General features: G+C 45.6%; 7 protein-coding genes, 4 non-coding genes and 1 pseudogene across 26 annotated transcripts; 5 read left to right on the top strand and 7 right to left on the bottom strand.

Annotated features, from left to right (window-relative positions):
- The first annotated feature begins 67,769 nt into the window (after nt 1-67,769).
- Nucleotides 67,770-77,292, top strand: SMPD3 (sphingomyelin phosphodiesterase 3). The gene is made up of 7 exons (XM_065920540.1): nt 67,770-69,089; nt 73,783-73,858; nt 73,968-74,123; nt 74,635-74,724; nt 74,918-74,981; nt 76,742-76,904; nt 77,163-77,292. The coding sequence occupies exons 1-7, from the start codon at nt 67,770-67,772 to the stop codon at nt 77,262-77,264; spliced, it is 1,971 nt and encodes a 656-aa protein (XP_065776612.1). The 3' UTR covers nt 77,265-77,292.
- Nucleotides 77,293-79,950: 2,658 nt separating this feature from the next.
- Nucleotides 79,951-123,714, bottom strand: PRMT7 (protein arginine methyltransferase 7). 3 transcript variants are annotated; one of them, XM_065925612.1, is made up of 18 exons: nt 123,498-123,638; nt 120,089-120,266; nt 117,253-117,289; nt 111,751-111,900; nt 101,983-102,091; nt 97,074-97,186; nt 94,753-94,994; nt 94,372-94,552; nt 90,440-90,567; nt 89,901-90,036; nt 88,807-88,890; nt 88,298-88,345; nt 87,518-87,607; nt 86,250-86,411; nt 84,996-85,070; nt 82,670-82,830; nt 81,674-81,770; nt 79,951-81,445 (listed from the first exon to the last, which is right to left on the bottom strand). In XM_065925612.1, the coding sequence occupies exons 2-18, from the start codon at nt 120,181-120,183 to the stop codon at nt 81,266-81,268; spliced, it is 2,088 nt and encodes a 695-aa protein (XP_065781684.1). In that variant the 5' UTR covers nt 120,184-120,266; nt 123,498-123,638; the 3' UTR covers nt 79,951-81,265. The 3 variants fall into 3 exon arrangements, with proteins under 3 accessions (XP_065781684.1, XP_065781685.1, XP_065781683.1); XM_065925613.1 differs by having other exon boundaries at nt 123,575-123,613; XM_065925611.1 differs by having other exon boundaries at nt 79,952-81,445; nt 123,600-123,714.
- Nucleotides 114,384-114,512, bottom strand: LOC136162274 (small nucleolar RNA SNORA19). Its single transcript, XR_010662080.1, has one exon. It is a non-coding gene; the product is annotated as a small nucleolar RNA SNORA19 (small nucleolar RNA).
- A 28-nt stretch (nt 123,715-123,742) lies between the features above and the next one.
- SLC7A6OS (solute carrier family 7 member 6 opposite strand) lies at nt 123,743-129,766 on the top strand. The gene is made up of 5 exons (XM_065925622.1): nt 123,743-123,976; nt 124,105-124,386; nt 127,771-127,974; nt 128,250-128,370; nt 129,091-129,766. The coding sequence occupies exons 1-5, from the start codon at nt 123,782-123,784 to the stop codon at nt 129,219-129,221; spliced, it is 933 nt and encodes a 310-aa protein (XP_065781694.1). The 5' UTR covers nt 123,743-123,781; the 3' UTR covers nt 129,222-129,766.
- Nucleotides 124,413-161,689, bottom strand: SLC7A6 (solute carrier family 7 member 6). 8 transcript variants are annotated; one of them, XM_065925620.1, is made up of 12 exons: nt 161,557-161,689; nt 159,541-159,665; nt 153,072-153,126; nt 151,742-152,300; nt 141,473-141,598; nt 139,325-139,469; nt 138,604-138,727; nt 138,303-138,406; nt 135,915-136,011; nt 133,905-134,054; nt 133,597-133,780; nt 124,413-124,617 (listed from the first exon to the last, which is right to left on the bottom strand). In XM_065925620.1, exons 4-12 carry the CDS (start codon nt 152,262-152,264, stop codon nt 124,589-124,591), a joined length of 1,482 nt encoding a protein of 493 aa, XP_065781692.1. In that variant the 5' UTR covers nt 152,265-152,300; nt 153,072-153,126; nt 159,541-159,665; nt 161,557-161,689; the 3' UTR covers nt 124,413-124,588. The 8 variants fall into 8 exon arrangements, with proteins under 8 accessions (XP_065781692.1, XP_065781686.1, XP_065781693.1 ...); XM_065925614.1 differs by lacking the exon at nt 124,413-124,617 and adding an exon at nt 130,162-133,171; XM_065925621.1 differs by lacking the exon at nt 124,413-124,617 and adding an exon at nt 130,162-133,171 and having other exon boundaries at nt 159,497-159,665; nt 161,557-161,683.
- TRNAE-UUC (transfer RNA glutamic acid (anticodon UUC)) lies at nt 140,636-140,708 on the bottom strand. The gene has a single exon. It is a non-coding gene; the product is annotated as a tRNA-Glu (tRNA).
- Nucleotides 161,690-164,491: 2,802 nt separating the features above from the next.
- Nucleotides 164,492-178,481, bottom strand: PLA2G15 (phospholipase A2 group XV). 2 transcript variants are annotated; one of them, XM_065925609.1, is made up of 6 exons: nt 178,282-178,481; nt 171,785-171,941; nt 169,209-169,327; nt 168,862-168,960; nt 168,238-168,462; nt 164,492-166,379 (listed from the first exon to the last, which is right to left on the bottom strand). In XM_065925609.1, the coding sequence occupies exons 1-6, from the start codon at nt 178,391-178,393 to the stop codon at nt 165,868-165,870; spliced, it is 1,224 nt and encodes a 407-aa protein (XP_065781681.1). In that variant the 5' UTR covers nt 178,394-178,481; the 3' UTR covers nt 164,492-165,867. The 2 variants fall into 2 exon arrangements, with proteins under 2 accessions (XP_065781681.1, XP_065781682.1); XM_065925610.1 differs by having other exon boundaries at nt 166,114-166,379; nt 168,238-168,337.
- On the top strand, nt 173,063-173,488 carry LOC136158721 (small ribosomal subunit protein uS19 pseudogene; annotated as a pseudogene).
- TRNAH-GUG (transfer RNA histidin (anticodon GUG)) lies at nt 176,473-176,544 on the bottom strand. The gene has a single exon. It is a non-coding gene; the product is annotated as a tRNA-His (tRNA).
- Nucleotides 178,482-178,933: 452 nt separating the features above from the next.
- Nucleotides 178,934-190,149, top strand: ESRP2 (epithelial splicing regulatory protein 2). Of its 4 annotated transcripts, none has more exons than XM_065925608.1 (15): nt 178,934-179,029; nt 180,390-180,562; nt 184,049-185,756; nt 185,883-185,997; nt 186,330-186,428; nt 186,659-186,713; nt 186,781-186,891; nt 186,966-187,098; nt 187,177-187,219; nt 187,378-187,679; nt 187,788-188,000; nt 188,082-188,280; nt 188,431-188,617; nt 188,987-189,152; nt 189,228-190,149. In XM_065925608.1, exons 3-15 carry the CDS (start codon nt 185,469-185,471, stop codon nt 189,315-189,317), a joined length of 2,001 nt encoding a protein of 666 aa, XP_065781680.1. In that variant the 5' UTR covers nt 178,934-179,029; nt 180,390-180,562; nt 184,049-185,468; the 3' UTR covers nt 189,318-190,149. The 4 variants fall into 4 exon arrangements, with proteins under 4 accessions (XP_065781680.1, XP_065781679.1, XP_065781678.1 ...); XM_065925607.1 differs by lacking the exons at nt 178,934-179,029; nt 180,390-180,562 and adding an exon at nt 183,639-183,960 and having other exon boundaries at nt 184,049-184,177; nt 185,643-185,756; nt 188,515-188,617; XM_065925606.1 differs by lacking the exons at nt 178,934-179,029; nt 180,390-180,562 and adding an exon at nt 183,644-183,960 and having other exon boundaries at nt 184,049-184,177; nt 185,643-185,756; nt 186,784-186,891.
- A 113-nt stretch (nt 190,150-190,262) lies between these two features.
- Nucleotides 190,263-282,154, bottom strand: NFATC3 (nuclear factor of activated T cells 3). 3 transcript variants are annotated; one of them, XM_065925603.1, is made up of 11 exons: nt 281,804-282,154; nt 249,061-250,195; nt 247,071-247,233; nt 232,937-233,136; nt 226,633-226,805; nt 223,834-223,974; nt 221,239-221,294; nt 219,709-219,835; nt 212,672-213,673; nt 202,942-203,045; nt 193,008-193,144 (listed from the first exon to the last, which is right to left on the bottom strand). In XM_065925603.1, exons 1-10 carry the CDS (start codon nt 281,904-281,906, stop codon nt 202,945-202,947), a joined length of 3,201 nt encoding a protein of 1,066 aa, XP_065781675.1. In that variant the 5' UTR covers nt 281,907-282,154; the 3' UTR covers nt 193,008-193,144; nt 202,942-202,944. The 3 variants fall into 3 exon arrangements, with proteins under 3 accessions (XP_065781674.1, XP_065781675.1, XP_065781676.1); XM_065925602.1 differs by lacking the exon at nt 202,942-203,045 and having other exon boundaries at nt 190,263-193,144; XM_065925604.1 differs by lacking the exons at nt 193,008-193,144; nt 202,942-203,045; nt 219,709-219,835 and having other exon boundaries at nt 213,540-213,673.
- Nucleotides 205,076-205,182, top strand: LOC136162159 (U6 spliceosomal RNA). Its single transcript, XR_010661995.1, has one exon. It is a non-coding gene; the product is annotated as a U6 spliceosomal RNA (small nuclear RNA).
- Nucleotides 282,155-286,374: the final 4,220 nt, after the last annotated feature.

The following is a 286,374-nucleotide window of genomic DNA, read 5'->3' as shown; positions in this document are numbered from 1 at the left end:
ACTTAACATCACATACAGGCAATGACATTATGTTTTTTTTTCATTCATACATGAGTCTCTGTCTTATAAAGCCTTTCTTCATGCTCATACATTATTACTTTCACTCAAGGTTAATCAAGAAGGTTTAATCCTTGTACTGAAGCCAAACAAATTAAATATCAGCGGATACAGGAAGATGTGGGTGGCATTTCTGTTCTTCTTGGGTTCAAAAAAGAAAAAAAAAAAAAAAAAAAACCCTTGGAGTTCTTAGGAGAGAAGGAAAGGCCCTGATGATTTGGTAACTCCTATGGATAGGGTTTCTGAGGAGGAGAGGCTCCTCAGAATTTTCCAGGAGGGCTGGTGGTATTGAAGAATCTGAGCATGCAGTCACTGGTACACCTTCTGGGAGTGAGACTGAGGCCCTTGGGATCCCTAAATCCCCACACTAATGCAGCCCTTCTGGGAAAATCCCCCAAGTCCTTCATGCTCCTTCAGGCCACCCAGCAGTCCCTAAGGAGTGGAGCTGTCCAAGGTTCTGGAGCACTAGCCTCACCCCATGTAGAGAAAAAACAGTTTTAGGGCATGGAGTAGGAGCAAACTCCAAGGACCAACAGCCTCTGTGAGGATTTCCCCACAACTGGTCACAGAATGGAACAAGAGAAAACATAGCTGTAGATGATCTACTGCATCACTTTGAATGAACCCAGCAGCAGTCCCTATTTAAAGAATTGCAAGCTAATAATAAGGGGAAACATTTCTGAGTCAGGCTCTTCACATGTAAGAATGTATTTAATTCTCAGAGTCCTATGAGGTGGGTGGTGTTGTTATTCCCACTTTCAAGATGAGCAAATGAAGCTGCTTCAAGAGGAAAGGGGTTTGCCCATGGTTATACAGATCAGAAGGGGCAATATTTATGTTCCAGTCTGGATATCTTAAAACTCCAGAGACTCCTCTTTACCACTAGTTTTTTCCCTACTGCTATTGTAGAAGAAATATTGAAATATTATCCTGTCCTCTAGGATATTCTAACCAAATTTTAGAAAAATTAAATTGGGGACCAATAATATTCAGACATAAATCACAAAGAGTATTTCAAACTGAGCAAGCGCATTGTCACATACGTATTACATTTTATCCTGACAAAGAGCTCCTAACCCGAACTTGATTACCAAAGAAGGAGACAGGTATATGACCCTCATGGCCAGTGGTGCAGAGTTTTCTTTCCAGCATGGAACTGTTTCACAGGAAGCCAAGCATGCAAGAAGAGAGAGAGAACCATGAAGATGCTGTTATTACTCAACAGAGTTCATACAGAGCTAAAGAAGTAGGGCTTATCTTTATCTGCTGGCATCCTGTTCCAGTGCTGAGAACACTTGGATATTGTTAAGAGGCTTCTTCCACCCATTCTCACTCTCAGATTTTTCACAGCAAACTTTCTAACACAAAAAAAATTTTTCACTGTTTTGAGCCTCACCTAATCTCAGGGAAACATCACATTTCTGCCCTCATGTCATCACAACCAATGTTCCACTTCCACATGTGGCTACAGGAGTCCTGAAGGTGGGCAGGTTTGGGGCTTGACAGGCTTCAAGCCACATATCCTCCAGGTGGCAATGCCATCGCCCTCGTCTTGCAACACACACACAGGAGGCCTGTGCCTGAGAACTGCCCATGCAGTTGCTGCAGGTTTGGGTGTCTAAAGAGAGGAGAGAGAAACAGGCTTGTGCTTTTTCTCCTCTCCCTAGAGTCAGTGTGCACAACACCCAGGTAGGGGGCCTGGTCTTTTAAGAAACTGTTTCACGTCATGCTGGGTCTCCAAGCCATTCTGAGCAACTCCTTCCCCTTCTAGGTTGGGATTTTGCAGGGCTCTGACGTCTGGAGCAAAAGCTGTTATTGCTTTCCCCTAGGGCACTTGGAGGCCAAGGACCGGTTTCCCATCTGGGTCTGCTCTGACTCATATGACTGCAGACAGATTTGATTGTTTTCTTATTTAGAGTCATTAATTAACTCTCCTCAGCATCAGAACAGCATGTAATAAGAGGGAGACCATTTGCGGGGGTCTCTAGGCAGCCATGCCTGTAGCTGAGCACCATCTCCTTGGCTAACAGGATCAGGAAATGGTTTCTAATCCTAGCTATTACCCTTCAGAAAGCTTAGATTGTCAGGATTTTAGGCTAATATGAGAAAGGAAATAAGTATAATTAATTACTACTGCTGCTATAGTTACTCTAGCAAAAACTGAGAGGCCCAGGGGTCCCTCAGAGAACTGGATTTTCCTTCATTCAACAAGCATTTCTTGTGCCTGCAGCATGCCAGGCACAGAGCTGGGCACAGGAATCACATTACTCCAGCTTGGGATAAGCCCTGTCACACAAAAATTGTGCCTGGAAAGAGGAAACGGCTGCAGAAACCCTGGAAAGGGTGTGTGCAGTAAGCAGAAAGAGATTTTTAGAAATGGAAAGAAACAGTAATCATAAACCATCATCTCTTTCTCTCTCTCTCTTTTTTCTTTGGCCACACAGGCATGGCATGTGTAATCGTAGTTCCCCAACCAAGGACTGACCCCACATGCCCTGCATTGGGAGCATGAAGGCTTAACCACTGGACTGCCAGGGAAGTCCCCATCACCTCTCTTTCAACATGAGGAAAGAGGCTGAGGGAAGTTGAGGGCTGCCACTGGCCACATCCCCAGTTAGTTGTGAGAATTGAAACCCAGGTTTTATAACTCCTGAGGTATGTTCCCTGGGTTGGGAAGATTCCCTGGAGAAGGGAAAGGCTACCCACTCCAGTATTCTGGCCTGGAGAATTCAGTCCATGGGGTCGCAGAGTGAGACACCACAGAGCAACTTTCACTTCCTTTCAAGGTATGGTCTTTCTGCTGTCCCAAACAGCTGCTATGTTTTATTACATTATCCAAAGGGCACATTTCCATTACGGTAGCCTTTTATGATCCAATCCTCATGCAAAACCTAAATTTAAAGTTGAAATAGAAACAAATAGATGAAATAGGAAAAGGAGAATGCCTATTTATATCTGTGTTGTCCAGTATAATAGCCATATGTGAACTGAGCACTTGAGCTGTGACTAGTCTGAATTGAGACTAGTGCTTTAAGTATAAAATATACACCAGATTTTGGAAAGCCAGTATGAAAAATATAAAATAACTCAATAATGTTTTGGGTAAAATATAGTAACATTTTGGCTACATTAGGTTAAATAAATGATATTAAAATTAATTTCATTTGTTTCTTTTTACTTAGCTGCTGTTGTTATCAGAAGAGGTTCATAGAATCTTACAAGACAGAGGCAGGAGAAAGAGGAACAAACAATTTTCAGATAAATCAAGCAAGATTTACTACTAGTTAAAACATGATTGAAAACATTGGCAAGTATTATCTCATGAATTACCTTGATGTGGGCCCCATTTTCTTGCCAATAGGAATACTAGAGGAGAAAGATTATGAGACTGACGCGCTGCCTACTGTGCTAAGAAGGCAGACACTAGGGGAGAAAGAGAAAGACAAATACTATATATTTTTAACACATATATATGGAATCTAGAAACATGGTACCAGTGTTCCTACAAGGGGGCAGCAAAGGAGACTCAGACATAAAGAACAGAACTTTGAACCCATTGGGAGAAGGAGAGGGTGGGATGACTTGAGAAAACAGCACTGAAATATACACATTACCATACGTAAAACAGATAGCCAGTGGGAGTTTGATGCTGACACAAGGCACCCAAAGTCAGTGCTCTGTTACAACCTGAAAGGATGGGGTGACAAGCAAGGCGGGAGGGGGGTTAAGGAGAGGGGACACATGTATGCCTATTCATGTTGATGTACAGCAAAAACCATCACAATATTGTAAAGTAATTATCCTCCATTAAAATAAATATTAAAAAAAGAATACTGGGGAAATATTTCAAGCCATTTACATAAGCATACGATGAATAGACAAATCAGCAAACTGAATTATGCACAGGGCTTGACCTTGGCTAATGAGTTGAGGAAGAGGATGATTAGAGGGTACATATAACAGATGACCAAAGAGCTCTAAGTCTCTTGGACTCCAAGATTCCTCAGGGGAAATGAGAGCCTTGTGCTTTAGGAGAAAGATGCTGGACAGGAGTCAGACATATGCGAGGTCAAAGCTGCTCTGCCACACATTGGCCTTGATCAGGACATGGAGTTTTAAGCACTCAAAAAATGATAGCTATGACTAACTGGGATTTCAGGTGTTCTATAACAGAAAAGTTTCTATTCAGAACATGCATGATTTTCTCTATAATGCTACTGCTTCACTCCTCATCTTTGCTTGGTCCCTGAGGAGGCTTAAAGGACAGTTTCATTTGATTGTGTCTACACCAAAACATTGGGTCTCAATAATGTGGGGCGCACCTCACCATCTTTCTTGTTCTCATCTGTCCAATTAACTCACATGAGGTTCTTTCTCTGGGATGGTGAGGCAAGCAGCAAAATGGGCATCATTCTGTCATATTTAAAGTTCTAACATTCTGATCTTGGTGTTTAGAGCACTTTACATGCAGTTTTACTTTAAAAATAAAGGGATGTAAATCCAGAAACTGAAGCCCCAGGAGGCCGTGGTCGCTTTACTGCACAGCTCTGAGGGAGTACATCATTGCTATTCTTGACCATCTCTTTTCCAAACGTTTGCCTTCCAGATCAAAGAAATACGTGTTAAGCTCAGTGAAGACTTACGTTAACAGACTGTATTGGAACCAAACTCCTTTCTATAGACTAGTCCCACAGGAAGTGCAAGAATACCTGGAGGTGTTTTAGAAGGAGAGAGACACAGTCAGAAATCCTGGATCAGTGTGGTTGGCAGGCTGAAGTGGAGAAGAGCCTGGAGGTGGGCTCATCCCTGGTTCTGTTGAGAGTCCCCTGACTTCCATGTACTTAAGTACCAGGGCTAGGTTCTTCAGGGATAGTCTGGTCTTGAAATATATTTTCCCCATCCATTCACTTTTTTGTCCACTCAACAGATACATAGCTGGGGTGAGGAGATTTGAGAAACCTTACTCTGGAGGAACCCAGGGTCTGGGTGGGGATAGAAGGGAGGCCCACATGAAGGGTAAACTGAGGAATAAGGGCTGACCTAACCACAGGAGGCCTATTGAGGTGGGTTGGCTATAGCAGTGCAAAAGCTGTGGATCTCAACCAGACAGACCTGACTCTGCATCTCAGCTCCATGACCAAATATGTGACCTTGGGCAAGTGTTTTAATCTTTCTGAGCTTCATTTTCATCATCTGGGGCAATGAAATCTACTTTTCCTGGGCTGTTACAACCTTACATGGCAACATATAAAGAAAATTCTTAGGATGACGCTAACTCTCCTTTACTGAGTGGTTACAGCACATCAGGCATTGTGCTCAGCCCTTTAGATGCAGAAAAGAGCTCCTGTTATTATCCTTATTTTATAGCTGAGGAAAGCAATGCCCAGGAAGTTCCAGTAACTTGCCCAAGGTCACACAAGCAGTAAGAAGTGGGCAACCTGACTGCGGAGCCTCCCCTTAAGCAGTGTGATTACTGCCTCCCTGGTTCAAGGTCAGCAGAAACACAATAAGTTCTTTTGAAGGAGGACAGGGTGCTTTGTGGGTCAGCTTGAGGCGAGGTCTTCTGCTTGGTCTTCAAGGGTGGGGACAACATGGAGAAGCTCTGAAGGGTAAGTAGGGTGGGGAGGGCAGGCAGGGAAAAGCTGTGACTAAAGAAAAAGGGCTGGGGATGCTGGTGGTGTATTCTGGAGGTTCTGAAATGGAGAAGAGAGTTTCAGTAGGAAATGGATGTTTGGAAATAAGGGTTTAGAAGATCTATGGCTAACAAGTGCTGGCCAAAAAGAAGTTCATAGACAAGGAAAGGGTTGTAAAATCTGAAACTACCAATTTGGGGTATCTCACTGAAGTGGGGCATTTTGTTGCAGTATGGAATGCGCTCATCAAGCATGCCCAAAGCCAGAGCTTGTGGAGGGTGTGGCCAGACAGCACTTCATCCAGCATTCCTACCAGTGCTCTTTGCTTTTTAGAGGACATGCATGGACTTTTCTCTCATTCATTCTTCACAAAAGCGCTCTAGGCAGGAAAAGGGTGGGAGGTCTGCTACAAGGATCACTGCCTGTGTCAAGTGAAAGGCAGCATGAGCTGCCAGGAAGCATACATTCCAACCAGAGCTTCAGTGCCCAAGTCCAGGCATAAAGCTAAGGAGGGCTTTTTCTGTGAAGGAGGAGGCAGAATGTTTGCCCCCTGGGCCGAGACCTTTTCTCTGTGCTCCAGGAGGCAGGTGGTATTATCCTTTGGTTCATGATTCTTCAATGACAGCCCTGAAGGGCTGTCTCCCAGAGTGGCTGCTATGAGAGCCTGCGCTGGGGTCACTGTAAATCCCACAGCCCATTCTGGATGCAGCACCTGTCAATCAGTAACCCCTCTCATGCAAAGAGCTTGTTTCACAAAAAGGGATTTTGGGGGGGGACTTGCCATCTTGAAATTGTTCAGCTTATTCTCTGCAAACTGCGGGGACTAGACACCAGACCCCATTCTCCTTAGTCAGATGAGAAGGAAAATCTATCTTTTCTAATGGCTGCAGTCACTGCTGACCACCAGATTTCTCTCCATAGCTACGCTTCTAATAACAATGGAAAACAGGCAGGAAGGGAGAGGGACATGGATGCGGCACTTCTTGCAAGAGGCACCTGCGGTTCTGTGAAGGATGAGAGGCAGTGGGGAGGTAATACTCACAGCTATGCAAGAGTCCCTTGATGAGTGGAGAGGGGGTTTTGATGTGCAACTGATAGAAGATGAAAGAGATCATGGTACTGCGCTGCATTTCCTCTGGAAAGTCACGCGAATTCCAGATGCCCTCCACACTTCTGGAAGGATAAATCCATGGTTTGGCAAGGCCATGCAGATTTTGACAAGTTGTCCAGGGAGAAGTCCCTAGCGATTACAAACATAACACTAATGAGAAATGACAAACACTTGGTAATGAAATGTTAAGGGCTCATCTGGTCATTGACCCCAGTAATGATTAATGTGTGTCCACACACACTGAGTGTTACAGAGTGGAATGGTGACTTCTGAAGAATAGCATCAAATTGAGAAGTCAGAATAATAAGAAAGGCATGGATGTTTGGAATGGTTGGGCATCAGAAAGTAGACCTTACCTGATCATTCTGACCCCCAGGCTCTGACATGCCAGTTCTTAGACATTCCCGGCACAGCACCTGCACCTGCTCTGTGTTAAGCCCTGCACTAAGCATTGGAGAGATGGAAGTGAATGAGACACAGTCCCTGTCCTTCGGGGGTTAACTGAATCTAAAGCAGAACATGGAGTACAGAGTAGGAAATGTGAAAATGAACACGGCTACTTTGGGTTGTGTTTAAGTGCTGCCTCACCCGTAGCCCAGCCGCTGAGCCAAACCGGTATCTTAGAAATACCACTAACCAAATCAAAGCAGCTGGGACTCCAGCTATGGACTCTAGGGTAGCAGAGTGAAGGCAGAGGAGGCATAAGCTGATGTATTTCTGCCTACATTCAGCAAAAATTTTTTTCTTTACCTCTTTTGAAAGACCCATTCTTAAGAACCTTTGCCTGCAATTAGAGCATGCTGCCACAAGGGGCATCATGAAGCAGTGTGGCCCAAGTAGCTGTGCTCCTCACAGGCACAGTCAGCTCAGCAGAGTTTCAGTTATTAACCTTCAGAGGAACATAATTTTAAATTAGTTGATCATAGAAAGATTGCATATAAAATGGTTACCTGTTTATAGTGAGTAGACAGTGAATTCATCAATATTCATTAAACAAAGTTCATGTTTGCCTACTGTGTGTAAAAAACAGCACAAAGTACTTTAGGTACTCACTCCCGTCAAGAGGACAAACACAGATAATTCCCATGCAGCTAGATAAATGGTATGATGGAGGGATGAGCAGAGAGCACTGGAAACACAGAAGAGGAATGACTATCACTGACAGTGGAAATCACACACACACACACACACACACACACACACACACACACTCACACACACTTGTTGGGTCTGGACATTAACACCTGAGTCAGAGGGTTTGCACCAACCCATATGAAAAAGAAAAGCAAACGTGTCAAAATATTTTGAAATACTGTAAAGAATTGGAATCAGCCTGTTGAGTGACCTTGGATATGTCGTCTACATCTCTGGACCTCAGTTTCCTCATCTGGTGCTCCAAGAGCTGGACAGTAGCTGTTGTGACCATGTGAGTCTGTAGCAGCAGGGAGATTAGAGTGATGACCTTGACTCCAGTGGCCAGGCGTGGCTTTGTCCCTCCTTGGCACCTGCTTGTCTAGACCCTGATGATGCTACCTCTTGATTCTGGCTTAAATGTTCCAAGGCTTCCCAGAGGATCAGCTGAGGTGCTGGGCCTAAAGAAATATGGTGTTTGTGAGGTGTCAGCCTCTCCTGTCTGATGGAGATGGTCTAGCTCTCCTGAGTAGTTATTGGCTCACCACCCTCCCCAGGAGCCAGGCTGGCCCTGTCAAAGCTCTGACCAGTGCAGGCACCCCCCACTTTTCACCAGCTGGTCTTCTGACCTGTGGCCACTCTGAGGAAAGCCTGGGTCCTGTCAGGCAGAGGACCCCTGGTGGTAGGACAGCCCCACCCTCGCCTCTCAGGTCCTACAGAAGATGAAGCCTTGTGATAATCATTTCACAACATATACATGTATCAAATCATCACATTGTTCACACACACACGTTAAAACCTACACATGTCACATGTGATTACTTCTCTACAAAGCTGGGAAAAGCAGAAAACAGACAACGATAAAGTCCAGCCTGTCCTGTCTCCCTCTGGAGACCTTCTTGGCCTTGGCAGACTGTCCCCCCAAGCAGCCCCACCTGCCTTTCCCAGACCCCAACCCTCCCCCATCTGTGGCTATGGTACTGTCATCTCTGGAACTAGCATCTCTGTGGTAGAAGATACAGAGGAGCAACTTTCTTGCATAAATTTAAAAAATACTGGAGTGTTTAAATTCAAATAAGTCATTTAAAGCTGTTAATTACCCCACAGAGAGAATACCTGGGAGCAATACATAGGAGCAATATCTGGTTAAGGGAGAAGACAAATTGAGGCCCTGATAAATCCTTCACTGAAATTTTGTTTACAAGTCTTAAAAAGCACACCCACCCCCGCCCTACACACACACACATACACACACACACAGTATTTTTTGGCACGTGGAATCTTAGTTCCCCTGTCAAGGACTGAACCTGTGTCCCCTGCAGTGGAAGCACTGAGTCTTAACCACTGAACTGCCAAGGAATTCCCAAAACAAGCATAATAATTTATGTGCCCACAACACTGTAAATCAACTATACTTCAGTTTTAGGAAAAGAATATAAAAAAAATTTATGTGCCTGAGAATTTTCACGCCGGAGACTGACAGGCCCTGAACCACCTGTCTAGGCCAGACCCTGCCAGCTCCAGTCTGCCATTCCCCACCCACCCTCACTCTGGTCCCTCAGCCCTGGGACACCCTCTCTGCAGAGAGCTCATCCCTGCCAGCTGGGCCAGGTCTACTCAGGCCACTTATCTCAGCCAAAGGCCAACAGGCACTTCTTCCTGGGACTTCCACAGGCAGCAATGATAGTTCCTGCCCTCCCCCATCACCATCATCACACACCCCCACACCCCCACTCCCCACCCCCCACTGGTTAGAGCCTGGATGGTCCCTCCATCTTGCTGGAAGCATGGGGCACCTCCTCTGGAGTGAAGCTCCTGCCCAGCTATGCGGAACTCCCTTCCCAGAGTGAGCAAACAAAGAAATCAACAGAGGGCCTTTCAGCCATTCTGCAGAGGGTGTCACGCCCAGAGATGCTTAGGTCCAGGCTGAGATAAGCAGAGCTGCTTACAAACCAAACACAGAGACAAATTAAGACCTTTGTGAGAGGCCATAGGATGCAGACCAGTGGAGTGAGAAACAAGATGTCTCCCTTCCAAATCACTGTAGAAGGTAAAAGAAAGCATCAGCTATGGCTCACAAAAGTCAGAAAATAAATGAAATGCAGAAAACACAAAACAAGATGACAGGAGGCCACCCAAAATGATTGTACAATAAATGAAAATTCTTTCCCATTCCCTTGTTAGAAGACAAAGGCTCCCAGATTAAATTAATACAAGATACTCACCTAAAATAAAACGATTCCAGAGTAGGCAAAGCTATACCAGGTAAATGCAAACAAAAGAAAAAGCGTGAGAGGCTCTGTCAGACAAAGCACAATTTGAAGCAAAAAGCAGCATCAAGCAGGATAAAAAGGGTAATTTTATATTCATGGAAGCAATTGTGAAAGCATAAATGTTCTGAACATTTGTACACTTAGTATTTTAGCATCAAAATACTTGAGGCAAAAACCTGTAACCATTAGAAATACAAGATGAAGATAGTTGTGGGCAGAAATTTACATACTACTCTCAGTAACTGACATCACTGATATCAGGTAACCAAAATATACATAACAGAAAGGAGGAATATAATGAAGATGACTGAATTGAAAGGTGGGTGCTGACCTTTGTAGCAGTATGAATGATGTTGGCCATGTTTTAAAAGACCAACCCTAGATTGATGCTTGTGGTATAAATGTTAAATTGTGTATAAATTTATATATATGGTATAATAATTATAATTGCAATTTAAAAAAACTCTAAACCACTGAAAACCTGCAAGAGTCGCTGAAAGAAAATGTACCAAAACATTAATATGTGGTGTGTTCAGAAAGGGTGGAAATTAAGTATTTAAAATTTTTCTTTCCACTTTCTCTTCCAAATGTTCTTTAGTGATCATATCATATTCTATTGACTATGTAAAAACAAATGGAAAAAAACAAACTGTAAGATTCCTCCCCCCAGCATAGGACTGGTCATTTCCAAGATTTGGGTAAATTTTATTTTATTATTATTATTATTTTTTGGGGGGTAAATTTTAAAGAACAAAAGCAGCAAAGGGAGTCCCAGCAGGCTCAACACAGCCCGGGCCTCTTGGCCAGAGGCCCTCCTGCTCACCCCCTCTTGGAAACCCTCTGCTTCTTTAGCCTGAGGCACTCTGTTTCCCCAACTCAGCTGGAATCTCTTCTTCTGTGCCTTTCAACCCTTCCGCCCTCTACTGGCAGCTCAAGCACAGTTGCCCCAAGACAGATCACAGTCTTCCCCCCCTCTGCCCACACCCCTGGTGACCACACCTACTCTTTTCATTCTCAAATTATTTACTTGGCAGTGCCAGGTCTTTGACCTTCTATTGTAGCATGTGAGATCTAGTTGCCTGACCAGGGATTGAACCCAGGGCTCCCTGTCTTGGGGGCTCAGGGCCTTAGCCACAGGACAGCCAGGGGAGCCAAGTCCCCTCACCTATTCTTGTAGAGATGTGTAGCTCCTCTCCATATGCCAAGGACTCCTAAATTCATCTCTAGCTCCAAATTCATCAAAGTTCCAAGTACATCAACCTGCAGACTGGATGTCACACTATACGTGGGAGTCAGGTGTGGTCGACATGCCTTCAGAGGAAACTGCCACTGAAGCCCCTCTGAACATATGACAATGCGGGGCAGGATTGATGGAGTGTGAAGCAATGTCCCAAGGGGTAGTCATGAGAGCATTTTATCATCCAATCAGATGTAGAAGGTTTCATGACAGACTCAAAATAAATCGTCATCATGAGCAAGGCCCATTTGAAAACAAAACCTATGGTTCTGATTTACAGGACTATGAATATGGTTGTTGCAGTAATCAAGAAAAACAACAGTCAAATTGTAAAACCTAGGTCCAGGCTCCCCTGCCCTTTGGAATGCTCACCTGGGGTCCCTCAAATTCTCTTCTGCTCACCACACACATCTAGCCGCCAGTTCAGTGCACAGACCTTGATCTAGCACCAAGATTTGCTGGGCAGTGGTTTCTGGTCTGGCCTCCTGACTTTTCAAGACAGAGTAGAAAGTCTGTAAATAGCCTAGTCTTTAATCTACTGGCAAAGGGAGTGAGATGAGATCAGGTTGTGAGCCCACTGATGTGGTATGCTAATTTAAAGGTACAGTGTCTTTTGAAAATGACCAAAATAAACTTAAGTACTAATTCTAACCATACATGCTTATCAATTTCAGCTCTAAGTACATACTCTCATGGGAAAGTAAGTGACTTTAAGAGAGCTTTCTAAAATTGTTCCATATAATTTCTCTTGTATTCCTAGGTCTAGATTGCTATCCACTTACTGTTTTATTCTGAAAGGCAAAGATGCATGGGATCCCTCTTTAGAAAGGGGGTTAAATGAAATACTATGCAGCTACCTGGTTTGGAGAAGAGAAGTCATCTCTAGAGAATCATTTCATGTCTGACTCTTTGGGGCCCCATGGACTATAGCCTGCCAGGCTCCTCTGTCCATGGCAGAGGACAGGCAAGAATTCTTCCCAGGCAAGAATACTGGAGTGGGTTGCCATTCCCTTCTCCAGGGAATCTTCCCAAACCAGAGGTCAAGCCCTTCTTCTGCATCTGCATTTACCACTAGCACTACCCAAGAAGCCCTTTCTAATTCGCAAACTCTTCTTAATCATGAAAAGAATCATCTCTACCATAAAATACTGTTATAGAGTCATATTTGCTCATATAAAGTGCCTTGTACAGTGTCTGTCTTGAAGTAGGAGTTCCGTGAAAAGCAGTTATTATTCTCATATTAGTGGCTTGCAGCCCCCCTGCCCTAGCCCACGCACACTGGGAAGGGAGTCCCAGTTACCCCAGTTTCCCCAAGTACAGCTCAACCTCCACTTCCTTTCCCTTCCTACTGTACCCCAGTTTCCCCAAGTAGAGCTCGACCTCCACTTCCTTTCCCTTCCTACTGTACCCCAGTTTCCCCAAGTACAGCTCGACCTCCACTTCCTTTCCCTTCCTACTCCAGAACCATCAGTAGGCACATGACTGAAATGGAAGTGATGATAGGAAAAGCTCCTAGAATGTCTGCCTGTTTGTTTTTTAGGTATTGGGTTGGCCAAAATGTTTGTTCAGGTTTTTCCATAAGATGGTATGGAAAACCTGAACAAACATTTTGGCCAACCCAATAAGATAGTTTCGAACTTTATTATCATCAGTAACAAATTGGTAGTGCTTCCCTGGTGGCTCAGTGGTGAAGAATCTGCCTGCCAGTACAAGAGACACGGGTTTGATCCTTGATCCAGGAAGATCTCACATGCCATGGGCCAACTAAGACCATGTGCCGCAACTCCTGACCCTGTGCTCTAGACCCCAAAAGCCACAACTTCTGAGGCCTGCATGCCTAGAGCCCAAGCTCCACACCAAGAGAAGCCACCGCAATGAGAAGCCCACACATGGCCACAAGAGAGTCCCTCCTGCTCACTCCAACTAGAGAAAGCCCATGAGCAGCAATGAAGACCCAGCACAGTCAAAAATAAACAAACCTTAAAAAAAAAACCCAAAAAACTAGTTGTTTAAAAAAAAAAAAAAAAAAAAAACTCAGTAAGGATGCATCAATGTTTAAAAGATAAGTCGCAATTATTTGAGAATCTAGTGTCTCAGAACCAGCTATAATATAACATTCCCTAGGGATCAGAAGCCCTAACATCCACTCCCCCATCCATCCATCATGTGAGACCTGATGTTCTGTCTCCTTGCCCCAACCAGACTCTCAAGCCACTGGGCATCTAGGGCCATATTTCTTACTCCCCTAAACCCTGTTCTCTTCCCCGTGGCATGTTTCCTGGCCTTTAACTGACAATTAATAAATATTTCATGAGTAAATGCATCTGAAATCTGGCCCCACTTTTGCACCTCCTTGCACTGGGACTGGCAAATGTGTGTTATGAGCCAAAATCAGGTCAGGTGACCTGGCTTCCAGCAATAATGTGCACAGAAGACAAGTGATTAAATAATGCATGTCTACCCACTCGACACAACATTCTGCAGCCAGTGGAAATGATGCTCTTGAAGACTTAAAGGCCACATAGAGTTGCATCTAACATTAACTGAATAAATAGACCATAAAGAGAATTCCCAGGTCCAGCCACCACACATATGGGTGCAGATTGAAGAGGGAAACCTAACAGAATTTGTTGCTCTGAGACAGGCCCAATTCCACATGACATATTTTCAAATTCTCTTCCATAATGTTTGGTTTTCATGCTGAACAGTAGGGGTGATAAGGGGGAAAGGCCCCCAAGGTTGGAAATTAGCCCAGAGCTAATGGTCAAACTCAATGTGTGAACGCAAAATGAAAGCTAAGGAGCTGAACCAGGGAAAGGAGGGGTAAGCCAGTGTCCATTCAGCAGTGAAATGTAGACTTGACCCAAAATAGCTGTCATGTTCAGAGTCCGGATTAATCCTCTTCTTAGTTTATTGACATCTATGAAATTGATTCTCGCCACAGAATCATAACCCGTGGCCCTGGCATTGCAGTCGATAAAAAGCGTGACTGGGAAGGCAGAAGAAAGCAGCTGCTCCAAATATTTGCAGAGGGACACTGTAGTGGGCTTTGCTTAGGTTTACGTGTTCTCTCTGGAAAATGTTCTTGTGCATTCCCAGAAAGAAAAAGAAAGGGAGAGAGGGGAAGGGGAAAAGTGGGAGATAGCATTATGTAGGTAGAGGAGCTGGCAGGGAGGGCAGGAGAGCAAGTATTGTCTCCTCTACAATCACCCTGGAAGCCTGGCCCCACTTTAAATTCCTTTCCTCACTGCAGACCCAGAAATTACTCCCCTCTCTTCAGGTGGGGGGCTATGTAGTCTACAAGAGACCCACCTCAAAACAGGTGGGGGGCTATGTAATAAAGAATCTGCCTCCTAAGCAGGAGACCTGGGTTTGATCCCTGGGTTGGGAAGATCCTCTGGAGAAGGAAATGGCTACCCACTCCAGTATTCTTGCCTGGAGAATTCCATGGACAGAGGAGCCTAGCAGGCTACAATCCATGGAGTCTCAAAAGAGTCAGACATAACTTAAGAGACTAAACAACAACTTCAGATGGGCCCCACTGTTTGGTCCAGGAAGAGCTTCCTCCCTTGGTCCTCAAGTTCTTCATTTGGAAAAAGACCAGGGAAGGGCACAGCCCAGGGGGCTGGTAGAGACTCATGCTGACAAGGAGATCTGGGACAGGCCTGTGTCAGCCTTGAGCTACACAGCTCTGCTCATCCCCAGCCAGGCTGCAGTTGATCAGGCTTCACTGCAGGCCAGGAAGGAAGGGGCCATCACATGAGCACCAAGCTCCCACTGAGAGCAGAAATGATGGTTCTCCTGGAATCAGTGTTGTAGCCCTGAGGCCCAGCATCCCCCAACCCACTCAGAGCCTTCCCAGGAAATCCAGTGGGGCACCAAGGTTGCCAGGACAGTCAGAGTTCCCTGGTCCCCAGATACAGAGGCTGGTGGAGTTTTTAGAACAACCATGCTCCAGGACAGAGCATGAACCTGCCTGCATGTGGTTCTGATTGGTTGGTACCTGGCTCTGTAAGTGAAAGTGCAAGTGTTAGTTAGACTCTTTGTGACCCTAAGGAACCATCAGTCTCCTGTGTCCATGGGGTTCTTGAAGTAAGAATACTGGAATGGGTAGCCATTTCCTTCTCCAGAGGATCTTCCCAACCCAGAGATCGAACCTGGGTTTCTCACACTGCAGGCAGTCTTTACCATCTGAGCCCCTATTACACTAAGCTTCACCCCAAAAGTGCAGGGTCTGGCAGGCAGATTGGACTGAACCTACTACGTCCAGCAGTAAAGCAGACAGCCTTGGCTTTGCCACACAGGAGCCCAGATTTCCAGTAACACAGCTCTTAGCTTCCTTATACCCTAGCCTCGGGGCACCTGGTGGGCCAGGATCAACTCCAGATCCATAACCCTACAGGAGCCTAGACCCTCACCCATGTCTGCCTCATCTTCGGCACCTGTTGTGCAGCCATCACAAAGGGGTCACCTCCCATGGGGCAGCCAAGTTTGCACACATCACTGAGGCTCCCCTGGCTGGAGCAGGCTAGCCTGCTCTGACTGTCCACTGGGATTTCTGACCTCACTGTAGTTTCCAGAATCAAGAGCCTGACTGATCACAGCCTGCTCTGGGTGATTTGTACCTAGCACCGTGGCCACCTGTTGTCCTCATCTGACCCTCTCCAGCCCCTAGTCCAGGCTCAAGCACAGATGGAAGGTTCCAGGGTGTGGGAACCTCAGGGAGGTCTTGTAAACTTTCCAAGTACACTGCTGCTTCTCCTCCTCCCATAATCGGAACAGGAAAGGAGCTGGATGTCCCAAGTCTCAGCATCACACCCTGGGAAGGCTCTTCACTCCCTGTGACTAGTCCCGCGGTCAACCTCCTGCCCTTTTTGGTCCAGGCGTCCAGGCTCAAGGCAGCATGAGGACAAAGGGTAAATCCATTCCAGCCCTTGAAAGCCCGCAGCAAGGGCGCCCCTCTGGAGCAAGTTGCTCAGGCTTCTGGCATTGCACTACTACCCCCACTTCTGCGGGGTACAGCAGGAGCAGGCAGAGGGCCGTATTCAGTTTACCAAACCGAAAGCGGAGAGGCCGAGGCAGCCCACAAGGCTGTCCTATTCAGTGTTGCCTCTGATGCCTTGTCAGGGATCTTCCCAAGTCTTTCTGATCACAGGCAGTTTATTGCCCTCGGCCTCTGATATTTTTTTCCATGGGCAATGCTTGGGCAAAGCTTCTAGGGCAATGTTCACAGAAGCAAAGGGCCTTTGAGTTAGCAAATCACAGGCCGTCAGCCCGCTGTAAGTGGAGCCAAGTGAGTTTGTCTCCACGGTGATGTTTATTTTCCAGCCCCCAGGATGAGGCACAGGCTGCTTGGATGCTCCAAAGCAAACAAAGGAAAAGGATGTAGACGGAGGTGCACACAGCTCACAGGAAGTCTAGGGCACCTGGCAGAGGGACAGGAAGCTGCTTCCCCTCGGGGCAGAACCACTAGCTGACACTGAGAAGACTTCTTTCCTTCGCATTCATGGGGCTTTAACTCAGAGAACAAGGGACCAGGTCCTCTGGTGAACTCATCTGATACCTGCCTCCACTCTCCAAGCCCCTCCTCTCGCCTCTACCTGCCCACTCCTCCCTCCCTCCTTTCCGTGATTTAATGTCTCAGCTCCCACTTCTAGAGGTGACTGCAGAGGCCTCACCCACTGAGGCCCGAGCTCACGGCATGCCAGCTTGGGCCCCAGCCATTTTCAATTCCCTGTCCTGTTCCTATGACCCAAATGCATGAGTTGCACAGATCCCGACCTAGCGTCATCCTGCTGGTTTCTGCCCACAGCCCTCGGTGAGTATCAGTCCAGCACAGTAGCCACTAGCCACATATGGCTATTTAACTTAAGTTAAAAACTCAGATGACTTCTCTGATGGTACAGTGGGTAAGAATCCATGTGCTAATGTAAGGGACACAGGTTTGATCTCTGGTCTGGGAGGCCAGACAGAGCAACTAAGCCCATGTGCCACAACTACTGAACCCACTCTCTAGATCCCGCCAGCCACAACTATTGAAACCTGTGCTGCCAAAGCCCATGCTCCACAACAAGAGAGGCCACAGCAATGAGAATCCCGCGCACCGCAACACAGAGGAGCTTCTGTTCACAGCAACTAGAGAAAGCCCATGCGCAGCAACAAAGACCCAGGGCAACCAAAAATAAATAAATAAATAAATTTTTAAAAAATTCAGTTTTTCAGTCACATTTCATATTCCCTATAGCCATGCATGGCTAGTGGCTGCTGAGGTGGATAGCCCAGACACAGAACACTTGCATCATCACAGAAAGCTCTATCGGACACTGCTGCCCAGGGCCTCAGGATATCTTTAGGGCCTCTTTCACTGAATGTGTTCCCAGTTCTTCCCAGCTCTTCCCTGCCACCTGCAAATCTGACAACCAGAGAGAAGCAGGCCATCTTGTTGGAATCAGACAGACTGAGCTTAAATCTCTGAAACTTGGGAGCTGAGCGACTGTCAGTATCTATGAAATGGTAAAAATCATCGACCTAAGCAGATTGATGGGAGGATTGAATGAGCATGTTTAAAGCACCTGGCAGAGAGAAGTTCTCAAATGTATTGTTGTTGTTAATAAGGCGGCGAGCAGCATGGGGCTGAGGCCCAAGCCTGGCTGGTGGATGCAAACACGGGCACAGCCACAGCTGGGAAGCAGGGCCGTGACAGGAAGAGTCTCAAGGAGAGATCTGTTTCTCGGCCTCTGGGGGATATTTCTGTGTGGGGTGCTATTTCCTTGTCGGATTGATTTTATATCAGTTGTTAGGAGCTTTTCATTGTTGCATGTTTTCTGAAGCCTATCTCTTCCTCGGACACTCAGCAGCTGCCACTGGAAATGCCATCAGTGAGTTACTTCTGTGAGAGTCACGGTGACCTGCTGGGTCAGCTGGCAGTCAGCTTGAGGCAGCCATGGGGAAAGCCAGAGGAACTTCCTGGTCTGATCAAGAACTGCTTATCAGTTTGACCTTGGCCAACCTGCCCACTGGTTCCTCTTTTCCCAGCGCCCCGTCCCCATGCTGACAGGGTTGTCATAGACCAAATGAGGTTATTGAGTCAACATTCATTTCCTTGCGGGTGTACCTGTGTCTGGCCCCCCTGGAACCTGGTTCTGCATGAAACTAGACACTCAGCACACATATCGCCTGAATGGCTGATCATTGAAAAATCCTGTTTAGAACTATGCTCTGCGCTTTGCAAAAATGGGGCAGGATGATTAGTGCAATAGATAAGAGAGCCTAAAATAGAGCCTCTTTTATTTTACTTTTTTTGCCTCTTTTATTTTTAACTTTATTCTACTCTCTGAACTCTAAAGATTTTCCTTAGAAAAATCCAGTCCATGGTCAGTACCAGGGGTCCCCATTCTTTTTTTGGTGAAACCCACCCCCTTAGCACTCCTCTGGGCACCCCCAAATGCCAGGTTCTGTGCTGCAGGTACATCATCAAGCTCAGGGACCCACATGCAGCTGCCTTCTTTGCAGCATAAGACAAGAGAGGAAGGGCTGGCACCTCCAAGTGTGTCCCTTCTGGGTTGTGTGCATTGCCCTCTCTCGGCAGGGCTGCCTGTTCTCTGAATCCCTGCCACTGGGCACTAGCCGGGGGTTGGCCTGGTCCAAACATCTTGTTTAGTATCTACCAGCCTCCCAGCATAGAGGAAGTCTTCTCACAGCTCCAATAATCCAAAGAGCTTAGGATCTGCTGCTTCCCACAGGGCCTTCAGCTTCCTGCCACTGTCCTCCCAGCCTTTTGTTATGCCTTCTTCCCATCCTAGATCTGCTCCAGTGGCCAGATCTCTCGCTCCTTAGGGGCCTCTCCTTGTCCCCCTGGCGTTCAGCTGAGTTTCCTCTCATTCCTGCCATGTTGCCCAGATGCAAAGGTTCTTTTGGGGAGATGAGGAAGCTGGTCCCCATCCCTCCCGCTGGGGGAAACCCAGCCACTGGCTCTTCACATGGAGTCTTTGAACCTTGTGGCTGGAAGAGACCCTATTGGCCTGCAGGGCTCCCGCCTATAATACATTGGCCCCAAGCATCATTGTTGTCATTCAGTTGCTAAGTAGTGTACGACTCTGTGACCCCACTGGCTGCAGCACTCCAGGCTTCCATCTTTCACTATATCCCAGAGTTTGCTCAAACTCATGTCCACTGAGTTGGTGATGCCATCCAACCATCTCATCCTGTGTCGCCCCCTTCTCCTCCTGCCCTCAACCTTTCCCAGCATCAGGGTCTTTTCCAGTGAATCAGCTCTTCGCATCAGGTGGCCAAAGTACTGAAGCTTCAGCATCAGTCCTTCCAATGAATATTCATGATTGATTTCCTTTAGGATTGGCTGGTTTAATCTTCTTGCAGCCCAAGGGACTTTGAAGAGCCTTCTCCAGCACCACAGTTTGAAAGCATCAATTCTTTGGTGCTCAGCCTTCTTTATGGTCCAACTCTCATATCCATACACAAAGCATCCAACTTCTTTTCAATAGAGGAGGTCCCCCTCATCAGTTCCAGCCTTGACTGCAGGCCACCTCTAGTGACATCCATGAGGATTGTCTTTTTGTTCCGTGTGCTGAGAATCTACAACCAAGAGTCTAAAGCCAGAGTTTCTGATTCTGGCCCTTCTAAACCTATTATTGTCTGAAGATGTGGGGGTGGTATGCCATGATGGACAGCATTCTATTGGTTGAGGCCGAGGCCTCTCTTCCACCCTGTCTTGTGAGATTTCTGTACCTTTTACTGGGGACTATTTCTTTAAGGATTTCTTCTAGTTTATAATAGAGTCACCAGGGCCACAGTTTTGCAGAACTACATAGCATCTAGTGAGCTTTTAGGTTCCTGGCACAGCACTAAAACATTCTATAAGAATTTTCTCGTTTCTTCCTCTCAACCATCTTATAGACGAGAGAACTGGGTTCAGAAGTGAAGTCACTTTACCCAGTCATGGTGCACTCGGGTCCAACCTGACTTCCGTGATGCCACATACCCCTGGCACCCACCACAGTGCTCTCCACATAGTGTCCAGGAGTCACAAGGGTCTCCAGAGAGGCCTACTCCCCTGCAGCCCCCCGACACCACATGGAAGGGTGAGCAAAGTGGGCAGTAGAGCAGGGCTGATGCCCCGGGGGAAGGTGCAGGATTCAAGGCCCCCAGACAGCATCTGCAGGACGGTGATACTATGTCATGTACACACAGGGTCTCCCTAGTGGTGCAAGGACATGGCAGCGCTCCTGGCCAAAGAGAGGGATCAGAGGAGACCGTCGTCCCAGTGGCAGGACGGGAGGGTGGTGATCACCCCCTGCCCCTGGGCACCAACCTGCCGTGCTTCTGTGTGTGTTGGCCCAGCGTCTCCCCACCACCTCAAACCCACACCCGAATCCCTGAAGGGTGAAGCCAGGGTTCTGCAGGGGTTTCCTCTGATGGAGCAAAGGGAAGGGCTAGTGAGGAAGGCAACATCTGGAGAAGGTGGAGCCAGATCGTCTGATTTTGTGCAGGAAGGGCCTGCCCGAGCAGGAGTGCTCCCCAGTCCCTGGTCACCTTGACCTCTTACCCTCATTCTTTTGGCCACGTCCACCCCAGTGTGGGCTGCCCCACCCTCTACTGAGGCCTCTAGATGGTCCCTCTTTCCAACGCCACTGAACAGCAGCCCCCACTCAGGCCCTGCTGGGCTCCAGGGCCGCCCACGCCAGCCTCCATGACTTGCTGCATCTGTCAGCCTGTTCTTCCATGCTCAGGGCTCCCCAAGGCCTGGAATAGGGCCAAGCTCAGCAATACCTGATAGCGGGTAAACAGTGGGGTGGGCCAAGGCCCTCCGTCCAGGCCTGAAGCAGAGGTATCCCAGGACAAGCTTGGAGCCCAGCCAGGTGCGGTCACAGAGCAGGCCTGAACAGGATGTTCTTCAAGCTCCCTGGCTGTGTCATAAGGAGGCCAAGGGGAGGCCAGAAAAGCTCAGTCAAGATTCTGGTTCTGAGGACTTCCATGAGGTCCCGTGGCTAAGACTCCACACTCACAGTACAGGGGGCCCAGGCTCAATCCCTGCTCAGGAACTAGATCTCACATGCCACAACTAAAGATCCCGCATGCTGCAACCAATGCCTGATGCAAATAAATTAAAAAAAAAAATCCTGGCTCTGACAACTACCTTAACCCAAACACATCACCTCTCTGAGCCTCGGTTTCCTCAACTGCAAAATGGGACAATACCAGTTTCAGCCTCAGAGGCTGTGAAGATCAATGAACTCTTAACTTTGCAAACAACCACAAAGCCCCCCCAGGACAGTGTGAATGTGATCAATCATAACCAAAGCCCTATAAACCGGGGCAGGTCCATGTATATGCACAATGGTAAAAGAAACTTCCTTGTCAAGGAGAATCTGACACTTTAAGCTGGAAAGGGGTCTCAGAAATCCTAACTGTAACCCCCTCACTTTGATGAAGAACCAGTGTGGCTCCACCCAGGCGCTCCCAGCTCTGCCTCCTCCCTCTGTGGCAGATTAGCCCACAGGAGGCAGAGATTCACTCTTCTTTCCCTGGAGGTTAAACTGAGGGGAAGCAATCTGCCTTCATCTCAGATCTGAGCCTCAGGGGACATTGCCCCCCGTTTCTCTGCAGATCCTTCGCATCATCCACCTATGGCAGAAACCCCCAGTAACAACCAGAATGCTTCCCCGCCACTTCTCCCCTTGCCGGGCACTTCAAACCGCTGGGGCTCATACTTCTGTGACAACAGCGAAATTCTCGTTTTCCTCTTCTGAGCACCTTCCTATCTTGCGTCGCCCACACTCTTCTGGCCCATTTCCAGGGGGCTCATCCCTCTGTCTTGCCCAGGTCCCAGCTCAAATGAGGACCAGGCCTGACACCCATGGCTTCCCCTATTCTGGGCAAGGAAAGAGGTTGATTGTGATTTTGTGTCGGCCTGGGTAGAATCCAGACAAACCTCTTCTCTTGCCCAGATTAAACGATACCTCCTACTGGGAACTTCTGATGTAGTTGGACGATGCTGAGGAATTTATTATCTCACAGTTTCAGAGGTCAGAAGCCTGAGATAAGCTTTTCTGGGCTCAAATCAGTGTCAGCTGTTTGCTGCTCCTTCTGGAAGCTCCAGGGGAGAATCCATTTCCTTGCTTTTCCTAATTTCTAGGGACTGCCTATATTCCTTGGCTCATGGTGTCCTCCTCCATCTTTAAAATACATCACTTCTGCTTTTATCTACCTGTTTCCTCTTACAGGGACCGTTGTAATTACATTGGGCCCCCTGGATAATGCAGGATAATCTCTCCAGGTGAAAATCTTTGACTTAATCACATCTGCAGAGTTCCTTCTACCACATAAAGTAACACAGTCACGGGTTTCAGGGATGAGGGCGTGAACACCTTTCAGGGGCCACCACTCAGCCCAGGCAGGCAGGTCACTCAACCCCTGGGCCTTCGTTTCATCAGCCAAGTGGGGAACAAATGCCCACCCCCAGATTCACGTGAGTCAACTCAGAAGTGGCCTGGCATGTCCACGGCCCAGGAGTGGAGGCTGAGAGGTCAGTGCCGGGCCTCAATCCCTGGCTGAGCCAGAAAGGATGGTGTCTGGGAGGTAGGAGGTGACAGCGAGGGGTTTGGGTCTGGTTGTTCGCTCTGACAAGACTTCACGGGGAAGCTGGGGGAGCCCATCTGCACTAACAAGGCCAAGTTGGCCACAAGTTTCCTGAGCCCAGTGCTGGACACGGAGGGCGTAACTGCCCAGTGGAGTGGGTCTGACAGCCCAGAGGGTCATCTAGGGATCCTCCTCCTTTCTCATGCTGCCTCCAGGGAGCCACAAAGTCCTGTCAATCTCCTCTCTATCGACATGAACGCACTGCTATATTTAAAACGGATAATCAACAAGGACCTACTGTATAGCACAGGGAACTCTGTTCAGTGTTATGTGGTAGCCCGGATGGGAAGGGAGTCTGGGGGACGATGGATACGTGTATATGTATGGCTGAGTCTTTCTTCTGTCCACCTGAAACTGTCACTGTTAACCGGTTATAGTCCATTACAAAATAAAAAGTTAAAAATCTCCTCGCTAAACTCCTCTCAGGCTCCTTCCCTCCACTGACACGGCCCACTAGAGTCCCATCCCTGCTCCCCTGGCTCATCACCATGGCCTTCTCTTGGCCCCACGGCCTCTGGCCTCCCCCTCCCTCACCGCCCACACGTATCTCCCTGAACCATCATCTCAAAGCATAAATCTGACCCTGCCCCTCCCTTTTGTGGTTCCCCCACATCCTCGGGTAGAAGCCCAAGCTTTCTACCCTGAGTTATGTGGTCTCTTCCCACCTCCCCACCAGCTCCGGACATCAGAGCCACAGGAGGCAGGCGGCAGACTTGTGAGGGCAGAACCGGGAGTGGAGGGTGGGGGACGCTGCAAAGGTGGTGCAGGGGCCAGCCTGACCCGAAGGCCCCACGTGCAGGCACAGTGGGTTTTGACACGCTGGAAGGTGCCAGCCGTGGGCTACACCGGCTCCCCGCTAACTGAGGTGGGCCGGGGGTGGGCACCAGGAGCGCCCAGCCACGGAGCTCTTGGTCTGGACCTAACTCAAATGGGAAATGGCTTCTGAGTACTGGCTATTATTCTGAAGTCTGGAAGAACAAGCAGGAAGTCTTTTCTCTACAAATGACTCTGGTCAAACCCCAGGGATGAAGAATGCCCACTGGGGCCTGGCCAGGCTGAAGGCCAGGGCTTGCTGGGGGAGAGACTTGGTGTCTTCTTGCATCAGCTAAAGACAGAGAGTGAATCCAGGGCCCCCGCATGCCTGAGCCGCAGCCATGAAGCTTAATTAACGCTTGCAAAGTACTTGGAGGCCTTGACTGAGAGGTCTCCCGTGAATGCAGAATGTCCTTATTAATCACCGCCGCAGCGCCAAGTGGGATGGCCAGGGGGGCAGCTGCCTCCACGCACAGAACAATGGACGCAGCAGAGCAGTTAAATTGTGATTCTGAAGAGCGGTCCTGATCAGCTTGCTCAAAAGCAGCTCAGCCAGGGGAGGCGGGCCTGTGTGGGCACCGCTTAACTCACCTGGCCGTTATCTCCATGCATTAAGTAGAAGCAGTAGAACCTCCTATCCGGCTGGCGGGGGTCACGGTGAAGCGCCGCTTATCATCCCGGTAACCGGGCTGTACAGCTTTGCAAGGGTGAGACCAGCTCCGTGCCAGGCTGGGTATCTTTGGGCAAGTTCATCAACCTCTCTGAGCCTCAGTTTCCTTATCTATAAGGAGTGATAATGATAATAATAATAATAATAATATCTTCTCCCTTATAGGGTTGTGAGATTCAAATGATACAGTACATGAAAAGGCCTCGTGCCTACAGCAATGATATCAACAAAATAAGAATAGCCATAGCTGGTAAGGATGCTATCACGTGTCAGGCACCCATCTAAACACATCCCATAATTAGGCACTGAGTTCCATTTTATAGATGAGGGAGCCTGACACAAAGAAGTCAAGTGACCTACAGTTTCCCACAGCCAGTGAGAGGTGGAGCTGGCCTTCGGACCCAAGCAGTATGGCTCCAAAGTCTGTTCTCTCTCTGACGCTCTGCTGCTGCCTTTATCATTGTTGTCATTATCCTTGTTTGAGGAATAAGGCTGTGTGCCTTCATCACCACCACCACCATCACCATCATCATTACTTGGGGTAAATGCACCAGCCAGTGCTTGGAAACTGGACCCTGAGGCATCTGCTATGTCGAGCACGGGGGAGGGTCCCTGGTCATCTCTGACCCTCTATCTTCCATGGGAAGGGAAGAAACTTATTGAGATGGAGGTGAAGTATGTGGGTTTTCTCACTCATCAAAATTCTGGAGGTGTAAGGAAATGTGTAGGTAACAGGTTTTTAAGGGGAAAAGTCAGTAGATGCTAAAGGAGACTGAAAATGAAGCCCTGCCCCACCTGCTTCCTCAGGCTGTGCACGAGGCGGACAGACAAGGGGCTGCCTGTGCGTGATAGAGTAGGACGTCCCTGGTTCCCCAGGCATCGACTGTCCCTCTGCACTTCCTTTCTGCACCCAGAAAGGAAGGCTCTTGAAGCCTGACCTGAAGGGTCGTCAACCCTCAGCCTCTCCCCCTCTCACCAGTGGCCATAGCAGCTCAGCGGCAGCTCCTCCCAGATTCACCTGGTCCCTCTCAAGCCAGCCTCAGGGGTGTGACCTGCTACCCCTCACCCTTCCAGGAGTAAATGCCCAGCCAGGTACTTGCCAGGCCCCAGCTTCCTCCTACTTCTTTGCTCTTCTCCCCCTTCCTGAGGCCCGCTCCTACAAAAAGACCAACCAGGGCTTCCTTTGTGCCCACCCACTCTCCATCCTGCCCTTGAGCCCCATCCTCAGTATCCTGCCCTCACACCACCCCCCTGTCCTCCCTAAGAGGATGCACCCAGGAGGCCTGTCCTAGACCTGCCTTCGGGTGGTTCCTGCTCCACACGCCTCACCCCCAGGAAACTCTAGCATCTCCAGATTCACACCCAGTTCGGGATGAGCTCCAGGCCAAGGGTCAGGTCCGTGTGGCTTTTACAAGGGGAAGAGGCAGGGACCTGTTGACCTTAGGGACAAATAAAAGATTTTCCCAAGCCACTACCCTCTTGAAATGGGTTTTTCTGTTCCAATACGGGTTCCAAACTGGTTCGCAAGGTGAATGAGTGGCACGTGGGGAGTGAGGGCAAACGACAAAATGTGTAGAAACCCTCCTAAGCTGGCTGGGGGGGATGTGATGCCGGCGGGGATGTCATTCTTCGCCTTTTCCACTTGCCTTCTGGGGAATGTGTCTGCAGGAAAGTGCGTCTCTCACCCGAGGGAAGATCTCAGCTTTAAAAAATTTAGTGCAATTCTTTTTATATCAGGCGGTTATATTTAAAGTATTCAAAGGCCTAGATTTACATCGTCTTGGTTAAATTACTCATCACCAATCTCTCATCTACAACCTTTTTTTTTTTCATTTTCTGAAGGTTTAGTTTACATAAAGAGGTTTTAGTTTTTCTCAAGTATGTGTTCATTTATATCGTGAGTGTTTTAATTGTGTATCTACCTGCCTGGATAGTGTATCTACCTGCCTGGATAAACAATCTGTGAACATCTCCACTGGCCCTGCTACTGGTCCACACAGTCTGCTAGGAGCAGTGGATGCCTGGGTGGGCATCCTTCTTCCACAAGAAAGTGGAAACTCAAGGGCCCAGAAATGCATCTTGGTTAAGAGCCATCATGTGACAGGGAGTAATGAGGGAGATCAGACTACCTGGAAGGACAGGTTTGCGAGAGCAACACAATTTCATTTAAAAAGTGCTATTAACGTCTTCCATTTATTGAGCACTTGATGTGTAGTAGCCATGTGTTTACTGTATGTATCTTCAAAATAATCTAGTGATGTAGGCATCGGGCCCATTGTCTGGCTGAAGAAACTATGGTTCAGAGAAGTTGTGACTTGGCAAATGTCCCACCTGATAACCAGCAGCCAGATCTGTCTGACAACACAGCCCTAATGCTGTAGGTATGTGCTTATTCATTTATACCCCATCTCGTTCCAAACAGACTTGAAGGCAACTCTGAGAGAGCTGCATGATACAGCAAAGCAACCCAAATAACAATACTGAGGAAGGTGTGTTAAGGGAACTCAGAAAGTACCATGGTGTCTTGCAACACATGGAATCGGCTCCAAGCTTCCTAGCAGCCAAAGCAGAGAGAGCCCGATCGTGAATCCAGTTGTTGGTGTTGGTAGCATAACTACAAATCAAACACAGACTAGGTCTTCCCTGGTGCCTCAGTGGTAAAGAATCTTGGGTTCGATCCCTGGTGTGGGAAGATCTTACATGCCTCAGAGCAACTAAGGCCAGGAGCCACAACTACAGAGCCTGTGCTCTAGAGCCCAGGAACCCCAACAACTGAGTCCATGAGCTCCAACTACGGAAGCCCGGCACCCTGGAGCCCATGCTCCTCAACAAGAGAAGCCATTGCAATGAGAAGCCCGCACCCCAGCAACTAGAGAGTAGCCCTTGCTCCCTGCAACTAGAGAAAAGCTTAGCACAGCAACAAAGAACCAGCACAGCCTAAATAAATTATTTAAAAAAAAAAAAAAAAAAGGCCAGACCAAGGGCCCAAAGCAGCACAATTTTTTCTGACTTCTGGTCCCAAACCATGTATCTCCCAAGTAACCTCTTAGGAAGGCCTGAGTGTAAGAACAGAGCACCTGGGATACCTCAGCAGCCCTGCCACAGCATGGCCAGGCAGCTGGCTCTGGATTGAGAGTTTGTGGTGGGTTGGGGGGCTGTGCTGGGTCAGCCCTGCCTCTCTCTGAGCTCAGCCATGACAGCTCTCTTAGACTGGACTCCCCGAGTTGTGTGCAGACTTGACAGTGAGTGCAAGGAGGGAGAAAAGTCAGGACTGAGCGGAGAGAGAGACTGAGCCGGATTGCCGTTGCACCTGAGGTCTCAACCGTTCTCAGGGAACTGGGGAGCTGAGACAGCCCCTCAGAGTTGTCCCAGACAGTGGCCTTAGGGCCTGGGCTTGAAGCCTCCTCCCACTCAGCTGGTCAGGGCCACAGGTCAACCTCTGGGAAGGGGCTTAACCTTGAGAGATGTAGTTCACTTCCCCCGAGGGCAATTCCAGGAAGGGACGTGGCTATGAGACAGTCCCAGCTCCATCTAGGGGATGGTGGTGGCAACCCTGAAGACTTGGGCTAGGCAGACCCCAGCAGCCACTGCACAGAGCCTCTGGGGACAGCCTTCGTGACCGAGTGCCGCAGCACTCCGTAGGGAGCTCTCCCACCACGGAGTTCCTGGGGGGGGCTGACACAAACTCCAAGGACACAGGCCTCTCGCCTGGGCTTGGACAAAGCGGCCCCCAGGACCAGCCAAGGCGTCCCGGGAATATAGCACTGCCTGTGCTCTGACACATCAAGCAGACAGTGCTGGAGCCCCTGGGGCTGCTCGGGTTACGTGGGCAGCAATTAACTTCAGCCTGGAAACTGCTCAACACCCACCAAAGGGACACCTACCTACACATACGCAACTTCAGAAAGTAAAGGTCCATCAAGCGCCCGCCTTTAGCAGTATTATTGCTTCCCGGTGAACTTGCCAAAGTAAACTATTTGCTAAGCATACGAGGAGGAGGCGGCAGGGTGAGTTGGGTGGTGCCAGGAAACCTGCCAGGGTTGGGAGAAGACAATAATGGCCTGAGGCTTTGCAGTTTGCTGGTGCCTTGCTGCCTGAGAGTCAGGAGGGATTGGGGGCAAACCCTGCTGGGGCGGCTGCAATGATTTGGGGAGGCTAGAGTGGGGCGGGAGTGTAGGCCTAGGACAGCTGAGGGTCCGAGGCCCCAGGGAGGGGTAGACAAGAAGGGCCTGGCAGGACACAAGGGAGAGATGAGGGAGGGGAGGAGCAAGGCAGAGTGAGAGAGAAGAGTTCAACTCTGAGCCGTGCCCCATGACAGTTTTCCTTCCCAGCAAGGAGTCCTCCCTGATTGGGGTCCAGCAGGCAGCGGCTGTCACCTGCCTGATCACCAGGCAAGGAGGCGACAGCAACCTGGAACCTGTCTTAATGGAGGTCTGCTCTCGGAACCCCGCAGAAGGCAGAATCCATGGCCCCATTCAGGTTCCACTTGGTTCTGCCTGGCCTCGCCTAGCTGCCCTTGCGGCGCAGCTGTTGTTGGTTTGAAGCCGATTCAATGAACTCTTTAAATAGCTGCCCTAATGGATAATCAATCATTTCAGAGCTTTAATACTAAATCAGGCCGTTGGACACATCTGGGGGCAAAGCTGCTGTATCCGAGCCAAAAACAGCCCTTTCTCTTTTACTTTGCAAAGCGGAGTGTGTCACATTAAATACCTAATGGCCTAAGACAGGTCCCTGGTGACCTGAAATAAAGCTGAAGAGGTAGATTCTCTCTGAGAGCCTACAAATTACACATGTAATTTGCAGATCTTTTAAAATTAGGCTCTTCATTGAAGAGCCTAAAGGACAGTAAAATAGAACCTCATGTTAATGTTTAAAATAAGCTTTTGCTATAAACATTTTTGAAGTCAGATTAAAATAATATACACACAGTAGCCCTGGTTACATTTTAATCTAAATTAAAAAGATCCTGTCAGGGAGATAATTTAAGATATGGAATAAAGTTTCCACTGACACATCTCCTGGGAATTCCCAAGGAGCCCACTTTGAATCTCCTCTCCAGGAAAAGAAACCATCTGCAGAGCTAGCTGAAACCACAGCATGAACCTTAGCATTGCTGATTGGGTCAAATCCACCTCAATCACCCACAGGTTAACCCAACCAGGAGCCCAGTCTCTAAAGCAACCCTCTCCATGGCCCTGACCCCTGCAGACTCTCATCTCGGGGTTCCCTGGACACCACCCTCTCCCAGTCACCCCTCTTTCTGCTCCTTAGGTTTCTCCGTAGAGTCTGTTTCCTTAAGCTTGAATGCCCATCATTCCTGGAGCTCGTCCTGGCCCTCTTTAGGCCTCACCCTATACCCTCCCTGTGAGATCTCGTCCACCCTTTGGCTTCAGTTACTGGCCACCTCTGAGCCGGCCTCATCCACTTTTCCACCTCTCGCTTGACTCTCTCCCTTACTGTGCACACCTATGTTCCACGGCGTCTCAGTCACCTGGATAACCCTCAGGCACCTCAAATTCTACCTGCACGACTGACTCACCATAAACACCCACATCCACACCGCCTCTCCCCTCGTGCTCATCCCATACTGAGCCCTCACATCTGTGCAAGTGGCCAGGCCTCCTCCCAGGCCCACCTGTCCCTTGCCCTCCGTGTCACACCAGCCCACCAGCTCTCCAGATTCATCACCTCTGCTTCCCCTGCCACCATGTCCCCAGGTGACTAAGGCGACCGGGTCCTGCTTCCTCTGAGCCCTTCCCCTCCCGCAGCCCATGTGACCTTTGTGGAGCACAAAGGAGACAGGCCACTCTCTCCAGCTGGTGGCTGTGGGATCTGGCTGTGGCCAGCCTCGTCTCCTGCCACACCCCAGTTGGCTGGAGCCGGGAGCCAGCACTCTCCCCTACAGATTTCGGCCCATGCTGTCTCTTCTGTTTCTGTGTGCGTGCTCTGTCATGTCCAGTTCTTTGCAACGCCATGGACTGTAGCCCGCCAGTCTCCTCTATCCATGGGATTTCCCAGGCAAGCATACTGGAGTGGGTTGCCATGCCCTCTTCCAGGGGATCTTTTTCCCAACCCAGGAATTGAACCCACACCGCCTGAGTCTCTTGCACTGGCAGGCAGGTTCTTTACCACTGCACCACCTGGCTTTCTACTTGGCCACAAATCAAGAAACAAAAGTCAGCTCCCATATGTGAGAGCCTCTCACGTCTTGAAGGGTCTGCCACCAGGAAACCTGACTGCATCTCCCAGATGCCATCAGTCAGGGTGCTGGTGAGGGAGAGACCAGGCCGGGCCTACAGAGAGACAACGGGCAGGGCTGCACAAAATTGACCAGAGGTGGGGCCTTGACTTGATAAAGAGGGGACACAGCTGTTCCTTATCTCCCCAAAAAACACCCTTAAAGATCTTCTCCAAGTTTTCAATAAAGAGGAAACCCAGGATTTTCCTGTCCAGGCTGAATTTTCAAGATACTCTATCATTCCCTCAACACTTGCTCAGCTTCACAAAAGCAGTTAAATTACCAAGTGCCCTTTAAAACGTCCTCGTGACGGGGATCTCGCAGATACTTGTTTATCTTCTAGCTGCAAGGCCTTCACAGGTCACCCAAGTCCATTCGGCAGAGCCCATCAGAGTCTGGGAACGTCCGGGAGGCCAGGGGGGGCGGGGGGGGGAAGGCCAGAGCAGGGGATCTGTCTCCGGGCCAGACCGTGGTCCAGCAGCGCCCTCCATACTGCCAGCAGGCCGAGCCAGGACACATTTGTCTGCTTCTCAGGTGGCGAGCGTGGACGGGCTATTGGGAAGGTTCTCAAAGGCCCACAGGCCTGCGCCTTGCCAGGCAGCACCCAGGCCACTAAGGAGAGCACCGAGACCGGGGCTCTTCTCCATTCTGCAGGTGAGGGAAATGAGGTTCAAGGGGTGAGGGTTCACTCACTCCAGGCTTCACACTTGGTGTGGAGTGGCTGGTCAGAGATTCTCAGCCAGGACCCCGGTCTGCACGGCCCAGGCTCCACCCATTCAAAGTCACTTGCGTGTCCTTGAACTTAAAAACAGAAACTTAACACACATCGGGGAGAGTAAAGAGGGGATTATTATTATGAGCTGTTTCTGAAGGAGGATTAAATCCCTTTGGGGATCCATTTTAATACACCGCCACGTTTTCGTGACTAGCCTGGATTTCTCTGAGTCCACTTATCTTTTTATAGTTTGACCTTTACACAGGAAAAACCTCAATGATTTTCCACTGTTCTGAATAAACGGAGATGGATGTATTTTTCTGAATGATTAGGGAATGAAAAACAGAGCCTGTCAGCATTCGAGTCCTTCAGGAGTGATCTTCCTTGGAGGATGGGGTTCACAAAGCCACCCCTTGTGACGAGGCTCTTGCAGCTTCGATTTGTCTTTCAGCTGCAAACACCGTGCTGCTCGTGGTCTGCCCATGGAGTGGGGGCAGGAGGCTTTGTCCCGAATCCAGGGGCATGAGCAGGGCTGGTCCCCCCCGCTGCCACCCCTCAGATTTTCCAAGGCTGTGGAGGCCGAGGCAGGAACATCGGACCCTACAGTGAGAGGGTGGGGCAATGCCAGCATCAGCATTGCCCCAGAAGGCATCACCTGGGCTCTGGCCCAGGGGGCCCACTTGTTGTCAGAGAGCAGGCTTTCCACACACGCCCCTGCCAGGAATCTCTCGGAAGCCGAGGGTGACGTGGAAAAAGCATTAGCAGTGTGTCTGGGACAAATCACTTCAGCTCTGTTTTCTATAAAGTGGTAAAGATAATAATTACCTGCAGGATTGTTAGGAGGTAAACATATTTAGATTGGTGAATACACAGTAAGGCTTCCCTGGTGACTCAAGTCAGTAAAGAATCTGCCTGCAATGCAGGAGACCCAGGTTCAATCCCTGGATTGGGAAGATCCTCTAGGGAAGGATTCCCCACTCCAGCATTCTTGCTTGGGAAAATCCCATGGACAGAGGAGCCTGGCGGGCTATCGTCCATGGGATCATAAGAGTCGGACACGACTTAGTAACTAAACCACCATACACAATAAGCGCTCAACAAACGGGGTTTCATTCCCTGCTCAAGAACCTAAACTTTTAAAAACACTTCCTAACGTGTACCATGCACTGCCCTGCCTTCTTTTTTAAAAAATTAATTTTTATTGGGGTATAGTTGATTTGCAAGGCTGTGTTAGTTTCTGCTGTATAGCAAAGTGAACCAATTAAACATATATCCACTCTTTCTTAGATTCTTTTTTCATATAGGTCATTACAGAGAATTGAGTAGAGCTCCCTCTGCTATACAGTAGGTTCTTATTATCTATTTTATATGCAATACTGTGTATATGTCAATCCCAATCTTCCAATTTATCCCCTGCTTCCTCCATGGTAACCATAGGTTTATTTTCTACATCTGTGACTCTATATCTGTTTTGTAAATAGGTTCACTTGTACCTTTTTTTTAGATTCCACATCTAAGTAATATAATGATATTTGTCTTTCTATGTTGGACTTACCTCACTCAGTATGACAATCTCTATTGTCCATCCACGTCTCTGCAAATAGCATTTTTTCATTCTTTTTTATGGCTGGGTAATATTCCACTGTGTATATGGACCACTTCTTCGTTATCCATTCCTCCATCTATGGACATCTATGTTGCTTCCATGTCCTGGTTATCATAAATAGTGCTGCAGTGAACACTGGGGTAATAATACATGTATCTTTTCAAGTTGCCCTGCCTTCTTAAGCAACAGAGATGGAATATTATTCCACAATGTCTTCATAACTCTAGGATCCTCTTTATGAAAATGTGGCAATCATACACTATCAGTCTTCAGTGGGAACCGAGAGCCTGGCCAGGCCAAGCCCTCCCCATCGTGATCTCACACATTAGAGATTTGCACCACCATTTACCTTGTGCTTTTTTCTCTTGATTTTGATTTAAAAAAAAAAAAATTGAAACCAGGTTACAATGTTGATCAGAACTGTGTGTTATATAAAAGCAAGTCAGCTCTGAGGGGGAAGGATGGGGGAAAGGATAGTTAGGGATTCGGAATGGACATGTACACTCTGCTATTAAAAGGATAATCACTCTGTTAAAAAGGATAACCAACATGGACCTACTGTATGGCACATGGAACCCTGCTCAATCTTATGTGGCAGCCTGGATGGGAAGGGGGTTTGGGGGGAACATGGATGCATGTATATGTATGAATGAGTCCCTTTGCAGTTCACCTGAAACTATCACAGCATTTTTAATCCACTATATCCCAATACAAAAGTTTAAAAAATAATAAAAGAGCCTGAATAGGGAAAAAACCAAGCTGACTCTGAGTGAGGGCTTCAGGGTCCTCCCCTCTTATCGGGGGTTGGTGGCAGCCATTATGACTGATTACTTCTGGATTCACAGATACGTTTGGGGAGGTACATGTGGCTGGAAATCTGTTGAATGTCCTGATCCTGACCTTTTATATGTTTGGTGTTAGATGGTCTGATCACTTGTGGGGCTTGGGGGCTGTCACCCAGGCTGTGGACTTCCTCCCCACCCACGTCCAAGGGCTGTGTCTGGCAGTCAGGAATGGCAAGTATCTTGGCACTGGGGCATTGGGCTAGTGGGGACTCATGGTTAACAGGTCCTATGAGGAGAACCTTGATTGTCTGTAAAATGTTCTTCTATGTCCCCACCATCCCCTCATTCCTCGTAACCTGCATATCATCCCTGTCCCTCCGCCATTCCTCTCCAGCACAGCTCTGCCTCTGTCGCCCCAGCCTCCACTTGATGCACCTTCCCAGCAATCTCCTGCCTCATCTCTTCCTGCCTGTCATCTCTTCTAGATGCATCTAGATGCGTCACTGCTTCTAGATGCCCGTCCTCTGCACAGCAATACCTTTGGCTTGTTTCTCTGCTCAGCAAATGCCCCTTTGAGTTGCTCAGTCATGTCTGACTCTTTGCAACCCCATGGACTGTAGCCCGCCAGGATCCTCTGTCCATGGAATTCTCCAGGCACAAATACTGGAGTGGGTAACCATTCCCTTCTCCAGGGGATCTTCCCAATCCACGGTCTCCCGCACTGGAGGCAAATTCTTTTCCATCTGATCCACCAGGGAAGCCCCTTGGCTCTTCATAAACTTCCTGTTGCAACCAACCCTCACCAGCCTCCTGCCTCTGTGGCTTCCTCGGTCCAGGCCCATATTTGCAGCTGCCAGTCACCTTCTCGAATCATTATGTCACAAAACACACTTCCTCCACGCCCTCATTCCTACTCAAGGCACACTGGCCTCCCAGCCACCCTGTCTCCAAACCTGGTGATCAGACTCCCGAATTCCTTGGGTCTGCCAATCACTTCCACTTCTACCCCCAACTGCCACCCTCTGCACTTCCTGATGGCCATCCATCTGCCCTGGGGTCTCTGGGGTATCAGAGCCCCTTCCTGTGGGTACTACCAGGGAGGGAGCTTCATTTCACAGAGTCAGAAGTCGAGATAAAGCTTGGGGCTCACTTTAGTGACCCAGCTGGTTTTAGAAGGATGCTCTGCATGTTGGCTGTGCCTTCCTCCCCTGCTGCCTCCTCCTCACCTTTGATCTTTGCCCATCGTCACTTCCACCTGCCCCACCTTGACTCCTGTGGGTGGCCCAGCTGGCCATCAGCTCAGGCTCAGTCCTCCTTCCTCTTTCACCCATCGCTCCCCACACCTCCATCTGTGACTGCAGGGGAGGCAGAGGTGACTAAGCCAGGAGTCAAGACAGGGGCTTGACTGGGCCCCACAGGCCTCCATCTGAACTTTTGCGGTCATGTTGGCAGAGGATGGTGAAGGGTGTCAGGGAATTGCCCTCAGACCCCAGCTCTTGGCCCCTACCTGGCCAGGCAGCATGACCCCTGTAACTGGAGCTCCCCACTCCAACCCCACAGCAATGCCCCAGTGCCAAGTGCCTGAGGAGTTTGTGCTGGTCTCTGATCACTGGATTGAGGTGGTCCTGGCAGAACGACAGGCCTCTGGGAGCAGGGGGACTGGGTTGACCCTCCCCACAGGTACGGCCACCCGAGGGATGGCACACAGGCTGGTGCTGTCTGGACACTGCCTGTACCACCCCCACCCCACCCCGCCCCATGACCTCAGGGGCATTCAGATCTTAGACCAGTTCAGCCACATGGTCTCCTCCTGCTGGTTTCTCATTCTGGTCTCTCTTCACACCTTCATGTTGAGCAGCCCCCACTCTCTTGCAGTGGCCGCCAAGCTGGCCGGCAGACTCCCCACTTGGGCAGAACCCCAGGATCTGCTTCGGAGTCTGAGCGACTCCTGACCAGACATTTCAGATGCCATGGTCCTGCCTTTAGGAGTCCTCACCCTGCCTAAACTCTCCATCCACTGCAGGCTCAGGGCCCACCCTTGCAGCCAATACCACTATCACTGTTTATTTTACCTGACTTACTTGTTGGCCCTTCCTCTGGCTTATAAGTTCTTTTCCATGTCTAGGCAACTTTGCAATTGACAAACAAAAAAACTAGGATCTACTCCAGTATTTTCATCCATGGTGGTAGAGAAACAGATAAAATGATTCTCAGTGGAACCCTGACGCTAAAATCTGCGCCTAATGCCTGTGGAGCAACCCTGGTTTCTAACACTAACTAACGCAGGCCCTTGTGGGGCATTTGTGTGTATGGCTCTGTGCTGTGAGCCTTCTGGGGACTAAGTCCCCACGAGGTGGGAGGGATGGGGGTGGGGACTGCCTCTGGGGGCCTTCACAGCACTCAATTCTCAGCCCTCAGCGGACAGGCAGGGCAGTCAGACGGCCGCACTTCTCACACAGGGTCAGGCAGGCCACAACGCTTCCCTGAGTTCCCTGAGCTTCCCTGATAAGCTCAGCATCTCCTCCATCGAGGGAGTGAGGAGTGAGGACTTGCGGGGACGGAACTGGAGGGTCCTTCATCTTCCAGGGGAGGGTCACCAGCACAGTACGGAGCTACGGGAGCCCAGGCTCTAAGCCAGACCTTGCAACAGGACTTCGAGAGGCCTTTACCCTCAGGACCCCTTGATCCAGTGTTACTGAGCAACTATGCCAACCCCCACTTCAGAGATGCCCCCTGCCCGCCCTAACCCTGCCGTCCTGCCCAGACCAGCGCTCCTGCCGTCTCTCAGCACCTCGCTTCAGACGCAACTGCCCCCCCCAACACACACCCAGTGTGGGACCCGAAGGACCCACACAGCCTACCCCAGACACAGGCCACGTCCTGCCGGCAGAGGCATCCCCCTTCCTGGGGGCTTGACGTCCATGTCACAGCCTCCCGTGTGGCGCCCCCAGCATTCCCGACCTCAGGGGCCTCCACGAGACCCTGCCCATCTGAGCCCAGGGCTCCACCCTGTGGCAAAATCATTCTCTGCAGGGCCAAAACGAGCCCTCTAGGGACTCCTCAAAGAAAAGGGTGAAACAGAAAGGCTCTTCAGAGCGGCTCAGGAATCTTCACTGGGCGACTGAGGATAAAAGGCGGCTGCAAACCAGCTGGTGGAATGCGGCGCCTGCTCGAATCCCTAAGGCCTGCTGGGAAGACAGCTAGAGACAGGTCAGCGCTGTCACTGAGGGTCCCTCCCCTGCCTCCCCACTGGCAGGGCCACAGGAGAGCCGACACAGCCCACAGAGCCCTGCAGTCAGCGTTCTGTCAGAAGGGCCACAAGGAAGCTTTTGGAAAAGAAGTCCAGCGTCACAACTGCACCCACTCAGCCAACTCGTCATAACTACCCCCCTCCCCCGCCTCCGCCAGCAGGTCCATCCAGGATTCTCCACCGTGAAAGCTGGCAGATTTGACCGTGGCCATTGAGAGTTGGGGAAATGCTCCCACTAAGTTGCTCCCATGAGCAGTGGTTGGCATTTTATGGTACTTTTCCCCTTTTTAGTTTGTGAGCTATTAGCATCCAACTCCATCCAGCTGAGTAGCTACTAGGAGCCACTATTAGGACTAGGCGTCCCGGCGTGTTGGGACCGCGTCCTTGCCCTCTTGGAGTTCTCAGCCCGGGAGAAACAGAGCCATGGTTGAGTTCTTTATGTGCACGATGTACCAGGCACTGGTACAGAGAAATAGGACACGGCCTCTTCCCAAGGACAGACCAGGCACACCAAATGCCTGGGTCCTGGTCATGACCTTGACTCGCTCACCACTGAAGTGATTTATTCAACAATAAACTGACTGCATCGGAGCCACCCCAGGTTCACCCACCCAGATCTTGGTGAATGTATCAGTCATTGGTGCCTAAGCTTTGCTTCTCACCAAAAAATTTCAAAATCCATCCTTCCTTTTCCAGATAGTAAAAAAAAAATCTCTCCCCCCACTTTCACAGATGTTTCCTCTGCCTCTCTGGCTTTTATAAATTCACAAATAATCAAATACTACTGAATTGATACGCTTTGTCCTAAACGTAGCTGAACCTATGTAATTGATTGCTTTCCCTCTTCATCTTGGATTCCAGGGAGTTCGGGATTAAATTTAGAGCTTGATCACAGAAGGTTAGTTGCTGCAGTTAGAAATTTTGTATTCTCTTTTCTGACTGGGTTTTAATTTCCCATTTCTATTTTAATAACCTCTCTGTCATATCTTTTGTTATAAGCCTCCAAAACCCTTTTTTGATAAGAGGCGGAGAATGAACAAAGTCAATTTTTAAAAGGCATATACTCTCCAGGCATTCTTTCAAGAGGTTATTGATCATTTAAATTATCCTTTTCTGAGGAAGATGGCTTTAATTTATGCCTATAAGGAGCATTCTCTGCACTTCCAGCATGCTGTCTCAGATGTGAATTTTACAAATTGATGGGGACAGTTCTCATTGCCTACATTCTATTTTCCCTAAATGCCTTTAGTAACCTGTGTGTGAATCAATGTATCCCACCAAGCTCCATTTATGATTAAGCATTAATTATAATATGTCTGGCCCTGTACCTCAAAGGTTAATCTCAAGCCAAAATGTGTGTCCCCTTTCATTTTTCCTGACCAAGCCTCTGCCTCCTATCTGGCCCCCACACCCCATCCTCGCTGGGAAGTAATCGTAAGACCATGTTAATGAACAAACAGCCTGGAACACCCATCTGATTTTAGAAGATTTCCTGCAGGCGAACATTAAATCCTGTCTCTACCAGCACTCCACCCCACCCCCCACCACCCCGTCCTCTGCTGTGCTGCTTTGAGCGACTTTCATGCCTAACAGCCGATTCTGTTCAGCAAATGTTTGTAAATGTTGGTGGCCGTGTCTCCTCCATGCTACGGTGAGCTCCCGCCCCCTGAAACTGTGTTTTCTGAGGCTTTTGTGTCTCCTAATGGCTCCTGGAACATTTTAAACATGATAAGGAACTCAAATAAAATAAACAATATGCGTTCCCAACCAGCTAGAGCTTTTGATGAGGCCCTTAATGAAAACACTGAGCCGCATCAATGTGTGATAAAGGCAAACATCTGGAAATGCCAGCGGCAGATGTCCGATCCTGCTGAGGCTGATGAATGGGCGGCAAGCTCCGTGGGGCTCAGCTGGGCCTGCTGCTACCTCAGCAACAGCCATCCCCCTTCCCAGGACACCATCCGGGCTGGAGAGGGCTGGGAATGCCAGCATGCCCACTCACCAGCCTGAGCCACCCCAGCCGACCACCGCCAGGGAATTGTGCCCAGTCTCCAAGGCAGAGGAGGGGCAGGTTAAATGTATCTTCTCTTTCACTTTTCCATTTCACGGAAATATATTTACTAGATGAAAGTGTTAATTATACATAGGCACCATCAAATGGCACTAAGTGATAACTAAACGCTCAGGAGGTTGACGTGTATAGTGTTCCAAGTGGCTCTGTGATTTATTACCTAATTTAGATAAACGGCAAGTAGTGGTATCGTAATAGCCCCCTTTTATTCTGGTTTACGCCTCATTGTCTCTGGGTGTAGAATAAGAAATGAATCATCCGACAGGCCCCATGGGAAGAATGGCAGACGGGCTAAGATCACAGGCTCCAGCATTAGACCCATGGGGCTTGAAACCCCAGCCCCGCTACTGACCAAGGGCTAAAGCTGTGACCGCTGAGGGCTTCTGGGACGGGACCAGAGTTAAACACAGTGAGGTGAGCCCCTTGGCGCCATGTCCAGCATAAACACAGGGCTCCACCTGTGTTGGCTGTTGTTAAGTCTTGGATTGAGGGCTGAGGGATGACTGGATCTCCACTCTCTGAGGTGAGGGGCACTTGCCCACATGAGTCCCCAAACTGTACACAGTGAGGAGGCGGTGTGAACCAGGGGTTTTACTATGAAAGGGTGGCCCCTGTGGAATGCCATCCTGTGGCTGAGATGGCATCTCTCCAGGGCCCTGGCCATGCTTACTTACATTTCCAAAAGAGGAAAAGGCCTTTCAGGCTACATGTTTTGCTCCAAGTCACTATTTTCTTCTGAGTGTAGCTTGGCTCCTCATGATGAGAGAGGAACATAAGGCCTCCCAGACAGAATGATTTTGCCTGTCTCCTTTCATGAAGGAGGCAGTCTTGGGAACCACGGGGTCCTGCCATGGGAACAGAAGACACAGGGCAGCCGTGAGTCCTAAGGATGTGACCCCAAACCTTTATCAAAACACCTGCCTTGGGAGGAAGTAACCTCGCTGTCTCTACCCATAGGGCCTCAGATGTAGGTCTCCACTAAAAGCTACAGATTCCAGAAATAAGTTAAAAATCGAATCATCAGAAGAGGGAAATCCCATTTTCTAAGTGTCTGGGTAAGAGCCAGGGTCTACCCCAGCCAGGCCCACAGGCCCTCACAAGTCTGCACACATGTGACCAAGTTTACAGCAGTTGCCCCACTTCTGGTGTCGCCGAGAACAAGATCTCCCGCAGAGTGTTCCAAGTCACTGGAGGGGCCCCACCAAGTACCAGTGCCTTTTCATTTCCAATTCGGGCAGAGAGCGTTCTTGTCTATGCTCTATTCTTGGAAACAGCGTTTCAGGCAGTCGTGATCCCCCTGATTCTGTACTGAGCTGCGCAGCGCACAGCCTCTGTGGGTGGGAACCTCATGACAGGTGGTCCAGAGACACAGGTGCTCGCCTCCTGCTCCTGAGGGGCCTAGACTCGTCCAGCAGTCCCACTACTAAAGGTTCCCCCCCACCCAGCCTTGCACACTCACCCTTGCATCTGCCGAGCTGTGGCTGTGGGTACTCCAGGAGGAAACATGGTAACCAGGCCAGGGGTGGCCTGCTGCCCCTCATCTCAGGACGGGCACTCCCTGCAGAGTGAACCCCCCAGGTGTTCTGAGAGTTCCTCAAGGGCCTCGACCCATTCAGTTACGGGCATTCTGTAAAAATGGGGATCTTCTCTCCTCCACTTAGGAGGATCCAGTGACGTATCCTTCAGGGTGCTGGCCCAGCCTTGGGGCTGAGGGAAGCTGGGGTGAATTATCCTACAGATGATCAAACATCAGCAAACTCACTCTAACCCACTTCATTTAAAACTTTTGTTTTCCATAAATAATTAAGCTAGGAAAGAATTTAATCATACCAAGTCCACTTCCAAAATGGTCACAGATTCCATGATCAAGAGTAGTGATTAGGGGAAAAAAAAAGACTTAAAAAACTCAAAAACCCTGGATGTTGAGAAATCCTGTTTGGTACCTAACCCATCAAAGCAGTCTTCCTGACTCCAAGCAGTAGCCTTCCTCTGGGTTAGGAGGAGAAAGACAAATGAGAGGAGATCAGGACACTTTTCTTTACACAGAAGGCAGTTCTGACCTGCAGCAAATTTGCACTGGTGTCTGCTATGAGCCTGGTGACTCAGTGGTAAAGAATCCTCCTGCCAATGCAGAAGTCATGGGTTGATCCCTGGGTTGGGAAGATCCCCTGGAGAAGGAAATGGCAACCCACTCCAGTATTCTTGCCTGGAAAATCCCATGGACAGAGCCTGATGGGCTACAGTCCATGGCGTCACAGAGTTGGACACGACTGAGTGACTAAACAACAACTGCTATAAGCTGGCGCTGTTCTGGGTGATCATGGGGAACAAGACAGACACAGTCTCTGCCTTGATGGGCTTTACCTCCTATTGGAGGAAGAAAGACAATACAGAACTGCATACTGTGTGCAATGGTGAAATTCGGGAAAGGAAAATGGAGCCAGGTAAGGGCATAGAGAGTGGTGGAAAGAGTGTTATTTTATATAGGGTGGTAGAGGCCATGTCAAGGAGATGACGTTTGAGCAGGGACCTGAATATAGTGGACGGGTGTGCTGTGTGGATAGCCCCTGGGATAGAGGCGGTGGTTACAAATCTCATCTCCAGCTTCAAAGAGGCAAGACTAGCTCCTCATCATTCCAGGAACAAAGCCTCCTCACCAGCAAGTCAGCAAAGCTTGTCCCAGTCCCAATGAGCAATTCTTGCCCTTTTCAGCATCTTTCTGGAAGCCTCCTAACTCAGCACACACTGGCTTTCAGGGGAATGATATGCCAACTTGGGGGTGAGTCCTGGACTGAGATACCAGCATCCGAAAGGAAAGGCTCTGCCCAGCCATTGCCTTTAACACTCAGTTACAGTGCCCACCAGACTGGGCAACCAGTCAGACCTTTGGAAGGCCACCCACACCTTCCACCACCAGTATGACCATGTTTGCCGAGCTCACGTGAGCCCTGCTCTGCGGGGCTCCCACCACCGGTGCCAGAACACTAAAGCCCAACTGAGAAATGATTCTGGCCTAAAACTTGTCCTCTTACTCCTTATGCTCAGTTGTATTTGACTCTTCGCAACTCTATGGACTGTAGCCCACCAGGCTCCTCTACCCTTCTCCAGAAAAGAATACTAGAGTGGGTTGCCATTTCCTTCTCCAGGAGATCTTCCCAACCCAGGGATAGAACCTTGCATCTCCAGCATCTCCTGCACTGGAAGGTAGATTCTTTACCACTAGCACCACCCGGGAAATCCTCAGCTTGTCCTCAGATGGTGACAAATGTACCTGCCAGGATCAATCCCAGGCCCACAGCCCTTAGCACCTGGATGCAATCCTCCTCTAAGGCCTGGTATATCTCACACCACCCCCAATTTATGGGGGAGAGACACTGAAGGTGCTGTATCGCTCAGGGCTCAGTCAGGAAGGCAGAACCATACAAACATGATGGCATGAGATATTTATTCTAGGAGTTAGACCTGACCAACTGTGAGAGGAGCTGGGGAAGCACAGCCCTAAAGAGGGACTTGACGGATCAGAGGAAAGTCACTAGCCGGCCCTGGTGTGGGTGGGGAGTGTTCTTCCTTGCAGAGGGGTCTTTAAGGCAGGCTTTTGCAGCAAAGGGAGGCTGGGGTAGGAGTCTGAGGGATGTTGTTGGCTCTTAGTAGCCACCACCTCTGTGAGCTTGCAGAGAAGGGTCTTGGATCACTCCCTGCTGGTTAGCTGGGCTGGCAGTCCAGAACAAGCTGGGGACAAAAATTTCAATCTAATCTGGAAGGAACAGATCCAATCAGTCCTCACTAATCTGATTATGATCTGGCCTATGTGACTCCCAAACCACCAGTTAGCAGAGAAATTCTCTCCCACTCAGAGCTGGTCAGACATTTTCTATGTCCATGAACTCCATGGCTGAGAATTTTATGATCCTCAGGCATAGAAAGGGAAGGGCCAGCCCCACTTACTGGCTGATCTCCCAGCTTCGGTTTTGAACAGGGCAGTGTTCCAGGGGTCTAGGCACCTCTGTAAGGAGGCACCTCTGTAAGGACTGGAAAGATGAGGCTGCAGGTGTGCACGTGGCCAGTCTGAAAGTCACCCCCATCTACATTCAGGACACATGACTGTGTATAACTATAACATATGGCACTGAGAAACTTTGTCTCTTCCAATTAATTTTTTTTAAAGCTCTCAGAAAGTGCTGGTTGGTTCTTCTTATGAGTCTAATCCAACCATCATTGTTGTCTAACTCACTGGACCAGCTTCTGTATCTTGATAAATGTCGATAGAGTCACTCCATTGAATTAGCAGCTGATTATATCTGATTTACCCTATAACAGGGTTAGGTCCATTTCCTGGCATGTAGCAGAAAGGCCTGATGGTCACCAAGCTGATCACGATTGCTTCTTAAATTGCAACCCAGATGGGTCACGCTAACATGTCCCCCAACTAAGGAGGACATCCAAGAAGACCTGGGCAAGACTTGACAAGAATCACCATGGTTGTCAAGAGCCTTGACCCTCACCCAGGACCACATCATCCCTGATGCTGACATCTGAGGGTGACCCCTTCCAGAGACCACTTGACAAAGGCAGGAGGTGAGACCAGGATGCTCTGTGACAGGACAGATTGAAAAGCTCTCTGGTTTCAGAATCAGATGGACCTGGGTTCAAATCCCAACTCCTCCCTTGCAATCTTGGGCAGTGTGCTTTACCTGTCTGGGCCTCAGTTTCCTCATCTGTAAAATGGTTAACAATAGTAGTTGACCTGCTACGATGTCAAATGGGGAGGTGTGGCAACGTCAGGAACTTGCCCTCAGCCCCACAAAGCCAAGGGCTTTGCGGTATCACAGGTCTCACCGGCCTGCTGCGTTTGTAGCAAGGCACTCCTCTCTGGACGTGGTCATTTCAGAAGCGACGTCGATACCCGGCTGCTGGTCAAGTCCTCTGATCAATAAGGACAGGGAAATGGGCAGTCTGGGCAAGGAGCAGCCGAGTGGGCTCTGAGTCATCCAGGAGCCACGGGGAGCACCGCCCTTCCCCCCACAGTGCAGTCAGCTATGCCTGGAGGGTCCTGGTATGTCAGTGTCCCCAAGATGGAATGCATTTAGCTCTTCTGACTCTGTGGGACTAGAAGGGGTCCCCCCACTCCCCCTCCCCTCCTTCCCATGGTGGGGAGAATGGGGGGGGACCCCACTGTCATCCTGTTTACATACAAACCTGTGGGACCAGGGACCACCCCATTCAGGAAGCAAGGTGGTAACATATGTGCACTGCAGCATCAGGCCACTGGGCAGTGGAAGCTGGCCCCTTCTGCCTCACCCTCCCCACCTCCACCCTGAACCCAGAGTAGGAGTCCAGCTAGACAGAGAGGCCAGAAGTCCCCACCTGCAGGACGTGAGCCTTACCCTGCAGCCCTGCCAAGCCTGATTTTGAATCCTGAAGTGACCCCCACCCCCGCCCCCCATCCAGGTAAATTAAAGCGTTAGTCACTCAGTCATGTCCACCTCTTTCTGACCCCATGGACTATATAGCCAACCAGGCTCCTCTGTCCATGGAACTCTCCAGGCAAAAATACTGGAGTGGGTAGCCATTCTCTTCTCCAGGGGATCTTCCTGACACAGGGATCAAACCCAGGTCTCCCATGCTAGAGGCTGATTCATTACCATCTGAGCCACCAGGGAAGCCAGAGGGACAATTTTCTACCTTCAGTGGTCGAATGAGAGGCTGAGAGCCCAGGCAGCTGGGGGAGAAGCTTCGAGGCCCGAGGAGGCCTGGAGGATCTGTTCTGTCTGTTCTGAGCCAGAAGCTACAGGCTCGGTGTTTAAAAACATTTGAATCAACAGAGGAACTGTTTATCAATATTTAAAAAAAGAAATGTAATGAGAGGTTGGCGCACCCTGAGGGCTCCAGGCCATATACGTCAAAGGCTCCCTTGATCTGGAGCCTGGGGGTGGGGGGTATGGGGGGGAGGACAGGGTGAAAAGAGACCACAGACATTGGGCTGCTATACTGCAAACCCCACTGGGCAGGGCTCCCAGTCGAGGCTGATGAAAGCCGCCGTGGTTGATGGAATGGCATTCACATGCATCCACATTTTTTCTTCTAGGTGGTTTTTCTTTCTAAACTTAGGAATACGGACATTCTATTTTAAGGACATTAATTACTGTCCAATTTTAATGCAACTAGTACGAACAAAAAACCCCAACTTTGAACTAAGGAAAGAAAACAAAAGTAAATTTATGGGGTGATTCTGTGTTCACATCCCTCAAGACTGCCTGTGGACATCTGTCTAACGCATTTATTTCTGGTCAAGAAAAGTGAATACCTGGCTTTTTGGTGGTGGTTTCTGGAGAACGAGCTGAGGGCTGGCTGAATCTGCCTCAGAGATGCCAGCTCGGGCCACTTCAGGCCAGGATGCCTCCTCCAGGCTCAAAGAGGTAGTGTGAGGAAGGTAAAAATAGAGAGGGACTCGGCAGCAGCTTTGACACAAGGTTTTCTCATCCCAGGGACTGCCACGTAGGACCCTCCTGTTTCAGCTATTCTAAGGGAAACAAAAAAAAATTAAGACTATCTGAGAACTAAATAAAAACAGTGCTATATCTTAGCTACCTTTTTTTTTTTTTCCTCTGCATTCTTCCACCTTTTCCCAAGTGCTCTTTTTGGCTCCTCTTTCCTCACCAAGCCAAAAATGGGATAAGTCTTCAGGTCTGTCCTTGACCTCTTTTTTTCCTCCCCCTGCCTTCCTCGAGAATGGTGTCCACAGCTGTGGCTTCAGCTTGGGGTCCACGTGGCTACAGCCCTGTACGTTCCAGGCACTGACTGCCTGTTCAACATTCCCCCTCCCACCATAAGACCCCAACATCCTGCAACCAGATTTGACATCTCTCTCTGGAGGGTCACACTTGGGGTACGTTGCTGCCCCCACGTGTCAGTCCCCTTGGCCTTGTCAGTATGCAGGTGGCTAGGTCCCAGCCCCCTCAGAGCTCACCTGGGAGGCAGGGCTGGGAGCACTAATGCTCCCTGCAGGAGGCCCTAATACTGAACACTGGGGGAAATCAGGAGGGCTTCCCTGAGGAGGAGATTTTTCAGCTGAGGAGCTACCAGCCAAACAAGGTGGGGGGACTCCCAGCACGAGGGGACAGAGTGAGGAAAGGCCTGCCCTCAGAGAGACACGGACCACAGAGTAAAGTCCTCCTCCACAAGCAGAGGAGAAGACTAGCAGAGAATGAATTGGGAGAGGACGGTGGGCTCAGGGCAGGGATTTTATTCTGGGGGCAATGAAAGTGTGTTAAACTTGGAAGGTGCTCCGGTTTGCATGCAGAAAGATCACTTTGGTTTCTGGATGAGAACAGATGGTGGGGGGCCAGTCTGAAGGCGCAGGTAAGATAAACTGGGCTTGGCCAGCATGTCCCCTCAACCCCTCCCTGGCTCCTGACTAGAGCTCTGTCTGGCTCCTGCGGGTTCTATTCTTCCAAGCCTCACCAGCTGTCTGTCCAAGGCAATAGCCCCGTCCACACTCTGGTGCTAAGTTCCCCGGGGGACAGAGGAGGAGGGCATCAGAGAGGGGAGGGTGGAGGCTACAAGGCTTCCCAGACCCCTGGGGTATTCGTCCCCGGACTGCAAATGCCTCTGTGGCATTCAGGAGTCCTGGGTGGGGGGTCAAAACCTGAGCCAGGAGGGGGCCATCGATAAGTCTTCCCCACAGAGTCTGGGCTCTGCCACTCTCTAGCTGTGTGACTCAGACAAGTCACTTACCCTCCCCAAGCCTCTGTTTCCCTCTCCAAGTATGGGGACAATAATACCCAACCTTCCCAGGCTGTTTAGAGAATTAAACAAGTGGTTCTGCATGCAATATCCTCAACACAGTTCCCAGCACACGGTGGGTGCCCCCTAAACGTGGGTGATGGTGATGGTGTGATCTCAGCCAGCTGCAGGCGCTAGGCACTGTCGCCACACATGGGAGCTCACATGGGTCCTTTCACCTTTAAGGCAGCCTAATCAATGCGCTAGTTCAAACAGTGGGAAGTTTTCTCACAGCTTCTGCTGTGCCACCTGGAAAGTACAGAGGGAACTGAACTTTCTGGAACTTCCGGAACTGAACCTGGCTCAAAACCATTTTATTATTTCAACCAAGGTTCCCTGGGTGCCTCTCAGGGACTGGGCTCAGTGCTCGCTGCTTTGGGGGCTCTGGGCTGCCAGCACAAAGCCCAGTGGGGGTGCGACTGAAGGGAGGGGCTTGAGAGCTGCAGTGCTGAACCTTAGAGGCTGGGTGCCGGCTAGACCAGCTGGGGAGGGTGTTCCAGACACAGGGACAGCATGTGCAAAGGCATAGAGGCGTGAAAGAGCATGGCGTGTTCCAGGAAAGGGGAAAGCCACAGGCTGAGGCCATCCGAATGCATCCATGGCAGAAACGAGGCTGTGGAGGGCAGGGCCCCCAAATCAGGCAAGGGAGGCGGATTTTCTGAGTGTGGAGGGAGATTTGAGGCGCTGGCCAAGGGCAGGAGGAACTCAGACTGCTTGTGGTGGGGGTCACGGGCTTGGACTTGGAGCATGAAGGGGCCACACATAGGCTGTGTGGCCTACATGGGGGCTGTGCCACCATGCCAGCAAGAAATGAGGAGGCCTGAGTGAAGATGACAGCCAGAGAAGGGGGAAGCAGGGACTGAAAATGGAGAGCAGAGCTGGGAGGGACTGCCTCCAGACAGGACAAGGTGAGGGAGAGGAAGAGGCCAAGGAACAAGTCTCTGCCCCCAAGACTGCAGGGGCCGGGCCTGTCCTGTGGGGCTGGGAGCAGGGAGGGCGGGGGGCAGGGGGAGGCGGTATCCCTGGGGCCAGGACTCTGGCCCCTGCCTTCCCTCCACTGCTTTCAATCTCCTCTCTTTCTCTCTTCTTTAAGTGCCACCAGTAGGAAACCAAATACTTTTTAAATTGTTTAATATATTTCCTTGTTTTTCAGTTCAGTTCAGTCACTCAGTCGTGTCCGACTCTCTGCGACCCCATGAACTGCAGCATGCCAGGCCTCACTGTCCATCACCAACTCCCAGAATTTACCCAAATTCATGTCCATTGAGTCCGTGATGCCGTCTAACCATCAAATCCTCTGTCATTCTCTTTTCTTCCTGCCCTCAATCTTTCCCAGCATCAGGGTCTTTTCATGTTTTTACTGTAAAAAAAAAAGTAAGTGGAATGTTTTCTATTTCTTCCTCAAACAGAAAAGCAAAATTACCTACACATGGGCATTAATGTGCATGAATCTCTTGATTTTTATGTTCCCTTGATGCATTAAAATAAAAGGGGGGAGGCAGCATTTCAGGCACCAGGATGAGGTTTGGCAACATCCTTTGGTGCCCAGCTGGCCCTGGGTACCCTCCCCTCACCAGGAGAGAGCCCAGGCTGGCGGCCACAGCCAAGCTCATTACTCAAGGACTCAAGTGAGACTCTGACATTACAGCTCTTTACCTGTGGGATCTGCCAAACTTCCCTTGAAACCAGAGGGCAAGTTCTTAAATCCCAGGACGATGACATTTTGATAAAGTTAAAAAAAAAAAAAATGCTGATTTTACTTTGCAAGACAAACAGCTAATAAAACAAGATCTTTTTTGGTAACCACCCATACAGCAATCAATCTGTCACTCGGAAGGCTGTTTCCTGAGAGGTGTGAAATGAGGCCACCCTGGCGTGCTATGGGAACAGAGAGCCCCCACCCAGAAGACACTTGCCACCCCAAAACAGGGAAATAATCCAATTTAGAGCACAGGAAATACGCAGCTAATTAGCTGCTTAATCAATACTGACTTTTGGAAGACGAGCAGGAGGTAACTTCCAGTGTTTACATGCAGCCGCTCACACAACACGAATATATCTCACCTCTGTTTCTTTTCAACTCTATTCCTATTGGGAACAAAACAAAAAAGCGTTTCCCACCCTGGGGTTTTGCAGACTGAGCTGCATCAGGGAGCTGTTCTGTGCTGCAGCCGTTTAAGTAAGAACTTGAAGGGTCAACAACAACAAACATCAAAAGGACAGGTTTTAGTCATAAAATGAATCCCCTCTGTGCCCATCTGAGGTCAGAATCAAGACCCTCCCCTCATTCACTCCATCCTCCCATCTCTGCTTCATGTTTTTTCCACCTTTATTTCCCTTAGCCCTAATTTTCCCACTCCTTAAAAAAAAAAAAGTCTTAATACATTGCACATAGAACATCTTTTTAAAAACAAGATGTATTAAATCTTAGTTAATCAGAATCTCCCTCAAAGCAGCTCTAACTGCACAGTTCTGAGTTAAACTTGAAAGGGAAGCAGTTACCACATGCTAGGTGCTGAGCAGCCTGTCTCCACACAGTGGACCCTCAAGAAACCTCAATTAACTTGTTTTTTAGATGATGGAATCTGCAAAGCCTCAGAAGCAAGTAAGGCGAACTTAGTAGTAACTACTTTGAAAGAAATACATAACCAAAATACTATTAACGGGAACAGATCAGAATGACAACAACAACAAATGGCTGTAATTCCATGACTATAAAAGAACTGAAAACATCTGGATGTAGCAGTTTGCATAACTGAAACAAAAGAACAAAGGAAACAGTGATGTTGAGGATAAAAGAAAACATCCAGCCAGAAACAGAGACACAGAAAACAAAAGAGAAGCGTAAATAACTGATTTGGAAAATGGGAAATGGGGTTGAAGCCCAAAAAATAGGAGACAGAGTGATGAATGGAGTGGGGTATATGATGAGGGAAACATCTGGAAAGAAATAATACAAGAAAAGTTTCCAGAGATGAGAAAACAGTTCAGCCTAGAACTAAAGCACACACACTGTGCCTTCCAAGTTTGACTCTCAAGGAAAGAAATAAACATTTACCAGTTATAGTTTTGAATGATAAATTATCTGGCAAGCTGAAATGAAGAGAGAGAGGTTCTTTTGAAATTAAAATGACGAAAGGACTAACACCTTGAGAGCTGAAGCTGAACCTAAGGGGAAAACGTGCAATTCTACCTATATATTAGTTATGCTCTGAAACAAGATTTGCTCTGTACAAGTGAAAAGAAACAAACTCCTCTCACCAGTCACACCTAGTAGTTACTCTAGGATACTTTTGTAACCCTGCTAAGGTCCCAACCAAATGCATAGACTGGCCATCTCAGCTTGCCTTTCCAGCCATGCCTCTTCCCTTATCTCTGTGTTGGGTTTCTAGGGATAACTCCTTCACCAGAGTTCAGTCAAGACATTTCCCCAAGGTCAGCAGTTGCTTCCTACCCTCACCTCAAGGGATTTCTGCCAACCTAATTTAGTCCCAGGTCTGCATGAAGTCTGACTCTGACACTCAGCTAAAGGCCTGTGTGACTTTGTGTAAGTTACCAAACCTCTCTGGGCGTGAACCTTGTTGAAAGTAACCTGACTCCAACATCATCATGTGGATAAATAAATCAGCCTCCTTGGTGCTAGAACCTTTGCAAACATTATTTCTGAACCTATGAAGTCAGTGTTATTATCCTCATTTCAAGAAAGTAGAAATGGAGACTTGGTGAGACGCCCTGCTTGATGCCCACTACTTACTGGTCTTGGGAACAGGTCCATCCAACTCCACAGTTGGCTCTGCTGCCCAGGCAGGCTGTGTCTCAGGACAGGTAGAGGTATTCAGGAACCCGGACCAAGCTCCGTGCGTCTGGGCACGTGGTCTCACTTGGAGCAGCACGTCCATCAGGGGTCATCCCAGGTGCTGGTCTGTGGTCTAGGGGCCTGTGGGCTTGAGGCTCACGGTGGACAAGCAGGCAGGCGCGTGCTTAGGACCACTGCTGGCTCGGCAGACACTGCCTGGCTGTGCTGGGTAAATGGCCCACTTTCCATGCCCGCCACCCTCCCCCCCAAGACCCTCCCACTGCCTATTTAAGCAACAGGCCCTGACTCCACTGGCCCCAGACACCGCCAGCTTCCGGAGCTAGGAGAGCAGTGCTGCAGGCCTCGCTCACTCAGGATGAAAGGCCCTTCTGTTTCACCATTTCCTACCGGTGCGTTCTGAATGATGATGCTAAGCTGGGTTGTAGTGGGAGCTGATTCTGCTCGCCTAGGAGTGTACTGAGATGTATAACTGGCAGAGGGAGGTTCTGACTGAATTTTTCCCATTTCTAATCCCTGACTTGATGTGATCTTATTTTCAAAGAGGGAGAAAGGCTGTAGTTTGTTTAAGGACAGAGGGGAGCATATTTCAAAACAAGGTCTGGCTCAGAATACCAGTGCTCTGACATGTTTTTCTTTTGAGAAAAGAAAAGGTCCTGTAATCTCAAGGTTGCAGAGATTCCACTTCCCCTCAGGAAACCCTCCCTAAATAGTTAGTTCCTGTCATTTAATTTTATTTTGAAAAAAAGAAACACACACGGGATTTTTCAGAAGAGTCTGGTAGGACAGAGATGCTATGCAGCCTATGGGGGATAAGATGGGAAACATCTAAGGACAAAGACCCTCTCTAACAAATCTCTCATTGAGAGACGAGGTGGGAGCTCCTCACTGCTCGCGGAGAAGGCGGTGGGAGCTGAGAGCCACACAGGTTGGGAAGGCTCCGGAGAGGGATGCCTCTTTTTTATGTCCACTTCCAGATGCATGCCAGCCTGTGGTCTAGGGGCAGGTCAGCCCGATGAGAGGGTGAAAGAGAGAGGTGAGGGTGGGTTATCGACTTACTGAGGGTGAGGAGGCGGTGTCCAGGGCACAGGGGACAAGGCAGCCTCTGGAGGCCAAGACAGTAGGCCATCCTCTAACCTCTCAGCAGAGTGGACTCCCCATACCACAGGTGGAGCGGGAAGACTGGCAAGGAAATAAGCTCATAGGAACCTCAGGAAAAGAAGCCAGGAAATAAGCCAGGGTGTCCCCATGGAAACAAGGGCCCCCTCCTGCACAGTGAGGACCTAGGGCTCCTCCGGCTTCCTTCTTCCCACTCTGATCTGGTAACATCAGTCCGCGTGCTCACTTGGTCCTGGCCATGATCATCCAAGACCCTGTAGTGACCCCCAGTGTTACAGGGGAGGGGGTATCTGAGACTCAGAAGTTAAATGACTTGTCCAAGACCTTTCAGCCGGCTAGTATTCTGGTCTCACTGGAGCTTTTCCAGTGGGAGCCTAATCAGGAGGGCGCCAACTATTTCCCAAGTGAGAAGACACACCTTCCAGCTCCACTCAGGCTTGAGGGCAGAGGGCTTGGGACACAAATTTCAGGTTCCTCTGAAACAACTTGGGTGATCTGCAAAATAAGTGTAACTAATGGACAGAGGCTGATCCACAGGGACCCTGGGGAGTGAGTGACGTCTGCCTCGCCTGCGATGGGAGGGTGGTTAAGAGGGCTCTGCGCCGCCGGCAGCAGGACTGGCTTGAGAAAGTGGAAGACCAACGAGCTCCGCGGGGTGCGGGCTGGGCGGAGACAAAAAGCCAGGGATTCAGCTGGAAAGTCGGGGGCGGGACTTGGGGTTGGAAGGAGGGACTAAAGAGCTAGGACTCTGCCTGAGGCCAGGGGGCGCGGCCAGAGAGCTCTTGCCTAGGGCCAGGTTTCAGGAGGCGGGGCCAGAGAGTCAGGCCAGGCAGTGTCCGAGGCCCAGGGGCCGGGACCAGAAATCGGGGCGGGTCCGGCACCTGAGGCCGGGGCGGGGCTAGAACGGCGGGGCGGGGCCAGAGAGCGAGCCCGGGCCCAAGAGACCCTCCAGGGGAGTGAGTGTCTGGGCCCGCCCGATCCACCGACTGGGTCAGCAGGGAATGGGGGCAGCCGGTGGCTTCGTGTCCAAAGGTCTCCGCGCACACGAGTGCCCTCCCAAACGCCCCCCTTCCGAAGACCCCATTGGGTTCACGAAGTGTCCCCGCCGAGCCTTCCCTCTGCCGGTCTGTCTCCTCAACTCCTTATCTGCTGCCAAACGGCTTCCTCCTCCCACCCACCCCTGTCCCAGTAGCCACGGTCCCTCTTTTTCCGGGTCTGGGTTCAGCTCTCCACTCCCCCTCCCCCCGCCCTCAGGTATCTCGTGAGGCTGAGATTATACAAAGCTCCTGGGAAGAGCTCTGATTGTTCTAGCTTCAGTTATCAGATCAAACCCAGGCCCCGCTGCTGGCGCTCTGAATTCGCCTCTCCCCGCCCCTCACGCTGCACAGCCCCGGCCTGGTCTGGAACAGCACAGCTGTTCACAGGGAAGCCTCATGCCTCCCACCCACACAGCCCTCCCCACCTGTCAACCCGCATGTCCCCAGCCTGTCTGCCCCACAAACCTCCGCCCCCACCCCTTCTGGCTGAACTTCGTGGGGACCGCGGGGCCCACACCCTCTCCTTGGCGACGTGGAGGGTGTGGCGGTGCCTCCTGCACAGGTGCGGCCCCTCGGTCTTTGTACCTGGCTCACCTGTACTGGGCTGCTGGGTGACTCTTGAGTTCCGGGCACTTCTGTGAACCGCTCATTTCTTTTCAGGTCCTTGACTCCGAAGTGAGTGCTCCCTCTTCTGCCAGAAAGACGAAGCTCCCAGCGGCGGCTCCTCAGGTATGAGGGGCTTCTGGAAGGGAGAGGGAGATGGGAGAGGACCCTTCAGGCCTCCCTTCATAGATTACTTATTCACATTTTATATAAAGAGGTGCTGTCTGAGATTGAGAGAAGGTTCTGCTTCTTGGATAAAAACTTTGAAAACACAGTTCTAGGGTAAGCAGTCTGGGGCAAAGAGTTTGCTCCCATTCTGAACCCAGCCTGTGGTTCAGTGCCGGCAGAAAGGGGTATGTCTGACACACGCACATCTATGGAGACTGAAAATGCAAACTCCTTCAATAAGGAGGAAAAAGATGGAGGCAGTATTTTGCAAAAATGAAGGAATACAATTTAAATATTCTGGAAAATATAATCAGATATCATTTCCCACTGAACTATAAAAAAAAATTTTTTTAATGCTAATACCTGGAGCTGGCAAGGATACTGTGAAACAGGCACTCTCAAATGACCTTCGAGAAAAGCAGTGTGGCAATGTGTATCAGAAGTTTTGAACTTCACATTGTAAATCTAGTCTTGAATCCATCTCAGAGAAATAATTCAAACCTTTAGAATAAAAGTGGAAACCAGAAACACAGAGACCCCTGGAAAGTTCAGAACATCAGTCCAGTAACCAGGACAGCAAGATCATTTTAAGAACCTACTCCCTCCCAAATATGTAGATTAGATGCTTTCTTGGTTTCTGGGGAAGTCACCAAGCTGGGGGAAGGGAGATATGGGGGTTCAAGGTGATGATGACTAGGTGGAAAAACAAAAAGGGAGCTGGATGAGGCTGGCAGTTCACATGGAAGATTATTGGGGTCTTCATTAAGGGCTCAGTGGGGGTAGGTGACAAATGTAACCTTCAGGGACTGAAAAGGGAGGGGTAAGAACAGGCAGGACAAGGGGGATAGTGTGGTGAACTTGTCCCAGAGGTAGGGGGGCTTGGTGCTGGACAGCGCTCACTTGCATATTTTGCATGTGTTTGCATATCATTTGTATTTAATCTTGGTGGAAATGCAGAGAGGAAAGGAAAATTGAGATCCGGTGACCAGGTTGCACCACTTAGGAACTGTTGTTTACTTTCCGAGTTTCCATTTTCTCATCTGTAAATGGAGCCAATGGTATCTGGTTGGGGTGGTTGTACTGTGTAGATGCACCATTCAGTGTCAAGAGCTCACTCTGGGAGGTGTGTTCTGTGCAGCATCTGCTCAGATGTCCCATGAGGTGGATGTTGGTTCTGCCTCTCTGAGGCTCAATTCTAGTCTCCCTCGTGTCTCTGCCATGGACGGGCTCGTAGCCCCCCACCCCACACCCTGCACAGAGAGACAGTATGGAAGGGAGGGAGGGGGAGGATGAGTCTGAGGTCCTGATGGGCCACCCAGGATGAGCTGGATTGCTGAAGCCACCCAGGCCTGCAGGGGGCAGGGCTGCCGTCTGTCAGTCAGTCATCAGGGGTTCTAAGTATCTGCCTACTCTGTGCCCAACATACAGGTGGTGGGATAAAATACTGAGTGCCTGCAAGGGGAAAAGAGCTCGAATTCCCCAGGACTGGAGGTTGAAGTGGGTGGATGAGCTCCCAAGCAGGTGGTGTCACCATGTGGGCAGGGTCCCTGGCCCTGCAAACACCTCACTGGACCACACACAATAAGCCCTCCCTCCCTTTGTGTGAGGGATGGGATTTGCCAATGTTGCTCAAGCCTCCCCTCTTTGGGTTCTTTGTCTAGCGTGGTAGATCTAAGCATGTGGGAGGCTGGTCATCCTTCTGGTCTGCAGCCAGCACATGGGTAATAAATGCTCGGAAACTACCAGCTGTCAGGAGAGAAACAGCTCGTTTCAGCCGGGTCAAAGGTCTCTAGTTACCCCTGGGGCCACAGAGGAGGGGACTGGCGGGGGGTTGGTTATAAAACCATCATCGTGACTTCCAAGCCCTGAGCCTCTGCGGAGGCCTTGTCCCTTTGCACAAATAGCTGCAAGGAAACCAACTCAGCAGAGGCATGGAGCATGGGAAGGGCTTGGGGGGAAACTGCGCAGGTTGGGTGGTGGTGGGGATACCCTGGGACTTCAGAAGTAGGTAGGGTCACTGAGCAATCAGGCTGCTGGGCCTCGCCTGCTCTTTCCTGCCAGGTGCATCTCCCTGGGGTCAGCAAGGACCACTAAGAGTTTAGTGGGCAAGCAATGTGGTCCTATGTGTAGTTTAGAAAGATGCCACCAGCTGCCACAAGGACCAAGAAGGGAGATCAGCTCCAAGATCAGGCTGTCACAGGGTCTAGGTAGGACAAGGTGAGGCCTGAATTGGGTGTGGCCAATGGGAATGGATGCCAGGGATTAGGGAGGCAGAACGATGGGCTGGTGAGAGGAGGGGGTGGGTATGGAAGAGATCCAGGGACCTAGGACTATACTCAGGAGACAGAGCTGGTATTGGGGAAGTGGAAGAAGACAAATGATAAACTTTTAAGAGAAGATGGAGAGCTGGTCAACCACTTAAAGTCATGGGATCAGAGATTAGGAGAGACACCTGGGAATAGGTGACCCACAAAAGATCAACCAAGAGAAGAAGAGGGAGAGGAAGGTCCAGCACTTCCAGGGGGTGGGCCAGGGAGGAGGGAACAACTAAGGGCTCAGAGAAAGAGCAGTCCCGAGGGCAGGGAGGGAACGAGAAGAATAGAGGTCCAGGACCAGGGGGAAAGGCTGAGAGACAAATGAAGGAAAGCAGCTGAGGCCTGTTGGGCCTGTATCTTAGAGCAAATCTCACTGAAACTGCATAGACTGTTTTCTCAGTGGTGCTGATCTCTGTTCCAGAAATGTTCTTTCCAAATCTCTACCAGAAAGGCCAGTAAGACACCCTGTCCACCTTCTGTCCAGCAGTGGGGGGAAGGTGCAGGTAGCCTCAGATTGGGGGCTGCCCAGACTCCCAGCTTACCAGAGGGTCACAGCCAGAGGGTCACTCAGTCCTCCCAGAGCACGGCCAGCATGCACTGTGTGCTCTCACTATTCTGAGACCCAGAATGGGATGCTAACCGGACATTCTAAGCACTTAAGTGAAACAAACCCAACGAGGGTAAACTGCAAGTGAATGCACTGGACCCTCTCTCAGGGCCAGTTTCCACAGCTGCCCCTCGCCTGGTGTCTCCTCCTGGCCTGTAACCTGGGTCACTGTGGCCACCATGGGCGCAGGCTGGCAAGCCAAACCCCTGAGTGGCCCTGTCTCCCTCGTGCCTGCTTGCAGTTCTCTCCACCTCACCTCCCTTCGTTGCTCACTGCTTGCTCCACCCACCACCCACCACTTTCCTGTCTCCATCTAGAAGGACACCCCCACACTCAAATATACATACCTAGAAAGCAAGGCTCTGCCCCCAGGAATTCTGGGGGCATCCCCAGCCTCCCTGGGCTCTGACCCCCAAGCTGCTGGCTTCATCTCAAAGCTCCCTCTTCCCATCCCCTGCAGGCCCAGTGTGGCTCCTGGGACCAAGCTGTCTCACCTGCAGTGCAGTACTCTGGCCCCTCTGAGACACCCATCGCCTTCACTCACAGCTTGTGGGGCAGAGGTAGTCACTCAATCCCACCCCACTGCAAGGGGACCAGGAGATGCAGTCTTGGCCTGATGCCCACAAAGTAGGCCCAGAGGAAGTAAGGCTTCCTATGCTTGCAGGCAGGATACAGGCTAAAGGGAAGAAAAACCTATCTGGATCTTCACAAAGGCAAAGAATGCTTATCTTTTTAAGTCAGTCACTGTCTACACTAGCACGTCTACACCAGCCATCTGGGGACATGTGGTCTCCAGCCAAGAGTTCTTTTCTCCCTTTTCCGAAGTATATGATTCAGCAGCAGATGTAGACAGGGCACCACTACCAGAGAGGCAAAGGTTCATTGGAACCCAGAGGCTCAGAAGACCCTTGGAAGCAGGTTTGGTGGCAGCAATTAGAGGGGAATTGGGGGGCTATAGACCTGCAAGACAGCTTCCCTGTTGGTCTTTGCTGTGGACAAAAACTAATTCACAGTCTTATGCAAATGAAGCTCTATGTTCCACTCCCTGGGGTAGCAGACAGCAGCCCCGAATCCCCTCCCAGTTATATCTTCTGGAGCAGGCCCAGCACAGCCCCCCAGGCAGGTCAGTGGCCTCCCTAAGCAAGTATTCCATGGTTCAGCCTGAGCTGGGCCATCCTCCTTCAGGAGGTCTTCTGGTTGGTTCTTTCAGAGCCAAGGCCTCCTGTGGTACCCTGAGCAGAGGGAGGACTTGAGGAGGGCAGTGGCCAGGGTCCCAAGATCTCTGAAGGGGCCCAGGACGAGGGCCTCAGCCCTCAGTGGTGAGTGCGATCCAGTCACAGCCCAGAAACTCAGCCCTTGGGCCCAGCTGCCCAGGGCTATGCCAGAAGGCTTGTGAGACACTGATGCCCGATTTTATTTACTCATCTGCACTGATTTGCTTTTTAATCTTTGCATGAATTCTCCTCTCTATGACTCAGTTTGTTAAATGTTCTTTGCATAGAAAACCTGAGGTTGAGTGTGAAGTGATTCCCTTCAGAAGAATCTTAGCAAGTCCCTGCCGTGTCAGGGAGGTGTATTGTCTTTATCTGTGTTCTCTGGTGCCTTGAAATGCCCGCATGCCGCTCAGCCGGCCAAACCATTCCAGGAGGAAACGCTGTACTTGAAATGCAGCTGAACACTGAGTCTGCATAAATCCTGCCATTTGTGTGGACTTGTATTTAAAGCTCTACTCCCACAGAAAGTATGCTGTCACTTGTTCTTAAGTGAAGTGTGTTCCCAGCCTTGTTCGGCTCAGGAACCATTAACATCAGCTCTCGTGTCAGGGCAGCAGGGACTTTGCTGGGACGAAAGCCTCAACAGCAGAGCCTGAGAGAAGCGAGGTTCCTCCTAGTGTTGGTCCCTGAGGAGGGCCTCTCCTGAGGTGGACGTGGCGCTGGGCAGCAGGGAGCTGGTTGGGGGCTGGTACTCAGTCAGTCACGCAGCAGATACCCCAGGGCTCACCTGAGGCAGGTGACGTGACCTGCTGGGGAGTTCCAGGATCCCCAGCTTCTGGCCACTTGCCAGGTGAGGCTCAGGTGTAGACCTCAGCGCCCAGAAGGCTCAGAGCTCTTGAAGTAAGAGGCCCAGGCCCATCCAGACGCTCGGCTGTTCGCACGTGGTCTCTCCAGTAGTCACAACTGCCTGCTCCAGTCCTGTCCTGTCCAAGCCAAGTGGAGCAGACCCTGTGAACGGGACAATCTCAGACCTGATATTCATCGTGCAGGAAGCCCTCACCCCCCAACAAAGCCCCTACCCTGGGCTCAGCCACCATGAGGGCACAGGACTGGTGGGGACGTGTGGGGTCCAGCCCTCAGCAGACTCTAGACAGATAGATCTGGCTGCAGACAGGTGCTTGAGCCTAAGACAAGGGTACATGGGAAGAGGAGAAGATGCCGTTCAGGATGGCTCAGCTGTAGATTTAGATATCAGCCATCATCCAGCCTTCTCCTTAATGGCCCCCTTTTCAGTTACCAATAGATGATTCTGGAATGGCAGGCAATAGAGGGCTGGGTGGCCAGATCTTCAAACTCAGCCCCCTCCCACGATGGAGCCCACACTCCCAGGGCAACCGACCTATGACCTTGCAGCACAAGGTCCTGAACCCAGATGTACCACAATTTTAAACACTAGGTGGTATGGGGTACCCCAGTGCATCTACCTCCACCCTGCTTAAGATGCGCTTTCCAGTCATGCAGAAATTGACTTTATCTGGGCTTTCTGAGCTCTGACATGGAAATGCCGAGGCTGACTGAAGGAGTGCCACAGAGCTGCTTGCAGCCTGTTCCTATTCTCAGAAACCACATGACGCATTAATAGCTCCCCTGGAAAGTTTCTTTTTGAAAATTTTATCACCCCTCTACCTGCATCTGGCTTCTGCAGAGGCCTGTGACTTGGGCTTGCACGAGCAGCCCACAACAGACAGCCCTGCCCAGAGATGGAGGCCCTGGCACCCCCTGCACCATCCTTGCCCCTCACGTGGGAGAGCAGGGCATACTTTGTCAAGCAACTGACCACACAAGGAGGAAACTTTGACGGTTCCAGCTGTATCTTCAGGGCCTTTGCAACAAGGAAATTAATAGTAGTAGTAGTAATAAAATGGGCTTCTCTGGTGGCTCAGTTGTTAAAGAATCTGCCTGCAATGCAGGAGACCCAGGTTCGATCCCTGGGTCAGGAAGATTCCCTGGAGAAGGAAATGGAAACCCACTCCAGTATTCTTGCCTGGGAAATCCCACAGACAGAGGAACCTGGCGGGCTGCAGTCCATGGGGTTGCAAAGAGTCAGACATGACTGAGACCACCACCACCACAGTAATAAAATATTACAGTCTTCCCTCAGTATCCACAGGGGATTGGTTCCAGGACCTCCCACAGATATCAAAGTCCACAGATGCTCAAGTCCCTTAAGGTCAGCTCTCTGTGACTGCAGGTTCCACATCCATGGATATGGAGAACTGAGAAACCACAGAAACGGAGGGCTGACGGTACTAGAGATGTATGAGGCACTGTGCTAAGTGCTGCCCATCTGTCACCTCCAACTACCCTGAGATGTTACTATGTGTGCTTAACGGATGAGGAAACTGCAGCTCAGTCAGGCAAGCACCCTATCCAGTATCGGCAGCAGGACTTGAACCTGGCATGGCTGATACCAGAGTTTGTGCCTGGCTGTCTCTTGAGGGATGCTCATGGGGCACAAACCACAGGCGCCAGATCTTGCCAGGGGACTCAGGAGAGAGACTCCCCCTTTGCCCAACAGGCAGGCCGGGGGGCACCACAGGAGGCTTGCACAAGAAGGGAACTGATGAGAATTAAGTTTTAGAAAGATCAAGTAGAAGGTTGATATTAGACCGAATCCTTTTAGTGGCAGAAACCCAACTCAAACTGTCTAGAGAGAGGAAAAGGGCATTTTGCCAACCCATTAATTAGAAACTCTGGGGGCTGTGTTGGCCTCAGGCACAGGGAAACTGAAGCTCAAAGGTGTCACCAGGACTCAGCCTCATTCTGCAGCCCTAAGGTCTATTTTCCTCCAAATTGGATTCACTCTCCAGGAAGGCTCTGGAAGCTTCAGGCTCTTAGTGTTTCCATCTCAGAGAAAATGCAGGCCTCTTGCCTGAGGGGTCCAGAAAGAGCTAGGGTCATGTGACCATGCAGTTGGGGGTCAAGAGGTTGTGGTGCTGAGTGGCCTGGTAGGGCTCACTGCCCCCCACCCAGATGGCTGCGGGGCAGACAAAAGTGGGTCGCCACAGTCAGAGAACTGGAGCTGGCTAAGATTTGGACCTGTGCTGGTGCTTGAGACTCCACTGGGAGCTCCCAGGGTGGTGGAGGCCAATGTGCAAACTGGCACGTGCCTGATGAGATGGGCAGATGGGGGTTTGCAAGGGAGGGAGAGTGTAGGAAGGGCAGGGAGGCTGGGGAGGGCTACAGGAAGGGGAGGCAGGGACTTTGGCTCTGGAGGGGTGAACAGGCATCTACCTGGCACCGCTGTGTCGGCAGAAGGCGTTGCTAAGCACATGTGTGGACACTGGACCCCAGTCCCCAGGTCTGCTTCTGGGACTTGGCTTGCAGGGATTAGCCCGGATTTGTCTGACCTGCTTCACTCGGAAAGGCATCCTCTTCCGTTGTTCTTTGTGTCCTCCCAGCCACGAGCTGACTCCAAGTTTCAGCAGCTCAGAGCTCATGTTGCCATGCCAACCCCTCCCAGCAGGCATCCAGGCAGAAATGGGCCGCCCCGATCTCAGCGCTGCCAGCTAGGCGAGCACATTCTGATAATTGTATTGGAGCAGTCTTCTCCACCTTCCTTGAGGAAACCTGGGGCTTGGCCCAGCTCCGGCTAGACATGAGCCTGTGGACACGATGAGGATACGAGGAGATCCCACTGCTCCAGTACTCTCAACCCTGCTGCCAGGAAGAGCGCTCAGCAGGCATAAGGACCAGATGGAAATGGGGAGGGACTGGGTCCAGCCTAGCCCTACATGGGCAACACCTGACTCTCATTGATCCTCAGAAGTTCCCAGAGCAAGGCTTAGAAATCCTGGAAGACGGTGTGGGCTTCCTCAGAGCGGGCAGGGCTTGCCTTCACCAGCAGGACTGATCTGGCTTACTCACTTTCTCACTGCAGGAGAAATGTAAATTCAAAGTCAGCACTCCTAGGACCCTGTGGGCCTCTGTGCAGCTCACCATGGGGACCAGCACACATGCCAGGTCCACTTCCCAGGGAGATGGAAGCGGGATGGCATCTCAGTGCCAGTGCCATTAGGCATCCAGTACAGAACTGTCCACTGCAGCTCACCCACAAGGGCTGTTGGGGACGTGTCTCTCTATCCTTGAATCCCCCGCATCTTCACCCAAACAGGACCAGGCCTGGCCAGGCCCTATTCCTGAGGATGCCCTCCCCAGGGGGATGGCAGGTCAGTCAGCCCGGGAGCCCTGAGCACAGTGACTTTGATGGAGCTCAGGCCTCTGAGCAGTCTAAGGCCCCATTCCTCATGCTGTGGTGGCCGCAGGTCACAGGTTAGCAACCACGGGTCTCCATGGTGACACGTCACCGCAGATCATCAGTCACCTGCAGGAGCAGCTGCTGGCAGTCAATGGCCCAGGCGTTACCTGCCTGGGAGTGGCTGGGCCTGTGACCTCCCAGGTCCTGCCAGTCACCTCTTCCTCTCTCACCTGCAAACTGTGGAGCTCTCTGCTCCTTTGTCCATCCTGGCTCCACAGCCCAGTCTCCTTGTTGCAATCAGACCCAGTCCAGTCCTCGCCACGGTGGGAGGAACAAGTTAGTGAAGGCCACCTCTGAGGATCCGAAGGCACTGAAGGTCAGTGTGGGGCCTACAAGCAGGTGAGTTCAGGCTTCCCACAGAACAGCACACAGAACCAGCTTGTCTTGTCTGCAAACTCCACTGAGTTTATATGTCAAGGAGAGCAAACAGGGCACATAGGGGCCAGCCTCAGGGGAAGGGTGGTCAGGGAGGTCCTGCAAAGAGTAGGGGAAGGTTGGAAGGAAGTAGGGTCAGCCCTGTGAGCCGCGTGACCCCTCTAATCTTCAGGATGGTCCTGGGAGGCAGGTATTGTTATTCCCACGATGAGACAGAGCCTGATTCCAGTGCCAGGATTTCAATCGGGTCAGCCTGACCCTTGAGCCCGCCCTGAACATTGAGCAATGCAGCCAGGGGTGAGGAAGTGAGTCAGGGGGTCTCTGCTTTTAGAAAAGAGTCTTTGAGTCCTGGGAGCCCTCCCTTGGGTGCTATGTAGACCCCTTCCTGAGCCCAGAGCTCAGAAGTGACAAGGAGGACCCGAGGGTGTCTGGAAAGCCAGGTGAGTTCTGGAAACACTGCTTTTAGGGAAGAGGTCATCCCAAGCTACCCTGGAAGCCACACACCAGGATTCACAATAGGGATAAGCCTGGGAGTGACTGTTGGCTTTAAAACAGAAACCTCAAAAAAAGCAACCCTGCCCGTGGGCTTGGCTGGCCACAGCTCAGCACACAGGGCCTTTAAGGGACCCATCAGCTCCACCAGAAATGGCCACAGTGGACTTTGCTTGGCAGAGGTGCCAACCCCAGGACACATAAGCAGAGACCTGGGCAGGGAGGAGGGACAGGTGTTCTCCCTGGGATAAAGAACTCTGGCCGGGTCCGGCTGGGGGCACAGCCTGGACACCTGTGCCCTGCATCCTGCCCTCCAGCCTGCCGAGGACTCTTGGGCTGAGAAGCTGCCAGCCTCCAGTGTTTAACTTCCCTCTTCTCTTTCGTGGGGAAAGTGTAGATCAGACTAATTAATGTGTTATTGTTTGTTTACCCTCCTTTCATTTCACTGAGACAAAATAATTAACCACAAAGCTTTGGGAACTGGCTCCATTGGTGGCAGTCCCTTCTGTCAACTGCGTCAGCAGTGCCCGTGCCTGGAAGCAGGGACTTCGCGTGGCCACAGGGCAGGGGGGCAGCACTTGAGGTTCCCTCCATCCAGGACACTGTAGGAGGGGGAGGTGGGGGGGGTTCTCGAAATGGGACCCAGGGGAGCCGTGAAGGGCCAGGGTGCTTGGATCTACCCCATCTTGGAGAAGCACCATAGTTCTCTGGGCTGCCAGCCCATCGATGCCTGAATGGGGCCAAAAAACATTCCTATGACCAATCCAGGGGAGACAGAAAGGTCACACCTACCACTCAAGCGAGGCTGGGGAGGAAACTTGCCCAGAAGGGTTCCTGGGGCCACAGCAGGAGTGAGGAGGACCCAAGGAAGCAGCAGGGGTACAATAGCCCTGTTCCAGCCAGTAGCAGATCCCAACCCTGACCAGCCAGTGTTGGGGATGAGCCACACAGAACAGAAGGTTAAACAATTTCTCTCAGGAAGCCTTTTATGAAGGGAGGCTGCATTTACCTGGCCAGGGAGGGCAGGGGCCCAGAGGACCCCTAGACAGATACTGGGAGACTGGACTCTGTCCCCCGAGACAATGAGACCACCACAGGGAGAACATAATCAGATTGTTTCCAAAGCTCCACTGACTGTGGGTCTAGGGCTTGCGGTCTGAGACTGGTGGTACCAGATGGGGTGGTGCTCAGGGGAAGATGGTGTTGGTTGGGCCGGGCTCATGACCTCAGGCTACAGAGGAGGAAAGAGGGGAGGGAGACAAGGGAGGGGGCCTGCTCTGTGACACTGAGGCAACATCCTGGGGTCCCCAGGTGTCTGGCCAGGACCCTTACCCTCAGCACCTTGGTACCAACCGCAGGTGCTGCTGGCTGCTGGGGCACCTCTGGACAATGCCCGCACCCTCCCCAGCCATAGGAACAGGACCTGCAGGCCCTTCCTCTGGGCCATGTCCTCTCCTGTAGCTCTCGTTCCAGCCAGTCTGAAGTTGGCAGGCTCCACATAATGACGTGTGCCGGTCTGTGTACACGCTATGCGCCAGAGGTGGTGGGGGCAAACCCATCAGGCTACGTGGGCACATGAGTGGCTGTCAACCCAACTCCAGGTTAAACTCACATGAAACTGCTGGGATTTAAATAAAGAACGAGTGTGTCAGATGGCAGGTGTGGCCTCCCTGGGCCACCAGTCCCTCCAAGCCTGAGCCACAGAGGTAACACTGCTCTGCAGGGGGGTCAGAGGAGACCACGGCACAGAGGGTCAGCAGGCTTGCAGCAAACCCTCCAATTTCAACCACTGTTGTTACAAAGTTGGTCTTGGGGCCCTAAGCTGAACAGTCTGGCCCAAGTTCACAGGCACCCTGAAACAGCTGAGGCCATCAGGGTGAGGACACCCCCCAACCTGGGGTCTGGCCTACAGAGGCCAGGATTTGGGCTGGGTGTGGGGGAGGTGGTGAAAGCCACTGGCTGAATCCCAGGCTCCAGGCCCCACAGCAGTGAGTGGGGGGGTGGGGGAATGGCGGGGGGTGGGGGGGCACGCACGTGGGGCACTGAGGCCGGCTCTCTGGCCTCACCACAGGGAGCCCCATTGCTCACATCTGAGTGAGGGGCTCCTAGGCAGATGGCTGTGGTCTGGGTAGACAAACCTGCTTTGAAATGTAACCTTCCAGTGTTTGCTTCAAAGCGATTTTCTCTAAAGGAAGTAAAGATCTTTGTGAAATGCATCCTATAGAACCAGATACAACCACCAGCTTAAGTTTACCTTTAGACATGAAGCTCTGTTCTGGGGAGAGCGCCTCACCCTCATGTCAGACGGTGGCTGCAGGACAGCAACTGGGTGATGGAAACTCCCCCTCCTTAGACCGAGAGGCAGGTTGACCTGCATTTACTCACCTGTTTCCTGAGCTCCCGTTGGCGCAGCTCCAGGAGCCCCAGCGCCCTCAGTGCAGCTCCATCTCTCAAGGAGCCCCCAGTTCCGCAAGGCGGCAACCTCATCTCACGCGCAGTCATGATCTAGAACTGCAGAGAGCAGGCCATGCACAGGGGCACGGGAGTCCCCGGTGGAGGTAATGGAGCCACCGGGCCAGGGGGACAGAAGGACCTAAGGTGGTGATTTTTAAGCCGAGTCTTAGAAGACAGGAGATGAATTAGATGACGGGCAGAGGAAACAGCAGGGCATAGGCAGGAAATCACATCTTGAGGCTGGGAGGTGAACACGGAAGAGGGCTGGGGCTGCAGACATGGGTGGGCCTGGCTGGGGAGATGCAATGCCCAACAGGGGCTGAGCGAGGCTTCTGTGGGGCTGAGGCATCTGCAACCTGATCAGATCACATCAGAATCCCTCCAGCCATCCTATGGAGGATGGCCTGATGGGGAAGAGGCCGAAAATGTGGTGGAACATGATGCAGTCCTGGAGCAGCAGGGGCCTCCACAGGGGCTTGGGTGGGTAGCGGGGACTGATGCGATGTGGGGACTGAGAGAGGGGCAGAGTCCAGATGATATCCAACTCCCAGCCGAGGTGGGCCAGGAAGGCAGGAGGAAGAGAGGGCATGGGGACAGGATGGATGGCATCGGGGACACAGACCCCCAAGGGGCCACGGCAGCAGCCTAGCTGGGCTGGTGAGATGATGAACAGGAAATGAGTTCCCCAGCTGATCTGGTCATGAAAACTCTGGGTTATGGTTATACCAGCTGCAATGCAGAATGATCACCCTGGATCCCTGGAGGCTGGGTAAACACTCCAGAATCTTGTCTTTATTGATTCTACGTTTAGCACAATGAATGCACCTGTGGCCTCTCCCAGACGGGGCCTGGGCCGGCTCTAAACTCCATGGCAGCTCCCATATGGGCTGGGATGGACTTAGTCTGGCAGTTCTGGGCCTCAGCTGGGCCCTGGGGCTTATCTCAGGGACTTAAGGGGGAAGTCACAGGGACCATCAGGGTCTCTTGTAACTGGGTGACTCTGAGCATTCTGGAGCTTGGGAAGAGCCATGCTGTGTGCTTGGGTCCCCATCAGGTGGGGGTTCCTGCAGGAATGGGAAGGCAAAGATGGTCTGATGCTGCAGGCTGGGGCACAGTGAGAGCCTGGTTATGGGGGGCCCTTCTCTCAGGGGTCCTGTCAGCCACACTGCCCTCTGCCCCAGGACCCTCTAGCCCCTTTTCTCTGTAGTTTGTTCCCTCACTGTCCGGACCCAGTGGGCACCTGGTGACAGGTGGCTGTGTCCACAGCTCCTGACTCAGGCTCACCCCTCGTCTGTTCTAAACACACCCCTGGCTCCCGATGGGCTCCAGGCCAGCGTCCTGTACACCCACAGCCTGTGCTCAAATCCTGGGCCAACTTCTAACTATTAGGTCACAAGGTCAAAATGGTCACCTAGGGAATTACCTGGCAGTATAGTGGTTAGGACTTTGAACTTCCAATGCCTGAGATCCAGGTTTGATCCCTAGTCGGGGAACTAAGATCCTGCAAGCCATAAGGCACAGCCAAAAAAAAAAAACAACCATCAACTAGAGGCAGTCACATGATCAGTCAGTTTCCTCCAAGAGAACCAACAAACACTTTGCCTGTGTTTACACAAAGAGTGCCAGGCTGCCTTCTGGCCCCAAACACCCCCATGTGAGTGCTGGTTCTTGGAGCAGTCCTGCTGGGGTCAGAGGAGGCAGGAACAGGGTGAGCGGAGTAATGGCCCAGCATCTGATCTACCCAACTAAAGATGAAGCAAAGCCCCTCACTTTCTGTCTTGGGCTTTCCTGGTGGCTCAGTGGTAAAGAATCCATCTGCCAAATGGAGGCGACGCGGGTTCGATCCCTGAGTCGGGGAGATCCCCTGTAGAAGGGAATGGCAACCGACTCCGGTATTCTTGTCTAGGAAATCCCAGGGACAGAGGAGCCTGGCGGGCTTACAGTCCATTAGGTTGCAAAGAGTCAGACATGATTGAGTGACTAAACAGCAACCATTCTTTCTGTCTTGCAGGTTCTCCAGCAAGCCTTGGTGGCCCAGCATGGCCCGCTGAAGGAGCCATGACTGGCTGGCCGACACACACCACTGACCACCCAGAGTCGTGTCTCACCAGGAGGTGACCCTCCTCCAGCTGCTCCCCTACTCGCCCGCCCCACCCAGGAAAGTGCTCTCGCTGCCAGAGACACCATGTAGTAAGGGCTGGCCGCGGTGCCCAATGAGCTGCGATGGTTTTGTACACGACCCCCTTTCCTAACAGCTGTCTGTCCGCCCTGCACGCCGTGTCCTGGGCCCTCATCTTCCCGTGCTACTGGTTGGCGGACCGGCTCCTGGCCTCCTTCATCCCCACCACCTTCGAGAAGCGCCAGCGGGCAGACGACCCGTGCTACCTCCAGCTGCTCTGCACCGTGCTCTTCACGCCCGTCTACCTGGCCCTCCTGGTCGCCTCACTGCCCTTCGCGTTCCTTGGCTTCCTCCTCTGGTCCCCATTGCAGTCTGCCCGCCGGCCCTACATCTACTCCCGGCTGGAGGACAAGGGCCCCACCGGTGGGGCGGCCCTGCTCAGTGAATGGAAGGGTACGGGTCCTGGCAAAAGCTTCTGCTTCGCCACCGCCAACCTCTGCCTCCTCCCAGACTCGCTGGCCAGGCTCAACAATGTTTTCAACACCCAAGCCCGCGCCAAAGAGATCGGGCAGAGAATCCGCAATGGGGCCAGTAGACCCCAGATCAAAATCTACATCGACTCGCCCACCAACACCTCCATCAGCGCCGCCAGCTTCAGCAGCCTGGTGTCACCACAGGGCAGTGACGGCGTGCCACGGGCCGTCCCCGGGAGCATCAAGAGGACGGCCTCTGTGGAGTACAAGGGCGAGGGCGGGCGCCATCCTAGTGACGAGGCTGCCAACGGCCTGGCCTCCGGGGACCCAGCTGATGGAGGCAACCTTGAGGACGCCTGCATCGTGCGCATCGGTGGTGATGAGGGGGGTCGGCCCCCCGAAGCCGTCGATCCCCCCAATGGGGGCCAGGCCAGGAATGGGGCTGGTGGAGGCCCACGGGGCCAGACACCCAACCATAGTCAGCGAGATGGGGACTCGGGGAGCCTGGGCAGCCCCTCGGCCTCCAGGGAGTCCCTGGTGAAGGGCCGGGCTGGGGCTGATGGCAGCAGTGGGGAGCCGGGCACCAACAGCAAGCTCCCATACAAGGCCTCGGTGGTGAAGAGGGCGGCCGCGCGCAGGAGGCGCCACCCAGATGAGGCCTTTGACCACGAGGTCTCCGCCTTCTTCCCTGCCAACCTGGACTTCCTATGCCTGCAGGAGGTATTTGACAAGCGGGCGGCCGCCAAGTTGAAAGACCAGCTGCACGGCTACTTCGAGTACATCCTCTACGACGTCGGGGTGTACGGCTGCCATGGCTGCTGCAGCTTCAAGTGTCTCAACAGCGGCCTCTTCTTTGCCAGCCGCTACCCTATCATGGATGTGGCCTATCACTGTTACCCCAACGGGCGGTTCTCCGACAGCCTGGCCTCGAAGGGAGCGCTGTATCTCAAGGTAGGAGGCCTTCACCAGCAGGTCTCAGAGTTGGGAGGGTAGGGGGGATGCGGGCTGCAGCTGATTGGGGGCAGACCTCACTCTCTGGGAGGGCAAGGGGCAGACAAGGCCTTTCGTGGAGCTGAATTGAGGGGCCCCTGGCTCAGAGACAAGGGAAATAAGAATGCACAGACAGGAGCCAAGGCTCCAGACTGGGTGATCTCTGCATCACCATTTCCCTGTCTGTAAAGCGGGGGCAACGTAGAGCCTACTCACGTGGTGGGAGCCATGTGGGAGGGGGAAGGCCTGGGAGCGTCTCAGGGTGCCAGTGGTGAAGGTGGCAGACGGTGCTGAGAGGAGGTGGCAGGGAGCCCCTGCTCTGAACCACTGCAGACAAGCGGGTGCAGCTTGCAGGCAAGAGTTCTCAGGCCCGGATGCTACCACAGCCGCTCCCTCAGGCCACCAACCCTCCCGGCCGGGATGTCCTCTCCCTCCTGGCTGTCACGCAGCTGCCATGCCAGGCACTCTGCCCACCAGCTCCAGGCTTCACTTCCGGAGTCACTAATTAAAGTGAATCATAATTATTTCTGCTAATTTGGATGCAATTGGAGGAGTTTTTAGACCATGGTAATGTGGTCATTACACATTATCTTCTCCTGAGCCTGACAGGCTCAGCGTGTCGACTTTCTGCTCCCTATCCAAAAGCTGCTCTTGGTGCTTCCAGAGTTTTCTGAAACCCCATCTGGCCAGCTGTTACAGAACAGGCGTTTCTGCCCGTAGAGGCAGCAACTGCTCCGGGTGTGGATTCTCTCCACACTGCCCTTGAGACTTCTCAGTTGCGCTAGCAGGGGTCCATGATGGAGGTGGCTGGTGAGGCTACCCGGGAGGCCCAGTATGGGGGGCACTCATCCCCAGGCCTCAGCTCTGACCTGTCCAAGAAGCTGCTGCCTGTCAGTCAAGCTCCTGCCAGGAGTGAGGGCCCAGGAAGATCATCTGCACGGAGCCTGCCAGGGCCCCAGCCCAGCACCCAGACCCCCCCACTCCTGTGCTCAGGCCTCTTGTGTGGCTCAGCAGGTGCAGAGCTGGGGTCCCCAGGTCTCCATTCATAGCCTGAGATGCTGAAATTGAAGACACTCCTCTTACAGGAGACCAACCTCCCCATTCTGGCATGTGGTTCGTCAGTGTTTCATTCCACAGATGTATTTTTGTCTCAGCAGCCACAGTGACTTTCTGGGGAAAGAGGCGACATGCTGTCAGTTCGGGGGGTGGGGGAATGTACTCTTTCCCTTGCACCCGCCCTACTACAGATGACTCAAAGGCCAGGGTCCCCCTTAACCCTGCTCCCAGCCCACACACCACCTCCTCCTCTCTCTCCCCTCAGGCTAGCACCCCAACTATCATGCACACCAGGGCCAGCCCCTCTGCCATGGAATTCCCTCCCAGTCCCTAGCTCTCTGGCTGTTCCTTCCGGGCCTCTTCTCACCTGCTTATCCTTTAAACACTTTTGCCTCTACCTCCTGGATCTAAAACTAGTCTGCAGATATGTTTAATTTGGTTCCTACCATTAAAAAATTTCTCATGTTGGCCAACATTTAAAAATCAAGCTATTTCACATAGAGCCCAGTTTGCAGCTGCTCTCCCCACCCTGGCAAATCTGGCAGCACCAGGCCTGCTGCATTCTGCCCAGCTCCCAGTCTGAGTTGGGGGTTGGCAGCTCTCAGAGCAGACAACCCCACTTAGCTAGCACTCTTCACTGCTGAGTCGTTACCATGGGCAGTCAGCCCCAGGAGTCTGCCCTGGGGTGCCTCTGCAGCTTCCATTTCCAGACTTGCTGAGGACTGTAACCCTGAGCCCAGTGAATCCACCCCCAGGCTCCCAATTTCACTTTCCAGATACCTCTGGGTCCACGCTGTATGTCCAGCTGCAACGTCATGGCTCAGGCCACCACTCCTCTGAGATTTGGGATCTTCTACCACCCTTCTGGTGTCAAGTCTGACTCCTGTCACCCTCTTCCCACTGCCTCGGGGAGAAGCCAGCCTCCACCTGCCACCCTCCCCGAGCTCTGCTCCAGCCACATTCTTAGGGGCCTCCATGTGTCACCCTGTGTCGGTGGAGCTTTCCTTGGTGGCATCCAGCACAAGCCAGATTTCCTTTGCGGGTTCCTCAGCCCTGGCTCCAGGGCCTAGCGGCCCACCTCTCCTGTCAGGCAGAACTCAAGAGCGGAGCGGTGGTGACTGGCACACCAGAGCCAGCTCATCTCTGTGGGCGAGAGCGTGCCTCTCTCCCCATATGGAGGGGTAAAATAAGTGAGGTTTCAGGAGCCAGCCCTGGCAGGGCCTGGCTGCTCCTTTCACCTGGGGCTCCCTACCCAGCCCCACCTCCCCATTCACTCCTTGAGTTCCTCATCCTCCGAAAGGGTCTGAGAGGCGCCTGAGAAGGGAGGGAGGGACTGGACCGGCTTCTGCCTCCTGAGCAAGAGCCTGGTTCTAGGCCCTGCTCTGTTGACGGTCTTTGCCCACCAGGACTAAAGGCACAGTCTCTCAGAGTGATTGTTTGTTTTTGCAAGTGAAACATGAGCCTCTGCGGCTCCCCAGGACTCAAGCCAGGGAATCAATAAGTCCCAACACATAATAAAGCAGATCTTGGACTGACTGGAGGAAGGGGGTGGGGGAGCTGACATACCTTCTGCTGGGTGCCTCCCCCTCCGGGAGGGATCTCCTCAGCAGCAGGGCCTCCCTGCACTTGTCTGTCCCCACCCAGGGCTCGGCACAGGGAGGTGACACCAAGTGCTGAGTGTGGGGCTCCTGCACTAGAGACATCACGTGGCTGGCCGCCAGCTCAGAAAGTAGCGTAGGGCAGGGGGAGGAGCTGGGTGTGCGGATCAGATTTCAACCTGCCTCAGTCACCAGAGCCTCATGACCCCAGCCACCGATGGTGTTAACTTTAGTGTAATCCTCATAGTTGCAAGGCCACATCCATGAAGCAGAAGGTCTGGTAGTGACAGGCATGAGTATTACTATTGAGAAGAGAACAGGCTCTTGGCCTGAGGCTGCAGAGAGCACCATCGTGTGGCCTTTGGGGGCACTGTGGCTTTAAACTGTGTTGTTTTTGCAACAGGGGGCACCAAAGGTGTGTGATTTCCAATGGATTCCAGAGGCAGGAGTACCAGTGGGCTGAGCTGTGGGTTTGGACTATGGGCAAGAAGTGAATAGTGAACATAGGAACTTATCAACAGTCCCAAATCTGGACCCATTATCAAGTAACCAGACATCCATCCACCTGGGAAATGAGATGAAGAGCTGTGGAAAGCTCAAGGTGTTTTATAAAGAGAAAGTCCTCATGGAGGGGAATACCAATCTGACTTCAGCAACAGAAAGAAGGATGGACGCCTCCCGAGGCTCTAGGAGCAGAGGGCCTGTGCGGAGTCCTGGCCACCGTCAGCTGGAGGACAAGCAGACCTGTGCTCAGTAGAAGCCGGGGCACCCACCCTGCTGCTGCCACACCTCAGCTGAGAACTGGCCTCTATGGTCATGCTCCCTGGGGACTTCCCAGAGTTCAGGGTCTCGTCGTCACAGAAAACTCAGGCCAGAATAGATTAGCAAAATTTGGGGAAGACAGCTGAGGCTCGGAGGGAGGAAAGCCCAGAGAGGACGAGGGTGAGGATCCAACCACAGGCCTCTGGTCAGGGTGCCCAAAGATGGAGCCTCCAGCAGAGGGCCTGAGAACCCGAGGCTGGGTTGTCAACCCTCACCTCCCAACCACAGCCTGATGAGGGCTCAGGCTTGCACCACACTCACCATTGGGGCCGAGCTGTCTGTGCTGTACAATTGAGGTGCTTGTTTTCATTATGCCAACCTGTGGAGATGGTCTGCCAGGGTCACCTGTGGTTCGGCAGGGAGTCAGCGTGGAGTTCTCAGCCCCACTCCACCTGCCGGGGACTCTGTCTCCAGTGGAAGAGTACAAGAGGCAAGGACCAAGCTTGGGCAAGTAGAAAGAGGCCCCTGTGGAGGAAGCGCTGGGCATGGGGCAGAGGTCACAGGGGAGCCTGGGGTCAGCCATGACAGGTGCCATGGAGACACCAGCCACAGCTGTCATCCCAGATCTGGGGACTAACGGGGACCACGGCCAAGAAGCACATAAAATGATTGCTCATGAAGCCAGAGAGGCAAAGACTGGGAAGAGATGACAGAAAGCAAGGTCCAAGGCTTCTCATGTGGAGGAGGGTGTTGGGCTATGTGGCTGGGCCACATCCTAGAGGAAGCCTGACTTAAGACTTTAGAGGAACAGGCTCCATGTCATGATCAGGTCCAGGGTGTGACCGAGGGGAGGAGGAAGGAGCCACCAGACACGAGTGAACAAAGCAGCGAGGGACATTCATGTGGACACTCCAGTCGTCAGGAGATGGCAGGGGTTTGGGGAGGAGGTCTGTGGTAGTTTCTGCATGCATCTCCCACAAAGTGCTGCATGAACTGTCAGTGGCATTCACCCTGCCATAAAGCAGGTATTTTTTCATGCATTTGTCTCCCACACTGGAGCAAAAGCTCCTAGAAGCAGGTGATGTGCTGTTCTTCTCAGGCCCCAGGCTAGCCAGAAGTCAACAGACCTGGGTTTCTGAGGGTTAGACCTGGCTGGGGTCGGGCATTGCCAGCATCCCTTTGTGCTCAGAGCAATGTTAACTCTAGGTCTCATCACCAACACTTCCTCCCCCTCACAGGTGCAGGTGGGAAGCACACCTCAGGACCAAAGAATTGTCGGGTACATCTCCTGCACACACCTGCACGCCCTGGCAGGTAGGGTCCAGGGGCCCGAGCTTCATGGGGTGGGATCCTCAGAGGGCTAGGATTCGCCTGGCCGGGGTCCAGGCAGCAGCCTCATCACCTCTATGCTCCCGCCCCACAGAGGACAGTGACATCCGGTGTGAGCAGCTGAACATGCTTCAGGACTGGCTGGCTGATTTCCGAAAATCTACCTCCTCGTCCAGTGCAGCCAACCCCGAGGAGCTGGTGGCGTTTGACGTCATCTGCGGAGATTTTAACTTTGACAACTGCTCCTCCGGTGAGGCGGGCTCCTCCGCATCAGGGTCGACCATGGAAGAGCCATGGGCTCTGCTCCTTGGGAGCACAGAAGTGGGATGTTTAGCGAGAATATGATTTCTCTGCCCTCAAGAAATCCTAGAATAAGAACCCATGTTCTGCCTAGAGTTTAGAGGCCACCTTGCTGGAGGTCAGGAGATGCCCTGCAGATAAACCTCTGGCAGTGAAGGCAGGGAGTCTCTGAAATCCAGACTAATAGGGTTAGCTCATGATACTCACCAGGTCTGTATTCAGCTCTTACTTTGTACCAGCCACAGTTCTGACAGCTGTTAGAGGGGGCATTCTCAAGGACACAGAAAGCCAGTCACAGATTAACCATAGCTCCATCTGTCCGGGAACAGACCCTACCCAGAAGCAGATACCTGAGGGACAGGGATCAGGTGACTCTGGTCAAACTGGAACCAGAGGCAGGTAGCCTTCCAGGGCATGCCAGACACCCTGAGCCCTATAGCACTCCTTCCCTTCCTGCACAGATGACAAGCTGGAGCAGCAGCACTCCCTGTTTACACGCTACAAGGACCCCTGCCGCCTGGGGCCTGGGGAGGAGAAGCCGTGGGCAATCGGTGAGCTGGGGCTGGGGACAGGCGCGGGGGCAGGAGGGGCACTGCCGAGGCCTGACGCCCCATGGGCTTCCTGAAGAGACCTTTCCCCAAGACCTCACCGTTGGGGGGAGGGGGCCCTGAGCTGCCCAGCTGGCAGAAGCCCTGGGCTTGCCCCTCCTGCCCACAGTAACCTCTCTCACCCCCTTGTCCCCAGGAACTCTGCTGGACCAGGACGGTCTCTATGATGAGGAAGTGTGCACCCCTGACAATCTGCAAAAGTAAGCGCCCAGCATCCACAGTGCCATGGTCAGGCGAGTAGGCAGACCCAGGCGGCTCCCAGGTCTGGGATGAGCACCGACCCAGACTAGGTGTGGAGAGGTGGGCTGTGTGGGCCGATGAGAGCCCACAGCTCCCCGGGACGAGACGCCTGTTAAGAGCGTCAGGGATGCAAGTTGGGGGTGGGTAGAGGCTGTGGTGGACCTCACACCCCAGGGGTATCTTTACCAAAAAGAGGACCCCAAGGAGGCCTGGGGTCTCGAGGTGGTTTTTCCTATACCAGCACCCCAAGTCTGGGCTCATTCTAACACAGCTTGGCCTGCCCTGAGCCCCAGTCTGCTTCAGGCACAGGAAAAAGGACCACAACCTCCCAGGGCGATGACAGGCGCCGCAGAGATCCCTGTCAGAGGGCCCTGGGGGACGGCATCTGTGGCAGGGGGCCAGCAGCCAGCAATCAGACAAATAAAAACACAGACAGAGCTAACACAAGCCAGTCAAAGTAGACAGATCCACCCCAGCCAAACTGTATTCTTGAATCTGAGACTTCTGCAAAGGACACATTTGAGAGGCCAGCAGCAGAGCCAATTTATAATTCACAGCCCGAGACAGCCCAGAGCCCCAGCGATGGCTCCTTGCAGCTAATTTGAGCCAATTAATTAGATTATAGACTAAATTTGAAACATCATCCCAGGCCGAGAAAATTATCTTTTTATGAGATGATGATTTAAAAATGACTTATCAGTAACTCTTAGATCACTGATGCTGGAATTAATTATCAAAGGCAAAGGACAGAAATGGATTACATTTCTGAGATGGAATGATGTTCTTTGTGTCATTGGTGTATATATCTCGAGGCTGATAAAAGACCTTGCAAAAACTCGTGTTTGCTGCTATGCCTGTCCAGGTGCCCTGTTCAAGTGTCCAGGCATTAATTGGGCGGGTGGGCCTTTGTAGTGGCTCTTGGTGGCTGTGCCTCTTGCCCCAACACCGCCCTCTGAGATGGGATGTCCCTTGAAGGCTCATTCCCAATGGTGCTCAGACTCTGGAGGAAACTTGGCAGAAAGCAGAAGGCAGACAAGGAGTCAGAAGACCTGGACTCAGGGCGTAATTCCACCTGAGCACCCTGCCCTCCCTGTATAACTCTGACCAGCAACTGCATCAGTTTCCTTCCTCTGAGAAATGGGGCGACAGCCGCATCCCACTTTGTTCCTTTCTTGACACACCTGGTCCTTAAAGTGTCCTGGGGTCTTGGGGACAGACTGACACGAGTTCAGTCCTAGGATGGGGTCTGGGCACTCTCCTGGCTCCCCTGGCCCCCTGCTGACCTGAAACAGGAGACATGGGGAGCCTGGGGACTTCCAGAAGAGAAGGGTCTCTGGGGTTCACTGCAAAGATCAAGTTCCCCCCAAACAGGACCCTATCAGCTCAGAGCACAACCCTACCTGGAGAGGGGGTGGGCAGTTCTGTCCCCAGCTTGGTTACAGGCTTTGGGTGGTGCCAGCATCCTAGTTCAGAAAGGGAATGAGTGCTGCTAACCCCAGGTGGACACGGGACACTTCCAGGCAGCGGGTCAACTCAGTCAGGAACTCACAGGCTCGGATCCAGTCTCTATCTACCCCAGTCCCTTTCTGGGCTCACGGAGAAGACAGATCTTAAATGTAGGAGTCTGGTCTGACTTGGGGGACAGGAACGTGGCTCCACCCTCAGGACATGGGGCTGGGGCTGTGCTCACCTTGCCTTCCTGTACCTTCTGCGTGGGCAGGGTCTTGGAGAGTGAGGAAGGTCGCCGGGAGTACCTTGCCTTCCCCACCAGCAAGAGCCCCGGAGGAGGCCAGAAGGGACGCAAAGAGCTGCTGAAAGGCAATGGCAGGCGCATCGACTACATGCTGCACGGGGAGGAGGGGCTGTGCCCGGACTGGAAGGCTGTGAGTCTGGGCTGGGCTGGGCTGGGCTGGGCTGGGCAGCCAGGCTGTGCCCGTAGCAGGGCATTCTTGCTCTACACCCTTTGGCAGCACTGAGCTCTCCTCTGAAAGTGGGGCGTGCCAGTCCAGCAGGCCTTTGGGGCCCCCAAGGACACTCCCACTCTCTGCCTTCAGGAAGGTCCAGGCCAGGCCCCTGCTTTATAGGATGCCCTCTGGGTCTAACAGGGATGTTTCTTCCTTCCCTCCTCCCCACTCCCGCAGGAGGTGGAAGAATTCAGTTTCATCACCCAGCTGTCAGGCCTGACGGACCACCTCCCGGTAGCCATGCGACTGATGGTGTCTGCAGGGGACGACGAGGCATAGACCAGCCCAGTCACCACGAGCAGCGGGGCCTCCGCCAGCCCTTTGAGTCGCAGTCCCTCCCAGGCCGTGTCCCCTCCAGCGAGCACCACAGATGCTGGCGGAGGAGGGCAGGGGCCCGGGAGAGCCGCGGCCAGTCCTGGGTGGGCTGGAACCAGCGCTGCCCGGCACCTCTGGGCACTCGCCATGGACAGGGGTCAGGCCGGCCTGGGGAGTGCCGGCTGCCCAACCAGTGCCATTCTTTCGAATCGTTGATTTTCTACAAATCTACAGCACAACCTAGTTTATAACCCATGGGTTAGTATGAGATCCGGGTTTCTGTACTCTTTGTATCTCTTCTCAAGCTTCGTCCAGGGTTCATTGTTTCTGTCTGCTGCCATGTTGTCTCGCATGCCTGCACCCTCGCATGCACGCTGCCCGCATGCCACGTGCCACACCGTAGCCACAGACCCCTCACTCGGGCCTCACCCAAGGCCAAACTCCAAACACAATCAGAACCAGCCAAAGAAGCATTCCTGGACACGGGACCGCCAGCTCGCCGCCTCCAGCCTGGACAGCTCACGAGCAGGGACCATGAAGGCTGTGTCCAGTTACCAGCGAGCCCGGGCTCTTTCCCAGGGTCTTGCATTCAAGGGCGATTACATTTTAAAAAGAAAAACAAGAAAAAGAACAAAAATAACCCTTCACTTTAAAGGGTCTGCAAGCCACAAGGGAGAACGCTGTTCTTCCTGAAAGGGGCTCCCTTCCCCCGGCACAGCAGAGCCCAGGGCCTCCCTTGGAGACTCCAACGTGGGCCATGGAGCCACAGACAGGATTCTAAGGAGACAGCATCCTTTTTTTTTTTTTTACAGGAAGAAGGGCCACTCACGGTTTAAGGGGGGAGGGGGACTTCTGGTTTTGAAAATGGTAAGATTTGTAGCTTCTGTTCTGTCAGAACCAACATTCTCTTTCTGCCTGATCCTGTCTCCCCTCTGGACACCCTTCTGGTTCAGGACCAATCCTCCCTTGGTGACTGTCTCCATCCGTGTGCTGGCTGAGCTCAGGAACCGTCCCCCTGCATCAGGGTGGGGGGGGGGGCTGCGGCTCTGTCCTCCTAGGCCCATCCTCCACAGTGACCCTAGCCCTGGATGAAGGGACTTGGGGGTCAAGGCACAGGGCAGCCAGTCACCTCACCAGTGTGCAGGCTGGGGGTGGCAAGGTCGATGGCCACCGCTCGTCCCCCGCAGGGAGCAGTACTGGTTGGTGTTCAGGTGCACAGGCATCCAGTCTGCCACCACGCAGCCAGGGCCAGCCCCGGGTACCTGTGCACAGCGTGGCAGAGCCTGCGGGGGAAGCCCATAGCTCCTCATCCCATGGCAGCACTGCCTCTGCCCACCTGCCTTTTTAAACACACCTGGGGACGCCCCCCACCCCGTCACACAGGGAGGGTTTTGTCTATTTCCAGGTGCAAGGCCCCTCCAATTCAGGGGGTTACTAACAACCCCCAACTGGTCTCCCCTCCTCACAGCTCCCCAACCAACGTGCCACCTGGCTTGAAGCCAGTTTTGCCCAACGAGGCTGGGGACGTACCAGGAGTCTGCTACCTGGAGCCTCCTGGTGCCAATATGCTGACGCTGTGCCTTGTCACCCACTGAGCTGCAAGAGGGACCAAGAGGGGCAAAGTCAGAGGCCAGGCCCTGCGCTGGAGGGGGACTCCCAAGAGCTGCACTCAAGGTGGTGTGGGCTGGTCTGAAGCCCCCTGGCCAGGGCAGCAGCTAGGCAGAGGGCTTCACTGCCTGGAGCACTCCCCTGGCCAGGCCCCCAGCCCACCCCCAAATCAAGCCAAGAGAGCAGATCACCATCCAGGGTACAGTCCTCCCTGGCTCTCCAGTGCACCCCTCCTCCAGGGCCATGGCTCCTGGGGCCCTGGCTAGGCTTCCCTGGGTCAGAGGCCTCCAATCCTAGGAGCGGCCAGAAATCTGCTCGCAGGTGGAGCTCGACAGGGTAGATGTGATACCCAGACGTCTGGGCCTGAGCCAAGGCCCCAGACTGTGAGCCAGCTGTGTGCCCAGGAGAGCCGCGGGGGCAGGGCCTGGCTCCTGAAGTGGAGTGACTCCAGCACAGCTTCCAGCCCTCAGAGGGGCTGCTGGCCTCCCGGGGCAGCTGGAGGGGAGCCAGGGCACGGGGCACATGCTTCTCTCCCTACACATGGGGCGGCCTTAGGCAAGTCATACCTCCCTGTGCCTCAGTCATTCTCCCGTCCTAACACAGTCGCCTCTGCCCAGCCTGCCTGGTCTCCAGAGAAGGGCCTGCCTGCCTCCCCACTCCCCTTGCGCCGCCCTCTGGGGCTTCAGTGCTGAGGCCGCCATCGCTCAGCCACGAGTTTCATCAAACCTGTGCACCCCCAGGGCTGTGTACAAGCCAGACTTTTCCACTTCGATTTTTAAAAAAGGAACATCTCAGATGTTTCTGTGGCATCTAGGCCTGGAAGGACGGACAGGTGTCACCTAAATCCCCAAGGCCCTGCACCTGCCCCGGGCCAGCCTCCTCCACAGAAGCCAGGAGGCAGAGGTCAGATTCAGAGAAAAACGGTCACTTCATCTGTCCAAACCACCTTCAGTTTTAAGTATGGGTATTAACCTTGATGCTTTTTAACTATTGTATTAACTTGCTGAAATTTAGAAATACTGTTTTAAAAAAGAAAAAAAAAAAAACACTTTTTTAATTTCTGTATTTTTTTCTGTATTGTATCCTCATGGGACATTAGGGGTTTTCTATGGTAAGCACACCTAAGGTTTTGGTAAAAATGTTATCAAATATATTATCCAAACGATTCTTCCCTAGAAGAAAAACAATCTTTACACCTGATAAAGTATTTTGAAAAGAGAAGTGTTTTTTTTTTCCTTTACTGGTGCTGAAAAGAAGGATGGATGATGAGGAAAAAAAAATAAAACTGTGAGGCTCAAGGCTGGTGTTCTGCACTTATTTGAGTGAAAAGCTGGTCTGGGCCCTGCTCTGACTCCAGCAGGCTAGGCGGCCAGGCGGGGCTATGGGGAGACCGCCGTGCAGGGCCTACCTTTCCTGACCTTCCCCATGGGATAAGCACAGCCTGAGTCAGCCCTGAACCACTCAAAAACCAGGCCACATGGGTTCTCTTACTCACTCCCTCTGGAACTAGAGTAAATAGCAGAACAGGGCCTTGTGTGTGAGAAGAAGCCAGGCTGGGCCCCCTTGGGACTCCCTGTCCTCTGGCAAGGCGAAGTTGGGGTGTCTGCACTACTACCCATCTGCCCAGACTGCTGGGGGATGAGGTCCTTTTGCAAGAAGGGGGGCACGTGGGAAAGGGCTGTACCTTCAGGCTCCCTCCTCCTGCCGGCTGGTAGCCTGGATCTGCGTCTGAACTGCTCTGGGACAGCCTCTGCCCTGACTTCAGAAGAGCAGCCTGGTGTCCAGGTGCTGGTCTTGGTCACCTGCTGCTGCTGCACACGGAGGCCAAACCCTTACAAATGTGGACTGGGGCCATTACCTAGCAAACAAAAAGAGTCTGAACTTGGTTCTCAGTTTGGCTCTACCAGGGTCTTCAAGACCCAGAGCCTAGCCACATCAGTAACTCTGCCCATAGGAGCCTCTCTGAGCTGGAGTGGGCAGGTGGACTCAAAGGTACCCAGAGCGCAAGGCCAGGCTGGCCCAGCTCCAGGAGAGTAGCAGACCCGCCTGGCCCAGTCAGCCCTGGCTCCCTCCCAGGGAGAGTAGGAGGGACACTGTGGCCATGAAGCTCTCTGAGCACTTTAAAAACCACTGCGGGTGGGCTCCTTGGCCCCTTCTCAGTTCCAAAGTAATCCCCACTTCCTGCCATATCTGGAGCAAGGAGCCAGCAGAGCAAAAACACAAAATAGAAAGTGGTCTCCTCCAATCCCCGAGGCCAAGATGGGTCCTAAAAGGCAAGGTGCCTTCACTTTTCTCCACAGAAAGCCACCATTCAGAGCCCAGAGCCCTCTTCCACTTTATTTCTCAACAAGTGAGGATCAGCACCCACGGTCCAGGGCATCTGAGAGTGTGAAATCCATGGTGACGTCTCCAGTGTCGGGGTGGAACTCCACAGTGTAGGTGACGGTCTGCGGGCCGCCCAGCGGCACTCTGGGGTCGAGTGTGGTGTTGAAGAAGTACACGGCCTGCTTACAGTGGGGGTTCCAGCAACAGTCCCCCTGCAGAGAAAGCAGCAAGAAGGCAGTGAGGGCTTCTGATGTCCCAGCCAGCCCCCTCCTGGCAAGCCTCCAGCCCAGGCAGCTTGCAGTGAGAAACTGCTGTTCGGAGCTGGATGACCCAGGACCACTGAGAAGTCACTACCCGGAATACCCAGAGCACACAAGATTGGCATGATGACACCTGCTCTCAGGGTCCGCCTCCTCAGGGACCTGTGCACACAGCACTACCTTGTCCTCTGCAAGCTTCAGGAGGCCGGTGCTGACTGTGCTGTCCGGGGTCAGGTGGTATTCCATCCACAGGACAGCTCCGTGGCTCTTCCCGGGCCTAGAGATGGGATGGGGGGTGGAAAGGGACCAGAAACAAACAGCTGCACGAAAGACTGGCATGGCCATGGCTGCCCTCTGCTTTTCAGAAACTACTCATCCTCCCTACTTCCATCCTGCCCTGTCAGGAGACTCCTAAGACTGAATGAAGGCCACTCAGTAAAAGTGGCCTTCTTACTGAGCAACCAAAGTGCCCACTCACTCCCCACAGTCTGGCCAAGTATTCAGAGTAATCCTGGGGCAGGGCCAGCTGGCTGCCAGCCTGGCCTCCTCCGCCTGAGATCATGGAAAGGTTGGCCCAGGAGGCTGAGAGAGCAGTCCAGGCATCGAAGTCTAGATCGCTCCCAGATAACTCTGGGCAGCAGGCACAGACAAGCAGCTGCCTTCCTCCTCCTTGTCAGAGGAGCCCCAAGGGGCTCTAGGCTCATGGCCTCCACCCAGTTACAAGAGGTGGCTTCCTCCAGGAAGCAGACGCCCCTCCCCGTGAAGGGAGCTGGAGCTGGATGGGCCTGACCATGTAGCAAGATGATAGCCCCTGCCAGTTCTTAAGCTGCTTCAATTCCCAGGAGGGTTCAGGAAAGAATATGGTCCAATGGGTAACCATAGCAACCGAACTCACATTTCTCTGTAGCTGTGTGTAACATGCCACTGAGCTCAAAGGGAGCCTCAGATATGGGAGGATGAGCAAGCCCACTCTGGCTCTTTCCCCTACCCAGAAGCTATGGGGACCCCCACACATTTCAGGGCCACTTGAAGAAGGGCAAGGCTGAGACAAGGACAGCCATCCCACCTACATGAAAGTGGCCAAAGTAAGCGCTTATAGCCATTCAGGCAATAACTATTAGAAAGCAAGCCCTGCCACTTCCTTCCTCACTCCCCGACACTGGAGCCTCCGCTCACCTTCTCAGCTCGATGGTGCCCTCAGCATGGACAGGCTGCAGGGGGACTGGCTGCCGAAAATCAAAGGTCAAGATCTGCTGGGGCTCAGAGAGGCTGTGGCACGGGTATTCCCACAGCGGGTGGGGCTCGGCCTCCTTGCTCTCCCTGAAGTCCAGTGCACGCTGAGAAGGGAAGAAAAGGCGGGGGTCTGCAGAGATAGAGCCAGGTGGCCAGGAAACAAGGGGCTCCTGTCTCCATCTCCAGAGTTTATCTATGCCAGTGGTCGCTAACTGCCATGGCCCTGGTACCTCACAGTAACTGCCATGGTCATGTGGGGCAAGTGGACCCCCATAAAAGACCACAGGCGCCCCGCCAGACCAGCTGGCTTCTGGCACCACTCACAAGCAATCTCCTCAGCAAGGCACTCAGCTTCATTTTCTGCCTTTTAAAATTCAAAGCCACTGCCCATCTCACAAGCTACCTTGACTAACGGCCTACACTGGTGAAATCACCCATCACTTGGACACTTGCCCATTCAGTGACCCTTACTGATCACTACAGCTGCCAGATCACCACCCTACAAGGCTACCAGTCTAGAAGGAGACAATTGGGGAACAACTGCAGTGTCCAGGGGACACTGACCGGCTAAGAACAGGGCTGGGCAGGAAAGCTGCCCGGAAGGGAGACCTCTAGGCTGCCTCTTGAAGGTTACCCAGGAGCTGGCAGCAAAGAGCAGACTGCACACAGCCCAGCAGGGAATAGTCAGAGAGCAGAGTGCAGCCAGCAGAGTGGCGGGGGCTGGCTGCAGGGGTGAAGGTGGGGGCTCAGGGTTTTCCTGCAGAGGACAGACAGGGCCAGACTTCAGATCTACAGATTCACTTAAGCTCCCTGTGGAGAAAGGCTGACGGGAGAAGCAGCAGGGTATACGGTCAGACACGAGATACAAGTGGCCCAGACAAGTAATAGTGGGGAAATAAAACTTGTTCACAGAGGACCTGGTGGTTATGGAACCCAACAACCAGCTGAATGAGAAGGCGAAGGCTTGTCTGGGAGGTTGCCGGGGCCCTGAGCCCTGCCGGCAGGTATGACGTGACAGCGGGTCTAGGACAGCAGCACTTGGAGGGGCCAGACTAGGGGCGGAGGAGGAGCAGGTGGATTCTGGAGGCAGCGGGTAGGAACGCCTGCAGACATCTCAGTGGAGTCACTGCTCTCAGCTATTTGGTCAGAGCTCAGGAGAGAGGAGGCAATTGGCCAGTAAATAGAGAATGGAGACAGCCACAGGGGTCTGGGCAGGGACCTAGGGGAGCCCTAGAACACAGGACACCTCAGGGGATAAGAAGAGGGGAGGAATCCAGGAAGGAGCCTGAGAAGTGGCCAGAGGGAGCTAGAGTGTGTGATGTTCCCAGGAGCATGGTACAGTCAATGATCTGCTGTGGGCAGGCAGGTAAGATGAAAAACTGCAAATGTCCACTGGACTTGTTTTACTTAAAAAATGTTTACACAAGGAATCCACAACCACTGTAGAAAATGTAAACAGAAAGAAGCAAAAGGGAGGAAAAACTAACCACTTCCCATCACAGAACTAACATTTTGGTGTCTGCTACTTCACCCCTTTTTCACTGTATGTGTAATTTTTTTAATAATTAAAAAAATTTTTAAATGTTGTATATACTTTGTACTTTCCATTTAGTTATTGCATGTGTGAATTTTCTTAATACATAAAAATGTGATGGTGCTCTCTGTCCTGCCCTTCTCACGGGGTTCGTGACTCTTCACATCTATCCTGGTCATGTATCGTTGGCACTTTCATGACTGCCCTCGTTTCTGGGAGCTGCAGACCGTGGTGGCTGACTGGATCCCCTGCTAATGTACAGATAACCCTGCAGGAACCCTCCTTCTACATCCCACCCACCTCCATCCTCAAGCACCTTCCCCTGAAATGGAGTCCCCAAAATGAAAACAGCTGGCTCAGAAGTTTGCCTAAATCGCCTTCTAGAGAGGCCATCCCAAAAAAGAACTAGCTGCTGACACTGGCAGGAGTGGTTCTAGTGGTCTGGTGACAGACGGGCCCCAGCCCAAAATTCTGATTCAGGTGTTACAGCCCCAGGCTGAGAATGGCCTAACACCAGCCAGACTTGGAGACGCAGTGGCTCTCAGGTTCATGCTCACGGTGAACCAAGTAGAACAGGTATGCCTGCTTCTGCTGCCCCCAACAGAGGAGCTCTCTGCATACTGCCCACATTGCCCAACCCAGGTCCCTCCATGGAAGCCAGACATCCCCTTCAGAAGCCTGTGGCCCGATGGAGTGTGGATGGAACACTGTGGCGGGAGCTGCGGCCCTGCATACCTTAATCATGTCATCCATGATGTGCACATCGAAGCCTTCACAGTCACCACAGGGGCTCCGGATCCGCCACAGGTCCTGAAAGGAAGGTACAGCCTTCATTGACACCCACATGCCAGGGCATGCCAACACCCACACCCACCCAATGGGGGTGGTGGGCAGGCATGGCCATGGTTCTGTGGGACAGCACACAGATGTCGGCGCCCACTCAGGCACACGCAAGTGTGGTGACAGGAGTAGGAAGGCTAAGAGGCTGGGGCTGCCCCAACTCCAAACCTGAGGCACATCTTGCTGCTCCCACGGGCCTGGAAGAGACGCCCACAGTTGAAGGGACCCAAAGACACCAAAGACCCAGGATGGTTCCTCAGACCTGCAAAGCCTCTCAGGATCCCAAGCCATCTCACTGAGGGACAGCTGACCAGAGCTACTAAGACAGGCTCTCTAACCCCTCCCTGTTCATCCTGACACTGATTCATTGGGAAGAACTCTGTCAACCACTTTTTGAGCCTCTGTGCCCATAAGAGAGTGTGAGGACAACAGGATCCTAGAAGACCAGAGGTCACTCAAGCCAGTCAAGTCAGTGTCCTCTGTCTCTTGGACATATGCCTGGGAACAGCATCATTCTCCATAGTCCCTCACTGGCCATGAAAACCAGAATTCCCATGGAAATCTGGTCAAGTAAATACGTAACACAGAAGAAATGGCCAAAAAGTAAGTGACAGAACCACTAAGCTACCAATGGATAAAGCCATCCTTATCAAAGAAACATCAAATGAAGTTCACTCTATATTTTAGGTTAAAAGCATTTAAAAATCCTTTTAATAAAAAATACCTTTCCCAAAATGACTTTGTGACTATGGTTCTGCTTTGATGAGAAAATGAAAATGAAGCTTTTCCATTTTTCTTGCATAGGAAAGCTGACTCGCCCATCTCAAAACACTTTTAACAACTGGAGCCTCAGCCCTTAATGAGAGCAGAGCAAGCTGCACAGCTTGTCTCCTGAAACTCTCAATTTATATTTTAAAATTATCCTGATAAGCCGTAATTGTAAAATGAAAACACACAGCCATTTCCATTTCATGTGCCAAATTACTTCATTTTTACAAAGGCGAGCCTCTTCTATTCAGCCCTGCGGTGTGCTGATACAGAAAAACAGAGGTTCAAACCATGAAGACCCTAGGTGCTCCATCTGCATCCAAGGTCCACACAAGAAAACAACCCCTCACCCCCTGCCAAGAAAACCTCTGGGTGGCCTACCCTGAACTCCACGACCACCACGTGCAGTGAGGCGGCCTGGGGCATCACCACAGCGCCAGGCCCCAGGTGTTGGTCCACAGCAGTCCGCACATACCAGAAGTACAGGTTGTGCCATGGAAGCAGGCTGGTGGTGAAGAACGGCTCACCCAGGAGGAGAGAAACCTGCCGATCAGAGAGAAGCAGGCCCAGGTTATCAGAAGGATTCAGCTGAGGAGTAAAGGACAAGTTTCACAGGCACATTCATTCTTTCATTCACTCACCCACTTAGTCAGTCAGTCAGTCCACACGCACATCAAGGCCTGCACCTACCCTTGAGGATACAAAGATGAGAAAGAGACACGAGCCCTGCCCTCAGGAGTGCAGGGTGAAAGAGGGGAGCACACGAGGCTGGGTGCCGTCCTCAGAGTGCGGTAAGCTCTGACAGAAACAAGGAAGGGGCTCACAGTGGGACCCTAGAAGTAAGGGCTTCAGGAAGAGCTTCCAGGATGGCATTCTGGAAATCCTACTCAAAGCTTTATCCTGACAATTTATTATCAGCACTAGTCCGTCTCCCTCACCAGGCTTGGAGACCAGAGAAGTGGGGACACTGGCGGCACAGTATTCCCAACACAGTGCCTGGCCCACAGCAGACGTCAGTGAAAGTTTGTTGATCAGAAGAATAAATGCATGAACAGGAGACAGAAAAGCAAAAGAGCGGGGAGTCCAGGCAGAGGTATGGGCAGAGGCCAAAGCAGGGGTGTGAATGACAATGAGAGCAAGGCCCTTCTGGGAGCTAGCCAGACGAGCAGGTGGGGTAGGACAGTAAAGGATGAGGCCAGAGCAGTGGAGAGGAGCCAGGTCACCCAAGGGTAGCTGATAACAGGAAAAGGAGACTGAACTATGCCTTGGAGGCAAGAGGGGATCACTAAAAGCTTTAATCAGGGTTTAATACGAGAAGGAATGTGCTTCAGAAAGAATCTCAGGAGTTCCCTGGTGGCCTAGTGGTTGGGACTCGGGGTTCTCACTACCAGCCTGGGTTCAGGAGCAGTGCTATGACGGAAAAAGGGAGGGGATACTATGTGTCTCTGCCCATCCCAGCACAGCCATTCTGCTCTCGCTATAAGGAGCAGCGATTGGAGAGCAATACAAGTATTCATTCATCAAGCATCTCTGTGAACCTCATCACACCCTCAACAGTGGGGGACCCATGGTGAGACCCAGAGAAGGAGGCAGTCAGGCCATCTCAGAGCCGTGCTTTCTAGAGCAAATGCACAGCACTCTCAACTCACCTTTTTACCCCCCAAGTCTGCAGGTGTTAATAATTCAGGCCGTTTCTCTATTATATTAATTTTGTCTTCTAAGTGGTTGGCCTTGAAGATCTTAGAGGGAAAACAAAAGTGTTGGTTTTGTTGAGAAAAAGAACACAACTCAGAGTTGCTTTATCTGTGTGCAGTTCTCTGGCCAAACGATTCCAGAGCACCACTTTCAGCTGCTCTGCTGAACTTCTCCCCCCCAAGGGCCTCCTACAGACTGCAGGTGACATCATGAGCAAAATGTCTTAAGAGCAACAGAAATGTCTCTTGCAGGCACACTGACAAGGCTCAGAAGTAGGCTTGTAGTCGTGGTCGGGTGGGTTATCCTTCAAAAGGAAATTAAAACCCGTCACTGGCCAGGATGTGAAACACCAGCACAGAACCAAGCAGTCAGGACAGCTTGTGAGCAGCGACTCCCTGGGTGCTGGTGTCCCAGAAACAATAACTTCAGTTCTGTCACTGCAAGGAGTTTTGGTTTTTTGGTTTTAAGTGAAGTGAGGAGAAAAGCCTACACTTCTTCAGCCACAAAACACAAAGTAGAATCTAAACTTTGCTCGCTGCTATTCAACAACAGCTCCAGAAGACTTTCAGGCCAGCTCTCGACTCAGGAGTCACGAGAGAGTAACTGGCAGCTGCTACTCCCCCCAGTTCCCTCGGCACTGACACTGACACTGATTCAAAGCAATTGATCCCAGACTCAGGAAGGCAAGCCCCACAGGTCCCCACATTATTTCAATAACAACAATTATCACTTACTTTTTTCATCAGTCTATGAGAAGCTGCTGAATTCTCTATTGTAAATACCTAAAGAGAATATCATGCTATTAGTTGTAAGAGATGCACTCAACAGAGAAAGTAAATACAGATTAAAATGCAACTCCAGGGACTTCGCTGGTGGTCCAGGGGTTAACACTCCACACTTCCGATGCAGGGGGTATGGGTGCCATCCCTGGTTGGGAAACCACAATCCCACATGAAAAGCAACTCCAAAGCAAAGGACAATACCTAACCAACTACATCTGTGCTCACAATCCCCCTGGATAGTACAACATTCTGTGCTGACCCCGGATTCAAACTCAGGAGCTGCAGCTACATGGCAACAGCTATAGCCTGACTCCTGCCTGCACATGAGGCAACAACCCCTCAGACACCAACCCAAGCACACCCACAACGTATGTGGCAGCTGCACCTGCAAAGAGTTTTAGTCACAAAACTGTGACTAAAGAGCGTCATCAGGAAGCTGGCAGAAGGCACACGGCCAGTACCTGCTCTGCCCCAAGGTGATGGGCCAGCATGGAGAGCAGACTGCCATCACTGACGCACAGGCAGACACTGTCTGGCTTCAGCACCTGCAGGAAAAGAGCAACCTCAGCACAGATTTTCTTACAGTGTTGAGAAAATTCCTGTTGACAAACTGACAGGCACATTTTCCATCTGACCCCCTAACCTACTCTGTGATCATTCAATCCCATCTCCTCCTCACTCCAACGCCCACATGGCCTGGTTGCATCTTCCTGTGCCCCAACAACAGTCATACGTGCCTCCCAGGCCCCAGTGGCAACCAACTCACCCTCCAACACACCCTCTGCCTCACCTCTCCCCACTCAACCCGACTGTCAGGAGACTCTCCTCAAGCCATCCTAGAAGGCCCCACTGAAGGCCTGCCCTGTTTATCAGAGGCCACCTGCCCAGTGCATGACCACAGGCCTCTTCCCTGTTAAGTCACAGCACAGATAGCCACAGGCATGTCGAATGACTCCTCAAATCAGGGATGCCTTTGTGAGTCACAGATCCCTCTGAGAGAAACTCAGAATGTCTGGGATCCTCCTTCCCCACTCCCCCAAATGCAGGCATGTGCATACATGCACACATATTTCTGCATACAACTCTAAGGGGTCCAGAGACCCTCTATCCAAACCTTGTGTGTGGTCCCCAGGCTGAGAGATCCCTTCTATACACAGCAGGGAGCAAAGGTTTTTCAGAAAAGCTACATGACCAGATTTACAATCTAGAAAATTTAGAAAGAAAACAGCAAATGAGAAGAATAATGTGGGGTGGCTGAACCTGCAAGGATCACCAAAGGAATTGCTGGTGACCATAAAGGCAAAGTGTCCAGAGGGACAATAGCAAGGGCTAGGGAGAGGCTCCCATAGAAGAGCAGAGAACAAGTCACTACTGATCCAGAAACAAGCTCCTAGCCTCAGCTCAAACACCCACCCAGTAGGAGCCAGTTGAAGCCACTCGTGGACAGACAGGAGAGCACAGAAGACAAAACAACTGATCATAAGTGAGCAGTCGGCTGGGGTCCACAGGACAAACCCCTTCTGGCCTGTGACCACCCAAAGGGTTGGACACTTACTGTCCTCAGGGCCTGGATGTACTGATCAGTTCTGTTCCGATCATTGATCTCTCCAAACCGAGGCCGGTTCCAGAGCAGGTGAGCCTGGCAGTCACACACAGGGCGCACTGGGTGGACTCTCCCATTCTTTTCGGGACTGGACCAGAAAATGAACAAATATAAGATGAGGACCTGCTAGGCAATGGCAAGCATGACGGCACAGCACGGGGACCTACACCAGGGAAATCAAGGTGGGCAGGGGACACGTCCATGGTCCTCCAGGGGACATGAGTCTAGGCACTGGCTCTTGAGTGGGCCTTAGAGGTCGGAGGCCCTCCAATTCAAGACTTATATATACTTCTGCCCCAAATGGGGGTCCTACCACCAGGGTAGCCTCCTCTCAGTACACACAAACAGGGACCCAGCCACAAACTTTTGCCCTTATTTGGTTCAGATACAAATGTGCCCACTCACACCTCTTACAGGGTCCGTAGAGGGAATTTACATGAACCCACAATATCACAAGCCTAGTGTCCCACTCCACAAGGCCGGAGGCACACCTGGTCTTCTGGAGGCTGTACCACACACAGTAGTCGTCATGGTGCGCTACCAGGCAGAGGGCTGAGCCCTGGACAACAGGCTCCTCCTGTGGCAGGAAGTACACACACTGCATCCAGTGGTCCCGCCACTGAAACAGGAAGAGAACCAGTTGTCACCAAGCTGCAACAAGAGCAATGCATCAAATCCAGGGGCCAAAACCCAAGCCAGAAATCAATTTGCTGAGGGACCACTGTGTGAACTACACGTAGTTATTGTGGCCAAAGAGATAAGGAAGAAAATTTTCAAGTCAGAGAAGCTAAAGGCCCGAAAACTTCATGAACGCTGTGGGCTTTAGGAAGACAGAATGTAGCTGACAGCAGTGGTCTTCAAGGTGGGCTCAGATGAGGGGACTCCAGCCCCTGCACTGTGTGTGGGGGGGGGGGGGGAGGGGTGGAGTTGGAAGGATGGAGAAAGAATACAAATATGGTAAACATTCAGTTCCGTCACTCAGTCATGTCCGACTCTTTGCGACCCCATGAATCGCAGAACGCCAGGCCTCTCTGTCCATCACCAACTCCCAGAGTTTACTCAAACTCGTGTCCATTGAGTCAGTGATGCCATCCAGCCATCTTATCCTCTGTCGTCCCCTTCTCCTCCTGCCCTCAATCCCTCCCAGCATCAGGGTCTTTTCCAGTGAGTCAACTCTTCGACATTAACAACTGGTAAATTTAAATAGTGGGCATACTGATGTTCATTTTCACTTATTTTATGGATTCAAACTTTTCAAAATAAAAAATTGGAAAAAGAGCCAGCATCACTTCTCAGGAGGGCATTTAGCAACTAAATATTGTTTGTTCACCACTGGTTCTATAAGAATGAAGTCACTAGCCACTGTAGTCCCTGACTTTCAACATATCCTGAAAGGAGTTTAGGGTGGCAATCAGGAATGAGAGAGTCAGTGCTCTGGGAAAAACTCGAAGAACACGGCTTCAGATAGTTAGATATTTTCAGAAAATCTTATGAACCCAAATTCTTGTATCTTCTCATATCTAGAAAAGCACTAAATTCATTAACAGAGATACCTGCACCTGATGACTGGCAACAACCTTCTGCCAGCATGTGTACTTAACTGCAAGTATCTCCCTTTCGTTAAAATCACATATATACTGATCTTCACACACACACACACTCCTCCTCCTCTTTCAGAGCAGCTCCTCAGAGCTATCTTAGAGGCTATAATCCCTACTTGGCTTCAAATCAAACTTAACTCACAACTCTCTTGTTGTGTTTTTTTTTTCCCTCAGTTAAAACATTCTATCCTACCCGGTCTCGAATTTAACTTAAAGTCCGGTGAATGCCATTCCTATCTCTCTAAGACGTCTATTTGAAGGTAAAAGTGAAAGTGAAACCCGCTCAGTCATGTCTGACTTTTTGCAACCCCATGGACTATACAGTCCATGGAATTCTGGAATTCTCCAGGCCAGAAAACCGGACTGGGTAGCCTTTCCTTTCTCCAGGGGATCTTCCCAACCCAGGGATGGAACCCAGGTCTCCCACATTGCAGGTGGATTCTTTATGAGCTGAGCCACAAGGGAAACCCCTGAAGGTAAAAGTTAGGAATCAAATCTAACCAGATACACTCTGGGGATAATAAACAGTAACAAGGAGGGGGAAAAAAAGATTCTCTAAAACTTGTTATTCATCCTTTACTATGCCTTCCCCGACCCCTCCCCGGCCCCGGTGATACTTCCCTGTCACCATGTCCTTCCCACACACCAGACCCCCAGGTTCGAATGCTACAGAGCTGTGACAGAAGCCACTGTCTGAGGCTGATCAAGGGCAGCTCAGTGAAGTCATGAGGGAGATTCATTAGCAGCTCTTCTAACAGTCCCAAAGTCACCACTGGCAGAGGGAGACACAAGCCCCACAGCCAGGAGACCTGGGGAAAAGCACCCACCACCGTTACCTAGACATGAGGTCCTGCTCCCCTCACCAGGCCAGGCTCTCTGTGGTTACCCAAGGGGTCTTATATGAGGATTCAGGGAGAAACTATACATAGGAACACTCTGAAGATATGTAAATGAGAATTATTAACATTTTTATGAAATTCTTATGCTAGAGAAGAAGAAAGAAGCCCAGTGGCAATCTGAATTCTGTGGGAGAATTCTTCCCCGCCCCAACCTGTACCAGACAGACAGACAGACAGACACAGACACAGACACACACACACACACACTTTCTCTCTCTCTCTCTTCTCTCTCTCTCTCTCTCAGCCTGCAGTGGACTGAGGCTGTGAAGAGTCGAGCTGGGGCAGCTCAAGGAGCCAGGAGGACTGACTGAAATCCTGTACCAGTCATGACCCTGTGGCCTAAGCAGTAACTCAGGAACTTGGGGAGATGCTAAGGCCTTCCATGAAGTCACCATGTGTACACCCAGAACCATCAGCTGAGCAATCAAGGTAAAGCCAGTGCCTAGCAAGCGGTAACTGAAATCAGAATACACAGAGGCTGGTCCCACGGCCTCCCAGGTGGAGGGAAGACTGGATTCCTGGCCCTGAAGCACCTTTCCCACTCTCCTCCCTGAGTACACAGTGCTCAGTCATCTCCGACTCTTTGCAGCCCCAGGGACTGCTACCCACCAGGCTTCTCTGTCCATGGTATTTTCCAGGCAAGGATATTGACATGGGTTGCCACTTCCTACTCCAGGGGATCTTCCTGACCCAGGGATCAAACTCAAGTCTGTTGTGTCTCCTGCACTGGCAAGTGGACTATTTACCACTAGTGCCACCTGGGAAGCTCCAATGTGTATAGAGGCGTGGATAACATGCACATGAGAGAAAATTCAAGATAAAAGGTTCATGGAGTGAAAAGTAAGCTTCCTTTCCACCCCTAACCTTCAGCCCCCTTCCCAGAAGCAAACTTTTTTACAAATTTCTGTGAATTCCTCCAAAGATACCCTCATATACACACACCACACATATACATTCAGAAACACATACATTATTTTCCCACAATCGCACCATATGCACTATTCTGTACCTCTCATTGTTTCACTTGATCTATCCTCGAGACAGTTCCACACCAGTGCAGAGAGCCACCTTGCCCTCTGAGCATGCAGGAGAACTGACTTAGCTGGTCCCTGCTGGTGGCCTCTAGGCTGTTCCAGTCTTTTCCATCAGAGCAGGGCTGTAGTGAGCATCCTGGTACACATGCCATGCTACACACAGGCAGATCCAACCAGAGCCTAAATATTTAGAAGTGGCGTCACTTTCCATCCTGCCACACTGTGGGTCTCACTGTACTCTGTGACGCTCTGACCATCACTTTCCTGCTCTGCCCCACAGCTCCATCAACAGTCTGCAGACTTTGAACTTTATTCACTAACAGGTGAAAAATGGTATTTCACTGCATTTTAAATCTGCATGGTTCTTATGAGTGAGGCTGAACAGCTTTCCACACATTAAAGAAGAATAAAATATGTATTTCATTTTCTGTACATCACATCCTCCCCACTTTCCATCGAGCTGAAGGAGGTAGATTTTAAGGTCACAGAAAATGAGGCTGTAGACAGGCTGCTGTTCTCTGCTGTTCAGTTGCTAAGTCGTGTCTGATTCTTTGCAACCCCGAGGACTGCAGCACGCCAGGCTCCTCTGTCCTTCACTATCTCCCTGAGTTTGTATCTCCCAGAGTAGTTCTCTACTGCAAGCTAATCTGAGGTGCCCTGGGATTACTCTAGGGGCCAGGCCTAACAGTAGCTTTCCCAAGACACAGAAGAGCCAGCACACAAAAGCTACCCTGTGGTTCACTGTGACCACTGGTACTGACCATGAACTCAGTCCCTTCTGTCTCTAAATGCTTCTGAATCTAAGACTCAACATGCTCCTTTCAAAGGACCAAAAGTGGATGACAACTTCCTGATTTCCATGAAAATGTGTTCAGCTCCTGCCTCTTACCTGGAGCTCCTCTGGGTTCGAATGTGCCCAGAAGGGGGCCATGGTGCACTTGATCTTCCCCTCAGGGTCCATTTCAATGTCCCACCAGGAGAGAACCACCTGAGCTTGGCCAGACACCAGCGGTTCAAACTGCCTGCTATGGCAGGCTGCTGAGCTACTGACTTGCTTGCTGAAGTCCACACTGTGGAAGAACATTTGGGAACTGAGGCAGATTTTAAGCTCACACAGTCAATTTTTAAGCTTTTATGGTGACCTCACCTGCTGCAATGAGACTTGTTTGCAATGGACTCCTGATGTCAAAATGAACACAAAAACGACTGCCAAAGACCCAATTTCACCAAGTGTCTCCAAGCGCCATGACCCTGGGTGGCTCCTTGGTACCTGAACATAGGCAGCACGTCGCTGAGGATGGTGAAGTCAGCGGGTGACACCTGGTTTAGCTGAATGTCGCAGACAGAGGGCGCGCCAGGGCACCTCTCCAGTTCCAAGGGGGGGATGATGACCTGCTCTCCATGGCTGGTCTGAACACGGATGGGAAACAGCTTATTCCACGACCACATCCTCCTGGACTCTACCAGTTGTGCATAGACAGTTGCTTTGTGAGGCACTGCTTCACAATTTGCCTAAGTTTATATTCAAAAAGCAAAACAAAAGAACAAAAAAATAACCAGTTACACTGACCCACAGTAATTCCCATTGAGCAAAAGAGATTTATTCCCTAATATGAGGCAAGTTTAGTAACATCTAATGCCTTATCACTATTAGGACAGTGAACTGTTTTCAGCCCAATGCCCTTGGGTAAGAAATTAGACTGCATAAAGGACACACATTATATCTAAGATGATTTATGTCAGCTAAGTTCCTAGTTACCTGACACTCTTGAATATTTCAAAAATAAACCTTAATTGTCATGCTGATTAACTCCCACACAGACTTTGAAGAAAGAGTCTAAGTCTTCCTGTTAAACAGAAATCCTAGCACCAGGTTCAGAGCTTCCCTTCAGTGCAGCTCTCACCCAAACACTAGAACTTTCTTATGGCACAGCCCAGCAGACAAGTGTCCATCCTCAACCGACCTGACCTGGCCTCACTGGGAACTGCCGACTTGGCTGTGGCTACAGCCCCTCATCCAGTTTCCCTCCAATCCTCCAACACATTCATCTGACACCCTCTACACACCAAGCACTAGGGGTCTCCCCACCTTCCCCCACCAGGGTGGGCAAGACCTCACCCCACCACACACCATCAGAACGGACCTCAAGCCGTACTGTGACCACCTGCCCACTTATTTGCCTTGCCAGGAGCTCACCCTCATTTTCTTGGTACCCTAAAAAGTGTCCAGCAAAATGAAGGCACCAATAAAGGTGTCTTCTGAGACCAATTCCTGGGCCACTGCAACACCACATGGACTGTCAGATGCCCCAGTACCCCAGTTTCATGACCTCCAATGTCCTCCCGGAAAAGGGACAAGGTACTGGAGACCATGATGCCATAGCTCCTTCAAGTTCAGGTTGGGCAGATGGGGACAATGATTAGAGTGGACAGCAAATACCTGGCCGCTATGGGCCAACTGGGAGAGAAAGCTGAGGATAGCTGCTAGTGAACCTTTTAATCATGAGACGAATCAGAGAAAGACAAACTGGACAACATTAACATAACTCTAAATATCCTTGTTCTCTATTTCAGGGATTCATCTAATTGATGGCTTTAATGTAGAGAAAAAATAATTTCAAACACAGAATTTTGTATTTTGGAAATGATGAGACATCTCACAGTATGGGAATCTGCAGAGTAAGTACCTTACATGCTGACCACGTGAGCAATGTGAACTCTGGTCCCAACTGCCTTGGGAGGAGCCTCATTCCTCTCTTCAGGGGCATTAATTTTAAGCACCCCCACAGAGAGTTCCAGGCTGAGACAGGTCCAGGCTCATGAGAACGGTGCCCACGGGGCAGGTGTCAGCAGAAGCAGCAGACACACATACCTCCCCAGCTGGCTTCTGCCTCAGTCTCTACCTCCCCGTTTATGTTCATAAAAAAACAAGGCCAACATCTCTGAACTAACATGCTCAGCATATCTTTCCCTTCTCAAAACAACTGTCAAAGGCTATCACCACTCAAGGTTATCAACAGCCTGGCATTCAAGGCCTTCTATTCTCTACCCATTCTCCACTGTGAGCTCACAAGCACCGCAGACTGGTGTTCTCACTGACCCAATAAACAGGTCCTCTGCCTGGGACATCTCTCCTTTTCCTCAGTGCCTTCCCAGATTCCACCCTCTCCACGCAGGCCCTCGTCTCTGTCCTGACCCTTGACTGTTTCCACTGGCCTTAAACCAAACATCAGCAGTGCTTCTGCCTACCTCTCCACTGGGCCCATCAAGTCCTTACCAGTGCTGACTGGTGTGGATCTTAGAAGCAAGAAGGACGTCTTACACTTCTCCCTGGATGCTAGAAGACCTTACACACAGTGTGAGAATGCTTGTTGAACTGAATCTGAAGATAGTTTCTAGTCTTTTGACTCTAGCCTACTAAGACTCAGCATTCAAGAGGAAGTCATGACTGAGGAGAACCAAAATCTGGTAAGAATCAAAAGGTGCCCTAGGGGATACGGAGAGGGGCCGGGGCTGTGCAGAGCACTGCGCAGAGACGAGAGCCGTGTGAGGTCACAGCAATTTGCCTGAGGGAGGCTGTCAGTCGCCTACCTGCACCAGGTGCCCGTGTGCATGCTCATAGGAGGGCAGGGCTCCCTCCCCAATCAGTTCCGTGTCAAACAGCTCCGTGATCAGGATGTTGGCACGGCACGGCATGTCACCATCTGAGAAACACAAGGGAAGAGTCAGAAGCAAGCAACAGATTAGAGCAAATATTTACAACAAATATGTAAAAAAAAAAAAAGGTTAACAGGTCATTATAACTGAAAGCACACATATATGCTAAAGTGTTTAGAAGTGTCATCATGTCTGCAACTGACTTTCCAACAGTTCAGAAAAAAGTAAAATCCACCTTAGTATACATGTATATGTCAAAATGCTAAGAACTGATTAAGTCTTGCTTAAGAGAACATAGGTGTTCACTGTACTACTCTTTCAGTTTTTCTATTTAATATTGCAAGGGGCTTGTAAAACTGATTTTAAAAAAACAAACAAAAAACCTACAAACATTCCAAAAGAACACCAGGTAAAAATACAGACAATTCAAAATAGAAAGCAAATCAATCAACTATACGAAAATGTTTTCATTCTTATTAGCAAATTGGAGAGATACAAACAATTAAACTATTAACTATTAAATTATCAAAAATGATATGAAAAGCAAAGACTGAATGCTGGTACTTCAAATATTTCTAGGCTGCAGAGGAGAGAAAATCAAAGTAAGAGAGAGGTTGATTCCATCGATACCCAAAGATACAACAGAGATCCAGAATTCAGAGGACCCAGTTCCTTATACTAAATCCCCCTGAATCAAGTTAGTTTCTTGCTGCCAAACAATCCCCTAAATAACAGTTTTTTTGGATAGCAGGATTATGGAAGGTCTTTCTGCTTTTCTACTTTTTAAACCTCCATAATACAATGTAATTTTACTTCTACAATTACAATTTTTAATGAGTCGAAACAAAACTGACTTTGGAAGGGGTATTCATCACGGAGAATTAACTGTAAATACTCCTAATGGCTCATAAATTATAATTTGACAAAGCCCACTCATCTTCCCTACACAGAGGACAAGGACGGGTGATGCAAGAAAAGAACAGTCTAAGAGTTCAAAGGCAAGTGTAGCAGATAGAGCATGAGCCTTGAGTCATAGAGTCCTGGGCCTGGATCCCACTTTCTAACCTTAAACCTTCAGTCCTGACCATCAGTCACCTCATCTGTAAAAGAGGGGTTGGTCACGAGATCTGCTTCGAATGGTGGTGGTAATTAGATAACAAAGGTAAGCCTGTCCAGTTCCTATAAAGTACATGTGTGTTCAAAGGCAGCACGACATGAAAAGAGGCTGAGAAGAAACTTCTATCTCCTGGCACACAGACCACTCTCCAAGTCACTGCCCATCCTCTGATATCAAGGGAGACTGCAAGTGAAATACACTGTCCCAAACTAAGCTGACCACCCCCCTCGCACACACCTGCTTCTCTGTCCAATGTTTCTGCTCAATGAATGGCACCACCAATCACACAGTCCTGAAACATGGGCATCACTGGCCAGCTCCGGGATGGTACCCTGGCTGGCCTGGCGACCCCTGCACCTCAGGGTCTAGAACAATGCCTAGCAGCACCCCAAAACAGTCAACAAACGTCAGCTAAATGCTTGAACCCTCCCTCTTTGTCACCCTATATCCCAATCAATCACCAAGCCCTGCCAATTCTACCTTCTGAATACTTTTTAAGCCCATTATGCAACTTAAAATGATTTACTGTCCAAATCTGCTTCAAAAACAGAGCTTTATGATCCAATGGATTTCAAGAAATACTTCCTGAGAGCCTGTGAATGCTTCTGTAGAAAGGGACAGACGTGCAGGGGGAGCCTGAGAGGGGGCAGTTACTCCAGGGGCCTCAGACGTTTTCACCAAATGACTAGATGGACGAATAAATGCCTCCCCAAGTTGGCTGCTACACATCTTGATGCGTAATCCATCTCAGGGGAACAGGTAACAAACCCAGAAGCTGTTTTTTAAAAGAGCTCAGAACAGAAGCTTAGAGATAAGCATTTTGGGAGTAGGAAGGAAGCTGTGAAGGAGAACGAAGACTGGGAGATGTCCCTGAGGCCTGGGAAGAGAGTTTTCAGAAGGCCTGAACTGTGGCAGTATCAAAGTTGCAGTGTTTCCCATTTACCAGGGGTTAAGGACCAAGCAAAGTTGACAGTCTACTCACTAAACAAATATGACTTAATTCGTCCATATGTCAGGCCCTGTGCCAAGTCATGGAATGGAATGATTAGTAAGATCACACAGTCCATGAGCTTAAGATGCTTCCGCCGTGTGGCGACAGAAACATTAAATATATAATTACATAATTATTTCATTATTGAGGTTAAAATCACTACATAGAAAGATATTAAGAAAGCTGAGTGTGTGAACAACACACAGCCTGGAGGTGGTACAGGACAGGGCACAGAGTAAGTGACATGGCACAAGTTCTCCACCTCGGGTCAAAATGGAGTAACTGGGTTCAGACTTATCTACCATCAACTAGAAAACATGGCAAAACATACAAAACAAGTGTTTTTGGACACTGAACAGCAGGAAACAAAGTGAACCCTACTACTGCCCTGGCTTCCAGCCAAAAGGCATTTTCCAGACCTTGGTACACATAGTGAGAAGCCAAGCAAAGTGTCTTGCTGAATGAGATAGCAGAGACGAGTTCAGGGGAGTGGAGGCAGCTGGAATTTGCAAAGGAGAGAGTCAGACAGGAAGCTACGTGGGAAAAGGGCTTCGGAAATCTGCACAAGGCTCCCTTCATGTCTCTTGCTGAATATATCCACACACACACATAGGGTAAGCCTCTAGAAGGCTGGGCAAAGGATGACCATGTAGCTATAAGCTGAACAATTGTCAGAGCTCAGAGGACTGAGCAACACTCTAGTTTTGATCAGCCATGACCCAGGCACTCAGCAGAGACCCCAGAAAGGTCACGCTATACTAGCATAGCTGAAGCAGCCCTAGAGCAGGGGTTCTCAACAGGGTGAGATTTTGCACGCACACACCCCACACTTGGCACATCTGGCAATACCTGGAGACATTTCTGATAGGCACAAATGGTGCTGAGGAAGATGCTATGAGCTTCCACCAGTTAAGAGGCCAAGAGTGAACATTCCACATGCACAGAACAACTTTCCCAACAAAGAATTACTAAACCCACAATGTCAACAGAGCTGCAAGTAAGAAACCCTGTCTTAACGCTATTCTAAGCTTGTGCCAACAAAGCTTACATATAAGCCTTGAAAGGATCAAACTGATCTGCAAGAAACCCAAATGCATGCCAGACAAAGCTTTTAAGGGAAGACAACAAAACTCAGCACTTAGCAATGTAAATCTCTCAATATACACAACATGTGAATAAAAATTAATAGACAGGCAAAGAAGGAAAACAGGACCCAGAACCAGGGTAAAAATGAGTCAATACAAGAAACCCAGAAAAGACAAAGAAAGGCAGTGGAATAGAAGGATGTTAAAACAGCTAATATAAATCTGTTAACTATTTAAAGGAACACACAAACAGAACAGCAGAAGTTATAAAAAAAAAATCAAAGAGAATTTTAAAGAGGAAAAATACAGTATCAGAAATGAAAAGTTCACTAGATGTGCTTGACAGCAGATCAGACACTGTGGAAAAAAAGATCAGTGAACTAAAAGACCCATCCAGGAAACTACCCATGTCCATCAGCAGGTAAAGGAATGAAGAGATTATGGAATGTACCCACATGAAGTAATGCTAACAGAAAGAAATGAACACTTGATACATAAAACACTGGACAAAACTCAAAAACACTGTATTACAGAAAAGAAAGCAGACACAGAAAAGTATACACTCCAATTTCACTCAAAATTCTAGAAAAGGCAAATCTAATCTATAATGAAGAAAGCAGGACAGTGAGTGCCTAGGGCTACAGATATCGGTGGAATGCCTGTAAAGGGTTATGAGGAATCTCTTTGGGCATGATGGAGACATTCTAGTATCTTGATGGTAGAAGTGGTAACAAGTGTGTTTACATTTATTAAAACTCAAACTATGCACTTCAAATGGGTGCATCCACTTTATATAAATTATACCTCAATAGGAAATTCCCTGGCAGCCAGTGGTTAAGACTCTCTACTTTCACTGCTGAGGGCCCAGGTTCAACCCGTGGTCAGGGAACTAAGATCCCACAAGCCGTGTGGTATGGCCATATAAATAAATCAAAAAATCATTAAAAATGGGATGATCTGTGCACTCTTTTGTATGTACAGAGCACTTTAAAAATAAATAAAGGGAATATCAATCCCTTCTTTTGTGCACATTTCAGATTCTCCATTAAAAAATGCTTTTCAAATGTGAGAAAAATGCTGAATTTATGTAGATGCTTCTTTTAAAATACTGCATGTTTAATATCCATAACCTCATCCTAGAAGTTTCTCTTGTAAATCTTTTTCACTGTGCTCTCCCAGTATCAGTAGCATGTGAAATGTCAAAAGTCTGATTCAAATTTCCAGACTATAAAAAATATTCTGAAAACCTGAAGACCAAGCTACACAGGCAAATCCCTTACGCTGGATACTGAGACTGGATACTGGAACTAAGTGAACCTCTCACTGTCAACCTTTAACTGTTTTGCTTCTGTCTAATAAAACTCAAAACCAGATATATTGAGCCAGACAAGTATTTCAACTTGCTTAAGCAAAAGGTTCCATTTGTTTACATAAACACTCATATACTTGATTAGCTCTGGTTTACTCATTCCTCATTTAATTAGTGGAGAAATAAACTAATAGAGAAGCGCTTATCTTCAGACCAGCACATGGACAGGTCGCAATTCTGTGCGATTACCTGAGTGCATCTCTCCCAGGAACTGGACTAAACCTTTTTCTCTCTCCCACAAGAGCAAGTAAAGCTTTCGACACAAGATGTGCTGCTCTCACCTGGGCCTACCGTCACCTCAGTGGAATGCTTGTTGATAACCTTAATCTTATCACTGAAGCCGTTTTTCTCCACAATCTTCACAGCAGCATCAGCCATAGGCTTGAAAACCTAGAAATTAGTGAAAACCCAAATAAAAATGACCCGTAAGTTAAATAACATCCTAACACCCAGTTTTTCTAGTAGTCATGCATGGATATGTGAGAATTGGACTATAAAGAAAGCTGAGCACTGAAGAATTGATGCTTTTGAACTGTGGTGTTGGAGAAGACTCGAAGAGTCCTTGGACTGCAAGCAGATCCAACCAGTCCATCCTAAAGGAGATCAGTCCTAGGTGTTCTCTGGAAGGACAGATGTTGAAGCGGAAACTCCAATACTTGGGCCACCTAATGTGAAGAGCTAACTCATTTGAAAAGACCCTAATGCTGGTAAAGATTGAGGGCAGGAGGAGAAGGGGATAACAGAGGATGAGATGGTTGGATGGCATCACTGACTCAATGGACATGAGTTTGGGTAGGCTCCAGGAGTTGGTGATGGACAGAGAGGCCTGGCATGCTGCAGTTCATGGGGTCACAAAGAGTCGGACACAACTGAACGACTGAACTGAACTGAACACCTGGTTAGCAAGATAATACTTTGATTCTGGTCCTATGATTTGCAGTAAAAGAGGCTCCTCCACTATGGAATTTCTTCCTGAATACACAAAATGGACCTTTGTTATCATTTGATACAGGCAAAATATTCATTGGGCTGTTTTGATCTAAAGACACAAGAGCTCAACTATGTAATTTACATGTATCTCTAAATGTGTGTCATGGAAATGAATACAAAGGGATGAGATTCTGCTAGGTTTAACTTGCAGCTAGGCGTTCTCACTACACACCAGGCAAAGGAGGGATGCAGGGGACTTCCAAGGAGACTGCACCACCTAGTAAGGATGGCAGGTGTCACTGCTATGCTAGAGGAAGATGCAAAGAGGATGTGCCTCACAAAACCATGACTGGGGACCTGGGATGTGAAGTGTATGTGCTCTCTAGAGGAAGGTAAGACTATAACTATATTAGATATGAAGTGTGAGCAGGTCAACCTCCTGCTCAAAACTGTCTCAAATCCCCATTGCTATTGGAACATAGCCTATATTCTCTTATGGTATCTAAGGCCCTCCATACTATGGACCACCTTATTTTTACCCAGCCTTCCTTCCCTCCCACCAGTACCCCCAATACACACATGCACTACCAATGCTACAGCCACACTCATCTCCTCACTGCACAGGCAGGAGAGGCAAGCCTGAGCCTTCTTTGCCCTATCACCACCTGCCAAAGCAAAGCCAACTTTTCAGAGCAGCACAAATCCCCTCCTGACGGAAGTCTTCCCTAAACCCTTCATGTGTCCCTAAACATAAGCTCCTCTATCTCTTAATTTCCCACCTGCCCAATTTAGATTGCACAGCTTCAACCACATCACTGCATGAAACATACAGATGCACATGCAGCCATATGCACATAGAGGAAATTTTCAGTTCAGTCGCTCAGTCGTGTCCGACTCCATGAACAGCAGCATGCCAGGCTTCCCTGGCCATCACTAACTCCCAGAGCTTGCTCTAACTCATGTCCATCGAGTCGGTGATGCCATCCAACCATCTTATCCTCTGTCATCCCCTTCTCCTCCTGCCTTCAATCTTTCCCAGCATCAGGGTCTTTTCCAGTGAGTCAATTCTTCACATCAGGCAACCAAAGTATTGGAGTTTCAGCTTCAACATCAGTCCTTCCAATGAATATTCAGGACTGATTTCCTGAATATTCAGGAAATTGACTGGCTTGATCTTCTTACAGTCCTAGGAATGCTCAAGAGTCTTCTCCAACACCACAGTTCAAAAGCATCAATTCTTCAGTGCTCAGCTTTCTTTATGATCCAACTCTCACGACCATAATGACTACTGGAAAAACCATAGCTTTGACTAGACAGACCTTTGTCAGCAAAGTAATGTCTCTGCTGTTTAATATGTTGTCTAGGTTGGTCATAGCTTTTCTTTCAAGGAGCAAGCGTCTTTTAATTTCATGGCTGCAATCACCATCTGCACTGATTTTGGAGTCCCAAAAAATAGTCAGCCACTGTTTCCCCATCTATTTGCCATGAAGTGATGGGACCAGATGCCATAATCCTAGTTTCCTGAATGTTGTTTTAAGCCAACTTTTTCTCCCTCCTCTTTCACTTTCATCTTGCCTTTTCAAAGATGCAACGAATGCTGGTGATTTGATCTCTGGTTCCTCTGTCTTTTCTAAAATCCAGCTTGAACATCTGGAAGTTCTTGGTTCACATACTGTTGAAACCTGGCTTGGAAATTTTTTTTTTTTTTTTAAAGATTGTATGAATACATTTCCCACCTCCCAAAACATTGGTTCTTACTAGTCCAGTTGTTTTTTGTTTGTTGTTGTTGTTTTTTTAATTTTTTTTTATTAGTTGGAGGCTAATTACTTCACAACATTTCAGTGGGTTTTGTCATACATTGATATGAATCAGCCATGGAGTTACATGTATTCTCCATCCCGATCCCCCCTCCCACCTCCCTCTCCACCCGACTCCTCTGGGTCCTCCCAGTGCACCAGCCCTGAGCATTTGTCTCATGCATCCCACCTGGGCCGGTGATCTGTTTCACTATAGATAATATACATGCTGTTCTTTCAAAACATCCCACCCTCACCTTCTCCCACAGAGTCCAAAAGTCTGTTCTGTACTTCTGTGTCTCTTTTTCTGTTTTGCATATAGGGTTATCGTTACCATCTTTCTAAATTCCATATATATGTGTTAGTATTCTATAATGTTCTTTATCTTTCTGGCTTACTTCACTCTGTATAATAGGCTCCAGTTTCATCCATCTCAGAACTGATTCAAATGAATTCTTTTTAACGGCTGAGTAATATTCCATGGTGTATATGTACCACAGCTTCCTTATCCATTCATCTGCTGATGGGCATCTAGGTTGCTTCCATGTCCTGGCTATTATAAACAGTGCTGCAATGAACATTGGGGTGCACGTGTCTCTTTCAGATCTGGTTTCCTCAGTGTGTATGCCCAGAAGTGGGATTGCTGGGTCATATGGCAGTTCTATTTCCAGTTTTTTAAGAAATCTCCACACTGTTTTCCATAGTGGCTGTACTAGTTTGCATTCCCACCAACAGTGTAAGAGGGTTCCCTTTTCTCCACATCTTCTCCAGCATTTATTGCTTGTAGACTTTTGGATAGCAGCCATCCTGACTGGCGTGTAATGGTACCTCATTGTGGTTTTGATTTGCATTTCTCTGATAATGAGTGATGTTGAACATCTTGTCATGTGTTTGTTAGCCATCTGTATGTCTTCTTTGGAGAAATGTCTGTTTAGTTCTTTGACCCATTTTTTGATTGGGTCATTTATTTTTCTGGAACTGAGCTTCAGGAGTTGCTTGTATATTTTTGAGATTAATCCTTTGTCTGTTTCTTCATTTGCTATTATTTTCTCCCAATCTGAGGGCTGTCTTTTCACCTTACTTATAGTTTCCTTTGTAGTGCAGAAGCTTTTAAGTTTCATTAGGTCCCATTTGTTTAGTTTTGCTTTTATTTCCAATATTCTGGGAGGTGGGTCATAGAGGATCCTGCTGAGATTTATGTCGGAGAGTGTTTTGCCTATGTTCTCCTCTAGGAGTTTTATAGTTTCTGGTCTTACATTTAGATCTTTAATCCATTTTGAGTTTATTTTTGTGTATGGTGTTAGGAAGTGTTCTAGTTTCATTCTTTTACAAGTGGTTGACCAGTTTTCCCAGCACCACTTGTTAAAGAGATTGTCTTTTTTCCATTGTATATCCTTGCCTCCTTTGTCAAAGATAAGGTGTCCATAGGTTCGTGGATTTATCTCTGGGCTTTCTATTCTGTTCCATTGATCTATATTTCTGTCTTTGTGCCAGTACCATACTGTCTTGATGACTGTGGCTTTGTAGTAGAGTCTGAAGTCAGGCAGGTTGATTCCTCCAGTTCCATTCTTCTTTCTCAAGATTACTTTGGCTATTCGAGGTTTTTTGTATTTCCATACAAATTGTGAAATTATTTGTTCTAGTTCTGTGAAAAATACCGTTGGTAGCTTGATAGGGATTGCATTGAATCTATAGATTGCTTTGGGTAGAATAGCCATTTTGACAATATTGATTCTTCCAATCCATGAACACGGTATGTTTCTCCATCTGTTTGTGTCCTCTTTGATTTCTTTCATCAGTGTTTTATAGTTTTCTGTGTATAGGTCTTTTGTTTCTTTAGGTAGATATACTCCTAAGTATTTTATTCTTTTTGTTGCAATGGTGAATGGTATTGTTTCCTTAATTTCTCTGTTTTTTTCATTGTTAGTATATAGGAATGCTAGGGATTTCTGTGTGTTAATTTTATATCCTGCAACTTTACTATATTCATTGATTAGCTCTAGTAATTTTCTGGAAGAGTCTTTAGGGTTTTCTATGTAGAGGATCATGTCATCTGCAAACAGCGAGAGTTTCACTTCTTCTTTTCCTATCTGGATTCCTTTTACTTCTTTTTCTGCTCTGATTGCTGTGGCCAAAACTTCCAACACTATGTTGAATAGTAATGGTGAGAGTGGGCACCCTTGTCTTGTTCCTGATTTCAGGGGAAATGCTTTCAATTTTTCACCATTGAGGGTGATGCTTGCTGTGGGTTTGTCATATATAGCTTTTATTATGTTGAGGTATGTTCCTTCTATTCCTGCTTTCTGGAGAGTTTTAATCATAAATGAGTGTTGAATTTTGTCAAAGGTTTTCTCTGCATCTACTGAGATAATCATATGGTTTTTATCTTTCAATTTGTTAATGTGGTGTATTACATTGATTGATTTGCGGATATTAAAGAATCCTTGCATTCCTGGGATAAAGCCCACTTGGTCATGGTGTATGATTTTTTTAATATGTTGTTGGATTCTGTTTGCTAGAATTTTGTTAAGGATTTTTGCATCTATGTTCATCAGTGATACTGGCCTGTAGTTTTCTTTTTTTGTGGCATCTTTGTCTGGTTTTAGAATTAGGGTGATGGTGGCCTCATAGAATGAGTTTGGAAGTTTACCTTCATCTGCAATTTTCTGGAAGAGTTTGAGTAAGATAGGTGTTAGCTCTTCTCTGAATTTTTGGTAGAATTCAGCTGTGAAGCCATCTGGTCCTGGGCTTTTGTTTGCTGGAAGATTTTTGATTACAGTTTCGATTTCCTTGCTTGTGATGGGTCTGTTAAGATCTTCTATTTCTTCCTGGTTAAGTTTTGGAAAGTTATACTTTTCTAAGAATTTGTCCATTTCATCCAAGTTGTCCATTTTATTGGCATAGAGCTGCTGGTAGTAGCCTCTTATGATCCTTTGTATTTCAGTGTTGTCTGTTGTGATCTCACCCTTTTCATTTCTAATTTTGTTAATTTGGTTTTTCTCTCTTTGTTTCTTAATGAGTCTTGCTAATGGTTTGTCAATTTTGTTTATTTTTTCAAAAAACCAGCTTTTAGCTTTGTTGATTTTTGCTATGGTCTCTTTAGTTTCTTTTGCATTTATTTCTGCCCTAATTGGCTTGGAAAATTTTGAGCATTACTTTGCTAGTGTGTGAGATGAGTGCAATTGTGTGGTAGTTTGAACATTCTTTGGCATTGCCCTTCTTTGGGACTGGAATGAAAACTGACCTTTTCCAGTCCTGTGGCCACTGATGAGTTTTCAAAATTTGCTGGCATATGGAGTGCAGTACTTTCATAGCATCATCTTTTAGGATTTGAAATAGCACAGCAACTGGAATTCCATCACCTCCACTAGCTTTGCTCATAGTGATGCTTCCTAAGGCCCACTTGACTTCACATTCCAGGATGTCTGGCTCTAGGTGGGTGATCACGCCATCGTGATTATCTGGGTCATGAAGATCTTTATTGCATAGTTCTTCTATGTATTCTTGCCACCTCTTCTTAATATCATCTGCTTCTGATAGGTCCATACCATTTCTCTCCTTTACTGTGCCCATCCTTGCATGAAATGTTCCCTTGGTATCTCTAATTTTCTTGAAGAGACTTCTAGTCTTTTCCATTCTATTACTTCCCTCTATTTCTTTGCATTGTTCACTTAGGAAGGCTTTCTTATCTCTCCTTGTTATTCTTTGGAACTCTGCATTCAGATGGGTATATGTTTCCTTTTCTCCTTTGCCTTTCGCGTCTTTTCTTTTCTCAGCTATTTGTAAGGGCTCCTCAGACAACCATTTTGCCTTTTTGTATTTTAGAAATGATTTTGCATTTCTTAAATGATTTTGATTTTAGAAAATGATAAAGTGACTAGCCTGAATGATAAGATATCCATTTTTTTTTTAAGACCTTTTCTGCACCCAACTATATTTTCTGCCACAAAAGCGTATTTCTAATACAATCAAGAGGAAAACACTATATGCTTCTACAAAGAATACATGCACAGGTAGGGGGGAAAAAAACCTTCACAATCTGTTTCAAATTATTTCAAGGCTTTAGTTTGATGGTTTTGATGTTGTTGGAGGGCCTCAGACCCTCGGTTCTCACCAATCAATCTGCTTCCACCCCAAAAGTATCACGTGCTCTTACCATCCTCTCAGCCCTCCTGCCCCTTGACTTACCATTCATCTCCTCCTCTGACCCTGCAGAGTCCATCCTTCACAGCCTCGTCCTCAACCACCAAGAACTCAAGAACTCACCTCAAATACTATCAAATGAACCCCGAAGCTGATTTCCCAACATCATCATTCTGTGTTCTCTCCTAGCCCTCAAATGAGTGTGGAGAACTGATCTTCTTTCCAGGGGCGTACTGTCTGGTCTAAGGGCAAGTGAATCTTTCTTGCCAGGTAAATGAAATAAATTAAATACCATTTAACCTTATTTTGGCCAATGATATATTCAAGGAGAGGTTTGCTGTAGATTCCTGGGAAAGTTCTTTTTGCCCTTAAAAAGGAGAAAGAAAATGAGGAAGACAGGAGCATGCTTGGTTTTCAAGGCATTTTGCCACAGAAGTCACTGTAACCAATACATCTTCCCCAATATTCCTTCCTTTTCAAATGTCCTAAAAGAGAAGCCTGCAGACAATGCCTGTGGTTTCTTATACTCCATCCAATCCTCAACCCTACTCTCCTGAAAATATTGCTTAAAGGGGGTCACCAATAACCTCTTAGCTGCCAAACCGGAGTTTTCTCAGTCCCCATTCTGCTTAACTTCCAAACCTGCACTATTATAGTAGCCACATGTAGCTATTTACATGTAAATGGATTAAAATTGAGTGGTATTTTAAAATTTCAGCTCCTCAGGCCTACTAGTCACATTTCAAGTGCTTAACAGCCACATGTGGCTAGGGACCACGACACCGGCCAGCACAGTCAAAGATTTTCACCACCAGAAAGTTCTAATAGACAGTGCTGCTCTAGTAGCATCCACACTTGCCGACCTCTCCCTCTTTCTCATGACTTCCACGCCATCCGCACCTGCCTTCCAGGGTCTCTTTGTTTCTGTCTGGACGTGACTTCACGGCCACTCTTGTTCCCTCAGCCCCCTGAACACATCCCATCTTTGCTCTTTTCACTCTACTCTCTCTTCCTGGACAACCCCCTAACTGCCAGCTTTATCTGACATATCTTTAGCAAGTGAGTCCCAAATCCACTGTACATGCCACCCTCAAAAGGTTCAGATTTCCATTTCTAGGGACCATCAAGTTCTCTCTCACTCATTCTTCTGAACCTGTCTTTCCTGTTGCCATGCAGTTCAGGCAGAGCTGAAAACCACAGGGCAGTCCAAAGACAGGAAGACCAAAGAATCAAACAGGTAGTCACTAAAGCAAAAACTGGGAGGCCACCATAAAGATCTTAAGAGTCAAATGGAAGAGAGAGTCACAAGCCAGAACAGCAAGAGAATTAGAAATCCAGGTAAGTGAGATGGAAATATGGAAAAACCTGAGAAAACAGTTCTACCAATTCTATCAAAAAATATGTTCTCATCCTATATTTTTCATTAGCAGTCCACAAAGGTACTGGCTCCTGCCCCAACAGTTGTCTCATACTGAACATGTCCAAAATGAAATGCAGTATTTTTCCCACAAAATAAGTTACTGGAAAGAGGAACTCCTCTTACCAGTCAATGGCATCCCTGCCTCCACCCTAGACACCCACACTAGCACTCTCTCCCACACACATACACCGTCCTATCAAAGCTACCAGTGTGGAGTGAGCACCAAATTAGGAACCAAAAGACCAAGATCCAGGTCTAGCCCTCCTACTTATTAACTGTGGGACTTAAGACTTTAACCTCTGTGTGTCTTGGCTTCTTCATTTAAGAAGATAAAATCTACTTGAGGCTATCATAGCAACTATCTTCAAACACTGACTTCTCTGTATCAGCTCGGAGCCTTGATGACACCTCCAAAGGCAAAGAATGACCCTTAATCATTTTAATGAAATCCTGAGACAAGTGTACAGAATTGCACATGGGTGCACGTGCACACACAACCCTATCACTATCATGGAACTATCACGTGATAGTTGGATTATCACAGAAACTTGAAGCCCATTACTCATGATATTAAAGTCTTTAATGTGACACGCAGGTCTTCCAGAGTCTGGCTACAATATACCTTACTGGGTTTTTCTACCATGACACCATTTGCCACAACTCTGGACAACACTGTTCCCAAACACACCACGGTATGTCCTCAGCCTAAACTGTCACCCTTCTAGTCCATAAGCTTGAGGGCCACCCTGTAGACATGGGGGTGGGGGGCAGGTGCTAGAACGAGTCTAGGCAGAACACCCTAGAGTGCTGACCTCTACACTTTATGGAAGAAAGCAAAAAACTTCTGTTTAAGCCACTGTTATTTTGTCATCTGCAACTTAATCATCATATGAAACAAACTTTGTAGGACAAAATACACCAAAATTTTAACAACGGCTAGTTATATATTGAGTCAATACATTTCTTCATATTTGCTGAATTCCCTGTAACGGTATGTATTATTCACACTGCGCACGCATGCATGTGCGCTGTTGTTTCAGTCTCGTCTGACCCCTTGCAGCCCTATGGACTGTGTCCAATGGAGCCCTATGGACTGGAGCCCACCAGGCTCCTCTGTCCATGGGATTATCCAGGCAAGGATGCTGGCGTGGGCTGCCGTGCCCTCCTCCAGCTCCAGGGTGTCTCCCTTCGATCAGGGAATCCAACCTGGGTCTCCTGCATCTCCTGCATTGGCAGGTGGGTTCTTTGCCACTAATGCCACCTGGGAAGCATATTATTTGCATAACCAGAAAAATAATTTCGTTTAATATTTTATTAAAGGAGTGAAATGGCAGATTGCCAAACTATGGGTAAACGCAGTAAGACAGCTGACTATGTCAGGACATTTAAGGTAGTAGAACTCAACCTTGATGCACTTTAAAAAATCCCAATGCTCAGGCCACATCCCAGAACTATTAATTAAAATCGGGGACAGGGGAGTGCAGGACAACAACTGACGAGGCATTAGAATTTTTTAAAAGCTCCTCCGTGATTCTGACATTCAGTCAAGGCTGAGAACCACTGTTTTCAGGGAAGAAAATGAGCTCCTGGGGCAAGCAATGGTGTCTGATTCATCCCTGTGTTCTCAGAACCTGGTGCTGTGCTTGGCATGGAGTGAACACCCCATGCATGTCTGTGAACAAATGGATGGGGAAAGTGCAAGGGACACAAGAGACTTTCCACACAGGACACAGGACATACACATGAAGAGTGCGGCTCACCTCAATGGCATAGCAGAAGTCGGCACCGGCCGTGACCGCCATCATTGACAGGAGTCCTGTGCCAGTGCCAATGTCAAGCACCAAAGCCTTCTGTCCTCTGTCCTTCACCCGGCTCACAGCAGCCCGGATGCCCTGGTAGTATTTCATATTCTAAGAGAAAGGGAGAAACAACTGCTACTTCATACCAGTATTGTAAGTTCTTTGTGAAGTTCTAGAGTCACAGCTGGCAGCAGCAGAGTTAAGTCCTGACCCTGGCCTCTGTGGCTTGCACTGGCTGAGGTGGACAGGCCTCCCGAGGCTCCGGGAGCACTGGGTCAGCCTCTTAACTTTATAAAGTAGTTGTCTCTCCCCTCCACACCCACTCTTCCATACTCTGCTTAAGAGATGCTGAGGCTCACGCTCTGCAAACCACATTCTCCTCTTTCCAGCTTTTAGAGGACTGGGCAATGGGGGAACTAGAGGAAGGAGAAAGCTTGTTCCTTCCCACATACGCACACTCCTCAGGCCCTTCAGAGCTAGGAGCAGCACTTGAGCAGCGATTCCCTTCAGAGATCTGAGCATCAGCTCCACAGGACCTCTCCTCCACACGTCTAGGTTCTGGGAACTCCAGTCTTCTCCCTTTGTAAAGGAATCGCTTCCTGCCATTACTACCACAAGGTTACTCTGGGGCTTCCCAGTCCTCCCATACCTGTGTAACCAATTCCTTCTCTTGAAACAGATGTATATGCTTGTGTGCCCAGTTGGGTCTGACTCTTTGCAACCCCATGGACTGTAGCCCACCAGGTTCCTGTGTTCATGGAATTTTCCAGGTAACAACAGTGGAGTGGGTTGCCATTTCCTCTTCCAAGGTATCTTTAAGACCCAGGGATTGAACTCATGTCTCCTGCATTGGCAGGGGGATTCTTTACCACTAAGCCACCAGGGGAGCCCATTAAAACACATAATGTGGCTTTTGGCTTCCTCACTAGACTCTTAATTCATAGAGCTTCCTGGGCTAAAAAATATTTTCTTCTCAGGAAACTGTTTCTTTGTTTTTAGTTCAGGTCCTTAGTAATATAAGTAGATTTTTTTTCCCCCTCCTCTGCAACACTTTGGCTAATTAAGTACCTGGTCCTAGGATCTCATAGGCTGTGTGGTGCAACCAAAAAAAAAAAAAAAAAGAATAGCACTATATTTCAAATAGCAACACTGAACTCTAAAAGCAAATGCAGTGATAATGTCAAAATTATGAAGCGAAGTAATTTCCAAACTAGAATCCAGCCTTTAGTGTGAGGACAGAATAAATAAGTTTTTGGATAAGCCAAGCCTCAAAAACCTTACTCCCCATGAACCCTCTCAGAGTAATGTGATAAAGGATGAGCTTCAGTAAAGAGGGAGGGAACCAAAGAGGAACACAGGGGACCCAGGAAATGGAGGACTCAATACAGAAAGAGGAGCAAAGGAAATCTACAGACAACAAGAATACCAAGACGACAGAATGCACCCAGTCCACACTGAGGCTGGGGAAAACGACCCCAGAAACAATCTCTAAGATGAAACTGACAGAACAGCCAGTTGTTTTTACCTTCCTTCAGAAAGAAATTTTAGACTACTGGGAGAAAGTCTGGGCATAAAAGGATGACTACATAAAACACAAAGCAAAATAAGTTAACTATTAACGAAGAATAATGCAAGAAAGGAAAAGCAATCAAAATTATCACATAGCTCAACTGTGAACAGTGTTTACACATGCCTAATAAAGTCAACATGATTTTAACTAACACACGTTTGTGTAGGTGTTTACTTCATCACAAAAGGAGGTATTATTATCCCTATTTTACAGATGAGAAAACAGAGGCATAAAGAATTTAAGTGACTTGCCTAATGAAATACTGAATATTAATTTTGCAAAAATTATAACTGCGCTGGGAGGAAAGGAGAACAAGGGGGAAGGAGGAGCTGAAATACCAAATTCTTAGTTCTCAATGGGAATTCAATAGATAATAGCTATTTAGGTCTGGAAGTAAACATAAAACAAACAGCTCAAAGAGAAGAAAGGAGGTTGCCTCTGAGTGTAAGCATAAAAATGTTTTGTCTGGGGGAAATGATACACCAGGGGACTGTTATTTTTCACAATAAGCCTCACAAAAATATTCGACTCCTAAAGTAATTGCATTTTTGTCTTGGATAAAATCAGTATGGCATTTTATATGTTTTTTATGGCAAAGAAAGAAAAAAAGTTAAAAAAAAATCAGGATGGCAACTGACAGAATTGTTGAACTAGGAAAATGAACATCAAATACACTATCTCCACAAAAAGCAGGATGGTGCAGATTTCTCTGTGTAGCTATGGCTGTGGGGTAGCAGAAAGACAGCAGTTCTAGGAGCTGGTTGGGGAGATTCAGTTCAATCTGTGAGCTGATCACCTGAGAACCCTCATCAGCAGCATCCTCAACAGGAAACAAGGGTTAGGATACGTGCCAAATAAATAACATCCATTAAATGAGCTATCACTTTTAATTTTTTTAATTGAAAAAAGTTATATTTTCTACACAACAAATACTAAAACACATGCAATACTTTTTCAATTTTCTTAACATACAAAACCATCACATGATGCAAAAAAATACGGACTGTAACTTGAAGTTATTGACTGTTGTCTGAAGGTGACTGACAGTAATAACTAAATTAGTCATGCTGCTAATTTACCTCCACATGTTTATTTAGCACATCAGAAATATCCTTTCTCCTGACATAAAGAAAAAAGACAATGAAATGTGCATAGCTATCACTTTTTAATTATCCAAATTTGAAGCTATTATTGGAGCCTCTTAAAAGACAACTGGCAGTATCCATAGAGTCCTATGTGTGTTCATAATCCTAGACTACACTAAAGATGACATTTGGATGGCAAATAAGCACAAAGAATTGTTTGACACCATTAGTCATTATAAAAAATCATTTCATGTGCTTATTTGCCTTCCAAATATATTAAAACTACAAAGTTAAATAATGTACACTCAACATATAGACCCAGCAATTCTACTCTCATATATTTACATGAAAGAACTGAAAACATGTCCACACAAAGACTTACATGTGAATGTTCAAAGCAGGACTATTCAAAACAGCCAAAAACTGGAAACAATCCAAATGCCTATCAATTGGCAAATGGATAAAATACAGTGTATCCATATAATGGAGTATTACTCCGCAATACAAAGGAATGGATACGAACACACTCAACATGAATGACCCTCAAATGATGAATGAAGGAAAAAAAGACACACAGACTACATATTATACGATTTCATTTAGATGAAATTTCCAAAAAAGGCAAAAACTATACAGACAGAAAACCTATCACTGGTTGCTTGGGGGGGCAGGGGGGCAACCAGAAGGCTGAGTACCAGGGCTGATTACAAACAAACATGAGATAATTTTATGGGATAAAAGAAGTGTTTTAAAACAACAACAAAATGTAAGGAACCATACAAAAGTACAGAGAAACATGTTTTTCTTGACTGTCACTAACCAGCAACTTCTGACTCCATTTCCTCATGTGTACAACTGGGAAGGGGAGAACAGAAGTTAGAGTTAAATAATGAAGACTTAGGAATGTTCCAGCAAGGAATTTGAAGTTTACCTCAAAGGCAACAAGAGGACACTGAAGGGACACAGAAGAAGGAAAAGAGGGGCCGACACCAGTAAATGAGGGCTGAGCGGACAGTGGGGTTGAAAGAACCATAGAATTTGATGATCAACTACAGGCTTAAATAAGGGAAAGACATCATGTTTCTGGCTTGGCTGACTGGATGGATGACAACGCCATTTGTCCAAATCCTCTGGAAGCTGGGTCAAAAAGGACCCTCTCTGGAGATGACACTAAAAATCAGAGAGGCTCTGGGCATACATACTGAGGAAACCAGATCTGAAAGAGACACATGCACCCCAATGTTCATCGCAGCACTGTTTATAATTGCCAGGACATGGAAGCAACCTAGATGCCCATCAGCAGACGAATGGATAAGGAAGCCGTGGTACATACACACCATGGAATATTACTCAGCCATTAAAAAGAATTCTTTTGAATCAGTTCTAATGAGATGGATGAAACTGGAGCCCATTATACAGAGTGAAGTAAGCCAGAAACATAAAGACCAATACAGTATACTAATGCATATATATGGAATTTAGAAAGATGGTAAAGAAAAAAAAGAAAGAAAGAAAGATGGTAACGATAATCCTATATGCAAAACAGAAAAAGAGACACAGATGTACAGAACAGACTTTTGGACTCTGTGGGAGAAGGCGAGGTGGGATGTTTCGAGAGAACAGCATCGAAACATATATATTATCTGGGGTGAAACAGATCACCAGCCCAGGTTGGATGCATGAGACAAGTGCTCGGGCCTGGTGCACTGGGAAGACCCAGAGGGATTGGGTGGAGGGAGAGGTGGGAGGGGGGATCGGGATGGGGAACACATGTAAATCCATGACTGATTCATGTCAGTGTATGACAAAAACCAGTACAATACTGTAAAGTAATTAGCCTCCAACTAATAAAAAAAAAAGGAAAAAAAAAAGAAAAATCAGAGTGGCTCACAGGCCCCTGAGTTCAACAAGAAGTCAAGAACATTAAACTACAGAGGATTAGTCAAAAGCCAACAATGTTTGTTCCCCATTCTGTAATTCCTCAACAGATCAGCAAAGGCACTCAGATATTTGACAAAAATGAGGGAGGCACCTAGCCCCTGTGGTGTAGTCTGAACACTAATGGTGCTTAAAGAGGCCCTTCTATCGCAGTGTCGCCAAGAAGTAGGCAGTTAATCCGGGCTGGGTGAAAGAGACACTGCCAGCACCACAGCCTTGTGACCAGCCCTGCCATGCGCCCTGATCCTTCTGCCAAGCTCTGCTCAGTTTGTAACCCTGGCCCTGCATCCCTTTCCTTCAAGTCTCCCAATTTCTGAACGATCCAGATGAGGCTGACTAGTTAAGCACTCTGGGAGACCAGGAAATCCTGGGTTGCTAACCATGATGAGACCAGAACTGTAACATAACTCAAACAAAGAGAACTCAGATGAAACAAAAATGAAGGAGAAAAGCTGAAATGTAATTCTGCAGTGAAAGCCAAATACACTTTACAAAATACAGTCTGCAGTGACCTCTAGAGATTCTATTTTAAAATTACAAAGTGACTATTCCAGGTGAAACTGTATTTTTTATCCAGAGATCATGGAGATCAGCTACTATGACCCACTGATTATAAATTCTAATAAATGAGATCTGCAGAGGTCTCATGTTTTCTCCAAGGTCATGCTCAAGTCAGTAACAGAGGAGCAAGAAGGACCCAGACTCATGCTTTCCCAAGCAGTGCACCCTATTGCTGCCTCTCTGCATCATTCTAACAGCTGTGCCTCTGGGGGCAGTTTTTAACCATGTAGTGGAAGGTTTCAAACACCACTTTAAGGTAATAGTTTCAAAAAGATAAATAAATAAATAACAGTTTCCTTTTACACTTACCCTATCTTTGTCATGCAACATATCAGCATAGGATGACCTAAAAAAATTAAAAGACAGGTTAGAAACCTCTGCTAATAATGATAAACATCAACGTATGAGAATATTTACATACATAAATGCACTCCTACATCAGATAGAACAAACATCCTGGTCCATTTTAAACTATTTTAACAGAGCTATAAGCTGTCATTCTCTCATACTGCAGAAAAAAAAAAATCTTAGAGAAACATGTTTATTTTTAGTAAAGAATCTTGGATTGAAACTGCTCTGATAGCTGGCCCTGTCATGGCAATTCCACAGTCCTAGCATACTGATCATGTTACACATAATTTTTTTCCTCAGGAACAACTCAGATGTGTCTAATATTTCACACAGTCTCACATACATTTGTATACAGGGAAAACCAGAGACGGCAGGAACACGGAGGAGGGCAATCGGGGAAAGAGAATCTGTATGCCGGCTGTGTGTGCGAGGGCACTTTCCCTTATGTCATCAGGGACAACTAAGAAGAGCTCACCAAACTACAGAGAAGAGGGCTGCTAATGCATATGCTCTACCACAGTAACACACAAATCTGAAAAATCTCTGGCAGGGTTAGGATAATCCCCAGAATTCAGCAGATTCAGCCCAAAGATGCTTTCTGAGAGTTCCAGGTAAGAGTTAAGGGATTCTCACCAAAGACAGAGTCTCCAGCTTCCGATCAACATCAGAATTAATGGAGAGCTTTTTTTTTTTTTTTTTAACATGAGGGCTTCCTACAATACATGCAAAGAACTTTTGATCCAAAAGATGGAGCCAGAATTTGGAAATCTGCACTTGAACTGGTGCTCCAGGCAACTGTGACACAGGCATTTCATACTCCACATTTTGAAGAGCACTACACCAAAAGCAAACAGTTCTGCTGCTTCTTTGTTTAAATGATTTATCATGGTTTTTAACATGTGAACCTACGTATGAGTGTTTAGTTGAAATCTGGTCCTTTCTACTTTCCTTCACCTCTTAAGGGGCATTTTCACACCCGATCTTCCCTGCCCCATCACTCACCCACTCCTCCCACTCCACTGACATCACTCTCCCTAAACACCAGCAGCTCACTCCCCATCACTAAACAGCCAGGCTTTCTCTGACCCTGCTGGACATTCCCCTTTCTGAAACATTCTCTTCCTTTCTACTCTCTGGCCATCCCCTGCTGGTTGTCTTGCCTCATCAGATATTCCAGGATTCTTTCTTCAGCCTTCTACCTTTCTAATCACACACAATCTCTGAAAGCCTGTAATCTCTTCCAGCTTCAATTCTCACTAATAACTGCAAACTGTCCAGATCCATAATTTACCTGCCCACTGGCATTTCCATCTGGATGGTCAAACCCAGATACTAATCTTCATCTCCCCAACAAGGTAAAATAGATTCATTCCTGTGTTCTCCGTCTAATGGAACTATTTTCCATCCACCTAGTTATTCAAATCAGAAATCTTGGTGCTTCTTGAATTTTCTCTCTCCTTCCATCATTGCACCCAAGAGTTACCAAACTTAGGCTCCCTCAAAGCTTTCTCCACCTCTCTTCACCTCTGCTGTCTCAGCCATAGGGCTGCAATACCTACCCAAATGCCCACAAGTTGTTTGCTCCCTCAAACACTCTTTTTTTTTTTCCCACTCTTTCCACACTGCTATCAGGGAATGTTCCAAAATGCAACCTCATCTTTTTTCTTCCCTATTTAACATCTCAATCACTCAGAAAATAACATCCAAAATACTTACATAATGGGTTTGAGCCTTTATTCTGTACCAAACATTGTACTTCATTCAATCATCAAACAATGGTAAGAAAAGGGTATCATACTATGGGATAAATGTTATTATACTGAGCCATGTACTGTTATATGGTACATGGGGCACATATTACTACTGCGAGGCTCAGAGAAGGTTAGAAGCTTGGCCAATGTCACAGACTTAAGTGGCAAAGCTAGAACTTAAGACAACCTCTTCCAGCATTTTGCTCCCACCAACTACAACATGACCCCTTTTCAGCAGCCTCACTGACCACAGCCCTACCTTTACACCACACTCCAGTTACACTGACCTGCTAGTCATTCCCCAAACTAGTTCATCTGTAAGTCTGCACATAATCCCTGCTGCCTGGAAAGCAATCACCCTCTCTTTAGATTTGGGAAATCATTCAAATTATCACTCTCCCAGCACAGGTGGTTCTTGATGTTTCCATGCCCTTTTGTGCCCATTTCCACCGACCTTCATCTCATGGTGTCATAATTTTTTATATATTTGTCTCTTCCACAAATCTGCATGTTCTCTGAGAACCGGAACCTTATCTTCTTCATTTTGGTATTCACAGCCCTCACACAGTGTTGTATACACTTAATGATTGCTAAATAACAGTAACTCACTGACATACTTTTAAACATCCCTCCAAAGGAAAAAAAATTCACTTTCCCCCACGTTTTCGATTAAAGAGAATTTAACCATATGATAAATGAGTCATCATTTCAGTGACACAATGATTAAATTTCATAAGCTCGTCTATTGCTGTTACTACTACTGAACCCTGGGTCCTCTTTGGTCCACTAGACAAATCCTCTGGGGCTCTGGTATGGCTGCGACACAACATCTGACTCTCCACACAGGTATGACTTTGTGCAACTCCCACACAAACCTACCTAGCTGAGCAGACCTGCTGGTGAGCAACACTGCGCTGGTCAGAAGCACTTGGTGACAATCTATTCCCCACTCAGACTGAATTCCAAGGCATCTGCTTTGAAATCAATGGCCTTACCCAACTACAGTGAACTGTGGGGAAAAAAAACAAAAAAACCCCCGTTACCTTGCAATCTCCTGGTGGTAGTCATAATGTTCATCCTCCTCCAGCCACTCCACAGATCCTGTGGTCGGATTGGCCCGCCCGCAGAAGACTTTCATGATGTCAATCAGCTTCTCAGCTTTAGCAGAAAAAAGCAGTCTTGCCAGCTGACTTCTTGTAGACAAATCTGATCGTCAGAAATCTATTCAAATCATAATGCCCCAAAATGTAGAGGAAAACAAATTTTTAAGACAAGGGAAGGAAAAAAAAAAAAAGGAACTCAAGAAATGGATGAAAATGTCAGAGACACTGAAAATATTTGTTCATCAGAATTTCAATCTTCCCATCAAGAGTTACTTAGTTTTATATTCAGCACACAACATCAAAAATCATTAAGACAAAAATTCAGAAAGCTATCTGGAAACTTCAGCAGGCCTCCATGATTTCAATGGGGTCAAATGAGTCTCAGAGTTGCACCTGAGTACAGCCTCAGGTGAAGGCAGGTGAGAAGAGAAATAAAGCAGAAGAAAGGGCTAGAAGGAAAAGGGAGAACACAGAGACTGGGGTGGTGGTAAAGGAGTGTCAGCAACACTGTCTTAGAATAGTAAACATTTAGTTTAAGGAAATATACAAAGAAACAGTAATTCAAATCAACTAAGTAAACCTCACCTGAGCAAATAAATCATAGCTAATATTCAAACATGAAAAATTCCAAAAATATAACACCAAGCCAAAGAATAAGCAAACCACAGAGTATACACGATTGTATTCATATGAAATTCATAATTATGCAACAGAGCACATAGTCTTCAGGGATCACACCGAAAGCGTAACAGGGAATGATGATAGTGGTTACCTATAGGAATGCAGGGAAAAGGATGGAATCAACAAAGGCCTTCAAAATCAAAGGCCTTCACAGGAGACTTCAAAAGTAATAGTAATTGTTCTTTTTCTAATGATACTGTCATTCTTAGTGCCTCACTATTATGTTATATTATTACGTTATTATATTACTGCTATGTCAATTACTTATCTACTCAGTATTGAATTTTAAAAGCAATTTTAACTTTCTTCGTCTAAAATAAAAAGGCTTCGAATAAATGAAATGTCACCAGATAAATGTCTTATATTGCCACCAGATAAATGTCTTATATGGCCTGTTTCCCACCAAAGATCTATTTCTGAGAGAGAAATACCATGGCTCAAAGTCTGAAGGTACTTCTCAGCAGACATGGCCTCTCACAGTGCCCTCCCTCTTACTATTCAAAAAATAGCAAGTGTTCCACACTTTCCTTCATTTCTTGATAAGCACTGATCCATCATCTGTAAACCATAGAAAGAATGCCTACTCTGCAAGACCCTAAACATTTGTAAGGCATTTTACTGCCCAGAGTTACTCACTTTCTTCTGAAGTCATCTAAACTAAGTAAACACTGAATCCTTATACAAGAGGATGGGGAATGATCTTTTCTGAAAAGACTCAGTCACTAGCCTGGTTGAAAGTAGTCAGTTAGCCCTTCAGCAAAGCTCTACTTCAGTATACCTAGTCTCTAATTTAGTGGTTCTCAAGCTTTCTGACAACGCCAGTAAGAAATCTATTTTACCTTGAGACACAACACACACATGCAATATAAAGTTTCACAAAACAATTACTTAGTCTTCAGGTAGGCAAGACCCTCAGATATAGTCCACTCTATGTAATTTTTATTTGTCATGGAGGTCATAAACCACTAAATTGTTTTAATAACTTACCAAAGGGTTTCAACCTACAGCTTGAAACGCACTGCTAGAATCAGCTCTGCATATCTCATAAGCTAATGTAATTAAAAGGGAGAGTATCTAGAACTACCATAATCTGTAATATGCTTTAGAAAACACTTCCAACAAATGCTGTAGTAGAAAGAAGTTTAAAAGATGGGTAGGATTTAGATGGGGGAAGGGAGGGAGAAAGTACTTCACCAGATTAGAGAGGCTTAAACAATCATGCACAGTGAACCAATAAATTAAGCTGAAGTTCCACTGAACAAGAAGTCAAACACATTGATAGGGTCCATATTGTGGAGACTCCTAAAACCCTTATCCTCTGGTCCATGTGTAATCAATCATGAAGTCAGTTAAAGGTTAAGGGGAAGTACGGTATTGTAATTTATGGAAATCTCTTCTCATCTATGATGTTGCAGAGGCTGTAACTAGGACCACAGTGTCTTTTCAGAACTGTAGAGAAGTCACTGGTTTCATATAAATCTAAATAAATGCTTGAGGACAGAAACTATGTCCTGTAACCTCTCTGGGTGAACACTACATATATTCCACACATGAATCCCCTCATGTATTACTATGACTTGTCCTCTCTCCCAGAAGGAGCCCACAATCTAGATTCAGGATACTCTAATCTCCTCCTCATTCTTCAAGAGCTGTGTGATCACATGGTTATTTACAAGGAGGGGATGGAAATCAACTGCCAAGCCCTAATTGCTTTACTAGTCAGATTTCAGAGTAGACCTCTGGTTCAGTCACTCAAAATTTACTAGGCACCTTCTGTATGCCTAGTACGGCATTAGGACTGGAGGACTACCATAAAGAGAAAGGAGGTTCTTGTCCTCCAAGAATTTATAGATCCTAATGAGAGAAAGAGAGTAAATACAATAATTACAGACTACCTGAGGGCAAGAAAGGAAATGCACAGGGTGCTATGAAAGAGAATAACAAAGTTAAGGAAAGGCTTTCTGAGGAAAACAGCATCTAAGTTGAGGCCTGAAAGATAAGCCAGATTAAAAGCTATGATAGGGTAGTGCTCATATTTCAGGAATCCTTACCCCAACTTTTCCAAGAACAGGACGTAAAATGTCAAGAATTAGGTGCAGAGTTACAAAAGTCTGAGTGACTGAAGCACTTTAAGCAGAAGAAATGAGGGGAGATTAGGCATGTGGGCTTCTGCAAACCGTTGTGCCATGCTGACTTTGGAAAGGTGTTTTGATTTTGTTCTAGATGCACTAAGAGCCACTCAACGGTTTTAAGCAAAGGAGTATCTACGGCGGATGTCTCAAAGAGTCGGACACGACTGAGCGACTGAACAACAAACGGTGGGTGTACGCTTTTACAGAGACTCTCTGACCAATGTGTGGTAAGCAGACTGGTTTCCAACTACTGAGAGCACTGTGTCTGGGAAAGACCAGTGAACCAGAGGACCATGGACCAGTCAGGGTGCGACAGCTGAAGCTCCGAAAGACTGAGGTGCGGGTCTCTGTCGCTGAGGGGAGGCGCCAGGTACTCCCTGGAAGGTGCTCAGTCACAAGCCCAGCTAGAAACAATTACCCGACTGAATGGCAGAGGCAGGGTCCCCCTAGAAACCCGCACTACCGCCGGTCCGGGAGCTCTGAGCCTCCCCATGCGGACTCTAGAAGTTCCTTCGGAGTCCCGAAGAGGTGTGTACCTCAGTGTCCAAGTACGACCAAGGTCGTGGGCTGAGTACGTTTCTGGCTGCATTCGAGCCCTTAACCGCGACCCCACCTTCCCAATCCGTCCAGCGTCTCACCCGACGCGGGAACAGGTCCATTGACTTCTTCCGCCACCGCCATCTTGCCGCGACAGGCGTGCGAGGGCGGGACCTCCCTAGACTCGCAGGGCGTGCCGGGGGCGGGGCCCGGAAGCGGAACTGGAAAGCTCTTCCGTCACACCCAACACAACACATTCCCACAGTGCTCTACGGCAGCCGCTATGGAGGCTGGACGTACAGCTGTGCTCCGGGTGAAGCGGAAGCTCGGCGCAGAGCCCGCCGAGGCTTTGGTCCTCGCTTGTAAACGCCTCCGCTCCAGCGCAGATGAATTGGAAACTCCAAAGACTTCTCCAGAGGGTCTGGAGAGAGCAGCAGAAAATAATGTCTTCCAGTTGGTGGCCACCGTGCGCTCCCAGGTATTGGGCCGGGAAGGGGCCGGTGTGAAAGGGATCTTAGGGTACAGCTGGGGTGCATCCTTATCCGTGACCCTTTCACCAACCCCTGTTTATGCCGCCCCACACCTCTGCTTTTCCCCCAACCCTAGGCGGAGCCAGTCCAGCCGCTCCTGCGGGCCGCCCTGCGCCCGTCCCAGGGCAGCCAGCAGCGTATCCGCCATCATCTCCGTGCCTCTGCTCGGGAGATCCGACAGGAAGGCCGCTACAGAGTAGTCTCTAGCCGCCGATCTTCGGGGATTCCCTCGGACAGCTTGGAGTCCGAGGACGCGTCAGGAACCCCAGAAGCCGCTGACGACGCAAGCTTTCAGCTATTAGATCTGGTCCACGAAGAAGAAGATGCAGAGGTCGCCGCCGCCGCTGTCTCCTGCAAAGTGAGTACAGCCCCGGAGTCGAGCTCTGGGATTCTCTGGACAGATCGTGCGCACAGTTAAAGTCAGCACACAGTTAAAGAGGGTACACGTGGCCTCACTTCAGAGATGGATGATCCATCCAGCTTGATAGCCACAATTTTCAGGTTAGGTTATCCACTCAACAAGTATTTACTCAGCGCCCACTCTGTGCCAGGTATGGTTCTTAGGTTCTGTGGGTACAGCACTGAGGACCTAGCATTCAGGTGGAGAAGAGAAACATCAAACATATAAATTTAGTATCCCATAGTCATATGGGCCATAAAAGGGGCAAAGAAAAGAGGAAAAGCGTGGGCCCATTTTAGTGTCATTTTCACTGAGATGACTTTTGAGTGAAGACTTGAAGGAGGTGAATGGCTGGGCACTGCAGATGTCTTGGGGAAAGGGATTCCATAGTGAGGAGTAAGTGCAGAGACCCAGAAGCCAAATTTGTCTGGTGTTTGCAAGGTCAGTGTGCCTGGAGCCCAGTGAGTTGGGGGAAGATAGTAAGGAATTTTGGAAGAGGGTATCTGCTAGATCCTTTCAAGTCAGTACTTGAAAGGACAGCTTGCCTTTCACCTTGAGATGGGGAATCCCTGGAGATTTTGACCAATGTAAAAATAAAGCCAATGGGAAAACTCATCAAAGGGAGATAAACGGACCAGGCCTGGGTAGCATACCAAGTTTGAGGCAGATTTAGGATTAGAAGCCATCTTCCTCACATTTAATTCAGTGTTACTTTCTACTAATTACATTTTCTAAACTAGTACCTCACTTCCAGAAAACAGTCAACTACATGCAATAAGACCAGAGAAGTAGAAACTTCCCAATCTAAGGTATGCCCTCTCTTGATAAACATTTTTCAAATATCATTCCTTTTAATGGTTTTTGAAGTTTAAAAAATGAAAAAAAAAACACTATTTTTTGGTTATGTTGGGTCTGTGTTGCTGCCTGGGCTTTTCACTAGTTGCAGTGAGTGGGGGCCACCCCCTAGTTGCAGTGAACGATCTTCTCATTGTGGTGGCTTGTCTTGTTGCAGAGCACAGGCTCTAGGGCACATGGGCTTCAGTAGTTGCAGCATGTGGGCTCAGAAGTTGGGCCTCACAGGCTTAGTTACTCCAAGTCATGTGTGATCTTCATGGAACAGGGATTGAACCCATGTCTCCTGCATTGGCAGGCAGGTTCTTTACCACTGAGCCACCAGGGAAGCCCCCAAAAATGAAATTTATATTCAAACTATATCAAGCAAAAAATATTTTAATTAATATTACTAGTATACCTGGACATGATAGCCATCTGTTTTACCAAAACTAATTCCAGACTGTGTCATAAGTTACACATTTTAAAAGTGAACCCATGTTCAGTGGAATCAAGTCAGTTAAATAGCTCATTAAATAATCTAAGAAAAATTAGTAGGTAAGTTAGGAAGGATCTAAACACAGGTTTTCCCGACAATACATTGCAAACTGTAAACACATCAAAAATGTTTGTAGATTAATTATTAAAAAACATAAAACACACTTGAGGTTTTATGCTTACTAGATGACTGGGAAAAGGGTTGTTGATAGCACTGTTGGCGAGGCTGTGATTAAAATTGTACATGATTGTAGTGCTTAAAATTGATGCAAGCTTTACAGTAATATCAGGCATCCTAAAAAGACATTGGAGCCTATTTTTCAAACTATTTTTATTGTTTGCACTCTAAAACCATCCAAAAATCTAAAGAAACTTTAAAATTAGTGATAGCAATCTCACCCCCAGGATTTATCCTAGGGAAATAATTCCACAGAAGCAAATAGCTATGTATTAACAAAAGCTACTGTTGGTATACTAAGTAATTATGTGTCCAGTACTGTGCTAGGTCCATTTTTTTTTTTTTTTACTTTAACTCATTTTATCCTCACAAAAACCATATAAGGTAGGTACTCTTATACTATTACCTCCATTTTCATATGCAAGAAATGACACGTTCATCACAGCGCTGTGTATGGAGACTTAACAGTTATGTATAGAAACTGACATATACAACTGGTTAGACCATTAAATTGGTAACCATGAAGACTGGCAAGATGGAAAAATACCTATGTTTAACAACAGCATGTAGCATAATTAAAAATATAGGTAAACAGACTAGATTTAAATTTTTTTTTTCTTTTATGAAAATAAAGCAAAATAAAAATAAGGGGAGGGGGTGGGTAACTTCCTTGGCAGTACAGTGTTACGATTGCTTGCTTCTATTACAAGGGGTGTGGGTTCAATCCCTGGTCGGGTGTAGCCCCAAAAAATAAAGTGGGAGAAAATGCATTCATTTTACCCCCATCCCAAAGATAACTGGAATAAAACTATTTTATTTTCTATGTCTAGCATTTTTGTTCTGCTAACTTCTGTAAATTTTTAAAAAATATTTAATGGGTGCATAATTTGTTGAACTTAGGTCTGTGGACTTGTGAGTTAGAGTCAGCACTTGTAAACAGCTTTGAGGTTGGTCAGGAGTCTTCAAAACCTAACATGTCTAGTTCTTATTAATTTTGGCACAAGGAAGAATTCTGTTTAGCTTGTAAATGATGTGAACATTGCTGTCCCTCTATCTGCCTTGATCATAGGACACACCCTCTTCCCCCCCATATGGTGTCTGGTTTGAGCTGTACAACTTTCAGTGATGAACCTGTTAAGAGTGACTTGCAGCATGTCCCTCTTGTTTCCAAATTGACCCATGCTACCCTGGACAACACAGCCTCTTGCCACTAGAGCACATCTTACCTGGGCAAGTTCTGTTCTGGGGCAGTACATCTCAAACTATCAGAAAAAGAATTGAGTCCCCTCCTAGTTTGTGAGCAGAAGCAGGATGTCAGTGTGAGCAAGCTAGTGGTGGGTGATGGATGGTACTAGTCACCAGGTACTAGTCCAAGAGACGCCCTTAGGCCCCTAGAGGTGGCCACACAAAATACAGACCCATTTGAGGGTTAACCGTAGGGGTGCTGCAGTGGGCCTGTGGATCTCCAAGGGGAGAACGTCATACCAAAGGAATTGAGAGAAGATCTGCATAAGTAGAGCCTGGGGTGAGATGAACCACTTGTGCTGGCTCTCCCCTTCCTCTAGTATTCCTGTGGGCTCCCTTGTGTCAACCCACAGAAGAGTAGGAAACTATCTTGTAAGCTTTTCCCTTAAAAGTACTACTAAGCATTAATTTTATAGAGACTTTTTTTTTTTTTTATTTCATAGATAAGTGAAGAGAGACTAGTTGGCCATGGGCATCTTGAATTCCACATAGAATTGCAGGAAGGCTTCCTTCACCAAGTTCTTAGGTTCCTCCCCTTGGGACATTCATGTTTTAGGTTATGCATGTATCATCTGCTGTTCTCTTTACAGAAATCTGACCCTGATGTGATCCTCTGCAACTGTGTCAAGTTGATCCGTGAGGGGTTGAATGTATCTCAATATGGACCAAGTTCTGGGCATCAGAAGGAACAAAAGGATGACTTTGTGTATGACATTTACTATTTGGAAAGGGCGACTCCAGGATGGATTGAGAACATCCTCTCTGTGCAGCCCTACAGCCACGAGTGGGAGTTGGTAAGGGGCCCCATGAGGCAGCCTAAGCTTATTACCCAGTCACATGCTTTCTCTCCCTAGGTTCTATTCCTGATCATTGTTCTTACCCTTGCTTAAAAGGAAAAGTTTATGATAAATGCCTGAGGTTACTATACCCACTAGCAGACTGCTGCATTTTCTCTTTTTCACACATCACCCTTAAATGATGTCTCTCCAAGTTGGTCTGCTAATAGCTTCCCTCAGAGCATACCTTTAGAGGTTTTAACTTACACTCATGTTTGTGTTGAGATGTGCAGGTGAATGATGACCAACAACCAGAGGACATTTATGATGATGATGATGATGAAAACAGTGAGAATAATTGGCGCAATGAGTACCCAGAGGAGGAGAACAGTGATGAAGATGAAGATTCCAGAGGTAGGTAATAGCAGACCTGGTTGGGGAGGGATTGATGGGATCTGGGACTGAGGTGTGAGCAAGATTGACAAGTATATCTTAGCTGGTTTTCCTTTTCTGCCATTTGAGCTCCACTAGTTCAACCGCGAGCTGTAGGAGATGCAAGGACCAGTATTTCCATGGGGGCTGCTAGAGGTATAATGTCAGTCAGGCCTGGGTTCAAATCCTTAGTTCTGTCATTGCCTCCCAACAGTCCTTTTCCCTTCTACTCTGAATAAAGTCCTAGAGAGGGTCATGAGTAGGAGTAGTCCCAGGGTTTTCTTAGGTACTTGTAAATTGTTGCATTTACAAGTATAACAACACAGACTTGGTACCTCGGGGAAGAGAAAGGAAGAATGCTCTGGCACCACAGTTCCTTGAATTGCTTAGTGTTTGGTAACGGAGGAACGATTCAAGTATGGAATATTCTACTGGGGAAGTGGCAAGGAACAAAATTAGATTTGCAATATGACTACAACTGTTAATAATTTTAAAAAAGTCCCATACTTAGGGGAGAAATGATGAAACACTCCAATGTTAAAGGGCTTGGTTTACATGGTAAGAATTTTATTGCTTTTTTTTTAATTGTTCTATATTCTAGCAAGTATTTTATGATACAAAACTTTTTTGAGAAAGGAAGGGACTTTTGTGGTCATTTAGAAAACCATACAATTAAAGCCCATTCCTATTATCTTACTCTAGGCTCTGACAATTACAGCAGCGTCAGTGAAGAAGAAAGAGACAACAGCAGACCACCAATGTGGAGCAAATACCCTTTGGATGTACAGAAGGAGTTTGGCTATGACAGCCCCCATGACCTCGATTCAGACTGATGATCTGTGATAACCATGAGGTTCTACTACAAGCCCCTGGGGGATCTGTGACTGCAGGGTCTGCCACAGTAGTTAGCATCCTCCTAGCCTAACATGGGGAAAGAAAAAGCATATCCACTAACACCATTCCACCACAGGAAAAACATGCACTAAGGGAATGTCTTTTCTACTCTCTGTAGGGCCTGTTTATCTTGATCAAAATCAACCCTACAGTCCACAGGGGGGAAATGCTATAAAAGCGAAGCTTCCTGGCCCAGGCATTTTCCCAGCATTCCCATTCTCTTCCTACGCTGAAACCAGTTAAGTGGAAGAGTCTCATTTTATCAGCACTAAGACTGGGTTTTTCCAGGTTACCTGCCTCTAGTAAAAGCCAGTTTCTTTTGATAGAGGGATTCTAGAAAGGCTGCAGTGAGTCCCTTGTAGTGGCACAGACTGGACTCTGATAACATTTGTAAAGATTGCCTGCTTCCTCTGGCAGTGGTGCCAAGGAACAGGGTATGTATAATGTATTTAATAAAAACTTTGAACATTGGGAGCAAGTAAAATCTGTCTTACATGTTTTCCCACCATATTCCCTGGCTTCCCCAACACCTGCCAAAAGGGAGTGAGAAGTTTCAAACACTGAGGACTTAAAGCAAGTGAGGAAAAGCAAAGCACATCCTAAACTTGGCTTTCCACCGAGAAATGTTTTAACTAGTCACAGCGGTCACCAAAAACAAACTGCTGTCAACAGGACCAATATTGTTACCAAAACTGGTATCTCTTGTAAGCAAACTCTGTCCCTACTCCTTTCCAAACCACAAATGCCTTAACTCTGACTAAGATGGCATTTATTCTGTGATGACAAATATGTTCTCTATCTGCACTGTGCAAGAGTAGCCATTAGCTACATATGGCTATTGAGCATGTGAAATGTGATTATTGCAGTGGAGGAACTGAATACTTTTTTTCCCCATTTATTTATATTAGTTGGAGGCTAATTACTTTACAATATTGTAGTGACTACTTTAACTAGCTCTTTATGGCTAGTAGCTACCATATTGCTCAGGTCTAGGGAAACAATACACAGAACCTTTGATTCAAGGTGTGCCCTCTTGCCCTGGGGCACAGACTTACTCTCACATGGGAAGATAAACAAGAAGATGTCTTCCTGCCCATTCTAAGATTTCATAAGCATTTCTACTTTTCTATCCTACCTCCATCCATTTCAGTTTATATTTTTTGTACAACTTTGCCTATATTCTTATCTACATGAAGTTGTTAAACCTCCTAAAGTGACTCACTTCTGTCCTACTCTTGCAGTTATAAAACCAACAGACAGACTTGGTTTCCTATCCTAAGTATCCACTAAGGTGCAGTTCAGTGCTGCAAGTAACAGGGAACAACCTCCAAGTTTAATACCAGTCATCTCAGTCTTCTGCAGGCATAGAAGCAAAGGATTGAAAACCACTCTGCTATTATAACATGCTCACTGCTCTTACGTACTCATTAAAGTTTGCCAATATTAAAGGGCTGACAGCTTCACAAACTGTACCCACTGCAGAAGGGATTAACACACCACGAGAAGGACTGAAGGAGATAAACAACAAAGACCTCGAAGAAATTAATTATACTACAAAGCTGTAGTGCTGTAGGGAGTCTCTGGCTTCCCTCCCTCAGAAAGGTTCCTGGGAGAAGTCTGTATCCAACACAGAGGGGAAGAACATGGTCACCATCCAGTAATGAGGGGGTGACCTGGCTCACTAAGCAAGTATGAGGGAGCCTAGAGCGTGAGGCCCTTGCTTCCCTAGCAGCCACTGGGAGACAAGTTCCTGAGATAAGCTGGTCATTTACTTCAGTGAAGAAAATTAAAGCATGGGTGGGGGATCCTTCAAGACAAGCATACTTGACTTGAAGGATTAGCTCCAGAGGATCCCTGGGATAGGTGCCAGCTTGGGTCAGACAGGAGTCATGTTTACATAGCCCGGGCAAGTCAGCCTTTGCAAAAGACTCCCTGTTGTCAGGCAAATCCACAACCCATGACAGGAGGAATGTGCTCCTGTGTTCTCACAGAGGCATACCCTGAACCAAAAGCAGCTGTGAGCATGCTCCCCTAAATTGCCTTAATTGAACAAGTATGACCAAGGTCACTCCCTTGTCTGTAGCTAGGGCCAGTATGGTGGAGAAGAATGATCAGAAAGGTAGATTGCCTCATAGTTCCTGTCTTTATCATTGCTTGATTTCAAAACCTAAAGGACAAGAACCCCATGGGGGCATACCAAGCCAGCAGGTTCTTCTGGGTCCAGGATGAGTTTCTGAAAGCAACACTGAATGGCTGTCCAATCCAATGCAGCCTGGCGGCCCATGAAGGAACATCCATTAGGTCAGATGTACCACTCTGGCCACACCTGGGTGCTAAAGCGCAGCCTGAGCACCAGAATTAATTGCTTATCGTGAGTCTGCTGAAGAGCCAGGTGGAGGTGGAAGCAGCTTTATTCCAGAGTCGTCACTGATGTCCACAGGGAGAAAACAAGTTCCCACAAGTACCAAGCTCTTCCTGAGACTGCAGCCCCCCAAACCTCAGGCAAGGGGAGGCAGGCAGAAGAGGAGTGCACTGTCCCGATGACCCACACCACAGTGGCTCAGAGTGTAAACAAAGTCTGGTGTCAGGGACAAGGAGGAGGATACAGCCTGATGTGAGGTTTCCACGAAAATGACCACTTCTAGCACCACAGTGGGCTTGCACGGGTCTGCACAGCAGCCCCTCATGGCAGCCCTTACAGAGAGGAACAACTTACTTGTCAGCTTGGGTCCCGGAAATGGCCTCTAAGCCATTGACAGCTGAAAGAATGCAAGTGATTCACCTGAATCCTAGGACAGTTTGTGCCTTCTTAGACTTCATACCAGAAACTGGGGATTTGCATTTTGCCAACTAGAGCAAAGAAGTAAGGTCTCAAGTAAAATAAAGGATTAGCTTTCAACGTAGCAGTTTTACCAGGCTTCTGACTCTGGCATCTGTTCATCTGTCCTTGCTGGACTTGAGCCAGCTGACTGGTAACATGTGACCTATGTACATACTGAAGTGTAACCAGTACATGAGTAAAAAAAATGTTTACAGTTCACCTCTGCAGGTAAGACTCAACAGAAGACTGTGCTAAAACTAAGCAAAAAAATCTGCGGTCAGAGTCTGACCAACCACCACATAGATACCTCTAAGGTCAGAGGGACTCATTTTGGGGTACTTTCAATTTTTAAATACAATCAGCCTATTACAACCTGAAAATTAACGAAGACCAATGCTTTGCTGGAACTGGTGTTCTGGATTAAATAATATCAATAAATAATGGAAGACAACCATCTCCCCAAGGAAGGATTCTGAGCCAGAGGAAGAAATGGTAGCATTTCACACCTCTAAAGTCAGGTGCTTGGACCTGGTCAGAGGAAAACTTCCCATAGAGCAGCCCCTTCAGAGAAACTCCTGGTTCAAACGTCAAATTCAGAAACCAACAGCCCCAGCTGTTAACCTAGCACTCCCTCTTCCCCCAGTGCAACTCACCAAGTAAGTGTTTGGAAGGGCTGCACCTACTCGCCAGAACAAAACTGAACCACCATTCCCCTACTGCCCAAGTCCTCTCCCACCAGCACCCTCTGAAGTCCCCACCTTCAGGCTGGCCGCAGACCCTGAGATTCCTACCATAGCTTACCGATGAGAGTGAACACCTGAGCAGGCCATCAGCCCTGATCCCCCTTACATAATGTGGGCCAACAGCCCTTTAGCACAAGAGGGTTGAGTCCACACAGTCTTGTAATCTGGACTTTGGTGGCTGCGGCCACAGGTAGCAGCCCTGCAGGCCTTGGGGATATCACCTCTGGCCTCTACTCAGTTTTCCTCTCGACCTGTCTCTCTTCAGCTACATCTAGCTCAGTCAGGACGCAAAAGCAAAGCTTCTGGGTGACTTTGGTGATAGCAGCTAAATGAAAACAGAGAAGAGAATTTAGCAAACTGTTATTCAGTGACAGAATGACAGCCCCAATCTAAACAACACAAGGCTGACTGAAGTACATGGTTCCTCCCACCTTTCCCCTAGGCACCCTGTGCCAGGCTCACCCCCAGCAAACCTCACTGTTCTCTACTCCATACCCAACCAGAAGGTCTGATGCATGACTCCTTGTCTTGCTACATGGACTGCACTTTCAGGGAGGGGGTGTTTAACCCCAAAACAGGACTCTAAAGTTAGAATTAAAGTGATCATGTCAAGATCAAAAGGGGCAGCCAGGTCTCCAGCATATCACTAGTAAGGGGAAGCCATTAGCCATCACACCCACCTGTGCACACATCTTTGTATACACACACACACAAACACAGCCAGTGTGTAATAGGCAAAGAGAAGCTCACCAAGGACATTCCGAATAAAGAGTGGCCTCCGAGACTCTGGCAGATAAACACCCAGGAAGTAGACGGGGACCCCAGAGAGGGTGATTCCAATGCCAATGAGAGAATTGATGGTGTCACTGAAGAGGGGCACAATCACCAGAAACAAGGAGCATATGCAGAACACGATGGGAAAAAACAGGCTCAGCTGAAATGAAGAGAGGTGAGATGTTAGGTAAAGTGTGATGAGGGAATGGGAAAATGGGGAATGGGACAGGGGGAAGACCTTGGAGAGATGGCCCACCCCTCCTGGTCTGCCCAGAGTCACTGACCTTGAGAGGTCGTGGCCGATCAGGCTCCTTCCAGCGAAGGCAGAGCTGTCCAGCGACAGAGAGGCCCACAAAGAACCAGTAGCTGAAGCTGAAGTAGTTGATGAGCAGGAAAACATCCTCCACAGTGAGGTAGATAAGTGTCATGGTGCACTGGAGGGGAAAGAGTAGGGGGAAGAGGAGTGGGCACTGTTACCACCCAGCCACCCAGACTCCATCACTCAACAGTCAGCACCAGATCGGCTGAGAACTGACTCAGCTTCACCAATGACCTCCAGCTCTTTTCAGTGACCCCCTTGGCATCAGATAAGTCCATTCTCCAGACTGGCCTTCCCGCCTTCCTCTGTTGGGGGCTCTTCCTGCATTCAATGCCTCCCTTCTTTTCACATGCACTTCAGTAACAAACTAGACTCCTTTCCTCTTCTGATGGCAGACAGTGAGGCCCTCCTCACTGTGATGCAAGAGCCTCAACATGAATCACCCAGTGCCCTCTGAGACTGTCATACATGGGTCCCAACTACCTGGCTGAAAGAGGAGGAAGTGTCTCCAGAACCACCCTGGGAAGAAGTATAACAGGATTTGCCCTCTGGAACAAAAGAGTTCTGGAAGACAGGTGTAAGGGACTATAGAGTCTGAAGAGGTGGTTAGATTTGCTTTAACTTCAAGGATATGGAGTTCCCTCTACCCATCTTTTCACCAGATTATCAACAAAAAAGACTGAAAACAAAAAGCCCGTTCTAAAAAAAAAGAGCCCGTTCTAGAGAAAGATGGAGACCCAACACTGAGAGGAGAAAAGTAGGGTGCAAGGTGATTAAGTTAAAAGCTATGATGTCAGATTGCCTTAAATTTATAAACTTAGTGCTATCCCAATCAGTATATTGAGGACATTTTTTAATTTTGATAAAATGATACCACAGTTTATCAAGACAAATAAACAAATAGGTGAGAACTGCCATGAAAATTTCAGGGGGAGAGGGGAACTGAAGAAGGACCCTCAGCCCCACTTTAGTTCTCAAATATTCAGTATAAAGCTAAATAAGGAAGTTTGGTGCTGATGGAAGGAAGAATTGAGATGATTATACATTTAAGGGGCAAATCGCTGTGCATGACACATAAGAAGCACACTAAAAAAATCATCTATTTTTATATGATAAAAATGTGAACAATTCGGGGACTTCCCTAGCAGCCCAGAGGTTAGGATGCTGCACTTTCACTGCAGGGGGCACAGGTTTGCTTCCTGGTCCAGGAACTAAGATCTCGTATGCTACAAGGCTCTGCAAAAAAAAAATCCTAAAAAAATTTTTTTTAATTTGTTTGAAAAATGTAGAAAAATGGACTATTCAATAAGTGATATTGGTATAGTTGGCTAGCCATGTGAGAAAAAAAATTAAGTAAATCTCTTCCTCATTCCATTCACCAAATATAAACTCCAGATGAATACAAAAAAAGTAATAAAACCATTAAAAAAAAGAAACTAAATGATAAAAACAATGAACTATATTTCAAATCTTGCTACCCTTTGCATCTAATAATACCTCAGTGCAAATTATAAAATGACAGTTCTTCTTCAGGACTCCTTCCATCTGTCAGAATACTTCATCATTCACTAATTTTGTTGAAAGAAAACACTTTAATGTCATCTACTATATAGAAATCTATCATGCCTATGATATGAACAGAGGCTCCTAGGGTAGCTGGGGTACACTGGCCTGGATTTCTAAGTATAATTTAAAAAATAAAAATGAGGAGCTAGAAAGAGCAGGAGGAGGAAAAAGAAGCCACTGACAGAAGAGATAGATAAATCTGACTGATTCACTTTTATATTCTTTAGTAGCATTTGCCTTCTCTATGTTTTACTTTTACATTTTTAAAAATTGTGGGAAAAAGAAACACTGAGAGGCTCAGGAAGTACCCCAAGAAGCTAGTATACCTCCCACCAACCAGTCCTCTCATAGACTCAGCAGGAGCACCACACAGGTATGTCCAATGCCCACACTCCCCAGCACAGCTTACGTTAAACAATAAAGCAGGGATAGGTGTGAAACGCTCAACGTGGATCATGGACAGGAGGTCTGGGAGGTGGCCCTCACGGGAGCCCACAAAAAACAACCTGGAAGGACAAGAAATGTGTCAGGAGGATTCTTATACTGTCATGCAGCCACACTCCTCACTCAAACTAGGCTCAGCCAGACCCAGAAGCCAGCAGTGGGCAGTCTCTCAGGATCCTCCCATGTTCTCTATGCATGACCAAGCCAACCTTCACCTCCTTTATCCATGGATATCCCCACCATAAGCCATGACCCACTCTTACCCACTGACACTCCCATGCCTCTGCTATGCAACTCGCCATCACCCAACTGATACCTTACCCTGCCATCACCCACTGGCACCCCAATCCACTCCCCTGGGGTACCCTACTCTGGCACCCCACAGACTGCCTGCTTAACAGAACGGCTTTTTAAAGAAGGGCAGCCAGACTTCTGATTGTCTGACCTCTGTTCATCTTCCCTGAGCTCCTGATACATAAAAGGTCAGGGAGAGCCTGGGGCTCAAAGAGACAACTCAAGCTTCCTCTCTGCATTTAAAGAGCTCCGCTGATTGGAAATAGAGCAGCAAAGTGAGAGCGTCCAGGTAGTCAGCAACATCATGGTGCACACAGCACCTGGCGTGGGGTGGGCTGGGGAGCAAAAAACTCCCCAAGAGATGACCACATCTGCGCTGGGAAGAAGAGCTGGGGTTTTCCAGAAGATAAGTGTTGGGTGGGGACACGACACAGGCACAGGCAAAAGAGGTTTAGAGGCAATGAGAGGGTGTAGCCTCTTTGAAGGTTGATACTAGAATGCCCATAGTTCCAGGATAAGGTATGTGAGGAGTGTGCAGGGAAGAACTTGCTTATGAGGCCGCGCTGTGGACACTGAACTAACACCAAGAGCCAGCAGTGGCTCTAAAGTAAGGGCTTGACCAGACTTGACAGAGAGACTCTGGTGGCACCACTGAGGCCAACCAAAGCAGGCAGAGGCCAGGGTGTGGGGGAGGCCAGACAAGAAGGTCATCTGGGGCAACAGTCCCACAAGAGAGGGGGCCAGGGTGTGGGGGAGGCCAGACAAGAAGGTCATCTGGGGCAACAGTCCCACAAGAGAGGGGGCCTGAATGAGGGTGGACACCTGGTGGAGGACAAATCTGGTGGTCTTCTGTGCCTGCGTGTGTATTTGAGGCTGGGAAATGAGGGTGGACACCAAGGAAAAAATCAAGAGGCCAAGAGGCTGGGAATTCCCTGTGGTGCAGTGGTTAAGACTTTGGGCTTTCCCTGCTGAGGGCCCAGGTTCAATCTCTGGGTGGGAAACTAAGATCCTACAAACTGTGTGGCACGCTCCCTCTACTGAAAAGACAAAAAGAGGCCAAGTAAGGAGGACTTGAACAGGTAGAGCACATGTTAAGTCTGAGATACTTATGGGCCATCCAGGTGGAGCCACAGGAGCTGCTGGTATCATCTAGAAGAGTGTCAGAGGTTCACAAGGCGAGTATCTGTACTGAAGCAGAGAAGCAGTACAGCAGGTGGAATGCGGGAGAGGACGTGCAAGTGAGGCAAAGGCATCAAGTACAAAGCATAAGACAGCAGAATGGGTAAGAGAGTGAAGAAGGTAACACGGGCGGAAACAGTTGTGCATTATCTTGACACGGCTGCAGTCCACTTTATGTGCAGGTCCACATTCTTATGCTGAGTCCCCTACCTTCATCCTGCCAATGCCACAAGATGGCTCAGAATGTGCCTACTACCTAAGTATTCGGGGGCAACTGGCAGAACCAGAACCTGGGAATCCTGGGATCAGGTAACAGAATCAGCCTGGAAAGGCAGAATCAGTTCTCTCTCTGAAACAACAGTGCTCTAACAGGTAAGTCTCTGTGTGGGAAAGAGAGCTGGAGCCTATGTGTTGGCCTCAGTGTTTTCTATAACGTGAGGGGCAGAGTCGTCCTGTACCAGTCCAGGTACACAGCAAGTGCTCAATAATTATTCATCACAAGAATGAATCTTAATAAATGAAAAAAAAAAAAAAAGAATGAATCCTGTGCTAGGCCTGCAGCACAATCCACAGGAACAAAGAGTCTGGTCCCCAACAGGATGGCTACTGTCTTAAGCTACTGCCTTCCTCCCTTGACCTCTTACCAACCTGTCCTCACCTCAGGTGAAAATGTGAGCTCCCAGCATACAAATGTTTGCACAAAGGCAAGTACACGTGTGCACACCCACATACACAACACAGAGCACTAACCACTACACGATCGCATATACACTCTGCAAATCCAAGAGACAGAGAAGGGAAAGCGGCTCCGATGGACTCACCTAGACCCTCAGAGAACTAAATACTGTGGTGTGTTATAGGCGAAGCAGAGACACAGTACCTTGATGAAGCGAAGATAGACGCATTGAGGCCCCCAAAACAGGACAGGGCGACAGCAATGGGAATGGTCCAGCTAAACATGCCAAATGTCTGGTCAGCAAATGTCTGGGGACAGAGCACAGAAGGGCACTCAGCACAGGACAGAGTGTCCACAGCTTCCTGAAGCTCTCAGGACAAATGCCATCACTGCTGCAAACCTCACCCTCAGGCCCAGACCCACCACCTGGAGTGGCTGCAGAAACAGAAGATTCAGCCATTCAGTATCAGAAGATGACAAGCAGATGGGATCCCAGGAGACTCACCACAGCCACAGCATCACTGGCAAGGACATCAGAAATGCTCAGCACTGTGTAATAGGCCACGTTGGTCAGGATGTAGATGAGTGTCACAATTGGCATAGAAATCCCAATGGCCAGAGGCAAATTTCTGTCAAACAAATGAGACAGGACTACCTGGAGCCGGCCTCTCCTTGAGGGTCAGGGCTACCCAGGAAGCCCCTGGCCTCTGGGTCTTTGAGGCTGACCACCCCCCCCCCCACGTGGCCGAAGGGCAGGATGTGTCCCACGCCCGGGACTCTTCCTGCTGAGAGAGAGGAAGAAAGCCCCTTCTCTGGGAAGATGACTCAGGATGAATATTTGATCCTTGTCCCAGTGGGACCACTGGGTCCCTCTGAAGGAATAGCAGTGTCCTTCAGGGACTGGAGGACAGGCTGGGGACCTGGCTGCTCAGAGTAAGCTTCTGGCTCCCCAGGCTTCAATGTCAGCCCCAGCTGGGTTGGCTGTGGCCCACCAAAGGACCTCTCCTCCAGGAAGGACCTTGTGGACCCTCCAATGTTAATGTGAGGCTGAGGAGCCAGGGGTTTCCCTCCTTACTCCCATCCTAGCCCCTCATTCCTCCGAGCTGGAAAAGGGGGAGAGTAGGGAGAGTGATGAGAGATGAAGGAGGAGGGGCAGGAGGGGGCAAGTGTACCCACTATCAGCAGGAGTTCCAGCCAAGTTGAGGAGAGTGGGATCTCGCCTTTACCTTTCTGGGTTTTTGATTTCTTCTGTTACAAAATTAAGGGTGTCCCAACCTGAGTAAGAGAAGAGGGCAGAGTAGAGGGCAAGAGAGAGGTCTCCCACATCCCAAGAGGAACCCTTAAAGGCATCCTGAAAGTGCTCAGAGTGTCCTGTGGGGGCAAAGGCAGGTGGGGGTGCAGAGAGGAGTAAGAGGAAGGAGGAGGAGGAGGACAGGAGAGATGGAAGTGTAAAGAGAAAAAGGAGGGGGCGCAGGGCAGTGAGAAAGCGGAAGGGTAGATGGGGAGAAAGGAGGAGCATCAAGAAAAGAAAGAAAAGCAAGTAGGCAGGGAAAAGAAAAAAAAAAAAGAAAAACAATTTAGTACCAAAAGAACCACCACCTCCAGCTCCCTGCACTTCACCATCCCACCCACTCCTGAATCTTTCATTTCCCTTCAGTAGAACCCAACAATCTCAGGGAAAAAAAAAAAAAAGGCACTCCTGGTTGCCTTCTGAAGTGATAACCCCTCTTTGAAAGCCCTAAGGAATTTCCATTTCCTGTAAAAGACCATGCGGTCAGCCACAGCTCTTCCTCCTATTTTTAGAAAGAACCCTCTTTCACGTAAAGGAATCATTTTTCCATTAACAATTAGATCTTCCTGTGGAACTACTTCTCTTGGCCCAGACCACTGCATATTTTGGTTCAATGGGTTTCTCAGTCTCACGGAAAGAACTCTTGCTCTATTTGCAGTGGTTATATCACAGGAAATGGTAGGCTTTGTAGGAACTAAGATCTTATTTTTAATAGGGTCTGGGGTTAGGTATGGGCCACCTCCACCTTTGGAGAGCCTCCCTAGACAAGTCAGCCTCCTTGAGGCCTTTAGAGACCGCACACTTGCAAGCCAAGGGAACAGCACCCCAATGTCCAAGAGACAGACCTTCTAGACACTCTAGTCTTGTCTTTCAACAAGACACAGACTTCTAAGGAAGCCTGCTGTGACCTCCTCAGAAGGCCTAGACCCATCCCTCAATGAGGCCAAAAGGGCAGGGTGTGCAACAAAGAGGAAGGAAAACAGAGACTCCCGAGCCCCAGGCATGCCAGTCATCATGCACGGCAGTTATTCCCTAGGGCACAGATCTTGGGGGGAGAATTACTCAACTACCCAATTTGGCCCCAAGATGTTTCAGAGACTCTAGGAACATCCAGATGGCTGGCTATACTAACTTGCACACAAGCACAAAGGTTCTAGGTCAGCTGCCTAAGATTCACCCAGGGCACTTCTTAAAAATATACCTTTTTCTCTGATTGATTTTTTACCTGCACCACGCAGGGTCTTAGTTTTCTGACCAGGGATTGAACCTGGGCCCTCAGCTGTGAAAGCACGGAGTCCTAACCACTGAACTACCAGAGAATTCCCCAAAACACACCTTTTTCAACTCCAAACCAACCAGAGTTGGATGGGTTGAGATGGGAGTCTCAGCTCTTCGGGTGACTGTAAACACAGCCAAGTTTAGAGAAAGACGCCCTAGAGAACTGGGCTGTCTAATGATCGAGACATCCTTGGCCAAGGACACCTCAAGGCTTCTCTAAGGGGTCAGGGGATCTTGGAAGGCCTCTAACCCTCATTGCCAACCTGCTGTGGTCTAGGAATGAAAAGCTCTCTAAAGACAACATGCACAAAAGTCAGTGCCATCTTTGCAATGTTTTAATATTTTTGCTGAGACCTGACTCTGGGAGGGAATGCTAAATAAGAGCAAGTCCAGGTGAAAAGTAAAGGCTGCAAAATAACCACTCACTTCCAGACCCCATCTCCCCGCCACCTCTCACCCATCTCAAGAAGGGCTGAGCCCTCCTCCCCACTGCCTGCGGTCACACACCAAAAACAGGAACCAGGGCTCACTATCTTGATCACTTTTATGACCCAATTACAATCCAAGTTTCAAAAGCTCCTAGGCCCTTGGCTGACATCTTGCAATACTCCCCACCTCCACAAAGGGATGGAGGCCCAAGAAACCTGAGAACAGATTTCTTGTTCTCATTGACACAGTCCAGCAGGTACACAGAAAGAGCTGAGCAGTAAAGCTAATGGAGTCCCCACGTTCCATGTTTTTCTCAAGGAACCCAGGGGAACTCCTAGAGTCACCCACCCTCCTTCCTACCTGGGAGTCTCCTTACCCTGGCACAGTTTAACAAGGCCCATGACAATGATGGCAATGAGTGCCAGGACCTTGGCGTAAGTGAACGTGTCCTGCACACGTGTGCCCCACTTGACGTAGGCACAGTTCACAAATGTCAGCAGACCTAGGAAGAAAACCACAAAGTCAGCGGCAGGTGTGAGACGAGGGCACCGACACCCAATCTCTCTTTACAGAGCACATCATTTGTATCCTGTCTGCCTAAGGCAAAGAGGCCAAAGGACTGGTCAGAACCAGGAGAACAGGCTAACAGGGTACATCTTCTATCTGCCCCAGCTGAGAGGAGAACATATACCACTGTGAAAAAGATATAAAGGCATGTACTACCACATATTCATACATTCTGACAGCCAGAACTATTTTTGGAAATTCCTCCCAAGCCCATGAATGGTGAACTTTACCCATGCTTCCCCACTGAGACTCCCAAAGTTTTAAACCCTCTGGGGCATTAAAGAATGGGGACAAGAGAGGTCCAACAACAACAAATAAGGTCAATTTAAATGCAGGTGGCGTCAAATTAAATGCAGGTCACCCAGGAATTAGACAGGCAATGTTTTGCATGTAATTATCTTTAAAAAGTCTGTCATGTGCCTGACAATTTCACATACATCCTCTTAATTAATTCTCACAACCACAACAGAGACATTCCTATTCCCATTTTCTGGATGAGGAAACCTGAGGTTGAGAGAAGCCAGCTACCATTCCCAAGCTTACATGGCCCCCATTGATCTCCCCCACCCCCATTCCAATCCAAACATCCTAATTCTCAGGCCCGTGGAGACGTGGACTCGCATCAGCACTGCTGGCTTTATGTTCCGGCTCCTCACATACCTCAGTGATATCTGGTCCTGTGTTAGGGCTCCCACCACCTAACCCTGCTATACAGGGACTGCTCTAATCCATGCAGAGAACGTGAGAACAATATCCAAGGGGCTCCACAGTGACACCTCTAAGTAATGCCCCTAGCCTCCAAAAATTACTTTTATGGGAACCTCAAATGTTATTACAAAATTTGGGGGCCCACCCTCCTGGCCCTATCTGCCTATTTCTACCCTCACTCTGCACTCTCCTGCAGCAGACCCTCTGTACTGATGCTGTATATACACATAAGGGAAATGGCCTCCTCTCCTCCTCCTGCCTTAACCAACAGCAAGTCCCACTTTCAAGGTCTAACTCAGTCCTCACTTCCTCTGCAAAACCTTGCCCAAATACATCAGCCAGGTCCTGCCTGAACTCTCTCTCCCTGAACCTACCATGTTCTCAACTTAGAACTGCGTGTGATGGCTACAGGGACACCTGTCACAGCAAGGTCCCGCTCTCTTCCTCAGGCATTTGGGTGGTACTTCCAAGGAGATCACAAATTCTTAGTGGGAAACAAAAGCATACGGTTTTCTTAAGCTTATTGCCAAGCAAATACAGGAACTGATGAACTGAGGTTGGAATCAAAATGGTGATGAATTTCATTTAACTGCCAATCCCCTGAAGCAAGGCAACTTTGAGAAAGCTGGACATTCTTCCACGCAAATGGAGAGGAGAGCCATTGGCAAGTGTGTGGTTATAAACATGAGTGGCTGAACAGCCTCCACAGGGCACTTAAAAAGCTTGCACGCAGTACTCTGGCAAATGACACAGGTGCTTACTAGTTAGTCATAAAGACGTGTAGCAGCAGGGGTCAAATAATGGCCAAAAGGGAGGGGAGAAGACCAAAAGAATGTACCCTGCCAGGCAGGTCTTTCCAAGGACCTTCCCTGCTAATCCAAGTTCATTGTGGGGAGCTAAGCCTAGATCAACTAATGAGGATTACCTAGTTTACAGCCACCAGTAATCCAGACTCCTGCGCAATAGAGTCAGCATATTTTGAAGTAACTGCCAGCCCCCTTCTTGGGAACTGCTCCCCCTACTCTATCATGGCTGGTAGAACCCAACTGGACCCAAGCTGAGCCTATTTGATCAACTCTGCCAAAAATATGGAGTTTGGATGCCAAGAGATTGAACCTAGCGAACAGCAGCTGGGTCAGGAGCAAGTAAAAATCACATACAAGCCCTTGTAATAGCGGAAGAAAAGCCACAAAAAGCAGAGGAAGGAAGCGGGACTACAAAAGAAGTGACAGCAGTCTGTGAGGAGCTGTGCAGCTTGTGAGAAAAAAAAGACTGATGAAAAGACACAGAAATATACACAAAACAGAGGTGGAGGAGAGACAATAAGGAGGAGGCAGAGACGAAGAGAAAAAGACAAAAAAAGAGACAGAGACAGAAAGATGGCCACACACGTGGAGAAAAAGGCTGTCTCACAATGTCCTGGCTGCGCTTACTGTGCTCTGGCTTCCACCACCAAGATGCGCCTGCAGGATGGGGAGAGCAGCTCACAGATTCCTTGGCCAGGCACTCTCTCCTCCGGCTTCTGCTCCTCCTCCTTCCCTCCATCCTGCTACAAACTGCCCCCATGGCTTGGTCTTCTGTGCACACAGGGGGAATTTAACAAGCAAAAGCATCACCTCATGGCAGCTCCTGCAGAGCCCCTACTCAAAGGCAAGCCGGAAGGATACAGAAGAGCCTGGTCACAGCAGTTGCCTCAGGGAAGAAGACTAAAGCTGAGAGGCAGATTTTTTTCACCGTACACCCTTTTGTACTTTGCCCTATTTACCATGCACATACACTTCTTTCTCAATAAAAGTACTTCATTTAAAACAACGTGTAGCAAGGGAGCAGGGCCAAGAGTAGAGTAAGGTGAGTAAGGAGGCTATGACACAAAAGTGAAGGAGGCACTCACTGTCACGGGATAGCTTGGCAAACCTGCGAGTACTGGCCCCAGGAGCCTCGCTTGCTTCACCGGACTCTCAGCCATGCCAGAGAACACAAAGCTCCAAGAATAGCATGCCAAGCAAAAGCCAACTACCTCAAATGTTTTCCTGATTCTAATTAAGAAACAAAATTTCACCATCTGACCCCCATCTCTCCTGCCTCCCAGAACTCCCATTTCCATCCAGCACCAAGGATCCTATCAGAGCTCAAGCACCAGACAACCAGGCTGAGCCTGGAGGCCACAATTCAACAACCACAATGAAAACACCCAAGTCCTCCCTTTTCCCTGATCTCATTTCTTTGCTGAAAACCTGCACCAATGACTGTGGGACCCATGTGAGGGTCTTTTCAGGCTCTCTAGGTGCTTATTGCTGGGAAATACTCAAAGAGCAGATCCAGACCCAACCCCTGTGTGTGTGTGTTTGTCACTCAATCGTGTCCGATTCTTTGTGACCCCATGGACTATAGCTCACCAGGCTTCTCTGTCCATGGAATTCTCCAGGCAAAAATACTGGAGTGGGTTGACATTCCCTTCTCCAGGGGATCTTCCCAACCAAGGGATCTAACCCAGGTCTCCCGCATTGCAGGCGGATTCTTTACCATCTGAGCCACCAGGGAAGCCCCAGACCCAATCCCTAAGCAGAAACAATCCCCAAAGTCTTTGTGGCAAAGATGGCTATGTATCTTCTAATATCTGTTCTTCCATCTTCCCTGAGTAATAGAAATTAAAACTGGAGTCCGGTTGCCCAAAATAAAGATGACATTTCCCAACCCCTTTTGCAGGCAGGTATGGCCAAGTAACTAAGTGCTTAACCCAGGGATATAAGCAAAGTTTCACATAAATAAGACCTTAGAGGAGTATCTTTGATGGGTGAGAGGTTCCTTTTTTTTTTTTTTCCTCATTTATTTTTACTAGTTGAAGAGAGGTTCCTTTTTTTGTGTTTCCCATTGGCCGCATGCAGACATGACTAGAACTTGAGTGTCCATCCTTGACCATCAGCCAAAAGTCACATGTTGAAAATGGCAGAGCCATAAAACAGAAAGAAGGAACCTGATTCCCTGAAGAATTATGAAGTCATTCTACCAGCCCCACACTGCCTACTTGCCCCATACTGCCTACTTTTAACATGTGAGAGAAATAAATTTCAATATGCTTGAGCCACGTTCCTTTTGGTTTTCAGTTGTTTGAAACCCAAATTAATCCTGATTAATTCATGTGCCCTCAGACAAAACTGCACCTCTTGCTGATAAGGAGATGGCCTAGCATCTGAAGCTGTAGTTCTAGTTATGCTGATTATCACAGCTTCCTTCTCCTATAAGCACTGGAAGGAGAGGGAACCTCCCAATTCCTCCCACAAACAAGCTGGGTATGATGAAGGGGCGTTCAAGGATAGAGGAGTACAGTCCTGAACAACAACGACAAAGTGGGAAAAGAAAACGAAGCAGATACAAACATCTACGAGTTTCTTAGGAGAGAAATGTTCTACAAGAGTCCAGAAGTAAACCCTTCCAAATGGAGCTCCCAGAATCAGAAGCTGCCTCTGGGCATGTGTATGGATATGTGTATGGATCTGTACTTGCCTTCTAAAAATTTTTTTAATTACACAAGTATACACATTGAGTCTTATTATCAAAACATTCAAACTATATAGATATAGAGTCGGAGTCCAGGACCTTTGAGCAACTGTTGTCAAGACCAGTCCTCCTCAGGCCTGTTACTGTCAGAATATGAAAGCTGTCTATCCGTAACAACAACTGACCAAAATAGGAGACAGCAGCCTTCCTGCTCAGAGTAGAACCTTGCCCAGAAGGAAAAAAAAAAAAAAAGAACCCTACCCAGGCATGGGTCCAAGATAGCAAAAGGCAATAGGAAGCCATTCAGACATCACACAGTGTTTCCTCACCGCAGTCTCACCCTTGACTATGTCCCTTTCCTTCTTCTTTCCCCTCCTCTCCTCCTTCCTTGTCAGCCTTACCAAATAAACCCTTGGGGACAATGGAGTCTCAGCTGCGAGCAGACCTCTGCTGATGTCACAGTGTCAGTACATGACTGACTTTCATGTCAGTTCATGGCAAATATTCTTCAATGATGTATTTGAGTTTACATAACAGGATCCCACAAAGATAACTGCACCAAGACCTAAGCCAGAAACACACACTTCGTAGGCAAATCAAGTACTCCTACAAGGCTGAGCAGCTGGGTTACCAAGAATACTGCTGGTCACCTGGCCAGAGAAAGGAACTATGAGCCTCAAGAAGTGCCATTTGCCCCCGCAGTCCCATCAGTGAATTAGAGCCCCAAGCACATTGAGTTCAGTGGGCAGCCTGAGGTCCCACTAACCACAGAAGAGCCCAAGATCCTAGAATATACGAGGAGAATGACAGTTTCTAAATTTCAGCACAATTGACATTTTGGGCCAGAGAAGTCTGTCATGCGGGGCTGTCCTGTGCATTATAGGATGGTCAGCAGCAGCATCCTTGACCTCTACCCATTAGATGCCAGCAGCATCCCTTCCCAGCAGTTGTAACAACGAAAACTGTCTCCAGACCGAATGTCTCCTGGGGAGCAAACTCACCTCCAATTGAGAACCACGGTTCTGATGTAATGAGTAGTTAAGACAATCTGAAATTTTAAAGAAAAACAAAACCTGCTTGGATCTATCCCCCTACCAGTGTAACCTGGGACTGGGGTGGGGGGTTGTCAGAAGACACGATCTAAAACAGCAGTGCCTTCAGGACCCAAGAAGGTAACATAAATGAGCAAAGACAAGTATGTCTGGATACAAAATAAGAGGGAGTGGAGGACTGGGATGAACAAGAGACTCTATGGCTCATTTAGAGGAGTAACCACTATTCAAATGCAACTGATCGTGTCAGGATGGAATATAGGTCCAAGTTTGCCAGAACTCTTGATGTTTCAAGAGAAAGGGCAAGTCCTGATTTTTAAATGTTGGCAAGTAATTCAAAATTGTTTAGAACACTGTATGGCCCAATACATGTGTGAACCAAGTCTGGTCTGTGAGTCATAGGCTTGCAGCTTTAACCTAGAGTTAGCTACATGGAGACTGCCTGGACCCCTTCTTCTAGGATGGAACCTTAACTGTCCACCCTGGCATGGATATAACTTCTTTAGGCAGTCTTCAATAAACAACCTGAATCCCTGTCATATCTCACTTTCAAGACGAACTTAATTCTCCTACCCAAGCCTCACAATGGACTCAGTGAAGATCTGTTTTTTGCCCTAATTATGACATAATCGGTTTCTTCCCATGTATATCTCTTGAGACCAGGCTGCTCTCAGTGCCACCCCTGCCCAATGAGGCTCCCTCCAGCACAACCCAGCTTAGCTGGATGATACCTTAGCCTGATTCTATACCCTAATTTCGAAGAAGAAAAGTAAACTGAGCCCTAAAATCTAGTCTGTTAGGATGGGTCAAGGTTTTAACAACTTGGCTGCAGCTTTGACAAGTTCCTGCTCTCAGGCCTGCTTTATGGAAAAGCCTTAGTTTCTAGAAAGCAGGTTTTCAGGAATTCAAATACTGAGTAATCTGAGTAAGGTACATTTGAATGAAAGAAGTTACATGACATAACCACATTTTCTAACAGATGAAGACTCTCCTCCAATCAAAAAATTAGCTCCTAGTGTGGAGATAGGCTTCCTAAGCACAAAAAACAATGGGAAAAATCATAAAGAAAACAAGATTTAACAAATAAAAATCTTCTTTATATGAAAAATGATGTACAGAAGTGCCCTTTGACTTAGGGCTTCCCAGGTGGCACTGTGTAAAGAATCCACTTGCCAATGCAGGAGATGTGGGTTCAACCCTGGGTTGGGAAGATCCCCTGGAGAAGGAAATGGCAACCCACTCCAGTATTGCCTGAAGAATCCTATGGACAGAAAAACCTGGCAGTCTACAGTCCATGGGGCTGCAAAGAGTCAGACACGACTGAGCTCTCTGACTTAGTTATTCTTGGAATTCATACTGAAGCCATCACCAGACCAATGCACAGACACAGGTGCTCAGAAAGAGTACGGATTCATAAAACCTTCTAAAAAGTAACTGGGTAAGACACAAAGAAACTTAAAACAGTTTAATTCTTTAGATACAGGGTTTTCTCTTACATAATTCTACCCTATTAGAATATGAAAAAAAACTCTGAAAATGATTTCTACACAAAGATTTCCCATAGCAGCATTATTTTTAATAATTATATTATAAGGCACTCACTACATGCCAGGCAGGGAGAAGTACAAAATGTGTACTGATTCATTTATTCCTCACAACAATCTTTTCAGATAGATACTATCAACAAACTGAAAAAAAAAAAAAATCGCCTGCCCCATCAGCCAAACAACTGGATGCTGTGCCCATCAAGCCATGACAGCTGCCCCTCAGGGAGCCCTGAGGGAACTCAGGATAAAACAGGGTGCCCACCAACTAGCAGGCAGCCACTCCCTGACAAAGTACCCTGAGGAGACTCAGGATGAGAAAGCAGAGGTACATATCAAAGGATGGATGCTAATGACCCCTGACTTTTCTCATAAATAGAAAAGCACTAAATTCTTTAACCTGGGATATCTGGTTTTCTTTAATTAACAGTAATCTTTTGGGACTTCTCTGGTGATTGAGTGGATAAAATTCTGAGCTTCCACTGCAGTGGGCATGGGTTCAATCCCTGGTCAGAGAACTAAGATCCCACATGCCTCGAGGCAAAAAAAACCAACAAACAGTAATCTTTTGATGTTCCAACTACTGGTCTTTGCTGCAAAAATTCCTATATATCCTGGCTCCTCCGTTACCTCTTCAGAAGCTATCTTGAGATGCTGTGCCCCAGGCTTAAGTCCTCAGTTTTGTCTGCCAAATAAAACCTAACTCTCAACATTTAGGTTGCATAATTTTTTTCAGTCAACAGTACAATCAATATTCCCATTTTACAAACGAGAAAACTAAGGCAATAGTTAACTATCTCCTCCAAGGTCAGTAGCTACTCAATGGTAAAGCTGGAATCAAACCCAGTATAGCATGGGAGCCTATGATTCCCCAGTCCCCCGACCCATAATTCCCCCAACCAAACTCCCTTCCCATGGCATACAGGATCTTAGATCCTAGTTTCCTGATCAGGGAGCAAACCATGCCCACTGCAATGGAAGTGAGGCGTCTCACTGGACTACCGGGGAAGCCCCCCACCACCAGCACTGCCACCTTTTCTTTGCCGGGCAGAGCAGCTTGCAGGAAGGATCTCAGCTTCCCAACCAGGGACTGAACCCAGGCCATGGCAGCAAAAACCTAGAATCATAACCACTAGGCCACCACCAGGGAACTCCTAGGGAGTCTATGATTTTAACCATTACACTGCCTGGAAACTACTTCTGTGTCCCAAACCACGTTTTCTAGCAACAATTGATGAAAGGGATTTAATATTAAAAATTTTAAAATGCAATATACAAATCACAGAGAGTGTGATCATAAGGATTGCTGTGTCCAACTCTTTGCCACCCCATGGACTATAGCCTGCCAGTTTCCTCTGTCCATGGGATTCTCCAGGCAAGAATACTGAAGTAGGTTGCCATTTCCTTTCTGACTCAGGGACTGAATCTATGTCTGCAGAATTGCAGGCTGCATTGTAGCCACCAGCGAAGCTCTGATCTCAAGGGTACTTTTTAAAAATGATGAATAAACAAGAAAAAAAAAATACTGGGAGATATTTCACACAATATTTATAGTAACAATAGTTCTCTCAGAGGTAAAATCATGGGTGATTTTAATTTTCTTTTTGCATTTTTCTAATTGTCTGTATGGTCTATGCATTATCTTTTAATAAAAAGAAGATATATATATAACAGAAGATTATATATATAAAAAAGTAATATACAATTTATATATAAATATATAATAATTATATATAATAGTAAATATATATAATAATATAATAGTAAAATATAAAAATAATAACTATATATAATAAAGTAATATATATATTACTTTAAAAATGTTTCTTTTAACATTTCACAAAAGGGAGGGAAATTCATGATATACTAAGTTTAAAAAGTATAATATAAAGTTATATACAAAATATGGTTCCAATTCTATAACAGAAAGAAATGTGACTGAACTACTAAAAGTACTCCCGTCTTGGGGTAGATTACAGGTGATTTGAGGCTAATTTAATTTTCTTCTTAACAAACATGTTTTATTTATTTATTTTTAACAAATGATTATCGAAAAATATGGAACGCTTCGCGAATTTGCGTATCATCCTTGCGAACAAACATGTTTTATAATCAGAAAATTACTGCCTTTTTTAGAGACCCCTGGTGAAACCCTATCCGATACACAGCTGAGTAACCACCTTCTCTCCTCCCAGGGGTATCTGTAGAAGACTTTCCTTTAATATCTGCCTTTAATAAATTCCTTAAAGTCAGGAAGCACAGCATATTGTACAATTCTTTACTGCTAACTCCAAGGTACTGTCAGTCTATTTTTAACACTGGATAAACCGCACATACTGCCAAAGTTCTGCAAGCAAAGATATGGAAAAAAAACAGTATAATTAAGTGCCTCTGGCAGCACCGTACTAAGGGACACAGGGAATTCTGGGTCACTTCTCAGCTAAAACACTAGCTTTACTGGACTAAGTTCACAATAATCTTCTCTCCCGTCCAGTGATTTCACATAAAATCCCTCCTTACTACCTCATAAGAAAAAGGAAGATAAAGAGAGATCCACTGGGATCTCTCAGGTTCTGTTCTCAGAAATCCAAATACAGGGAAGAAGCCACTTTCCTTACTAGCTGCAGAAGGAGCTTGTTTACACAGTCTGCATAAAGAAATCTAAAACACCAATGGGAAAAAGCCATTTTGGTGTGGTGCCTGCTGCTTAGATCAGCCTGCAGAGAGTAGAAGTTACAGGAAGGAGTGGTTTCACCGTGAGCCAACAGGATAGAAAGTCTTGGGACCCCCACAGTCTAAAGATGACCATTTCCTCATTGATGGCTTTAAACTGGTTTAAGATTAAAAGGGGGGAAGCAAAATAACTTTTTTTTTTGGAGTAGCAGAATAAAGGCCTCAGCACTGAGGGATTTTTCCTGGGTTAAGTTACAACTAGCCATATTGACACCAATCTAAACATCTGACAAGATAAATATAAGTCAATCACCAATCTGTCACGTAGATTAAGGAACAGAAATCAGGGACAGCCAAAAGTGGAAGGAAAGGGAGGCACCAAAAGCCACAGACAGGTTCAAACTTCTCCCATCCCTATCATTTACCCTCACTAATCTCAGGAACAAATGACTTCAGTGAAACTGCTTCTTCAAAAAAAGTTAAGATGCCTCTCTTCCCAATACATACACAAAAAAGCAAAATAGGCTGTTCAAATATAAATTACTATTAGCATTGTAAAAATCACCCCCCATACACACTCCTCCAGTAAGCCCTCAGACTTACACATGCAGGCTGCAGCGAGGAGACGGCAGGCCAGGTACGGGGGCTCACAGGTGGGAAAGGAGGGCTGGATGATGTAGTTGGCAAAGGTGATAGCGATGATGGCCTGACCAGTGGGCTCAACAATTAGCAGTGAGGCCCAGAGGCGGATAAAAGCAATGAAGCCCCCAAAGGCCTCAAGAATATAAGCGTAGCTGGCTCCAGATTTGGTGATGGTGGTCCCCAGTTCTGCATAGCAAAGGGCACCCACAACAGAGAAAAGCCCACCAACAGCCCAGATGACCAGTGACAACCCATAGGAGGCCGTGTAGACCAGCACACCCTTGGGTGAGACGAAGATTCCTGAGCCGATCATGTTGCCCACTACCAGGCTGACGCCATTCAGCAGAGAGATCTCCTTCTTCAGCTGCATAGTTTCTGTGGCCTGCTGAGGTAGCATGCAGTCACCTTCTTCCTCCCTGGGCTGGCTGGCATCAGGAATGAGATGGTATGTGGGTGTGGGATTCTCCAGCTCCCTGGCTTCCATGGCAAGTGGTTCTTTCACACCCGTGTTTACTGCAGCCTGGCAAAGAATATAAGTATTGTCAGTCTAGGGTAACGGCTGATAATGCTCTAGTTTAGACCTGCAAAGCAGGCAGATTTCCCTTCCTACCTCTTATGTAGGGACCATGTGACTCATATACAAACCTAAATACAATGAGCCTGTCTCAGTTCCTACCACAGGATACAGAGAAATGGAGGCAGGCTGACCTCCACTGCTCCAAGAGAGACACCAAAAGGGCTCAGGCGCTATATGATGGTGACTTCCAAAAGGATGCCCAAGGTAGGCTAACATTAGGTTTATCCATAGCATAAATTCTCCCTGAGATGTAGGTTTTGCTCTGTTTTTTGGCTTTTTTTTTTTTTGTGGTACTGCCCAGCTTATGGAATCTTGGTTCTCCGACCAGGGATTGAAGCTGGGCCCTCAGTACTGAGAGCCTGGAGTCCATACCATTGGACTGTCAGGCAATTCTCTATTTTGCTCCGTTCTTGCCAACTTAAAACAACTTGCCCTGCAGAGAAGACCAAAGTCCCAGCACTAGCTAGCCTGACAGGCCTCTCACTTTCCATGCCGTCTTACCTCTGCCCAAACATAAACAGGCACTTCTGCAGTCTCTAGCCACATGTGGAGAGGTCTATAGCTACTCTCAGGCCAGCAAAGAACATGAACATGTGATGGGAAGGGCTAGGAAGATGCTAAAGTTAAGGGCATAGCACTATTGCAGAGACTGGACCAAGGAGAGAAACTCCATGAAAACATATACCCATGTGTTGCTATGTTCACAACACTCACCTTACTTCCCACACTGCTGCTTGCCCGTTCAACACCTTCCTTTTTCAAAAGTGCCCTAAAGAGAGGGATAACATAATAAGACCAGATGGAGAAAGAGCATCCAGGGGGCACCCTAACGTGAGACTCATCTGCTATTGGCTTATTTGCTTTCCTCCTCAGAACACCCCTCATTACCACCTACGGGTGCAAAGAGATTCCCCCATAACAGGATCCAGAACCTTGACAGCCAAACAAACACCGTAAGGCTCCTCTTATCCACAGATCTGGCATTGGAAGGCAACCTGTAGGGAGATGGTGTGCACACGTACATGTACACACACACATACACTGCTACTCTTAGATAACAATGGGGCCAGTCCAGAAACCTCAAGGAAGCTGGATCCCATACCAACCTACTGATGAAAAACCCAGAATCTGTCAGAGGAAGGCAAGCACCTTCCTGAGCTTGCACTCAGCAAGGCCTTCTCTCTACCTCAACTCCTGTGCCCTAGGAACTGGGAATTCAGATGCCAACCCCTAGTTCATCTTTCTCATCTTCAGGAGGAAATAATCTGATAAGCCACTTGATTCCATCCAGGAGGAGTCAGTCCTTTAAGGTCACAGAGATAACTTCCAGGAATAAGAATGGGAACAGTACATCATCTTCCCAGAAGCTTCTTATCTAGTCACAAAAATGGGTATGCTGGAGTCCTGCCTCATGGAGCTCAGAGCAAGTGAACCACAGTCGCTCGAGTGAGTTGAAAACTTCAATCTCCACAGGACCCACTCAAAACTCCTGCCTCACCTGCCCCAGCCCCGCTCCAGAGTCTAGACCTCAGCCCAAGTGAAAAAGCTTCTCTGGGGCCATTAATAACCCTTCCCCCACTCCCAGAGGAGTTGAGCCAGCCTACTTCTGCTTATTATGAGGCCTGGCTTTAAGGCAGCACCACTTTGCCTTTCATTCCTGGCACCAAGCCATGAAGGTGACTCTCTGCAAGCACGTGGGAAAATATTTGTTTTCACATATCTGTCAGGTGAGCCCAGATATGCATGAAAACAAAACTAGGAAACACCAGAGGAGCCTACCTTCTCACATGAGAGTCAGGTGAAGGGTCTTCATTCATTAGTGAATGCTTCCATGTGTATGCTCTACGCATATTAATAAACTTGATTGTTTTTCTCGTCAGTCTGTCTTTTGCCAGTCTAATTTACAACACCCCACCCAAGGAACCTAAATTGGGTGAAGGGAAAAGGTCTTTTTCTCCCCTCCTTTACATTCCTTTAAAAAAAAAAAAAGTGTAAAGACACTTAGGTGGCACTTTTTCACTCACCCCAACATGGACCCAAGCAGAGAAACCTGGCCTTCCCCTATTTATCACCCTAGCTGGCAGGGAGAGGGGCTGGGGCTACCAGGTATTCTATTTGGACTTCTGATACCAGACGTCTATGTTTTCTACCAAACAGTTCTGTAATACCAAGCAGATCTGGTGTCTGCTACAGTTTAACCAATTCTTACACCATCTACCTGGAGGCAGCAACAGATTCCCCAGGTTAAGTGCTCAATCCTACTAAACAGCCCTTTCCCACCCAACTTAAGAGGCCAAACTGCAAGTCCGGTTGTTCATTTGCTTCTGACCAATTAGCTATGAATCGGAGGTTCTTACTACTCCCTCCTCAGGTTCAATTAATTTGCTAGAGCAACCCACAGAACCCAGGGAAACAGTTTAATTACTAGGTTACCAGTTTACTGTAAAGGCTGTAACTCAGAACAGCCAGATGGAAGAGATGGAGACGGCAAGGTATGGAGAAAGAGGCATGGAAAGATCTCCAAAACTTACCCTTTTGGTTTCCCTTTGGATGCTTCATTACAAAGGCAACACTAATCAAATCACTGACCACTGGTGATTGATTCAACCTCCAGACCCTCTCCCTTCCCAAGAGGTCAGACCTCAACTAAAACTTCCAACCCTCTAATCACAGGGTTGGTTCTTGGGGCAAGCAACCCCCATCCTTAGAGGATCTAGATGCTTCCAAAAATCACTTCATTGACAGATTCATGAGTGTTGGAAGAGGCTTGTTATATAAATAACAAAAGACATCCACTTAACCTTCATTGATCTGGAGCTATTTGAGGAACTGGGAACAAAACTAATATTATAACAAAAGATGCCTCTATGGCTCTTATAAGGAAATTTCAGGAGCTGTGTGACAGGAATAGTGGACAAAGACCAAATAAATATTTTATCACGGGGTAGGGGGAGAAAGAGGTAAGCTCATTTCACTGGAAAATTTTAAAACACTATGAAATGTAACTCTATGGCTGATTCATATCAATGTATGACAAAACCCACTGAAAAATAAAAAAAAATAAAAAGAGTTACCATATGAAAAAAAATAAAAATAAAAAAATAAACTCCTAAAAAAAAAAAAAAAACCACTATGAAATGTAATTGCCTTGACTTTTAACTTTCACTTAAGATACAGCAAACTGAGAAAAGCATCACTCCCACTCCAATGTCAAGAAAAACCAGATTAAAAAAAAGAAGAAAAACCAGATAATCTACAGAACTATAACTTTTCTTGAAGTTATTAGCGAGATGAGGTCATAGGCCAACCAACGAGACTGAAATTTAAGGAAAAACGAGTACCCCCAGAGGGATGTAAGCTTTGGCTTACCTGTGGCAGAAGGAGAACGATGGAACCACCATACAGGCAAGAAAAAAGAATTCAGGTACAATTTTTAATAAATTGCTAAAGGTCAAGTTTAGTAATTTATTACTAATAAGAGTCAAGTAAGAGCCATAGACACTCCAAGGGTTTTCTCCAGTGAGACCTCAGTGGTTGCTCACGGGAAATACAGGCAGGCTGGCCTGGAGGAGGAAAGCAGTCACTGCCCTGGGAAAAATACAAAGGTCCACCTGCTCCCTTCTCTAAAGAATACAATCTTAAACCCCTGGGAAATGGGCAAAACTGTCACTCCCAAGGCAGCTGAGACAGAGTGAAAGAAAAAACCACCCTCTTTGGCTGGGGGAGAGGCAGGAAATTCTGGTTCAGACCATAGGAGATGGCAGGCTCACCCAGGAAGATCCACTCCCCAGACCCAGGGCAACAGGGCCTGCCTCAGGCTGAGGCTGACTCCCCACCAGCAGGGGAGCAAGCATCCAGCAGCGAGGCTGTGGGAGACTGTGCACCGAGGCACAGGTGCACAAAGAAGACCTAAAGCTGAGGGTGGAGCATAAAGAGAGAAATCCCCCCTCAGGGACAGGGGCACTTCCCAGGTGGCTCAGTGGTAAAGAATTCACCTGCTAATGCAGGAAGCACAGACACACGGGTTTGATCCCTGGGTCAGGAAGATCCCCTGGAGTAGGAAATGGCAACCTGCTCCAGTACTCTTGCCTGGAAAATTCCATGGACAGAGGAGCCTGGTGGCTTACAATCCATGGGTCCCAAAGAGTCAAGAGGTGAGTAAGCACACACACACACAGGGCAAGGAAACAGCAGAGGAATCTGAAGGGGCTAGTGCACCTAAGGTAACCACGGCAACAACAAAACCCAAACCCAACTCATTTCTGACTCAAACTCCCACATTAACAGGCTAGCAAAAGAAGACCTGTACCCTCTGTCCAGAATAGAGTATATATCTCAGTCTCTACTTTCCCACATATTTTATCTGGCTATCAGTTACAAATCACAAGCCACCTAAAAAAAGCAAGAAAAACAACCCACTATCAAAAGGCAAATTAATCAACAGGACAAGACTTAGAGATGATCCAGATACTGGAACTATGAGACAGGGAATTGAAAATAACTATGATTAATACATGAAAAGCTTTAATGGAAATGTTAGCCAACATGTAGGAACAGAGGTGGAATTTCAGCAGAGAAATGAAAACCTTAAGAATCAGAAGTGGGCGGGGGGGGAGAGCATCTAAGAGTTGTAGGACAGGGAATTCCCTGGCAGTCCAGCGATTAGGGTTCTGCACTTCCACTGCAAGAGACACAGGTTTGATCCCACATGCCTCTAGGCACAACCAAAAAAAATCAAAAACAAACAAACAAACAAAAAACAGAGAGAGAGAGAATTCTACAATATCAAATGGTCTGAAATAAATATTAAAAATATAATTTTTGCTTATTTTAATTGCATTACAATATATCTAACTACCTAAAGCAAAAACAGTACCAATACAGTGTTAATGCATATATAAAAGTAAAATGTATGACAAAAGCACAAAGATAGAAAAAAAGAACTGGGCGTTAAACTATTTTAAGGTTCTTATATGTGAAAATGATGTAATATTATATAAGATGTATGTTGAGATATTGCATATAAACTACAAAGTGTACAAATTCTAACTGCACAACTTAATAAATATTTATACATATGTAGTATAGAAAAATATTATTTAAGGTAGACTGTAATTAATTAAAGATGTACATTGAGAAACTAGAGAATCCACTAAAAAATTAAGTGTAAATAGTAAGCCAACAGTACAGCTAAAACAGATCAAATAGTCCAAAAGTAGGTAGAAAACAGAAGCAAAGAACATATTAAACAAATAGAAAACAGAAAACAACTAGCAAAGTGGCACATTTTAATCCAACCACATCAATAACAACACAAAATGTAAATGGTCTAAACACACCAATTATAAGACAGACATTGCTGGATTAGATAAAAATGCAAAATCCAATATGCAATTTATAGGAAGCCCACTAGAAATATAAAGACATAAATAAATTACAGATAAAAAGATGGTGAAAAACCATATAAACAGTAATCAAACGGGGAGTTAGCTATAGTAACACCAGACAAAAGACTTCAGAGTAAGAAGATAAAAAGGGACATTATATAACAATAAAGAGGTCAATTCACCAAGAAGAAAATTCTAAAAGTGTATCTCCTCCAACAGGATAGCTTCAAAATATATGAAGCAAAAACTGATAGATCTGAAAGGAAAAACAGATAAATCCATAATTATAGTTGGAAATGTCAAGACACTTCTCTGTCGTCAATAGAACACGTTAACATAAAATCAGCCAGGATCTAGAACACCTGAAAATGGAAGGTCCCAACATAGATCTTGACTAAAATTATGTGAATTCTGAGGGGGAAAAAAAAAAAAAGGGCCACCAACAATAGGGCTTACCTCCATAAAGGAGACGGATGTAGCTCAAGAGTAGGAGACAGACTTACAACAGGAAAAAACTGCTTTGGCTCCTCTTTGTTTCAGTACAGAATAACCTTATTATCTACTGAGTGTTGGTACAGAGCATAGTTAGAAACCCTTCCTCAGTTACTGCCTGAGAGGTTTAGGATCAATTCCAACCTTCCTAGCAGGGCCTTATCACTAGACCCCCTGCTGCAGACAGTCCCTCCCATCGTCCAGTCACACTGAATCATTTGCAGTTTACAGAAACCAAAGGAGTCCAGGGCTTCCAGAGCTCATCAGACGAACGCCTTGGCTCATGTACCTTTTGTCTCTAACATACACCTTTGTCTCTGACACCGTTCTCCCACCTTCTTCCTCAGCATTCTGGCTGACATCTTTCTCCACACATTTCCTTGTGTCCCTGAGTGTGTATGTCTCAGTCTCCCTTTCTCTAAAAGTCTCTAAAATCATTGTTAAAGACAAATTCCATTAAACAATTCTTGTCTTGAGAAACTAGTGTTAAACCCCACTTGTAAGGACACAGACACAATTTTCTGATAGCTTTTATCCTATTTTCCAAGTTCAAATAATGAGTTCAAATTTCCAAGGCAAATAATAAAGGAATTCACCAGACCACTAAAATATCATGAAAATTTAACCATGAAAATAACATATGCAATCTTCTGGGGGAAAAAAGTGGCTCTTTCACGGTTCAATTATGAAGAATATTTTATAAGCTAGATTTGAAAACTTATAATTGATGACTATGCCAAAAATATGCTGTCGAAAAAGATAAAATCTTAAATGCAGTGACAACACAGAGGACCTTTTTTTTAATTCTTTGAGTTTTACAAAACTTCACGATGAAAATGCATTGCTTTTTTTAATACTTAAATTATATGTGTATATATTTATTATTTATGTATATTTACTTACTGTACTTCTACCAAATAATGAAAATTATGTGACTGTTTACATTTGAGTTCTCACCTATGATACCAGGAAAATCAAGATCAAACTCAGTTCCCAATCACAATGAACAGATATCTTCACTTTTCAACAATACTTGCTATCTAGTCTTTTCCACGGCTTTGGTTTCCTATTTTTACTTGCTTATTGCCAGCATCATTAATTATAAACCACCACAATTACTCTTTAGAAAGAGATATAATAAATATATAATTTATCTAATAAATTTTAGTGTTATATAATTGTTAATTACGTGTGAGCCAATCTCTTCATTACTATTGTAACCACATTGTACTCAAGTAACTAAAACTCTTTACAACTCACAAAGATCCAAGAAAGTTAACGAAGAGCAGAGCAATTTTATTCACCTGTGAGGAAATAAGCAACCTCACACTTTCACAAGCCACTTCATCATAAATGGTCAGGTACAAAGAAGAAAATGAAGTCTCCCCAGTCAGACCTATTCCAAGTGTCTGTCTTGTTGAATTAATCTCTGCAACAAAAAGTGAGAGGCAACTTATCAAAACATGAACCTGGTAAGCAGCAAGATGCTATTTCCTTTTGTAAAATCTAATTTTGACATGCCCAGCAGGGGTAGCACTCAATTACTGAGAAGTCCCATCACACCCACAGTGGGGTGTAACTGAACAACTGTTTTGAGAACTAGCCTGGTCACTTCAAATCATGCATGTCTAGACATGCATGCTCCCTCTGTCCCAGGTCCCATGAGCACCACTTCAGTCACTTTTATAGAAAAGTATCCACACATCCTGGAGACTACAACAGGAAGCAGAGGACACAGTTCAGGAAATTTCCTGTACCAAGAAATGCCAGGGAGATCAGCCATATAACTGGTATTTACTTTTAGGCGGTAATAAAAATACCTTCACAGACAGGGATAGGAAAACATCAGGCTGTGGTTTCCCACATATTTGTCACAAAAGAAAAATCAAATATAAAGAACTTTAAATGATAATCTGAGACCAAAGTTGGCAAGCAAAAGCCACCAGCACACAGCAGGACCTCAGCAACTCAAGAAGCCTGGGTCGTTTACTCATGGGCCTCCCAACAAGAAAAGAAAAGAGAGTTGAAAATGATTTCAGGAAGTACTCACAGGCTTTCAAAAGTCTGTTCCTCCCAGATCTTCAAAATCAGGCCATCAGCCCTGGGTGATAAGCACCAGTTGGCTGAACTTTCTGCCACTGGGCACTAGATATGTTGGCAGTACTTTTTTTTTTTTTTGCCCCCATTAAGGGTAGAGATTAAATTCTTTTTACCAAGCACAGTCCAGTGCACAAAGAAGTATTCAAAAACAAATGTTAAATTAAATATTGATTCCTGCTTATCACTGCCTATAACACAAGTGGTGCCCAGACAGTTTGCTCAGTGAAGAATTCTCTGAACGCTTTGCAAATATCATCTTCCATTTAACATGAGATGATCGACCAAGATGACAGGATGTGAAGACACTTAAGATGAGACACCGTCCTCCCTCCAACAGGCGCCTCTCCGCGCCCCCCCAGACCCGACCCCCGCGGCCCCAAAGAGCTCACACGCTCAGTCTTGCCCCGTGAGCCTTGCTCAATTTGAGTCTCTCCCACGCAGCACAGGTTCTTTCTCAGCATGAGACTCACATGCGCTCTCTCTCGTGTTCCCAGGGCCACACTCGGGGCCACTCTGACCGCGGTCTCTCTCACACTCATGGCCTCTCACCATCTCCTCTCTCAGTCTCTCGCACACTCATGGGAGTCATGCTCACGCCCAGGGTCTCTCTCACACACAGCGTCACCTTCACACTCTGCGTCTCGCACACTCAGAGTCACCCTCAGACCAACTCTCTCTCTCTCTCTCTCTCTCTCTCTCACACACACACACACACACACACACGGCGTCTTCCTCACACGCTCAGTCTTACACTTCTGCAATTCCCTCACGCTCAAGGACTCGCACACTCATGGGAGTCATGCTCACGCCCAGGGTCTCTCTCACACACAGCGTCACCTTCACACTGCGTCTCGCACACTCAGAGTCACCCTCAGACCAACTCTCTCTCTCTCTCACACACACACACACACACACACACACACACACACACGGCGTCTTCCTCACACGCTCAGTCTTACACTTCTGCAATTCCCTCACGCTCAAGGTCCCGCTCACACGCACGGCTTTCCCCTCAGGAGGGAGCGCGCTCATGCGCACCGTCTCTCACGTGCCCGCGGCCTGCCTGGCCCACGCGGGGTTCCCGGGACTGCATCCCGCACGCGGCGCCGGCGCGGCCCGGGCCCGGCTCTCCCGGCCCCGCTCCCCTGGCCCGGCCTCCCAGCCCCCGGCCGCGCTCTTCCAGCCCCGCTACCCCGGCGCGCCTACCCGCGGCCCGTTACCTCGCGGTGGCCCGGCACCTCCAGGATGCTCGGTCGTGCTGCCGCCGCCCCCACCGCGACCGCTCAGGCCCCGCCCCCGCCACGTCACCCGCAGCCGGATCGCGACAGTGCGCGCCGCGTCGGGACAGAGCGCCCGGCTCCGCGCTGGGCTCACGGGCGGCGGCGCTTCCGGCCAGCAGGAGGCCGCGGCTGCTTCAGGGATTCAGCGGGCCGCGCTCGGGCGTCCGTCCGTGCGGTCCCGGCTCCTGTGACCTGGGCCCAGCCACGCTCGCCGACTGGATGGCCGCTCCTCGACTCTGGAGACTCCCTGGGCCTCTGAGAGGACGCTTCCGCGGGGGAACTCTAAGTGACCCCATACGTGTTTCCTCTGTGGTTCTTGGCCCGGGCCACACTCCCTGGGGTGGGGGGCGGGACCCCATACAGCTCACACGAGGAACTCTGAAGAGCCTCCATACTTTGTTCGCCGCCGACACTGCTACTAGAGACCCTGAGGAGACACAGACCCAGGACCCGACCTCCGACTACTGCGCATCCTTTATAGTCCCCACAGACACATGGACATCACCGGGCTTCCAAAGTAAAGGGCCTCCCTGGGGCCCAGGTGTGAGGATCGTTTTCAGTCTTCATCCTGCCTGATTCCTCTTGGAACTGCATCTTCCTTTCTTCTTCCTCTCTCTGGTTCCTCCTCCTCTGTCTTCTTCTAGGGATCCTTATCCTCTGGTAGCTCCAGGGCTGTGTTTAGGGCCTCCTGTTCTCATGGAAAGCTGAGGTTAACCCCTAGCTTCCACACCTCAAGCCATGATTCTCTTCTAGGCCATGGAAGCATTTCCCCCAGACACGTGTTCACAACTGCACATCCTCTCCTTTCAGACTGACTACACAAATAACCTCCCCACCAGGCAGTGACCCTGCAGAAGATGACCCCCCCGTGGCTCCTAGGTCCTGCATCTCATGGTTGTCTTCTCCCCAGCCAGAATAGCCTCCCAGTTCCTATCTTTCTGTCTCTAATCCATTCCCCACAGAATAAGATGTGCTCCTAAAATAGATATTGGAATGATTTCATATCTAAACGCCTAAAAGCCCTTCCATCTCCTCCCTATAGACCTGAAATAATGATCCTTGAAAAGCTTTCACTGGTGCTGCCCTCCTTGCGCTCTCTGCTTGGAATATTTTCCCTAAGTGTAAATGAAAGTACAGGCATAACGTGTCTTATTGCTCTTGACTTTATTGTGATATGCAGATATTGCATCTTTTACAACTAGAAGGTTTGTGGCAACCCGATTTTGTCAGTTGATGGTTAGCAGTCTTTGGCAAAGTATTTTTAATGTAAGGTATGTACAGTTTTTTAGACACAATGATACTGCACACGTAATAGGCTATAGTGTAAACAGCTTTTAGATGCACCAGAAAAAAAATTCATATGACTCATTTTACTGCGATACTCACTTTATTGTAGTTGTCTGGAAATGAACTCGCAGTATGTCTGAGGTATGTCTGCTTGTATATATTTGGAATCATTAGAGTCTGACCCTTTGCCCCCTGGATTAGTCCCTCCTGCCTCTCTGGCTTGGAGAGGAAGAGCTCTGGATACTTGTGTCACTCAACGGCAGCCAGTCCACTTGTCCTTGTATCAGCAACATACATGGCCTGCAAACTCCCAGAACCTCCGGCTTCACTGTCTCACACCCTGCCAGCATCCTGCCACCTGAAAGCTATTATGAATCAAGTGCTGAATCAGATGTTCTCTAACACCATCAGTGTTCCTCAGGACCACCATGGAAGGTACATTTATTCATCCCCATTCTTCAAATGAACAGACTGAGGCTCAGGGAGTCAGACTACTTAGCTGGAGCTGGTAAAACTCAGATTTGAACCCCTTTCTGCCAGTCCTGAAGCATGCTCTAACTCCATATCCTTTCTCTGCAGCTGTGAAACTGAGGGTAGAAGTGGGGTTGAAATAGGTCAGGGGTGAAGGTGGCTATAAGGCAGTGAATATCAGATAAGATGTCAGGGCATAGCTAACAGGCTGGGCAGCACCTGGGGGTAAGGGCTTACTCCCTTTCATATTGTCATCATTTCTCTAAGGCCAGAGATGCAGCTGGATTTCCAGACATCCAGCGGTATTTCTATTTCTAGATATACATCCAGTGTACTTCTAGACATCCTAACCCTCAGCGCAACACATTTTTCCAGGTTGGCCAGTAACTGGTGTAGTGAGAGGGTTCAGATCGCCCTCTACTGGCCCAGGATGTATTGATGCCTAAAACCTAGGCTAGCCAGGCTCCTATTGAAGGAGGCAGGAATTGGGGCTCCCACCACCCACACTGGCCCTCAGCTCTGCCCAACAGAATTCAGACCTGAGTCCCATCACTATGCATGTTTTCCTGTCTCATCTTCATTTGCTCCCCAGTCTCTCAGTCCCTGTCTCTGCCCATCTTGGTCTCTCCCCCTTCCTCAGTCTTACCCTGTCCCCAAAGATGGACAGATGGTGGGCAGATGAGCTTATGAAGCTAAGTAGAAGGGTGGCATCCTAAAAAAAATTCAAAGAATGCTGAGACCTGTAAGTTGAGGGAGGGTAGAGGCTGGGAAGGGGAGTCCAACCAGGGTGACCGGCAGAATTGCCCTTGGCTGCCAGCTCTCAGGTGACATTTGGGGTCTGTTGACCAGATAGCCGAAGGGATAGGACAAGAGCTTCACTCCAACAGGAGTGTTTCAGGTCCTGGTTCTCAGTCCCAGGACGGGAACTAGATTCCCAGAGAGAGGGCAGGAGGATAAAGCCCCAAAAGAGCCCAGGAGCCACACTTTGGTGCTGAAAGACCCCATCAAGTCCCCACGAAAGGTCAGGGTCTAACCCCCTGATTACCTGCCTCTCTAGCCCCCTCACCTTCCACTACCTCCCTCCTCTCATGCTCAGAGCAGAGGCTAGGCCAGGGCATTTTACAGCATCCAGAATACTTTTATTGCCAGAACTGAGGTACAGCCTGCTTAGAGTCCCATACGGGGCCCCCCGCTCAGGAACAAAGGGGAAAACTGATGCTGGGTATGAATGCGACAGAGAAAATCCCACTTCTCAGAAATCTTGGAGGAGCGAAGCACAGTCCAGCCTGACTGTGGCTTTAGGGCCCCACCCTAGAGGCCAGACCCAAGTCTTGGGTGTCGGCCACTTGGAGACCACCAGGGCAGATCCTGATCCTCCTTTCCTCCTGTCACAGGGAGAGTCATGCAGCAGGAAGAAAACCCCCAGGGGACCCTCAAGGCACCTGGCTCTCTCAGGGGCCCACTCGAGTTTCTGGGCTGGTCCCTGCTCACTAAACACCACTGAGCTACCTGCTAGAGATAGGTGCTGGGCAGAGTGGGCAAGAGTCCCACCTCCTCTCAGTCCTGTGCCAGTCTACCTGGGTAGGGCAGAGACCCTAGGGCAGGGCAGCTAGCTATGTGGCAGGTTAGCAAGAGGGCAGCTCTGCGCGGCTCTGACTGGCCTTGGCTGCTTCCTTGAGTTCTGTTTCTTCATGAGTACCTAAAGGGCGAAGCACCAGGCCCGCTCTCATCCTTGACCCACAGCCCCAGGGTGAAGGGAGATAGCATCAATACTGTGTGCACAGCCCAACCATGGAGATCAGGGCTCCTGGGACCCAGTCCCTAGCCCTGAGCTAGGCTGTTCTTAGAGGTAAGAGAGGTAGGAGTGAATGCCCCAGGCCCTGGGGAACACTCGAGGAACCCTGGGAACACATGGAGAAGACAACAACCCACCCCTGCCTGCAGGGGGAACTAGGCTGCTCCCAGAAAGCCACAGTTGGACTGAATGAGCAGTTAGGCCACAGGGAATCCAGCAGCTCCAGTCACTCATGGCCAGTAGCAGGCCGACATGTGGCCAGTGTGTGAGAAGGGGCACCCTAGAGACCAGGAGCCCGTCCTAGGGACCACAGGCTAGTAAGATCCCTCATCAGAAGGCTGAGGAGCCAGGGCCTGGTGGATGAGTGTGAAAAGGCCACGGGGGTAGGAAGAACACATGGTCCCGGCACTGGCGAGTGGGGCCAGGTGCCAGTCAATCCCCCTGTGGAGCTATCCTGAGGTCATAATTCCACCAGCAGTAGCACTCTTGCCATCAAGGGTCCCTCAAGTAAGTCCAGACTATGTCTTCCTCGATTCCAGAGAGGAAGGATAAAAAAACACCATTTCCCCATTTCACAACTCAAGATCTAGGAGTTTAGATGATCAGTCACAAACCGCTAAACTTGGTGGGCCATGGTACAAGCAGCCAGAAGAAGCAGCGGCGGCTGGGTCACCGCATGGCCCTGCCCGCCATGGGCATCAGGGCCCGAGAAGCACATGTTTCAGGTAGGCCAGGGTAGTGGTGTTGGCCAGCATAGCAATATGCTCATTGCCTGGCAGCACCTGCAGTGACACTTCTTGCTTCTGGACGCCACGCCAGGTCTGGCAGTGCAGGGCACTCTGCAAGTTCACAGTGCCATCACCGCTGCCATAGTGGATTTTCGGGTCACGGTCTGGGAAGCTCTCATAGTCGAAGGACTCTGGCGTGGGGACGCCCGTGCCGTAGAGGCAGTGCAGCCGCACACCCGGTGGCACTGTGGCCTCAACCAGCCCCTCCGTGTCCTGCCGCATGAACCAGCCGTCTTCAAAGCCGATGTCCTGGAAGAACTGGTGGTAGTCCTGCAGCGTGTAGTTGGCCTTAGGTGTGCGCACGAAGACCTTCTGTGGCGACCAGGTATAGTTGTAGGGCAGCAGCCAAGTGGTGGAGACGGCAGACCGCTGCTGTGCCCGGATCTTCAGGGACCCAATGACCGGGATCCGGTTGTTGTCTCCTGTGGGGTTAGGTCAGTCTGTGGTCAGGAATGCCAACTAGCTGGGCAGCGTGCTCACCACAGGCCCCCTGCCAGTGCCCAGCCAGCACTCCACCATTGCTACACTGTGAACATCATGACAACTCCCCTATTTCTCTGTATTTTTGCTCCACCTGGGAAGCACATGACCAAGATTTGTTCCTTTCCTTTTGCATTTTGTCACTAGGGGTTCAGGAGGACACACCCATGGGGTGATTTGTGGTTAAAAACAATACCCTCCTCAGAGTACTTATCACCGAGCCAGTGGGCACTGACCCTGTCGAAGGTGAGTCAGCAGCTTGGCAGCCCAGAGACACATTCTTCTCAATCTTTTATTACACTGAGCTTTGTAAACCTTTTCCCCTTCCTACGCTCAGACCTGCAGCCAAATCAGCCCTGGTCTCATCCCACCCACCTACCTGGCACCTGGGCACCCGTACCTGCAGGAGACAGGGCAGGAGGGGAGGCCGTGGACAGAGAAATGCCAATAACACAAACACCACAGGCCAGTGAGATCTCCAGAGGATAAGCAGGAACTTGGAAACATGGACCCCATGTCCTACTCAGAATCCAGAGCCACCCATCACCCCAACTCTGACTGCAGACCTTCAGCTCTGCCTGACGGGGCCTCGCTCCAGAACTCCTCAGGAAAGGGAATCCCTAGCTGGGGGTCCACGACTGCCACCCTTCCTGCCCCACCCCCACTCCTAGACTGCCACAGCCTGACAGCAGTTTCCCAGAGTCTGAAGCAGAGCTCTAAGGGGGCTCACGGGGAATCTCTGAAAGGGCCAGCTCTGAATTTCCCCATAGCAACCTGTCTCAAACTCAGAGGGTGCCCACACCTCAGAGGGTGTCCTTTCAGGGCCAGGCTGGACAGAGTAGACAGTGTGATGAGTCCTCACTATAACTGGATCTGCTGTCCAACTAATTCAGGGTTACTCCAGACAGAAGCCTGATCACAGTGATCACGTGACCAATAGGCAAGTCAGGCAGTGCTGGTCACTTGAGGAAGAAAGCTCATCAGATGCTCGGCCTGGTCCTGGCTCACAACTCCCACAGTGAGGGGTCATACAGTGCATGTCCAGTCCTAGCAGAGGGAGGAAAGCCCACTGGCTCCAGCTGGCAGGTTCTAACAGTTGTGAAAAGGCAGGTAGATTGGAAAGGAACAGGGAAGGAGGTGGTTTTCCCAACTGCCAAGCAAGTGGGCCCGGATAAACCTGCACCTGTTTCCTTTTTGTGTTGCCCACAGAGGCTGCCCACAGCTGCAGAGGGAGGTGTAACTCATAAACAGGAAGCTGAAGCCCAGCCTTTCTTCTCTGGGGTGAAAGTGGGGATGAAGAAATGAGGAGGGGGGGGGTCAAAGAGAGGGAGAAGTCTCCCGCAGAGAATTTTTTATTGTTTGGCAGTGACATCTTAGTTTCCTGACCAGGGATTGAACCTGCACCTCCTGCAGTGGAAGCACAGAGTCTTAACCACTGAACCATCAGGGAAGTCACTCTTCCAGAAAATTCTGCATCAAACCAAGTTAGACCAGCCAGGCCCACACAGTGTGTGTGTGTGTACACGTGTACCCTGTATGACCAACAGTTACGCCACTCTGCGCACATGCTGCAGGCAACTTACACAGATAACAAGGGTCGTCGACTAAAGAAGTGAATTTAGTAGTGTTATACTCTCTTTCAGAAAGAGATGTCTGGAAAAGAATACCACTCTGGAGAGGGAAGGCTCTAAGACCCAAGAGAAGAGACATGAGGGTGGCCCAGGAGGACACAAGAGAGGGAAAGAGACTGTGTCACCCCCAGCACCAGCCCTCCTGACGCTGGGCCAGGTGGGATCTTACCTGACGCCAGGACACGCAGGGTCTTGGCCACGCCCCCCCAGGGCGGACCCAGTGCCACAAAGGCACGGATGTACTTGTCCTTCCAGTCCTGTGGCTGCCGCTGCAGAAAGTAGAGCGTGTACATGTTGCCCATACTGTGGGCCACCAGCACCACAGGGCCCCCGTACAGATGGTACATCTCCTCGATCATCTTGCGGAGGGCCAGAAAGTAGGGCCCGTTTTCATCTGCAGGCCAAAGTCAGGCAGGGGTCAGGCAGGAAGGGTCATTGGGCCTGAACCACGAACCCATGTCTCAGGCCAGACCCAGGACTACACGGGTGGGGAGAGTGTAAAAATTCCAAGGGGAGGGGTATGGTTTCCCCTCAATTTTCACAAAGGGAGCAAACAGAGGAGCTCCTTTCCCCCTCCTCTGCCTCATTTGCTCTTCCAAGGGCTCAGAGGCCCAGAAATCCTGGGCTGAGGGTGGGGGAAAGGCAGGACAGGGTGACCAGAAATGGGAGCAGTGACGGCTGGGCTGGATGCCAGAGACTCAGGCGTAGGGGAAGGCCCAGGGCCTGTGGTGGCTGTGATCTCCTCCTTCCCACCTCCCATGGCCTCTGGGAGGAAACCAGAGCAGCCACTTACTTGGAGCTCGGCGCCAGTCGTAGGGGGCCCCCCGGACATCCTTGCCTCGTTCGTAGCCCCAGCCCACAAGGCTCTCCACCATGGTATGGAAATAGGAACCTGTAGACAGAAATGCTTACATTTAGACAGAGTATTGTCACTGTCAGCCAGCCACACCATGCCTACCAAAGAGACTGTGACATCTACAGCCAGGAGATCCCCAGGGAAGCACTCTACAGGTCTGTGCCCACATGGATCAGAGATGGTTCACAAGCCACCCCTTCAAACCAGCAGGGTTCCTCCCACTCTAGGAATCCCTCAGAACCTCCATCCCCATTCCCTAGGGGTCATGAGGGAGGGCTACATACCCACGCTGCTTTTGCTGGGGTCCAGGAACTCCAGTGAGAAGGTGTCCCCAAAGCCAGGGACACGCACATCCACACCGTCGGGAAACTGGGTGGTGCGGGACATTTGGTTGTAGACCAGCCTGCCGGGAAGGGATACTGAGCCAGTGACCCAGAGGCAACACCAAAGTTGACATGTCCCAATACTGTCCTGGGCCCTGAGCCATATTCCCTTCCCATCCTCAGGTCTGGCCAGATGTATAGAGACCAGAAAGTAACAAAGCAAGTTTGTAAAGCATAGATCCAAGTTGTTGTTGTTGTTTAGTTGCTAAATCATGTCTGACTCTTTTGCAGCCCCATAGACTGTAGCCCGCCATACTCCTCTGTCCATGGAATTTTTCAGGCAAGGATACTGGAGTGGGTTGCCATTTCCTTCTCCAGGGGAACTTCTTGACCCAGGGGTTGAACCTGCGTCTCCTGCATTGGCAGGCAGATTCACTGAGCCACCAGGGAAGTCCGCAGATCTGAGCAAGCACATCTAAATGAGGACCCCATCAAGGCTCACTCCAGAGACTGGCTCCAGAACCCATCGGGCAATATTCCCTTCTCCTCAGTGTCACCCACGTGAGAATGCACGCTTTAGATCTTGTGGGGAGAGGGACCTGGCTGCCAGGCCTGGCTCTGCCATGAACATCACACTTTATCCCAAAACACAAGCAGCCTAACTTTGCAGGCTCCCACCACTTTGTCTCCATGGATTCAGTTCCTGCCATCCACCCTAACACGACCAGGGCAAAGCATATGATGAATGCAACACAAAAAGGAACCAGACAGAGAAACCCTGAGCACCAGTGGCTGCCATGTGAGCTGGTGGGCAAGGCCTGGAGAAATGATGGGGCCAGGGTGGTAGGAGACAGGAGGAGAGCCTTGTGCCAGGTCAGGACCTCTGCTCTAGCCTCCCCAGATAAGAAGGAAGCAAAGGTGCCTGAGGAAGCACAGGCTAGACCTGCAATCCCCAGTGGTCCTGAGTCCCACCCACCCTTAGGGATCAGCCACAGAAAGCTGATAAGTACCCAACACTGGCCCAAATAAAAGTCCTGGGACCCACTCTCTCCAGGGCTATCTGGAGATCATCTCAATGACCACTCAATAAAGTTCTAGAAGGCCAAAGCACTCTGGTCTGGATTCAAGTCCCAACAGGTCAGAAGCCCAATGAAGGTAGACAAGCCCCTTTCCGGGTCAGTCTGCCCCTCCAGCTGGCATTACCTGAGACCATTACGTCTCCACCACAAAAATAGAAATGCAGATCAACATCCCAGAAATAGCCCAGATCACACGAGGAGAAGGAAGAGTCAAGAAAGCTGGTGAAATAAACAACAGGGAAAGGCAGGGCACCCAGAGAACTGGCTGGAACCAGGTAGTGTGCCTTCAAGGAAAACATTTTCACTTGTAAGACTCCATTCAGTTCAAATACTTACTGAACACCAATTATGTTTCAGGTTCTACAGCTTTAAAGATAAAAGAGACACAGTCGCTGCCTTCAGGAAGCTCAATGTGCTCAGAATATGCTCAGGAGCCCTGAGCTCAGACACACACAACTCTGGATTGAATTTCAGTTTGCCATTTATTAGCTGAGAGACCCCAAACAATTTTGTAACCCTTTTGAGCTTCCAGATCTCCTCATCTGTAACACAAGTTACAGCACTATTTCACAGGGTTGCTGTAAGACTCAATGAAAAAAAGTGGGGGAGGTGTTCCCTGGTGGTCTAGCCACTAGGACTTAGCGCTTTTACAGCTGAGGTCTGGGTCCAATCCATGGTTGGGGAATGAGATCGCGCAAGCCGCACAATGCAGCCAAAAAAAAAAGAAAGAAGAAAATACATAAAATATATAGTGTCTATCTTCAATAATGAGTAATTCTTAACAGTGACTATCTTATAATGGGAGAAACATCCTAGAAAACAATGTTTGGCAGGCCACGAGTACAAGTTACAAGAGGCAGAAAGAGAGATTAAGAGCTCTGAGGACTAGCAGGGAGACTTCACACAGGAATCAGTCTGGGGGAGAGGGACAGTGGAGATTTGTTTGGCCGCACCACGTGGCATGTGAAATCTAGTTCTCTGACCACAGATCGAACCTGAGCCCCCTGCACTGGAAATGCAGAGTCTTAACTACTGGACCACCAGGAAAATCTCAGGCTTGGGTTTTAAACAGTGAATGGGAGAAAGTTGATCAGGCAAATGGTGGAGAGAGATTCTAGAGTGAAAGAGCAAGTGGAAAGGAATCCCAGGAAAAACAAGAAGCTGGAGAAGCAGGCGTGACCAAAGCAGAGGCAAGGGAAGGGGTGGGGGAAGGAGGCGAAGCGAGGCTGTGAATAGGAACTGGAGCCTAGAAACCACAAACAGGGCAAGAAGCACTGGAGGAGGAGAGGGTAGAAAGTTCCGGCTGGGAGGGTGCAGAGGTAGTGCAGACCAGATAGGGGAAGGGAGAAAGGTCAGTGACCTCGAGGTCCCTTGAGGCACAGATAAGATAGAAACAGGCCCTGGAGGCATCTCTGGACTAGGTCAGGAAGCAGCACCCTGTTGTGCCCCAGGGCTCACCTGATATTGTCGATCCAGCAGTCAATGATGACGGGCAGCAGCAGCTCCAGGTTCAGCCACAGTGTGAAGTAGCTATCCGTCCTCTTGGAGCAGAGGTAGTGCACGACGGACGGCTTGTCCAGCTTTGCCTCCAGCTGGTTGCCCAAATCACCGGGCACTGAAGGGGGACACAGAGCATGAATGAGGCCCTGGGCCTGGCCGGATACCCACAGGCCTTCTCCCCACAGCTGTCCCAGGCTGCAGAGCAGGTGACAGCAGGGCCCTGTGGGGCTCCTGGACACAAAAGCCTTTCTGTGTCCACCATTTCTTTGATTATGGGAAACAGGCTTCTTTCAGCCTCATGACTTTCCCTGAGTCCCAAGGGGCAGATTCAAGCAGTGGTTAATTAGCAAAGGGAGGGGATGGGAGACCTGGGAGGAAAAGTTAGTCAGAAAAAAACAGTGCAGCCTTGGGGCCAGGTCCTGTTGTTCTCCATGAAGGCATACACACAGTGTATCTTTGAGCTATTTTCAGATATCAAAACCCCCTTCAGGTAGAAGTTAACACGGTATGGATGGCACACTGGAAGTGAAAAGCATATTCAAGGGGTTAGATCTGACAGAGTGCCTGCAGAACTGTGGACAGAGGTTCATGAAATTGTACAGGAGGCAGTGATCAAGACCATCTCCAGGAAAAAGAAATGCAAAAAGGTCAAATGGTTGTCTGAGGAGGCCTTACAACTAGCTGAGAAAGGAAAAGACGTGAAAGGCAAAGGAGAAAAGGAAAGATAGACCCATCTGAATGCAGAGTTCCAAAGAATAGCAAGGAGAGATAAGAAAGCCTTCCTCAGCGATCAATGCAAAGAAATAGAGGAAAATAATAGAATGGGAAAGACTAGAAGCACAAGCTGGAATCAAGATTACTGGGAGAAATATCAATAACCTCAGATACGCAGATGACACCACCCTTATGGCAGAAAGTGAAGAAGAACTAAAGAGCCTCTTGATGAAAGTGAAAGAGGAAAGTGAAAAGCTGGCTTAAAACTCAACATTCAAAAAACGAAGATCATGGCATCCGGTCCCATCACCTCATGGCAGATAGATGGGGAAACAATGGAAACAGTGACAGACTTTCTTTTCTTGGGCTCCAAAATCACTGCAGATGGTGACTGCAGCCATGAAATTAAAAGACACTTGCTCCTTGGAAGAAAAGCTAGGACCAACCTAGACAGCATATTACAAAGCAGAGACATTACTATGCCAACAAAGGTCCGTCCAGTCTTTCTGAAGAACTGACAAGATGATGGAAGTGGAACAGAAGAGGAAGCGGACGTTCTGCAAGTTCACCTACTGTGGCAGCGTGGACCTCAACCAACTGCTGGACATGGCCTATGAGCAGCTGATGCAGCTATACAATGTGCGCCAGCGGCGGCAGCTGAACTGTGGCCTGCGGAGGAGGCAGCACTGCTGCTGAAGCAGCTGCTCAAAGCCAAGAAGGATGTGCCGCCCATGGAGAAACTCGAGGTGGTGAAGACACATCTGCGACATGATCATCCTGCCAGAGATGGTGGGCGTCTACAACCACAAGACCTTCAACCAGGTGGAAATCAAGGCTGAGATAATCAGCCACTACCTAGGAGAGTTTTCCATCACCTACAAGCCCATGAAGCATGGCCAGCCTGGTATCGGGGCTACCCATTCCTCCCGCTTCAACCCCCTCAAGTAACCTGCTGGCCAATAAAGGCAGAGACTTCTCTTAAAAAAAAAAAAAAAAAAAAAAGATCCGTCTAGTCAAAGCTATAGTGTTTCCAATAGTCATGTATGGATGTGAGAGTTGAACTATAAAGAAAGCTGAGCACCAAAGAATTGATGCTTTTGAACTGTGGTGTTGGAGAAGACTCTTGAGAGTCCCTTGGACTGCAAGGAGATCCAACCAGTCCATCCTAAAGGAGATCAGTCCTGAATATTCACTGGAAGGACTGACACTGAAGCTGAAACTTCAATACTTTGGCCACCTGATGTAAAGAACTGATTCATTGGAAAAGACCCTGATGCTGGGCAAGATTGAAGGCAGGAGGAGAAGGGGATGACAGAGGATGAGATGGTTGGATGGCATCACAGACTCAATGGACATGAGTTTGAGCAAGCTCGGGGAGTTGGTGACAGACAGGGAAGACTGGGGTGCTGCAGTCCATGGGGTCGCAAAGAGTCAGACACGGCTGAGCAACGGAACTGAACTGAACTGAACTGATGCTGTCCACAAGCATGTAGATGCCCCCAGACTGGCTGGAACCAGAAGGTTGATGATCCTCCTTATCTCACCACCAACCCATCAGAAGAATATCTAGAAAAATGTCCACAAGCTGATCACACTCTCTTTGAACCTTTACTATAAAACTTGTTATCACCCTCTCCAAGTTGGGACACACAGTTTTGAGGGCATGAGCCCCTGTGGCCCCTTTGCCTGGCAAAGCAATAAAGCTATTCTTTTCTACTTCACCCAAATTTCTGTCTTTGAGATTTAATTCGGTGTCAGGGTACAGAGGCCGGTTACTGCTTCATAGGCAGGGTCTTATACTCTGAAAGAAGGATCAAGAAACAGGACAGCGCACATGGACACTTAACCAGTTAAAGCTAAATCCAAAGAAGGCACTCTGGGACAGGCTGGTGGAAGGCGGCAATGAGCAAAAAAGGTTGAGAGAAGCTGGCACCGGCCAGCCTACCTAGATCCTCAGACCTTACTAAAGGTCAGAACCCAGCTGCTAAATTCTGCTAAAGATTCCAGAGGGCAACTCATCTGGGGACTCCAGCACCTTGGCACACCCGGACCCTAGGTTGGAAATGGCTCTCCAGAAGCTATATATGGTTCCAGTTACAGCGCCATGGGGATGGGTGTGGCCAGGCTCTACTGATGACTTCTCTCTACCTGTTCAGTCTATATAGAGTCCTGCTTTAATGCTTTGCCAGGCAAAGGGGGCCACAGCGGGCTCATGCCCTCAAAACTGTGTGTCCCAACTTGGAGAGGGTGATAAGAAGTTTTATAGTAAATGTTCAAAGAGAACATGATCAGCTCGTGGACATTCTTCTGATGGGCTGGTGGTGAGATAAGGAGGATCATCAACCTTCTGGTTCCAGCCAGTCTGGGGATGTCTACATGCTTGTGGGCAGTATACCATCCATTAACTATTAACTTCTTGTGACACTCAAACCCACCCACCTCCATTCCTTCACTGTCCCACCTTCAAGGCCTTTCACTATCCCAGTGACCTTTACCTTTACTCCCAGTGACCTTTCAGACCTCACTGCTCCCACATGCCACTCTCTTCATACCTTCCAAACATAGCCCCATGTAGGGTCTGTGATCACAACCAGTGTTTGGCTCTCCTGGGCATTCACTGGGCTCCAGCTGTGAACCCAGCCCTGCCGAGGACATGCCCTCCTTGGTGTCCTCAGGGCAGCCACGGGAGGGAGGTATGGCACCGGTTCTCATCTCCCTTCGTGATGCGGTGCAGAAGTGGGGAGCACGACAGCCCCTAGATGACACGCCTGTGGACTAGACAATGCAGTGGCGAAACCTTGGTTACTGTGTCCACCACAGAGGAAATATCTGAAAGAGGAAGTCACCAGATCTGCTCTGCCTGGATACTCTTTGCCTTGGTCAGGGCATGTGGCCTCTAAAAAGGTCACTTCCTAAGCCAGAAAGATAAAGAACATTACAGTATACTAACACATATATACGGAATTTAGAAAGATGGTAACGATGGCCCTATATGCAGGGCAGAAGAAGAGACGCAGAAGTACAGAACAGACTTTTGAACTCTGTGGGAGAAGGTGAGGGTGGGATGTTTTGAAAGAACAGCATGTATATTATCTGTGGTGAAACAGAACACCAGCCCAGGTGGGAAGCATGAGTCAAGTGTTCGGGCCTGGTGGGCTGGGAAGACCCAGAGGAATCGGGTGGAGAGGGAGGTGGGATGGGGGACCAGGATGGGGAATTCGTGTAACTCTATGGCTGATTCATATCAATGTATGACAAAACCCACTGAAAAAAAAAAAAAAAAGGGTCACTTCCTAGAAAGAAGGAAAGAGCCATCCACATGCCTTTCACCTCAAGTAACACAGGAAGAGGTGGAAATGGTTTGCTACAGTTCCATCCCACTGCCCAGGGCCTTCTGTATCCCTCCCCTGGCCTCTACTTCCTCTGCCACCAATTGGAGACCCACCCACGAAGACTGGTCACCCTTGGATGCTGATCCTCTGATGGCCAAGGTCAGGTCCCTGCTTTGTGCCCAGAAACAACTTGTCTGCTGCCCACCATGGGGTTTCCCAGTGAAAGGTTGTTGCTGAACCACAGAAAAGACACCGGGATTCTTGGCCTCCGGAGGAGAAGAATTCAATCTGGGGCCAGAGACGAGGTTTGACCGCTCAGAGCTTTTGTGTAATAAAGTTTTATTAAAGTATAAAGGAGATAGAGAAAGCTTCTGACATAGGCATAAGAAGGGGGCAGAAAGAGTACCCCCTTGCAAGTGTTAGCCATGGAGTTATATACTCTCTAATTAGTTATTAAGTGTGTAAGTGTAAGTGTGTAGTCGCTCAGTCATGTCTGACTCTTTGTGACCCTGTGGACTGTAGCCCACCAGACTCCTCTGTCCATAGGATTCTCCAGGCAAGAATACTGGAGTGGGTTGCCATTTCCTTCTCCAGGGTATCTTCCCGACCCAGGGATTGAACCTGGGTCTCCTGCATCACAGGCAGATGCTTTACCCTCTGAGCCACTAGGGAAACCCTAATTAGTTATTAGAGTGAATCAAAAGAATGTCTGGAGGTTCTAAAGACCTCACTAGACCCACTCCCATAATTTACACCTTAAGATAACAGGATTGGCCAGAAGGTTTTTTCCAGAGACTGTCCTCAAGCAGGACACATTATTGTTATATAATCCTAAGGAATGTAGAGGGACAAAAAAGTTTGTCCTTTCTTCCCCCTTGAGAGTTCCAGACCCCTCTCTCCTTGGGGACCCCTAGACTTCTTATCAACCTGCCTAGGAAGTGACCCTCTCATCAGGACTAACGTCAATAGCCTCATTCTCTGAGAAGCTGGGCAGGTTAGGATTCCAATTGCTCTGTGTTTCTAGGTACACCCTGAGGCTCCTCTGCTGTGATGGAGGATAACTAAGAACTGAATGAATAAATGAGTGCATTTAGCACCAATCCAGGAGAAAAGGTCTAGGACCCAGCCTATCAGAGATCACATACTTCCCAACGCCACATTCTTCATACTCAGTACTCCTTAGGTCCACACAATGCTCCTGGCAGGCCGCCAGGATGATGTCCAGGTGGCCCAACCAGTCTTGAGCCCTAACCATCCACTCCTTCCCCCACTCCATTCCAGACAGCCTGCACTGCTCAGCTCCCTCCCTCTGATACATAGTTCCCTCTGCCTGGAACTCTCCTGGCCTCGGCTCCAGCTGTGTACTCCAGGAAACCTTTCCTGACCCCTGACATGATGGATGGATTCTCTGTGTTTGCCTAGCACAGACCTTACCTCTGGGGATCATCCTGCAAACTTACAGAAGGCAAGGCCAAATATGCCCAAACTCCATGGTGAACCTGGGTCCAGTATCCCCCAGGGAGCATGTCCTGGGCCAGAATTCCTGGTGAAGGATCCTTGGGATCACACTGCCTGCCAACCCCAGCTCTTTGTGGGAATGATGGCCTGAATGAGGCATCCAAAACCCCCAAGACAGAGATCTCATCCCTGCCATACCCACCACAAGGAAATACTGCTGGCTTCTGTACAGCTCCCCGGGCTAGAAGTGAGGAGGAGATAAGACTGGGAGGTTGCCTAGCCCCAACACAGCATAGTCCAAGTAGGTCTGACAGGGGTAAGGGTGCCATACAACATCTCTTCATAGTCAGGGTCTCAACCCTTCCCTCCACCTGTATGCATCCTCAGATTCCCTTGGGCCTCCTCCCTCAGGCCCAAGGCCACATATTTGATAAGTTAGGGGAAGGCCCTGGTGGCAGGCTAGGAGAGTAATCCTTCCCCCAAAAGCTTACTTTCAGTAATGCCCCCCCCCCCCCCCCTCCGCAAACGTGTCGGGCTGGAAGGGTGGAGGGAGACAGCCTACTAGCCAAGACCAAGTCAACGCTGAAACCCCTGGGGGCCAACTTCGAGGCCACTCTACCGCCTACCCTCAGGAGTAGGGCCAAAATGCCTCAGTCTTTCCAGCTTAAAAATGGAGATAAGGAGAGGCGAAGCTTGGAAATGAGACGACCCCGCGGACCGATGCATAAAAGCGTGATAACCCTCCCACTTACCCCCACATTCTACAGGGAAAGGTGACAAGTTTGACCACACCCGCGCCCAGCATAGCGGGAAGTGGACGGACCGACCCAGGTGACAAGACAGTCATACGCTCCCCCACCTCGTGCTTAGAGGAGATGCAGACAGCCCCGCCTGCACCCCATCCAGCCGGACGCACGAACGAACGGACCCACAACTGGACGCGCGCCTCACCCAGCACCACCGGTGGCCGACTTCCAGCCGGGAGCGCCGGATCTGCGAGCATCAGGAGGAACAGGAGGGCACCCGGGAGCAGGGTGGGACGGTAGAGGCAGAAGCGACCCATGGCAGGGACCGCAGCTCCAGGTCGGAGGAGCGGACTCAGCTCTCGGGTCTCGTGCCTAGGCCCGGCCCGCAGCGACGCTCTTAACCCCGCCGCTCGCAGCCTTCACAGCAGCCTGGCCAATCAGGGCCCGCCTCCTGCAAACGGTCAGCCAATAGGAACTAGCCGCTAGGGTAGTCCTTCCCAGTCGGAGCTCCCGCCCCGCCCCTACCCATCCCTGGCCAACTCCATTAGCCGCGCTGCACGCCGAGCGCATCGATCGATAAAGGCTCAGCCCTGCTTTCGCGCAAGCTCTCAGCGGTTCTCACCCAACCCGCCTCTGCTGGGTACCCAGACCAGCCCTCCGCATCTTAAGTCCACGGTGCGCAGTTCTTATCCCTGATTCCTGGCGCTTCCCTGATCTAGGATGCACCGGGCCAAGTGGGAATTCAGGGTACAAAGCTCAGTAGCTCGCCGCTGCTGAGCTACCCGGGTCAAGCCTGAGGAAGAAGAGGACAAGTGAGCCTCGGGCTGTTCTTGAGCCGGAGGAAACTGACCAAGACCTTTGTTCAACTCCCAAACCGATTCTTGGCACCCTTCCCCGAGAGCACCTGAGTTCAGGCAACACTGACCCAAGGACTCCCCTGCCATCTGCATGGGGTAAGGGCCAGGTCAGCGTGTTTCGCTTCCCAGTTGAGAGTTCAGCCCGCCTGTTTCTGCTTCTGAAGTGTGTGATCACCCTCTCACCCCCACCCCTGGCTGGTTTGTTCGCCGGGTTAAGAGTAGGCTTGAACCTCAACCCTGCACCAGCCTACAGGCGAGTTCCCCTGATGTTCCTCCACCATTGCCACCCCACGCAAACCGGGCATCCAGAAAGGACATAGGTTCTCTGTGCATGGAATCGGGGCGGGGCGGGGGCGGGTAGCAAATAGAGTGGGCAAAGATCTGACAACCAGTAATATTCTGGGACCCGGCATTACTTTGGAATAGAGAACCAGCATGTTTGGAGAGAAGCTCTTGACTCTTCACACATCCCTTTCTTGAGAGCCAGTCAACAGCCTGGTCATCCCTGGCTGATTCTGAGATCTCTTCCTGCCCCTGCCTCCCTCCTTCTCTCCCTCCCTTTCTTTCTCTTAGTCAGTGGCTGATAGTTTCTAACTTCCTGGAGTGACCCTCTACTAACCACCTTGGCCTGCCCCTCCCATGTGCTTTTAGTGAAACACATCTGTGGTTGGGATATCCTCCTCACTTAAGGTCAAACTATCTTCCACCTCACACCCTGGCCCAGGGACCCCCTTCTAAAACCCTTCGTCACCTCCATCCCAGACCCCAGCAGAGTGACTGCTGAGGACTGATCTGATGCAGACCCGCTATGGGTGACCATACTAGGCAGGTGTCTAGAGCCAAGGGTTAAGTGGGGACAGGGTGGAGATCAAGACAGCCTGGACTGCCTTGGACTCTGATCACTGTCTAAATGCCTTGTCAGCCCAGCAGCCTCAGGTGCCTGTGGGCCCCTCAGAGGGTGGCCCTGTCCTTGAGAGGATTTCCCTGCTGGCCCACTCCCATAGGCCCTGAAGATGATAGAGCCATGACCACTGGAGGAGGGGGTGCCAAGGTCTAGTCAGTAATAAACCAGTGCAGGCACTGTAGAGAGGGGCCAGAGGGTGAGGGTCCCCCATTTTTAACATGATCCCCTGGGCTGCAGACCTCTAGATACCTCCTTGACTTTCAGACGCACAACTACATAGTCACCAAGTTTTCCCAGTTCTACTCTCCCAAAGCCAGATTACCCGCATCTCCCTAGTAGCCTCCTTACTTATGTCCCAGTTTATACCCTTATTCCTGTGGCATTAAACATTAAACGAGATCACATTGAGACTTCCCTGGCAGCCCGGTAGTTAAGATTCTATGCTTCCACTGCAGGGGGGCACAGCTTCGATCCCTGGTCTGGGAACTAAGAATTCTCAGGGGGAGGTAAGTGACCTGGGAGGCGATGTTAAGGGCTTCTCCTTTCACCTAGGCTGTCCTAGGGTGAAGTCTCCAGTGCCTGCCCACTCCGCAACACCACGTTCCGTCGATGGAATCAGTGCGCCCTCTGGTGGGTACTCAGCGGATATTCGTGGAGCAAATGCATGGAAATGGAAACCCCAGGGAACCCAGTGCGCTAGCTATTCTGGAGGCTTGCTAGAATAGGTAAGAAAGGGTCGCAGCTGGCTGAACTGGGGGCCGCTGGCCGCTGAGGGTGGGGATGGGCCTGGGCTGGCGACTCTGGATCGCCGCGATGGACCCCAAGCAAGCGCTCAGCCTCAAATCCTCTGACAACGGAATACTTCCCGGGAGTGAGGAGCGTGATTTTACACCATTCCTCGTCTTGGAGTTCCACGAGAAAAGCCACACTCCCCAGGTGAGGAGCCCCACCCTGTATCTGCTCAGACCTTCACGTACCTGCAGCTGGAGCGCCCACTGCCTTAGTGGCAGGTTTCCAAGCGCTTCAGTGAGGATGGGATTCCGCTAGCTTGCGGGCAGGCTCACCGGACCACGTTGATTTTTCCTGAATACTCACAGTACTGTTTGGAAAAGGAATCTGGCTGTGCCGTTGGAGCCTCGTTGACGTCTCTCGCGTATCTTATCTCTGATTCATTCATTCGTGACTTGTTAACACTAGCTAGTAGCAGGGTGAGGATGGGGCACATTTATCAGTGAAATACAAAAATCTCAAACCACAGTGGGTACCCTTGCTACAGAGGGAGGTGCTTTGAGGGGAAAATCTGGAGAGAGAGCAGGGGTTAACTAGGGCAAGGGCGGGTTGGAAGGAGAGGAAAGGGCACAAATGAGACTCTAGTACAAAGGTCCTGTGGCCACAGGGAAAGTTACTTTTGATGGAATACGGGAAGAGCGCTTAGTCAACCATTCATTCATTCTTACTAGGTTACTACTATGTGCCCGGCAGGTCCAGTGATAGATTTTGGATAAGCCTTTCCTCGAGGATATTCTCACGGGGCTGGGTTAGAGTGGGGGATGGGGAGGGGATGGATGGTGGGGTAGGGAGACAATAAACGATTTATCGTGTTAGGAGTTGTTTTAGTGGTGGCAGAAGACGTGAGAGCCGGTTGGGGGACAGGAATGCGGGTTGTTTAATATTAATGGCGTGATCTGGGAGGACCATCTGAAAATGAGTAAGGGAGCTCAGCAAAACAGGGGGACCAACGTAGTTTTAACAAATTTAGTTTTTCAAGAGTCCTAACATCAGGAATTATCATGTGGGGGGCAGGGGGCAGACAGGTGCGCGGGTATCTGCGGGAGCCGTCTCACGCTTGGCTTTACTACTCCACAAGGACCTGTACACTCATGTACACTCCAATGGAAATGCGCTCAGGACGGTTAGATGTACCAAGCGGTTACGTCGAGCGGGAGGCTTCCCCGGGAACCTGATGTGGAGACCTACCTGCGCTGAAAGATGAATAAAAAAGGACCTAGCGCGAAGGTCTAGTGGTTGAATGGATGGGGATACCAGGAAAGGAGAGACTTAAATCAGGTAGCCGCCCGGATGGCCCGGGGCTCTGTTGTCTAGGAGCAGAGCCCAGACTGGAGCCTGGCGAGGGGCGATACACGCCAGCGAAGTTTTAGGAGAGGATGGAGTGCTGTTGGGGTGAATTGCAATTAGCTGCAAGGGCGTGGCCGGGAGGAAGACCGGACTCAGCCTGGCGCACGCGCGCTCCTGGTCGGGTGAGGGAGGGGCTTTACCTCGCTGTTGCGTCCCGCCCACCGGACAAATATTTGACATTCCAGGCTTATCTAGAGGAGGGTGGTGCCCGAAGAGCGCTTTTCCTCCTCCCCCCAGGCCTAACTGGCTCAGTGTGTCCAGGGGTGGGGTCAGCGGGCTGGCAGTTGGGTGGCGGTCTAACCTACGGCAGCGAAGCGCGGACACTCGCCTGCACTCAAAGAGGAAGCGCGGGTCGCCAGCAGCCGCTGGAAGGCCAGTCTGCTTTCCCTCCGCTTCCCAGCCGCCGTGTCCCGGGCGCCTCAGTCTCTTCACCCGTCAAGTGGGGACGCGCGCGGTGCAGTGTGATTCAGAGGGTAAGGCCTCGGAGGCACCTCCTCTACCCCGGGCTCTTTCGCTCTCAGTCGTCCGAAAGTCCGAACGCAGCGCCCAGCTTCTCTGAAAGCGTGAAATGCGGCTCGCGCCCCTGTTCCAGCTCGGGCTTCGCAACCCGGTGTTTCTACTCTCGCCGGGCTGGAGCCCCTTCTCACCGGATTCTTCAGTTTCTCAGTCACATAAACGGGAGAATTTGAGGAAGTCCGGGGCGACCTGGAAACTCACCGTAAAGGATCCTCACCAAACCCGACGGGACGAAAGGGTGCTGGGAGCCCTCCACGAGGGACTGTCCAAAGAAGAAATGGAGGATCTGCGGCCCCCTTGAGCAACATTGCACTTTCGCCGCTAGCCCCCATCGGCTAGCGCGCTCTCAACTCCCAGCAACAGGCCTGTTATCCAGGCGGAAGGGCGAAAGCAGACCGCAACCCTAAACGTCGGGTGGGGGTGAGGCTCCTTACTGGGCCAGTCCGGGTCAGCGCCGTCTAGAGGCCCGCTCTCGGGAGCTGGGGCCGGGGATGTGGGAGACGCGCTTCTTCCTTCCCGAGACCGAGTCCTGCGCACGTCCGACTGCGCTTTGGCATCGCAGGCACTTCCAGGAGCCCGGCTAAGGCCCAGCCTACGCACCTGTGTGCACAAACCCTGCCCACTGACCTCTGGTGAATCCCCCCATGGTTCTAATGCTCTCTTGTGCTTCCTGCCAGTCTCCTCCCACCCCAGTCGACCTCTGGCAATCACCCTACAAGCCTTGGGGTGATACCTGGTAACTCTTACCGCCCCCTTTGACTTTACCCATCCAGACTGGCCGTCGTGACCCCCCACAGCCTCTAGGCTGCCGCTTACGGACTGAAGAAGGCCCCCAGTTTTGCACTTTCCTTGATGGAGCCCTGGTGGGAGAAGGGAGTGGGAGGGAGTGGGGGGCCGCCCCAGAAGTCAGGCTGGGTCGGCTGCGGGAGTGGAGTCTGGGTTTTGAGCGCGAGCCCAGGTCGGGAGAGCGAAGTGTGAGCGTCCAGGGCTGGATTGTAGCGGCCCTCCCCCACCGTTCCCGGGCCCTCGATCACGTGGCCGGCGGGGCCGACAGGTAACTCGCCCAGAGAGGGCGGGGGCCGGTAGCCGCCCCGCCCCGCGGGGCGCCGCGGGCGGGTCTCAGCAGCGCCCACTGCGCCAGCCGGGCCGCAGGTGCCGCCCCCAACACACGGTGTCCCGCCCCAGCCGGGCCGCGTCTGCCGTCGGTCGGTGCGTGCGTGCGCTTCGTCGGTCCGCGTGTGTCTCTGGCGGAGCGCCCCTCTCCTCTGCGGCCATGACTCCGCCGCCACCCCAGCCGCCGCCCCCAGGCCCGAACCCCACTGCAGACTCCGCTGCCGACCCCCGTCCCGGGCCTGGACCCCTGGTCGTACTGTTCGGGGCCACGGCCGGTGCGCTGGGGCCGGACCTGGGTTCCGACGAGACCGACTTAATCCTCCTAGTCTGGCAAGTGGTGGAGCCGCGGAGCCGCCAGGTAGGGTGGGAAGGGGGCGCTGAGATCTCCAGAGAGCTTCGGGATCCCAGAAGCGCAGTGCCTGATCGGTTTTCCCCGTCGTTCGCAGGTGGGGACATTGCATAAGTCACTGGTTCGCGCCGAGGCGGCCGCGCTGAGCCCGCAGTGCCGCGAGGCGAGCGGCCTGAGCTCCGACAGCCTGGCGCGGGCCGAGCCGCTGGACAAAGTGCTGCAGCAGGTGAGCGCCGGGGCCAGGGTGAATGGAGGCACGGCCGGGCTGCAGGGACATTTCTCGGCGGGAGAGGCGGCAGGAGGCGAGGCCTGGCGCACCACAACCAAGTGGCCAGGGTGGTAGGACGGGTTCCTGTTGTTCGAAACTTTCAGCGACTCCCTAATGTGCGTGTGTCCGCATGTGTCGGCCGTTCCAGGGGGGCGTCTTTTCAGACTTTGCAGTGATCCACTTGCTACTGAGGGGGTGGAGACGGAGGCTGCGAGACCTCTCCTAGAGTCCCAGGCCTGCGGGGGGAGATAGGTGAGACGCCTTTGGGAACCTGCCTGGCCAGGTCGTCCAAAACAGCAGCCGGAAGCTGAAAGGGCCAAGGGGCCCAGACTTGGCCACAGGTCACGGTCTGTGCGACTTGTGTCCTGCCCACCCACCCTCCTGGGAGACGCTGCAGCGGGGGCGTAGGGCGGTGTCTGCCCCGGAGGTAGACGCCGCCAGGTGTAAGCTGCTCGTCCAGGCCTGTCCCAGTCGGCTGGCCAGGCATGGGCGCTGTCCGGACCCCGCCTGGGGGGCTCCCTGGCTCCTGAGTGCAAAGGCCTGGCTGAAGTGGAAGGCGGTTCCCTTTGCTGTTTTTCTTATCTTCTTTACTGCGCTCACCCTGTGCCTGACTCGGGTGGAATGAGTGAAAGTGCTTTACTAGCACAAATTCTTTTATCTTCCGACAACTTTGGTGGTTCCTGATGAGGAAACAGGCACAACGATGTGGAACCTGAGTCTGTTCCGGGACTCCCAAACTAGCCCCCACTTGGGATGCGTGGGCTGGGTCGCCTTGCTCTGCTAGCCTCAAATGGGAAAGCTCGGACTAGGGAAGGTTCTTGGGCCTGTGGTTTGTGCTCATACGTGTTCGCCGGCGGGGATGAGAATGGGGGAGGGGCTGGGCCGCTTCCCGCCCCCTCCATGAGCAAACACCTCAGTGCCAGCCGGTCGATTGAGTCTGGGTCAAAGCTCATGCTGCCCCTGGCGTTCAGGTGTGGAGCTCTGTCCTTGGAGTTTCTCGGCCCCTGGGTTGGTCAGACCTAGGGGCGGGGCTGCCATTGACCGTGAGCATGCTGGGCCTCCCTCACCTGTCTGAGGGTGGTGCCTGGTCAGGGACAGGTTTAACCTGCTTTGTCCCGCCCCTCCCCACCTGCTTGTCCCACTCCACCAGGTGTTTGCTCTGGCCCCATTCCAGACTCCTGGAGTGTGTGTGATGGGGGCTCGGGTGATCTGTGACTGCTCCCATTTGGCCTGGAGAAGGTGACAGTGGATGGGGAGGGAGGGGGTGGGACACAGAGCCAGGCCCAGCAGGCGTGGCAGCCTCCTCCCCAGGCAGGGAAGGGCTGAACATCTGGCTGAACCAGCTTTGCAAGCCTGCACCCTCCCTCCCCCTGCCCACCTGGCGGTGAGTCCTTCTGTCTCTCTCTTCACTCCCTATTCCCAGTTCTCACAGCTGGTGAGCGGGGATGTGGCTCTGCTGGGCGGGGGCCCCTACATGCTCTGCACTGATGGGCAGCAACTGCTGCGACAGGTCCTGCACCCTGAGGCCTCCAGGAAGGTATGCCACCACTGAGGGTGCAACAGGGGGCACAGTTCCCAGGATGCCCACTGTCACAGGGCGGGGGCGGGGGGAGGTCAGGGCAGCTCAGTTCCCCCATTCATCCCCATTCCCATGTGCCCCCAGAACCTGGTGCTCCCCGACACCTTCTTCTCCTTCTACGACCTCCGCAGAGAGTTCCACGTGCAGCACCCGAGCGCCCACTCTGCCAGGGACCTCACTGTGGCCACCATGGCACAGGGTATCTGTAACCCAGCAGAGTGAGGGTGGAAGGGTGGCTGCAGGCTCAATGTGTCTTGAGTATGTGCATGCTGGCAGGTTGGATGAACACATGCAAGTTTACATGAACTGCTGACTGCAAGTCTGTGTGTCTGTGCTGGGGCACATTTGGAATGTGAGCATATGTCTCCATTTATCTAGGCTGGGGACCTGTAATGACACAGATGGCACAAGCCAAAACAAATGTGTTTGCTGGGATTCTGCCTGTGTTTATGTAGGGGCCGTGAGCATCAGTGGGACATGCTGGTTGTCCTCTTGTGCTGGGATTTCCTCATTGTTATTCTCTGCTCATAGACTTGGGGCTGGAGACAGATGCCACAGAGGATGATTTTGGGGTGTGGGAAGTGAAGACAATGGTAGCCATCATCCTCCACCTGCTCGAAAGTCCCAGTGGTAAGGTTCCCCTCACCACCTTTCACCTGTTGTCACGGCTGGGTGAATGCCTGCCTCTTACCTCCTCCAAGTTCCCCTCCCCACGTGTCACCTTCTCTGAGAGGCCACAGGTGAAGAAAGCCCCTTTGTTACCTCCTCATCCCCCTCAACTGTCCTTTTTGCAGAGCTTGGTGGGGAGACAGCCCCCCGCCACCAGACCCTGCTGACTCCCATGCCATATCTCCTCTCAGGTCAACTGTTTTTGAAGCCTGAAGTGGTGAAGCAGAAATATGAGACAGGGCCTTGGTGAGTGAGGGGGCAGGGTTGGGGGTGACAGCAGCTGGACAGCTCTGATTGTGCCTTGCCCCCACAGCAGCAAGGCTGACGTGGTGGATAGCGAGACTGTGGTTCGGGCTCGTGGGCTGCCCTGGCAGTCATCAGACCAGGACGTGGCTCGATTCTTCAAAGGGCTCAATATTGCCAGGTGGTACAGCAGGGTGGGTGGGCACGGGAGGGCAGGCCCACCCAGGAGGGACTAACGCAGTGCTGGCTCTGCAGGGGTGGTGTAGCACTGTGCCTCAACGCCCAGGGCCGCAGAAACGGTGAGGCTCTCATCCGTTTTGTGGACAGCGAACAGCGGGACCTAGCGCTGCAGAGACACAAGCACCACATGGGCATCCGATATATCGAGGTGGGGCTCTAGGTTTGGGAGCGGAGCAGGGCAGAGCTGAGGTTGGGCAGGCACGAGACCCATGGGCTGTCCCCACAGGTGTATAAGGCAACAGGAGAGGAGTTTGTGAAGATCGCAGGGGGTGAGTGTGCTCCTGACAGTGCCTAGTGCCCCTTGGCTCTTGACACGTCTTGCTTCCTCATGCCTTCCTGCTCCCCTGCGTGCCGGTGTGGGTGGGTATTTGGAAGGGCACAGATGAAGTCAGTAGATGACTCCCATGCACAACCCCCCTCCCCCAAGGCACATCGCTAGAGGTGGCGCGTTTCCTGTCACGGGAAGACCAAGTGATCCTGCGGCTGCGGGGACTGCCCTTCTCGGCTGGGCCAGCAGATGTGCTAGGCTTTCTGGGGCCAGAGTGCCCTGTGACGGGGGGCGCTGATGGGCTGCTCTTTGTGCGCCACCCTGATGGCCGGCCCACGGGTGATGCCTTTGCCCTCTTTGCCTGTGAGGAGCTGGCACAGGCTGCATTACGCAGGCATAAGGGCATGCTGGGTAAGCGATACATTGAACTCTTCCGGAGCACTGCAGCTGAGGTGCAGCAGGTGAGCCCCCCAGGCCCCTCCACCCCACCTCTCTAGGGTGCCCCTTCTCCCCCTGCCTGGGCCTTGCCCTCCTTGGCATAATTAGCCTGCTGCTTCCTTTACTTCTAGGTCCTGAACCGCTACGCCTCCAGCCCACTCCTTCCCACCCTGACTGCTCCACTGCTGCCCATCCCCTTCCCACTGGCAGCTGGGACCGGGAGAGACTGTGTCCGCCTGCGAGGCCTGCCCTACACAGCCTCCATCGAAGACATCCTCAGCTTTCTGGGTGAGGCGGCGGCTGACATTCGGCCTCATGGTGTGCATATGGTGCTCAACCAGCAGGTGAAGCTGCTGCCCAGGGCGGGCCGGCGGGGTGGCATGGTTGGGAGTAAGGGATTCTCGCTCACAAGGTGGTGTGCACAGGGCCGGCCGTCCGGGGATGCCTTCATCCAGATGACATCAGCAGAGCGGGCCCTAGCTGCTGCTCAGCGCTGCCATAAGAAAGCAATGAAGGAACGCTATGTGGAGGTGGTCCCCTGCTCCACAGAGGAGATGAGCCGTGTCCTGATGGGGGGCACCTTGGGCCGCAGTGGCATGTCCCCTCCGCCCTGCAAGCTGCCCTGTGAGTGTCCCAGGGGCTGGGGAAAGAAGCAGCATGGGGGAGCCAGGCTGTTATCACCCTCACTTTCTACGTGGGGGGACTCCTCTCTGGCTGCCCCACCCAGGGCAGTGCTGGGCTCCCTGCAGATACACTCTCTGCTTCTGCCTCTAGGCCTCTCACCACCCGCCTACGCCACCTTCCAGGCCACCCCGACCCTCATTCCCACTGAGACAGCAGCTCTGTATCCCTCTTCAGCACTGCTCCCAGCTGCCAGGGTGCCTGCTGCTCCCACCCCGGTTGCCTACTACCCAGGGCCAGCCACTCAACTCTACATGAACTACACAGCGTACTACCCCAGGTACCCTGCTGCTAAAATACCTTCAGTCTTGCCCTCTTGTCTTGGTTTGTGGGAGGGTTATGATCCATGATCCCCTTCCTGGGCCACATAACTCAAGGCCTCTTGGAGCTCCCTTATTCTGAGACAGTGAGGGAGTGACAATCGTGGGCTGATTGATGCCACCTACATACTGGAATAGGGAGGACTCTGTGGAGGCAGGGGTTTCAGGGAGGAGGAAATGAACCAAACACAAGGCAGAGGCAAGGGAGGAGGCAGGCAGGGCCTGCTGTGTGCTCCCGACAGTGCCTAGTGCCCCCTGGCCACACGGAGGCTGTGTAGTCTAGGCCATAACTGGGACTACACTACTAAATCCCTGCCTTTTCCCCCCAGCCCTCCAGTTTCCCCCACCACTGTGGGCTACCTCACCACACCCACTGCAGCCCTGGCCTCTGCTCCCACCTCCGTGTTGTCCCAGCCAGGAGCCCTGGTCCGTATGCAGGGTGTCCCATACACGGCTGGTATGAAGGACCTGCTCAGCGTCTTCCAGGCCTACCAGGTGAGGTGTGGCTGGAGGGCTGGGGAAGCTGACTGAGCCTGGGGCTCCCTGGCTAAATCTCTGTCCCTCCTGCAGCTAGCCCCTGATGACTACACCAGCCTGATGCCTGTTGGTGACCCAGCTCGCACTGTGCTACAGGCACCCAAAGAATGGGTGTGTTTGTAGGTGAGGGAGCCAGGAGGTAAGAGCTGACTGATGTCCTCAGCTAATGGGACTCTCCTGACTCCAGAGAACCAGCGCCCTCAACCTGGTGGCTTCTTTCTGGCTTTTCAAAATTCTCAGAAGGCCCCCAGAGGAGATCAAGCCCCAGCTCCCCCTACTTGTCACTCTGCCTGTCCACATCAGAGATGACGGCTGGACCCTGAATGCAGGGCTGGGGGTGAAATGGCGCTACCCTGTTCCCAGTGGTCGGATCTGGGCTCCTTAAGTAGCACCCAGAGAGCCTTTGTTCTGTTCTGGCTGTGGCCCGTGCCTACAGATTCTGGGGGGCTGATGTCCACAGCAGGCTTGGTTTCTTTTTAAAAAATGTAAGCCCTGGTGCTTTCAGTGTATGACTCCAGGGAGCTTCTTTCTGAGTAAAGACACCAGTGTCCTACCTTCCCCTGTTCCTCCTGACGGGGCGCAGGGCAGCAGAGTGCTAGTTCCACTCCCGAGGATACCTGGACCTCAGGGACCACATGGTGCCAGGGGTGGTCCCACCTAAGGATGCTGGCCCCCCTGGAGCTTGGCACAAGGAATAGCAGATGGCAGAAACCACAAACTGTTTCAATGGACTGTACTGCAGTATCCCCAGAGGACACTAGGGGGCGGGAGGCCCCCACAGAAAAACTCAGGCTTGATTTGTAAAGGGACTTCTGCCTACTTTTCATTCGCACCTTGGGCAGGTCAGTTTTCCTGAACTCAGCAGACACCTTGGGATGTCCTTTGCACCCACTGCAGGGTGCCCAACTGAAGCTTCAGAAGGAATTTGGAATTCTACCCTTTCCTCTGTAAAATAAACGTTCCTAACCAAATGGACTTTTTAAAAGCCCAAGTGCCCTTCCCTTTGGCACACAGTGAGGGGCTCCACACCAGCCCCATGCAGAGGAACACTCAGGCAGATTTCAAGGAGACTGTTGACCTGTCACCGTTTATTATTTCAGCACTGTAACTGAGGAGCCTGAATTGCTGGCTTCTTCCCTTTGTATTTGTGTAAGGAGCACTGTACTCCTATAAAAGGTTTTAAAATACAAAATGTACAAGAAAACACAATCTCAAGTGCTGTAAACATAACTGAGAACCAGTTCCTTAATTGAACATCATCCATTTTATAAAATACAAGGTTTCAACTTGAACCCACCGGAGTCATACACATGACCATCTGTTCTGAGTATCAACAACAGGGCTTTACAGCTGGACTCAGCAGAGCTCTGGTGATAGGGGCTAGCCCTGGGCTGGGGTGGGATGCACCCTGGGCAGCAGCACCACACTCAAACTCAAAGACATCTGTTCCTTTAAAAGCTGTTTTCAGCCAAGTTTCTTTGTGTATCTCCAGTAAGCAGAAGGCTGCTCATCCCATTCCTCAACCCAAGGTCTAGCAGGGCTGGAGGTGGAAGGGGTGGGTGCTAGCACATGCCCAGTTGCTCAGTGCTGTTACTAGAATTCAATTTGCATAGTCCAATGGATGTGTGCTGTAACACCACTATGTTGCACAAAAATTAAGGTCTTTGTCTACAAAGCCAAAAAATACTGTCTCTTACACCAAAGCTTTTACAAAGCTGATACAAAACTGCTTATGTAGTATACAAAGCTCTATTTTAAAATTTAACTTTTATTTTAAATAGGAAAGCATTTCTAGTGCTACAGGCATCAAGGTATTTAAAAGGCATCAAATTTTGGTGCATAGCAACTCTGGATCATAGAGGCTTTTATTCTTGAGGGCAACAGAGCAACCCCCAAAGGGTCTTGCAAGGGAAGCTCTCGTAAGGACCCCATGTGAGGTGGCTACACCAGGGGCATGAGGGCGGAGGCAAGTCTGGCCATCTCATGAGGGTCAGCCCCCCAAAACCCTCCAGAGGAAGCTCTGGGCTTCCAACCACAGGCCCCAAAGCAAATCTCACTATCTACACTCTGTGACACAAAACTCACTTTCAAAGAAAATGTGAAAACACGGGGCTCCAGGAAGGACTAGAGTGATTTACTGCAAGATAGACATTTTTTTCTAACTAATTTTAGGGAGAAACTGAAAACATCGTGGCTTACAGGAAAAAAAAAAGACCATACTTCCTCATCGTAGGTCAACAGTTCCTATCAGGCTGACTAGGGACGGTGGACACTGAGCTGGCTCCCTCCACCCAGGCCTCACTTGGCTTCAGTAGAGAGTCCTGGCATCTGGGACGCACAATCCCCTGGAGTAACAGCATGGAGCCTTTGACGAGTCCACCACACTGTCTTTCCTATGTAGGCACTCAGAAAATTTGCTTCCTGAATAGAAGTACAACATTTCGTTTGAAAACGTACTACAAGCTTCAGGGGCCTTGAAATAGGCCCAAGCCTTGGAACAGGAAACTAATCCCACTAAGGGGATGGGTAAGGGCAGGGTTTGAAAAGAGAACCCAAGTTGGGCACCTCCTTTGGTAGACAGCAGGCTGGAGTTTCTTGCTGGCCCCTCTTTGGGCACCAGCCTTACCAGCAGCAGCACCAGGGCATCTTTGGTGTGGAGGGGCAGGTTTACAATGGTATCTCGTTTTTGGATTTGCCTCAAAGCCTTTTAGGGAAAGGCTGCTTTTTAGGCCATGTGGATGGGGCAGGATAGGCCAGGATCATTTCAGGCTGTAAACAACAAGGGAAAAGCCTCCCATGCCAGTGCAGATCTTAAGAGCTTCCCATCTGGAATCCTGCAGGTCCTCTGCCCCGGTCCTGAAGCATAGCTCATTTGTGCTTGGCTTCTGACACAGCCTGGCCTCTAGACCTGAGCTAGAAGCAGCAAAGTTGCCTAAACAAACCATCAAGAGACTGTGGTAGCCAAATGCTGATGCTTCCACTTGGAAAAGGTCTGGGACCAGAGGACACAAAAAGAAAAATACAGCCTACCTGTTAGTAGGATGGCAGGAATTAAAGATATCAAACTAAAAACCCCCCGATCTTTCAAAGCTCCCTTACGTGTAGTTAATTTACCCAAGGCCCTGAGGGGAAAAAAGCAATTTCAACATGGAGAGGGTATGGAGAGACAGCAGGAAGATTACCTAAAAAGTTACAAAAATGCTATGCTCTGGAATGTCATTTTGTATTCCAATACTTCAGTGATTGGAATGGTCTCTTCTCATTTTATCTAAGAGTTTACTTTTATAAAGAAGTATGAGCTACATTTGGCTTTACTTCCTATAAATCTATGAAAGGCTTCCAGGACACATGCTGAGTTTCTGAGGCATAAGTGTGGGCTTGGGGTAATTTTTTTTTTTCTTTCACCTCTGGAAAGTTTTATCAAAAGTTTCTACTTTAAAAATACCATCAAAGCTAAAGAGTCCTTCAAATGACCTAAAGCAGTACAAATCACCAATCCTAGCTAAGCAACCAGGTCACCTGCAGAAGCAGCACCTCTGAAATGGAGAGCCTGCTGCATTCACACTCAAAGCACCCATCATATAAAAGTATCCTATTTAAATATAAAAAGCAAAGCTCATTTCTCCAAAGATCAAACAGCCTGTACTGCTCCTGTTCTCTTACAAAATCTTCCCAAGGCCTGAATTGGAGGAATGCTGCTTTCCCCAAATACGGTGATCCCAACTCCTGGCTCCATCCTGAAGGTTGCAGAGTTGGAAACCCAAGGTCCAAGGAGAGAAACATGCTGAGAAGTACATGATGGTGGACACAAGGCTGCAGTGAGCACAGTCAGAGCCCGTCGGATCTTCCTAAATCCAGGGAACTGGGACCTGGGAGGGGAGCCTGCCTGCTCACCGCTGTCCCTTGGGAAACGGAAATCTGGGACATGTCTCTCCCAATTACCTCGTTCACTGAAAAACAAGAAAGGGAAGAGTAATTAGTGACCTCTGTGTGACTGACCATATGATGCTTGAAGCCGAGCTCTATTTCAAAGATGTTTTTTCCCTTTCTGTGGCTTTCTAAAAAAGTGAAGGCAGTGCTTGAAGCCTACTCTTGAACTGGATGGAAACATCATTCCAAAAGTTGTTCCAGGCCCCCCTTTCTCTACCTTTCAGTTTTTTTGGGAAGGGGAATGGCTCAGGGAAAGGGGAAACGTTCCTACCCTCACTGTGAAGGCTCAGGCTGCAGAGCAGAAGACAGGATTCTTCTGAAATATATTTAACCTAACTTTTCCTTAATCTGCATCCCTTTAGGAGAGTTTTCCTTTTCTGATTCCTGCAGTGCACCTTGGATATAAAGTGAATGAAAATAAATACTCTGATGAGAGCTGAGATTTGGGGATTACTTTGTTACCCTATGCTAATACAAACATCCTTTATTATGTAGGGGCATTTGTATTATTTCTGATCCTTTCAGAAAAGGCTCTTGATTTTGTTGATTTATAGCCTTCTGTGAGGTCCAGTGCAAAGAATTTTAATCTTAGGAACCAATATAGAAGGAAACATTCCAAATTAGAACCTTTAGTTCTCTCACCATTAGAACTCTTTGCTTTGAAATGAAAATTCTTTTGCTTCATCAACTAAAAATTCTATACTAAGACCACTCCTAAGCATATATTCAAAGGATCTTTAAACTACTTCCACATAAAAACCTGTACTCAAATGTTCATACCAGCATTATTCATAATAGCCCCAAAGTGGAAACAACCCAACTGTCTGCCGTTGATGAATGGATAAACAAATGTGGTCTGTTCCATACAACGAAATATTATTCAGCCTTAGAGAAGAATGAGGTTCTAAATACACGCTGCAACATGGATTGAACCTTGGAAACATTACACTAAGTGAAAGAAGCCAAACACAAAAGGTCCTATCATGTTTGATTCTATTTATATAAAATGGTCAGAACTGACAGAAAATAAATAGGTGGCTGCCAGGAGTTATGGGGAGGAAGGAACAGGGAGTGACTGCAAAGAGGTATGGGGTTTCTTTCTGGAGTAACGAAAATGTTTTAAAATTACATACTTATGATGGTTCTACAACTTTATGAATATAGTAAAAACCACTGAACTGTATTATTTTCAAAGATGAATTCTAAAGTTATGAATGAATGATGAATCTCAGTACAGCTATTATAAATAAAAATAGACCAAGAAAAAAAAAAAGAAAAAAATAGACCAAGGGAAAAAAAAAGAAAAAAATAGACCAAGAGAAAAAAAACTTTCCATAACTAGCATCTGAAGTGATCACAGAGCAAAGGAGACACTATTGATCATTAAAAAAACTTTCAAGTATTAATATCTATTGTTTAGTAGTTAAAAAAATTTTTCAAACTCATATACTCAATGAGTAACATTCACTCCACAAATATTTATTGAGCATCTATGAGTTAAACTTTACAACTGAAAATTTATATCTTGTTTCAGTTAATCTTGACAACAATTTAAGATCAGTATTATCCCATTTTACAGACAGATAACAGGTTTTGTCAGTTCACACAATTTGCTTAGTAAATGGTAGAATCAGTTTCAAAACACCCGTTCAACTTCTTGAAAGCCAAAAGAGTAGAAGAGCATGGAAATCATTTAGACAAAGAAAATGCAAAGATCTTGGACAAATACAATTCTAAGAGTGAGTGTGGTGACTAAGAAGAGGAAAGGATTGACTCGTTACTACCACCAGGGCTCTAAGTCTAGGAAGAATAGTGCTGTCACTACTGGAGATAAGCTGAGGAGGAATTTAGAGGAAGGTGGTAGGTCAGCTCTGGAACTGAATTTGGAAATTAGAACATCCAAAAGGAGAAATCCTATGGGTAAGAAACTACAGTGAACGATCAAGAGGAGATTTATGTACCTTCTTACTAGAAACTTGGAAGTATGGGAGCAGTTTCACAGTCCCACTGAAGAGCAAAAGTCTGAAAAAAAGTGAGTAGGAGCAGCCTTGTGACCTGAGGAGAAAATAAAGACCTGGGAAAGCAAAATATGTAAGCAAAGGAAAGGACTAGAAATTAGGTTTGGTTTGAATGCAGTCTTTGCCACTAATTCCATGTGTATCCTTGACAAATTATTTCATATATCCGAGATTCCCATTTCCTTGGCTAATCAATGACGGTGTTATAAACTAATAAGGTCTCTTTAACTCTAGAAGTCTGTGATTCTCAACAGACAAATTTTCAAGTAGCAGCATTCAGAAAGGCAAAGAAATGAAGGATGAAAATCTGGCTTGACTGGCATTAGTAATCACACTGACTCTGACTAGTTCAACAGTATGTGAACCATGAATTTCCAGATGTTCCAGCTGGATTTAGAAAAGGCAGAGGAACCAGAGATCAAATTGCCAACATCTGTTGGATCATAGAAAAAACAAGAGAATTCCAGAAAAACATCTACTTCTGCTTTATGACTACGCCAAAGCCTTTGACTTTGTTCAGTTCAGTCGCTCAGCCGTGTCCGACTCTTGATGACTCCATGAATCGCAGCACACCAGGCCTCCCTGTTCGTCACCAACTCCCAGAGTTTCCTCAAACCCATGTCCATCGAGTCGGTGATGCCATCCAGCCATCTCATCCTCTGTCGTCCCCTTCTCCTCCTGCCCTCAATCTTTCCCAGCATCAGGGTCTTTTCAAATGAGTCAATTCTTCGCATCAGGTGGCTGAAGTACTGGAGTTTCAGCTTCAACATCAGTCCTTCCAATGAACACCCAGAACTGATCTCCTTTAGGATAGAGATCTGGTTGGATCTCCCTGCAGTCCAAGGGACTCTCAAGAATCTTCTCCAACACCACAGTTCAAAAGCATCAATTTTTTGGCGCTCAGCTTTCTTCACAGTCCAACTCTCACATCCATACATGACCACTGGAAAAACCACAGTGGACCTTTGTTGCCAAAGTAATGTCTCTGCTTTTTAATATGCTATCTAGGTTGGTCATAACTTTCCTTCCAAGGAGTAAGCGTTTTTTAATTTCATGGCTGCAATCACCATCTGCAATGATTTTGGGGCCCAAAAAAATAAAGTCTGACACTGTTTGCACTGTTTCCCCATCTATTTCCCATGAAGTGATGGGACCAGATGCCATGATCTTAGTTTTCTGAATGTTGAACTTTAAGCCAACTTTTTCACTCTCCTCTTTCACTTTCATCAAGAGGCTTTTTAGTTCCTCTTCACTTTCTGCCATAAGGGTGGTGTCATCTGCATATGTGACGATTGTGTGGATCACAACAAACTGTGGAACATTCTTAAAGAGATGGGAATACCAGACCACCTAACCTGCCTCCTGAGAAATCTGTATGCAGGTCAAGAAGCAACAGTTAGAACTGGACATGGAACAACAGATTGGCTCCAAATTGGGAATGGAGTACATCAAGGCTGTATACTGTCACCCTGCTTATTTAACTTATATGAAGAGTAGTACATCATGCAAAATGCTGGACTGGATGAAGAACAAGCTGGAATCAAGATTGCCGGGAGAAATATCAATAACCTCAGATACACAGAAGATGCCACCCTTATGGCAGAAAGTGAAGAGGAACTAAAGAGCCTCTTGATGAAAGTGAAAGAGGAGAGTGAAAAAGCTGGCTTAAAACTAAAAAAAACTAAGATCATGGCATCTGGTCCCATCACTCCATGGCAAAGAGATGGAGAAACAATGGAAACAGTGACAGACTTTCTTTTCTTGGGCTCCAGTATCACTGTAGATGGTGACTGCAGTCATGAACTTAAAAAACGCTTGATCCTTGGAAGAAAAGTTATGACCAACCTAGACAGCATATTAAAAATCAGAGACATTACTTTGCCGACAAAGGTCCATCTAGTCAATGCTATGGTTTTTCCAATAGTCATGTATGGACGTGAGAGTTGGACCATAAAGAAAGCTGAGCACCGAAGAACTGATGCTTTTGAACTGTGGTGTTGGAATAGACTCTTGAGAGTCCCTTGGACTGCAAGGAGATCCAACCAGTCCATCCTAAAGGAGATCAGTCCTGAATGTTCATTGAAGGACTGATGCTGAAGCTGAAACTCCCAATACTCTGGCCACCTGAAGGGAAGAACTGACTCAATGGAAAAGACCCTGATGCTGGGAAAGATTGAAGGCAAGAGGAGAAGGGGATGACAGAGGATAAGATGGCTGGATGGCATCACCAACTCGATGGACATGGGTTTGAGTAAACTCCGGGAGTTGGTGATGGACAGGGAGGCCTAGCGTGCTGCAGTCCATGGGGTCACAAAGAGTCAGACACGACTAAGCGACTGAACTAAACTGTGATTAGTATTTAATGCAGAATAGTAAAGAAACAGAAAGCTAAAGGAATTAAGCACAGAAGGGTGAAGATTAAGTAGTGCTGGCTAGCTCCAATAATCACTAACTGAGATCAATTTTTGAAGGTCATTGATACACAGAGTTATGAAGGCCTGTGCCAAATAGATGGTGCTTTTTAAATAAATTTTCCAGGCTAGGACTTATTGACCATTCTTGATGGTTTGCATAGAACGATGGAATTAATCTAAACTGACTGCTAGAAATAACTCACTGAAATAGTTTCTATGTAAATGAAAAGTTATGGGGATGTATGTCAGTACATTTTCTCTTCAGTTTCCTTGTATGTATAATGAAGATTTTTTAAAAATCTTGTGTAGTATATATATGTATGTATGTGTATATACATATATATATGGGATTCCCTGGTGGCTCAGCTGGTAAAGAAACCGCCTGCAATGGGAGAGACCTGGGTTCGATCTCTGGGTTGGGAACGGCTACCCACTCCAGTACTCTGGCCTGGAGAGCCCCCTGGGCCGTACACAGGCCATGTATATGGCAAGTCAAGGGGCATAAATAGACAGGGCAGCTGCGGCACCTCTGTCACATCAACGGGAACAGTGCTGCAGCGCGGTGTCCCCGTGTGGGGCTGTGGGGCGGTTCTGTGCTGAGAGCCCAGGGGTGGCTGTGAGCTCTGTGCATGGCCTCTGATGTTCCTCATCTCATCAGACTGTCAGACTGTCAGTAGGTATCAGTATTATCTGTCTCTCAAATAGCTTATGAGCTCCCAAAGGACAAGGACCTTACAACCAAGGAAACATCAATTTCTGATGACTGAATAAATGGATCCTAATTCAATACAATTACTAGGAAGCTATCTGGAACTAGTACCCTGAAAGTTCATTAGGTGGTGTGGAAGGGAAGGGACCAGAGAATGTTATTAAAATTAACACATGGCATCTGATTTTGACTTTGACAGTGTCTATTTTAAACAGGTCTCACAGCAGTGGCGAAAAGCCAAATATAGAATCAAGTACTCAGCTCACAGTCATCTCTTCTGTTGCTTATTCCTTCCAAAGATGATAACTTCAGAGATATTATAGGCTGCCATAAAACCACAGCTTTTTCAACTCTTATCTCACTGTTCAAGTTTTAAGACAAGATGATTAAAAATGGTGCTCTATCATCATAAAAAGCCACGTAATACAGTTTTCATGTGTCTTTATGAGGAAGTCAATGCTTACATCTTGAGGATGAGAGTCTATAACCAGCACTATCCCCTCACTCACCAAGTACATTTTAATGATAAGGATAAACACATGATTTCCTGAAAAAGTCAGGTGATAACCTTTATAGCAAAAGCCTGATCCAAGCTGCGTTATTTCTGCTCCCTTCACGAAAGTTCTGCTCTCCTTTTGCCTAGCATGCTTAACTTCATTTTGGTAAAGCAACCTGGAAGGTTCTTGACTCAGTTCAGGATTTTAAGACTAGGATAAATCCAAGAAGATTTTTCACAAAGAAGCACTCAAGCTGACTATACACAAAAATACTTTGATATATATAATATTAATACATAATAATTAGCTCATAGATTTAATTTCCAATGGAGCAAAGAACTCGTCTATTTTGGTCTCCATTGACTCCTTAGTGCTTGGTAAATATTGAGTGCCGAATAAAATTACATGCCATTGAATCTTTAATGGCATGTTGGCAAAACAACAACAAAAATTATGCTCAAATAATAGCTACTGAATATGAATTTTAGGCCAGGGAGTCAGTACTGCAACAAAGCAGTCTTTTCACCATTCTTCAGCAATAACTTGAGAGCAGTGTGGTATACAAGTCTACTGCTCTCCTTTGTCCTTCACTTCTCCCTTAGATTGGGAGCTCTAGGCTCTGGCTCCCTGAGATAGCCTTCTAATGTGGCCAAAATTTGTCAACTTAAGCAAATCAAAATTATTACTGATAAACAAATCTATAATGTAATTTATAGGTAAATCATTAGCAATCTTGATAAATACAGTACTTCTTAAAATATTAATGCTTACAATTTCATTTTCACTTCCTTTTGAATCTATATATGCATGAATTTATTGATTTAAATCCTACTCCATAAAGCATGTGAGTTGGCTTTATATTTTTCACTAATTTAAGGTAAAAACAAAGAATTGTTTATACCCCTCCTATACAACATTCTCACTTTCTCCCTATAAAGAGTAAAGTGCATTAAAAGTCTAGAACAACAGTCAACAGCCCTCAACACCCATGGTAACAGGTTATGTAGGTCACAGCATTTGGCTCACTTGTGGCATCCACCGTCCTTGACTCCCATTACCGCAACACCTGGACTGCCTGTGTCACCACAACAGAAGCAGTCAGAGCCATCAGCAATACTTGCTGTAAGAAAAAACTTTTTTTTTAAATCCAGGAAACGTTCAAATAGTAGTCCAATGAAATGCTATCTACACACAAGAATGAGGTGTCTGAGTAACAACAGGCCTCTTATTTAGAGCTATTTCCAATGCTTACGAATTCAGAGTTAGAGCTGGCGAGCATTGTATGGTATGAAATCTCACCACCAGGTGGAGGGGCAGGGTAACCTAGAGCCCTGCCTCTGGAGTAGGCACAGACACACAAGTGTGTGTAGTCAAACGCACACAAGTTTATAGGGCCTTCATAACTAGCATTTGAGCATCTTGATCACTTTTGTAAACTATTTTTAGGTCTAATTAGTCTCTATTTATGTATACTATTTCATTTTAAGCTCCAATGAACATTCATAAAAGTTTGGCAAGTTCATCTTTTCTTCCTTTCCTTACACCCCAAGATTAAAGGTACCATTCATTCTCTGGCTGAACAATTTTATGGAGATACTATTTTTTATAAAATGAAGGTACAATCATTTTCTAAATTTCCCTTGAAGAAACAAGAGACATTTGAAAGTAAAGGAATAGAAATTATTTTAAATGGATGAGAAACTAGTACTATTTTATGGTTTATTACTCTAAAGCAGTTTTCCTAAGATTTACTTTCAGGTTACAAGGTAAGTTATAAGAATACTATCTAAATGAAATACATAAAATACTGAACTCAACTATTAATAATTATTTTGCATTTATCAAAATCAGATTAATTTGCCTTCTCAAGCTAAAGAAAGAAAAAGCTTCCTGAAAATTTAGAAGTCTACCTATGGTAGACTGCTATTGTCCTGTCTTTTCTAGTAATTGAGTTCACACTGAACTCTAGGCCTATTCAATTTATAGGCACAATGATCAGAGATATCCTTCACTTTTAACATTAGGTTTAACACTAGTAAAGGGAAATTATGAAACTTTTTTTTTTCACAACTGACTGAGGGGGGAGGTCAGTCCCGCTATTACAGATCCTTTCTTTCTAAGAAACCTTTTATATATGTGATACTATACTGTCATACAGACCTTTCCTCTAGGAAAAGTTGTGACTCAAAACATTCTACAAAGACTAAACACTGAGTCTCCAGCTAAGTAAACAGTACACAGTTACTTGAAAGTATATTCAAGTATCAGCATGTATGTTTTTATATCAGCAAAAAATGAAACGTGGGGGGAGGACCCCAAGACAAAAAACTTCTTTTCAATTTGGGTTAAGATGTGGGATTCTGAATTTTAGGCTTATCAGAGGACTGTCCTTTTCCTTTTTTAATTTGAACATTTTCTCTGAGTAACCTTGTTCATTTCTGTATACTGTCAACTCCTAAATCTACTGTCGGCAGATCCCAAACCTGAGCTCCAGAGTTGTAAACCCACACAACTTATTCCACACCTATGCGATGAATCCCGTATGCTTGCCTCTTTAAGACCTTGTTCCATCAAATTTCTTCACTCTTCCATCTCTTTAATTAAGCCTCCCACCCACCTAAGATTTAATTAAGCCTCCCACCCTCCTAAGATTCTTCTCATCATTACTTAAATATGGGTAAGTCTCCATCTCAAACCAGCTAGCAAATAAAAACCCTAGACCCACATGGCCCTCTATCTCTAATTTTTTTTCATTGTTTAATATCTTAAAGGAGTTATCCACCCTGCCTGCTGTTTCTCTGTTCTTACCTCCTGTTCATTTCTTAGTCATTCCTTCACTCCACAGAAAACACTTCTTACTAAGATCGCAAGTGACCAACTTGTTGGCTTCATACACGAGAAGGGCAATGGGGTAAACAATGGAAGAAATAAGCTTTAATTTTGGTTCAGCTGTGATGTGACATGGGCAACCAAACTTTCAACTGATTTTTCTCAACTATAATACGAGGCAATTCATTTAAATCCTGGTTATAACTCTCCTGAGAGTTTCACAGATATGTAGAAATTTAGTTGCCAAAGATGAGATGAGACCAGGGTATGCTGGCCTAGATTCTAGGAGGAGCCAGGGTTTTGGTGCCTTGTCTGATTGGAAGCCTTAGTATCCTAAATATAAAGATTTGGGTACTGGACATGATTTCTAAGTCTACTTCCAAATTCAAATTCATTAAAATGAAATTCAAATGGCATTTTGAGAACTACAATCTGTATATCTGTAATTTCTTTTTGTTGTTTTTTTTAAACTATTTTTTAAATATTTATGTATTTTTTGTATTTTTTTTTATGTATTTTTATGTATTTTATGTATTTTATGTATTTATGTATTTATTTATGTATTTTTGTATTTATGTATTTTTTGACCATGCTGTGTGTTGTATGGGATCTTAGTTCCCTGACCAGAGGTCGAACCCTCGGCCCTTGCATTGGGAGCACAGAGTCTTAACCACTGGACCAGGAGGGAAGTCACTATAATTTCTATCACAGACTTTCTCAGGTGGCTTTGAGAGTCTTTGAAGAAAGGAGCTGTATGAGGGAAAGAGAGGGTTATGGTTGCTTGCCGAGGTAGAAAGGCTTGAGGCCCAGCCGGCTCCCTCAAAAGTACAGACTCCTCCCAAATAGAGTCCCAGATGAAACTACCAGAAATGCAAAGATGGACCTAAAGGGCAGGCTCAAGGGTAAATGATCCAAGTTGCCTCTGGCAAATGGCTAACATTTCCTGCTTTATTTCCATCCCATACTGCCTTACGTCAAAACTTACAAAGAGTACTTGACCAGAAATGAGTAGGCTTATACGCCTGATCAGCAGCTACATTTACTCAGCACACATGCCATAGAATTCATACAGATAGGCCTCCCTCTGCTTTGGTTTAAAAAATCCAATCAAACACTCCTTTGCCTTTTATTCAAACCCAGACTAAAACTGTTAAGTACAAGTGTGAGAGTCTGAGTGTGGTTAAATTTACAGAGCAGAGTATTAAAGTTTAGCTCCAAAGATGAAGAGCGGGCCCCTACCAGAAGATGCCCGTGGATACCCCCTCCTCTGTAGCACATGCAAATCTGGCCACTGCATGCAAATATCAGAGTTGGGCACAAAAACAATGATACATTTCAATCAACACTCACCCTCTAGATTCTCCAGAAAGGAGGTGGACATGAGAGCTCACTGTGGTTAGGCCATTTCTCTGCTGAACCTGATGGCTGGTGTTCCAAGTCAGACATAAACTGGTCTGTGTCAAAGAAGACAACATCACTACTGAATGGAACAAACCAGAGGGTAACAATCTACTACATGCCCAGCTTGTTTTTTTCTATAACCAAGAGGAATTTAGTTTTCCTTTACCTGCCAGTCACAGCATAAAATGGTTCCCCACATTTTAATGGATAATCTCAATACTGGAGTCCAGAGAGTTCAGGTAATGCTGATTTATTTTCTAAATTTAAAAGGGCAGTAATTTTTAAAAGTTACAGTGATGGTTTTCAGTGATTGTCAAGGATAGATTTAGTTTTCAATAAACTAGTTTCCAAATACTTGTCTGTGGCTATATCTTTTTAATTGGCTGAGATGTGTGTCACGGAGAACCTTAGTTCCCTGACCAGGGATCGAACCTGCAGCCCCTGCAGTAGAAGCACTGGAAGCATGAAGTCTTAACCACTGGACCACCAGGGAAGTCCCTCTGTGGCCACATCAGAGTTAGTCAGGCACTTAATAAAAAATAAACTTCTGGGCTTTACTTTAGAGCACAGAATCAAAATGTCTAAGGGTAGGAGCCCAGAACACTATATGCATAAGTAAATTTGCAGGTCATGGGGGAATGTTTTTTTAAACTAAAGTTCACATCTATTAGCACATTATGAAATCAATAGAGCAAGCTGAAATCAGTATTAAAAAAAATAGAACAAAATAGAAGATGGGCTACATTTTCTTTAATAAAGGTTAAGAATTGGCTTGTGAGACTTTCACATTAGTTGTATGTTTTTTGTTATATAATGGATCCAGGCTATAAAACTTACTTATTGTTAGAAGTAGTCAAAATGTTTGAAAGTCACTGTACTCAAGAAGAGTCATTATTGTCAGTTTTGTGCTAATCAATGATACACTCAGATACCCAGCTAAAGAGTCCACTATACAATAAGGCAGCCTCCTTTGGCCTATAAAAAATTATTTTTGGCCTTTGATGTATGAATTCAAATAAAAGGACATAACCTTTTATTAGTCTCTAGAAGAATGCTTATTTTATCATGGAAGAGAAGAAACTGTACATAATCTTTGTGAACTAGCTGATACCATACCCTCCTCTTAGGCAATAAAAGAGGGAAAACCAAGGAGCAGTCAATCTCCTTGCATTCTAGTGAGTGCAAAACGCAGCCTCACTAAATGGCTCAAAAAAAAAAAAAAACAAACACAAAAGCAAGGAACTCTTTTTGCTTAGGCAAAGTTTTTCTGCCTGATGCTTTTTTATTACTAAATTTGAGATCACTCACCTAGCTTCAGGGATGACTTAAGCATTACAGTACCGTTAAAGGTCTCCCTTATGTGGCTGCCCAATCTTCACAACTGAATCCTTCAAAACAGACTCTATGGTACAGAACATGGGATTCCAGGTAAATCAGCACATAAATTAGAAGAAACAAAGAAGTCCAGGCCAATATACACTGGGGACTTTTGTGAGTCGGCTGATACAGTGGTAATTTCAGATTGTACTTATGGAAACTTGCAGCCCTCAAGACATTCTTCTAGTTCCTCGAAACTCTGCTGACAGCTCCAAAGAACTGATTTATCTCTATCACAAAAACTTTGACCAGACATTTAAAGAATTAATAATAATCCTTAAACTCTTCCAGAAGATTGAAGAGAAGGGAACACTTACTCTCATTCTAAGGCCAGTATTATCCTGATTATCAAGGCCAGACAGACACTACAAGGAAAGAAAACTATAGAATATAAATGAGAAAACATCCCATGTTCAAGGGCTGGAAGACTTATATTGTGAAAATGATAATACTACTTAGAGCAATATATATAGATTCAATGTAATCAAAATCCCAACAGTGTTTTTGCAGAAACAGGAAAACCCATTCTGAAATTCATATGGAGTCTCCAAGGACCCTCAAGAGCCAGAACAGTCTTGAGAAAGAATTAAGATGGAAGACCCATACTTCCTGATTTCAAAACTTACTACAAAGCTACAGGAATCAAAACAGTACACTGGCCTCAGGACAGACATACAGACCAAAGGAATAAAACAGCCCAGAAACAGTGCTCATTTTAGCAGCACATATACTAAAACTGGAATGATTACAGAGGAGATTAACAAGGCCCTGTGCAGGTATGACAGACAGATCTGTGAAGCGTTCTGTATTTTTAAAGAATCTAAGAAGAGTGGACATATACACGTGTAACTGACTCACTGTGTTGTACAGCAGAAACTAACACAGCATTATAAACCAACTACACTCCAATTTAAAAAAATAGCCCAGAAACAAACCCTCACAATACATGGTCAATTAATTTTCACTTTCAAACAAGGGTTCTATTGGACATACACATGCAAAAGAATGGAAGCTGGACTCATCCCTCACGGAAAATTAATACAAAATTAACTCAAAATAAATCAAAGCCCGAAACATAAGAGCTAAAATTGTAAACTCTTAGAAGAAGAAAACATGGGGCAAATCTTTACGATCATGGATTGGGCAATGATTCCTTAGGTATGACACTAAAAACACAGGCAATAAAAGAAAAAAATAGATAAATTATACTTCATCAAAATTAAAAACATCAAAGAATCATATCAAGAGAGTAAAAAAGACAATCCATAGAATGGGAGAAAATATATGCAAATAATTTATCTGATAAGAATTTTTAAAAATTAATTTATTTTTAGTTGAAGGATAACTGTTTTACAATACTGTATTGGCTTCTGCCATAAATCAACATGATGGTAAGGATTTAATATTTGAAGTATATAAAGAACTCCCATAGCTTAACAACAACAACAAAAACCTAAACAACTCAACCAAAAAAAATGGGTGAAAGATCTGACTAGCCAGGTCTCCAGAAAAGATAAACAGATGACCAATTAGCTCATGAAAAAGATATGCAACATCATTAGTCACCAGGGAAATGCAAATTAAAACCACCATGATACCACTTCACACCCATTTAGGATGGCTACTTTTTTTTTTTTTAAGTAAGTGTTGGCAAAGATGTGGAGATACTGGAGCCCTCATGCACTATAAATGTAAAATGTTACAGGCACTGTGAGAAAAATACTAGTTTGGCAGTTTCTCAAAAAATTGAACAAAGAATTCTACATAATCCAACAATTCTACTCCTAGAAAACCCAATGGAATTGAAAATAAAGACTCAGATACCTATACTCCAATATTTATAGCATCATTATTCAAAATAGCCAAAAGGTGGAAACAAACCAAATGTCTTTTCAACAGGTATATGGACCAAAAAAATATGGCATACACATAACAATGTAATATTATTCAACCATAAAAAGGAATGAAATTCTGATATATGCTTTTAACATGCTGAACCTTGGAACCATTACACTATGTGAAATAAGCCAGACACAAGAGGACAACTATCATATTCTACTTGCATGAGGTATCTTGAGTAGGAAAAGTTATATAGAAATAGAAAGCTGAACAGAGGTGACCACAGGCTGGACTAGGATGAGATAATGAGGAATTACTGCTTAATGCCTATAGAGCTGTTGCTTAGGGTGATGAAAAAGTTTTCTAAATAGACAGCAGTGATGACTACACCCTACTGTGAATGTACTTAATGTCATTGGACTGTACACTTAAAATGGTTAAAACGGTTAAGCTTTACATTATAAATAATTTACTGAATTCTTTTTTTTTAATTTACTGAATTCTTAAAATTTCAAAAACAAACTGGGTTTTCTCATGGGAAAACACTGTATGAAATGACTGAATGAGTTTTTTACAGCTCTATCATTAACTCAAAGCAACACCCAGAGGATTTTTAGTGTCAAGTAGTTCAAATAGGGTACCTACACGGTGGGTATTATTTATGGGAACTTTTGGCCTCTGGAATTATTCATTATAAATATGTTTAAGGCTGGATAGCCCATACACACCTCCCAGCAGAGTATTCATAAGAATTGTCGAATCCAGGTTAAAAGAGAACGTTCATTATTATCTACCTTCCTCCACTTCTGAGTCCCTAAGTGACTAAACACCTCATTTGTGACCCATCCTTATCATGAGCTATGCATTTGTTTATTTATTTAAATACAACAAACACCAGTAAAATGAGCATTCAACAGGTGGACTACAACACTGACAATATTAGCTGTGCTGCTCCTCCATACCAGCATCCTGATTCTCCCATCCAAGTTAATCTCCTGAATCTTGCACTTATCTTTCCCTAGGAGCTTGAAAGCAGGTTCATCTGCTTGTCACCTATACTGAACCACAACAGCTGAGGTCACATCTAGAGTCCCTGTTTACAGTCAAATTAGCAATTGCCCTACATTCAGGATCAGCATGTTACTGCGGAGCCTGCAAGTGGTAGTGTCAGTTTTCACCACAGCAGCAGGTCAGGCTATATTTAACGTGCACCCTCTTCTCTGCTGAAGAGCTGCAGCTGCGATTCTGTTAGTTTGTGAACAGAGGAGGACAAGAGGGAACTGAGGGATTCTAATGGAAAGTTCTCATTGATTTCAGCTCAATCACAACTTAGAAGAACCTGCATTTAAAGGTCTAAGACTAGCTTAACAATATTATAATCTTAATTAAAAATGCTTAAAATACAGCTGTGACAATTTCTACATTTTTGTACTGATTTAATGTATATCACTTGGTCCAAATCTGGGACATGCACACAATAAAGCACAGAAATGTTTAGGAAAAATTACAGTGCCAGGCACACAAACTTTAACACTGGAGTAAAAACTCAGTTGTAGCACATGCTTGTCAAGCAGGGACAACGGTATTAATACATCTAGGTAGCAAGGAAAAAAAGCAGCATAGGAGTTTTGAACAATAACAATATTCTAACTGGTTGAATAAGTATATATAACAAGCCTTCCAAGGAGACTGCTTGAAAGAGAACATCAATCGGTAAAGGTTGGTATTCTGCTGTTGCTATTATCCTGAGGAATAAACCCCTCTAAGGAGGGAGCCACATTACTCTGAAAATGTTTCTGAGACTCACCTGAGCCTGGAAGATTGATGTGAGGAGCCCAAATCACTTCAATGAAACCAAAGAAGGATAACTGCAAAGTTTAGTCTTGGGTTCTAAAAACAATACATGTAAAAATCCATGGAGGTAGGGCATGGGGTGGGGATACAAAATGGACATGATTCAGTTATGACTAATGACTAGTACTTATGACTCACTAAATTAACAGCAAGATGGAGCTAAGAAAATCCCCTGACCTAACACCAAACTGATAAAGTTTTCTGAACAAGGAAGATGATAGCCCCAATCCATTTTTGAGCTGGCTAGAGTGTTGCCTTCTGGATATGGCACTATGAAAATGAACTAAACCCCAGGGTTCAAACAGAAGGAAACAAGCATGTTGGCGAGGTTGAGGGAAGGATGAAATTGCTCAAGTGTTTTTAAGACTTAGGAAAAGAGATAAAGATTCACACACATGAAGGATTATTACAGAAGAATGATTAGATTTATTCTGTATGATTCCAGACACATCAGAGCCCACACAGAACAAGGGCAGTTGGAACTTAAAAGGCCCTGAGATGTTCCAAAGAGCTGGAGAGGAAGAGACTAACAGGAATATAATATTACTAGGGACACCAGAAAATGAATTCCAGTGTGAAAGAGGAGGATAGAATAGAGAGGCTTTAGGACTTCATCTCTAACGAGAATCCAAAATTTTAAGATTGCCCTGGTCCCTCTCACAAACCAAGGATCTGCTGAGAAAATAGCATTTTCTCTCACCTGTTCTGCTGAACAGATGCTACCCTGTGGATGCTTTACACCCACAGTTTCAGGCCACAGACTGATGAGAAACATGACTGCAAATACTGAAAAAACTCCTAGAGTTCTGAATTAGGAGCTCAGATTTGGGTTTTATTTATTTATTTTTCTCAGTTGGGTTTTACTCTTGTCATTAAATCAGTGTTAACCTGGATGAATACCTTAAGCTCTGTAAAACTCAGATCCTCTACCTATAAAATGAGGGAGCTATATTATTTTCAATTCTGTAAGTCTTGAATTTCCAAGCTGAGGTGCACTAATATCTTCTCTATTAAATGTCACTGAATTTATAATAAAAAATTAAGGTGTTAATGTCTGCATATCTAGAGGTAACAGACAAGTCTGAATGATTCTTGACAAATTCTATTTTAATTAGAAATCACACAAATAAAAAGGACATTTTATTTGCTTTAATCTTTGATTTAAAAAAAGGGGTAAATAAATATAAAACAGAAACAGGATTAATAAAAGTCATTAGGATTAGATGATAAATATATTTCTCCTTCCCTGGTGGCTCAGAGGTTAAAGCATCTGCCTGCAACGTGGGAGACCCAGGTTCGATCCCTGGGTCGGGAAGATCCCCTGGAAAAGGAAATGGCAACCCACTCCAGTATTGTGGCCTGGAGAATCCCATGGATGGAGGAGCCTGGTAGGCTACAGTCCACGGGGTCACAAAGAGTCGGACATGACTGAGCAACTTCACTCACTTCATTATTTAACTAGTATAACACAGATTTTTAAAAAAATTACTCATGTCTTCTAGTTGTAGAGTGGAAAATTACTCTGTACTTAATGCTTAGCACAATATAGAAAAATTAAAATAAAATCTGAGCTCAAGTTAACTGCAAAGTTCACTTTAAGTAGTATACTTCCAATTATTTTTGGTATGTTTCATGGCTTACTTTTTTTTAATTACTCTACTTTATTAATAGTTATTGTTAATCTCCTACTGTACCTAATTTATAAATTAAATTTTATCATATGCATGTATGTGTATAGGATGCTCAGTCGTTCAGTCATGTCTGTTTACAACTCCATGGATTGTAGCCCACCAGGCTCCTCTGTTCATGGGATTTCCCAGGCAAGAATACTGGGTGGGTATTTATGACTTATTTTAAAGCTTACCAGAAAGTGGACATTCAAGTACTACAGAGTTCAAGGCCTATGAAATACATAATTGTTGTTTTTTAATGAATTTATATTAAAACTCTGCAGAACCGTAGGATTTTCTAAGCATCTAGAAGCTTACCTTCAATGACAAATCTAAATAATGTAATCAATGAGTCAGTTGGCAAATATCAAAAATTCATTTTAGAGTTCATGTTAAGCACCAAAATGCAAAAATTATACATCCAATATGTATAATCCAAGATATACAATCTATCCAAAGTATACAATCCAAGATGCCCAGAAGTGTACTTTAATCCCCCAAAACCCCTCTTTAATTATGACTAGCACCACTGAGCTCCTGTCAAGTCTCCTGACAGGTGGCAATGAGGGAATTCTGTAGCCAATTCTTGTCCTCTGTGGGGCTACAATCTGGGAACTTTGCTTCATTGTGAATGGAACAAAACTGAAACTGCTTTTTTACTTGCCCTCATAGATCTCATTTTTCCAGATTCTCTGTTTCTGCAATACATCTTCACATATTCAAAAGATGAAACAAAATCTTCATAAAACCTTTCTAAAAGTTCCAATTTGCTGTGTCCCCAAATCACTCAGTCTGTAGTAAATTAGAAAGAGTAAATTCTAGTTTTGGTGTCTTTTCAGAAGAAAAAGTCTTCATTTGGAAAGAAAAGGAGCTGGAATATCCCATGAGACCTGCTTAATAAATTTTATATCTTCAGTGCCATTATTGAAGAGGTAGGTTATCACACTCCAGGTCTCATCCTATGTTTCAGGGACTAAAATTTTAAACACAAGCCCTGAAAGCAATACAAGTGTGACGAATCAGATGCAGTTGTGTACGCACATTCATGCAGTGAAATTCTACACATGCATTCTAGATAATGTTCCACTATTCTCGAGGAACAAAAAAAGCTTGGGGGATCCCATTAAGCACTCAGTTAGTTCTAACCATCATGGCCTGCTATTGGTGGGGACAGCTGCAGCGCTGCAAAAGAAAAAAAAAAAAAAAAGAAGGCTAGACTGAGAAGATCTGATTCCAGTCTCAGCTCTACAACTTACCAGCTATGTGACCTTCAGAAAGTCTAATTCTCTAAATGAAGCTATCTAGAGGATTCAGACAGAGCATGAGGTGACTGGAGGGCATCACCAATTTGATGGACATGTGTTTGAGCAAGCTCTGGGAGTTGGTGATGGGCAGGGAAGCCTGGCATGCTGCAGTCCATGGGGTTGCAAAGAGTTGGACATGACTGAGCAACTGAACTGAACTGAGAGGATTTAGTTAAGAGTTTAATAAGATAACAATGCTACGAAAATTCTAGGTTTTGCTTTAGTTTATTATACCTTTTGCTTACACACAAATGACCTGGTCAATCCCCTTGGTGTTTTGAAAGCCATCCTCTACTTGCCATCTGCCCTCCAGCCACAGATAATCACGCTTTCCCAGACACAGCTTTATGTTTCTGCTTCTGTTGTCTGATTTTCCCTTTGATATTCATTTTCTGATACTACACTTGATCTTAGCCAAAGGTTAAGAAGTGATTGATCCTCAGTTACTGAAAAATATACTCACCCTCCAAGACTGGCTTAAATGTCATCTCCTCAAGGAAGCCTCTCTGAATCCTTCTTATCTCCTAATGTGCTGCTTTTATACCTTGGTTGTATAAGACCAAGTAGGTTGACTAAGACCTACTGTATCATTGTATCCTCATGTACTAATATGACAGTAAAGCCGTGGTGTCAAGTCGGGGATAGGGGTAGGGGTTCCCACATTTTATCATTTTATTTATCTTCCTTTTCTCTTTTGCTTAGAATTTGGAATTTAACACCAGCTTTGTAACCAAGTAGTAAATAGCCTCTCCAGACGTATAAAGGAGAGGACTGACCTAGAGTTAAACTTTTCAATAGATTACAGAATCAGAACTAAAATTCTATTTCCATATTTCATACTGAAAAAATATTACAGCTAGCTTTCACTGCATTCCTATTTAGAGTTTTTCACTACCATATAAATGATAAAACCAAGAATAAACTCTAAAATTATTACCTGAAAATTCTATCTTGGGGGAATTTTCAACTATTAAATTAATACCACAGAATCTGCTGTCCAATTTATGATTTCATAAAAACAGAGGTCTACACACCAACTTGTTACATTTATATAAATAGCTTCTGTTTTATCACGGTGCCAACAGTTGTACCAGCAGCAGCAAACCAGTCTGGACTTGTACCATCATCATTACCTGACTCAGCAAGCTGGCAGGGCCACAGAGAAGCAGGTTCTTTACTTGTGAAGAATCTCCTCAAGGACAGGAACTCTACCCTGATACATTTCTAGTATTTCTAGCACCTGACTCTGTTTCTTGCAAAGGGATGGGATTCTGCAATGTTTACTGAATTAACATTTCTGAATTCTATTCTCTAGACGCTGCGACCTCACTATATCTTCTGAAAGAAAAACTGCCCAATAAAGCTCACATCTTCAGTTCCATCACAAATAGGTGGTAGGTTACTATTACTCAATGTCTTAGCCTTCACAACAGATGTAAGTGGTAAAATAGACTTTAAAGCATGCATGTTCATGTCTCTCTCTCCAGAGTAATATATTAACCTATTTCTAGTAACAGCAGCTTATTAAAAAGTCCAACCATATGCAATAAACAATCGATAGTAACTTTCTCAAGACTCTTAAGAGAAGGCAGTTTCTGAATCATCACTGCTTCAAGAACATACAGATGAACTTACCATCATCTAAAGTGATGTCCTGCAGACCAATTGTAGAAAAATTAGGTTCCTGCTCTTCAGGTTCAGGTTTAATGTTCACAGTTGCCTCATCAGGTGGAAATGAAGCTGGATCACACAAACTGTGACATAATAAGGATGAAGGTGCAGAAATACTTCCCTGGCCTGTACTTTGTGCTTGAGTTGAGTGCTGTCCAGAATGCATTCTGGTGGCTAGAGACGGTGATGAGGCAGTTCCTGAGCTAGGAGACTGGTAAGGCATAGGCTGCAGCTGAGGAGATGGTGGCCCAGAAAGTGGCGAATTGGCCAGGGGATGAGAGGGTGCTGGGGAAGCGGTTGTAGCAGTCCCTGAATGTGAAGGACCATACGTAATGGGTTGTAACTGAGAGGAAGGCTGACCTGTGACCTGATCGGCCACTGGAGAAGAAAGAGATCTTTGTCCTGTGTTTGAACAATGGTATCCCATTGACTGCAGATGAGGCAGGGTCTGTACAGAATGAGGTGTGTGGGCTAAGAGATGTCCTGTTGAGCCTGAATTTGAAGAATGAAAAGGTATGGATGATGGTGTTTGACAGCCAAGATTTATTAAATTAGGAAGAGTTGCATCCTGCTGAAACAAAACCGGATCAAATTCTTGACTAGAGGCAGCATTAATAGGAAGACACGTTGGTCCATTGAATACAACATTAGTTTGCATAGGCTGATAGGAAGACCCCATAGAAGGTGTTGGTGTGACTTGAAAAGGCTGGTGCACAACTGAAGAAGATATCATATGCTGTTCTTTACCAGCACTCTCATCCCTACACTGCAGCTGTGGCAGATGGGATGTGGTTACCATGGATGCATATGTTTGCTGGATGGGACAAACCAAGCTTCTCTGTGCAGAGAGTACGCTGTCATGTAGCTGTCCTGTATCTGAAGAAGTCCTCTGAGTCTGGGCAGGATGAGGCAATGACGGAACTGAAGACAAGTCAATCTCTTCTCTGTGTTCTTGCTTCATCAAAACTGAAAAGGAAGAGATTAAAGCAAATGTTATTACATAATACATAAAATAATTATGAATGGGCTTCATTCTAGGCTATACAGCTATATCATACATTCAAGTTAGGGGTTAAAAACTCAAAAGGCTTCAGGGAAGCCAGATAATTTAAACATATGTTTTTGCTTAATATGTATGGATACCTCTGGAAAGAGGCACAAGCAACTGGTAACTGTTGGGTTTACTACTGGGAAGGGAAACTAGGTGAATAGGAGAAGACTTACTTTTTACCGTAAAAAGTTTTAGGGCCTTTTGAGTGTTTTTCACCATGTATATATATTATCTATTTAAAAATAAATATTTTTTTTAAAACCCGAAGATCTTTATGAGGTAGAGATTATTATTACCCTGCCTCATAGATGACTATACTGAAGAGATTAGAGACACTAAGATCTCACAGCAGCTAAGTGATATCATAAGGTCTTGAACACAGGTTTTTCTGCCTTCTGATTCTTATTCAGGTATTTCAAGTTTGGTTCACTGTGTCTACTGGTTCCTGATCTCTCTAATGTCTTTTTTCTTCTCCCCCTAATGTCTTGATGTACTTTTATTCCTTCTGACTTTGGCAGAACTAGAACTCTGTCCCTGGACTACTGGATTTTTTTTCATCTTTTACTTTGACTCCAACTCTGGTCTCAGGAAAGCCACAGTGAATCCTATACCCAGAGTCATATTTCTACATAAGGAGGGAGAATATCCAAGAAAGCCTAGTCTCATCCTTTAATCCTGAATGGAACAGCTGGGATCCTTGGTTACATAAATGGTTGGTTATCGGAACAGCTGGGATCCTTGGTTACATAAATGGTTGGTTATCATGTACTAAAAAGGACACAGAGGGACTGAAAACTACAGCATAACATCCACCTTTTTGTGTGTGATCTAATCCTTATTTCTACGTTCCTGACCAATATCTGGGTATCCAGTCTGATAACTACGCTCTACTAAATCAAGTGCATGTTCACTCTGCCACATCAAGAATTATTCTTTTGGTCTATGAGGAATTCAGACTCCAACATGACGTCCTCAATGCTGGTCTATTTAATCTTGTTTGGAGGGAAATATAGTTAAACATATCTTACAATATCTACAATGAGACGAGTTTTGGAAATAGATTAATTCTACCTTTTGTATTATACAAGCTATTTCTCAAATTTAGAATGCTGAAGAACAGAGGAATCCAAGGAAAAAAAAAGATCAACTGGTCTAGTGGTTTTCAAACCATGAGAAGTCTTACACTCTTCTTCAAGTGATGGATATAGAATAGGATCCAAAGAGTAACAGCTCTGGACTTCCCTTTCCAGTGCTAAAAGAGCACCCAAGCCAGCTTTATTCTCATAAAACTGCTTTTTGCATAAGATTTTATTTGAAGAATATGTGCTGTGCTCAGTCGTACCTGACTCTTTGTGACCCCCATGGACTGTAGCCTGCCAGGCTTCTCTGTCCATGGGATTTCCCAGGCAAAAATACTGGAGTGGATTGTCATTTCCTCCTCCAGGGTATCTTCCCAATCCAGGGATCAAACCCGTGTCTCCTACATTGACAGACAGATTCTTTACCACTGCGCCTCCTAGGAAGCCCTTATTTGAAGAATAAAACAATCCAAACAATTTGAAAATCACTGTTTAGTATTATATCCTCTTTTACAGAGGTTAGCCAGTAGATACAGTCTGTGGCAGAACTGAGATTTGATCTTCTGACTGTAAGGCATGCTCTTCCTCCCAATCAAAACAACCAAAATATAAGTCAGTTTACCCAGTCAACTATTTAGAATACAGACTATACCCTCCCACAAGCAAAATATTATATATGAGAGTTTGGCTCTAACGCTGTCTGAAAAATCCCCATGATTCCAAAAATCAGAGCTCAGATGGTATCCCCATGTACAAATAACTTCTGCTGGACTTCAGAGGGAGATACACTTTCTCTGGGGTGGGGGTAGGGTCCCCCACATTGGAAGTTCTGAAGCTATTGAATACAAGCTGGGCAGAAGATCAAGTAGCTGAAACCTAGGGAAGGGCTGTGTGCTGTATTACCGCCTGTGGTAAGGTTAATGTGTAAATCATGCACATATGCTGCGAACTGTCTTCATTCTAGAAAGCAATGGATTGTGGGACAAATAATACTAAATATAATCCCTAATTAAAAACAATTTGTTTTTAAATTAGCCACTTGTAGTTAATGATTATTCCCCCACTGGATACTGATACTGGTCAGATCCCTATTGTGAGGCAGTTGCCAAAAAGGAGGCAAATGAAGAAATCCTTTAATTAAAAATAAGCAACTTACAAATACATAGTTTTTATAAGTAAAAATTAAAAAGGAATTATTGTTATACATAAAATGGCTAAAATCTCTACTATAAAGCATTCATACTAATAAGACAAACATAATAACTCTACCATAACAAAGGGTCATACAGTAGAATACTAAAAAGCTATTAAGATTCTGTAAACTTATCTGCTGATAGGGAAAATAAAAATGTTCAGGTTATAAAATTAGTACATATAAGAGAGTATGGTCTCATTTCTATTTTTAAAATGATGTGGCTATACATGGAATTAAAGGATCTAAAGAAGAGAATGACAGATTGAAAGAGAATATGGATGCTTTAAAAAAATTTTTCAACTTGTTCTTTAAAAACATTCACAGTAACATATTCGCCTTTGTAAAAACCTTATTCAAAATTTCATTTTAGAAAGAAAGTGAAAAAAGTCAAATGTTACAGACAAAAGGCAATAATCAAGCAGAATAAGGACTGCCCAAACACTTGTGTGTCCACTCTTCCTTCACTAGCGTGTGCCACCTGATTTACATTCTGTCAACCACAAGGCCAGTGATGACAGCTCTAGTCCAATCCAATGTTCTCCCTGCACTCCAGGGCCCCATTGATTTCCATTCTCATACATAATGCCCTCTAGGACTCTGCTTTTATATTGTTTTCTCAATTCAAGAGTTGATAATGTAGAGGCATGATATTTGCTCCTTTCTGTCTGCCCACTACCACCACTACGATGGTAGTAATCAACACCTCTAACATGCTGATCCTAGTGCCTTTTTTCCCCAACCCCAGAAGCTCTCTTCCTTCTTATTCAGGTTAGATTCTGTAGTTCCTCATCTCAAAAGAATTTAGTAACATTCTTGGACCCTGGATGAGCCCTATAATTCATATTTCACCACCTGCCCTGAAGAATCTGAGTGCTGCCTAAGAAATTTACACAGGAGAGCTAATTAGTATCCATAAACTCACCAATATCAACATCAAAGGTGTCCTTTGATTATTCTATTAGGTTTTGGTGGTAACTTACTCTCCCCTCTCTTTACAATAACTTTTTCATATTTCTCCACACCGTTAAACTGCCAAATCACCCACATTCTCCTCTCTGCTCACAAAAGGAGGCTGCATGTCATTCTTTATAGAAACAAAACTGAAGCTATCATTTGGAAACTCCCTAAACTTTCCACTACTAAGTCTGTAAACGTTCCTAATGTACATCCATCTTGTTCATCTCCTTTATCTTCCCTCCTGTTTCTTTTCGATTTAAAGTCCATGCCAATTGGGATATCTTAAATCCTATCTTTTCCCACTCTTCTCAGAAACCTGATATTCTTTATCATCACTGATGCTCTTTCTCACCTTTGTATACTTAAAATATGCTAGCTGTTTGAATCACATTTTATCCTTCCTGGGTCTCTCCTATATAAATTTCACACTCTATAGTTAGTTAATTTGAGGAAAGACTAAACTGGTCATTGACATCTTATAAACTGACAGAAGAACCAGGGGAAAAATTATTTTTGAAATACAGATCTGATCATGTCACCTCCCTGTTAAAGTTCACTTCTTACAACTCTTTTAATACTATCTGATCCAACCAACCATAAGGCCTTTGCATGTGCTACAGCCTTTATGTGGAATGTTTTCCCACTCTTTATCTAACAGTAATTAACAGTACAGACTATTCAGCCATACTGCAAAGATTCATATCTCATGTTTGCCTTTATTAACTATAGGATCTCAGTTCACTCACTTGCCAAATGCGGAGGGCAACACCATCTACCTTATAGCGTTCAGTTCAGTTCAGTCGCTCAGTCGTGTCCGACTCCTTGTGACCCCATGAACCACAGTACGCCAGGCCTCCCTGTCCATCACCAACTCCCATAGTTCATCCAAACCTATGTCCATTGTGTCGGTGATGCCATCCAACCATCTCATCCTCTGTCGTCCCCTTCTCCTGCCCTCAATCTTTCCCAGCATCAGGGTCTTTTCAAATGAGTCAGCTCTCCGCATCAGGTGGCCAAAGTATTGGAGTTTTAGCTTCAACATCAGTCCCTCCAATGAACACCCAGGACTGATCTCCTTTAGGATGGACTGGTTGGATCTCCTTGCAGTCCAAGGGACTTATAACCTTATAGCGTTATGGGAGAATAAATGAGTTCGTTTGTATAAACTGCTTAGAATAGCACCTGGCACACACGAAATGCTCTGTTTGCCAAATAAATGAACAAATGGATGTAGTCCAGGTTAAGTTAGGAGCCCAGACTCTGGAACCTGACTATATGTGATGTTTGGCTCTAGAATATATGCTGTGAGACCTTGGGTACATTAGTTAGCCACTCAGTGTCCTCATCTGTAAAATAAGGCAACAACCTACCCCACAGGTTTATTAAGAGGATTAAATGAATACAGAAAGGGCTGAGAACAGTACTAAAACAGTTAATGTTATATAATTATAAACTGTTACTATTATTTTTCAGTTATTAACTCAAGCATCACTTGCTCATAGAAGTCTTTTCACAACCAGTTAGCCTAGCAAGAATCCCTCTGTTATTTTCACCCACAGCATTGCTTCCCTTTCCTTAACAGTTCTTATGTTTCTAACTACAAATTTATAAATTATTTATTTAGAGATTTATTAGCTTCTATTTGTTCCACTAGATTATAAGCTCCACGAGAGAGAAGCTGAGAGGTTTTGCTCACTTAGTGTGTATCCGTAAATACTTACTGAATTAATGAATAAATGAAATGGCTAACCAAAATCCTTAATTCAAAGGTTTGGAAATTATCTGAAATATTTTATTACCAAGTAACGTATTAACATGGTCAAGTAATAATAATTTTCAGATTCTGGAATATAAGCAGTATTCAGAGGCTATAAATGAAATACAGCCAGGCTTTAAAAAGAATATGGTGACAAATGAATGACTAATAACCAGAACCCTCTCAAACCAAGTGTTTATTCTTTTCATTTACAATAAACCCTTTAAAAGTTTTTATAAGAATAAGTTTTGGAGAAGAAGCTTCATTACAGTATTTTTTCTCATCATATGTTCTGATGACTAATAATACAGCATCTAGCACAGAGAAGACCTCTATAAATGTTTGTTCTCTAAGAATGTAAACATCAGCATGAATTATTGCATATACTGTTTGTGTGTCACAATCCAGACCTGGAAAATTACAGCACTTGAGCTGCTGCAGAAAGAGGTATGGAAGTCTTCTTTGTTAGGGTGTCTCTATAAAATCAGGAATTCTGCCATCAATGTTATACTCCCCCAAAGCCAACACATGCTATAGTTGCTGCTTGCCAAATTAAAAATTTAAGGAGAAATTTTCCATTTTGATTGGAAATGGTTGAGATGAATATACTACAAAACAGGCACACTGCTTTTTTGCAGTGCTAAGGGCAGAAGGAAAGTTCACACGTATTCAGACATCTATCCTTCCAACAGTGCTGGTGACCTTTGGTAACTCCTGAAAATAGACTTCAAATCTACATTCAACCTTCTAATTTCCTTATGACAAAAGACAACAAAAAATAACTGTTATCAGATCTAACATTTAAAGTAAATATAAACTTCACAGATGAGGCATATGTTGGGATTTTTATTCATTATAAGCACCCTATCTTAAACACACTAACTAATACAGGATTCACTGAATAACTTTTTATTCATTATAAAAGAAAGCTGTATAGTAAACCGTCACAATAACTCCTCGTACCTGGTGTGTAAGTAAAACGTTGAGACTGGCTTTTTTTCCTCTTGCCATTGCAAAGATAAAAGTGCACCTGCACTGCAGTTGTAACTGCTGGGTTATGATATGGAGGAACTTCAAGGACAATGTGAGCCTAAGGAGCATGGAAAGCAAGATTGTGTTACACTCAGAACTAAAAATGAAATGCACCTGCTAAACTCAACACATCTCATGAGCCTTAACTACTTGGGCTCATTATGCACATTAACTGGTCATATAAGTCATCTGGGGATTTACTCTAAGGATACTTCAGTCTTAACAGAGAAATGCTCTTTCAAGTAAACTATTAAAGGAGAAATTGCTTTTCACTCACCTACTTGGGTTTCTAGCTATAGCAGAAATCAAAAGTCGTATTATTTACTATGTAGTCAGATATTTTGTGCTAATAAATATTACATGTTACTATACATCTTAGGAGAAGGCAATGGCACCCCACACCAGTACTCTTGCCTGGAATATCCCATGGACAGAGGAGCCTGGTAGGTTGCAGTCCATGGGGTCGCTAAGAGTCTGACACGACTGAGTGACTTCACTTTCACTTTTCACTTTCAGGTGCTGGAGAAGGAAATGGCAACCCACTCCAGTGTTCTTGCCTGGAGAATCCCAGGGGCGGGGGAGCCTGGTGGGCTGCCGTTTATGGGGTCACACAGAGTTGGACATGACTAAAGTGACTTAGCAGCAGCAGCATACATCTTAAGTGATGTTTGTTCTAATTTTTAATCAAAGTTTAATAGCTCCCACATTGTGTTATAGTTTAGATTTCTTATCATTTTTTTCCCTTGGCCTTGCTGTGTGGCCTGAGGGATCTCAGCTCCCTCACCAGGGATTGAACCTGGCCTACAGCAGGAAAAGCGTTAAATCTTAACCACTAGGGAACTCCTTTATCTTAAATTTTACATTGAAAATGTCCTAAATGGCAAAACACAAAATCTGTATCTATATCAAGAATAATCTTACATAAGCATAGAGAAAATTTTTAGCCCCAAATCAACCACAATCCTTAATCTAACTTCTCTAGGTCTTTGGAGAGCACTGTGAGAAGAGGTATTGTCTACCCCAGAGAAAATTCTGTGTCCATTCCAACCAGGATGAAGGAATCACAGCTTTCAGTGTTGAATCCTGGAAGGCTTAATGTGGAGGAGTTGGAAAGAGTGTGTTAAATACAAAACCCCTGAGGGCTTGTCCTCCTATTTTTTTGCCCATTATTTAAAGTTCTTCACTGAATTTGATCTCTTCACTGAATTCAGAGAAGTAAATCAATGATAACCTCAGTAAGAACTTCTAATAATCTTTCATTTCTAATTTCTCCTACCCTATGCACAAAAAAGGGGAAGACACCAACAGTTTATCTTTCCTAAGCTTTATTTTAGTACCAGGAAGGCATTCTATTTCATGTCCAAACTTCTAAAAAAAGACTCCTCATCTATACCACAAAGCAACATTATCTAATTTTCTCATTAAGCATCTCAAATATTTCCAAAGAAATAAACTTCTTACCCCTTGACATTTTTCCTTGATTATTTTCCCTTCTACTTCCCACTGAGGTCGTCCATCTAGTGAAAGAAACAATTTATAGTTAAAAGGAAGTCAAAAAGCATGCAAACAAAATCTAACTTATTTAGTATCACAAATTTATTGGCAAAAGGAATCTTTATCTCACTGACTTCTGTTATGAAAATGTCTACCCACGGGGAAAAAAGTGTGAAGAAAGATCTTAGGCTACCTGAATTTGCAGGGCCTGCAGACTTTATTCTACTAAGCAATGTACGAAAATCTGAGAACACCTCTACAAAGTGGCAGCCAACTTCTTTCTGACTGTGTGCCTTAAAGTAATGAGAAACTCATTCCCTAACCAAGTAACCCATTTTATCTTTGGATAATAACTGTTGCTAGAAAACTGCTCTATCTTCATGATAGATAACATGTCTCCTTCGAGTACCCAACCTCTGGCCTAAACACTACTCCTTGTTGCCACCCCCTAAAAATCTTGAGTGTATCTGTGAGACAGTATTTCATAGGTTCAAAAGTATCTGTGTTTGCCTGTGTCTCCTTTTCTGCTGCCTAGCACCTCCAGTTCCACATCTATTCCCTAAACAATATTTTAGCCCTCCTGGTCTCTCTTCTTTGAACAGTCTTCCGGTGTGACCATCTCCCTCCAAATGCATCAGGCTGAGGACTAAATAGACCAGGTGAGAAATGATTCAACACGACAGAGAGTGACTGAGGCTCTTGTTGTCTCACATAGAGATGCTGTGTCTCTGTCAATAAAAAAGTTTTCTGAAGCAGCTACACTATCAAGAAAGTGTCTGACACTTCGCGTGTGGCCAGCAAGTGTCCCTCAGTCTGCCACATTTCCTACTGCCAAGCTCAAGCTCCCACACTGTGTACTCATGCAGCTGAGTTTTTTTGTGTTTTTTTTAACCTCCAGCCCTTGCTATGTTAGTTTCCCCCTACTAGACTTCATTTTCTATGATTGCTTGGCTTGTCAAGATCTTCTTAGAAACAGATGGTCTTGTGAACAATCTGCTAGGCTTTCCAGATCTGGGTCACCACAGATCTTTATTATCTGGCCAGCACATTTTCTGTCTATTCATCACAAGTGACTTGTTGACCTGGGAGCACCCCATCTGCTGCTAGTGTTCCCACTCCAGTCTAATGTGCAGCTATTCTAAAGCATTCTTTTTATGTCATGGGCATTCACCCAGTGACAAAACCATACAAGTATCTTCACTGCTAGCATGACTTCATCTGTTCTGTGAAGACTGGGTGAAATGCCTTCCAGACTGTGACTACCATTTTCCACTCCAACAACTAAGTATGAGCTACCCCTGTGCACAAATGCTATGCCTACTCAGAATTACAGCTCAGTCCAGCAATCATCTGCTGGGTCTCAACTTGCCAGGCACTTTGGGTTGCTGAAATAAGAGACAGGATACCCTACTTTCTGTCTGTGGATGAAAGGCAAATATAAACAGTTCACTATAATGAAATGTGGACGTTACAATAATTAATAAAGATGCATTCTGGATGTACTAGGAGCACAGATGTCAGGGTCCTTATAACCAAGTCTTGGCTACTGCAAACACTGGGCAATGAACATGGGAATGTGTTTTCTTGAGTTAGTATATCTATTTTCTTCAGATAAATACCCAGAAGTGGAACTTCTGGATCATACAGTAGTTCTACTTTAAATTTTCTGAGGAACCTCCAAAATATTTTCTGTAGTGACTGCATCAGTTCACATTCCCACAAACAGTATACAATTCCCTCTTGTTCGCAGACTTGTCAACACTTGTTTTTTCTACTTTTTTTTTTGATAATAGCCATTCTAAGAGGTGTGAGGTGATATCTATAGTTTTATGTTTTTCTTTTTTTTTTGGCTTTGCCAGGTCTTCATTGTGGCATGTAGGATCTAATTCCCTGACCAGAAAATGAACCTGAGACCCCTGCATTGAGAGAATGAAGTCTTAGCCACTGGACTACCAGGCAAGTCCCTCTCTATGGTTTTGACTTCCATTTCACTGATGATTAACAATGTAGAGGATCTTCATATCTGTTGGCTATCTATGTTCTTCTTTGGAAAAATGTCTACTGGGATCTTCTGCTTATTTCTTAATTGGGATTGTCTGATTTTTTACTATTGAACTGTATGAGCTCTTTATGTGCTTTGGAAATATTTTCTCTCATTCAATAGGCTGCTTTCTCATTTTGTGGACAGTTTCTTTTGTTGTGCAGCTTTTTAAGTTTGATGTAGTCCCTTTTATTTTTGCTGTTGCTGCTTTTGGTGTCAGATTCAAAAAATCACTGTCAAGACCTATGCCATGGCTTACTACCTAAGTTTTCTTCCAGTTTTACAGTTTCAGGTTTTACACTTAAGTCTTTAATCAATTTTGAGTTCATTTTTGTGTATGGTTTAAGAAAGTGGCCCAGTTCATCTATTTTATATATAGTAGTTTGTATCTTCTTTTTTTTTTTTTAAGTTTGTATCTTCTTATCCCAAACTCCTAATTTATCCCTTCTCTCTCCTACCCCCTTTGGTAACCATAAGTTTGTTTTCTATGTCTGTGTCAACTCAAATTTTATATTATTTACCTTGTCCTTTTTCAAGAAAGATGATTTTGGATTCTGGAAGAAAATTAGATCCAGTAACAATCATTTCATGCCCTCCATTTACAGAACAACTGTTGATACTGTACTTCTCAATATGAGGAAGTTCTTGGGCAGACCGCTGAGCTGTTTTTTAAGAGTGGAGAAAAATAAATACTAGTTTACAGTCTTTCATATGTAAATGACAAATTCTAGCTATAAAAGAAGAAAATTCTGGGCTTTTATAAAACACAGGACAATAGTAACAATATCTACTAAATAACTATGCTATTTAGAAAACAAAATAGACTTATTAGTCATGTGACTTCTACATTATTATTAGACTACGACTATAGAGAAACTAATAAAGAGAAATTAATCAATGCCTGCAACTTATGTTGACTCCAACACATTCACCTCATCCACTTTTCTCTTTTTAGCTTAATACATTTCTTCCCTACAATTTGCCTTTTAAAATTGGCAAATTTAATATAAGAAGAAAACTAAGAGGCATAATTATATTACATACAACTAAAAGAAGACAAGTTTCTAAAGGACAAACACCAAGTAAACCTTTCACCAAGAAAACAGTCAGATCGTCAAGACATCAGGATTACATTTTGGATGATCTTCTGAACAGATCTTTAGATCTATCTTTGGATAGATCTTCTGAACTAAGATCTCCTGAACTTTTGAATAGATCTATCCAATAGATCTATCTTTGGATAGATCTTCTGAACTAAACAAAGTATACATGAAGTACACATTTCAATACAGAATTTTTAAAAATGAACATAAATTTCTTAGTGCACTCTACTCTTTCTTCCCAGGATATGTGAACACAATATATCTTAAAGCCTCTAAGTCATTATTTAAAGTATTAACTTTTCTTTGGTGCCATCATTTTCTGATATCAACTGATTTCAATTGTATTTTCTGGAGATCCTATTTCTGGCCTTTCTTTTCTTTTTTTAAAAAATGCTTGAGTTTCAAGCTATACTTGTTTTGACTGCTTAGGTTCTTTAAGGGTTTATTCCTGTCAAAGGCCTCAATAACTACATTTCTCTCTGGATTAAAATGAAGTGTGGACTATACTTTCTTCTTCATGTTTTGGAAACAGGTCTACTTTTAGTCCTACTACTTGGGTGGAAAATTGGTGGTTTTGAGGGTCAGCTGTGTTTTGTTTGGCCAAAACAACATTTTAAAGAAATTTAAACAACTTGACTGCCTTTATGATGCATGCAGTCCCAGTTTACCATGTCTCTTCCAAGTATTTCATACCAAGCCACAAAAGGTATATGAACTGGGATCCTGGTCCCGTTCAAAGAGAATGTGTCAGAGGGGATGGGTCTGGTTAGGATGAGCTACAACTTGGAAAGTACCAAGGACCAACCTAGATCTCAGAAAACATTTATGTCCCTATTTATGTTCTAAATGGCGCAACAGAGAAGGAGCATAAAAACAAGCACTGACTAGCCTAGGGAGTAAGACTATTTATGCCGGAAACTAGCCATCACAAGTACATTTGCTGAACACATCAAACTGTTCAGCAAATGGTATAGCCGTAATAAAACATTATGCATGTGCTAAAAGTATTTTTGAAGAATATTTAACAATATGAGAACACGCCCATTATAAGTGAAAATACCAAATACTGTGTATACACACACACACCCAAAAAAATTCAAAAAATGGTTAATAGTGACTATCTCAGAGAAGTGACATTACAAAAGATTTTAATGCTACTCTTTATACCATTCTGTGTTTTTTATATTCTCAATAGTCACACATTAAGTTAATAAACTAAAAGAGGAAACAGAGTAATTTTAGCATAAATTCATCTCAAAAACTCAAGCTACTCTATGAACTTAAAATTACTTAAATTATGTTGCTAAAAATTAGAGAAATATATGCTTAAATGGGCACTTGTCTGGCAGAGTAACAAAGATTGTGGCAACAAAAGCTGTTTCTAAGAAGGGGAATTAGCTGACTTGAAAATTTACTTTTCATTTTATACTTTTTTTTTAGATAAGAAGTGGATTTATTCAGATTCAGAGAGAAGCACAATCCACAGACAGTATAGCAGAGGGCAAGTGCAGGGGCCTCACTTCATACTTTTATTCATTTTAAATTCTGTACCATATACCTGTATTATCTATTTAAAGTTAATCCAAAAATTATGCCCAAAAGGATCTAAATCACAATCTCAGTATTTCAGTCCTAACAGCTAACCTGCCTGAGGTCCACAGTTCTCAATCCACAGCTTGAGCAGATATCAGGTTCTAGGGCCTTTTTCACTTTCTTGGCCTTGAAAATTTAGGTAAATGATATTCACTTTCTCAAGCTGGTGTAAATAAATTTATGGTAAAAAGCCAAAAGCCTGTGAATCCATAGTTAGGTGAACTGTCAGCTTGTAAAGATAGGCATCTTCCAACATTTTAATAAAACAAAGGTGACCAAGTAATAGTGACACTTAGCGTCAGACTCATAGGTTCATGATTTGGTCCTCAGGTGTCATCAAGTCCCCTTCCTCATTTACAGGTAAGAAAACTGTAGTCAAGAGAATAATGTCTATAGCCACAAAGGCTACCTAGGGTCAGATTATAATGCGAAGCCATTTCCTAACTCCAAGATCAATACTAACTCCAACTAAACATGTAGTTTATTTCTATATAAGAAAATCACACCAGCTATCCAAACCCTGGGTTTCAGTTTACTTTTGATCTCAACATTATAAATAAAACAGGAAATGAAAATGACCTTTTATAAACAAAATTTTTAAAATATCATCACAAGCTCACTTACAGCATTCAACAGGTATAGAAGCTGTCTGCAGAGAAAGGACTTTTCCATTGGGCTGGGGGATGTGTACACGAAACACAAGTCGAACTCTAGTATTCTTTCTGCCAATATCAGTTTCTCCTTTTCGAAGTTCTATATCTGAATTTCGGAGTTTCAAAATACCAGCACAATCAATACTAGGGGGAAAAAACATACAAGTATTATTGGCTTACTGAAATTAGTGGTTCCAAACAACTCAGCTAAACAGTTATTGTTAACCTGCCAGACACAACTATCACAACCTAAAATCAGGTCAAAAAAGAAAGATATGACTGCTATTTTCTATTTAAATTAAAAATAGGATTAAAAATGTTTTGGATGACAAATAATACTAACTGTAGCAACTGACTGTAAAGAGGGCTGTCAATAATTCTTCCCCATACCTGTATTCCCATGCCACTTTACCCATTAAGAGGTAGAGTAACGATGTCCCCTCTCCTTGATAGTGGACCTTATGATTTCCTTTGACAAACATAAATGTGGTCAAGTGATGCTATGTAAGTTGCAAGTCCATCCCTGAAGAAGCTCTGGAGCTTCCACTTTTGTTCTTCTGGAGCCCTGAGCCACAATGAAGAAGTCCAACTAGTAAGCCGGAGAGAATCCTCAACTACTCTGCACTACTCCAGCTGAGCTCCCAGCTGAAATCAGGTACACGAGTGATTCCAGCTAACACCACATGAATGAACCAGCTGAGTTCAGCCAACGAAAAGAATAATGAAAAATAATAAACACTTACAACTTTATAATAAACACTTACAACTTTAAGCCACTAAATTTTGAGGTGCTTTGTGTTACAGAACTAGATAATTGAAACATAAAGTGAAAGGCTCTAATTCTATACATATAACTTAGCCCAGAAAAGATTAATGTATAGGACCACAATTAAGTCAATAATAACATATTAAAACTTTTATATATATTAATAAAAACAATCCATCAGGCTTGAACCAGTAAAGTTCAAGAAGAATCTGAAAAATATAATATTTTCACCTTCAGAAAGGCAAAGAAATTTCTAAAAAAGTAACATTTTCAAAAATAAACATTTTTTATTTACAAATAACTGTATTTAGCTAATATTGAAAAACTGTACCTTAGCTCAAAACAGTACTGATCAAATTGTATCAAGGTAGTAATTACTCATGCTAATATGCCAAATGAGTATTTGCTGGGAAATACCAGAGATTATCCACTTTTATTGAATTTCAAGGGTAGGTATTTTAGCAGACAGTTAAGTTTCTAGCAGACGATGTGGAACATCAGAAATGACCATTTTAAACTCTGGCTAAGCAATGAGAAAAAAGAAAAAAGCAACCAAACTCTAAATTTATAGGAATGATAATAACTATTAATTTCTGCTTACAACGCAATTATATTCTAGATCAGAATATAACACTGCCACATCCATATTCATCAAGTTCTAAATCAAGGAGAAGTTATGAGTAGGGTATGAATATTGGCATACTATATTTAAAGCATCTTGTAGAGTGGTTCTATGTTTTATGGGTTGAATATTGGTGCTAATTAAAGGGTATTACCCTACAAGATAGGTTAGGTTTGAGATGACCAGATCTATGGAATAGCAGGCAGAATAAAGAGGCTATCTCCCAATCTTCCCCCACGCTACTGCTTTGAGAGAACAGTAGAGTTTTTTTTTTCCTTTGGCCACAGCATGCAGGATACTAGATCCCTAACTAGGGATGAAACTGGCATACTCTTCAGGGGAAGTTGTTGTTCAGTCACACAGTCGTGTCAAACTTTGCGAACCCATGGACTGCAGCACGCTAGGCTTCCCTGTCGTTCACCATCTCCCAGAGCTTGCTCAAACTCATATTTATTAAGCCAGGGATGCCATCCAACCATCTAGTCCTCTGTCGTCCCCTTCTCCTCCCACCTTCAATCTTTCCCAGCATTAAGGCCTTTTCTAATAAGTTGGCTCTTTGCATCAGGTGGCCAAAGTACTGGAACTTCAGTATTAGTCCTAACGAATATTCAGGATTCATCTCCTTTAGAATGGACTGGTTTGATCTGCTTGCTGTCCAAGGGACTCTCAGTCTTCTCCAACACCATAGCTCAAAAGCATCAATTCTTCGGCACTCAGCCTTCTTTATAGTCCAACTCTCACATCCATACGTGACTACTGGGAAAACCATTGCTTTGACTAGATGGACCTTTGTCAGCAAAGTAATGTCTCTGTTTTTTAATATGCTGTCTAGGTTTATCATAGCTTTTCTTCCAAGGAGCAAGGGTCTTTTAACTTCATGGCTGCAGTTACCATCTGCAGTGATACTGGAGCCCAAGAAAAGAAAGTCTGTCACTGTTTCCATTATTTACCCATCTATTTGCCACGAAGTGACAGGACTGGAAACCAGGATCTTCGCTTTTGAATGCTGAGTTTTAAGTCAACTTTTCCACTCTCCTCTTTCACTTTCATCAAGAGGCTCCTCAGTTCCTCTTCGCTTTCTGCCATAAGGGTAGTGTGTCATCTGCGTATCTGAGGTTATTGATAATTCTTCCAGCAATCCTTGATTCCAGCCTGTGCTTCATCCAGCCCCGCATTTCACATGATGTACTCTGCATATAAGTTAAATAAGCAGAGTGACAATATACAGCCCTGACACACTCTTTTCCCAATTTGGAACCAATCTGCTGTTGTTCCATGTTTTAATTGTTGCTTCTTGACCTGCATACAGGTTTCCCAGGAGGCAGGTAAGGTAGTCTGGTATTCCCATCTCTTTAAGAATCTTTCACAGTTTGCTATGATCCACACAGTCAAAGGCTTTGACTCCACTAGCTTTGTTCATAATGATGGTTCCTAAGGCCCACTTGACTTCACATTCCAGGATGTCTGGCTCTAGATAAGTTATCACACCATGGGTCATTAAGATCTTTTGTGTATACTTCTGTGTATTCTTGCCATTTCTTCTTTATATCTTCTGCTTCTGTTAAGTCCATACTGTTTCTGTCCTTTATTGTTCCCATGTCTGCATGAAATGTTCCCTTGATATCGCTAATTTTCTTGAAGAGATCTCTAGCCTTTCCCATTCTACTGTTTTCCTCTATTTCTTTACATTGTTCACTTAGGAGGGCTTTCTTACTTCTTCGTGTTATTCTTTGGAACTCTGGGTTCAGATGGGTATATCTTTCCTTTTCGCCTTTGCCTTTCAATTCTCTTCTTTTCTCAACTATCTGTAAGGCCTCCTCAGACAACCATTTTGTCTTTGTGCATTTCTTTCTCTTGGGGATGGTTTTGATCACCGCCTCCAGTACAATGACACGAACCTCCGTCCATAGTTCTTCAGGCACTCTCTATCAGATCTAATCCCTTGAATCTATTTGTCACTTCCACTGTATAATCATAAGGGATCTGATTTAGGTCATACTTGAATGGCTTAGGGGTTTTCCCTACTTTCTACAATTTAAGTCTGAATTTGTTCTTTCTGGTCTATTCCAGGAAGCCAGTGTTGGGGAAGAGAACATGAATCTTGACTACCACCTCTATTTCATGTGTGGATCCTACAGTTCTGATAAGTTCACATTATTTGGTACATAAGGCTTTCTTAAATTCTTGAAAGTCTTAGAAACTCAGGTACTCTGTTTTCTTTAATTTATTGACTTATACATTATTTTAAAAAATGATTTGAGGGGTTTTTCAACATAAACACAAATGACGTCAAGAAAAAAGAAATAGAAAAAAATTTTAAATAGAAGAAACAGGAAATAAAATATATCCAAATCTAACATTATATGAATTACTATAATTGAGCTTGATCATGAACTTCAGGAAGCTGAGGCAAAAAATAACAATGATAAAGTTTTTGTAGGTCTCTCCTTGTCTGGTAAAGTCTACTGATTAAAATATCCAGAGGAATGAATGGAAACATGGCCTGCAAACTGTCACCTAAGAAGCAATTTTATGGGTTCTTAGAAAAAGATAGTTCAAACTTGATTTTCAAATTCCCCTCTGCATCTAAATAACAGTATTTTCATGTGTTTTTTGATGCTAAATGAAAAAAGATCCTAGGGAATTCCTTGGCCATCCTGTGGTTAGACCTCTGTGCTTCCACTGCCAAGGACCTGGATTTGATCCCTGGTTGGGGAACTAAGATCCCATAAGTCTCATGGTACAGCTAAAAAAAATTTAAAATGTAAGATCCAAGAGTAAAAGGGAGGAAGGGAGAAGGTCTTCTTGCATTCTCATTAGAGGCTGGCCACCTCACCTTATTTGAAAATGGGTCAAATAGGATGCCTGGAAGCAGAGTCAACATTTTTCAAGAGTTTTACTCATGTACCTGAATAAAGATCAGCTGCGAATACAAAGTTCTTTTTATATACTGCAGAACACAGAAATATAAGAGTAGAGATTATCAGCTAACAGTGCCGCAGCCATGAAAAAACTCTTATTTGAGCCCATGTAACGACTTAGTAGGATTGAGTTCTCGAGTACTACTGACTTGAACAAAGCAGGCAAAGATAAGGTTTTATTTAAATCTATATTAATTTGTCTTTTCTGCTAGTAAGTAGATAAAAAGCAATTCTTATTTTATAACTGTACAGTTATATCATAAATTACCATGTCTTCAGGGGTATATTCAATTAAATAAAAATATAAATTTAAAGGAGGACAGTTTGAGATTGAAATCTGATTTTAATATGACTATTCTTCCAATAGCCTGGGACAGATATCAATGCCATCTTAAGAAAGACCTATATTATAGTTTGAAACAATTTCTCTAAAAAAGACACTATCAGTTTCACATACCTGATTGTGGCAAAGTAATGGCTGCCTACTAAATGTCATTTTTCTGTTTTTCTTAGTAACAGACCCCTATCCTTTTAGAAGTGGCAATGTACTCAGGTTAAAAAAAAACAAAACAAAACATATCCAGGTCTTCCCCATACACAAGGATGACCAACGAGATGCACTAAAAGTGTTGGTTAAGTTTCTGGGAAAAGCTCTTTAAAGAGGCCTGACTCAGATGAAAATTCTCTCCCACCCTTCCTCCTACCCCTTCTTCCTACTCCTTCCAGGATTACAGTTATGATAGCAAGAGCTCTAGCCACCACTGTGGATCATGAGGCAATCTTGAGGATGAAAACTACACCCTAAAAATAGCAAAGAAAAAACCGAAGGAGCTTGGGGCCCCAATGACTTATGGAGCCACTATGCTAGCCCTAAAATGCCTATCTGTGTATTTCTTTTGCAGAAAGAAAAATTAAACTTCTCGCTGTTTAAGCCACTGCATTTCAGGTTTCTATTACAGGTACTATACATTCCTAACTAATCCACTTGAACAAAACTCTATTGCATTCTCATTCAAAATTTGGCAAAATCTCACTTTATTTGGATATGGATAAAATGGGACACCTGAAAGCAGGCAAAAGTTTTCTTTAAGGAAACTTATCAATCACAATTGTACTGCAATTATTTACTGTCGACCCTATGACATTAAAAGTCATTTATTCCTTGGAAGGAAAGTTCTGACCAACCTAGACAGCATATTAAAAAGCAGAGACATTACTTTGTCAACAAAGGTCCGTCTAGTCAAGGCTATGGTTTTTCCAGTAGTCATGTATGGATGTAAGAGTTGGACTATAAAGAAAGCTGAGCACCGAAGAACTGATGCTTTTGAACTGTGGTGTTGGAGAAGACTCTTGGGAGTCCCTTGGACTGCAAGGAGATCCAACCAGTCCATCCTAAAGGAGCTCAGTCCTGGGTGTTCATTGGAAGGACTGATGTTGAAGCTGAAACTCCAATACTTTGGCCACTTGATGCGAAGAGCAGACTCATTTGAAAAGACCCTGATGCTGGGAAAGATTGAGGGCAGGAGAAGGGGAAGTCAGAGGATGAGACGGTTGGATGGCATCACCAACTCAATGGACATGGGTTTGGGTAAACTCCAGCAGTTGGTGACGGACAGGCGAAGCCTGGCGTGCTGTGGTTCATGGGGTCACAAAGAGTCCAACACGACTGAGCAACTGAACTGATTAGACTGTTGGCTACTTGAAAAAAGTTCACATATTTGTGTCTATCGCCTAGAATGATGCTTGGCTGGTATGGTCATAAACTTCTGCTGAATTGAATTTTCTTTACAGAAATATGATACCAACCTTAGCAAACATACTCTAATTATTTATATAATGTTATTCAGTTAATTCAGGATAGTGACTATTTTATTTTTGTGCTATTAATATCAAAATAAATATATTTTCTTCTGAAAATTATTTCAGGAAAAGAAAAAACAGTTCATTTCAGGATGTTTCAAGATACCTGGCTGACATATTGTTTTCAGGAAGAAGTGGAATTTCCAGAACCTTTGTGCTGGTAATTATTATCTCTTGGCTTGCAGTAGCAACTGTCTTCCCAGTGATTCGATGCACCTGGTAAAATGCATGAGGCCGTAAATATCGGTCATCTGCTGTTCCAATAAACATCTGTAGATTTATTGGCTTTTCACTGTAGCCCAGGAGCTAATTTGGAAGAGCAAACACAGAAAAATTACAACTCATTATCCATGCATTTTACAGTAAGTTTACAACAATAAGTCTTGTATTTATATCATATACTATTGATACATAAAATCTTATCTCAATAGTCAAAACAAGTAACAAGTGAACAACCCTCTAAATTGCAGAAGTATTTTAAGAGTTATAAAATTTTGGAATATATTACAAAGGGATGAGAGGGTTTGGGGGGATTAAAAGCTAGATCCACCTAAATTCTGAAAAGCCTTGATAGAGTGCTATGTAGAATATAAAAGAAATGTTGATTCTGTGCTCCAGGCAACAGTAACCATCCAGATCAGACTTAAAGATCAGCATATGTGGGAAGGTCCTCATCAGGCTATTAAAACCAGAGACACTTTTAGTAGAAATGACCTGAAAAGTCCTTTTCCATGTTTCCAACTTGGCGTTTCAGCAGACTTAAAAAGCTAGGCTGCTTGACTTTCTTTGGTACTCTTTGCTATTGCCTGGGTTAAAATAGCTACACAGGATGAAGAAGGGTGATGGTCAGGAGGTACTGGAGGTAAAGATCGTGACCACAAGAAAAGAGGCAGTTAAAACAAACAGAGCCTAAAGCACTTAGGGAGACTCCTGTGTTCAGCCTGATGGCTGAGTAGCACCCACTGGACCTGCCATCACGCTCACAGCAACTACGTGTGCTGTGCTGTGCTTAGTCGCTCAGTCGTATCTGACTCTCTGCGACCCCATGGACTGTAGCCCACCAGGCACCTCTGTCCATGGGGATTCTCCAGGCAAGAATACTGGAGAGGATTGCCATGCCCTCCTCCAGGGGATCTTCCCAACCCAGGGATCGAACCCAGGTCTCCTGCACTGCAGGCAGATTCTTTACTGCCTGACCCACCAGGGAAGCCTGACAGCTACTATACACTGGAACAAATATAAAGAATGACTTTGAAAGGAAGGAAAGTATTAAGGTAAACAGATACTAGAAACAAACTGACACATGTAAGAAGAAAACAAGGGAAGGTGTGTTTCCTGTTTTTAAGGTTTTAATCTGAAGGAAAGCCAGAGTCCATGCTTTAACAGTGTGACTGAAACCTCCAAAGAAATCTAGTCTGAAGGGCTTGAAGAACCAAGGACAGAGCCTGTCATAACCTCTGGAAAGTAGAGGCAAATCCCTGAAAAGAGAGCCAGAGAGGGGGTACTCCAAGTTATATATATACACATACTCCGCCCAGTTCTTTGGCTGACCTGTAAACCATCCATAACAGGACAGACTCAAGCAGCCTAAGGCTAAAATAACTGAAATGAAATAATGAGCTACCACCAAGCACGGGGAGACAGGTTTTACAGGTTGACTCCAACCAAGTTAAGTGCCTGCTTAAACAAAAAAAATCAACATTCTTTGGGAGTACATATGGGTGTGCATTTATATTTGTTTTGATGTTATTCTTCAAAGCTGTATGAGTTCTTCATATAATCTGAATATTAATCCCTTGCAGATATGTGATCAGTAAATACTATCTCCCATTCTGCAGGTTATTTTTTTCACTTTCTTGGTTGTGTCCTTTGACACACACAAGTTTTTTAAATTGTGCCTTTTGCCTTTGTGCATGCTCAGTCATGCCCAACTCTGCAAACCTGGACTGTAGTCCACCAGGCTCCTCTGTCCCTGATTTTCCCAGGCAAGAATACTAGAAAGGGTTACCATTTCCTACTCCAGGGGATCTTCCCAATCCAGGGATCAAACACACATCTCTTGTGTCTCCTGCATTGGCAGATGGATTTTTAACCAACTACAGCACCTGGGAAGACCCTTCTTAATTTTGATGGAGTCTGATTTCTTTTGTTGCTTGTGCTTTAGCTATCATACTTAAGAAACCACTACCAAGTCCAATGTTGAGAAGATTTTCCTCAAGTTTTCTTCCAAAATTTTATAGTTTTAGGTCTTGCATTAGATCTTTGATCCACTTTGAGTTAATTTTTGTATATCATATAAGGCAAGGATTCAACTACATTGTCTTGCTTGTGGATATCTAATTTTCCCAGCACCATCTGTTGAAAAGACTCATTTCTCCCACTGAATGGTCTTGGAACCCTATCAAAAACTAATTCATCATGTATGTTAGAACTTATTTCTGGGGTTTCTATTCTACTTCATTGGTCTGTCTTTATGCCAGCACCGTACTGCTTAAAATACTGTAGTCTTGTAGTATGTTACAAGTCAGGGAGAGGAAATCCTCCAACTTTATTCTTTTTCTGGATTGTTTCAGCTACTTGAGGCCCCTTGCAATTCCATATGAATTTGAGAATATGCTTTTCCATTGTGCAAAAAGGACTGTTGGAATCTGGTTAAGTACTCCATTAAATCTGTAGATTTCTTTGGGGAGCACTGGTATATTAATTAAGTCTCCCTCCCATGAAAATGGGATGTCTAAATATTTTTGTTCTAAGTATACTTGGATTTTATTTCTACTTTATATATTTTTAAAAAAAAATATTGTTTAAGTAGACCATTTTTTAAAGTTTTTATTGAATTTGTTGTAATATTGCTTTCTATCTTATGTTTTGGGTTTTTTGGCCTGGAGGCACATGGGATCTTAGATCCTCAACCAGGGACTGAACTTGCACCCCCTGCACTGGAAAACAGTCTTAACCACTAGATTCCCAGGGAAGTGCTTATTTTTACTTTATATATTTTTTAAATTACTTTATATATTTCCATTTACTTTTCTTTCAGCAATATTTTATAATTTTCAGCATACAAGTCTTATATATATCTACTTGGTTAAATTAATTCCTAACTATTTAATACTTTTAGATGCTATTGTAAGTGAAACTGCTTCCTTAATGTCCTCTTTGGGTTGTTTATCACCTATATGTGCTTCCCTGGTGGCTCAGATAGTAAAGAATCTGCCTGCAATGTGGGAGGCCTGGGTTTGATCCCTGAGTTGGGAAGATCCCCTGGAGAAGGGAACTAGCTACCCACCCCAGTATTCTGGTTTGAAGAATTCCATGGACTGAATAGCCCATGAGGTCACAAAGAGTCAGACATGACTGAGCAACTTTCACATAGAAATACACAGAAACACAACTGGTTAAGTATGCATTGATCTCCTGCCCAGAAACTTCCCTGAACTAATTTATTAGCTCTAGCAGCTTTCTTGGGGATTATTCAGGATTTTTAAAGTAGAAGAGCATGTCATCTGTTAATAGAGATAATTTTACCTCTTCCTCTCCAATTTGGATGTCTTTTATTTCTTTTTATTGCCTAAGAGCTCTGGTGAGAACTTCTGGCACAAATGTTGAACGGCAGTGACAAAAGCAAGCAACCTTGTCTTGTTCCTGATCTTAGGGGAAAAGCTGGCAGTCTTTTACCAGGATGATGTCAGCTGTGGGCTTTTCATAAATGACCTTGATCATGTTAAGGACGTCTCCACTTTTCCTAGTTTGCTTGAGTGTTTTGTTTTTTTTAATGAAAGCTGTTAAATTTTATCAAATGCCTTTTCTATGTCAACTGAGATGATCATGTGGTTTTTATGCCTTCATTCTATTAATATGATTGTAACAACTGATTTTCATATGTTGAGTCACCTTCTACATCCTTGAGGTAAATCCCACTTGGTCATGCTATATAATCCTTTTAAAAAAAATTATTTATTTGGCTGCACTGGGTCTTAGTGGGGGCTTGCAGGTGTACTTGCCCTGTAGTATGTGGGATCTCTGTTCTCTGGCCAGGGATTAAACACACTCCCCTACATTATAAGGAGGATTCTTAACCACTGCACCACCAGGGAAGTCCCTGTATAATCCTTTTAATGTATTGTTGGATTTGGTTTGCTAGTTTTTTTGTTGAGGATTTTTGTCATATATTTTAGGGATATTTTTCTTGTAGTTTTCTTGTATCTTTGTCCTTATTATCCTTTCAATTAAAAAAATTTTTTCCACATCTCTACTGGAATTCCTTCATTGCTTCACATATTTAGCCCACCTTTTCTACTAGTTAATTTAGCATTTTATCACTGTTGTGTCAAAGTCTCTTTCTGATAAGTCCAACCCACATGTAGAGCTGGATTTGGGCCACCTCTGGGTCTGCTTCTATTGACTCTTTTCTCTTCACTGTGGTTCACAGTAGTTTTTTTTTTTAAATATATAATTCTGTATTTATTTAGTTTTGGCTTTGCTGGGTCTCTGTTGCTACACTGGCTTTTCTCTAGATGCAGTTAGCGGGGGCTACTCTCTAGCTGCAGTGTGCAGGCTTCTTACTACAGTGGCTTCTCATTGCAGAGTACAGGCTCTAGGGAGTGCTGCTGCTCTTGCTGCTAAGTCACTCCAGTCATGTCCGACTCTGTGCGACCCCAGAGACGGTACCTATCAGGTTCTCCCGTCCCTGGGATTCTCCAGGCAAGAACACTGGAGTGGGTTGCCATTTCCTTCTCCAATGCATGAAGTGAAAAGTGAAAGTGAAGTCGCTCAGTCGTGTCCGACCCTTATCAACCCCATGGACTGCAGCCTACCAGGCTCCTCCGTCCATGGGATTTTCCAGGCAAGAGTACTGGAGTGGGTTGCAACTGCCTTCTCCTGTAACCAAGCAACATCATAATTTATTGATTATCCTTCTCTACCCAGGAAAGGACATGAAATTTCTTTCCTGTTATCAGAAAAAAAGGATTTACTCAGGATGGTTTTCAGTCCTGTAACATTTAGAGAAGCAAATAAAGCCTGGACCATTGCAACAGCCTTGTAACTGCTCTCCCTGTTCTTATTCTTGCTCCGTGATAGCCTGTTTTCTGTCAAGGAGCCAGAACAAACTTGTAACATTAACCGGATAACTTTACCTCCCTGCTCAGAACTCTCTAGTGGCTTCCTTCCACACTGAGAACTAAATTCAAATACCCTACAAATATTTACAAGTCCTATGTGATCCGGGCCCTAGATAATGTGCTGCCGTACCTTCTACTTTCCCCCTTCCACAGTCTGTTCTGGTCATCCTGGCCTTATTGCATGAACCACTTAAGCTCATTCGGACCCTCAGGAGCTTCATACTTAATATTTTATCCCTTTGGAATATTCTTCCCTCTGATTGTCACATTACCTCACTGCTTCAGCTTGCACTCAAAGGTCAGCTCCTCAGAGAAAACCACCCTATCTGAAACATCATATTTCTATCCCTTTATCCTATTTTATTATTTTTCATAGTGTTTATTACTGAAAATATCTGTATCAAATGTCACTGCTTCAGTCAGTATTATACAGGTGACACTAAAATAGAGAATAAAGTGGCATGTATTAAATTTTAAGGAATTAGTGAAGACCTTTAAAGGCAGAAATTTATTAATCATAATGATATAGGAAATAGGGAAGTATATGATAAAAAGCAATTAAGGCTCTGTTTAGGGGAAAAAAAACAAAATCATGGAAACCAGCTAAGAAGCTAAAGCACTAAAATCGTGTGTACTCAAAATTTAAACAAGGGTAGAAGTGAGTGTTGGAGAAGACTCTTGAGATTCCTTTGGACTGCAAGATCGAACCAGTCAATCCTAAAGGAAATCAGTCCTGAATATTCACTGGAAGGACTGATGTTGAAGCTTCAATACTTTGGCCACCTGATGCGAAGAACTGACTCACTGGAAAAGACCCTGATGCTGGGAAAGATTGAAGGCAGGAAGAAAAGGGGACGACAGAGGATGAGATGGTTGGATGGCATCACCAACTCAATGTACATGAGTCTGAGTAGACTCCGGGAGTTGGCGATGCACAGGGAGGCCTGGCGTGCTGTAGCCCATGGGGTTGCAGAGTCGGACACAACTGAGCGACTCAACTGAACAGTTGTTACCAAGCCTTTCATTTTGAAACATAACTTTTTGCTATAATTTAGTTTTCTAAATTTGTTTCCTCAATATTAAAGCATTATATTGATATTTTTAAAATTATATTATGTAGGCTGATTATATTATCTTTGCATTTCCATTTCAGGTAAATAAAGCAGTATCATAAAATATTTGTTTACAATTTTGAGAGTGGGGTTGGGTCTGATAGGGTTGAGAACCACTGGTCTAGAATATTTGCAAATCAAGAGGCACAAAGGTATTTTATCTTGGACCAGTTTGCCTAAAAGCAAATCCTCCAGTCTCCTGTCTAGGGAACATAAACCTTTAGGAGTCAAGAGGAGTCAGAAGTCTATTCAGGACACAGACTTTCATTATGCCTCCTCTTTCAGCCCCATACCATTTTCTGTATAAAGCCCCAAACCCTGCCTTCAGTTATTCTAGAAGTTAGAACTTCTATTTCACTCTCTCTAAAGAACAAATTTCCAAAATTCTCCCAAGGTAAGTCAGTTGTTATCACTTGGTTGTACCACATAAGAAAGGAAAAACTGTGACGTTTGCTTCTTTTGTAGATCTTCAACCAGTTCTTCTGTTTTTAGCCTCACCTCACACCCTACTTTCAGAGATATCAGTGCTTCAACCCTTTGAGCCTTCTCAAGGTTCTTTAGTGTAAAATGATTTCTGCTTCTTATGTAAAATGATTTCTCCAACCAAAAAGCTTAAGCCATAACTGCTTAATGTCTAATGAAGGTAAACACATGTGTTTAATCCACATTAAACTGAACTGGAAATTGCAATTTCCTGTAAATACTTAAATATTTGTATATTTAAGAAATCTATTAATATTTAGTTGTGATATCTTTTTACATCTTGGTATAAACAAGTTAATAAATTTTAAAGCTTTAAATGAATGGAAAATATTCCATAAAATGATAAAATGTCAATATGATTACAGTAAAAAAAAAAGCCTAAATAAATGACTAACTAAAGAAGAAATAGTAAAAATGAGGGCGTAGATGTACAAATGCACACAAATAAAGTTCAGTCATTTTTCCCTTTTGGTTTGTATGGAGGCAGAAGTGATGATGCAGAAACAGATTCCTCCACATTTTGACCCAGAGGTGAAAAAATAGAGAGTGGAGATACCCTTTAACTAAATTAGTTCATTTAATTCTAAAACTCTCATGGAATTTATGCCATTTTCTTTATAGATGAAGAATCTGAAGCTAAAATAGATTAAGGAACTACCCCCAAATTCATGGTTAACCATCCTTTCTGCTATACTTACTGCTTTATCATGTTTAATCCTACATTGAACAAATTACTCTATGGAACCAAATGTTCACATAGTGGAAAAAAAAGTACCAATAATTTTACCACTTGCCCCAAAGTACTGTGAGGAGGACAGTGAACATTTTGTCATCTCCAGAGCCTAGTATAGCACCTAGCATGTTACAGGCATTTAATCATTGCTGAATGAATATATTTTGGAATGAGAGAGTACAATTTGGTGGAACAAAATGACACCAGGTTAGTCAACAGAATTATTTAAATAAGAATTACAGCCACTAAAGTAGTTACTTTAAATGAAGTAGTAAAATCTAAAATAGAAAACACAAATTAAAAATTTTATTACTATCTATAAAGTTATCCAAATATCACATAACATACCACTAAGTACTATTCAATATATTCCAAAGTATGCCAGTCGTATTAGATGACTCATATTAATACCAGTTTGGCAAAGACATAAGCCACCTGTCCTTTATATTTGATAGTAAAATGAGCCAGTGATGGAGGAAGGTAATCAGGCATATAAAATTTCAAAGGGAATATATTTCATAATACATAGTTCAGCCAACATCTGCTCCAAGCATATATACTACAGCATAGGAAAACCAGGGATTCTCCTTTGCATTTCAAGGAGTTTAAAAGAACATCAAATTAATTAGACTATTATCCCATCCCATCCCATTTGTTATCCATATGTTATAGGAAACAAATTATTGTTACTGTTAACACTACTCTAAAATCTTTCTTTTAGTATCAGGATAGTTCTCTTCAGATCACCTTCTGGTCTACAGAACAAAGTAAGCTGTTTATAATGATTCTGTACGTTTCCACAGCAAAGGTCTGTGTGTGCTTAATTTAACTAAAGCTGGAGGGTTAAAGCCCGAAGGTCACTACAGGACAGACTAGAGCAGCTTCAAAAAGAGGAGTTCTATTATCAGTTCTGCTACATTACTTGGAAGGAGAGGATCTGAATATATTAATATTAGAAACATGACATACAATGTAGAGATACTAAAAATTCAAAACTTCCATAATATCAATTGCTTCAAATTATAAATGTGCATATAATAATATCATATAAAAACTCATTACCTGGAAATGAATCTTAGTATATGATGAATACGAAGTCTAGTTACGGAAAAAAAAAAAATACTATAATCTCCATCTTAAATTTCAGTAACATTTAGGATAAGACTCAAAATATTTATTCCTTTATAAAACTTATCACTGTGTAACAAAGTATGTGTCTATTTTTATGCAATTTTATCCCATATGTAGATTCAAGTAACCACTGTAACAGTCATGATCCAGAACTCCTCATTACCCACAAAGACTGGGTAGCTCTTGTGCTACCCCTTTACATTCACAATCTTCAACCAGTTCCTGTTCCCTGGCAACCACTAATCTAGTCTCCATCTTACTAACAGTGTCACATATACAAATGGAATCACAATACTGTAACCATTTGAGACTACAGCCTGGCTTGCTGCAGTCCATGGGGTTGTAGAAAGTCAGACACAAATAAGTGACTAAACAACAACAAATACTTACTGAGCATTTATTATGTTCTTTACATGCAACATTTCATTTGATCCCCTTAACTCTTAACTAAGTATATTATTATCCTCATTTTAAGAAAAAGGAACAGGAGGTAAGGTTCCATCCATAATTAACCTCTATCACATCACAGATGATATAATCTTATCTACAGAAAGTATTAGTCGCTCAGTCATGTCCGATTCTTTGCAATTTCATAGACTGTAGCCTGCCAGGCTTCTCTGTCCATGGGATTCTGCAGGCAAGACTACTGGAGTGGATAGCCATTCCCTTCTCCAGGGGAGAAGGGCACACTCCAGGGCACACTGCAGACAGATTCTTTACCATCTGAGCCACTAGGGAAGCCCTTCTCTACAGAAAACTCTAACAATTCTATCAAAAAAACAAAAATTGCTGGAGATAATAAATGAATTCAACTAAGAAGTAGCACATAAAATCAACATATGAAAATCAGTTGCATTTCTATACACAATGAACAACCTGAAAAGGAAATTGCAAAAACAATTCCATTTACAATGGCACCAAAAAGAATAAAATATCCAGGAATCAACACTATGAAAACTACAAAACATTGCTGAAAAAAATTAAAGACATGAATAAATAGAAAAAATTCCTATGCTCAAGAACTGGAACAATACTACCTAAAGCAATCGACAAATTCAATGCAAGCTGCATAAAAATCTCAAAGTTATTTTTACAGAAATAGAAAAATCTATCCCAGAAGTCATATGGAATTTCAACAGACCCTGAATAGCCAAAACAATTTTCAAAAACAAGGGTGAATACATCCACTCTTAGATTTCAAAACTTACTATAAAGCTACTGTAATCAAAATACTGTGGGACTAGCATAAAGACAGACATCAAGACCAATGGGATAGAATAGAGAGCCTAGAAATGAACTCTTGCACATATGGTCAAATGATTTTTTTTTTCAGTTTTGTTTTTGGCCATGCCACACAGCTTGCAGAATCTTATTTCTCCAAACAAGGACTGAACCTGGGCCCCAGCAGTGAAAGAGCTGAGCCCTAACCGCCGGATCACTAGGAATGATTTTTAACATTCAACGAGGAAAGGCCTCTTTTCAACAAAAAATGCTGAGAAAACTAGGTACCTACATGCAAAAGAATATAGTTGGAGCCACACCTAACACCATATACAAAAATTAGCTCAAATTGAGAAAAGACCTAAACATTGTATGATTTAAACTATAAAATTCTTAGGGAATCCTTTTTTTTTTTTTTGGCCGTTGTCACATGGATTCTGGGATCTTAGCTCCCTGGCCAGGGATTGAACCTGGGGCAATGGCAATGGAAATACCAAGTCCTAGCCACTGGATGGCCAGGGAATTGTCCCTTCCCTTATTTGGGGGTAGGAAATTCATTTAAGCACTTGGAAATAATTTTTCTACTGGTAAGAGAAGTCAATTTCTTGACTTTCTATGATGACCTACAAAGTTCTATGATGACCTATAAGAACTTCTAGAACTAACACCATAAAAAGATATCCTTCTCATCATAGGGGACTGGGTGGCAAAAGTAGGAAGTCAAGAGATACCTGGAATAACAGGCTTTGGCCTTGGAGTACAAAATGAAGCAGGGCAAAGGCTAACAGAGTTTGGCCAAGAGAAAGCACTAGTCATAACAAACATCCTCTTGCAACAACATAAGAGATGACTCTACACATGGACATCACCAGATGGTCAATACCGAAATCAGACTGATTATATTCTTTGCAGCGGAAGATGGAGAAGCTCTATACAGACATCAAAAACAAGACTGGGAACTGACAATGGCTCACATCATGAACTCCTTATTGTAAAATTCAGACTTAAACTGCAGAAAGTAGGGAAAACCATCAGACCATTCAGTTATGACCTAAATAAAATCCCTTACGATTATACACTGGAAGTGACAAATAAATTCAAGGGATTAGATCTGATACCCAGAGTGCCTGAAGAACTATGGATGGAGGTTCATGACACTGTACAGGAGGTGGTGATCAAAACCATCCCCAAGAAAAAGAGATGCAAAAAGGCAAAATGGTTGTCTGAGGAGAACTTAGCTGAGAAGTGAAAGGCAAAGGCGAAAAGGAAAGATATATCCATCTGAATGCAGAGTTGTTTTTTTTTTTTTTGAATGCAGAGTTCTAAAGAAGGGCAAGGAGAAATAAGAAAGCCTTCCTAAGTGAACAATGCAAAAAAATAGAGGAAAACACTAGAATGGGCAAGACTAGAGATCTTTTTGAGAAAATTAGAGATACCAAGGGAATATTTTCATGCAAAGATGGGTACAATAAAGGACAGAAATGGAATGGACCTAACAGAAGCAGAAGATATTAAGAAGAGGTGATAAAAATACACATAAGAACTATGCAAAAAAGATCTTAATGACCTACATAACCATGATGTGATCATACAACTAGAGCCAGACATCCTGGAATGCGAAGTCAAGTGGGCCTTAGGAAGCATCACTACAAACAAAGCTAGTGGAGGTGATGAAATTCCAGTTAAGCTATTTCAAATCCTAATAGATGATGCTGTTAATGATGCACTCAGTATGCCAGCAAATACAGAAAACGCAGCAGTGGCCACAGGACTGAAAAAGCTCAGTTTTCATTCCAATCCCAAAGACACACAATGCCAAAGAATGTTCAAGCTACTGCACAACTGCATTCATCTCACACGCTAGCAAAGCAATGCTCAAAATTCTCCAAGCCAGACTTCAACAGTATGTGAACTGAGAACTTCCAGATGTTAAAGCTGGATTTAGAAAAGGCAGAGGAACCAGGGATCAAATTGCTAACATTGGCTGGATCATAGAAAAAGCAAGAGAGTTCCAGAAAAACATCTACTTCTGCTTCACTGACTATGTCAAAGCCTTTGACTGTGTGGATCACAACTCACTCAGAAAAATTCTTCAAGAGATGGGAATACCAGACCACCTTATCTGCCTCCTGAGAAGTCTGTATGCAGGTCAAGAAGCAACAGTTAGAACTGGACATGGAATAACAGACTGGTTCCAAACTGGGAAAGGAGTACGTCAAAGCTGTATACTGTCACCTTGCTTTTTAACTTATATGCACAGCATACTGTGTGAAATGCGGGACAGGATGAAGCACAGATGGAATCAAGATTGCTGGGAGAAATGTCAATAACCTCAGATACTCAGATGACACCACCTTTATGGCACAAAGTGAAGAGGAACTAAAGGGTCCTTTGATGAAGGTAGAAGAGGAGAGTGAAAAAGCTGGCTTAAAATTCAACATTCAAAGAACGAAGATCATGGTGTCCAGTCCCATCACTTCATGGCAAATAGATAGAGAAATAATCGAAATAGTGACAGACTTTCTTTTCTTGGGCTCTAAAATCACTGCAGATGGTGACTACAGTCATGAAATTAAAAAATGCTTGCTCCTTGGAAGGAAAGCTATGACCAACCTAGACAGCATATTAAAAAGCAGAGGCATTACTCTGCCAACAAAGGTCCACCTAGTCAAAGCTATGGTTTTTCCAGTAGTCATATATGGATGTGAGAGTTGGACTATAAAGAAAGCTGAGTGCTGAAGAATTGATGCTTTTGAACTGTGGTGTTGGAATAGACTCTTGAGAGTCCCTTGGACTGCAAGGAGATCCAACCAGTCCATCCTAAAGGAAATCAGTCCTGAATATTCATTGGAAGGACTGATGCTGAAGCTGAAACTCCAATACTTTGGCCACCTGATGAGAAGAACTGATTCATTGGATAAGACCCTGATGCTAGGAAAGATTGAAGGTAGGAGGAGAAGGGGACAACAGAGGATGAGACGGTTGGAGAGCATCACTGACTCGATGGATGTGAGTTTGAGCAAGCTCTGGAAGTTGGTGATGGACAGGGAAGCTTAGCGTGCTGTAGTCCATGGGGTCGCAAAGAGTCAGACACAACTGAGCGACTGAACTGAACTGAAGAAAAGTTAAAGACACAAGAAATGGGGAATTTCCTGGTGGGCTAGTGGCTAAGACTTAGTGTTTTCACTGCCAGGGCCCTGGTTCAATCCCTAGTCAGAGAACTAAGACCCCGGAAGCTGCGTGGTGTGGCTTAAAAAAAAAAAAAAGATAAAAGAATGAAGCAACGAATCCTTCTCCTAAATTAAGCTCTCATTTAAGAGTAAACTAAAGCTCTAATAACAAAAGGTAAAATTCCTATGCTGAGTTTTCCTGATCTTTTTCTTTCAGTTTTATTGAGCTATAATTGGCATACAGTATTGAAAGTTATGACCAACCTAGACAGCATATTAAAAAGCAGAGACATTACTTTGTCAACAAAGGTCCATTTAAAAGCTGAGCGCCGAAAAATTGATGCTTTTGAACTGTGGTGTTGGAGAAGACTCTTCAGAGTCCCTTGGACTGCAGGGAGATCCAAGCAGTCCATCCTAAAAGAGATCAGTCCTGGGTGTTCATTGGAAGGACTGATGCTGAAGCTGAAACTCCAATACTTTGGCCACCTGATGAGAAGAGTTGACTCATTGGAAAAGACCCTGATACTGGGAGGGGTTTGGGGCAGGAGGAGAAGGGGACGACAGAGGATGAGATGACTGGATGGCATCACCGACTCAAAGGACATGAGTTTGAGTAAACTCTGGGAGTTGGTGATGGACAGGGAGGCCTGGCGTGCTGTGGTTCATGGGGTCGCAAAGAGTCGGACACAACTGAGCGACAGAAGTGAACTGAAATTTTAAGGTACACAGCATAATTGCTTGATTTACATATATTTTTACATATATTGCAAACTTACTACCATGATAAATTTCATTAACATCCATGACTTCTTATAGTTATATGGGGGGAGGGTGTTTCTTGTGATGAGAACTTGAGGATCTACTCTCCTAGCAACTCTCAAACACAGCATACAATAGGTGTTAACTAGTCACCATACTATACATTACATCCCCACCACTAATCTTTTAACTGAAAGTTCATATCTTTTGACTACCCTCATCCATTCCCCATCTTCTAACCCCCTGCCTCTGGTAACCATAAATCTGATCTCTTTCTCTAGAGTTTTACTAGCTGTAAGAGTCAGTTCAGTAAGAATATCTTTTAGCCTAGCCAAAAAAAAAACCCACAATGCAGAAGTGCAACTGTATCAACAAAGACACAAAACCTTAATGGAAGCTTTTCAGGTTTGAAAATTTTCTCTCTTCAGGCTCAGCAGTACCTGACTGAATGGACCCTACCAACAACAGATATATGGCATCTGTGAAACACACCCCTAAAATCTCATACCTTCACAACAGGATGTCCCCCAGTAGATGCTTTAACTGCTCCTCGGCTACCTTCAGTTTCATAATGGGCTCGGTGATGAGTTTTAGGTTGCACTTCTATTTTCAGTTCACATTGTCCAAAATGAGCTGGTAAAGGCCAGTCTAGTGGAGGTAAGGAAGATGTGCTACAAACAAAACACACAAAGATGCATTTCACCATGCTATTATTGCCAGCCAATCAGTGATTCAAAATATTTCTTTGAAGGCACCAACATTTCTTCCTGTGATCTTTGAAGTAAAGTATTTAAAAAATAAAATTTAAAGAAAAAGAACAAAACCCACTGAAAAAAAAAAAATTAAAAAAAAAATAAAAAGAAAGAAAAAGAAAAAAAACACAAAACTTCACTTAATAAGTTGTAACACTGGATACAGAGGGTGTTTTAAAAATAATTAACCTGATAATAAAATCAATTTTATTTTTTGGTTTCTATTCTTTTTTTAAAAAAAGGACAAATTCTAATATTTCATTAAAAATAAAAATTTCCATAAAACTGCAACTATTTCTCAACTGTGTGTATAACCACTAAAACAATCAAAACAATTTTTAAATAGCTTAAAGGGGACAGGTTCATTTAGATACGTTAACAATGAAAATATGGAATTAGAAAAAAAAACAACTTCTAAGTCTATTGGTCAAATATTAATGGACCCAAAGCTAGAATGATTTGTATTAAAAAGTAATATCTTCTATTTTAAAAAATACCTTAATAATTGCTGAAATAAGACTTTACACGTCTTTTCTACCTTTGAATGCTACCATGCCTACAGTAAATTTCTAAGTTATTTCATTGCTTCCCTTAATATCCTCGGCCTAGCATTACCAGCTATTCTGAAGCTCAATGGTACTAATTTTTATTAGTCTAAAACAACTCAACTTCATCAACTCTCAGCAAGTTTCTGCACTTGTTTAAGCAAATCCCTAAAAAGATTAAGATAATTTTCAGAAGCAAAGTGATGGGTTCAAAGGAGTCTTCAATACCATAATTCCACATTATAATTTTCTAAATATCTAGATTCAGAAATAAACATTTGTACCAATAACAAAGTATTTTTTAAAAAAGTAAACAGACCCACCTCTGTGTGGGGATTTAACACACGATAACTTGTCTTCCCTAATCAATTATAGATTAGATTGATTCTAAAAATGGCACTGTGATAACTGATAAGCCATTTAGAAAACAGTCATTACAACAGTCTTCAGTCCTTAGCTGGACTCAAGATTCGAAAATATATACATATGTACAAATACAAACAGTATATATGTTACATACATATATTATAAAAATTATACATAAAAATTAGAAATGTGAAAGTTAGATTTTCTCTTTATTTGCAGTTATTTTAGAGTGGGACAGGCTTTCAAATATAACATAAAATCTAAAAGCTGTGAAGGAAAAGACAAATTTGAATATATAAAATTTAAAAATTCCTCTAAACCAACAACAAAAATCACAAATTTATATGAAGTCTAAAGACAAAATAAATTATAGAAAAAAAAAAAAAAAACACTTGTCACAAAATAAAAAAGCCAAATTTCACTTGTATATTGAGTTCTTAAAAATATAAAAATTCAAAAAAATATATATATATAATATAAACCTTATCCCTAAGTGGGAATAATCAGTAATTTAATTTACACTATTATCTTTTACAAGAAGCTTTAGTGGATAAGAAAATTCATTCTGAAAAACAAATTCATTCTAGGGCTTCTAATGCAATTTGTTATTATTTACAATTCATTATACACTTTTAAAATTATAACTTTAGCCTATTTAAAGACACTTTTAAGACTAAAAGGAAAATAAATGTGGTCTTTTAAGTTGTCTGGAAGAAACTAAAGAAAAAAAAGGCAGAGAGATGGTCAAATTATTCTACAAAGATAACATAGTAATTACATGCCACCAATAAACATAAACATGAAAAATGACCATCAGTCATTTCCATCAACTCACCGAAATATAGGGGTGTGACCAGGCTTTGGTTTGCTCCAGGTAAAGGGTGAAGGAACTGAAAGAAATTGGTCACCAGATGAATCTTTCTTTAAAGGATACTGAGATCCAAGGCCATCATCTATTGAAGTTTCCCGCGATGGTGAAAGATTCCCTTGGTCATCTGAACAGAGCTCTAATTTTCCTGGTAGTACGAGAGCTTGATCTTCAGAAGTCTTCCGTGTTTTCAGAGGAATATCAGTTTCTGCACAGTACTGAAATGGAAAAATCGCAGAGCCAAGGCCTGATCCACCCTGGACAGGAGCATTGAGCCAGGTATCTTCTGTTACACTTCCCCTGGGGGAGTGACCAGGAGAAGGAACAGGCGAATGATGTGGTGAAAGGGACCCAGCGTAACAAACCTCAGCACTAGAGTGCCGCCGTTTCCCACAAGGGGAAGTAGGCCTTGATGAGGGTCCTGAGGCTGGCCTGGGGCTCAGCCAATTCTCATCAGTGATACTAGATCTAGGAGAGTGGCAAGGAGATTGCCTAGGTGACAAGGAATGTCCAAGTCCATATTGTTGATGCCAGGACTCTTCTCCAGGGCAGCCTCCTGGAGAGCCACCAGGAGAAGTCAGAGGGGATCCGAGAGTAAACCGCGCAGCAGCTTCATTCAACTCCGAATCCACATCATCATAAATATGTGAAAGAGATTCACAAGAAGACGCATCTGAAAACCAGCTCCTAGAAGAGATGCTACTGGCAGGACTAGGACTAAGGGAAGAATCCCGGTAGGATGGCTCAAGAGGAAGATAGAGATGATCTCTAGAAGGCCTTTCCAAATATTCCCTTTCTGGGTCATTTATGTGTAGGTCATCTTCATGAGCATCAATTTCTTGATGACAGTTAGGAGAGATGGATGTAATTTGAATACTTGGGCACTCAAAGGGTTTGGGACCACTTAATGGGCTGTATTTAGATTCAGGAATTTCACAAGTCCCTTCATAGTTTTTGTGACCTTGGAGCTGAAACGATGGTGACAAAACAGAAGAGTGAGACGGTAATCCATGATGTGGTAAGCAAAGTGGTGAGTTTAAAGTAGATGGAGGTGGATCTACATTAAAGATGTAAATGGATGCACAATCATCTGGCTCAAGATCTATGGGGGTTGGGGGGGGAGCAAAAAAGAAAAATAATTAACAAAACAAGAAATTAGAAATTTTAGCTGTATAAATTACTAGATGAGAATGTAAATAATAATAATCTTGAGAGAAGAGAGTGGAACAAAAAATGTACATCATTAGCTCCACTAAAGAGTGGTGAGTCTGTGTGTTTTAATGTATCTGTGGATACATGCAATTATCATGTTTTATCCAATTTTTTCTTTTTATTTCCACATTTTTCTAAAATTGAGAATCTGAAAACAATAAATGCTTTTATAAAAGAAACAATCACATTCATAATTCTAAAAAATATCCACAAAACTATATAATGATATAATCATATAAAGTCAGCCTCATCTGGAGTCAGCAGATTAAAATGAAGTAAATAAAGGATAAAGCAGAGTTTTTGAAAAGTTTTTAATTGTAACTATCCACACCAGTTTATTAACGGAAAGGATCAGGGTCTTTTCCAATGAGTCAGCTCTGGGTATCAGGTGGCCAAAGTACTGGAGCTTCAGCTTCAGCATCAGCCCTTTCAATGACTATTCAAGGTTCATTTCCTTTAGGATTGACTGGTTTGATCTCCTTGCAAACCATGGAACTCTCAAGAGTCTTCTCAAGCACAACACTTCAAAAGCATCAACTCTTTGGTGCTCAGCCTTTCTTATGATCCAACTCTCACATGCATACATGACTACTGGAAAAACCAGTAGATTTGACTATATGGACCTTTGCTGACAAAGCAATGTCTTCGCTTTTTAGTATGATGTCTAGGTTTGTCAAAGCTTTCCTTCCAAGGAGCAAGCGTCTTTTAATTTATTGACTGCAGTCACCGTCCACGTCCGCAGTGACTTTGGAGCCCAAGAGAATAAAATCTGTCACTGCCTCCACTTTTGCCCTTCTATTTACCATGAAGTGATGGGACTGGATGCCATGATCTCAGTTTTTTGACTGCTGAGTTTTAAGCCAACTTTCTCACTCTCTTCTTTCACCTTCATCAACAGGCTCTTTAGTTCCTCTTTGTTTTCTGCCATTAGAGTGGTATAATCTGCATATCTGAGGGTTTTGACACTTTTCCCAGCATTCCTGATTTCAGCTTGTGATTTATCCAGCTTGGCATTTCGCATGATGTATTTTGCATGTAAGTTAAATAAGCAGTGATAATATACAGCCTTGACATATTCCTTTCCCAAAGTCAAACCAGTCAGCTGTCCCATGTAAGGTTCTAACTGTTGCTTCTAGACCCACATACAGGTTTCTCAGGAGACTGGTAAGGTAGTCTGGTGTTTCCATCTCTTCAAGAATATTCCAGTTTGTTGTGATCCATATAGTCAAAGGCTTTCTTGTAGTCAATGAAGCAGATGTTTTTCTGGAATTCCCTTGCTTTCTCTATGATCCAATGAATGTTGGCAAGTGCAACACTGGAGGGACAGAAGAATCAGTTTCTTCAATCAAGATGTTATTTTTAAATTTGGTGTAATTTAGAGAATTCCCTGGTGGTCCAGGGGTTAAAACTCCATACTTCCAATGCAGGGAGTATGGGTTTGATCTCTGGTTGGCTGCGTGGTGTGGACAATAAAGTTTTTTTTTTTTTAATTTAGTGCTATTTAGGATTGAAATGATTCTGTATGAAATACAATGCTTGCAGGCTGCAAAAGACAGAAAACTGAACTCAAAAATAGCTGAAGGGGAGGGTGATATTTATCATTCAACAATAACACAAGGTCCAAAGGTAGAACAGTATTGGTTATTTCTTCAGTTCAAGAACAGTTTCTTTCCACATTCCCATTTTGCCAGTCCTAACTCTGTCCTACTCACTTTTCAATCATCTATGTGTATTTTGCCCTAAAGCCAAAAGTAATGTGATCATTCAGTTAAATATTTTTCGAGTAGGTACTATATAGCAGACATGTTGTAGACACTGAAAACATGAGTAAACAAAACAAAGTCCCCATTCTCTTAGAACTTACATTCTAGTAAAATGTCAGATGGTTATATTTGCTATAAGGAAAAATGAAAGAGAGTAAGGAGAATGGAGTAAGTAGGAGGGGAAGTTAATTTGGATAGGTTAGGAGATTGACAAAAACAAAAATTATAAGTATTACTAAGTAGGGGGAAACAGTCTAAAGAAGGAACCTATTTTACAGAGAGTACTGGGATGGCCTTTCTGAGAAGACAGCACAGGAACCAGCAAGCAAAGAAAAGGGAGGTGGTGGTGGTGGAGAGGCAGGGGTATACAAGCTTCAGCACCAGGGCAGCTCCAACGCCGCTGTGCAGCACAAGCAAACAGCGAGCTGGCTTCTCTGAGGAAATGAAAGGCCCAACTATGCTAGAGCTAGCTAACAACCGAAAGGGGAAACTGAGAGAGGCAAAACCTAGAAGGATCATGGTAAAGAGTTTAAATATTATTCTAAGGATAATATAAACCACCAAAGTTTTAAAAAGGGAATGACATGATCTCTACTATATTTGAGGATAATTTCATTCCTAGATACTACAGTAGACCTAGGACTGACCAGAACAAGAGGGTTTCATTTTTTTGGATCAAGAATTTAAAATGGCAGATTAAAAAAACTCACCCCTGTAACTGCATAAAAATGGGATTATACTTAATGCTACTAAACTATATACTTATAAACGGCTAAGATGGTAGATTTTATGCTATGTATAGTTTACTAAAATTTTAAAAACAAAAACACAAAAAACTGCTCGTACCCTAGTTCAAAGCAAGACAGCAGCACTCAACTATACAAAGTCACTGAATTCTTACTACCATACTCTCATAGTTAAAACAAAACCCAGTTTTACTTAGAAATGTACTTAATAAAGTAGCAAAAATTATCAATATATTAAACTTGAAGCCTTTGAGTGGGAAAAAAAACGGATGAGTGAAAAGAGAATAAAGTTACCCTTGGAAGATATGTGTTCATTCAAATGTAATTATTGTACCAGTGCCATTTTGTGTTGAATAATGCTGAAATTCACATCCTTCACACAAATAAACTGCAGATGAAGAGACATATTTTTATATCAGAATGATGTCTTAAAGCACTGTTGAGATTTGCATACAAAATTTCGGGGAGTGCTGTTTTATCTTTTTTCCTAAGTGTCACCAAAGCCCACATTCTGGAAATGATAAGAGTGGCCACTACAATCTCCCTATGATAAATAGTTCTACATCTAGATTTCCAACTCTAGAATTCTCAAATTCATGGCGCTTCAGAAATTTGACCATCTCAAGACTTATTTGCTCCCTTCAGCCACCAGGGGGCCCCAGGCAAGCATGCAGTAATCTGGGCAACACAAGTTGCCTACAAATGTATTTAAACTGTAAAGCAGGCGCTGGCAGAATACAGCCCACAGGCCAAACCTGGCCTACCATCTATTTCTGCACGGGCTACAAGCTAAGAATGGCTTTCAAATGGTTGGAAAAAAGTCAAAATAATATTGTTTAATGACACAAAATAATATGAAATTCAAATTCTGGTATCCACAAATAAAGCTTTATTGGAATATAACCATGCTCATTCATTTACATAGAGCCTATGGGTAATCTTACAGAACAATGGTAGGGTTGAGGAGCTGTGAGAGATGTTTCCCACTGTTACTTGATGCACTAGCAAATTGCTGTGACAAAGTGGACAGCATTCTGAGTGCAATGCATACTGATGTACTGCAACAGTTTTAAAAACTTACCAGTGCAAGGACTTCCTGGTGGTCCAGTGGTTAAGAAACCACCTTGCAATGCAGAGGATACAGGTCTGATCCCTGGTGAGGGAACTGAGATTCCACCTGCCGCAGAGCGACTAAGCTTGAACATGTCACAACTACTGAGCCTGAGCTCTCTGGAGCCCATGTACCACAACTAGAGAGTCAGCGCCCCACAACGAAAGATCCTGCATGTCACAGCTAAGACTCAATGCACCCAAATAATACTAAAAAAAAAAAGAAAAAAGAAAAGAAAAAGAAATCCGGGCAGACGGGAAGTAAAAAAAAAAAACAAAAAACTTGTCAGTGCATAGGTATCACTAAAAAAAAAAACAGGAAAGAGAAGAGTGGACTTCAAATTGAATGCCATGCTTCTAAGGCACAATGGAGTGTGGGCTATTTTCTTATCAAATTAGAGGGCAAATCATCATGTTTATTGTGCAATAACATTATGGCTGTGCTGTAAGAATACCCTATACATCAGCATGACCAGTAAGCATTCACCACAATACTCCCAACGTACAGGAAAACAAAAGAAAAAAAAAAATCAGAAAAAAACAGAATATCTTATTACAGCAAGATTTCTTCACAAGAAGAAAAGGTTAAAATGAGGCTATAAGCAAATAAAGTTTCTGAATGGTTCACTTGTCAGGTAGGCAAAGAAAGCCATTTACGAATGGTGAATCTGTGTCTGATTGCTGTGACTGAAGAAATGTCAGAGAAAATAAACTGGTAAAGACCATCAGCAAGAATGACTGAAAGACTGAAAACACTGGTAGCAACAAGAAGCAATTACAAAACAAGGCAAAAAGTTCCAAGGTTTTCCTTGGCTCCTGACGTGTAACCCAATGTTACTGATTCTACTTATTCATTATTTACTCGAAGACTCAATGCAGAGTTTACTGAAGAATTATTAGCCTCCTATGAATAGTTTGCATAAGCTTCCCAGGTGGCTCAGTGGTAAAGAATCTGCCTGCCAATGCAAGGAGATGCCAGAGAAACAGGTTCTATTCCCTGAGTCGGGAAGATCCCTTGGAGAAGCAAATGGCGACCCATGCCAGTATTCTTGCCTTCGAAGTCCCATGGACACAGGAGCCTAGTGGGCGACATACAGTCCATGGGGTGCAAAGAGTTGGACACAACTTAGTGACTGAGCACGCACGCATGAATAGTTTGCATGGAACAACTTCAAGCAAGAATGTTTTCAAAATTAAGAAAATAGTTTAGTACCACCTAAGTGGACTCTGTTAGGATATTATTATAACTGGTACTGGTAGAAATATATGTGAGAATACTATGATAACAAGATTACTATGAACAACTGCACACCAGCAACTTAGGCAATATACAAGAAACAGGCAAATTCTTACAAGCACACAAATTACCAAAAGTGACTTGGAAGAAACAAAAATTCTCAAGAGATCGATATCAAGTAAAGAGATTGAATCACTAGCCAAAAAAATCTTCCAACAAAAGAAGTCCAAGACAACATGGTTTTATTGGTAAATTCTACCAAACATTTAGAGGAAAGTTAACAGCAATCCTTTTCAAACTCTTCCAAAATCTAGAAGAGTAGATATCACTTCCTAAACATTCTATGAGGCCAGTTTTACCTCGATGCCAAAGCAGGACAAAAATACCACAAGAAAACTACAGGCCAATATCCCTTATAAACACAGAAGGAAAAATTCTCAACAAAATACTAAACAAATCCAACACCACATTAAAAGGATCAAGTGGAATTTATGCCAAGAACGTAAGGATAGTTCAACATACAAAAATCATTTGCCACATTACCAGAATGAAAGAAAAAAAAACATGATCATCTGAATTGACACAGAAAATACATGTGACAGATTTCAATATCCAATCATGATGGCGGGGGGTGGGGGGGAATACTCAGCAAACTAAAAACAGAGAGAAAGTCCTTAAAATGAACATCGGTGTTTACAAAAAACCCACAGCTAGTATCATACTTAACGGTGAAAAACTAGAGGCTTTCTCCCCAAACTCAGGAACAAGACAAAGGCAGCAGCTTTCACCACTGCTATTCAACATTGTACTGGAAATCCTAGTAAGCAATTAGACAGTAAAAAAAAAAAAAAAAAAAAATAGAAAGCATCCAATTTGGAAAGGAAGAAGTAAAACTATCTCTATTTGCCAATGACACGATTCTATATATAGAAACTCTCATAGAATCCACAAAACACAACTAAAGCTAATAAACAAATTCAGGGAAGTTGCAGGTTAAAATTTTAACACCTAAAATTCAGCTGTGCTTCTGTACGTTGCAAAGAACAATCCAAAAAGGAAATTAAGAGAATTCTGTGTACAGCAACGTCCAAAATATAATATTTAGGAATAAATTTAACCAAAGAGGTAATACTTGCACACTAAAAACTACAAAATATTGCTCAAAGAAATGAAAGAAAACCTACATAAATGGTAAGAGACTTCCCTTGTTCATGAACTGGAAGACTTTAATGTTGTTAACATTGCAATGCTTCACAAAGAAACCTACAGAGTCAATGCAATCTCTACCAAAATTTCAGTGGCTTTATATGCAGAAATGGAAAAACCAATTCTCAAATTTATATGAAACTGAAAGGGGCCTAGATCAGCCAAAATAATATTGAAAATGAAAATCAAAGCAGAAGAACTCACACCTCACAGTTCAAAACTTACTACAAACAGTGCACAAGGAAAGACATACAAACTATTGGATACAAACTAATGGAACAAACAGAACTGAGAGTCCAGAAATAAACCCAAAACATCTATGAGCCAATTAATTTTTATACCATTTTTAAAGGTTATTCTCCATTTACAGTTATTACAAAATACTGGCTATATCCCTTGTATTGTATAATACCTTCTTGCACTTATCTTAAACTCAATAATTTGTACCACCTATTCCTCCATTCCTATATTGTCCCCCCACCCCACCCCACCCCCGCCACTGCCAACCACTAGTTTGTTCTCTGTATCTGTGAGTTTGCTTCTTTTTGTTGTATTCACTAATCTGTTGTGTTTCTTAGATTCCACATAAGTGACATCACACACTCTCTGTCCTTCTCTGACTTACTTCACTTCACAGAATGCATGGTCAGTTGGTATTTGTTTTCCTTTTAAACTGAAGTACAGCTGATCTACAACACTGTGTTAGTTTCGGGTGTACAGCAAAGTTATTCAGTTATACACATGCATATTCTTTTTCAGATTATTTTCCATTATAGGTTATTACAAGATATGGGATATAGTTCTGTGTGTTATATAGTAGGTCCTTGTTTATTTTTTTATATAGTGGTATCTGTCTGTCAATCCCAAACTCCTAACATAACCCTTCCCACTCCTTCCCCTTTGGTAACCATAAATTTGTTTTCATGTCTGTAACTCTATCTCTGTTTTGGAAATAAGCTGATTTCTCTAATTTTTTTTAGATTCCACATATAAGTGATATCATTTATACTTTGTGCCTGACTTAGTTCATTTTATATGATAATCTCTAGGTCCATCCATGTTGTTGCAAATGACATTATTTCATTCTCTTTTATAGCTGAGTAACATTCCATTGTTTAAACATACTGCATCTTCTTTATCCACACATCTGTTGATGGACATTTCCATTGCTTCCATGCCTTGACTATTGTAAATAGAGCTACTATGAACATAGGGGTACATTTACCTTTTTGAATGTGAGCTTCCGTCTTTTCTGGATATATGTCCAGTAGTCGGATTGCTAGATCATATGGTAACTCTATTTTTAGTTTTTTAAAGAATCTCCATACTATTTTCCATAGTGGCTGCATCAATTTACATTCCCACAAACAGTATAATATGCTTCCCTTTTTCCCATACCATCTTCAGTATTTATTATCTGTAGACTTTTTGATGATGGCCATTCTAACTGGTGTGAAGTGATATCTCACTATAATTTTGATTTGCATTTCTCTAACAATTAGCAATGTTGAGAATCTGACCAACTGAATTTTTATTGATTGATTTATTTATTTTTGGCTGTACTGGGTTTTCATTGCAGTATGCAAGCTTTCTCTAGTGGCAAGTGGGGGCTTCTCTCTAGTTGCAGTGTACAGGCTTCTCACTGCAGTGGCTTCTCTTGCAGAACATGGCCGCTAGGGTGGGCGGGCTTCCATGATTGTGGCATGAGGGCTTAGTTGTCCCACAGCTTGTCGAATCTTCCCAGGCCAGGGATTAAACCTGTGTCCCCTGCACTGGGAAGCAGCTTCTTAACCACTGGACCAGAAGTTCTGGCCAATTAATTTTTGACAAGGGTGCTAAGACAATTCAATGGGAAAAGAATAGCCCCTTCAACAAATAGTGCTGGGACAACTAAATAACCACATACAAAAGAATGAAGTTGAACCCCACCTCACATCATACACACAAAAATTAACTCAAAATGGATCAATGACCTAACTATAACAGCTAAACCCATAAAACTCTTAGAAGCAAACACAGGTGCATACTCTGATAACCTCAGGTTTGGCATGGATTCTTAGATTTGACACTAACAGGATGAACAACAAAAGAAAAACTAGATGAAATGGATTTCATAAAAATTCAAAACTTTTCTTCTTCAAAAGATACTATCAATAAAGTGAAGAAAATCAGAGTATGGAAGAAAATATCTGCAAATCATTTATCTAATAAGGGTTTAAGCTAAGCTAAGTCACTTCAGTCGTGTCCGGCTCTGTGTGACCCCACAGACGGCAGCCCACCAGGCTCCCCCGTCCCTGGGATTCTCCAGGCAAGAACACTGGAGTGGGTTGCCATTTCCTTCTCCAACGAAGGAAAGTGATAAGTGAGAGTGAAGTCGCTCAGTCGTGTCTGACTCTTTGAGACCCCATGGACCCCAGGCTCCTCCGTCCATGGGATTTTCCAGGCAAGAGTAATGGAGTGGGGTGCCACTGCCTTCTCCAATAAGGGTTTAGTATCCAGAAAATATAAAGAACTCTTTACAACTCAACAACCAAAAGACAACCAATTTTTTAAATGGGCAAAGGACCTGAACAGACATTTCTCCAAATAATATACATAAATTGTCAACAAGCATGTGAAAAGATGTTCAATATCATTGGTCAGTAAGAAATGTAAATAAAAACCACAATACCACTTCAGACCCACTAGAATGGTTTTAATTAAAAAAAAAAAAAAAAAAAGACAAAAAAATCTTAGAAAATAATAAGTGCTCTGTTGATGAGGATGTGGAAAAATAGAAATCATTATACATTAATGGTGGCCAAGTAAAATGGTGCAGAGACTATGGAAAACAATCTGATATTCACAGTGCTTCAAAAAGGTAAACATAAAATTACCACAGGATCCAACAATTCTACCTCTAGGTATATACCCTAGAGAACGCAAACATATGTCTTGAAAGAAGTTTGTACACAAATATTTATAGCAACATTACTCATAACAGACAAAGGTAGAAAGGATGCAAATGACCATCAATGAACGGTTGTCATTCAGTCGTAAAGTTGTGTCTGACTCTTCTTGACTCCCATGGACTGCAGCACACCAGGCTCCTCTGTCCTCCACTATCTCCCAGAGTTTGCTCAAATTCATGTCCACTGAGGAGGTGAGGCTAACCAGCTCATCTTCTGCCACCCCCTTCTCCTCTTGCCTTCAATCTTTCCCAGTGTCATGAAAACAATTGCCAGCATTCATTGGATCATGGAGAAAGCAAGGGAATTCCAGAAAAATATCTACTTCTGCTTCACTGACTACAATAAAGCCTTTGACTATGTGGATCACAACAAACTGTGGAAAATTCTTAAAGAGATGGGAATACCAGGTCACCTTACTGGTCTCCTGAGAAACCTGTATGTGGGTCAAGAAGCAACAGTTAGAACTGGACATGGAACAACTAACTGGATCAGTGAATGAATAAGGCAGTAAATTATGGTGTATACATACAATGGAATACTATTCAACCATAAAAAGAGGCAAAATATTAACAGATGCTGCAACCTGGATGAACCTGAAAAACATTATACCAAGGGAAAAAAGCCAGACTAAAAAGGTCACATATTACATGATGCTTTTTATATGATATTTCCAGAATACGCAAAAGCAGATTACAGGTTACTGAGGTTGGGGGAGGAGAGGAAATGTGGAGTGATTACTTAATGGTATGGGGTGTTTTCAAGAGGTGATGAAAAAGTTTTGAAACTAGACAGAACTGATAGTTGCACAACACTGTGAATACACCAAACACCACTTAACTGTAATCTTCAAAATGTTTAATTGAGTGTTACATAAATTTACCTCAATAAAAAAACAAAAACAAATCGAAAGAACTCTCACACAGAGAACTGAAAACACACGTTTACCCATTCCTTACTGAAACTCCATTAAATGATAGTAAAAGGATTTTTTTAAGGGTGTAAACTCACAAGAAAAACAACAACAAAACAGGACATGAAACCATGGCAACAAAACTTTTAGAAGCTGGAATGTAGGACACATGGTAACTGATTTAGCACCTGAAAAAACTAAATCTTAAGCCAACAGTGCAGAGAAAACTTATTTCCAGCAAAGAAATCCAAACAATCAGGAAATACACTACCAGGTACTTTTGGAAGTAGACATGAAGGCAAAGTTGAAAACAAGATTGACACAAAGTCTACATATTTAGTGACTCACTAATCACCTCCCCAGTTTCACACACCTCCTAACTCTGCACTACTGGACAACAGTCCCTCTAGGGGCTAGAGATTTTCTGAAGAAGTAAAACAAGATAACTGAGAGCCAGTTATCATACAGAAAACAGAGTGATGAACTAAAAAGTCTCTCTAAAAACTTGTATACTGAAACCCTCAGGACTTTTTCCTCCCTTGTCATAGTACAATGGACTTATACTCCGCAGGCAACAGACTGACAGCACAGCTGACCTAGCAAAACTCCTACAATGAGGCCTGCAGTTAGCAAGTGTCACTTGTGATCATGGAACTGCCATTAAGATTTTGGTGCCCAATTTAAAAAAAAATACGAAGCAAATAGCCAAAGATCACCAAAGATCCAAGAAAAGCTTCAACATTAAAGACAGAGGCAAGTAGAGAAAAAAAGAAATATGGAGGGAAAAGACTATGCAGTAAGATGGAAACCTCAACAATAAAACCTATCTCAACAACCTCGGGAAAAAAAGAAGATATTGCAACTCCAAAACAAGAACATATGCTTACTTAAAAAGATAAAAGAAAGAACCCCTAGAAATTAAAAATAACAAATGAAAGGCTCAAAGAAAAACTCAAAGATCAAGTTGAAGAAATTCACTCAAAGAGTTCAGCAAAAGGACAAATAAGAAATGGGAGAGAATATCAGAATTGGTCCAGGAGTCCCAGTTGAAACTTTTTTAAGTTCCAGAAGAGAATAGAAAAATGAAGAGGAATAAAGGATTATTGATAGTCCAGCACAATGGGTGAAAAACAGATCCTGACTGATATACATCATCATTAAATTTCAGAATACAAGGAACAAAGAGGAAAAACCCTAAAAGAATGGAAGGAGACAAAGAGGTTACACATGAAGAACACAGAAATCAGAACGTCATCAGACTTCTCAAAAGCAACTCTGGAAGCTAGAAGAAAAATGGAGAGCTATACTTCCAAAACTTGAGAAAAAATTATATCTAATCTAGATATCTAAAACCAGGAATAATGAAGTGTGAGGAGAGAATATAGACATTTAAAAACATTGAGTTGGCCAAAAAGTTCCATAACATCATACAGGAAAACCCAAACTTTTTGGCCAACCTATATGTAAGCTCTTGAATATTTACCTCCCATTACCTCTCACATGCTCCTGGAGTAAATACTCCACCAAAATGAGTGTGAAGTAACCAAGTAAAAGGAGTTTATATGATATGTAGCCAAGAAACAGGTAATGCAACAAAAGGCAAAGGGACTCCTTAAGATGATGCAGAAGAGATCTCACAATGACAGACGTACAACTGCCTAAGCTGTACAACCAGTCCAGGTTTGAGAAATTTAGAAGAGAAATTTAGAGAGAAATTTCCAAGAAAATAAAATTGATAAACCGACTAATGTGTCTGAAAGTATTGAGAAGAGACTCAGGCACCTGGAAGAGACCTTAGGAATGAATTAGTTTAAGTACATAGAACAGTACTTGAACCGTGAACTTCCAGATGTTCAAACTGGATTTAGAAAAGGCAAAGGAACCAGAGATCAAATTGCCAACATCCACTGGATCATAGAAAAAGCAAGAGAGTTCCAAAAAAACATCTACTCCTGCTTTATTGACTATGCCAAAGCCTTTGACTGTGTGGACCACAACAAACTCTGGAAAATTCTTCAAGAGATGGGAATACCAGACCATCTTACCTGCCTCCTGAGAAATCTGTATGCAGGTCAAGAAGCAACAGTTAGAACTGGACATGGAACAATGGACTGGTTCCAAATTGGGAAAGGAGTACATCAAGACTGTATATTGTCATCCTGCTTATTTAACTTCTATGCAGAGGACATCATGAGAAATGCTGGACTGGATGAAGCACAAGCTGGAATCAAGATTGTTGAGAAAAATATCAATAACCTCAGATATGCAGATGACACCACCTTATGGCAGAAAGTGAAGAAGAACTAAAGAGCCTCTTGATGAAAGTGAAAGAGGAGAGTGAAAAAGTTGGCTTAAAGCTCAACATTCAGAAAACTAAGATCATGGCATCCGGTCCCATCACTTCATGGCAAATAGATGGGGAAACAGTGGAAACAGTGACAGCCTTTATTTTTTCAGACTCCAAAATCACTGCAGATGGTGACTGCAGCCGTGAAATTAAAAGACGCCTGCTCCTTGGAAGAAAAGTTATGACCAATCTAGACAGCATATTAAAAAGCAGAGACATTACTTTGCCAACAAAGGTCTGTCTAGTCAAAGCTTTGGTTTTTCCAGTAGTCATGTATGGATGTGAGGGTTGGACTATAAAGAAAGTTGAACACCGAAGAATTAATGCTTTTGAACTGTGATGTTGGAGAAGACTCCTCAGAGTCCCCTGGACTGCAAGGAGATCCAACCAGTCCATCCTAAAAGAAATCAGTCCTAAATATTCATTGGAAGAACCGATGCTGAAGCTGAAACTCCAATACTTTGGCCACCTGAAGAACTGACTCACTGGAAAAGACCCCGACACTGGGAATGAATGAAGGCAGGAGGAGAAGGGCACGACAGAGGATGAGATGGTTGGATGGCATCACTGACTCAATAGACATGAGTTTGAGTAAGCTCCGGGAGTTGGTGATGGACAAGGAAGCCTGGCGTACTGCAGTCCACAGGGTCGCAGAGAGTCAGACACAACTGAGCAACTGAACTGAACTGAAGTATATAGAACAGTAATGACAACGGGGCTTCCCTGGTGGTCCAGTGGTTAAGAGTCTGCCTACCAATGCAGGGGACAACGGGTTCAATCCCTGGTCCGAGAGGCTGGCACATGCCATGGAGTAACTAGCCCTGTTACCACAACTACCCAGCCCACGGCTGTAGCTGCAAGTACTAAAACCTGTATGCCCTAGAGCTAGTGCTCTGCAATAAGAAGAAGCCATCACAATGAGAAGCCCATGCACCTAAGCTAGAGAAAGCCCGAATGCAACAACGAAGATCCAGCATAGCCAAAAACTAATTAATTTAAAAAAAAAAAAAAGGCTAAATGGGGGAATTTAAAGGAGAAAACTACAATGGGGAACACTGCCTTAAAGTCAAATCTACCACTTACTGTCTTATCTTCATCAGTTTTTTCTGCTCAGTTCCTTCCCTTATTTTTCATATCCCAAACGTCTCATCTCTTCAGTCATCTTCTCCATAGTGACACCTCATTTAGCAAGGGATCTTGACCCTACTTGACAAAGGTAGCAGAAAGCAAGTATCTTCCATACCACCCTCAAAAATATATGTATCTATACAAATTCTATAATCATCTTTTCATTTCCTTTCTCATAAAAAAAAGTGCCTTGTCTCAGATATAAACCTATTCTCTCCACCTCTGATCTAAATTCCACACCCAAGTTCCATCAGCTATCTTCTCTTTTATAACTTCAACCTTCCCCTTCTCTCTTTCTCTCACTCGCTACTTCCCTTAATCTCTCATTTCCTTTAAAAAGCTTCCCTAAGGGCTTCCCTGATGGCTCAGTGGTAAAGAATCCTCCTGCTAATGTAGGAGACACAGGTTTGACCCCTGGTCCGGGAGGATCCCACATGCCAAGGAGCAACTAAGCCCTCGAGTCACAACTACTAAGCCTGTGCTCTAGAGTCCAGAAACCTCAACTACTGAGCCCATGTGCCGTAATTACTGAAGACTGCGTGCCCTAGAGCCCATGCTCCACAGCAAGAGAAGCCACCACAATGAGACACCTGTGCAATGCAACTAGAAAGTAGGCCCCACTCTCCACAACTAGAGAAAAGCCGGAGCAGCAAGACCCAGCACAGCTAAAAATAAATAATAAGTAATTAAAAAAAAAAAAAGCTTCCTTGATATCTGAGTTCTTCTTTAGGGTCTTCTCTCTCCTCCTTCCTCTAACACACTTGCTTCTCATAGTGAGCAATTCTGCCCTCCTGGAACATTTGATAATGTCTAGAAGCATTTTTGACTGTCACAACTAGAGGGATACAACTGGCATACAGGGACCAAGGATGCTACTAAAGAATTTACAATACACAACTTCTTTACAATACACAACTCAGCACCTCTACTTATTTTTTTGGCTGCACCAAGCAACTCATGAGATGTTAGCTCCCCAAAGAGGGATTGAACCCAGGCCCCCTGCAATGGAAGCATAAAGTACCAAACACTGGACCACCAGGCAACTTCCTCAGCCCCTTAAAACAAAGAGTTACCTAGTCCCAAATGTCAATAATGAAAAAGCTGAAAGACTTTGCTCCAGAAACTAAATTTTTAAAAAGAGTAATATACTGTCACTGTCACCACTTCTTCACTCTTCAGTGTCATCTGGCTTCAAGTCTCATCCATTCACTGCACCTGTATTGATCTCCTTGAAGAAGCAGATATACCAACCACTCCTCTTTTTAAAATTCTGTTTGAAAAGCAATAACGGAATCAGGATGGGGAATACGTGTAACTCTATGGCTGATTCATATCAATGTATGACAAAACCCACTGAAATGTTGTGAAGTAATTAGCCTCCAACTAATAAAAAAAAATAAAATAAAATAAAATTATAACTCATTAAAAAAAAAAAAAAAAGAAAAGCAATAACGAAGACGAACGCAGAGAACAGAGAAAAATTAATGAAACCAAAACATGATTGTATAGAGAAGACCAAGTGAATTAAAAACTTACGGTCACCAAAATCTTGAATGTGACTCTTTACAGAAGATTTATTCATAACTGCCAAATAGAGGAACCAAAATATCTTTCAACAGGTGAATGGATAAACTGTGATACATCCATACAGTGGAATACTTCACAGTGATAAAAAGGAACTAGATAGTTCTTCATACAATGACATGAATAAATCTTAAATGCATTTTGCAAAGTGAATGAAACCAGACACAAAGGAAAGAGGGAGTGGGTGAAATTTTAAAATAACACATCTGTTCTTTATGGTATTGAGGTAAGGAATAAGTAACTCTATGCATTTGCCAAAACCCAAAGAACCGTACATCACAAAGAATGAAACTTTAACCTATGTAAATTTTAAAAATTCAACCAGGAGTCTGGGGAATTCCAGGATGGAATGCATACAATGCGAAAAGAATGTACTGTTTCTCAAGCATAGGATATAATCTCAAAAAGTATCCAGAATATATAAAGAATTCTTAAAACTCAACAAGAAAACAAACAACCCAATTTAAAAATGGAAATATATTTAAGATTTGAATACATATTTCAGCAAAGAAGATGTAAAAATAGCCAGTAAACACATGAAAAAATGCTCAACATAATTAGTAATTAAAGAAATGCAAATCAAAAGCACACTGAGAAAGCACAATGGAAAAATAACAAGTATTAGCAAGGATGTGGAGAAACTGGAACACTCATACACTGCTAATAGGAATATAATATGATGCAGCTCTTTTAGAAAACAGTTTGACAGTTCCTCAAAAGGTTAAACATAGAATTAATTTATGATCCAGCAATTCCACTCTCAGGTATATGCCCAAGAGAAATGAAAACAAAGGTCTCACACAAACTCTGTACATTAACGTTCATGGCAACACTTACAATAGCATCAAAAAATATTAACCACATAAGGATATATCAAACAAAAGATGTATAAGACTTGTACACTAGAAACTCCAAACTATTGAAATTAAATAATAGCAGCAATATAATAAAATAATAAAGATATTTAATAAAATAAATGAAGAGAGACATTTTTGGATTGAAAGACTCAATACTGATATTCGTTCTCCTGAAACTGATCTATATATTTGACACAATCCTAGTTGAAATTTTACTGGGCATTTTTGTAGAAAATGGCAAGCAGATTCTAAAATTTATACGGATAGGCAGAAGATTTCGAATAGCCAAACATACTGGAAAAGAACAAATTTGAAAAAAAATGACACTATCTGATTTCAAGAGTATTCTAAAGGTACAGAAATGACAGTATAGTAATGGTAAAGGACCGACACACAGCTCAACACAGAAAAGAGTCCAAAAATAAACTCATACATATATAGTCAATTGAGTTTTCAAAAAAGTTCAAAGGCAATGCAGTGGGAAAAAGGATAGCTTTATCAAGAAATAGGGCTGAAAGAACTGGACATCCATATGTAAAAAGAGTGAGCTTCGGTCCATACCTTACACCATATACACAAAAAATTAATAGATAGATCAAAACAGATCACAGACCTAAATACAATACCCCAACTATATAACTTCCAAAAGAAAACCTTGGAGAGAATCTTTGTGAACTCAGATTAGGCAAAGATTTCTTTTTTTCTTGCAATTTATTTTATTTCTTTTAAAGGTTGTACTTAATTTATAGTTGTTATAAAATGTAGGCTATATTCCCCATGTTGTACAATATATACTTGTAGCTTATTTTCTATCTAATATTTTTTACCTCTTAATGCTCTACCCCTCTATTGCCCCTCTTCCTTTCCCTCTCTCCACTGGAAACTACTAGTTTCTTCTCTATGAGGTCTGCTTCCTTTTTGTTATCTAGGTTAGGCACAATTTCTCAGCTATAACATCAAAAGCATAATCCATAAAGGAACAAACATCATCAAAACTAAAAATCTCTGCAAAGGACAGTTAATGAAAAGACAAGCCACAGATTAGGAGAAACTCTTGTAAAGCATACATATGATAAAGACTTGTGTTTAAAAAAAATACCTCTCAAAACTCAACAATAAAAAACAATTTAAAGGATGCAAAGACTTGAATAGACACTTGACCAAAAAATGATACATGGATGATTTAAAGAGATGCATAACAGTGCAGTCATTAGGGGAATATCAATTAAAACCACAATGAGATGCCATTATACACACATTAGAATGGCTCGAAAGGTTAAACACTGTATGACTCAATTTATGTAACATTTTATACACACATACACACACAGTGAGCATAAAAATGGTAACAAGTGAATAAGTCTGGTGGATTGCAGCAATGTCATTTTCCTGGTCTTGATATTATACTATAGTTTTGCAAGATTTTATCATTAGAAGAAACTGAGTAAAGGGTACTTAGAAATTCCCTCTCTATAATTTTTGCAACACTTTGTGAATCTAGAATTATTTTGAAATAAAAAGCTTTTTTAAATATGCAAAAGATTTAAATGACACTTCGTCAAAAAAAACATACAGATGGCGAAAAAGCACATAAAAAAATGTTCAACAGCATTAGTCATTAGGGAAATATAAAATGACAAGGAAATACTACTATGCACCTATTAGGACTAAAATTACAATTCAAACATTGGTGAAAACGTGGAGATGTACATTTCCACTGCTAGTAAGGTATGTGAAATGATACATCTACCTTGGAAAACAGTTTATTAGTTTCTCAAAAAGTTAAACTTACACCTACAATATGACCAACCACAGATTTAAGGGTAAAAGAAATAAATGCCCGCACAAAGACTTATATATAATGTTCAGAGCAGCTTTACTTGTAAGCCAAAACAATCCAAAAGTCCATCAAGAGGTGAATGGATAAACAAATTGTGGGATGTGCATAGAATGGAAACTATTCTCCAGTAAGAATGAATGACCTATTGATATGCTCACTAACATGGATGAATCTCAAAATAACAATGCCAAACAAAAGACACTAGAACCAAAAAAAAAAACCAACTATATACTTCATGATTCCATTTATATGTTTTCTATAGTGATTTCAGTGGCTGTCTGGGAAAAGGGGAAAGGTGAGTGTAGGAATGATGACAAAGCATACAAGGAAACTTTCGGAGGTGATGGACATGTTCACCATCTTTAATGTGATGAAATTTTCATAGATACACATGTGTCAAAACTTATCAAATAGCACAATTCAAATAAATAGTTTATTATTGAAGGAGATCACAATATGCTATTCCAAAATATGCTACTTTGGCATAAGATTATTTGAGCTGAAGTCAACTGAAAAACAGCAAACAGGAAAACATCTCTATCCTCTCTCTCCCTCTGCCCAAAAGCTGGGGATAAATTTTCCTTTGTAAAGGTGTTCCCCTCTCCCACACCAGGAAGAGAACTACTCTTAACTGCATAACAAATCTTACAAAAACGACGTTTATTTATAATACATTTCCTAGTCACCTTCCCACAACTTAAACCCCACCAAAAGCCCAAATCCCCTTTTTACTTTGTCTAGTCTCTTCTCCATACTTTTCCACTCTGATAAAACAGTATATAAGCCTCCCAGACTTTTCCAGTGCCTGGTATATTTTATTAAATCACTTTCCCCCTTCCTACTTCCAAATCTGCTTCTCCTATCACAACTGACCCAAATTAGAAAAAAAAGAAATAATCATAGTCTCTTTCCTCTCTTTACTCAGCTGATACCAGGTCCTTTTGATTGCTTTCCCCTAAATCTATCTCAGTGTCATTCCCAACTTGCCATCTCTGCTCCTCTGGCCATTATCATTTCTCAGACACAAAACTGCTTTTGCCTCCATTCCTGCCTTACCCAGTCCATTATTCAAAGTGTAGCAGAGAGATCTAAGTCATAAATCTGACATTCTTGTCCAGCTTGGAATTCTTTGACAGCTCCCTGTCTTCAGACTAACATCCATCTCCTTAATACAGCACAACAGGCTCTCCTCTAGCCACATCTGCATACTACAGCCTCATCTTCCAACAAGAAGGGACCACACTAACTTGTGTTTTTGCAAGTGGGCCTGAAACGTATTTCCCACCCTATCTAGGCAAATAATCCTATTGGATTCAGCTCTACTTTAACTTCTGTGACCTCTCCAAGTTAAACTGTCATTTACGCTCTCAGAGGGCCTTCTCTATACCTGTATTACTGCTGTATTTAGTATACATCCACTCCAATAACCTGAATCACATTCATACATAATAATATTGACACAGTTAGCTATATTAAAAGACTGAACATTTTAGTATATTCACTCAGCTAATGATCTAGAGGTCCCTTCCCACTCAGTTACTCTGAGATCTTATACAATGTCCCTGTCTGGTTTCTACTTTCTCTTTCCCATGCGTATCCTTCTATTTTATTTTTTAACAAGTGTTAAGTTATTTTTAGACTAGCTTTAAAGATAAAAGATGAAATAGAACACCTTTAAAAGCATTTATAAAGAATTCCCTTGGGCTCCAGTGGTTAGGATGCCACACTTTCATTGCCGAGGGCCAAGGTTCAATCCTTGGTCAGGGAACTAAGATCCTGCAAGTCACAAGGCAGGACCAAAAGAAAGACAGACAGATAGATATCTACACAGACAGATTAGGTAAATATAAAAAGCATGCAAAAAATACTCTGCTATATCTATTTTTAAAAACTGGGATTGGTTTAGAAAGATGGTACTGATGAATTTATTTGCAAGGCAGCAATGGAGAAACAGACATAGAGAACAGACTTATAGACATGAGGAGAGGAGAGGAGAGGGTGAGATGTATGGAGAGAGTAACATGAAAATGTACACTTACCATGTGTAAAATAGATAGCCAATGGGGACTTGCCGTATGTCTCAGGGAACTCAAACAGGGGCTCTGTATCAACCTAAAGGGGCGGGATGGGGAGGGAGGCTCCAGAGGGAGGGGACACACATACATCTCTGGCTGATTCATGCTGATGTCTGACAGAAAACAACAAAATTTTGTAAAGCAATTATCCTTCAATTAAAAAATAAATAAAAATTTTTAAAAACTGGGATTGGTTTAACTAGAAGGCTCTCTCCTTATGTTTCTGTATGTCTGCAAGACCATCTGATTCCATTTGAACCATACAAGGAACATGATTTGGTGCCTCATATATGCCATCCACCAGATACCAAGCCCACTAGAAACCTACCTTCATCCTCTTTCCCTGCACTTATATAGGCTCCCCTGTCTACTGCAAGAACTTTGACAAAGCAAGAAACTCAAGTGCCAGTAAAAGTAATTGCAAAGGAAAAGTCACATCTACATTTTAAAGTTCCTCAACTGCTAACATACTGTGTATAGAAAAAGCAGAGGATTATTTTGGATGATCTCAAACCTCCTGCCCCCAGCATCCGTTTCCTCCTAACAGGTTTTCTGCTACGTTTCCACTCCTCTCCTGTGCAGTCTTGTACTTCAGGGAAAGCCAATCACCTCCTCAGGCCAAGGGATGGGCCTGGTTGGCTAAGAATAATTCCATTTGTCTTTACTAGTTACTAATTTAGGAAAGGGAATGTAACCCAATTTTGGTCAATGAAATGAGAGGTTATATTTGCTTTAGGCTTCTGGAAAAATCTGTCCTCATGCTTAAAAAGAAGCATGTGAAGTCAGTGTTTGTGTCTCTTCCCCTGCCCTCACCAAATGTCAAGCCCAAACATACCTAATTTGCATATGTTTAAACTAGAAAATAAAAAGCACTACTATTTCCTTTAAACAGTGATCAGATGATAAAAAGTCAAAGAAAGTTTCAAAACAATGATCAGTCAACATGTACCAGTAACATAACAAAAGAACCTTCTTGCTTTTGCTCTGAAAGAAGAGTTCTGGTTAGAGTCATGAGTGTTTGTAAAAAGAAACAGGTAGTAGACAAAGAGTAGCCCAGAGGCAGCACTGGTCTTGGGAGATAAGAATGTGTGGCATATGGCATACTGATCAAAATATCAAGGAAAAAATGAGTGTCAGAACTAGTGGCTATAGAAGGTAGAGTAGTTTTACTTTAGTTCTAAATTCAACCAAAGAAAAAAGTAGTACTTACGTATCTGCTGAAGCATTTAAAAGCAAATGTTTAAATAAAAATTAAAAAAAAAAAAAAACTATCTTAACTAGTAATTTAGCATTTTTAAAATTTTGAACTTTTGTCTAATTTAGGTTTAGGATAATTTTCATGACAAATCTAAAACTGCTTTAAATTTTAAGAAGTGCATAATTGGCCTGCAAGGCCACAAACCAGACCCTAATTAGGACAACTTGGGAGAGAGTTACTAAAGAGAAAGATCAAATCCTCACTACTTAAAACCTAGAAAGTATGACTTCTCGACCTCCAGATCCATAAGAAAGCAAAGAAATCCAAAAGAGCCAAATTTTGGCTGAGCGTGGTTAGCTGTGCGGTACTCTTTATTGGTCTGGCTTCACTACAGCTACCATTTAAAAATGTCTAGAGCAGGCAGGAGTACCAGGCATTCCTCAAGCGGCCACTCTGAGCGCAAAGTAGAAAGTCTGGTCATAGGAACACAGGTAATTCTGCCTCAGGTATGTTTGATTCCATGTGCTCATCATGAGTCTTGGTTTTACCAAAGGAAAACCTACTTCTGTACTTGAACTCTTTCTGGGAGTAGAGAGGCAAGAGGAATACCAGAAAGAGCCCAAGTCAGAAAGTGAAGTGAAAGTGAAAGTGAAGTCGTTCAGTTGCGTCAGACTCTTTGCGACCCCATGGACAGTAGCCCACCAGGTTCCACCGTCCATGGGATTCTCCAGGCAAGAATACTGGAGTGGGTTGCCATTTCCTTCTCCAAGTCAGAAAACCAGGGTTCAAATCTCAACCCTTCTACTTTCTAGATGGTCAAATCTATCTTCATGTATGCTTCCTCAGGTAAAATAGAAATAGTACCTACCTCTTCAGGTTATCATAAGACTTAGAAATAATGTATATAAAAATAACTTGCATATAATAGATACTCAATAATGTTGGGTTAAGTATTTACTTAACATCACACACAAAAAAACAGAAGTTACAAAAATGATGAAAATTACAGGCTAGGCAAAAAAAAGTTCAGGATTTTTAAGTAGAAATTAAGCAATTTACTAAAGAAAAACAAAAACTAGGAGCCAGAGATCCCAGGCCTCTGTTCTGTAACTAGCTAGTTAAATGGCCCTGGGCAAGCCAACCTGAACCTATGTTTCCTCTCTTATAAAATGAAAGAATTAAATAAGCCTGAAATTATTCTGTGCTTTTTGGCAGTGTCACTCAACTAGCAATGGATATGAATTTAGAACCCAGACATAGTTCAATACTACCTCAAAATAATGTTTCTAAACTGTCTCACAAAAGAGACTATGAAACCACATGTGGCTGGCAGAGGCAGTTCAGACAAACGGGTAGAAAGAAAGATTTCATACTGGGGCTGAAATAAGATGATATTAATTTACAAAATTAATATTAATAAAGAGAATGTTATATTAATGTATAGAGTAAGGGATATAAAAAAGGTAAAACACAATGAGGAAAACCAGTATAGAGGCAGATTATAGACAGAAGGGAGTAAGAATCAAAGATAATTGTAGTTGTGACTTTTAAAACTGAATTAGGGAATAAAATATGAAGAGGAAACTACATAAATCCAAACAGAAGCTGACCAAGACCTGAGTTAGAACAAAGAGCAGAGAGAAAGGGCGAGATATAACTCATTTTCAGGAAGTGGCAAAATCCAGCAATAAAAATACAGCAATATGCTGTATAAAAGACAGCAATAAAATAAAAAGACAGCAATATGCTAATTCAACAAAAAATAATGTAAATCAGTAGAGCTGATTTACAATGCTGTGCCAATCTTACACCAAAATGACTCAGTTTTACATACATATACATTCTTTTTTAAATATTATTTTCCATTATGATTGTTCCCAGGAGAATATAGTTATACAGTATGGCCTTGTAGTTTATCCATTCTAAATATAATAGTTTGCATCTACCAACCCCAAATCCCCAGTCCATCCCTCCCCCTCCTCTCCCCTCTTGACAACCATGACAACCACAATAAAAAATATTTTCTGTAATGTATTAAAGAACTACAGACACAGGAAATATGGTTTGAATAATAACTTGTCAATGACCTAACAATTTTAATATAATCAGAAGTATGAAACCATCTTCTAGAGCCGTTTTTCAAACTGAAGGTAGTTATCTATTAGTGAGACATGACCAACAATGTTTTAAAATAATGAAGAAGAAAATAAGAAAATAATGTCAGAATAAAGGTAAATGCTACTTTACTGATACTTCCGTCTCAGTTTTCTCTGTTTAAACAAGTATCTGTTTGCTGGCTTAAAACAAAATTTCTTACTCTGCATCATGGCCTAAAGGTTTCGAAACTCTCTATTATAGAAATTTTCAAACATAAAGTAGTGAATACAGTATAATTAGTCCCCATACATTTATTATGTAACTTCAACAATTTCCGAACATCATTCTTTACTGAACCTTTACTGAAAGGAAGTGAAAACTATAAGGAAATGTTGCTGGCAGAGGAAATATCAAGTTTCTTTAAAATGCTTATACAACAATAAAAAAATTAAAAAGCAACTTTTAAAAAATAACTTCATTTATTTATTTAGGTTACGCTGGGTCTTCACTGTGGTGTGCAGAGCACTCAGGGGCTTCAGTAGTTGTGGTGCACAGGCTTAGTTGCCCCATGGCATGTGGAGTCTTCCTGGACCAGGGATCAAACCTGTGTCCCCTGCACTGGCAAGTGGATTCTTAACCCCTGGATTACCAGGGAATTCCCTAAAAAGTAACATTTAGATATAAATTTCTATATTTTCCCCAAAGACTTTCCTTATATAAAGGACAAGCTTAAAACTTATATTCCTTTAGAATTCAGTATGATTCATAAATGGCAAAACATAAGATATAAATTTCAGATCTTCTTTGCTCTGAAAGGTACACAATCAAAAGAATTTATATGTGCATTATTTTTGTGAATTAATCTCTACTAATTACATACAGGGCTTCCCTTGTAGCTCAGATGGTAAAGAATCCGCCTGCAATGCAGGAGACCTGGGTTCAATCCCTGAGTTGGGAAGAACCCCTGGAGAAGGGAAAGACTACCCATTAAGATTTAAAATCTAGTCTTAAAATTAAGTTCAAGTTCTCTAGTTTCATTTCATAATAAATTTAATAGTTTAAGAGATTGACAATACTTAATAAATATTAGACTGATGGATATAAGCAACACGGTCAAACATTAAAACTTCTTTTCAAAAATTAAAAAACTTTTAAATAATTTCAATCATTAAATAGTAAGTGAATTTTTCCGATCCCATGTAGTTACTTAGAAAATATTTTAGAAAAACTAAGTATTTTAGAAAAACTAAAAAATACCTACTCAAAAGCACATCACAAGATCAGTTTCCTTCCAATTTATGTACAACACCAACCTCCCACTGCTAATTCTACCCAAAGAGAGAAATGGGTTTTGGAAATCAGACATACCACAACTAGCTTTTGTTAAACCAGTTTTCAAAAAAAGTACATGCCACAGCAAATTCTATTAACTTCACAATGTTATTTTTTAAGTGAATATTTTTCTTATCCTAATAGAGAGTCTTGAAGAGTTTGTCATTTTAAAACTTTCTATCATGGAAATTTTAAAACATACATAAAAATACAAAATATTATAATGAATTCCCATATATCCATCATCTAGCTTCGACAATTTCTGAATGTCATATTTTTCCTCAATGCTATTTTTTAATTTAAAAATAATTTTATTTAAAAATAAATAAATATTTTTATTTTAAACTAATACTGAAAAATATTTACATTTAAGTATGACTCACAAACTGTCCAATAAAAGTGTTCTGGCCAATGATGGAAAAAATGTTTTCAGAAATATTTTTATATGTGATATAAATCAACATTCTTTTTTTAAAAAAGTTATAATTTCAAAGCTCACATAATCCTACCTATTTTCTAATTAAACAGCAAAGGTGATAAAAATTTAATACAAAATTAAGAAATATAAAAATTTTAAGACACTGAAAATAGATTTTAAAACATTAAAAATCTCACCCACTTCTGAAACATAAGATAAATAGAAACTGGACATTTTGTAAGAAAAAGAAACCTTCGAGTGACTTTTCCAGTGTACCTGAGATTTTCAGGTTTTCATAAAGACACATTTCCCTTACACACAGGAATATCAATATGTTAATTAAAACTGTCCCAACAACTAAAGTTCAGCTATCAATTCATAGACAATTCATAGAATATTCTGCTTAAATCTTACAGATCCAATTGTTCCTGTCTTCTCAAGTACACTGAATTCAAAAAAACAGGTGAGACTCATGCTATATAATTATATGAACATTACCAGAAATACTGAAATATATGCAAACTCACGCTATGTATGAGCTAAAATTATGGCTGTTAAAAAAGCTTGCTACTGCTTGTGACTCTCCTAAGCCTCCCTGAACAAATTCACTCCTCTTAAATTCCACTGTTACTTGAACCTCATATGGCATGCCTGGGCAAATTTGATGACTTGGATTTTGTTTTAGAAGCCAGGCTTACTGCCAAGTCTGCTATGTCTACTCCCCTGACCCACCAGAACAGCTTTAGACAACACCTTCCTTATTTATGTTACTGCTGTGAGCAGTCAAACCACTGCTTACTATTAAATGAGGCTCAACCTCCTCAGGTTTCCTATCTCTTAGGAGTAATGCAATTGACTTCAATGTATTCTGGCTTCCTCAATCCCACCTCTTATTAAATATAAAACACCACCAACATCAGCATACTGAATCACATACTAAGAAGGAAAGCAAAAGATACATTAAACTTCACAATCAGTAACACAACTCATTATCTTCTCTTAAAATGTTTCCATTTTATATATTAGTATTTTACTTATCATTTTTTCTGAAGAACAATGAACTCCACATTTTCTTACCAAAAATGTCCTCATGATCACACTTCATTGAAAAAATAAACGCAGAGCAAGACTCAAAAGCAAGGTCTGGGATATAATTCAGTAAAAATACATACAGTAATTTTAGGCAAAGCTCATTGGTTGACGAAAGGCAAGTCATAATAATAAGTTGATTCTCCAACTTACCTTAAGTTAGTATTTCAAATGCCCTTAAATACTTAAGTTTCAGGACTTACTAGACCCTCCCCGCAGTGTCTTGGCAATATACACAATACCCAAGTTTTAATTTTTATATCATCTAATAAAATTACTATAGTTTATCTCTGCTAATAGTTTAGAATATATGCCAAAATAACCTTTCTGTATTGGCAAATCCCACTGACAGAGGAACTTGACAGGTTACAGTCCATGGGGAAGTAAAAGAGTTGGACACAACTGAGCAACTAAAGACTTTTGAGAGTCCCTTGGACTGCAAGGTGATCTAACCAGTCCATCCTAAAAGAGATCAGTCCTGAGTGTTCATTGGAAGGACTGATTTGAAGCTCAAACTCCAATACTTTGGCCACCTGATGTGAAGAACTGACTCATTGGAAAAGACCCTGATGCTGGGAAAGATTGAAGGCAGGACGAGAAGGGGACAACATAGGATGAGATGGTTGGATGGCATCACCAACTCAATGGACATGAGTTTGGGTAAACTCTGGAAGTTCGTGATGGACAGGGAAGCCTGGTGTGCTGCAGTCCATGGGGTCACAAAGAATCGGACATGACTGAGTGACTGAACTGAACTGACCAACTATAAACAACAACAAAAACAATTAGCAAATGGGAAAATCTAAGAAAACACAGGTATAGCAATGCTCTCACAATGATAAAGTTTTAACAAAACAATTAAAATGTTTTCCTCAATTTTCCCCCATACTCACTAAAACACAGTTATTCACTAATCTCCATCACAAAATTCTGCTAATACCCTCAGGAGCATTGTCTACTTCTTATCAGGAAAAATGTCAAGGAAACAGAGTATTATTTTTCCAAGTGAAATAGTGAAACGTTTATCACTGACTCAATCACCTAATATATATTCTCACTGCATTCAAGTCTAAGGAAAAAGCTGACCTATAGTATGAAAGTAAGGTTCAGCAGTAATCAAATCTTCCTTTATAGTATCTAATGTGCTGTATAAACACACCATTAATTTCTACAGGAAACCATACACGCAACTTCCCTTTTTTCATACTGATTTAAATATCCAATTATACTTAGTATGGTTAGTAAAGCAACCATCCTTCACACCATACTGAGTTAGTAACAATTTAATTCAAATAAGTAGAAAAATGTAATTAAAAGCAAATGACATTCAGTGTGTATATTTAGTAAGATATGAGAAAGGAGGTAACACTGAAAACAGGAATAGAATTAAAAGGAAAAAATTAAAATATTTAAGACAAATATTCCAACTCATTTAGTAAGGTTTAAAAGACTGGATCTCTCAGCTGCCCTTACTGTCTCTCTCTCAATATTTTAGCTTACTATAGAAAAAAGGTGACAAGAGGAGGGGGTTGGGCAGGGAAGCAAAAAAAGAAAAAAAAAAAAAAAAAAGAAGAAGAAGAAAAAAGGTCTAAGAAATAGGAGGAAATAAAAAATAATCAATCATCAATTTGTAGGTGTTTTTAAAAAAACCTTATCATTTTGAAAAAAAATTACCACCACTTACTGAGTATCACTGGGCCAAGGCCTGTGCTAAGACCTTTAAATACATTTTATCTCATTTAAAACAAGAGAACAAAAAATAAATAAAACACAAGAACAAAAACAGAGTACAAATTTTAATAAAAACAAAAAAGTGAGAAAATGAACTTATCCAAAAGACAGTAAATTATAAAGAATACATGAATCAGATGTCCAAACACTAAACAGTCAAACACTATAGATTTAAGATTAGGACAATGATCTAGAAAAAGTTCCTCAAATTCATTTTTTAATTTTTATTTTAAAAAAATTTCCCCTCAATTTTATGTGTGAAAAAGCTGCATATTAAAGTGGTATCTGACAAAACTACACATCATAAAGTAAATTTCTAATAAAAACACATATCCCATCTATTTCTCCCCTTTTAAAAAGGAACAACAGATAAAATACAACACACCTACAGCACACTCTCCTCCTAGTGACTCTCCTCCAGGACTAGAAAGTCAATGTTTAATAACGAACAAATCCTAAGAATGAAAATTTAAATCTGAAACATAAAGAATATTACAACATCTAACTAATATATATCAATACACTAAAATAGAGCGCCAGAAGCTATCCTTCATGATGGCAAATAATATTAGCGAAATACATTAAACACCAATGTAAAATTCTCTATTTACTCGTGAGGTATATCTTCATTTTCAAACGAGGTATTAAGCAAAAGAAATGCAAACATAGTATTTTGATTCACTTTTAACTGGAAAAATGTCAAAGTTAACACTATCCTCATATTTAAAAAAAAAAAAAAAGCTAAAGACTCTAGAATCTTAAATTTTCTTTAATGGAAAAAAATCTCAAAATACCTTGGTAAGCAATAAACTTAAGTCAATCACAATGTATTGACTTTATCAAGTGTCAAATCATCTAATTTGTATTTTACAAGCTTGTTAAGGATATTCACTAAATTCAGCTTCTTGCCTTGTCCTCAGTCTCCATCCACTATCCTCTCCACCTCCAAATATTTTTCAAGATCTTCTGTATGGAAATTTAGATATGACACAAGTACTCTCAAGCCTTTAGAGAGAGGGAAAACCTGGAACCCAAAATGACCGAAAGCTGCGGTCTTATGGTATTGACCAATAAAAGTCAAAGAACTAAGACAAGTCTCATAAACTTCCCTTGCCATTAAAAAAAAAAAAGAAAAACTGACTCAAAACTTAAGTGGTACTTTTTCATTAATTGAACAAATACTGGTGCCTACTATGTTAAAGGCACCTTGCTAGGCATCTGTAAATAAGAGACTGATATTACCCCTGCCCTCGTGGAATGCTCCACTCTACTGAGAAAGAGAACTCAGACACAAGTAAACTCATTGACATGACCAAATACTGATATGAATTCTAGTAAGCAGTTTTACTCTCATGGCCCACCTTACTGCATTTTATCATCCTAAAAGCATGTTAGTTAATCCACTTAGTCCTTCAAACTACACACTCTTAATTATGCTTAATAAAATGAAAATTAATTTTGAACTTCCCTGGTGCTCCAGTGACTAAGACTGCACTCCCAATGCAGGGGCCTGAGTTTGATCCTGAGTTAGAGCTAGAATCCCACATGCCTCAACTAACACGCAGCACAGCCTAATAAATAAATAAATTTTTAAAAGAAAATTAATATGATATATAACTTTGAAACCTTAATTCTGAACATTTAACATATCATTTTCAACAGAATTTAAAAATTAGCTAGTAGGTGTTCATGACAGCACTACTTACAACTGCCGAAAGGTAGAAAAAACTCATGTCCATCAATGGATGAACAGATAAAGAAATCAGAGTAAATGTATGATAGAATATAATTCAGTCATAAAAAGAAACAAAATACTGCTATGTTCTATAGCATGGATGAACCACAAAAACACTGCACTAAGTGAAAGCCAGACACTAAAGGTGATATATGTATGATTCCATTTATATGAAATATCCAGAATAGATAAATCCATAGAGACAGATCCCAGATTAGAGACTGGGCTGCCAGGGACTGGAAGGGGGCAAGGGAGAAAGAAGAGCAACTGCTTAATGGGTTTGGGGTTTCCTTTTAGGGTGATGAAAATGTTTTGAAACTAGATAGATGTGGTTGCACAATGCTATGAATGCACTAAATGCCACTGAATCATTCAATTAAAAATGGTTTGTGTCATGTATACTTTATCCTAAATTTTTAAAACTTAAAAAAATAGCTACTAGACTACTTTAAAATGGACCTTTTGACACAAATAAAACTGCTCAAGTTTAACTTTGGGAAAACCAGTTATAAATCAAGTTTCAAATCTTAACTTCTTTGAGATCCATTTTGATTTTGACCCATATCGAAATGTTTTTTAGAGGACTTATGGCAAAAATCATTCCTTAAAAAGCTGTCTTCATAGCTTGTAAATGTTACTTAATGTTTGAGATATACATTCAATTCCAACTACATGATGATTCTTCTTTATTACATGTTTGGCTAACATCTTTATGGATCATGTTTGGTATATAATGTTCTCAATCAAGTTTGTGTCCAATAAAAGTTTGCTGACATCATCAACTGTTTATCTTCTTTATAATGAAAATACTCATTCAAACGATGTATTTTTTTGTTAAACCCCAGTAATCTAAGTACAATTCAATGCAACCTTCTCCACAAAAGCCACTTTTCCCGTTTCTATCTCTACCATAAGCTGCAACTCCATTCAGTCAGCCAAGTAGCACAGTTATTTGGGTTACTGCCTCCATCCCATTTCTCAAGTTCCTTGAGGGGCCTCTCAATTCTTTCTGCGCCCATCATAACACTACCAAACACCACCCTGAGCATAACAGGTGCTCAAACGATGTCATTGGGATTGAAAAAGACATCTAACATTTAAGAAGCTAATAGAACTGATAATACAGTACAAATACTTCGCAGAGAATTTTTATATAATACGTTCTGATATGTTTTTCAGTGCAAGCCTACAGAGCAGTCTGTTGAACATCAATATGAACATGAAGTAATTCACCTAACACCCGGAAAGAATAAAGGGGGATTAGTCTTATCCATTTCCCTTTTGAAGTTCGCTTGCATAAGTAATAGGGAAACTGAACTTAATGAACCACAGTATTCCAAACCAGGTCACAGGAGAGTTCTAAGTCCCCAGCCATCCTGTTTCTATTTCCTGATTGGTCTGACCTCCAAGCATTATGGTGCTCAGCCTTTCACGATCTCCTTTAAACTCAATACAGGATCTCCTTCAAAACATCTTCCGATGTGAGTTTTTTCTGAAAATAAAAACTGACTTCCAGAACTTTCTAGGAGAATTTCGGACAAGGCACCCCACTTTTTAAAATCTTCCGAAACACTTTGCTGCAAAAAAAAAATAGAAATCTATTTTTCAGAAAAGTCCCGTTATAGTTACACTTGTAATTAAATGTGAGCCATTAACTTGCACAAGTGGAAATTTAACGCTACAGCATTACTCTCGTAGCTAAGTATATTTAAAGACATGTGCACGAATTTTAGAGAGCTCCTGCACTTCCAGAATGCGCATCTTTCAAATGGAGATTGTTTTTAACACCTAGAATAGATGAAAAACCAAGCCTGCTTACACTTCACAGGGACATTTCCTCCACACCACGCTGGCAAAGCAGCGACAACCAAACGCCACCTGGGCAGCGGCTCCGATCCTCGGCCTCCAAACCCCCGGAGTCCAGGTCCCCACTAGTTTGCTTCCAGCCAAGACCGCAGGCACTTCCAAGTCTCTGCGACTCACATGCCTCCTCAGCGGTTTAAATCCGCTCTTTACTCACCACACACACCCACACACACACACGACGTTACCAGACTCGGGACGACCAAGGGACCAGGGAGGGGGAGAGCTCGTGCGAGCGAGAAAAGCTGACGCTCCTCATTCCCGCCCCGCCCGGCACCCACCTGCAGGCCGCGAGCCCGGGGGCGGCGGCGCCGGCGCCCCGTCCTCGCCAAAGACGAGTTTAAAGTCGAGCTCGTCGTGGGCGCCACAGTTTGCAGTAGTCATCGGCGTGGCCCGGGGTGCTGCGGCCTCAGGCGGCGGCGGCGGCGGCGGCTCCTCAGCGCCGCTTCATGCCGGGCCGCGCCGGCCAGGAGTTCGCGGCTCCACAGCAAACTTTCCGGGCGGGGACCGCGACTCCGAGCGTTCCGTTCCGAACTCGAAAACTGGCCGCGCGCCGAGCCGCACCACGAGCCGCCGCCACTGGCAATCGTCGGTGCCCAAGCTGCCACGGTCGCCTTAGACGATATTCCCCGCCCCCCAACAGCCGCTGCCACCGGCGCGCTCCCGCGCCGTAACGCGCGCCAGGCCCCGCCCCCTACCGCGCGCCCGCCTGACCCGGCAGCCCATAGGCCACTGGCGCCGCGGGCTAGCCCGACGGCCCCGCCCTCTCAACCGGCCTACCGCGTGACTCCCTCTCCTGGAGAAGAAAGCCATGTGATCATGGAGAGTCGGGTAGCCCTGCTACCTCTTGGGGGTTGTAGTTTGGCCTCTACTTCATCACCTCCTAAACCTGGACCCGGTACCAGAGCGTGGGGTCGGTCCATAGCCCTGTAATTAGATTGAGGGGCCCACTACCAGCCAATCAGAGATCCCCTTCCTTCTTGGGTGGACCCCTAGCTGGGCAAGGGGCGCTAAGAGCCTTGGGGTTAAGGGTGCGGTGACTGGCGGCCGCAGAGTTACTTCTGCTCGCTGAGTTTTGGGAAGGTAACAGCGCTCGGGAGGGTTATGTGGCTATCACTCACACCCTCATCTCTTCACCCCAACCTTAATGGCGGAGTCTCCAGAGGGCGGGGACTGGGTTGGGCTTCCAGCTAAGCTAGAGCGGAGCGGGAGAAGACCTGGGTTGCGCGACGATCCTCAAGCCTGTGTTACCCGTCGCTGCAGACCCACCCCTGCGGGGCGGAGCCCGCGCTTCGCCGACTGAGCCTTTGTCTACCCCCGCCAGCCCGCCTAGCAGCTGCTTTCTCGAGGACAGCCGGCGCTTTCCAGGCCTTGGCAAAGTCCTAGGAGCAGAGTCTGTCCCCTGCTGTAAGTCAGGCTAACTGAACGGGAAAGCCCATCGTGAACTCACGCCACTGTAAGGGCTCTGTGACCTCTGCATCCCTATGCACATCCATTAAAGCGGGAGAAACTGTACCACCCAAACTGAGTGGCTGTTAGTGGGAAGGAAGTGACACTGTATCAACAGTTTTCAAACTCTCGGCCCCTCCCCAGCGGGCCAGTCTTCCCCCGAGACAAGCTAACATGCCTCCTCCTGGAGCCTGGGGTGGAGGCTGTGCCCAGGGACGCTGAGTCTGGCTTGTTTACTTAGGACTCCTGCAAGGCACAGGGTGAACCAAGATCTCCGAGAGGTGACAGTGACCAACTCTCCTAGTTCCAGGCCCTGAAGGGCATAGCACCCTTAGAAGTGTGTTGCCAGAACTAGGGTCTCAGGCAGGTGCAAGAGCCCAGTTATATTCTACACTATCCACAAAAAAATCCCTGGCTAGAGACTTGAGAATCCCTTGGACTGGAAGGAGATCAAACCAGTCAATCCGAAAGGAAATCAGTTCTGAATATTCATTGGAAGGACTGAAGTTGAAGCTCCAATACTTTGGCCACTTGATGCGAAGAACTGACTCACTGGAAAAGACTGGAAGGCAGATGGGGATGACAGAGGATGAGATAGTTGGATGGCATCACCGACTAGATGGACATGAGTTTGAGGACGCTCCGGGAGTTGGTGATGGACAGGGGAGCCTGGGGTGTTGCAGTCCATTGGGTCGCAAAGAGTCAGGCATGAGTGACTCAACTGAACTGAACTGAAGAGGGCAAGGGAGAGCACCCTTAAGAAATGTCTCAGTATGTGGACTGACAATGTGAGCTACCAGGGAATCCTAGGGAAAGCCCAACTAAGTCTAGGGTCAGCAAAACAGAGCATTGCCAGACCAGTGAGTTGTCTATCTTGGATTGGTTCATCCCTGAGGTCAGAAAACTTTTCCTGCCCTATGCTCTGTACCCATACCTGTGCTGGACCTGGGGAGGCAGAGATAAATTAATCTCCCTTCAGGCACCAGGGAGAGGCCAGCAAATCTAATAATCACTGTGCAAAGAGATTATGGCTGTGCCAAGAACTCAGAGGAAACTCATAATCACCCTGGATGCAGGGCTAAGTAGGAACTGGAGAGATGGGCAAGATGGTTCCAGGCAGAGAACAGATTTCCAAAGACTTGGAAACCAGAGAGTACATGCAATGAATAAAAGCCAAAATTAAGGCCCGATGAATGGGGAAGAGTGGTGCATGCCACTGTGAGCTTTCTGGACTTTATCCTGAGTGCACGAGGGAACCATGAAAGGGTTTAGAGCAGGAGATTTCCATTTCAGAATCCTGAATTAATCTCTGACTTGGAGTGGGGGGAGGGAAAGATTCAAGGCAGAAGACAACCGTAGTCAAGGAGAGGGAACAAATAGCATTAAGTGGGTAAAAGAGCCTTCCAATAAGCAGTCCTGCCTTCAGAGGAACTCCAACCTTGAGGGCCTAAGTATGGAATTTAGAGTCCAGACATCACACTAACTGCAGCCTTCTGCCCCAGGCAGATGTTTGGTCTGCCAATTAGTATTACATGTAACACGACCCTTACGTGTACTAAAAGGCCCCAAAAGTTTAGCCAGCTCACCTCTTCCTCATCATAAAATGATGTAATCTCAGGATGTGTCACCCCTACCGCCCCCCTCCCACACACACATATACACCAGTACCTCACAGGTTATCATCTAGATGGAGAAAATGAACCTTTATCTAACCCGTCTGCCCTCCACACATGACTTTATCTGAACCAGGGGCTCAGCTGGTCAGGCCATGGAGAAGACAGGAGGGAGATCATGGGCCCGCCAGCCCCACCACTGAGCAGGGACCAGAAAAGCTATAGACGGTTGCAGAAATTCACCCATTCATCAAATGTTCAGCGATGCATGTGTTCCCAGCCACTGTGCACCTGGAGAACACTTAAAAGGGCTCATGTCTTGGGGAAGGTTTCTACTGTGAAGGAGACTGAGAACCCTAACCTGGGGTGTGATGAGGGCTGGGGCAGAAGTGAGCATCAACTGCAGGAAGTGTTAGCACCTTTGGAAGAAAGGCGTCAATGGTTGGGAGCCCTGCAGGCTGTGAGGAATCAACACACATCAATACACAAATTCTAAAAAAAAAAAAAAAACACACAAATTCTCTCTACCCCTTTTCCTTACCCAGGGCCAGGACTCAGGTCAGCTCCCAAAGCTCTTTTAGATGGCAGGCGGCCATCTGACCCACCTCCAGCCTCCTGAGAGCACTGTGCAACCAGGAGGCCCAGGGACCCAGTGCAATAGACAGAACCCCAGACTGGGCCAGGTGCATGGACAGGGATAGTGTGGGTCCCTTCTCCCTCCTTTGTGTATATCAGTCAGGGCCTGAGATGAGGGAAACCATCCCTTTTGTCAGCTACCACATGCTTGGCCCTGAGCCCTCATCATTGAAGGCTCTCCTTTGGCCTCTAAGTGACGGTACAGCTTAGCTCAGTCCAGCCCACCTTGTTCCACATTAGGGACAACAGGAGCCTTGGAGAAAAGTCAGAGTAGTTCTTCCTCTCCATGCACACATTCCCCATCCCCCACTCCCACCACAAGCTCTTGTTTGACTTTTCCTCTGTGCCTGCTCCCCACCCCCACGCCCCGGCTGGCCAGAGGGGCACAAGGACTGCCCTTGAGCAGCTCCCAATCTGGCGGAGGGGATATGACCAGCCAACTACAATCAAGAAAAGTTAGTTGCTGAAGTCAGCACAGGGTGCTGAGAAGACAGGGTCAGCACTCTGTCCTCAAGCGCTAGGCTGTGGAGTTTGGACTTAATCCAGAGGGCAGTGGACAGCCCTGGAGGAGTTTCTGAGCGGGAGTGACACCTGGAAGGACTGAGTGTGCAGAACGGCAGGGGCAAGAGATTCCCCACCCATCACTGCATCCAGTCCAGTCTGTTTGCTATAGCCTTCAGAAGACCTGCCCCCCTCTTCTTCTCGTGCTTATATTAAAACCATGTGTGGGACTTCCCTGGTGGTCCAATGGTTAAGATTTCACCTTCCAGTGCTGGGGGTTTGAGTTAGATCCTTGATCAGGCAGCTAAGATCCCACATGCCTCACGCCAAAAAAAAAAGAATATAAAATAACAAACAGAAACAATGCTGTAACAAATTCAATAAAGACTTTAAAAATGGTCTACATCAAAAAAAAAAAAAAAAAGGTCCACATCAAAAAAAAATCTTAAAAAAAAAAGTGTCCCCAAAATATGATGTGTTAAGAGGAAGTCCTCAATCAAGGTGGCTGGAATGGATGGATAAGTGTGGTGCCCACTAGATTAGAGAGGGGTTTGGGTGTCTAAGTGGCCTGAGTTTAAGGTGAGCATGGTGAGCACAGTGGGTGCAGCTTTCAGATCTGACTGGGCCCTCCCAGTTGGTCTCACGTCTTACGC

The sequence above is a fragment of the Muntiacus reevesi genome, chromosome 2 (assembly GCF_963930625.1).
Source record: "Muntiacus reevesi chromosome 2, mMunRee1.1, whole genome shotgun sequence".
Lineage (NCBI taxonomy): Eukaryota > Metazoa > Chordata > Mammalia > Artiodactyla > Cervidae > Muntiacus > Muntiacus reevesi.
Note: the sequence above shows the minus strand (reverse complement) of the source record. Positions and strands in the feature narration are given on the sequence as shown.

What these genes read in the sequence shown, in the direction of transcription:
- SLC7A6OS (XM_065925622.1), top strand. Translation starts at nt 123,782, where the DNA reads ATGGAGGCTGGACGTACAGCTGTGCTCCGGGTGAAGCGGAAGCTCGGC. An exon ending in CCGCCGCTGTCTCCTGCAAA is followed by an intron (nt 124,387 to 127,770) that starts GTGAGTACAGCC and finishes TTCTCTTTACAG; the next exon opens with AAATCTGACCCTGATGTGAT. An exon ending in TGAAGATGAAGATTCCAGAG is followed by an intron (nt 128,371 to 129,090) that starts GTAGGTAATAGC and finishes ATCTTACTCTAG; the next exon opens with GCTCTGACAATTACAGCAGC.
- SLC7A6 (XM_065925614.1), bottom strand. Translation starts at nt 152,264, where the DNA reads ATGGAAGCCAGGGAGCTGGAGAATCCCACACCCACATACCATCTCATT. An exon ending in CCTCGCTGCAGCCTGCATGT is followed by an intron (nt 141,599 to 151,741) that starts GTAAGTCTGAGG and finishes TTTTCTTCCTAG; the next exon opens with GTCTGCTGACATTTGTGAAC. An exon ending in ATCGGCCACGACCTCTCAAG is followed by an intron (nt 133,781 to 133,904) that starts GTCAGTGACTCT and finishes TCTTCATTTCAG; the next exon opens with CTGAGCCTGTTTTTTCCCAT.
- NFATC3 (XM_065925602.1), bottom strand. Translation starts at nt 281,906, where the DNA reads ATGACTACTGCAAACTGTGGCGCCCACGACGAGCTCGACTTTAAACTC. An exon ending in GGTCACACCCCTATATTTCG is followed by an intron (nt 247,234 to 249,060) that starts GTGAGTTGATGG and finishes TTTTGTTTGTAG; the next exon opens with CACATCTTCCTTACCTCCAC. An exon ending in TCAAGGAAAAATGTCAAGGG is followed by an intron (nt 219,836 to 221,238) that starts GTAAGAAGTTTA and finishes CATGCTCCTTAG; the next exon opens with GCTCACATTGTCCTTGAAGT.
- ESRP2 (XM_065925605.1), top strand. Translation starts at nt 183,763, where the DNA reads ATGACTCCGCCGCCACCCCAGCCGCCGCCCCCAGGCCCGAACCCCACT. An exon ending in TGGACAAAGTGCTGCAGCAG is followed by an intron (nt 184,178 to 185,642) that starts GTGAGCGCCGGG and finishes CCCTATTCCCAG; the next exon opens with TTCTCACAGCTGGTGAGCGG. An exon ending in TGTGGCCACCATGGCACAGG is followed by an intron (nt 185,998 to 186,329) that starts GTATCTGTAACC and finishes CTCTGCTCATAG; the next exon opens with ACTTGGGGCTGGAGACAGAT.
- SMPD3 (XM_065920540.1), top strand. Translation starts at nt 67,770, where the DNA reads ATGGTTTTGTACACGACCCCCTTTCCTAACAGCTGTCTGTCCGCCCTG. An exon ending in ACCCCTGACAATCTGCAAAA is followed by an intron (nt 74,982 to 76,741) that starts GTAAGCGCCCAG and finishes CTGCGTGGGCAG; the next exon opens with GGTCTTGGAGAGTGAGGAAG. An exon ending in TGTGCCCGGACTGGAAGGCT is followed by an intron (nt 76,905 to 77,162) that starts GTGAGTCTGGGC and finishes CCACTCCCGCAG; the next exon opens with GAGGTGGAAGAATTCAGTTT.
- PLA2G15 (XM_065925609.1), bottom strand. Translation starts at nt 178,393, where the DNA reads ATGGGTCGCTTCTGCCTCTACCGTCCCACCCTGCTCCCGGGTGCCCTC. An exon ending in TGCTGGATCGACAATATCAG is followed by an intron (nt 169,328 to 171,784) that starts GTGAGCCCTGGG and finishes CCTTCCCGGCAG; the next exon opens with GCTGGTCTACAACCAAATGT. An exon ending in CCCCAGCAAAAGCAGCGTGG is followed by an intron (nt 168,961 to 169,208) that starts GTATGTAGCCCT and finishes TTCTGTCTACAG; the next exon opens with GTTCCTATTTCCATACCATG.
- PRMT7 (XM_065925611.1), bottom strand. Translation starts at nt 120,183, where the DNA reads ATGAAAGTCTTCTGCGGGCGGGCCAATCCGACCACAGGATCTGTGGAG. An exon ending in TGAGGTGACGGTAGGCCCAG is followed by an intron (nt 97,187 to 101,982) that starts GTGAGAGCAGCA and finishes TGTGTTTCTCAG; the next exon opens with ATGGTGACATGCCGTGCCGT. An exon ending in ACATCCAGGCCCTGAGGACA is followed by an intron (nt 88,891 to 89,900) that starts GTAAGTGTCCAA and finishes CTTTTCCTGCAG; the next exon opens with GTGCTGAAGCCAGACAGTGT.